The sequence below is a fragment of the Acanthochromis polyacanthus genome, chromosome 2, assembly GCF_021347895.1.
Source record: "Acanthochromis polyacanthus isolate Apoly-LR-REF ecotype Palm Island chromosome 2, KAUST_Apoly_ChrSc, whole genome shotgun sequence".
NCBI lineage: Eukaryota > Metazoa > Chordata > Actinopteri > Pomacentridae > Acanthochromis > Acanthochromis polyacanthus.
In genome coordinates, this window is record NC_067114.1 from 20,174,711 (window position 1) to 20,463,068 (window position 288,358).

The 288,358-nt window shown below is 41.0% G+C and overlaps 4 protein-coding genes and 1 long non-coding RNA gene across 9 annotated transcripts in view; 2 read left to right on the plus strand and 3 right to left on the minus strand.

Annotated features, from left to right (window-relative positions):
• Positions 1-32,507: 32,507 nt before the first annotated feature.
• cd276 (CD276 molecule) lies at positions 32,508-103,230 on the minus strand. The gene is made up of 8 exons (XM_022200460.2): positions 102,948-103,230; positions 98,368-98,464; positions 84,195-84,545; positions 80,765-81,061; positions 56,042-56,179; positions 52,300-52,341; positions 45,780-45,818; positions 32,508-33,394 (listed from the first exon to the last, which is right to left on the minus strand). The coding sequence occupies exons 2-7, from the start codon at positions 98,411-98,413 to the stop codon at positions 45,796-45,798; spliced, it is 897 nt and encodes a 298-aa protein (XP_022056152.1). The 5' UTR covers positions 98,414-98,464; positions 102,948-103,230; the 3' UTR covers positions 32,508-33,394; positions 45,780-45,795.
• On the plus strand, positions 87,663-89,237 carry LOC127532482 (uncharacterized). The gene is made up of 2 exons (XR_007939918.1): positions 87,663-88,178; positions 88,296-89,237. It is a non-coding gene; the product is annotated as an uncharacterized LOC127532482 (long non-coding RNA).
• Positions 103,231-106,988: 3,758 nt separating the features above from the next.
• ubl7b (ubiquitin-like 7b (bone marrow stromal cell-derived)) lies at positions 106,989-112,660 on the plus strand. 2 transcript variants are annotated; one of them, XM_022200461.2, is made up of 11 exons: positions 106,989-107,119; positions 107,469-107,657; positions 107,831-107,950; positions 108,103-108,188; positions 110,828-110,912; positions 110,994-111,051; positions 111,158-111,291; positions 111,499-111,548; positions 111,638-111,814; positions 112,004-112,117; positions 112,290-112,660. In XM_022200461.2, exons 2-11 carry the CDS (start codon positions 107,483-107,485, stop codon positions 112,428-112,430), a joined length of 1,140 nt encoding a protein of 379 aa, XP_022056153.2. In that variant the 5' UTR covers positions 106,989-107,119; positions 107,469-107,482; the 3' UTR covers positions 112,431-112,660. The 2 variants fall into 2 exon arrangements, with proteins under 2 accessions (XP_022056153.2, XP_051800147.1); XM_051944187.1 differs by lacking the exon at positions 106,989-107,119 and adding an exon at positions 107,168-107,327.
• Positions 112,661-117,089: 4,429 nt separating this feature from the next.
• On the minus strand, positions 117,090-220,538 carry zgc:158464 (uncharacterized protein LOC791139 homolog). Of its 4 annotated transcripts, none has more exons than XM_051944175.1 (7): positions 219,753-220,537; positions 203,358-203,490; positions 150,142-150,360; positions 135,356-135,499; positions 128,447-128,621; positions 128,179-128,298; positions 117,090-120,581 (listed from the first exon to the last, which is right to left on the minus strand). In XM_051944175.1, the coding sequence occupies exons 1-7, from the start codon at positions 220,185-220,187 to the stop codon at positions 120,395-120,397; spliced, it is 1,413 nt and encodes a 470-aa protein (XP_051800135.1). In that variant the 5' UTR covers positions 220,188-220,537; the 3' UTR covers positions 117,090-120,394. The 4 variants fall into 4 exon arrangements, with proteins under 4 accessions (XP_051800135.1, XP_051800131.1, XP_051800140.1 ...); XM_051944171.1 differs by having other exon boundaries at positions 135,356-135,502; positions 219,753-220,535; XM_051944180.1 differs by lacking the exon at positions 135,356-135,499.
• Positions 220,539-278,929: 58,391 nt separating this feature from the next.
• Positions 278,930-288,358, minus strand: part of ube2q1 (ubiquitin-conjugating enzyme E2Q family member 1) — a 12,641-nt gene continuing 3,212 nt past the window's right edge. The window contains exons 4-13 of the mRNA XM_022210155.2: positions 288,234-288,287; positions 287,817-287,957; positions 287,073-287,157; positions 286,362-286,422; positions 286,182-286,272; positions 286,028-286,086; positions 285,848-285,896; positions 285,054-285,149; positions 283,411-283,477; positions 278,930-282,154 (exon numbers count right to left, since the gene is read on the minus strand). Of these exons, the coding sequence (XP_022065847.1) occupies positions 282,123-282,154; positions 283,411-283,477; positions 285,054-285,149; positions 285,848-285,896; positions 286,028-286,086; positions 286,182-286,272; positions 286,362-286,422; positions 287,073-287,157; positions 287,817-287,957; positions 288,234-288,287 (735 nt within the window). The 3' untranslated portion in view covers positions 278,930-282,122. The remainder of the gene's footprint in view (positions 282,155-283,410; positions 283,478-285,053; positions 285,150-285,847; positions 285,897-286,027; positions 286,087-286,181; positions 286,273-286,361; positions 286,423-287,072; positions 287,158-287,816; positions 287,958-288,233; positions 288,288-288,358) is intronic.

Here is a 288,358-nt window from a genome sequence, read left to right on the forward strand (position 1 = left end):
AAGTACCAAGTGCAATAAATCTTTAATCATTTATTATTTCTATTTTGATGTAAATGAATAACAAACCATTTTATGCAGTTTGTCTTTTTTTGTATGCTGTGAGATTCACACGCTCGGTGCAATACTCCAAAACATGCATGTCTCTTCCAGGACATTAAAGTCTATATGTAGCACTTGCACCATCTTTTAATTACTCCTTTGGCTCAGTTCAGTGATGACAAAAGTCTAGTGGATAACAGAGGTCTTGGAAAAATTATGCCACATCAAGCTTTATGGTGTATTAAATGATCAAATACAGAATACAATTAATCATCTTGATGGTGGCAATAACTACAAAGCATATGGCTCCATTGAAAAGATTATCCAAAGGCTTATAGATTTATGAATCATGCCCCCAAAATTAAGAGATATCACCCATTCTTCTCACAAGTTAAAAGAGAAGGTTAGAGACAGCTTCAAGGTTTTTATCCTTATTTTAATGTGATAACAATGTGATTTACTTTGGTAAATTTAGCATCTGTGCTGCCCACTCAATACACCATTATCTAATTGGAACGAAAGCAGCCACTTGAACACAGGAAGATGACATGACGACAGCGGTGCCAAAATAATAACGGTGAATACTGCTTAATACTGTGTAGATCCCGTTTGTGTTGCCAAAACAGCTCTGACCTCTGAAGGTGTTTTGTGGCATCAAGTGCCAAGCTGTTAGCAGCAGATCCTTTAAGTCCTCTAGGTTGCAAAGCGGGGCCTTCATGGATCAGATATGTTTTTTCAGCACATCCCACAGATTCTCGATCAGATTGAAATCTGTGAAATTCAGAAGCCAAGTCTACACATTGAACTCTTGTCCTACTCCTCAAACCATTTCTGAACACATTTTTTTTGGGGTGGCAGGGTGTATTTGCCTTCTGAAGCAGGCGACTTTCACCAGGGAATATCATGAGATGAGAGCAGTCTGCAAAACTGTTTAGGTAGTGATGAGTTAGTAGCATCCACATGAATACCAGAAGCCAAGGTTTCCCAGCGGATCACTGTCCAGAGCCAGAACCAGGGTCCAGATCACACTGGCACTACCCGTTTTCCCACAGTGCATCCTGCAGCCATCTCATCCCAAGGTAAATGGTGCACACACACCCAGCGTATGAGGTGACGGCAAAGGAAATGCAATGCATCAGACCAGGCCACCATCTTCTACTGCTCCATGGTCTAATTCTGACACTGTGTACCATTTGAAAGCGCAGTGATATGGTTCAGCATGGACCACCCTTCAAGCTAAAATCTGCGATTCTGGAGAAAGATTCTTGATATTTACCTAGTTAATATATTTAGATAGTATAGTTACAGTGCTAACCTGGACAGGATTTATCATTCCTTTCACTCCCTTTGCCTCCATTCTCCCAGAATTCCCTTCTCCTTACATTTCCCCCTCTTTACGAGCACAAATCTGCTTCCGACAGATCACCTTCAAGAACTGACTGTTCTCTTGCTCCCCGAAACATCAAACAACCTTGACAGGCTTCGTTGTAATGAGATAATCAATGTTATTCACTTCAGCTGTCAGTGGTTTTAATGTTATGGCAATCGGTGTATTATTTCAATTCAGTCTTTGAATGAGAAATTGCTAATAACGGAATCAAAAAGTCGGTGAAGCAATGAACCAACCACAGGCAGAAACAAACTGCTCTATTACTGAGCAGAGACACTGGAGGGTCAGGTGAAAGCACGTGTGCAATCCCATTGTAAAAGGGGAAAAAAAGCAAGACTGAAGTAAAAGCTAATTTGTATTATTACATTCAGCAATATGTGCAGAAAGATGGTCGTTTATTTCCACACATGCCTTGTATTGCACCAATGGCCACCTAAATTGCATTTACTTATTACCATTTTGTTTGCACAGGTGACGCTACTTATTAAAAGAAAAAGGAAAGTTTAGTTTTCTGCAGTTTGATTTGGTTATGCATTTCCATTCATTCACTATCTTCAAGATCAATGGATCAAAACAAAGAGACAAGGAAGCAATCTAAGCATTACCTGATAAGAACTTAATGAGTTATTTCAAAAGAAGAAATTTATACTAGTTTTTCTAATAAATTTGCTCCTGAATTATTACAGAAAAATCAAGAGAAAAGAAAACATTTTGAGGGATAGGCAGAAAATCTACAAATCTTGCTGTCTTCACTTGGTTCACTTTAATTTCAATTTCCACACCTATTTGCGTATTCATTTGTTGATTCTTACATGCAGTTTTAAAATAAAAAATGTGTTATTCTTTTACGCTGCAAAGGATTCTGATAATTATTTGCCAATTTAAACAGGATAAACACTAGCAATGTCCTATTAAACATTGTATGAACACATAGATTAAAAAAATCTACCCTCCCTCTGATGCAGATCTGGTTTCTCATACAAGATGACACACTTGTATTTTTCACTGATATGCTTGGTAATTCCGGTCTTGAATATTGAAGACTGATTCACGCAGAGCCTCAGGTGCCCCAGCCAGGGATACTGATAATCTGTCCTTCACAATTCCCCGGAAGATATATTAGAGGTCCTCCGTTTCAGTTGGTTAAAGCAGGAATAATATGTGCCCTCCATCTGCACTCTCTAATTTGAGTGATGTGCTGCGCGTTTCCCAATCACAACTCACAAGACATGTGCCTCAATTAAAACTTACAACTCTGCAACAGGTTCTGGTAGAATGAGACCATGTGATTTTCTGCACATGAAACTGTTGGGTTATTCCATGCAGTTTATACTCTGAAATCACTCTCAGTCAGATTATATAAGGATCAGTGCACACTGATCTCCCTGAAACATCTATTTTTTTTCCCCCCCGAAACAAGATTCAAGACACCATTTTCTCTGGATAATCGAAATCATATTTTATGTTGTGCAAATGAGATTGTTCGAAGCTTTCGGTTTATGAAATCATGTACTAAGCCTTGCTAATACCTTGAAGATACTGGAGTTATTCTTTTAAAGCAGTTCCACTCTGGTAATGGATGTGACCAGCAGAATACCACATCCTTTAGTTAACAAAAATACAGATACAGTGGGTACGGAAAGTATTCAGACCCCTTGAAATTTTTCAGTCTCTGTGTCATTGCAGCCGTTTGCCAAAATCAAAAAAGTTCATTTTATTTCTCATTAATGTACACTCAGCACCCCATCTTGACAGAAAAAAAACAGAAATGTAGAAATTTTTGCAAATTTATTAAAAAAGAAAAACTGAAATATCACATGGTCAGAAGTATTCAGACCCTTTGCAGCGACATTCATATTTAACTCACATGCTGTCCATTTCTTCTGATCCTCCTCCAGATGATTGTGCTTCTTTATTGGAGTCCAGCTGTGTTTAATTAAACTGATTGGACTTGATAAGGAAAGGCACACACCTGTCTATATAAGACCTTACAGCTCACAGTGCATGTCAGAGCAAATGAGAATCATGATGTCGAAGGAACTGCCCAAGGAGCTCAGAGACAGAATTGTGTCAAGGCACAGATCTGGCCAAGGTTACAAAAGAATTTCTGCAGCACTCAAGGTTCCTAAGAGCACAGTGGCCTCCATAATCCTCAAATGGAAGAAGTTTGGGACGACCACAACTCTTCCTAGACCTGGCCGTCCAGCCAAACTGAGCAATGGTGGGAGAAGAGCCTTGGTGAGAGAGGTAAAGAAGAACCCAAAGATCACTGTGGCTGAGCTCCAGAGATGCAATCGGGAGATAGGAGAAAGTTCCACAAAGTCAATTATCACTGCAGCCCTCCACCAGTCGGGGCTTTATGGCAGAGTGGCCCGACGGAAGCCTCTCCTCAGTGCAAGACACATGAAAGCCCGCATAGAGTTTACCAAAAAACACATGAAGGACTCCCAGACTATGAGAAATAAGATTCTCTGGTCTGATGACACCGAGATTGAACTTTTTGGTGTTAATTCTAAGTGGTATGTGTGGAGAAAACCAGGCACTGCTCATCACCTGCCCAATACAATCCCTACAGTGAAACATGGTGGTGGGAGCATCATGTTGTGGGGGTGTTTTTCAGCTGCAGGGACAGGACGACTGGTTGCAATTGAAGGAAGGATGAATGCGGCCAAGTACAGAGATATCCTGGAGGAAAACCTCTTCCAGAGCGCTCAGGACCTCAGACTGGGCCGAAGGTTCACCTTTCAACAGGACAATGACCCTAAGCACACAGCTAAAATAACAAAGGAGTGGCTTCAGAACAACTCTGTGACCGTTCTTGACTGGCTCAGCCAGAGCCCTGACCTAAACCCAATTGAGAATCTCTGGAGAGACCTCAAAATGGCTGTCCACCAACGTTCACCATCCAACCTGACACAGAGGATCCCCAAATCCAGGTGTGAAAAACTTGTTGTGTCATTCCCAAGAAGACTCATGGCTGTACTAGCTGAAAAGAGTGCTTCTACTCAATACTGAGCACAGGGTCTGAATACTTACGACCATGTGATATTTCAGTTTTTCTTTTTGAATAAATTTGCAAAAATTTCTACATTTCTGTTTTTTTTCCTGTCAAGACGGGGTGCCGAGTGTACATTAATGAGAAATAAAATGTTTTTTTTCTATTTTGGCAAATGGCTACAATGACACAGAGAGGGAAAAATTCCAAGGGGTCTGAATACTTTCCGTACCCACTGTATTTTTACTACGACTTGCTATGGCTCTAGCTAAAGTCTACAGATATCATTGTGTTGTGTAAATCAATGCCAATAAAAATGAAAAACTTTTTCAATGTTTCAGTGTTACCTAAAACATAAATCCAACATACAAAGGGAAATCATCTTTCTGTGGAACATATTTGGGGTGCTGCTCATTTATATTTTGCGTATTGCAGTCTGTGTGCTTTGGGGCTTTGTACATCCCACAAAACAACAGCCTTCTCCTAAGAGATTGGCCATGATTGAAGCCCACAGTGGTGCAGTAGGATTGCAAACCATTGCAATACTCATGTAAATTTGACAGCATTCATATTTTTCTGCTGTGGAATAAATAACTTGCATATTTGTTACTAAATAAATAGCTACTTGTCTTAGTGAAATCTTTTGATTGTCACTCACTGCCAACTGTGTGCCGTCTCATCTCATAAAAGCATGAATGACGTGTGTGGGCAAACAGAGGATCGTGGAAATGGTTAAGATGGAATTCCAGCCTGCTTCTCAAACAAATTTAACTACGCAAAAGTTACAGACTGCAACTCTATTTCTGTGAAAACATATTTCAGTGCTTCCCTGCACAGAGTAGGGCATTGACGGCCAACCAAAATGAGCAGCCATTTCTTGCCAACCAAAACTATGTAAGATTGTCAAAACCCACCTCAGCACCCATGACTCAACAGTGACTATGTAGGTCAGCACCCTCTGACAGACTATGTGCTTGGAGGGTGTAGCTGCATATTGCAGAGGTTGCTCATGCACAGAGAAGCAGATATATACACACCCCTTAACCATTAAAGGCTAAACACAGTCGGGACAGGTACAGAAAGAAGTCATGACCATCTAAGGACTAAGAAACTGATACAGATGACACACAAGAGGAGAATGCAGCCGTATCACACAGCTCACTTTATTTCACTTGACTGCAGTGAGAAGTGTGGAGTTAGAGTCTAGGAATAGTAACCTATCATAACAATACAGTTTCACTTAGAGATGAAGAAAGGTTTCAAAGCCACTTCCAACACAAAATCACGTGATTAAGTCTAAAAATCCCAAAACACACAAACTTACATTCCAGAGGATCAGTAAGTGAGCTGTCGCGGTTCAGAGACACGACAAACAGACTTCAGCACTTGTCGCAGCTCCTATGTATTGGCAGGATCATAAATGTAAGAGGAATTATTCTGCATGAGAACGAGCCACAATACACTGGCCATAAGGCAGGAGTCCCCCAACTACTGCCTTGTGGGGCTGCGCTTATCATCAGCAGCAATTTTGGTGTCGCAAATATTCCCAGAACAGCCTTTGATGTAATTACTTTCCAAACAGCTCCCCTCTAGCCAATATCCTGCTCTAAATTCATGGCTTGGTTTCTTTGCAACGTCACTAGAACACACACACGTGTTTCATTTGTTGCCCTGTAGAGAACAAAGACGCTGCAGTTCCTCCGACACCAGGGAGCGGACCGAGCTATAGTCAATACCACTATATGACAGAGTAAACAGGTGCAATGCAGACTCCTGAAGGTGCACTGGAAAAACAACCACTGATAAATAAAGGAAATGTTATGGCCCATTTTCAAACTTAGTGAGGAAGCAATGTGAGGTAGAAAAAGGATGTAGCTCCTCTGAGAAGTGGGAGCAAACCAACCAGCCTGCAGTGTGCTTCATTACCAGAATACAAAGCAAACAGAGGACAGACCTCCAGCTACACTCCACCATCTCCTCTTCCTTCCACGTTCAGTGCAAGAACAAGTGTTGATTCTAGTTATTTTTTCTTATATGCCATAACAACAGTCAGTTAATACAGAATATATAGCTTGTCATGCCTTTTCCCTCTAAAAATCTTTAATTTAAGCGTGTGATCTGTGTGACCACCAACTGGAACACCAAGCACAGCCGTTGAACAAAGCAGAACTTAAAAGGTTAAGTTTTGTGGTGGATCATTGAGCGCAGACAATACATCAAAATGTGACATGCTAAATAAAGCACATATTTTCCAATGATGAATCCTAGAGTATGAATGACACAGCAAGACTACCAGTCTATACTCATGCAAGTAGCTCTGTCAGGCTGTACTAATGCATTTTTTTCTGAAGGCCAACAGCTCCATCTTACTTTAGCAAGTTAGCATTTCCTAATCGGCACTGAACAGGAACTAAAGCCAAGGATGGCGTCAATATTTCTGCGGGTCATGATACAAAATGCTGAACAAATTAAATAGCCGACCTGATGCTGGTGCTTGACGAAAGCTTCATGGTCCCAGTTTATTACGACTCATCCTTTGGAAAGAAGAATACATCTCACTTCAGGACAACTCATCCAGTGCTACCAACATCAACCTCAATGTGGCACTGGACACAAAGACAACATTAAGAGGATTCATGAGAAAAGGAATCTAAAATTCATGAACAAATTGTGATGCCGCTTTATCTCGTCGATTCTGCACAGACTACGGGGAAAACATGGAACAAGTCAGGAACTCACCAGGGTTGATAGGATAAATTTTGTGAGCTAAGGTGGTCCTGTGATTGAGGTCTCGTCTGCACGGACTTGCATCTAAATAGGTAGAATAGAATAGCCACTTTATTGTCAACCAGAACATACACTAGTTGGTGCACATTATGACTGAAATTTCATTGCAAAAAGCTCGCCATTGCATCGATAAAGAAAAAAAATGGGGGAAAAAATTATTCTGAATAAAAAACAATTTCGCTACGCACATGTAAAAATGTGTCAGGATATTTCTGTTTGAACAGTTTAAGCCCATATACAGTTACTGTCCTTACAGCAGAGCCAAACTAGCACAGCGACAAATTAAACAAAAATATGCACAATTCAAATATATCTTATTAAAAGACTACAGCTAATGTGGCAACACCCCAGTGAACACAAAAGTTGAATTTGAGTTACCCTTTCCAATGAGCCATCACTCTGTTCTTTCATTCCTTGGTGTTATAAAGTGCCAAGATATTATAATGCTTTCTATTTTTCCTGAGAAGCTTTTCTACACACTTTTTGTGGAGTCCCAATCTTTTGCTCACCGTCACTATAGAATACAGGTTAATTAAATGTTCTCTTTGCCACGATAACAAACTACCTTACTTTCAATAGACCTGTGAAAATCTGCAACTCTTTTGGGAGGCGGAGAATTGGGGACAAGTAAACTGAACTTCCAGGCCTTTGTGCCAGTTTGATAAATAACACACAACTCAAGGTGTAGAATATGAGGATCAAACTCTTTGGGAAATTGAGCTTAAAGAGGTTTCAAAAGAACTAAATAATGTTATTTTCATTACAATGAATCTCTGGAAAGAGAGCTACCTTCACTGAAAAATGTGTGAAGGTACTGGCACACAACAAAGCACATGATCACCTGTCAGATATTGTCATGCAAAAAAATTAAGATTCATTTGCTGTATTTTCATTTCGCAAAATGACCAAGATTGATTTTTTTTTTTTAAATCTCTTAAATTCCAGCTTCTTTTTGAAGTCACTGCCCCACCATTTTCCTCTGTGTTTCAAGGAATAAAAAGTCTAATAAACAGTGAAATGTGCCTTCTTTTATTGTGCACTGCTTAAATCAAAAACAAATAAGTCTCAGTCTACAGTGAAATATTCTGCTCTGGGAGCCTTTCAACACATTTTATGACAACTGCAACTTTATTGGTGACAAAGTGTTCTGCCTGTCCATCAACCTTGGAAGTGCACAATCTAATTCCTCTTCTAAGCTCCCATCAGCCGCACATAATTTCCCCTAATAGAACACAATATTACGCTGAAGTGACCAGAGTTGGTCTTGTAAACCACTGTAAGGTCCTGCTGCAAGTCTGCCAGTCTGACAAAAAAAAAAAAAAAAAAAAAAAAAAAAACACCCCACAAACTAAAGGTTACATAACGAAAGTGACCTTTAAACTAGATATTTGTCAATGCTTTCACTGATGCATCACCATTTTCATAATGACTTGGTGAAATCTGCTTCAAAGGAGCCGCACAAATTTTGGGTGGGGTGAAAAGGGGGAATGCATTTCTGCTCATGTAACTTGACAAATTGCGCTTCAAGGTTTCTATTTATATCTTTTTCATCTCACAGGGAGGGTAGAATCTTCCCAATTCCCTTGCCGTTTGCCAGAGGCTTAGTGTGACATATTGCTAATCTGGTTATTATGCAATTTATCAGCCGTCTCTCTTTTACAGCCATGCATAGATATTACGCAGGTTTCTTATGAGCCTAACTGCAATAACACTGCAAGGAGCTAATGAGCAACCGCTACTACTCTGGTAATACATCTCAAGTCACTTCAGGGTACTCTTGTTGCAACAACTTGTTAGTCTAAGTCACTCCATTAAACTAACTAAATTATTTTTTTGCTAATGATATAGAGAGCCTCTCAGGCTGGAGCCAATGGGTTGTGACCAAAACAAAAGGAGAAGAACTCATCAGAGTCCTTTGTTTGACAGCAGATACTTCAGGAAAGAGAAGTTACAGATCTTGCTGCAGACCAAAAGCCTCATGTAACTGCTACCCTAAATGGGTGCGAGGGAAGCAGGCGTCTCAGCAAGGATTCATTATTGCCTCTGGCATCTCTCAACATATGAGCTACGACCACAGCCACCAGAGGAAGCTGTTTTTGCAATGTGAGCGCAACTTGATACGGATGACAGATTGAGAGTGGCCTGGAGCAAACATCTTCCTGAGCCCAAGATGGTCATCCTTTTCTGGAGTGGCTGAGTTTTTGCACCATCAGCTAATTACGGGTGGCTCGTCATTAAAGGCACGTAAATCAGACCTTAATGTGACTCAAGAGTCTTGGTGTGACACTGGGCGGGAAAAATGTGATCCTCTGATTTAATGGGCCCTGAACTGAAGGGGATATAAGTCTTGATAATGATAGTCAAGTACAGTGTATTGATCACCGCTCCCTCTGGTGTCTATGTGGGTTAAAGCAGCCAGGACGAAAATTGAACTGGGATTTCTCGCCTGTGTACAGCAAGCTTACACAGAGGCCAAGTGGTCAAAATAACTTGACTAATGTGTTTGTTTAAGACCACATTGGTTCACTATGTCATTTCTACAAGATGCTCAGTTATTTGTCCATCTGGCCACAATTGCAGCAAAAAGAATTCTGCACGGCTTTTGGTAATTGTTCTTGTTAAATAAAAGTGTCTTCTTTCCAGGGGGGAAAAAACTAACTTTGGCTGACTTGCAGATGACAACTGTCCCAGAAACATATGTACACAAAGGAGAGAATTCTTTGTAAAGTAGGTCTATAATTTGTAACTCTTTTAATTGTCAAAAGGATTAACATTTGCACACAGTGGACGCCAAGTACTGAATTACTGGTAGACTCTTCAATGTGCAGTCCAACTCTGCTCTATACACAATTCCCTTCCCTGTCACCACTTCTTCATGAGAGTGCTAAATGCTGGCAGAGGCTGCTCTGGGAAATTGTTAAGACAGCTAGAGCTTTCTCTAATTACAAGACAACAGTGGCAAAAGTTTGACAGTCAGTGGTTTGGCATTTTGCATCCCAATCATTATTGTAATGAAACATTAAATATTTATCATATACGAGCCAGGGGGGGGAATCATTTTGCCCAGTGTCATTAAGATTTTGGTTAATTATCATGGCCCATTGGGTCCAGCATCTCCTGCAATGTGCTACTACTCTCTGTCCATTATCCACTACGCAATTATCAACACACGCCGTCTCACCACATCACAGCATTTTCTCTTGGAAACATGTTCAGAATCACCTCAAGTCGCTGAACTGCCAAGTGCTGTTAATGGAAAGCTTCTGTTCATTTGCCCGGTCTTGAAATCAAAAGGCATTTATGGAGGCACTTGGGAGCGCTATCTGCAATTACCTGTTTACAAATCTGCTTTTCGACCGCACTTTTCACCACACAGGACTTTAAATTAAAAGTACAATGAAAATGTCTCATCTTGGTGTAATGACTGGCAGTATTGGGTCTGTCACGCTGAAAACGGTATCTTTCAAAAATGTGTTTTTCTACCATCCATCATGAGTATACACGATTCACAAATTACAACAAATATGTTGCTTGTACTTCAAAATAAACACAACAGTGTCAGTTAATCATTTTCTCAAAGACAATAACCACTAAAAGATGCAAGAAAAACAGCGTACCTGACAAGACTGGAGCATACACTGGATAGGTCCTAAAGAAAAGGTTCCCACTTCCAGCACAGTCATTTCCTGTGTACAACATAGGGAGCAGAAAATAATGTGAAGTCTGTGTGAAGAATGCTGATTTTATCTGGAAAGCTCTGGATACCATAAATGACAAATATACGTCATAGCCAATGGTATGTTTAAAGTAACACACTAAATAGTTTAAGCACTTTAATAGACTAATTTATTAAAAGAGCAGAATACATATTCATGTAATTTTTGTCTTTAAACTGGGGAAAATAGATTACATATCTGCTCTTTTAAGAAAAGCAGAACACATAATGCACTTTTTTTTGTTCGCTGAAAAATTTTAACCACAAACTATACTATATACAGTTTCTTTACACTGACAGCTGCTTTTATCCAGCTCAAACTGTCATAACGCACACATACACGGAACAGAATTTGTCTGCGGTGTGACAGACATAAAACTATCTGGGACCAAGTAAACGTTGGCAGTTTATAGCATGATCTGACCTGACATTTAGGATGAATATGCGCAATATCACAGTATTGTTGTGGTTTTTAGCCTGTGTGAGGCATGCCTAATATCTTGGTTGAATAATTAACATGACATCTGGATGGGTTTTATATTTTCAAAAAAGAAATCAATCATCATAGAGACCTTTAAAATATAGCCCTCATGAATGATGTCAAATCACTCCAACGCATAAATAAAATTGTAGCCACTATGTCGAGGGTGCCAATGCTTTTTGGCAGGTGGAAAACTGCACTGTACGAGTTGATCCGGTTCCTTAAAAGCTTTTTCAGCTGGTCGAAAAAAATAGATTGTCTGTAATGTAGGGCACAGAGCAGTGGTTTTTGGCAGAACAAGACAGTGAAAATGAGAGACGGTGCCTATTATCGGACAGCATCGCCAAGTAAACGTCCTCAGTTAAACACACAAACACTCACGATCGTCAAAAGGATTTGCGTGGGAAATTGAAAGACCTTGTCCCTCCTCGGTTTCAGTTTTCCCAAACCGAAGCAGAAGACCAGCGGGATAATATAATAATAATACCGTTTTTTCCAGTTGTTTTCGCTACTTCGCAGGTGTCATGTTTGGCAGCTGGCTTATTAGCAAAATCTAAGTTGCTTACCTTGCAACAAAAAACAAGTAGCTACCGATTTCAGCGAAACCAACTCACTACACTTACTTACAACTTTACGAAAGTTAACTTTACTTTAAGAAAGCTTCACTTACCAGCTTAAAAAAAAGACGTTTCAGGTAAAGTAGCTGCAATTGTACAACATCGGTACATTAGCCATTAGCTAACATGTGCGTTTTTATTTGGCCAAAAGGTGAAAGGACATTGCGCGCTGATTGGTCACTGCAGCTCTTCCTCTGATTGGCCAGTTTGTATGAATCTATTTAGCAGTCTCATTGCAAAAGAGTACAACATGGTACAAATGAAAACCTACTAAATTATATATAAAAGGCTTTTAAGGCATCACAGTGCCATTTTGTGCAGATATGCAATGTTTTATTTTTCTTCAGCACCTGTTAGTAGTGGAAAAATAAGTTTTCCGCCAGTGTGCAGGTTCTGTATTCCATAAAGTCACAAAATGTGCAAATGTTTGTGTACAGTTCACAAATTTCAATTACTTTATAAAAATATACTTACACTTAGGAATATTTCAAGATAAGTATTCATGCTAAATACAATTTGCAAAATATTAATTCCACAGTTTACTGGCTTTCAATCCATAGCCTTGTATGTGTTCAAACCATCCATCTGTTATCTATATACCATTTAATCATCTTTAGGGTCACGGGGTCCTGGAGTTTATCCCAGCTGACTTAGGGTGTAGACAAGGGCGATCCTGGACAGGTCACCAGTCTATCGCAGGGCTACACAGGGAGCACAAGCAAGCACACTCACATCCCACAACAAATTCCATCCATCCATTCTCTATACACCGCTTTATCCTCCTCACTAGGGTCACGGGGGGGTGCTGGAGCACTCAGGCAAAGGCAGGGGACACCCTGAACAGGTCGCCAGTCTGTCGCAGGGCTACATATACAGACAAACAATCACACTCACATTCACACCTACGGACAATTTAGAGTAACCAATTAACCTCAGCATATTTTTGGACTGTGGGAGGAAGCCGGAGTGCCCGGAGAAAACCCACGCATGCACAGGGAGAACATGCAAACTCCATGCAGAATCACTGATCTTCTAGCTGCAAGGCAACGGTGCTAACCACCGAGCCATGTTCAAACCACTGTACAGAAAATGCTTGGTTGAGGCAATGCAAAAATATCTGGAACCACTGGGAAAACTCTGGGTCCTAAAGCTATAAAATATCTAAAGTACACTGAGAGCGTGTCCCAGTGCCCTCACACAGCCTTGTCCTGAATCAGTTTGGTAAAATGAAGCATTTTGCTGAGTTTCCCAACCTCATTTATTGAAACAAAAGGGCATGAGGCAGATGAGCTCAAAAAGTCAAATCAAATCCATATAAGGTGCATTTATTTTATGGTGTGCCATGTCTACAACCCACTATTGCTGCGTTCTAATTTTTGTGTTTTTTCAACACTCTAACTTAACCAGTCCAGCTGCAATGTTGTATTTTTGTTGTTGTTGTTTTTTTTTTAAATGCTGGACAACCATAAAATCACTGGGGGTTTTCTGCTGCCTTGCTTCGTGGTCTTCAACGTGATGTTCAAAATAAAATGCAATCATGATTATCTAAACACAGACGAGGAAGACTCGATACACTTGAGTGGTTTATTGTGTAGAAGGCAGCAGAATTTATCTCAAACACATGGAACACAAGCAGCATCAAAAACTGATGTCATTTTGTAAAAGAATCCTCAGACATTTCTTTTAATGTCAGAATGCTCATTAAAAAACCGTCATTGACTTCATCCTTGAATGTGGCTACAAACACAACATTTCTGTGAAACTTTAAATAAATTTAAAAAAAATTTAGTTTTTCAAGATCTGTCAGTGGGAAAGGATTCATGAACATATTTGTACATCACAGAGCTACAGGCTGTCATATGGCTGAGAAACACTGCTTTCAGGCCCCTATTGTGTCCAGTGATGACAAACAGGAGGAAGGACTGAGCGCAGCAGTGCTATTCTTTGCGTCATGCCTCATCTCCTGCTGAGAAGCAACTGCAAGTGTGTGCGTGCTGAGTTTACACGTAACACATTGCCTTTTCATGTGAATTTATTGCCAGGTGTTAATTACTTGTTTTGTTCATGAGCTCCTGCATAGCTTCTCGCTTTCCGTGACACCTGACAGTGGATCGAGCCCGATCAGATGTCAGCAATCCTTCTCCATCTTTTCAGAATCCCCTGTTCAATTACCAGGAAGCTGTAGGTCACATGACCTGCCCTAATCACAAATGGCATACTTGGCCATCTGTCAGTGGCTTGCTGCAGTCGGCTGGTGGGTGTAATACATGAACTCTGTGGGCAAGGAATCACATTTCCTGCTTCAAGCATTGAGCATCACATGTTTTATTAAAAATGATGAAAATCAAATGTGATTTCCTTTAGTCGCAGCACTTCCTTGCATGTCAAATCTAATATGATAAACATGCATGTCAATTGGGAAAATAGGTTGCTGTTTATGACTGAAGGACAAAGCACAACCACAGTTGTGCTGACTGCATGATCTATAACTTCATCATGATAATTGCGAATGACAAGAGACGACTTGAGGCAGTAAATTCTTAAAATAGTTCTGAGTGTTTATTCAGGCTTAATGTAGGCATAATTAAAGGAAAAGTGTCTGACCGTTGAATGTGCTACAGTGCCTCAGTGGAAAATGATGCATGCATTGCTTTAAATCTGACATAACAATCTGTGTCATATGAGTCCACTTCCTTTATATATTATACATGTTTTTAATTGGCTCACTCTCCATCACATACTCTATTGTACTTTAATGCTGACGTGTTATTGAAGAGTGAAGTTTGCCCACTGTTATTAGCATAAGAGCCTAGATGTTGGACAACAAACACTGATGGAGTTCATCATACTAAGTTCGTAATAAAAGGATCCTCTGAGAAATGCAGCTTTGCTGATGGATTGCGAACTATTAAAAAGTATTTAGTAAGGACTTTGCAAAACTCCTACACATTTACTGTGGTTTTAGAGTTTTTTAAGACTTTTATTTAGGAAAAAAAAGGCTAGCTTAAGAACGTTTGGCATACTTGGGGAAAAAAACATATTTTGTGCCTTTTTTAAGAAAAATGAACCTCTCCTCCATTTTTTATTTACTCATTTATTTGTTTTTGTTGTTGTCATCCATCCATTAACTATACCCATTGTACCTGGTAGAGGGTTGTAGGGAGTTGGAGTTTTTGCAATCTGAGATACACAATGGATCGCTGGGTCAACACAAGGTTAACACAAGGAGAAGGACACCCATGCACACTCACAATCACAACTACAGCCAATTTTGAATCCAATGGATTCCATCCAATCTTCAGTTAACCTACCGTGCATTTTTTTTGGTCTGTGGGAGCAAACCAGAGCACCTGGAGAGAGGACCATGAAGTCTGCAAAGCAACATTTGGATAAGCCAGAGTCATTTTTGAAACAAAAAAGGAGGAGCATTGGATGAAAACAATACCATACCAACTGTTAAGCATGGAAATACTGTATACTGCTTTGCTTTTGTGAGGCAACCAGTGGCACAAGAGACATGGCACAGAAAGAGGGAAAAATGGATTCCACTAAATATCGGCAAATTCTGAATTCAAAGGTCATGTAGTCAGTCTGTATACAACAAGAGTGACTAAACATTGTTAAATTAAGAATACAAGGACCCACATCTGGTTACTAAAAGCTTTTTCAAGTTGTGATATCTGCCAAAGTGGGAGTTACTAATTTCTGACTTAGTAGGGTACTTCATGATTAGTTCATGTGTCTCAGCAGAATTTATTTTTTCCAACTTGAGCACACATCTGTTATTCATATTTAACACTGTTTTTACACCAAGAAACCTTCCCTTACTGTGATCCCTCTATTTACTATGGCAGTGGCTTGTGTGCCTCAACCTATGAGCATCCATTTATCAGGGAATCTGACATTAATCAAACACATCAGCTGTCGCTTCACTGTAATATGTTGCAGATCAACATTTAAAAGGATGTAAAGCGGGCTCCAGAGAAGTTTCAACAATCCCCTTGATTCGAAATGGGCTAATTTCATCACCAAACACAGCTGTCAACATCCAATAAAAAGCAGGAAAAGGAGGTACAGTCCTAAGCATAAAAATGAAATGACCTTACTTTTATTTTTCTCCAGCTATTCATAGAGGAGGGGGGTCATGGAGATGAATGCCAATGAACAGCTGTGTTTATTCATTATTCTTATCCAGTGTGATAATCCAAAGTTTATCTGATATGGATTCCTGAGATCAGAGACACACCACAGGAAGGCAAGGATAATTTGGCAGCAATAGCAAGTAGCCCAGCCCAGCAGCCCCCACCCCAGACTCTACCCCCACACTGAGCTTAATCTTTTATTGAACAACCTGAATAACACAAATGAGTTCGTGCATCTTTATTTGTAACATTCAAAGGGACCAATCATTATCTTTTAATTACTAGTACCCAGTAGTGGCGCCCATTAAAGCAAAGTAATTAATCTAACACTTTGGCAAGGGAGGGGATCTGCTGTACAAACAGCAAGTTCATTGAAACTGGTTTTGAGCCACACTATTTACACATGAAGAGGTACTGACAAACAAATTAATGGCGCAAGCAAGGGCTAAAGTGAGGCAGTACAAAGGACTGGATGTACTCATGTCATGTGTAGGACACAATAGAATGTCAGATACTATTTTATGTTTGTTTTGTTAGATTTTGTTTCATTTTCTGGCTCCTTTGCCCCCTGCCACAATGGCTAACAATGAAAAAGCAAAATAAACCACATGCAGACATATTATGATCATAAATAGTGCTATATGAAAGCTATTTATATCCCTTGTTAACATATTTGTGTGTGCTCTAGCTATGTTGATGATTGATTAACATGTCAAATTAAATCACTGTCAAAGTAACATTAGCTGTGCTGATATTCCAAACAGTCCAATTACAGCCGTTAATTGAGTGAACCCACTCAGTTTTCAAGGACAACACGAGACTCTTGAGAACCACGAAAATCAGACTTTTTTCATTACTGTTGTTTATGATGTGGTTTAGACAACAACATTTATGTCACTTATCAATCTTCGTGCAGAAATTAGACCAATATTTGCTGATAGCTTTGAGTATCTTTCAGCTCATTGTTCTGGTTATAAAACCTCAAAATTCCGCTGCTCACAACTCCACCTTCAGTAGCAAGAAGCAGCACAAATTAACCCACTTCTAGCTACACCCCAACAACAAAAAGACCCACGCCAGTCAAACATCCAGTATAGTATGCTGAAAATATCAAGATCTTTTCCTTGTAAGTTGCAGGAGAGTAGTAAGCTAGGACTGAAAATGAATGAATATGTTTGACACTGATGCTGTTCCTGCACATTTATTATTCACTGTGGTGAGTCAGGGTCTAAAACCCAGATAGAGGGAAGAATGTCAGGGTCATGGAAAGTGGCATGAAAATATGAGTCCTACATTATGACTGATTCAGGCTTAGAATCTTTGCGCTTAAGTAGCTGCTAAAGTTACTGACTGATATATAATACACTATTTAGGGTAACAACATTAAATGTATTAAACTGATTTTTTTTTTTTAAATGATGCTCATTAAGGGACTTATGCAAAAAAAAAAAAAACATTGGATAGTATCTTCATTTTTTTCAAAATCTGCAGTGTATCTTAAAAAAACCAATAACATGATGCTGTTGCAGCATCCATTCCCCATATTGGAAGTGGACATTGCAGTATCGATATGATATTTCTATATTGCACATCCATTTACCATATCAGTAATGGACATCTCAGTATCTATTTCACACAGAGGTGTGTGTTTTTTTCCTCACAGTTCTGTAATAATCCACAGTCATGTAGCTCATATTATTAAACATCATGTGTCACGACACTGTGCCAGCTGGTACTCAGTTTGTTGATTTGCATTCAATCCACAGTTCAAACTCATTGTCATTATCCTCTATTACCATATCTATCTCAGTAAAATCACAAAATACTGAGATCCGCGATTGTCCTTCAAAATTATATAATAAAAAATTTTATCCATTCTCTCAGGGGGGAACAATGGAATGAGAGCAACTAATTGCACGGTTTCGCGAACTTTTTATTTCGGCCTCAGGAAAAAGAAAACCATCATCATCACTGGAAGAAAACAACAACGTACAATTCCAGAGGAGAATGGTTTGGAGATTTGACAGCCCTGTGGTAATTTGTCTGGGTCACCCTCAATGAGCGTCTCTACATCGTCGCTACACTTTATACAGGAAATGATTCATCTGCATCCAGGAGAGAAGCTGAGCGCCATTTCTAAATTACGTATGAGTTATCTCCTCAATAACTTCTAATCAGACAGCTGCCGTTTCCTCCACTGTAAACAAAAGTAATTACAGTAGATTTGATGGATGGAAAGAATAAGACAGCTTCTGCATGCTCAGGACCAGTCTGGGACTCCACAGAGCAGAACACTTTAATTAGGGATGGCCTAGCCCAGCACAACTGAATGAGTCTGACAAAGCACACGTTCCAGTTACTAAAATAAGCCTCTGCCTATGCAGTGCCTTTTCTTGTCCAAGTTCAGGCCGGCGATATACTTCACCACCTCTGAAGAAGTTGTTTTGGAAAGGGAATAGAAGGGAGCATGATATCAGTTCATCCTTATTAAAGGTAATGAGATTCTAAATAGAATTTAGGAGGAAAATCAAATATGCAACCAAGGAGTCAAATCAAAGCTGCAGTTTCCATTGGCCAACCGGGAGAGTGTCATTACTTATTTGCTCTTCAGTGCACTCGGTGACTGATCATTATTTATAAAATATTTACATGTGGGGGAGATACAGTACAGTGCAATGGGAGGCAAATCAAATCTTGATTTAATGTATATTCAATATTATGTGCATGGAGGGAAAGTGATGTGTTTACTGAATGCATTTACTGTCAAATATTGAATGAGCTGATTAGGTGAAGCAGCGACTTTTGTGTTAAATAAATATGTTTAAAAAAATACATCCATCCATTATTTATACAATCTTAATCTTCATTAGGGTCCCAAGGGGCTGGAGTCTATCCCAACTGACGTAGGGCAAAGACAGGGGACACCCTGGACAGGTCACCAGTCTATCACAGGGCTACACAGGGAGCACAAACAATCACACTCACATTCAGACCTACAGGCAATTTAGAATCACCAGTTAACCTCAGCATGTTTCTGGACTGTTGGAGAAAGATGGAGCACCCAGTGAGAACCCATGGAGAACACGCAAACTCCAAACAGAAAGGTCCCAGGCCCAGGCTGGGACGCAAACCGAGGATCTTCCAGCTGCAAGACAACAGCACTAACCACCTAGGCACTTTGCAGCCCTTAAAAAACATGACATATACCGGGCTTTGCAAAAGTTCTGTTACACTCGGTTTCATGATCTTTAGAGACGTTTACATGTCGGAGTGAAAAATTCCATTAAATAAACTGAAAGTTCTACCTTATAGGCAGGTGTCCTTAATACAAATTTTTTTCTCCGGTGAAGTTGTATCAAGATGGAAGTCAAAAGAGTTGAGATATTTGCTCTCCTTTGTGCTGAACATCAGCCGGATGACCGTCCACAGAGTCGCGGAGAGGCTAAAGAATGGTGAAGATCTTTCAGGTCTTCACCATTCTTGAAAGATCATCTGAAAGATCTTCACCATTCTTGAGCCTCTCCGCGACTCTGTGGACGGTCATCCGGCTGATGTTCAGCTGCTTGGCTCTGTCAGACTTGTTGTGACCAGCATGAAGGAGAGCAGATATCTCAACTCTTTTGACTTCCATCTTGATACAACTTCACCGGAGAACAAATTTGTGTTAATGACACTTCCCTATAAGGTAGAACTTTCAGTTTATTTAATGGAATTTTTCACTCCGACATGTAAACGTCTCTAAAGATCATGAAACCGTGTAACAGAACTTTTGCAAAGCCCGGTATTAATTCGTAGGTTATTGCACTAACTGTGGATGCACAATCTGGAGAATATAGAAGCTGTGACACCATTCATTTGTTGACTCTCATGAAAAAAGAACCATTTTTACTTTTTTTTTTTTTTTTTACTGAAAAAATTGTTAGAAATTTGTATTATAGGTATGAACATGGCTTTTTTGTAAAGGGCACAGTAAACCATAGATCTGTTCCAAAAGGGATTCATACGAGTGCTCTCTGATTTGTGACTCTTGTGTCTAAGGCCTGGTCAAGTTTAAGCAGCTATCACTAAAGTAATAGAGAGATTGTCTTCACCGTCTCTAGTGTCTCACGGAAAGACTTTGTTCTCATCCTTCCTCTCAATCCTCATCAGACTTTTTGTTGTGGTGGAACAATATGATATGTTTGCTGCTGAGAGAGAACTGTTCAATTCAGCACTGAAACATGGTCAATTTCATTTGGATTTTTTTTTCCTGACAAGATAATGTCAACTAGTTAAGAATATAAAAAGAAAAATTAGTGACTGCGTAAGTGTTGATCTAGAAGTCACACAAGTGGAAGACGTGGAATTGAAATCCTCTGGACGTAGTGAAGGTGTATCAGGTGAATCTGCATCTAAACAAAAATGAACAGACAATGGAAGGTATTGACCTGAATTAATGTGTTATTGTGTTGCTGTATGGTTTGACACAGACAGGCGGCCATTAAACTTTAACGATGTTACACGAAAATGCTTTTATTTCACTGGAACCCAAACAAGTAGGGATGGATAAAGGGTGTCAAATTGAGCCAACACCGTTGTTTCCATCTTAAATATAAATGAGAGATGTGAGGTGTCAGAAAACTCGCCGCCATTTTGGGTTTTTATTGATTACAATTCAGTAGATTGCATTCATGGTGCAGTTTGAGCCTGAGGCCATTGCTACGTATGTGTCAGACTCAGACTTTGTCATGCATCCAGTATTGTGAAGTATACGGGTTGTTTAAATGTGACTAAAATGTATATCCTGTGTGTGATAGATGTTTCTGTCTCCAAAGTAGAATGAAACAAGTCAAATATAACTGCTTTAAATCTGATCTCTGGGCACAAAGGAGATGCTTGAAAATCAAAACAATGAACCTGGTCAAATGTCATGTGAATATTGTAGTTTGGCTTCATCAAACAGGGCTGGAGCAGGACTCATTTTCAACCCTGGGCTTTCATGCCTCAGACTGACCCACTTTAGATCACGGCCTGTTAGGATTAAAATCATTTCATTCTAGCCTTGTCTTGTAATTCAGTGTATTTTTCTAAAATTTTTCCAATTCAATGCAAGTAAGGGTTGCGTCACAATGAGGATTTATTCCAACATGAGTGCACATCAACATTATTCTTTACAACACTATCAGAATCTATATTCTGTTCAAATAAGTGGATAAGGATATCCAAACCTTAAAAATGAAATAAAAGAATTAATAAAAAAATATTAAATTTAAGAAATAAAAAAACAATGTGTTGCACTTTCTAGTAACACTATCATCTCTTTTCCACTGCAAGGAAACAGTTCCATCACAACTCAAATGACAAAACTAAACAAGCAAAGGAAGAACTATGATTAAAACTCAAAAACATTAAAAAAAAAATTAACATGGTAATAAAATGTATTGTGTCCAGGGGATGGAGGGAGTTTATTGAAGTCTTCTTGGGCTCACACGGTAAATCATTTAAAACATAAACTTGATATTCAGTCTAATGAAACTGGAAACTGCAGAGCGACAGAAGAACCAACAATATCTCCTGTTTTCTCCTTTAATGAGTCAACTCTTCTTGTGCTTTCAGACCAAAGAGCTACAGACTCTTCACAACCTGCTCAAACTCTTGGTACAGGACCTCACCACATGGGTCAAGAAGGTTTTCTTCTCATTTCTACTCTGAAGCTCACCTTCTCCTGCTCAAACTGATGGCAAATGTTCCTGCTGCTCTAAAGTCTGGTCTCCAGAACTTCCTAAAAACTCTCAAAGTCTCTTCTGCTGCAGGTTGCTTTGTAGAACTGTTACAGAAAACTTCACTAAACCACATGGAGGGGCCTCAAGGTCGTCCAAATGAAACCGTACAAAAACCAAACTAGCACAACCCAAACGCTAAAGTCTCCTGCAGCCTACCAGAGAACCTCTTTAAACAGAGAATCAAGACAGGAACTCTTACCTTCTGGACAACCAACGCTGGTTCACAAACAAGAATACAGAATGTGTCTGACCAAAAACCTCTAAAGACTCACTACAGCCAAGATAAAGACACAACTCAGCTGCACCAAATCCACCAATCACTGCACACATTAGTACCATGTGCTAACTGTGGCTAAAGAACCACATTTACCAAGACAACTATCCAGTACAAAGCCCTAAAACACACCAAGAAACACATTCAAGTTGATTTTACTGCTGGAAGCTGCAAGCCAACACCTAAAGAACAAACTAAAGCAACAGAGATAAACCCAGTTCAGTGAAGAGAAGCAGAGGAAATGTTTGACTGCAGACATAAAGCAGGAAGACACTGAGCTGCTCAGGTGTTCCTGATAACACCAAGCAGCCACCTGGACAGCCAATAGGAACACAGCTTACCGGAAGTCCAGAGGGCTGGCTTAGTGAAGTAAATTTAGTTGAAAGTTGAAGCAGAAAGTTAACAAAGAAAGTTGAAACAGAGAACAGCAGTAATCCCCTCATCACTACTGGCTCTGCCTCTGACACTAAATCACATTTTTAAAATGGTGAAAATTCTCAGCACAAATCTCCACTTTTTACAAAGCCGTCAGGTCAGTTTCATGAATGTAGAGCTGAATCATCTCGCATCTCAGGGCTCTTCTCATATAGAGCAGGTCTACACCAGTCTCTTCATTATATTCATTCTAATAATCTTCACTCAATGAACAATCCTACCTCCCACTCTGGACTTGTGGGCTCTTGGCTGCTGCTTGGTGCTGGATCTTTCTTCTGACTCTGAGGGACTACAGGACAAAGTTTCCCAGTTATGTGGTCGCATCATACTATTATTTAAATTATATAACGTTATGTTTTACGCCACAGTGATACACAATTAATTGATTTGATAATTAACTTGAACGGTGGTTTGCAAAGTTCAACAAAGTCCATATCCGTTTCCTCTGTCTCATTTGTCGTTTCAAACCGCGAGCTTTAGTGAAAAAGTTTCCAATTTCTGCAGATTCGGTTGCGTCTGTTTCCAGAGCTTTCCTCTTTTTAATTCTTGCCTTCTCTGCACCATCCTTGCTCTTCCTGTTTTCTGTCTTTCACAAACCTCTGACCGTGTGCGCAGACGTGTTACATCACGGTGCATCTGCAAAAAAAAGGAAAAAAAAGCAAAAAGAGCTGCTAGTGAAGGGGTCCCAGGAACAGCAGTAACAGCATAATGATCAACCCAGTGCCATGACTGAACAGCGGCCCTCGCGGCCCAAACATCAGACCGGCCCATCAGGAACTGTCCCGTTCCTCCCGATTAGCCACCCCAGGCCTGTCATCAAACATATTCCTATTTCTTTTATTTATGCATTAGACTGTTGTTTTCCATATGGCATTGTAGTCTCTCCCTCTTTACTGGACCTTTGACTTAATGGACATTAATTATTAGTTTAGCTTCTTTTATGTTTACCACATTTCCAAGGGATCTCAAATCAAAAAGCTACCTGCATTTTATACCGCTCCATGGACCCACCCCTGGGTGCAGCTGTACTACCTGTAACTACTCCACCTATACGGTGTATCTTTGATGCTGAATTTTCACAAATAAGCAGAACCAGCTGACCTTTTATTGCCTTCTTCAGAGGCCCGGATGCATTGTCGGATCTATGGCACAGTTTCACTAATCGGCGAGCTGAATTTTCAGCGAACTGCAAAAGTACACGTTCATGTTGGCATCGGGGCCTTGTCGCTGTGACTCACTCATTTGGCAAATCATGGTATTTTGATGAACCGCCTTGCCAAGTTCAGGTAGCGGGGGGAATTTTGCTGTTTTATTTCATTTTTCAGGAGTCAGAAGTTGGATCACTGCCAGCTTCAGTGGCCAAAGCTTTCAGCAGAATAAGTACCATACATGAAACAAGGTCAGGTACTTTTTGCACCTGTTAAATGTGAATGTAATCTGTACAGATTTCTGAACTCATGCATACTGCTAGTGAGTGCATGTGTGTTCTCCTGCGTCATTTATAGCCAGCTGTAATTGCAAAAATCTGATTGAATGCATTTAAAAGTTTTCATTAATACATTTAGCAAGAGAAAAATGAGCAGCTTGGTCTCACACTGACCAGCACTGGGCTTTACCTCAAATACTATACATGAGGATAAAATAAGCACTTTTGAAGCATTTATTACAAAAGGAGCATGCAGAGAATTGAAATAACTTCAGGGAAGAGCAAAAAGTAAAATAAAAGCACAATGTTTTACTTTATTTTCTTTTAATTTAAACCACCACATTGCACCACTGTAAATTTCTGTATATATTGAGTTATATTTCATTTTATTACTACTATCTTTTCCTCCCTGTTCCTCTTTCTATGGTTTCTTTATTTATTTTTTATTATTCTCTTCCGTATTTGTAGGGTGACACCAACAGCCAAACCAAATTCCTTGTATGTTGTGTAAGTACTTCGCCATTAAAGCTGATTCTGATTCTGACATACTGTTGATGCAATCTTTCACACATGTAAGAGGACCAGCTGAGGAAAAGAAGTGTGTATATATGGTAAAGTTACAGCATGGAACTGCAGTCAGAAGCACAGTTCTGATAACAATTCAGTTCAGCTTCATTTCTAAAGCACCAATTCACAACATGGGTCATCTCAGGGCCCGTCACATAGTAAGGTGATAACCTTATGCTTTTATATAACAGTTTGAAACTCAACAATTCTAAAGATTTCCTTTCAGCAAGTTCGTTGGCGATGAAGAACAACAGTGGCTGGAGTGTAAGTTTCACAGCTCCATCCATTCATCCATTTTTCACTGTTTACCTTGATCTGGCAGCCCAGCCGTGTCTCTCCTCCAGCACCTGGGGAGGATCCTAACACCTTCCCAAGCCGGCATGCTCTTGGTCTGCTCAAACGGGTTTCATCTCAGCTGGATGTGACCAGAACACCTCCACAGGGAAGAATCCAGGCAGCAGCCTGATGAGATGCCTCAATTGGCTCATTTCAACACAAAGGAGCAGCGGTGCAACTCTGAGCTTATCGCAGACATTTGAGATCCTCAGCCTGTCCCTTACGGTGAGGCCTGGAGAGCCGGTGAAGGAATGCTTTCAAGCACTTGATTCTGCCATCTTACTCTTTCCTTATCCAGGGTAAAACACGAGCTTTGCCTTCAGACTCATCTCCCTCTTTGTCATGAACGTGTGGTTCAAAACCCACCATATTATGAAAGCAGTCCGTGATCTCATTCTCTATCTCGTGGCTGTAAATATTAGTCATCTTATGAACAGTAGAGGTACAGCTGCTATGTAAACCTATGCAAAAATCCCTCCAAGATAGTCACAGCTGGTATTCTGGATTTTTTTTTTGAATTGAGGCTTTACTTCTTAGCCCCTCAATCGCCTTTTTTTTTTTTTTTTTTTTTTACTGGAGCTTGGCATGTCTGCCCTCCCAACAGAATCCTTCATTTTCTGACGCTGGTAAATCCTTGCGCCAACATCTCATGCCCAGAAAGGCTGCTTGCCATTCAGGCAAGAGGATGAGAATGTTATCTATTCAGGTACTTTCAAGTCTTGGGGAATTTTTTTGTTTGCTTGTTTGTTTCTTCTCTCACTTTCACTCCAATGATTCGCTCGCAGAATTTTGAACTAACCTCAAAAAAACAACTTTTTTTGTCCTTGAAGACGCTCTAGCATGGACACACAATCCTGAAAAGACACGTGGAACACAAACAACAACCTAAAGGGTTTGTTGTTCTAAAGATGGAACACGCTTTTCTTCACTCATGGTTCCTTCATAATCACCCAGCTCTCCTCGTGCATTATACACGCTTTCACGTGCGCATCCCAAATGTCACTGACGTCACTAACAAAACATGGAAGTCTATTTGTCTGCATTGGTTGAACTTGGAATTATGAATTAATATCTTACCTTGACTCATCTTTCTGTCCAAGGCTGCAGTTACATTTTAGGCCTTCCCTCACAAAAAAAACCCTTCTAAACTGATCCAACAATAGACCTACACTACTGTATTATCTGTATATTTAGAGGTTTTCTCATTTTTGTAGCAGCAAACTTCACTGTTTCCAGCTAGCTAAAGCGTCTCCCAATTGTATCTTCAGATTGAATAAACAGCAATTTAAGTGGTGTCACTGTTCAGTGTCAATGTCAATCTTACAATCGGCAAGAACTAACTGTTTAAACCTACATAGCAGCAATTCCATAATAACTGCAAGGAAAGCAGGCAATAATTTCATAGTTGTTACAGATAACCAAAGTCAGCACATGCAGTCTGACTGTACAATGTGTTGGTCTACAGAGATTATTCAACCTGAAGGAGCATTCCGGTTATTTTCAACCTGACATATCTTCCATTAACGTGGCTGTTGCTGCTTTAAAGGCATTAGAGGAGATTTAATTTCCTACAACTTTGAACGTAGCATGCGCATGCGCAACCAAGGCATCTGTCTTTAGGTCCATTTGTTGCTTGAGCTGACGCCATCGCCCAAATGACTCGCCAGTAATCACTTTTGTTTTTGCATTCTCGCGATCCAGTTGTCTTTTATTTTCTCTGACCTCAAAAAATGCCTTTCTTTTACGGCTGGGTCCCCCTGGATCTTTATCTGCCATTATGTAAAAAAAGATGAGCAAAACAAGTCGCCAGCTAACTACGAAGCTATACCAAAGCAACACATACACAAAACACATGAGTCCAAGGCGTACGTAATCTACGTAACTAGGCCTGAGCCGGAAGATTTTTGATTGACAGGAAAGGGAGCAAACCAAACTCCTCGGTCCGAGCGCGCTGATTGGCTGATGTTTTTCAGGTCCTGCAATGTCCACAGTTTTTTTTTTTTTCATTTTTTATTCTTTTAGAAACGATACATACAAGTCCACTAAAGGTCAGTATATTCATTTTATGTGAATCAGACAAATTAAACAACAAAAACATCCTCCATAATGCCTTTAACTTTGCACTCTTTACATCTGTTGCAGAGATTCAAGGAAGCAAGGAGTCCCTCAAAACAGCGTGTGGATGCATTTAGTGGGGCTATAGGCATGAGCTTCCTGCATCTTAGGTGAAGACTGCAAAGTTAGCATGGCACTTCAAGGCATTATGGACGCCTTGGACTTACGTGTTTTGTGTATGTGTTGCTTTGGTATAGCTTCGTAGTTAGCTGGCGACTTGTTTTGTTCATCTTTTATTACATAATGGCAGATAAAGATCCAAGGGGACCCAGCTGTAAAAGAAAGGCATTTTTTGAGGTCAGAGAAAATAAAAGACAACTGGATCGCGAGAATACAAAAACAAAAGTGATTATTGGCGAGTCATTTGGGCGATAGCGTCAGCTCAAGCAACAAATGGACCTAAAGACAGATGCCTTGGTTGCTAAATTCCTTCTGGACAGGTAAAATGTATTATTGTATTATACTGCGGCCATAGGCAACTTCACGAGTCCTACGCAAGTTTCTGGAGGGGGGCGTTTCTTCGTAAATGTTAAGAGGGGGGAGGTTAGAGGGGGGTGAGGGAGAGGTTGTATGTGCGCATGCGCATGCTACGTTCAAAGTTGTAGGAAATTAAATCTCCTCTAATGCCTTTAACAAAACACGTTAACAAAACGGACAATAGCCATATTAATGGGGAATATGTCAGGTTGAAACAAACCAGAATTCCACTTTAATGTTACTCTTCACAATAACAAACAGGCCTGGGGCAGGTTGTTTCACAATAGCTCAAATAAAACTGAGAATTTACATGCACAAAAAATTCAAATTTTTGCTGCAAATTTGCAGGCCATTTTCCACTAATGAGTGTTTTCTGTAGTTCTGTGAGGCTAAGCCCTTTAGAATTCACTACTTATCCATCCATTAGCATCAGAGGGTGATGGGGTGGGGGATGGGGCTCACCCTGCAAAGGTCACCAATCCATCGTAGGGTCAACACCGAGAGACAAACGAACATTCATGATCAAATTCACAATTTAGAATCAATATTTATTCTACATACATGCCATTAGACAGCAGGAGGAAAACAAAGCATCTGAAGAAAGCCATACAAGCACAAGAGGATCCGCTGAGCAGCAGATTTTAACCCATGACCTCTTTACATGTACCACTGTGCAGTTAACAAATAAGTCAATCTTTAGAAATGAAAAAACAACTCATCTGTAAAACTGTGAATGACCCTATTATGAAGATAAATGCTATCTATGGCACTCATAAACCATCTCATATTTGCCACTAATTGCACACTTTCTACCAGGTCACTACAAATGAAGCACTACCGGCAAACTGTGGTGGCAAATCGCTGGTGATGAACATGTTTGCAAGGAGCAGCAAACTTCTCACTTTTGTAAGGATGATGCTGCAAGTTGGCAAAAAAAATTGCAAACTTGTGCTAACAAACTAATGTTTTTGCAGCAAATCAGCAACAAGTTTGCCTGGAATCCGTCGTAAACGTTTAGCAGCTCTCACCCTGAAGTGTGCTGCTGAAATGAACGTTGTGTTTTGCTGGATACCACTGGAGGACTATGCTTAAAATGCTCTTTCAAAAAATCATAAAAAATTATGGCTATTAGCAGCTTCAGTCCAGAAGTTCTCGTCTCAGCTTACAAAACTCCATATTGCGAGAACACCATCGCGGTTGCTTGGCCTGTTTTATGTTTTGCTCCAAGCTCTGCATACTAAATACACCATTGAACCTCCTCAGGAGACATAAAACACAGTGTAAAATGCTGGCAGTGTTTTCTCCTTAAGCGGTGAACAAACCCAGTAGATCGTAAAAATGATGCAAGGACGCGCACAGTGAGCTGAATTCTTAGTAAGTGTTTACACGCTACGCTTACATTCCGAGTAGCTGACCACTGGCCACAGCCCGAGCTATTTACATGCATCTTGATAAGTTGTGATAGAGTATCCCACGTTTCCATGAATAAACCAATTACACAGTGGTCTTCAATCCTGGTCCTGGAGCTGGTTTTCTTTACTACCCTCTGCTTAATTGAATTCGTTTGCCGTCCCTGGTGTGAATCAGTCCCTGATTAGAGTGAAACCGGCAGCGCTTTGGGCACACTTGGACTGAGAGCCGCTGACCTCAGGTGGCTCATCGCAAGCAGAAAACAGGCGACTGGTAAATCTGCAAGGGAGAAATTCCCACTGACCTGCTATTTTACTCACATTACTTTTAATGTTTGTGCAATTATTCATGCAGTGTTGAAAGAATGTCAACACTGAAGCATCTGATAAACAAAAACACAAAATTTAAAGAGCACACCTGTCCCCATTCAAGTGACTACTTTACCCAAACCTCATGTTCAAATCATGTTAAATGCAGAGTAGAAGTGCTAATATAAATATATTGTGTTGGGAGCACAGTCTGAGGCAGGGTGCGTGAGCTCTGAGAAGCGTAGAGAGCTTTTTGAAAAACACAAGCAGCGTACTCACATTCTGTTTCATTCTGTCATTTTTTTGTTTTGCTTGATTTGAGTGAATTTGACAGTTGGAGTGTTCAGTTTGTGTTGCTTTACCCACAAACGGTTACTAACAACATTCACCAAGTCAGTGTGAGGAGTGTGTGTGTGTGTGTGTGTGTGTGTGTGTGTGTGTGTGTGTGTGTGTGTGTGTGTGTGTGTGTGTGTGAGCTTAGACTAATCAAAACTTACCAGGAACCTCAGTTGCTTCTTTTCTCTGGCTTCTGTCTCCGTACTGTAGATACCTGCAATTTTCTGTGTCAATGTGAGCTCACACGCGTTTGCCTGAATTTGTGCTGCTTCAGATGAATCGTTTTGGGTTTTTTCTTTCTTCTCCTCTCCGCGTTTGCTTCTTGATTGACTTTACATGCACTCATGGCGCCTCGAAATTTGACAAAGCAGCATACCTGGATACACAAACACCACAGCTGAAGCGAAACACTCACGTTATTTACTGTTGCGGAAATGTTGAGATGCTCAAATTACACTCCAGTAGTAGTCAGCAGTTTTGGAACTAATTAAGCATAGATTCTGAAGACAACAACTTCAGGGGCTGTGTTATCAAATGAGAAGATGTTGTGATTTGTTGTTTCAAATCACTGATTTGGCTGAGTATATCAAAGTTTCCATTTTATTATAATGAGTCACTAATTACATTTTTGTTGTAATTAGTTATATTAATAAAGCAGGGCCCCTCCAGTGATTTGGCTATTGCAGTTCTGCTTTAGAAGTAAAACAAGTTGAGATAAGTAAACTAAAGAGTACGGGAGGTGTATAGTTTTTTTCTTTTCCTTTTCGTCTGGCGCATCATTTTCTAATCTCGCAGCATCACATTCTTGTACGCACGCCGAAATACGGCAAGCATTAACCCTGTTACATGATAGTAACACTCAAGTTCAAGTGAAGCTAATATGAAGCCTCGGTAATCTGATTTAGTCAAATCAGGTGGGTGTCTGCCAGAGTCACAGTCTTAATAAAAAGCCATCTTTTACAGCTGGAGTATGCGAGTCGTAGGTTGTAGCATAGAGCTGGGAAAAAAGCTAAAAAATCCCACCCCCACCCTCACCCTACAGGTCTCCCTCTAAATCTACTCCTCCAAAACACATGAACACGAACTCTCTGAGTACTGCTGGAGGACTCATCCACGAGAGAGAGAGTGTTGGTGGAGAGAGCGCATCGGCTCATGACTAAAAACACACAAACAGACCGCATCACCACATCTGCAGAATGTACTGTTCAAGTAGTGGAAGCTGAGATGAGATAAATACCATCAAACACCCGCTTCCAACAAGCTGACAGTGCAGACAGGCAGCAAACATGTACACAGACACATGTAAATACAACCTAGCGAAAGTGGAGGGAGATGAAGACGGCAAACGGCGTTGAAAAAACGACAAATACCCAAATGAGTTCGATCATCGGACATGTTTTGCAGTGGTGGAAATGTCAAGTTTAGCTGCATTTTGGCTACAGTTCTTGCACCATCTGCTTGGAAGCCGCAAAAATATGTCTGTCTGGCCTCACATTTTTGATAGATTTTAAGAAGTAAAAAAGACAACAGGAAAAAAAAAGAAGGAAAATTAACAAAAATAACCAAAAGGTGCCTCCGGGGATGCATCGTGTGCTTTCCCTTCAGGTTGAAAGTTTTAGAGCTTCATTAAATAAAGTCATTGTTTCCCTATTTGTTGTATTTCACATGTCTGCCTCAACTTTTAATGCAATAACCACAAGATATTGGAAAGCCTTGACCTTTTCACTGCCAAAGGATGGTCACTTGTATTTGAATGTTGTTTGAAGTGAATGTAATTTGGAATTAAGGATTGCGAAAGGCATGACAGACTTCCAAATTAATGAGGGCTTGGCATTTGCTCTTTTTGTCTCACAAGAATGATTTTTTAATTTCCAGGGTGTACATTCAGGAGGGTCTGAAGGAACCGTGAGCTGCTGAGATGCTGCTTCATCAGAGTTGGTTTTCATTCTTTTTCTATTAAACACGTATCGACTCCGTATATATATATATATTTTTGCTTCCAAGCACCCATTATTCGCAACTTGCAAACCTATTTCCGCTGGTCGCCTGCCCCCTTCTTCCTACAATGTAAGATTCAGGAGTCTTTGCAGCCATTTCACTTTTTACAGGACCACTGGCTCCAGCACTCACTGCCAGAAGAAAGAAAATATCTTCAAGACGGGCATTTTTCTCCGTAAATCCCATGACATTTTTTCCCACTTCCTGAATGAGAAAATGAGCGCTTCTCAGAGAAGGGCCAACCAAATAAACCCCTCTTTGGGCCTGGAGCCACTAATCTGTAATTTAATTTCAGGCGGGTGTCTGGGCCATGAGGACACACACCAAGGTCAAGGGCTACTGTACAGAGAGATCTGTGCATTTGGGCACAACCTGGGGTTTGATCAACAGTCTCAGGCAGCTTAGGAGGCGCATGTGTTCCTCTGCATGTGTGTGAGTAATGGTTTGCGTGTTGGGGAGGATTTTTCTGCACTACTTATACAAGTCAGACTTGATGCAAGGTAGCTATTTCGCAAATGACAGCAACAAACAATCACAGAGAAAATCCATTATTCAAAACAAGTAAAATGTTTGGGATGACTGAGCATCTGCAAACAGAGAGGGATTAGCCCTAAAATAGGACCGCATCTAACCGAGAACAATTCAACATGTCAGTGTTGATCTGCATGCAAATGAAATATTTGTATTACTTTGACCATAATTCATGTTTTACTCATTATGTAGAATAGTGTAGTCGGCAGATAAATCAACTAATGGAAAAGTGGAGGGATGAATTTGAACAGCACGGCTAATCCCGCGGGTGAAGAGAAGAAATGTCTGTAATAAACTCGACCTTGTTCTGCCTGAATGAGCACAAAGTGGCCCCCGTGAACGGGACCAATAATTACCAATGACCAGGCAGTTTCACCATGTCTCTTTAATGTAAATAGGCACTGAGTTATCACACAGAAATGGCTTTGGCATTCATACAAGGACATATGGCACTGGGACTTGGTTAAGTACTTAAAAAAAATGCAATAAAACAACCTGTACAACCCCGAGCCTGGAAGAGATAAAACATTTCACACCAGCCGCAGAAACGAGCCGAGATAGTCTGTGTTCGTTAAAAACAATTTCTTACATATAAGGCTGTCAGGTCAGCGAGAAAATCAGGGTGTATCCCATGCACCATTTGCAGTTTGTTGGAGCTTAGCTGGCATTCAATTTCAATTCCCTCAACTTACTGAATATAGGAGAGCGGCACACACTGACAGGTACAAGTTACTCCAGCGACAGACGCTAATTAGCAAGTGCAGGAGTAATGGGAGAGCCAAGCTCTCTCGCTGGCAGAGAAACAGTGATGGCAACTGAGGCAGGGTCATCTCTTTAAGTGTCTCACTTCCTATTAGACAGGAGATCTCTGGCACATGCCCCATCACAACCCATGCAGAGTGATGTCAGCGACAGAGAAAGGATTCTGTCACATCCTGTAGTTTTCAAACAGAGCGTCTCGTCTGCATACTGCACATAACACGACACACCCAACTGCATTCACTCGCTGCCTCGGCCCTTCCACTGACTGAAAGGGAGGGTGGACAATAGAATATAATGGCACATGATGTGTTTATTTGTTTTGATGGAAACTCGAGGGAAAGTCTTAGAAAGAAGATGATGGGCTCATCTTCTGCTCAGCGAGGCTTTGACATTCTGTAGGGGACGCTGGAAATAGTCTCCAGGTTGATGGATAGGTGGAGTGGGATTACCCGCCAGACTCATCTCCTTCCCCCTCCGTCCGGCCCTGACTCCTGGAAAAGAAAAAAAAAACAACACAAAAGCACAATACGTGAAACATCAGGCTGTTCACTGCGGGAGAGATGATTAACTTTGAAAAATAATGACACACCACAGGCTGTATGGCTCGATAACTAAAGCAAGGAGTGGTAAAATTCAGCCTCACATCCAGATTACTGATAATTTTCTACCATTATCATCATTATAAATTAGCATCACTCGTGGAAAAACGCAGCCGTAAATTAAGAAGCAAAAGGAGCGGAGAGAAACTCATTCAGAGTTGGCATCGTTAAACAAACAGCAGTCAGAATTTGTGTTTCCAACGCTGCTACAACCCACAAGCCTCTCTCCATGTAGACATCCTGCCTCTGTGAGTCTCTCTGAGCCTCCCCTCGCTCGTAGCCCCTGTGGACCACCCCACCGCGAGCACAGCGAAAGAAATTGTTCTCCCTGCATCATTAAACAGTTTGAATTAACTTGGGTGGAATTTAATTATGTCACACATGATGCTCTCCTGCTTGAAGCTTTTAAAAACAATATAGTCGCCTATATGCTCGGAGATTCGCTTTTTAGATACATTATTCAAGTCAGTCAGCTCTATCTACATGCGGCCGGACTTCTAAATTAATCCAGTGGACTCACCCATCAGGACAGATCTTTTAATTCCTGTTTCCTGGTGAGATACCCAACATATAGACTCTGAGAGGAGCTAATAATCTCTGACTCGTCACAGTGGAAATTCTGCTTGGGCTCTGTGCTCCACTAAGACTTCAGCTGTACTTGTCTGAACCTGTCCTGAATCCACTTTTTTGTTTTAAACACACTGCCGCTTAAATAGTTTTGACTGTGCGCTCAGTAAGCAGATGTGTTCTCGTGTTTGAAGCACTCGCTGTACAGTTCATCACAGGATATACAAAAATAGTTCCGTTAGTGAGCCGCTTTGACTTCCTAATAAACGCTCATTATCATGCCTTTATTATATTTTACACATGACAGCTGGTGTGATGGGGATAAATCGTAAATGAAAACCCTAAGGGCATCGCTAACAGCTTCAGAATGCCAAAGCAAAAGCTGATACAGTTATACAGTCTGTCACTCTGAATGATAGGAATCTTTGCAAATTGCAAAGCTCGCCACAAGAACATCTATTTTGCGGAGCAGCTGAAAATGCAGTCTGGCTTCCATTCGCTCCCTGTCAGAGGGTAATCTTGCCATCTTATCCATCACCCAAATGAACACAACACAATTTTCACACGTGTGTTTTTTTCCCCCCCTCGTCAGATTTAAATTTACCCCTACGTTCCCCCGGAGAGCGCTAAAGATGTGTATTTCAAAGTGGAGTCATGCTAGCTGTTGAGTCCAGAGGTCGGAGGTGAAATGGAAGACTTTCACCGAGAAACCAGGTGAACATCCACAGCCGGAGTCATTTAGAATCTGACAAAATAACAGGGCTGGCTACAGGCAATCAAAAAAAGCTAAATCCAACTTAAGAGTTTAACAAACGGCTTCTCTCCGTGTGAGAATCCAAAGCGGGCATGGCGGGGCGGGAAACATTCCTCCACCTCAACACCTGAGACACAAGTTGATGGACACATTCATTTAGAGCGGGTACACGAGATTGCACACTAATTTACTCGGGCTACAGGAGATCGTTCACGTGAAAGATACAGCGGCACAGTGGATTCAATCTAATGAAGTGCTGCAAATCCACATTGTGCCCGTTTCTTCCCTCATTTACATTGAAACGCAAGGGCCGCATTTTATTCTCGCCGTCATATTTCAATCTATATTTGTGGAACATCGTGAGAAAAAAAAAAAGACAAACAAACCCCAGCAACTTTTTGACTCCAACAGAGACAGCAACAGCACGATCAAAGACAAACACCAGGCTTGACACCGTGAAAGTAAATGACTGGGAATAACCTTGGAGAAGAATTCGGAATAATGAGGAAGCAGCGAAACCTCGGTGATACTTAAAGATCATTACCAGACGATCAAACGCATCGTGACAATTTCTCTGCACAAGAATGGATAATTACGAAGCGTAATGTGTACCACTCAAAGAGGATATACAGACCTGCCTTTAAGGATACATTTACATTCCAGCAGACACCTTACCAGCCTGCAATGAAAATAAGATCCCAGGGGGTCCTGCAGGACACAAATAGCGGGGTGTGGAATATATGTAAATAGCGGTTAGCATCATCAGCGTGGGAAGAAATAGAAGAGGCTATTATTATTAGGCTTAACCATGCGTGTAAATGTGCTGCCTTCAAGTAAACTGTGTGGTATATGGCTCTAAATAAAGCACACAATAGAGTTAGGTGTTGCGTTTTCTCTCTTTCTCCAGCCCCCTTTAAAAAAAAAAGTCAGTTACATAAACATCAGCATTAGAAATTGCCATTCCTAATTTAAATCTAATCAATAAAAGAACACGGCATCACTGCTGTTCTTAAGTCGCACATTAGGGAGCCTGATGTCTACAGCACTGCTAACGCTAGTAGAGACATGTTTTAAATGCTCGTCCTTGTTTTTAGTTGCAACATTTGATTTTAAAGGAACAGTTTGAAGAAAAAACATGTACAAAGTCAAAAGAAAAAAAGTTTTCCGTGCTCTAAAGTGAGCTTTAGAGGTGCTCGTAGGGGGATTTCATTGTACAGTTGGGCAGAGCTAACAGGCTAGCTTGTCCTACGCGTCCTGTTTTGCACAGACATAGAAGTGATTTCTCTCTTCTCATCAAGACAACACATGAGCCATAAAAGGACACGTGTGTCTCACCTACCTAACTAATAAACACAGTTGAAATGTGTAGACTCTGCAGCAGCAGCCTGTGCAGGGTTGAGGGGGAAAAAAAAAGGAAAACAGTCTTGTGCGGTGATAATTCACATAGATCACAACATATAACAATGATCACTGTGAATGATGGAGTAATGCAGCAGCTCTTGCTACAGGCCTTTCCACTTTATCCCAATAACAATAAGCCAGAGTGAGGTGTCTGACAGGTCATTCTGTTACCACACTGTTATTCCAAAGCAGCAGCATACATCACCCTCTAAAAATCCTACACTTTTATTAGCTCTTTTTCCTATATGGTCGAGGCATCCCACCCTCGACCGCTCTCCAAAAGCAGTCGGCAGCCCCCCTGGTGTTAATTATAACTCCTTTCCCCCCCCCCCTGAGAGAGCTTGGGTGGGGCATAGGAGTGCATTAATCTTGATTCTTCACTTCAGTCGAAAGGATCATTTGAAGAGACTCCTGTGGTAAGCCCCACGGGCAAAGTGGCTCAGTACCAGGAGGAGAACGAAGGACGGGAAAAGAAACAGTCCCGGTTTATATATCGTTCACACCGGGACGCCGAGCACCTCAAAGGGGGAAGTCAATCATTTAGCCTATGTTGCTTGTATTCTCAGTATGTTAATCTGGATGAATATTTAGAGTCACACAGGATGATATGCCAAGCATCTCCCACCTGTGTTGTGATTGATTGGGTCCCTGATGCAGCATGAAGGTGACTATCACCTTATGAGCCGAACTGAGCTGAGCTGATCGACGGCTGAAGGACTGTGACATGTTTGTGTCAAGAGTTTCCGTTCAGACCCGTTTTATTGCACACTTTAGCCAGTCATGTTTAAGCACAGACTTCACTGGCAACGTTTGTCATGGTAGATACACATTTCCCATTTGTAGTGGATTTTTCAATGTGTTTTTTGCTCTTTTTAATGACTTTTAATGATTTTGAGTAATACTGTTTTCTGATGTGTCACTAGAATGAGCCATTGCTGCCTGATGCACAATTAATCATTTAAGGATTAACCGTTTTGCTATCATTTGAGAGTGATTAGGGTGATTTTGTAGGGGAGTGCATCTGCATGGAACATGAAAAATAAAGAAAAAAATTCTAAATTGCTTGGAAGCTGCAGTTTTTTATGTTTTGATGTGGATGGCATTCAGATCTGGCTTTCCAGTTGTCATGCACAGCTTTGTGGTGGCGGGTTAAATGGTTGAACAAATCAGTTATGCTGCCTCGTGCAGTGAACAAGAATAGGAAGACACTCCTGACAGAGCATCTGTTTTATCCTTTTTAACATTATCCTTTCTGTAGCCTAAAAATATCTCCGTACACCCGTCTAGGGCAGCTTGATTATGGCCCAAAATGATAATTTAGGGTTATTTTGATCAGTACAGAAATTATGATTAGTCTATTTGTCACAACTCACCACGATTATTAATTGATTTTAGGAACAAAATATTTATATTGCAGTTCAACTGGTCGAGCAGGTGACCCATAAACAAGGTCTAGTCCTTGATGGGTTCAAATCTGCTGCAAGTCCTTCCCCCATTCTTCTCATCACATTTACTGTCTCTCTCTCCAGTGTCCTATATAATGAAGGCTAAAAAGGCCAAAAAAATAAAACTTAAAAAAAAAATCTCCACCTTAATTCAATACATCGCCCCAAAACACCTTACATGCTGAACAACTGCTTCTCTATAGACACAGTTTACAGATGGCACCTAAACGCCTCACATACAAGCTACGATAGCAGGTTAGCTTGGCAGTGTATTGAGAAGCCTCTAGTCTTAGTAGAGGCTAGACAGAAACTGCCTGACTTTATCTTAAATGTTTCAAGATAATGGGAAAAATGTGATGGTTTCCTTGCTAGCAACTATTGGTTGAGTCATTGCTTATTATTTTGCATCTTTAATGTTCTGTCGACTTGTCTTTGAATTCATTTGTCTTAATGGACATCACACTTCCTGCAATCTGATGGTTGACGCATATCTCAGTGTCGATGCTGAAGCCACATATTGTGCATCCCTTGTCTGAATACACAAATTCTATTAAAACAATGTTTTACCTCAAAGAATAAAAAAAATCCAAAACATGATCACATTGCTGTTATTAAGATAAAACACATCACTTCTGCACACTTCTGTCATTAATTAATGGACTGCTATATTTTAAAATAAAACTACTGTGGCTGTTAGCATGTAGAGACATTCATGTTTAAGCTCCCTCTATCTGAACATGTGCAATTTCTCCTGCAGTTTCCCGATAATAAGTGCACACCACAGAAAGCTTTGAATGAAAGTTATCTTTCAGTTCAGCAAGAAACACGATTAGCATATTCCCCTCACAGTCGGGGGGTTGCTCAGTGTTTAGGTTTATGCCATCTGTAAACTTTCTGGTGCTGAACATAGCCAGTAGCTTTACAAACCATATGCTGGGATGCATTTAAAAATAGCAGCTCCAAATTGTGATGAGACTAATTTAGCTTTAAAAACTGGATGTCAGTCATTGTTGCATGCTGCTAGTGGAACACTTCAAATGTGAAGAGTTCTGACATCCTAGAGGGAAAGCTGGGATATCATGTGGCCAAAAACAGAAGAGATGCTTGGATTTGACAAATGTCCAGAAAGCGTTCTCTTCATCCATGTCGGGAAGGAAGAGAAAGTGACAGTGAGCACCTTGAGTGAGGAATAATGACGCTAATCTGCTGTGACAAAGGACACGGCCTGGTGACTACACACGAAGCCAGCCATGCCATCGCCATGGAGGTCTCAACACTGACGACACAAAACATACAACAGATGAGCTGCACGGTCACATGTGCTCCTCGGTGTGCTGGCATGCAAACGTGTAAAAATACAGCAGGCATCATTGCATCATTTAGTCTAGAGATCCAGTGCAACCCTTTGCTTTTTATTTTTCATTTTTATCACTCCATCTGATGCGCCTACTTCGGTGTATAGAGTCTAATAAAATCGCCTCGGAGAATATGCGCGTGTCGATAGTATCTTTTTATATTATGGCGATAATCACTTTATTTTGCTTGTTACAGCCCTTTTTGTGGAGCTTTTTTATCACCCATACATTAATACTATATCTCAGAATCACAGTGCCCTGTTGTCTGTACCCATGCATGTGCATCTGTGTGTGTGTGTGTGTGTGTGTGTGTGTGTGTGTGTGTGTGTGTGTGTGTGTGTGTGTGTGTGTGTGTGTGTTTTTAAACATCAACACACCGCTGATCTTGTATGCAGTCTCTCATCTGCAATATGAGTAATCCATGGTAGTTAATTGAGCCCAGAGGCAGTTGGTTTCAATGAAGGCTCCTGTGCTTTTCTGGCAAAAACAGGAGAGAAGAAGCTCTCTGGAGAAAGGAGCTCTCTGTCGAGAGGCAAACAGAGCAGAACTCCTGCCGTGTTCATTAGCTGTCATTGATCAGTGATTCAGTCGCAGTGCAACTCTTACCACAGCTCACATATTACCAGTTTCATCTCCCCAAAATTAATATAAAGGTAAGAAAGTGGAGCCAGCACAGCATTTTCCTCCCTGTATTTTATTTTTCACTGCACTATTTTGATGTGGATGGATGTTTGCCAAGGTTTTCAACAGCATGCAGAGATTGCGACGCAGCACACTTGTCCATTCCACAGTTTTCTGATATCAATATGAGCCACTATATTCGGTTATTGGCTTCCCTCAGAGGCTATCATCGCTGCAACCTCTTCCATCACAGGAGATGTACTGTAGAATGAGGCTGCGAGGTATAAAAATGCTGATAAATGGCTGAGACAAAAGCATAAATAATGCAGAGATCAGAGATACTGGAATAGAGAGTCAAACTCCTCTTCAAGACACCCCACACCTCCCTGGAGAGAGTCCAACGTAAGTGTCCTGTCTGACATCATCAGTGTCTGCCGGGCTTCACCTGCCACGTACAGCACAGAGGAACTGAAGAAGCTCCTCTCCGGCTCTGCTTGCCCTTCACTCGTCCACTCACCAAAGAAACGGAACATCAGGAAACTCACATCCCATCTCCTACACCTGGCTGCAGCAGGCTTTAAAATACACTCAGGCTAATTTTCTCCTTTCAAATTTCACCCTGTTTTACCCCCTTTTATCTCCCCTCCTCTCCTTTGAGAAAGGACTCTCAATATGCAGCTCTGTGTGTAATTATAAAACCATGACGGAGCAAAGCCTGAGCTACTACAGCGCAAAAGAAGTATAACAATGAGATGTATTCTAAGCATGACAGTTCGGAGTTTAAGTGAATATATAGGGGTGAATTAAATCAATATTTCACAACTCTTCCGAAGGAGCTGCAAAAGGGCCATTATGTAGCACTAATTGCACCTATAGGGCCTATCTTTAAAAATGTAATCTGCACTCTCATTGGAATTCATCCAAAGTCCTCAGGTAGATGACCGGGATCGTCCATGCTGTTTCTCATTTCACTGAGTTTTCTTTATTCTCTTCATGTCTACCTTTGAATATTTATTATTCTCTCATTTGCAGCTATCTCTGGCTAGGCCAAGGTTTTGCACAGTACCCCTCCTTATCCCCCCCTTACCGTAGAAAGAATATAAAGCCTTAAAAAAATCATTGTAAATTATGAACAGAGGGCTAGCAATCCATTGCAGAATTTCACCTGGGAAGCTGCAGGTGTCTCTAGACAGTTTTACTTCTAAGATATTAGCTTTTTTATGTCAGATGAGTCAGTTGTAGTCTCAAAGAACAATACGCTGATATTCAGCATTTTTTTCCCCCTCAGGTTTTGCTTTAACCAGCATTATCCAGACTTTATGGTTACTCAGCTATCAGAAAGTACTCCTCCACTGGCAAACAGAATGAGGGAATTTGAACTAAAATGATGATCATTTTGTAAAACAACCAATTGGCTCACTCATTCTTCTGAAGCAGCACATTAGTGTTGGACGATGACTGGACCGTTCTCTGGAAAAAAATGGATTGGAAATTTGGACTCATGCTTTTACTGATCAGCCACAGCATGGAAACCTTCTGTGTAATATTGTGTTGCCCCATTGTGTGGCTCCTGTTGGACATGGGTTGTTCTGTGGTGCCTGTTTTTTTTTTATTTATACAGAAAAAGCTGCACAGATGGCGCATTTGGACATTAAGCCAACACATTCAGTTGTCATCAGACTAAGGAAAAGGAGAGCATGTCTGAAAGGGGCTAATGTTTACGTAAGATCCGCATGAATGTCAGGGGCCACGGTTTCCCAGCAGAGCACTGCGATGTAACAAGATGATCAATGTTATTCACTTCACCTGTCAGTGGCGTCAATATCGTGGCTGATCAGCTGTACCGGCTTTAAGGGGGTAGTTGTGTGAATAATGTGAAGAGGAGATTAAAATTGTGCCATCTCCCTACATACCTTGAAGTGATGAGTATAAAACCAAGATTTACTTCACAAAGCCTAAAACCCTTCCTTTAATGCTTTGTTATAAAGAAACAGATGTCGTCCTCCTTTCTTGGTAGAAAAACAGGGCAGACAACTGTGACTGGCAGCTACCTTAAGCAAATTTCTGTCTTAACTACCGACTCCAAGTTTTATTCGCTGAGCACCTCTATTGTTGTCTGAGTCTGAACAAGCGCTAAGTTGCCATAATAATAGTAAATAACATTTACAATCACACACAGCATAAATGAGCGACTAATGATGGCAGCAAACAGTGTTCACAATCTGCAAAATATTGAGCGCGCTGCAGACAGCCATTTACTATGCCGTCTGTGTGTTTCGCTGCTAGTAATGGAACAATAAAAGTGTGAGTTGATAAAAATAAGTCACGAATGAACACATGTATCGATAAGGCAAAGGTTTATGAAAACAAAGTGCCCCCTGACTCGAAAACGACTTAATTAAATGCAGAGCCGTGCTTTATTAAATTAGATATGCTGCACTCTGCATAAATGCATTAATCGATAGCAAAACTGCCACACAAATATTAGAATAATTGATCCAGGATGATTCAGCAGCGAGGAGGTCTTGGGGCTCGCAGGATATTACCGCGCAATAACAGTCTTGGTGAAGGTCAGTGGATACTACAGTAATGACAAATGTCCTCCCTTTGACTCCTACTGGCCAGACTTTATTTTGGCTAGTTACAGGAAATTACTTTCTGCACCTTCCATCATCTTCTTCTCACTCTGCATGCTGCGACTTTATGGCAATGGCCAATCAGGGTATAATAAAAACAAGCTGTAACTGTCCAACCTTGTAATAAAAAGTATTCACACAACTGACACCAAACTGCTGGTTATTAAAGTAAGAGTTAGAGGCCCAGCGAAGAACACATGCGGTGTGGGTCCATACTGTGCTAATGTGAGATAGTGGTGAAGTAAAACACCCAGCAAACTCCATCTGAATAGCTTGTCAGATGGTCGAAGAGCTTAGGAACCATCCTGCCAACTACTTGTGGCACTTATTCTGGGTGCAACAGATTGAGAAACTATGAATGTCTTCTGGTGGAGACGGTCTGAAAACATACAGTATTATCCCCATAGTTAAATGATATCATGCCCTGTCTTTACAAGAGGCGGTTTTTCACCCCAACTTCGAGTCTGACCCTGATGTGATCGGTCATCCTGTCACATGAACCACTTCTTTTCTGGTATAACTATTTGTGACAAATACAAGATGGCAACAGTAGCATTATCTAGATTATTTTCTATACAATCTCTGCAGTGAATGAGCCCATACTGTGCACAAATGCACAGAGGTATAAACCAATTATATGCAGTCCAACAAATCAGTAATATTTGAAGTGCAGGTTTCCTTTATTAGTAAAAAAAAAAATGAAAGTCTTAAACAACAATAAAAAGGAAACACTCACAACAGCTAAATAATCAAATTGTGTTTCATTTTTTGATGAGAGACAGACTACAGTGTGCTGTTATCTCTCCAGCACCACAGTGACAAAAAACTTCAATATCTGTCAAATCGAAATTGATGGAGTGTCTGAAATGTCTCCCAAAATATCAGCATCCAATATCAAAAAGATCCACGTCAAAACAAAGAGGGAAATACATCTTTTCACTTAGAAGAGAAAGCTTTGAAAACAAAAACATCCTCTGTCCCACGGCAACTTCTGTCCTTTGTTGGTTGCAGTAATGTAGCTTTCCAAAAATAGCCCCAAGGTTTTGGGCTTTCCTGGCCTACAGAGGTCCATGTGCTGGGTTCAGGGAGGGAGATGGAGCAGAGCACAGGCTGAACATGGTTGAGTGAACAAGGGGCCAGCCATGGGAGTGTCCTAGTCCTCTCCCCCAGGGATAGAGTCCAATACTGCCAGCACCCTGGCTCCCATCACTATTGGAAATCCCTGCCTGTCTACTTCTGCTGCTGTGCTGGTCCAGGTCACACTGTTAATAGTAAAGTAAAGCTAGAAAAAAAAAACTTATACAGCCAAACAGTCAGCCCTCAGTCTGACAATATATGTGGGCTACAAGGTAGAAAAACATCACCATCTTTACTCTGAGAAATGCCTCACAACCCTGCATTAAAACAGTGAAGAGAAAGCATCTTCAGCAAGTGGAGACTGAGGAAGTACTAAGCAAAGGTCAATACAAGAACAATGCTCTACACCATGTAATAATACTCAGACGGCATAGCATCACCTAGACAAAGAGCACAGACCGACAGAGGTAGAAAGTGAACATAAATGGCATCAGGCCAAATGTATAAATGTCATGGTCTCCAAAGAACATCTGGAAATGTTTTGGGTGGGAAGAATTAAAACAGGAAGGACTTCCAGTCTACACCAGCCAGGGCTGCTCATGGGGGATTCTGTTCATACTGCAGCAAAATGAGATGTAACATACAGACAGCAAGATGCAGATACAGCAGGAGTCTCTGGTGCCTACCATACTCACAGACAGACGACCACATATTGTATCCCACTGCCTGTGGGGCTACTTTTTTAGTGGCTCCATATAATGTAGAGAGTGTTTAGTATGGTCACACAACTCTCAGGTCAAAAAGTAATACCGATGAGTGTCTGCAGCTACGTTCCCTGTTCTCATTTGGTGTTGGAAATGTCGCTGTCCATGGTGCTGAAACTCTGTTCACTTTCTTTTTCAGCAAATATGGATCTACAATTCATATTATTCACATTGCTGTTCTAGTCTAAGGGATTTTTTTATATCGGCTTACTAAATGTATTTCAGATATCTCAATTTTGGTGCATAAAATCATACCCACACTATAAAAACTATGCTTTGTGTTGTTACTCTGGGGAAATTCTTTTTACTTTATTATATTTGAATAGATTTTTTTTAAATGGATGAAATTTATTTTCTGTAGTAAAGTGTAACTTCATTTCAGTGTACCGAGCTCTGCTGTACCCAATACATTATAAATCCTGTGCGTTTATTCTGATAGTTCAGTTTTTTGTAAGTCTGCTGAAGAATTCACAGCGAACTGTAATAATATTTTAACATGGTTGGGAGAAGAAAAGAAAAAGAGAGGAGCTGACTACTGTTCATGTATCTCCACAGTGGTAACTTGGGTATGTAGTGAGCCAGCATGGCAGGGGGTGCGATCTCTGACTGCTGGTTACCATTGAATGCTGTGTATGGTAGGTGTGGGTAATGGGAACATGCAGGTAAGCACATAATGGTGTCTTTCTTGTGCAATACTGGGTGCATTTGAGTTCCTGTTCCAAGCACAGAAAGTATTTGTGTTTATCCACACATCTCAAAGTAGAATTACTGCCTCACACTACTAACAAAGTTGCCGTTTACATTCCTGTCTACTCAGATATCGAGCTACTTCTGCAATCATTTTGACATCAGGATATGAAACGTAATCATGCCATCATTTTGTCTTTTTAAATTTTTGTGTAAAACTCTGCCATAATCAAAGTTTGCGATAATGCCAAAAACTTGTTTTGTAGGGTCACAGTGACCTTTGACCACCAAATTGTAACCAATTCACCCTTGAGCTGACAATAGGACATGTGTAAAGAATGGCAACCCAAAAACATAATGCCTCTGTTCTCAATTCTCACCCGCTAGGAGACAAAAAAAAAAAAAAAAAAAAAAATCAGTGGGAGAATGTTTAAATGTTGCAAATATATCCTATTAACCTTCTTATGGAAGGCTCTTATTGAAACCACAAAAGCAGTGTGCTCTGGCTCCTCACAACCAGAAACTTCATGACACTGAATATTCATAGTTTCAGACTAAAAAAAGAAAAAAACAAACAGACAACTTGCATGACTCACATTTTGAACGGTTTACCATTAATAAGAGTCTTAGTGTGGCTTTGCGCAGGCTGGGAAATTTATGTTTGCAAGGCAGATAAAATGAAATAGATTTGTTCAATCAGACAGTGACCCAAAGATTCCTGAAATCAAAATGTCATGACTTCTCATATACTCGACTGTCTGCTGAATTAATGCAGCCCAGCCTCATTACAGCAGCACTTACCCATAGTCTCCAGAGACTGTGTCCTCCAGAGCATTACCACTGAATATACCAGACAATTGTGATGAGGTAAAAACACACACACACACACACACAAACACACAAAAAACACCTGAACAATACATTAAAATGAAGATGCACTCAGACACACATACAGTAAAATCAGACTTACCTTTATTCTCTTGGCTTTAACTTTTCAGTGGTGTCATGGCTGGAGAAAAGAAGAACAAACAAGAATGAATACTTGCGCTGAAAATACAGAATCAAAAAAATCTGGCAGCAATAACAACTACAAAGTGATCATGTTGGCATCAGTGGAAACTTTCATGTCCATTGTCTCATGGACCAAAGCATTATCACCGGCTTTGTAGCTGTTATCCTGCTCCCTTCCTTCTTCAGCACCCCTCTTCCTCCTCCTCTGCTCCATCTCTGTGCACCAACCTTGCCATGGCTAACAGGAAGCAGAGGGCACAGCGCTTTATTTAATTAGTCACAGCAGCTGAGTGCTCATGTGGAACCAAACAGGGGAGGCAGATTGGGGTAGTGAGATGGATAGGCACTCTCCCACCGGGCCTTGGCTCTGCTGTCAGAGGAGCGTAGATTACATGACAGAAGGGGGATTGGGGGGAGCGTGGGGTGTATGGCAGGAGGATGTAAATGGCACCTGTACAGGGGGATTCTTCCCAGAAAAAAAAAAAGATTGCCTTCACTCTTTGCTCCTGAAGCAACCCTGTCCTCCCACACAAGCATTCTTTACAGTTACTTTTGTCTCATATGCAAACAAGCCAGCAGTGGGACTGGCCTGTTGTTGTGATGTACAGCACCGAGCGGTTTGACTGCTTTTATTAACTGTGACAACACTCATTATTCCAAATGATTTAGGAGCTGCTATTTTTCTTCTCTCTCTTCTGACAATGATCAGGTGGCCTTTTCCTCATAGACCAGCAGATAACCTCTGAGAGGTTGCAGAAGTAGCTCGATGTGCAGCACATTCTTGATGAGTTTCTTTCTGAACTCGAGGCATGGGAAAGACAGACAAACTTTCTCCAACAACTGGCAATTCCCCTTTGTCACATTTAGCAACACTTTCTTGTGCTGCAATTATGGAATATATACGATAACAAGACAAAGCATGCACAGAAAATATCAATTTGTACATAATTAGAGGGTTTGGTAGGGCATGAGAGCTATAGGATTCATGTGATGCAAGGTTTATATTCCCATTATTATCCAAACTGGTGTTACTGAGTCCGCATTAATGGAAAGGCATCTCAGGGTTCACCCTTGGAGAAAACACAATCCTAAACATGTGGCTTACTGTATGGTGCTGAAACAGCAAAGAACATGAATGCAGTGCTTGAATAATGTGTGCACAGCTACTAAACATTAGTGTGCAGGGAGCTCTTTTAATTAGTGCTCTTGAAGTTATCCAGTGACCCACATCTAATAATGAAGGCAACATGAATGTTCTATTTACATATCTTTAGTCAGTAATGTGTGACTGCTGGGAGAACCCGGTGGTTGAGTATGTGCTGCCAGTGGAAAGGGAGGGCATGTCAAAAGCAGAATTGTCTGGGGCTGCCTTCTAAGGTCCTCTCAACTGAAATGTGGAATTCTATATTAGTGACCTGCAGGTTTGAAAAACTGGGTTAAGTATGTGAATACTACATGCAGCTTCTTAATATGCCTCAGTCACGTAATGCAATGCACTCCAAGAATCCACTTCCAAGAGCTTTTTCCAGTACTCAGTTCTTAGATTGGACTCGCACATTTTGGTAGATTTTACTCAGGAAACCTTTGAAAAGCCAATGTCAGAAAGTAATTCAAATATTTATATTGTTTATGTCACTGCTGTCTGGCTAGAAGTCATCCTCACTGCCTGTGTTGCTGCCTTGCTTTTTTGGCATGTTGCTGTCACCGACTGGTCAGCAGGATGGAATAATATTAAACCACTTGGGTAACAAACTCAACAGGGCACCTTTAAGTTCAATCAATAGCCTGTTTTTCACTGCAAGGCCGTTAAAGGGCAGCCCAAACTATTATCCATGTTACAACCGCAAGAACTACTTCTACAGAACCTCATTCAGGGCCTTTTGAAGGGGAAAGAAAAAAATAGCTACTTTGGGATCTGAGACGGACACTTCTGATCATACCTGACACACTGTTATGCAGGTCTGAACTGGAGCTCTGCCCAGTGATGACTATTAGCTGTTTTGGCGCACTAAGAGTCAATGTGTTGGTCGAAGCTGTTGGATACTACATCACAATGGAACTAAGTCGGTAAATATTGATTAGGGGGCTGTTCCTGTAAACCTTTGTGGTATTTGTACCCTCTCTGAGTTCCTGTAGTGGAAAGCCACCCAGTTATGATTAGGGATCGACCATATCTTACAAAAACACCAAATTATTTCATTCATTTTTAGTTATTATTGGTTGCATTTTGTATGGGTAAATGAACATGCAACGCAATTTTCTATATAACTGATTACCTCCCGAGGCAAAAAAAAAAAGAAGAAAAAAATGATTTAAATAACATACAGACACACTACTAATACAAATCTTTAAACAATTCATTTCATTTACCCAAGATGCTTCACTAGATTCCCACATGAAACATGATGAATATTTTATTCCTTATATATTAAGGTGCTGTATTTTCATTGCTATGTAACTCAAGACAAGATGGAAAGTGAATATAATAAGCACAGAGGTGACTTTGACTCTGGCACAGCTGTCCTTGTTTCTGTCTGCCTGATCAAGAGTCACCTTCTCGTAGCCTTAGCTTGCTAGCCTCTTTAAATCAGCACAACATTTAAGGTGATGAGCTACTGGACTTGAAGCTTTAATATGATTTCAGCAACTGTCATCCATCTCTCTGTGGTGGAACTGGCATAAAGGAGTCAGAAGAAATTGGTGGGTGGGGCCTCTTTCTGCTTCCAGTTTTCTGACGTCTGAAATTCCCTAACCTTCCACCTTCACAGGACCTTGCTTCGGTTAAGAAGGGTTAATAAAAGCGTTTTTCACATCCTGCTCTCTTTTTAGAGGGCGTGTCAAATTGTTCTTTTCCAACAATTCTTTGTCTGTGAAAGAACTGGGTCACTGACTAGCAGTCTCTTCCAGGGCCTTGTTGCTAAGGCCTGACTCCTTTGAGTCCAGGCTTTAGGGAGACAGGGGCTAGTGCACACAAACTGAAGCCAGCTTCTGACAGGAGAAGTTGCACTTGCATGACTACAGCCTTCTCTAAACAGCACATCATGCTCAGATTACTGAATACATTTGAGAGGGGAGGTGGGGGATGAAGGCAGCAAGTACTGTACACACAGCATGTCTCTGCATGCGGATGGACATTAGCGTATACCAGTGCTTCTTTCTGTGTTTTGTGGGTATCCCTCTGCATGTAGCTGTGTGTTTTGTGTGTGTGAAAGGGTTGCTGTTGGCTTTAGCGGCTGCAAATACATCCAACATTTGAGCTCCACTGTTTGTTAAACATTATTTGCCTCAGCTGTAAAGGCAACAAAGGGATCCTACCCCACTGCAAATGAATGAGCCCGGGTCCCTAGTTATCACTGGTTATTGTTCCAATCAGGCTGGCTTTGAAAGGGGAGGCACACTCTCCTTTGGACAGCTCATTAAGATAACACACAAACGTGGCTTCCCATCATCCTGGGTTTATTAAAGTGGGGCTCATTTCAGCTCCTTTGTCTCATGCAGGAACCTCTGCCTTTGTCAGCGCAATTGGAGCCAGATGGCAAAACAAAGCTGCCTGTCTGGATTGCTTAGAGAGTGATCTCAGAAGACAGAGCCATTAGCTTGACTTCACCAGCTCACCACCCACAACGTCCACCTGGATCAACCAGGTGCATGGACGATGACGAGAAGGAGTGAGAACAAGGGTGGCTGCAAGTTGCTGTCTTGCCACTGGAGTGCAGGCATTACTGCAGTCTCCCAGCTCTGTCCTCCTTTGCCCAGCCCCTTTAGCTAAAGCTGAGCTATTAAGTCTCGCTAGTTGTGGGATGGCTGACCCCGCTCCTGGCTGTACAGATCTCTCTGAAACATTCATGAGGGAGGCAGTAGAGAATAAAAGCCATTGTCCCCCTTCACTCAGAGACTCTCCTTCACCTCTCAGCTTATTAAAATCACATGGTATTAACTTTGGCGTTCACAGAAAGGCTAAATAATTCAATCAGAATTAAAAAAGAGTCCAATGAATAACTCTAATGACATTAACGCTTGAGGGAGAACTGCTCAGGACTGTGAGGGGTAGTCACTGAGGCTAGGCAGGCAGAAGAAACTTGCTCTGCTTGCTAATGGCAAAATTAATTCTGAGCTTATAAGGTCATATTCATACTAAGCAAAATATCAAATCACTCTCATCACAGAAAGAGAAGCATACATAGCAGTATTTTGTCTTGGTTCATTAGCACTCTTAAAAAGGAAACTATAACACGGAGCTAACCTTTAAACTCCTATTCAATGTAAAGCTACAGAAAACTCTGAATTTGTAACTGAATAGACATTAAAGGAAGCGTTCTATTTTGCATCCATATTCACTTTCTTACTCAGAATTACATTAGGAGAGACCAGTCTAACGTCTTTACAAGCCAGTTGCATGTTAGCTTAGCTCATCAAAAAGAGTGGAAACGTGGAAACGGCTAACGAGGTTCTGTGCAAAGTTAACAAAATGTGCCTACAAGCTCACTAATTAGCACTTAACTGAAATATCTAATTTGTTTCATCTGTATAAAAATTGAAATATTTGCAGTTTTATGGGCAAACTATTTCTTGCCCAGATGTCGCAACTTCCTCGACTTCTGCTGCGGCAATGATGTTGCCAAGCAACCAGTACAGACTCTCGCCTCAGCTTTGAATTTAGTGCTTATTAGCAAATGCTAAATGAAAATGGTGAAGATCCAAAACACAGATATACACACAAAGAATATATACCTCTTCTGCTTGTGAGATTACTGCCCACCACCATATTCCATAAGGGATATAGTCAGGCCACTTGCTGCTTTTGGTTGAAGTAACGAAAGAAATGACAAAACCAAGCAACAGGAAAATACATTTTCTAGTTGATAAGTTATCTTGTAACATGTTACTGTTCCAAAACTGTTGAATTTGTCATATCACAGTAAGTAAGGCAGCATAAAGGAATGATCGTTAACATCGCACTTAACTATTGGGCGAAGAATGACACTACGTTTTCACTTCCCTGTTGCTTTTCTTTATTAAGCCTTATTTCATTATAAACTACATGGCATGATGAAAGCCATTACACAATGTTGTGAAAAACAAAAGGAATATATTTAGAAAATAATTATGTAGGATGACTGTCGCAAGTACTGTTGTTATCTACAAATGATGAAGTATTTTGTCCTCATAGATACATATGCATTACAAGAAATGGTTCCCCCATATCAATATGCTGGCTGCGTTGATGCATAGCTGTAATAAACAGGCGAGACCAGAGACCAGCGAGGTATCCATGTGTATCTATCTATGACAGTAAACATCAGCATGTTAGCATTCTAATGGCGAGCTATGCTGACATGCTGATGTTATCACTCCATTCAAAGCAAATAGCCGAGCTCTTTCCTCTTTAAGATTATACCTTTGACACACACAGAGCTGCTAGTGTGTCTGTAGACTCTTGTTCATATTTTGGACATGACAGTTGTTCAGTGATTTGCACTAGTTCGATTTGATACAATAACAGCTTGTAGAGGGCTTGAAGTGGTGCAAAGACTGTCACAGAAGGTCTACTTATTTAGCTAGACTAACCATCGTAAAATTCAAAGCAACTTATTCCAAGCGACAACAATGTGCCTCACAAATTTCAGCCAGGACTCAATTGCAATATCCATTTGGCTTGATAAACTGGATCATTTGAGTGCAGAACACGGCAGCGCTGTTGTTGGCATTTTGTGAAACTTGGAACTTGTGGAACTTGTTACCATTAAATTTACAGACAAGATAGATTTTACTGTTATAGCTGAAGCTTTGGGGGAACGTATAATGTAACACAGCTTGTTGGCACCACTGAATTAGTGTGTCCGTCTCCCTCTCTCTACCGCAAATACACAGACACACAGTGGAAGAGTTATGCCGCTGGGTCGCTGTGTTGAATGAATTTGGAGCCTGGAGCTGGTCTCATTTCTCACGTGTACTCATGCTTCATCAGCGTTCACTCACACTTCGGTAAACAAACTTAACATTCAGTTACTTGTTCTGTTGGGTCCCTATCATACAGACACCTACACGTCTCATTAAAGAGGCTAGACTGAATGGTGGGTGATTTTTGCATTGTTTGATATTTTTGAAACTTGAAGTGTTTGAACAGTAAATAAATAAACCTACATGTCAGGAAAACATACACCTCTGGATCAAATTTCTAAGGTTTCCAAGATTTTGCATCCGTAAAGAATTGATTACTCTGTTTATAGGCTCAGTTGCCTGCCTGCTTAAAACAGCTCAGTTTTGTTTGTTTTTTCCCCAAATTGTTCTGCTTGGTACTGACAGTGTTTACAGTCTTGCATGATTACAGTATTCAGAGTGCAAAAGCCCAAACACATTTAAACATTTCCATATCAGTTTTTAGGTAAAGCATGTCAAACTAGAACTAGCAAATGTTCAGCTGCAACTGTTTCCTGACCACATGAAAGGCTGACTTGACCAGGTGTGGACTGGCTGACCTGTCTTTGACTCTTCTTCTTCCAGCTCCTTGGCCTCTTCAGCTGTGGGAAGACAGAGGAGCCATTATCAGAGAGAGCCACAGCACAAAAGCAGGCGTACAATGTAGTCACTTCATCACAAGCCTATGGTGAGCTGATCCTTCACAGCTCAAAGGACAAGCTGTGATGAGAGAGCTATATGACGATGAAGCTCCTCACAATGGTGCCCCCACCGCATCATACACACACATACACGCAGAGTCATATCCACCCCTTAACCTCCTATCCAAGCCCTTTCACAAAGACAGTAATCACATTAGGCTTTAGCTGCGGGCTCTCTGAAAACCTACTGTCAACAGAGTTAGGGAGGCCGCCCAGTGATGGCTGTCACACTTACATACACACACACGGCATGCATGTGCATGTGGGCACACACATATGGGCTAAAAATAGCCTTGGATAGAGTATCCAAGTGGTGGATATGGCTTCTGTGACACCATTCACATTGCAATCAGGCTCCAAATCTACCATTTAGTGGACCTCCAGCCCGATTACGATCCACTATTTAGTGTCGGACACATGAGATAAACTGATAACTGAACAAAATTAAATGTCAAGGCAACACGATTCATATGTTTATATTCCTGCACTTTTGCCTGATTTTCCTTGACTCTGACAGCAGAGACTATAATCCTCAAGGGAAATTAAGCAAAAATCCTTATTATTACAGCAGCAGAACGTGCTGAGTTTCCAGACTCACACAGCCTATATATGCATATAAATCTACCAACACCACATTGCTTGGTTCCATCATGTTAAGATGCTTTTAGATATCAGATTTTATAAAAACAAGTCTTCCTGCATTATGCCCTTTATATGACTGCATATGCTTACAACATATTATTAGACAAAAGTATGACGTTGGCTGCTTGGCATCAGTGTTTGATGCCAAGAGCGTATTTTGTTTGCAACTTGTTCGCAAATGAATGTCAAGAACACAGATAACCTGGTAATAATGTGTACACCTTTGAGAGAAATATCCACAAAAGCACCGTGAAAAAAGCAATATGTGCCACTACTTCACATCCTCAGAATTGCAGTGTAGAATTAACACGAATGTGTGAGCCCGCTTACATTCACCGCCTCATTCAACATCTGCAAATCGACCAACAGTCCTACTACTGTGGCAGGAATGGGGATACCTTGGGGGACAAGGCTTTGATAGGAGAGTGAGGCTCATTTAAAGGCACCTTAAAGTCTGGGTGAAGATGAGGGCATCCACAGAGAAGGGAGTGAGAACTGCCTCCCTTGTACATAGAGTGATACAATTTTATGCCCCTATAGGCTGCATTTAAAATGTGTGGGGGTAAGAAAGAGGGTGGCTATGGCTTAAGCGCAAAAGATGGACAAAACACATAAAAGGCGAGAGAGTCGGGGGACAGAAAAAGCGACTCACTGAAGGCAGGAAAATGCTACTGTTCCACATCATCCTGCCTTCTCCATCTGTGTTTTCTTACACAGAAATGTTGCTGAGTGCCTTCAAACACTGCTGTGACATCACGAGTGATTCAAATACAAAGAAAAAAAAGAAATGGCCCCAGTTAGTAAACCTATATACTATAAATACACTGATTAGTGTCCTAATTAATTCATTTTTGCACCCAAAAAACAGCAGAGCTTTCTTCTTAGTAAAACCTTTGTGCATATTAAGACATAAGGCTTAATGATAGCTGCATTTTGTGCTGCGTAGGCTTTAATTTGTTTTCTCTCCTTTTGAATATTTACTCCTTGTGACAAAAATGAAAAAAAATGCCATTATTTTGATCAGAGGTTTAACAAATGTCTTTCTGCATAGACTTGGATTAACATTAATCCATGTGTCTATTATTTCAAGTGAGTCACAGGCACAGAAGGCTGATCAGTGTTAGCTTTTGGCCTGCGGTGAACTTGTTTTACCCGAGGGTTACCCCATATGAAACATGTGCACCACTGTGGCAAAACCCCACAGGGGAAACACTGCCTCCCTTATGACTTTAATCTTTTACACAGGGGAGATCAGTCCCATGCCAATTACACATGATCCCCAAACTAGGTTTGATTAAATCACATGCTCATCTGAATGTGAAATGGGCTTCGGAGAAAAGAATCAGTGGCCCCGGATAGGTCAGTGAAAGCATAATATTAGATACGTTGGCCTCGTCATTATGTAAAGAAGGCCAAAGAGAGGGATGAATGAAGAAATACAATGTCGAAGAGAACAGAGCCATGCTGGTGTTGAGACACAACAGTGCCTCTGGAATTGTACTTTCACTCCTAACTGCAATACCACAAGCTGCCCTGCTCTGTTACCATACACATTCTAGTGCTTCACATACATTATGACAGGCAGGAAAAATGACTTACTCACTTCTCCACTTTTACTGACCCTTCCACCCTCGCTACCCAGACACAGTGAAGAGAGAGTCAACTTCAATCTGGCCAAACCCGGGAACACCATTAAAAGATAAGACAACCACAATTAGGTTGCACATCCCTGCTTCCTGCCCTCCCCACAGCTCTGGATATGTGCATAGCACTCCTATTTTAAGCCCCTCCACATCTGTATTCATACAGTATCACTCTATCAGGACTATAAGAGTCTGCATGATATGTGAATAAGTCAGTGTTCCCACTCTTGAGGTTCGTGCTTGGAAAACACCAAAGGCTCCAGAAGCATTGCTGGCAGGGGACAAAATAAGACTTAACATTTCAATAAGGCGGACAGTGGATGGCCACATAATCAATCCTGCCTTCAGTGTTAGGACTGCAGGCGAGACAAGCAGCTCCTCATCCAGCCCGATGAAGAAAAGGGCCACACAACCCTAGGAGCCCTTTGCCCGTGGGAGGAACTGCATTATATTTCTCTCTTTCCATTTCATTTGATTTCATATGTTCCATGGAGCTATTTACTCTTTCCTCTGAGTCTGTGTCACTTTCATATTTATTTTTAAACCTCTGGGCCCTGGTGCAGACACTGGCTGACCTTTATTTAAATGTCTCCTCCACTCTGAGCGGATCTCATTACAGCAGAGCTGGTGGCTTTGCACTATCTATCTCATTTCAAAACTTTTTCTCTTTGCACTTGCGGCGATCCTCAGCTATTCCGCAACGCTAATTACTGGACCCGAGTAATGATGTTCCTCTCTGCTGAAGATATGTGTCCCACCATCCGAGATCCTGCCTATACGCATTAAGCAGAACTCCCTCTGGATTCTCAAAGTTCCTTGAGCAGTTAACATCTCATCACTGCTTTCTGCTCTATCTCTCTCGCTCTCAGGGTACCTCCCACATGATCGAGGCATCACGTCGCAGTTATGCATATCATCTACTGGGCCACAAAGCAATGAGTTTAAGGAATCATACTGCATTTTAATGAAAGCCCTGAGAAGGGTTGGAAGGGCCTGAGAGCTTCATAGGTTGACATCCATTATTCAGAAAGCCCTTCAACTGTGTACGCAGTGGTCCAAGGAAAAACACAAAATCATTTCATTACTTTATTTTTTTGTGCATATAGCTCCAGAGCGGCCGCTGCTGAGCTTCACATTTCATACTGCTCCTAATGAACGAAAGACAGTCCCAAAACATGCTTTTATCTACCCTCGAGGACTAAACAGAAAATTTCAAGAGAGTCATCACCAATGGATTGTGAGAATATACAGTACAGTGGTATTGTATGCGCAGAGCCACCTCTCTTGCTTTCCTCCGTCTCTTCCATTCCTCCTACCTTCTCTCCTGGCCTCCTCACAGCTCTCCTTGATCTTCCTGCGGCAGACAGCAGCCAGGGCAATGAGCAGCACCAGCAGACACACGGCCAGGCCAACAGTTACCCACAGAGCCACCGGGGGGAACGCAATGTTCTGACCTGAAGCAGAAAGGACAGAGGGAGAGAGAGAGGGAGGGAGAGAGAACCTCATTATTCACTCTTGCAGGGCTAAAATAAGAGCACAACTGTCACCGCTGTATCCATCACCATTATTCCGCCGTTTGACAATTTTGCTGTTAGAGTTCCTTGTCATAAAAATTCAGAATTATCCAGACTGCAGAACTACTAAAGCACAACATGATGACACTGATGATGACTATTGCCATCATCGTCAGCATTGTCACATTCGCTCCATATTAGGTTTGACTTTCAGAAACAGTGGGACTGTGCGAGAGAACAGAAATGTGTGTGGACCTTCCCTTGATGTGAACAGAGCGAGTTTCTTTACTAGTGTCCAATTAAGACCCTTGGGTCTTTCAATTGAGTCCAGATGGCAGATAGCTTACCAGTCGCACAAGACTGTGTTGTCGTTTCACTCAGACAGCACTGGCACAGCTTTAAGAGGATGTTGGCACTAACTGTCCCTCCCCCTGCCGTCTGCTACACATTGCTCAGATGTGAGCATTTTTGATGCTTTTGCTTTAATATTCCATAACTTCCTCATATCCCCAACATCATTATTACTCGGGCAATAAAGGAGCAATTTGACATTTTGTGATCTATAAGAAGGAAGAAAGCAAGTTATTTCCAAAAAGGCTGATTTATTTCATTAAATATAGTTCAGTTGTTTTTTTGTAGTAAAAAAATCTAGATGTAACTGTACACATCAACATACATCAAAAATGAATTCCTAATGGTCCAGTCCCTTCCTCCATGTATGCAAATTAAGCATTTTGAAGATGTTTTTCCTTATTTAATGATCCCTTCTGGTGTTCAATGGCTCAGATGTAACCCTACAGTGTCGCCTCATTTAGAATATGCAAATCCATTATGTCCCTGTCTCTCTCTCACCCATACCTCCACCACATGCTGCAGCTCAAGCGCACCAGCTCACCTACGACTTTGCTACACTGTAAAACTACCTAATCACTGAGAGGTCGTAATATTAGATTAATTCAACTATAAATGTTCAGACCAGACAATGATTCTGAAGAAAAAATAATAACATGGAAAGCCCCACCCTGCAAGTTGACAGTTTTGCTATAAATGAAACTGGCTGTCTGAATCAGTGGTTTTGAAAATGTCAGTGGTACACTGCAGTTTCAAAGTGAAAATGCTCAGTCATGCTTTGACTACTTTGTTCCCGCACATAATATGTCTTCCTGCACATAGCATATGTGCCAACAAAGGTAAGGTAAAATAAAACTCATTTTAATTGGAAGTGGTCTTTAAGATAAGTCTCAGACAGCACTACACTAAAATCACTTTGCAGATAATTAGCCATCAAAGCTAGTGACAGTATCCTGGTAAACTGCAAACCGATGAGAAATAAAAAACTGGTCAGCAGGACAAAAAAGATATCAGACACCGGCAAATTTCCCTCGGGTATTCAAACTGAACAGAGGCAGAAGAAAAGAAAACAGCAGAGCCACTAAATAGCTGTGAGCCTGGCTGTAGCACAAACAGGCCTCCTTCAGAGAGTGGCTGCTCTGGGCAATAAAAAAAAAAACAGAGAAATGACTGGCATTGGAGAGACGTCATGATGAAGCATCTGTAAGGACTTGGCATCAGCTATGAAGGCAGGCAGACAGGCTATAATATAACCCAGCCAAGATGGAGAGCAACTAGAGGCATCTTCAATTCTCAGATGGAAATCCAGTTTGGTTGCAATGAATCAAATTTACCTGAAAAATAAAAATATATATATGTATGTATGTGTGTAAATCAGTTAAGCATTTCGCACTTCTGTTATTTAATCAGTCTGTCAGCAGTGAATCCTAATCAGTTCAGAGGGTGGATTGTCATCTGACTTTTCACTTGTCATTATTTCCTTTTGTGCACACATTTATCACTTATCTTTTACTGAAATGCCATTGTCAAGTTAAAATTTGAATTTGGACAATTAGGTGTATTAACAAATAGCTGCAAAACCACTCATATTAAACCTGTTTAATATCTGTATTTTCACTATGAACACATTTGCAAGCTGGCATTAGCATTTACCCCAAAGCACGACTGTGCCCATGTACAGCCACACTGGTGACTTCATTGCAGTAAATGGCAACAACTTCCAAAATAAAAAGTGTATTTCTAATACAATTTGTATTGGGACCATGTATAAAACATATTTCCCATTCATGTAATTCTGAAAATGCAATTTTAAGGATTCCATAATCTGTTTAGCTGTATATACTTTGTACACAAGCCACTATCAAGACTCTGGTGCTGCTACCACAAAGCAGGATAAACAACCAAATGTCACAGAGAAAGGATAAAATCTGGAAAGTCAATCTTGTCATTTTGATGAAGCTGCGTAAGCCTCCCCAGGCTAGTCATGACTGATGATGCTGTGGCTCGCTGTCCACCGAGCCCTTCACTCTGCTATATTTAAAGAATGACCATCTGAAAGCCACTTTGTACCAACAGCAAACCCACAAAACACGTATGAAAGAGGAATAATCATACACAAGCTGTTCACGTCTCATCAAGTCAGAAAAGAAACAAATGTGTCTTGCTTTCGGTGATGAGTAAAGAAGGCGCAGGGCTCTTTGTTTCCATGGGCTTTCTCATTCTCTTTTATTCTCACACCTTCCCACCACGCTCTCCCTCCCTCAAGGCAGACTGATAAAGACAAATGCCATAGTCGGCTATCATTGCAACGCTGGGCCCCGAAGGGCTGCAGGATCATATTTTTCTTTTTCTCTTGTTTGATGATGTGATTTTGTTTTCTTCAGAAATAGATTTGTCTCTAATGGCTCTGTTTACCTATCATCTCTTTCCCCTTTTCCCTATTCCCTCTGTGCAAGGGTAAGGATGGAGTGCTTTGGGCTGCGCTGTCACATTACCTAGAGTCTGTGGACTTGAGAGCTGCACCACACAGGGCAAACTTTGCTTTATACACTTGGCATTTCTAGATGCTGTGAAAGTGTAGCACTCGCCAGCATGCATATTTAAAAAGTTGTACATTAGAAGAATCAATTAATATCATTTTAAAACCAACTTGGAAGTGAAAAGTGCGCCTGCATTAAGCTACTTGGATATGATAGAGACAGACAGCCATAATAACAGACGTAAATGTGATGTACTCATCAGGGTTCCTTTCTGTTTTTATGTCCTTCCACCTTTGCTGATGCCAGCACAAAATGTCAGTTTACCAGTAAACATACATTTGATTGCATGCACACGGCCGGGGGTAAATAAAGCAATGTTATGCACAAGCTTTCTTTTTGTCATATTATTAGGCTTATGAAAACCTGGAGTCATGATGGAATTCTCCACATTTCTTAATATTGAATTGCACACAGCATGTATGAGTTGTTTTTATTGTAAACTATGTGTTTGACGTGTGTCAGACATCTTTTAATGAATCACTCATTGCTAGTTTGTTTTGACATTTCCAAACTTCAATCACTATTTCAACATGCGCATCAACAACATTTGGTCATATAAAATGTCTAAATAATTACTTTGCAGGCATCAAATATTAAAGCAAGTATATGGAAGCAGACCACCAGCTTCTGCAATCTTGGATTATGACTTTTGCAAAAGACTTTGCTTCTCGAGCCATGTGATCAAGAACCAATAGCTTCTGCCGTTCTTGCTTTTCAATTATAAGGTGTCACTGTCATGTGCAATCCACAGCTGTTTGAACATGTAGATGTCACATCTGTCTCATACATCACTGATAAAATGCAGTAGGTGGGCATAATTGTAAGGACACAAAATAATACAAACCCCGTTTAAATGCCTGTTTACAACGTTCCAGTTTTATAGAAACTGTGACTGTGAGGCACTCCAACAACACTACAGCAGTTTTAGAGGCTGTAAAATGCACTGTTCTATTATTTTCTATTAAACTATACATATGATGTGATGTGCTGCTGTGTCTATCCCTTGTGGCATTTTTGTTGAGCGCTATCAAATTTGTACTATCAAATCTGTTAAAATATAATATGCAGTGAAAAGGTATCACAGGTTGCTTCAAATGTACCTTCAATCAATGCTTGAAATGGTTTTTATATGCAATATCAGCCACACCCGGAATCTATCCTCAAATATTACTTCTTATAGGAGGTGGTGTTTCACCGTAGGTGTTTTGTGTACCATAGCAGGCCACAGAAGAACGCTAAGGTAAAAATAGATATTTAATGGGGGCAGGCAGGAGAATGATAAAACACCACCTCCATATGGTGCCTCTAACACAGGGCGCATCTCCAGTGAGAAATGATTCTCCCTTAGTCTCTGGAAGACACTATAGGGGACTCGCAAGGGGCCAGCTTAGGTATTGTTTTGGCTTCAGTGAATGTGAGAGCCAAGATTTGCAGGCATTTTTACAAGCCTGAGTGTTTTCTCTCCAGCACCTTTGGTGGAATAAAGTGCTCCTAAGACTCCCTTGCCTGTCATCTTGGTTCTGCAATGTGAAGACAGTGGAGATCAAGGCTGCTTTCTCTCCAACTGTCACCCCAGTTTTACCTGCCTAGAAGAAACCTAGCCTCTTAAGCTGTGACCAAAGGAGAATAATGTCCCTTGACAGAAGGATGGCTTCAGGCTAAAAAGACCCTCAAGGCTCATTGTAGACAAGCTGGAGGGATGAGGAAGAGGAGAGGATGAGTCAATTAGGTTTTTCTTTCATTGTCAGAATGAACAACCTGGCCTTATCCTGCCTGGTTGAGAAAACAGAGGAAAAGAGAAGGGGGACCTGTGTGTTGATCACAGAAGAGCGAGCTGGACTAGGGGCTAGCTCAGGGGTTGAGCAGCAGCAGCAGAGCCCGGCCCTGCTGGAGGGCCTATATAGCCCTGGAGACCACAGAGGCACAGACAAGCCCAGGAATGGAAATAGGCTTATATATATCTCTAACAATGAATCACATGGTTGAGATAAAGACATTCTTTCAAACAATACAGTAAGACAGGGAAGAAACAGTAAAGTGAGTGAGATATAAAACTCAGTGAGACAAAACAGGAGCTCCCACTTAAATCACATTCACCCAACAGTGGCGAGGTGATTGATGCATACTACCTCAGCGAGTGCAAACAGAGTCGCCGACGTTGGTGATTTAAACTTCTTTATGCAGTTTCTCTGTAGCGTGGCCTGATCTCCCAGGAAAGAGATTGGCAGTAACAATAACAACAGTGCTAATGGAAAGAAGATGGCCTCCGTGTCAGAGGACACGGATTAGCTAGAATGAAAAACATGAGCATGAATATTAGGATTACATTGAACGAATGACTTTGAATTTGTTTCAGCTTCAGTTTCAATTATGAGCCTTTATTATCAACCTCGAAGGTGTCCATCAAAACTGTGGAACCCTCCCCATTCAGCCACAGCATGAAAAGCTTAAGACCACACAGGCACACCAGCTGTTCTTGCAATATTTCTAGGAACACCTCTCCTCGCTGAGAGGACGAAGAGCGGACTTGTAGAGGGAAAACTTGGCAAACTGAGATGGATGGCGACAGGTTTTTGTCCTGTCAGCATCTTTGCTCTGAGCCTTCTCTCTTTTTTGCATTTCAATAAATAACTTTTCAGCGAGATGCTACCTCACTGTCTTATTGGCATGCAGAGAGGCAATGCGCTCGTCTCTAGGACGACCTACCGCCCATTTACTTACACAATTTGTCTGACATTATTGCCCTTCCCCTGACGCCACGGGCTTGTGGCAAACACGAGTGTATGATGTGCAGACGTGCACATTAAAACAGAGTAATGGCTCTGCATTTATAGGAATAAAGTTTCTAACAGCCCTCTTTTTTCTCAGCAGGAGAACTATAAAAGCCATCTGGTGGTGGTGGGGGAAGTGGTGGAGGGAGCGCGGGAGAGTAAGGTGGATGAGTTAGTGAGTCAGCGAAGGTTGAAGGAATGAGGGTAAGCAGGTGAGTGACCAAGCGACCCAAGTAGGTGAAAAAACAAGTGGATGAGTGAGTTTTTAGCTCACAAGCAAGCAGATACTGAGCTGGTGACTGCGTGAATGCTGGACAGGGTTTGAATCACAATGAGGTTCTGTGGTATTAGTCTGCTCTCAATCCGTAAGCTGTCTCAGACATGTCAGTGAGCCACTGACCTTTCTCCAGTGGAAGGTTGGCTCACAGTTCAGAGGTAGGCTGCCTATAGTGCAGCACCATGGATTTAGAATGATGAGTCGGTTTGGTGAGGTTACCTCCCCCATAAAGTGAGTCAGACTTTAATCTGATTGATCCACAGCTGAATATTTCCTGCCGGTCAACGGTCACACAGCACTGAGAGAGGTTACAATGAGATGTGGAGGTTGAGTCACAAGTGGTAGGTCAATGTGTGAAAGGTATTTGGACGGCTGTGGTTGGTGTGTACAAGACAAGGCAATGCGGCTGTGTAACACTGGAGTTACAGAGTGAAACATAATATTGTAGATGAGGAGCTTCTGACTATAAATCAAACATATACTCAATTTACCAACAAATTAGCCGGCCAATGTTAGCTTGTTGCAGATCTGAAGAACTCGAAATCACCATATATGTCAATATGTACCAATAAACTGCAGTATAGAAATGCCAAAGATAAGTCTGACAGTATCTATATTACATTGTATTCACCCGAGAGCACTGAAAATTACTTTTTAGTTGGTAAATATCCACGTCATATCTCACCATAGTCACAAAAGACAAATTTAATGAATCTTGATAGAAAAAGGTTGATGTTTGCGTTCGTATTTTAAAAATGTAGAATTGTTTTTTAACTAAAATAATAATACCAGGCTAAGAAGTACATTACAATACATCACAACATAATAGTAAAAGTACATAAGAATGAGTTCAACAGAAGTTGAAAGGTAGAAGTCTTGACTTGGTCCCACTGACTGCATAACACTATTGGATTATTAATACTGAAGAATCAGTGAGTAAGCAGCATGTTACGGTCGTAGCTGCTGCAAGTGGAGCAAAACTATTTTATATACAGTTTCAGAAGCAGGAACGGTAGATACATCTGAGGAATTGTGTGATGATTAATGGGAAAGGCTAGAAGAAAAACAAAGCTCTGATCCACAAATTTGTTTTCAGTTTTTGAACTTTTCCACTTATCTTGGATCTGGGGTGAGATATTGGATCCTTTCAACCTTTAGTGGAATTGAACTATGTGAGACGTCTAGAGGGAAAAGTCAGGATATGGTAGAGAAGTTAGCAACTCTGAAATCTGAAATGTGACCTCAACTACACATTGCTTTAAGACATTTAATGTGGCAATGTTTAATCTTGATGTAACTTTTAAAAGTGTGTTGCATTTTGAAAGTGGAAGTATTATTATCCATTTCATTATCTATTGTCTAAAATCAGCATCTCAAAAGTAACCCAAGCCAACAAATAAAAACAAAGTAGAATATTTCCCTCTGAAATGTAGTGGAGTGGATGTAAAAAGGTACAATATTTAAGTAAGTTACATGTACCTCAAAACTGGATTTAAAGTAAACCCAGTACTTGAGAAAATGTTTTTAGTTACTTTTTCACAGCTGCTTAGTTAAGAAAGGAAACAAATGAACTAAGGAGAAGCAAACAGTGCTGCATGAAAGTTCAGAAAGGTTTGCATCAATGTGCATCAATGCATATGTAGCTGCTGTTTCTTAATTTCACTAATGTTATTAATGCTAGACATGCATTATTTATATTTCTGTGCTTTTCTAATACCATGAAATAACAAGTTATGGCATTTAAACACAGAGGGATGTGACATTCAGCTGTCCCAACACTGAATTTTGGACTACTGACAAAGATAATATAAAGTTTCCAAAAAAGTATCATATACAGACATGTGTACAAAAAATAAAAAAGTACTCAATAACTGTGAAAAGATTTTTGAGTATTACCACAGTACATACAATCAAACCTACAATGACAGTTACTGATGTGTCTAGCAGGAAGGCAAGGGGAAGCTAAGTCACAGGTACTTTCAAAGGAATGATTTCAAGTCTTACTCAGATATGCCGGAGGCAAGGTTAGAGTGAATTTTCTCATCTTTACAGCTGAAGGTAATCCCATACCCAGTAGACTGGCTAATTAACTGAATATACAGCTCAGAGCCAACTGCATGGCTGTCGTGTTAGCAAGGCAGAGGCTACAACACAGGCAGAGGGGTGTGAGAATGTGTAATGGCTCTGTGCTGGAATATATAAACAATGGCCTGGGGTAGAGGTGGGCAGTACGACCAGAGCAAACTTCACACCGGTGGAGACACATGCCCTGATGTGGATTTGGCTACACTATTTGTTCTGGTACTGAATGGATTTTTAAATGTCACGTCAAAGTGCACCGTAAGCATCAGCTCACTGCATGTTAACCAGCGAGCATACGCTGCCGTTTTCCACTGAAACAAGCACACATTTGCATGTTAAGAAAGGTGCGGATGAAGAAATGTGGTCAGACAGCTCAATAGAGAGGAGCAAACCACGAGGAAACATGTCAGCAAGTGTGAGGAATGTCTGAGGGTGCGCTCCAGCTCAGACACAAGCACTGGTGTAAAAAGAAGCATGATGTGGACACTGTTGCCGAGGTCCTTGTCCTAACGATAAGACAAGTCAGCCGTAGAAGGATGTGATGGGAATAAAACAGTATTCATGGTACACGAAACACACTCATAAGCTTTTTTCCCCAAAATGAAATCCTACATTTGTACTTCAGTCATGGTAATAAAGTGATGAAAATGACACATGCACACAACTATATATACTATCAGCTGTACAGTGTGATAAGCTCTTAATTTTCACCAGGAATGAAACTCACGTTCACAACCACTGTATGCTATAAGAGTTAACTGCTCATAGTTTTAACTCCAGGTAATAAGGTGATACTATCAGAGTCTGCTAGTGGAGTCTGTCCTGCTTTTGAAACACATTTTTCCAAGCTATGAGGAAAATATACCATCATGCATGTCTTTACTAACCATATTTAAAATATACTGCAATTTAAGCTTTAGGTCATGTTGCCTGGCCTTAGCTTAAGAGAGGAATGAAAGTGAGCGACTACAATGTCTCTCACAAACGTCTGGCCCACCTCATCTAACACCGGCCAGGCTAACTCTCTCTCAACATCTCCCATGTCCCTCCCTGGCCCACTGGGGCCTCAATTAAAAACTCCTCTGATGTCTAGTAACTGACAGAGAGTCCATCACTTCCACACATCCCTCTCCAGTGAGAGTGGCATTAAGATGTTGGAGGCAGAGTGGACTATTGATTTTCTTTTCTCTTTTTTTGGGGTTGCTCCATTTCTTCACTAGGCCATCTTCGCAATGCAGGCTAAACTTCGGTGCAATAATCAGTTTACAATGTTGTGCTGTCTAAATTTTTAATTAGCTTTAAAACAAGAACTGCCTGTGAGGATGCTGCTGAGGATGTGTAAGAGAGAATCACTACTGACAGCTATCAGTAGCAAAACAGACCATCTGGCTGGTTGATAATGCCAAGCAGGAGAGCTGAGACTAGAGTGACAAGGACAAACAGGTATGAAAGGATTAAAGAGACACCTGAGCCTCATCTGGTCCTTTTTATAGCAATATTAATTATTGTTTTAGCCACACAGAGGCAGTGCAACAACCTGTAAACACTGATGTAATATCATCTTACAAAGCTGTCATAGTGAACGTGTTAGCAAACAGTTACACAGTCCACATCCAGCAGCACAGAGCACATTAGCAGCCCTGTTTCAGATTGCCACACAAATGTAATCATATTAACTGTCCTTTTAACATCTTTCTTTTCTTTTACAGCATTTCTTTCTCCAGCCTTGCTAGATGCCGCATGCTTCACGTTGCTAACTCAATTAGTAGACGTCAAATTTATCAGAACTTTTTTCTCGTAGTGGGCTGTGAAACAGAGAGAGATTTGCAGGATATTTTACCACAAGAAACTCCTTTCGCAGGGAATTAAATCATTTAACCAACTGTCAATACAAAAATGTGTATTACTGCAGCTTTAAACTGTCATCCAGAGGTTGCTTGTAGCATTATTTAGTCTGCGTGTAGTCACCTGCCGTTAAAAGAAAAACATTTTTTTGGAGAAAAGGTGCACAAAAAACAAACTGGAACAAGGGCTCATTACACATGAAATAAGTGACACGTACGATGTCAACAAAAATTAAATAGTATTTAATTTCCAACTACTGGAACGTCAAATTAACATGGTGGATGAGCCGCAACTCCACTGTGCTTATTCCAATGGCTCATTGCACCAAGAACAAACTGCAGCTTGAAATTCTCTGCAGACACTGTGTGAAGTGCACACCTATTGCTGAAACAACTCCTGTGTTGCATCAGTATAGCGCGAAGTGGGTGAGAAATATCATCCAGAATATGAACTTCAACATGACACTTATTGAGCCATCCATTCAAGTGCTCATTTAAGTCAGGAACACACCCAGTATGTTGCACTAGCGTTTCTAATAGTCTTTCGCATTTTCTTTTTGTCTCTTTAGATTGCTATGAAGCTGTAATGACCCAGCTAAACAGCATCAGCGCTCAGTCCTTGTATCTAGTGTGTTCTAGTTCCAAATTGCCTTATTTATTGTAAATCTTTTTTTTTTTTTGGTTTGTTTTTTTTACAGCTATAGTTGATTCTGTCTAACATCCCCTGGTTGTACTTTGAAAAGTAATGCAAGAAGCATCGGTGTTTGTTTATGACGAAACAAAGCCACAGTTCAAATCCACAGGAGCAGGTGCTGATTACACGATAACATCTCTGAATGCAAAATGCCAGGACGGAAGCTTAACTCAGTATCACAAAGCGACGTAAGCTCTATCCAAAACATTAAAAGAGGGCCTGGGCCTCTTCAAAGAGTGCTAGTTCTTAGTATGCTTCTCCCACTGCAGTATTACTAGGAGAATATATAATGACAGATTTTTTTTAAAAGACATGCTTCTGTATGTCTCTGCCTAGGGCTCTCATTATAAAACAGCATTTCTCATTTTCCTCTGCTGCAGTCTTTGGTAGTTACTGGAGAGACAGATGAATATTCTCAAAGCTTTCAAGCTAGGCCGGGCTTGGATTCGGGTGCAGGTCAGCTCGTTCATCTCATGAACCTCCTCACACCATGATAGTTTATTTACCTCAGTTTACATGCAAATAAATACAAATGCGCTTAAAGTCAGAGGTCATATCTTGCTACTGAAAACATCCCTCACACCCCTGGGGCTAGAATTGGTGCTGTGTGTGTGTTCTTTTCAGGAAATTTAGGAGGAAATTATAATTTTGAGAATTTGAATTCTTTATCACTGCCAGCAAAGAGAATGTTTTATCTAAAGCCAAGCACAAATAAAGTTCATATCATTCAATGCTCCGTGTGTAATTATTTGATGTGCTGCCTTGTAACATATTTAGCTAGATCGAGCAAATATGGACATTTTTACTGTAACTTAGCTGCTTGCTTAAATAAATACTACAGTCTGGACATTAGCAGTGAGTTCCGCTGTCACAGGAAATGATTAAAGATATTTGAACGATTTTGGGTGTGAACACTGTAACAGATTTACCATGTCCATTAAGGACTCTGTTAAATCGATACATATAGCTCCTCTTAGAAAATCTAGTCATTTATTGAGTCTACAACATAAAACAGCTTCTTCACTCGCTTTTAATCGACTGTGTTTGAAGTTCTTGTATAACACCTCGTAGCCAAAATTCACCACTCACATTGGTAAGAGACTCATTATTTAAGACTGAAATTACGCTAAAATATAACATTTATGGGACATTTACTTTCTTTCTTTATTGCAGTCATTTTACAAAAGCAAAAAGCTACTCAAGGCTGTGCTGTGACAGTTCTTTTAGAAGAGTCCCTAACAATGCCTCCAAGCTGTTCCAAAATCACTGTCAACTACAGCTTCTCATGGCTTATTGCTTAAATGTACTTTGTCTGCTTCCAGCACTTTTAAAATATGGTATCTTGGACAGACTGAAAAAAAATGCCTCTGTAAATCTCTTTCTCAGTGGAATATAGCTAATCACAGTCTTACAACTTGTGTGTAGCTAAGTTATTTAGCCTGAGAAAATGCTGAGCCTCTGGGTGAGAAACGAGTCAGGGACAATATGTTCATACTAATGTCCCACAAGAGTGGCCCCTTCCACAAAACAAATATATTACAACTAAAACACGGCTTGCTAATGCACAAATGAGCACATTTTTTCTCGCATTCACCTTAAGATGTCTACACTGAGGGCTTATTGCGTTGTAAGCAGGTTCAGAAAAAAATCCAAGGAAAGGACTAAACAAGAGATTAAATCTGACACTGTGGTTGATGGCAATGAATTAAAATGTCATCAGATAATTTAAAGTTAGCTGTTTTTCCACAACACATTAAGCCCCTCTTCTTGAATACATAAACACAAAATTAAAAGAGGCAAAAGGAAAAATTTAAGATACAGGTGTAGGAAAGAGTGAAGCAAAGACGAAAGCAAGATCAATTATATATTTTTTGAAAGAATCCATGTTCGAACATGGCGGAAAAGTATTTTGAAACGTCCTTCAGCTTGGCATTAACCCCTAAAACTGCTCACCGACAGGCAGATCGGGACTTTGGTTGTTCACAGGTGTGACTATGTGAACCAGGTCACTGCTATAAACAGCATGTGTGCAAGCAGGCATTTTCTGAGTAAATAAAAACAAAACTTGCTCCCTCACTTGGACCACGACTTTGCGACAATGTTCTTTCTAAAGAACAATGGACATTTGGAGGATCACAGTCCCAAGTTTGCAAACAGCATGATGGGCTGCAGTTTTAAACAAGTCACTATCATGAAGGCTTGATTAGAATTACATGTAAATCAACAGCTTTAAGTTGCTGGCAGGTGCTCCTGTAGATGATATACATACTACTCTGTAACACTGAGAATGCTTTAAGTGGATGACAGTTACTGTATGTGATGGGCAATGTGTCTAAACATGATGCATAAGGTACACTTAGCTTAAGAGCTCACATTCTACAGAATGGAAAATCATTACTTGTCCCACCGATTAGTCCTGGACTGTATTCTTTTTTATTTACAAAATGACAAAGACAGAGAGACCTTGAAGCACAAGTTAAAATGAGTTTGGCCTCTTTTTGTTCCCTTTTTTTTAATCATATTTTACCACCATAAGAGCGCACACTGCTGTTGTCTTTAAAGCTGTCTGACCCTTGCTTTAAAATGTATGACAAATAACACAGAAACACTGGAAAAAATGTTTTTAAGACATTTTTGTAGAATCAATGGCAGATTTAGAATGTGCAGGATTACAACCTGAATCCTATTTTACTCTGTAACCTTGACAGCTTCTATTCCTGCTTTGGAGGACCGGCACTAATTCTTCTCGTGGTACACAATACAAAACAGGACACACTTACTTTCATCTCTGGATGTAAGTCATAACTTTGCTGAAGCAGCACATATTTCAAACCTATAACCGGTTACATCATCGAGCCCCCACAATGTCATCACATTATATCACGTGGCTTTACCGAGACGTGGTAAAATATTACAATCCAAGGGCATCAGTTGTCAGGCTGCCTGAGGTGTCATTTCGCACGTGCATGAACAACACGCAGCAATGTGGGATGCTGAGATACATCACTATTAAAATGTATGCAGTGCTTTTTTATTATCTTTTTTTCTCAACTGAATTGTATATGTCATGGATTATAAAAGAAAAAAATCTTCAGAACGGCATTTCAAATGTTTCACTGATTACCAGCCTTATGATACTGACGGTTCATGTCATAAACAGGTTCATATGCACTCTGGACTAGAGTTAGATGAGAAGATTGATGCGACTCTCACATCTGAACAATAATTAGAAGGTAATGTTATTTTAGTATGCTTTATCCAGTTAGCTTAGCATAGCACAAAAACCTATCATGGTTCTGTCCAATGGTAACACCGCTAAAGCTCACTAAATAACACATTATATTTTGTAGCGGTGCAGGGATTGAGCTACTTGTAGACAGAGCTCAGAATTTCTTAGTAACCAGATACACTCTACAACACTTTTAGCACCGTTTGGATTCCTTAACCCCTCTAACAACCACATCTGGAAACCAACACGACATTTCAAATGGCATCACTCTTCATCTGGTTGAGTAAGTGGCTGAAAGCATTGAGACAGATACATTATAAATATGACATACTCTGTGGTGTGGGTCACTGAGCTGTCTCCGCCATTGACGGAGAGTTGCACTTACTGCGTCAACACGCACGAGGAGGGCAAGTGATGAAATTAAACACACTTGACAATATTAATAAGGTAAGAAGAGCGAGTTTGTTTCCTTGCGGACAGTTTGTCTGTAATGAGCTGCACGTTGTCACGCTCTGGGGAGAAAGGCGTGGCTACAAAGTCCGAGCCAGTGGGAAGATATTAATGCAACTTGAAGGGGACGTGAGTCATCGCAAGCCGCTGTCCCTTCAAACTGGTATCATAAGGAGTACGACCAAAGCATGGCTTAATCATAGTCATTATTGTGATATTTGACACTGGGGTTAAAATAAAGGGCTCTGTAGGTGCGTTTCTTATCATGCAGTGAGTCAGCGGGTGCTTATGTATCTTCAAGTCAAACTGTCAGTTAAGAAGGAGGTGAGCGAGTTGAACATGGCGTCTGCTCCAAACTGCTCTCCTCTGGGGCACAGCCACACAGTCCGTTCTTAACTTCCATTTCACACTTGGTAATCAATTACTGGTCTCTCGAGCTATCGAAGAAAAGAGTCACCTATCCTGAGAATAAGCTAAATCTCTCAACGCCTCCTAATTGAAAACACATTATAGCGCGAGACAATGGTCTTTGTGTGTTGCCAGCCACTAATTTGGGCTGTTTGCATGCACAGAACAAAGCAATTTACTGAGGTTGCAAACATCCTTTTCAGGACAATAATTCATAGTGTTATCAGGTGCAGAGTCTAAACATGAAATAAACGGGCTGAATAATTAAATAACCAAACTTTGAAGGTGTGCCCAGCCATTTGTGGGTGGCTATTCTCCCAGCAACTCTGAAAAGCTGAAACTAATATGATTTCATATCGTGAAGCCAAGACTGATGACAGACCTCCCGAAACCAATCCCTCTTACAGGATTTGGAGGGAGCTGTGTGAAATGTACACTGCAGGGCCCCACCGGTCCCAATGATAGTCCTTGCTGTGAGTCCAAATCAAAATGAGCCCGATCAATAACAAAAGAGGGCTTTTGTGTGTTTACTGCCATCATAAATACAGTGTCCTGAAAAGGAAAGCCAGGGAGGACAGAGAGAGACAGGTTTCCACCAGGCGGGAACAGACATAAAGATGTCAGACTGCTGTTTGTGGGAAGATGGCAGTGGGGAAACGTCATACTGCCTTGCTATGATGGCAAAGATGCACCCTATTTTTGATTAAACAGACTTTGACATACAACAGACAGGAACAAACACTGCACGGTCTACTCATGCAGACAAACATAAAAACAAGACATACATACACAGGCTGCATAAATGTACTCTGTATGTTAACACACAGGGACGACAAAACTGATTTGGTAATATTTCTTGAATGCTTCATACTACTAAAGCCTATCTAAATTGGAATAAATTCAAAATTGCCAAACTTTTTCGTACATCGCAAATGCAGAACATACAGCGATCAATGAGCAAACATTATATCAATGAAGCTTTTAATTGTGGAAAAGAAAAATACATCGACATAAGCTTGTAAAGGTGACATCTACAATGTAAGAGAAAGATTAACATTTATGTAGTTAGCATATCGAGAGAGTTAACGTGTCAGATTTATTGTCCCTCTCACCGCCTTTTCCTTCCCTGACATTGGCATGAGCACAATTGTGCACAGGATTCTATATGTTGTTATTTTTTTACAAAGCCAGGGCTGCGTACGAACAGCAATTGTTTTTCAGTGCACGCACAGTACAGACAGCTAGTGGACCATGAGGAGATATTCACTGAATTCAACAAAAAGTGTATTGGATTAAAATCGCTGACACTAACTTTAATGCTAAAAAGTGTAGATGGAAGAGTGGCTGCTAATAAAGGGAGAATAAATCCCAGCACAGAGGAAAGGAGCTCATTTTATCTTGGTGATTGTACTGTTCTAAAAGAGCAGCACACAGACCGGCAACTGGCCACAACTGAATCTAACTCAACAATCCCTCTGAGCTGTTAAAAGTAAGACTGGGAGCATGACAAATATCATTGCCCAGGCCATAATACAGGGATAAAATTTCCTATGCTGAAGGCCCAGAAGAGGACGTTCAAACGTCTTAAAGCACTGACAGCAGCAAGTGGCCCCAGTTAATAATCCTGATAGGAATTAATGGTCTTACAATGGTGCCATTGCTGCCTACCTGAATATATTTTAGATTGCCTACACTACTTCATCTGTCTATTTGGTTGTTTTCCCTAGTTGGGCTCCTGATAAGACAGAGCGTGCATTCAGCAAGAGAAAGAAGGCCTGTTTGTACGCTGGACACTAATTAATACAGCGCTTGGTCGAGAAAGTTGCCTGCTTGCTGCTCTACTGACAACAGATTCATTTATACTGCTGTTTTCTATTCCTCTGAAGGCTCAGTTAATTGTATTTAAATTAGTCCATGTTCAGTCCAGAACAAGGACCAGTACAGTGGTAGTTTATGGAAGCTAGAGACAAAATATGATTTGATTGACAGCGCTTTTGATTGGCGATCCAATGAGAAAAAGGCACAAACATGCTAGGAAAATATCCCATGATGAATTAGAATTACTGCAATTTCACCACAACAGTTACTCTAATAAGAGAACATTCGAACTAGTAGCTCACTGCATCTTTCTGTTTCCAGCTATGGCAATTACAGCACAGCAATGCTTTTATTTTAATTTGAGGTAGATAAATACATTTCCAAAAATATTTGCAGACATTTTGGGGAAAAGTTAAATTACTGCCATGCTGTTGTATGACTGCTAACCAGTCATGCTGCAGTTTACCTCCATGTCTGTCCTGTTGTTGTCCTGTTGTCCTCTAGAAATTGTAAATAACTCAGTTTCAAGGTGGACACTCAAGATCTAATCCAACATAAAATATTGTCACAATGTCCCTGTCTGTTGCTGAGTTGTGGCATTTAATAACTGCCAAAATGTGTTTTTTTTTTCAATATGCTAGGATGTCATAGTGAGGTTGACTTTTGACATTTTGGATATGAAATGAGATCACTTCATGATTTTGTTCTATTAGACATTTGCGTGAAATTTTGTCATAATTTCATGTCTATTCTTGGTCATAAGTTTTGTGACGGCTCAGGGACCTTGATGTTTGACCACCAAAATCTAATCAGTCTGTCCTTGAGACAAATTGAACATTTGTGCCAAATCAGAAGAAATTCCCTCGAGATGTTCTTGAGATGTTGTGCTCATGAGACTAGAGACAGACCCACAGACAAGCCGAAAATATAATACCTGCCGCCACATCTGTCATTAGCGTGGAGACAGGAAAATAATGTGTATGACGATATTCTGTGAAAACACTCATTGAGAGACTGCTTTGAAACAACAGAGGAATAGCTGCTGCATAGGTTGGGTGAACGTGGCAGGTAGCTATTTAGAAGGCAACGTGATGTCAGGATTAAGCTCAGAAGACATAATAACACAGTGTGAAACTAGAATTACCGCCTTGTGGTTGTATGCCTCCACCAACCAGTGAAGTTACAATTTATATCTATGTCTATTCAGACACATATAATACATGCAGTGAGGACTTTGAAGAAATTTGGAGTAAACATGTATTAGGTGTTTTTTTAATGAAATGGAAGCAACAACCATACTGAAATATACAATATAATTCCATAGAATAACATATGGGGAGACGTTTGCTGTACAGATTGTGAAACCCTTTTGAGACAAATATTTTTTTCAATTATCTGTGACATAGAAAATATATAAATAACACTAATTTGACTTGACTTGAGCTATAATGTTCTTGTCCTGGTTTGTATACACTGTATTAGTGTGTAAATTCTCCCAGAGGACTAAGAAGCAGAGTCAAATTCCTCCTAAGTGCATGCATGCTTGGTTTATAAAGACAATTCTGATAGCAGACAAAGCTTCAAGTTTGGATATTGCTTCAAATATGCAACAAATTCTAAAATGTGGGACCATCAAAAGACATCTTCAACCCTGCAGCACAGAAAATCTATATAATCACCACAGTTTTACATTGGGAACCTAAGGCTGGAGCCACCAATTTAGTATCCAATCAAGTGAAATACTGTATGGTGCACAATGTGTTCACTGTGAATGTTGACTATTAAATTTTATTCAGGTCACCTGTGAGTAAAAGTGAACATTTGTGCCAAATTTGAAACAATTCACTCCTGGCATTCCTGAGATATCGCACTCATGAGAATTAGGTGGACGGAAGAACAAACGTTCTGAAAACATAATGCCTCCAGCCACAGCTGTCGCTGGTGCAGAGCCATAAAAAGGGGCATGACGCAACTTGGCACACATATGATACTAAAAACAAAAAAATAACAAAAAAATGCTCGTAAATGGTTGAATGTTCTCATACAGACTACCTACCATTTGCACCTGTGTTACAGTCCATTTCATGACAAAGGTCAATGTTTATATGGCAATTAAAGATGTTTTATAACCTTGATATACCCCGTGAAGGTTGCTTTAGAATGCATGTGTTTCACAGTCATACAATAAAAAACACAGTCTCCTTGGGGAAATACCCCAGACAAAAATAGTGTTACACCTAGAAAAGAATAAGCTGGCTTACAAAAGACTTTGAAGAAAACTGGTGAGGTCAAAAGGAAACTAGAAGGATCTGAGGAAACGTTAGTATTTCGTGTAGAAGACATGGGAGGAGAAGTACAGTGTGATTTTAAGTGACCATGTTTATTCTCACACAAGGGCCTTTCATGACTGAGCTGAGCTATCCCTTAGAGTGTGGGCTCTAAGAGATTCAAGGGAGATTAATAGTAGCAGCAAAGTCAGGCTGGGTGAGGGTCCATGACAGTTGGTTAAAAATCCATTTGACAAGCAAGGACACAGTGGGGTTGATGCACAGCAAATAAAACTAGGCCCAGTCAGCATCAATTGTGCCACCTATGGGCACACCAATGGAAGTTTATCCTCACAGATGTAATCATGTCATTTATCAGCGGAAAGTATTAACTTCTGAAAATGTGTCTTTTTGTCCCTTATCTTCTATAGTGTTTTTAGTAACAAAATTACTGCTTGCTTCCTTGAACTGAGCTGTGGTTGAGAAACAGTAGCACAAAGAGGGAAATTTGCATCAAGATGCATTTATAACTCTGAAAGACGCCCATTGGGAGGGTATTTCATTTGGACTAGTACGGACAGAAGTAATGATCAAAGGGACCAAATACAGTTTCAATATACATGTGTGGGTATTGTTTCCATTAATATTAACCCTAATTCATAGATGTGTATCCAATAGACTTTATATCAAAGATGGATAAAGTCACTGTGAAGTCACACACTGGTTTGTCAATTACCGCTTTGAAGACTCCAGTTTACCATTTGGCCATCGCAAACCTTGGTCTTTTGAAGCAAGCGAAGGGTGGATTTGACCCTGTTTGATTGTCTATTGTACTCAAAATAGGACCATAGGTCAAAAAATGAGCACCATGCTGTATTAAAAGACAATTGAAACCAGTGATTGAGACCAAAAGCTCATTAAGAAAATGTTTACACGGGTAACTAGTCAGGAGAAAAGTAGGGCCATAGACCTCTATCTCTACTAGTTTCACTTTTTAGATTTGAAAGCTTTCTCCATCTTATATACAGTATATATTATAGAATCTATGGTTTATCTTAGCCAACATTCAGTCTTTTGGACTAGCAAATGCAGAAAGTCATTAGAAAGTCAAACGTAACTATAGGAAAAAATAAATTTCTTGTCTCTTTATCCACTTACATCTTTTGAATGTGTGAGGAAATCATAACATGTGCAGGACACCCACACAAATTTGGGGGAAACATGCCAATGCCACACAGACAGGACTTAGATGTCCAGTGAGAGCCAGAGAACGGCAGCTAGATAGTAAATTCGGAAGAAAATCTTCTACACCAGATGGGGGTGGTCTCTGTCTTCATCAGTGAGTCCACCTCAAGCCCATCAGGCCACAACTCTGAGCTCAGCAAATGTTGTCGTTTTCATCTTGCTTTCTGTCATCCACTTCTGGCCCCTCCTAACCATGCCTCCTTAGCTCCCTCTCTCTATCTCCCTGCCTCATCTCTCTATCTCCTTCCTTTCCTCACTCTATCTCCATCCGCACACTTTTCACTGTAAATGCTGTGCCAGCAGAGCGATGCCGGGGAAATGGCGCCATCCTCATTGAGAGAGCAAGCAGACGGAGTGGGGGTGGTGCTGGAGGGGGTGTTCAGTGACAGGCCCTGAAACCCGGCCATCAGACAACACACTGCACCAATCACACAGCTCCAGTAGATGGGATACATCGCTAAAGCTCCACGTTCAGAAAAGGATCAGGAAAAGTAGGATCCAGACTCTTGATCCCCAAAACCTCCAAAAACATTATTCTTTTTGAGCAGAACAAAGTGGCCAGAGGATGCTGGGAGGGTGAGACAGTATGAGGCATAAAGACAGGGGAAGGAGGACGGGAGGAGGTGTTAGTACACAAACACATTGTCCAGCAAGCACACAGGCCACGGTTCATTTGAGGACTGAAGCTGCTCCTTTCCATCATTTGACTGTTCATTAATACCAGCTGTTCCTGTGGGTCTCCCCGCACCTAAGCCTTGCTTCGCTCTGCAAATCTATCAATATCCCAGCAACACAAAAACACTCCCCGTTCAAGAGCTCCATTTAAAAACTGACCAGCACCAGGAGGCTTTGTTTACTTGCATAGCTGTCTATGAGATGTCTGATAGCACTGTGCGTCTGCCCTGTGAATACAATATTGACAGTCAGGATGTTTTTGGTGGTATAGTTAAACTGGTAGTGACTATTTAAAAAGGTAAGATTAACATGGATGACTCTACACATACCCTCAACGTGTAGCCCATGCCAGACCGCATAGTGCTCTGCTTAGTGTCGGTAAAGGGTTCATTTTCTGAAAATTAACCTTGTCAAACTCCTGTTCTGCCTGGGGCAGATTTGTATTACTATTGTAATTTTTCAATCAGAGATTGAGAAGAGTGTGAAATTTTAACATGCTTGTTCACTCTCTCCCTCTCCCCCATCTCTCTCCCTCTCTCTCTTTTTGACTCTCCCATTTCTTACTCTGTTTTTTTTTCTTCCCACTTTCATAGTCTATTTAGAATTTTAAGCAGATTTCCCCCATTCTTATAATAGGATTCGCCGCTGCCTGAGTGTAGTGTGCTCTGTTTGTAAGTGTATACAGCGAGTGCCTTCGCTATATCAACTCAAGCTCGGCACACTCTGCTACTCCAGCAGAAGAGTTCTGCTGGGTCAAAATTAATTACAGAAACTGTTAAGCACACACCAGCTGTTGTAAACAAATGCAAATACATTTTCATTTCAAACAAGCCCCCTTGTATCGTGCCACACAAAATACTATAAATCTTCTGTGTGTTTACTAACAACTTGGGCCATCATCAAGCTGTGCTGGCGCTCCTACTGAGAAATTACTCTTATTCATGTGCACCCATTTGCTGAAAACCACAATCACCACTGCTTTAATTAAGGGTTCTTCCCAGTTTATTTGTGGATTTGCTTCTTTTGCTGTCCCTCTTTGAGTCTTTACTACATCACACTTCAACAGCTCCAGCACTCTTTAGCCAAGCGTCTTTTTTTCCCAGTCTGTTTCTCTGATGGTTGATTCCTCTGACTGGGTCTGTTCACGCTGATTAACAACAGGACCATGACATTCTGGCTAACAGAAATGACAATCAAAGCCTATAAAAACAGTTTTAATATTGTATTTGATGCTCCAAGTATCCATCTCCCAAAACTCTAGTATTACTGTCGGTTGGAAGCCATCAAATAATAAGATGGTTTAAGATTAGAACAACATTGTTTGGCCTCTCCCATGCTTATCTCATGACTATTTGCTGTAATACAAGTATGCTCAAGGCCCATCATCACAGTATTTTTGGCTGTCAGTGATTTTGCCCACATTCACATCAGCTACCAGACTCAAGAGTTAAAAGATTTGGCTAAACCCTCATTGTACCCGCAGACCTCACAGGCATCTTTCTAGAGCTTTCTACTAGCAATACAATTTTTCATGTTTTAGAGGGTTATGTTGTTTCTAATGATTTCATATCGTTATTTTCTCTTTCTGCTATAATTGGCACTTTTTAAAAAAATAACCAATGTGATGACCACAGTAAAAAGCATCCAGATTATTTTTCAAAAAGGAATGAATTACTGACTTTATCATGCACCACCATTCTTAATATAACGAATCACAAACCCTCAGGGGGAGCAGGGTCACTGTCTCTCTCCCTCATGTGCTCAGTCTACAACCCTAAATACTGCTCTTCTGAAAATAAAATGATTCTTCAAGTCAGAAATACAACACGGAAATTCAGAACAAAGTGATTAATGACTACAAAATTAAAAATTAAATGTTCATGTTCTGTTGTGTAAGATAAGTCTCAAACAGTGTATCATGCATACGACTGACGTGCAGTCACAGCACAATCAGGACATGGTGTGAGTGTGACAAAAGACACAAATATGCCGGGAAGTAGGGGTATTTAAGGACAACTATTTGACAAGGTTTGCTCTGTTCCTAGATGTGAGTTTAGCTGTAATAATTCCAGACCATATCTCTATAAAGTACTTTTGAATGACATCAGTGTTGTTTTTTTAGACAACAAATGACAAAGCAGATCAAAGCTGGCCATATTTGGCATTGCTTGAGTTTTGAGTCATAAAAATAGAACACAGATAATGTGTACTTGAAATTACTGAAAATTAAATGATAGCAGTATCAAAGCTTAGCTTTAAAAGGGTTTAAGCACGATTGTTGATTGTACTTGGGATAAAAGCAGCAATTTGTATTAAAGAAAAGCATCTATTTTTGTTTTAAACTATATTCAAATCACTGGCACCTTTCCTAAAATAATAGCAACCCATTTCTTTAGATGACATTAACGACATACATAATAATATTTTTTGAAGATATTAGTTAACATTTTGCGATGATGTTTGCTTCTTATAGTGGTTTATTCTTAGGGTCTCTGGGGATCCCAGTCGGTAGTTCTTAAATATGTTGGTAGAATGAAGGTTAATGGGATTATTTTTACTCTCCATAGTGCGGCGAAAAAGGGAAAAACTGAAAACATCGTTATGATTTCACATCAACTCCCCTCTCCTGGGAAAAAGACCAAATGCATGACCATCTAAGTCACCAATCCAGATGACTCAATCAGCATTTTTCAAAATGAAAGAGTCTCATTTATGGAGGGGAAATAGAAGACACAAAAAACTGGCATGAGGTAATAACACCATCATATCTTTTTCCAAAAGCCAAAAATAGTACATCAATCTAGCAGAAGGAGAGGAGTAATAGCAGCCAAAGACTATTTTAACAGTTACTTCACAGCCGTATTTCATTCTCACCATGTGTTTAATACCTTTCTACTCCCACTTCTGACTGGTTATCTGTGCTGTTTTGAAAGAGGCCAACCAAACTGTTAGAAAGGCCACCTTCCCTGAGTCGTCCAGCCCTGCCAATCGGCCATCCTGTTTCCAGACAGCACAGTCATTTCCCAGCCCAGTGGAGCAGCACTCTCTGACCTCTGCCTCGACCTCCGCCTCAACAGCCCGAGCTCCAGCAACAGCTTCAGTAGAGAGTGCAGGCTTGGGCCACCTCTACTTATTTATGAGCCATTTCACACAGTGCTGCTCCCATTAGAGACCCAGCCTTGGCCCACCTTACACGGTACTCTCCTTGCACTTAACACACAGAGTACACCAGCAGGGCCAGGGGGACATGGGCGGTGGGTGGTGGCGGGAGGGCTGAGGAGACCATTAGACCTATTACAAATGTACTGTCACACATGGAACTCAAGATTACATCAAACAATCAGAGAAAGGCAAACATATCCATCTAATTCCTGGTTAGCAAACATTTCCTGCAGACAGCTGCTAGGACACCAATCACTGTTTCTTGCACATTCTTTCATTACTGTTTTGCCTTATGAAATATGTGATGAACAGCTATTTGACTATCCTCAGGGAAATAATCACCCACTGATCTAATTTAACGATGCACAAGAACTGATGGGTTATGGTTATTGGACCATAATTGGACATTTCATTATTTCTCATTCATTTCTTTGCAGCTTTACTGTGAGTTGGAAAGACAAAGAAAAAAGTTAAGCCTCCACAGCAGAAAATTCAACGGACAGATTGATTCACAAAAGCATACAAGACTTTAATAAGAGACTCTGCATATGCATGACTGAAAACAAGATTAGTCTGAGCTAGAAACAGTCAAACACTGCATGAAGCCAGTGAATATTAGCTTGTTTACCTTGCACATGAAAGGAGGGGACAATACTGAGTGAAAGGCACAGAGGCCCATTCTAAAGAGAGAGAGATGAAGACCCACTCTCACCTGTGATTGTGACGAAGGCGTTGCCCTCCTCGCCCAGCAGTGGGTTGATCAGTTGGCAGCTGTAGGTGCTATTGGGTTCCAGCACGACCCGCAGAATGCTGTTTAGAGTAAACAACCCTTCCTCATTGGCCACCACTGATGTGGTGATATTGTCGGTCAGGTTGCGCCCGGCTCCATCCTGCCATATGACGTCGGCCTCAGGATAACCTCCATAGGCCACACAAGTCAAGGCCACCTCGTCGCCTGGCCGCAGGTTGGATTCAGGATCTAAAGTCACCACAGGCTTGGAGTAGGTGGCTGAGAAAAAGAGGCGGAGTGCACAGAAAGAAGGGAAGGAGAGGGGTGAGGAGTTGGGGGGGGGGGGGGGGGGGGGGGGGGGGGGGGGGGGGGGGGGGGGGACAGTGGAATGGAATGGGTAAGGATGGGTGAGGATAAGGAGACAATAAGAGAGCAGAATTGCTAGTTTTAGATTCTCTGCAGTGAGTGTCACCCTGGGAACTGTTTGACATGATTCCCATTAAATTCTTAATTATATTTAGGGAGCTTAGCATAACACAGTGCTTAAGATCCCACAGACACAGACAGCATCTGCAGCACATCCTGATGCTGCATCCCTACACTCTATCGCTGCTCTCTCCTGAGAGCCAAAGCACTGAGCCACTCCCTGAAAGGAAAATACGGTGCAAGCAAGGAGTAGGAGGTGGGCAGGCCTGGGAAAAAAACTGGCAGGCTGAGAGATTTGGGACGACTCGGGCTATGGCACGGAAAAGAGTGTAGAAGGGCGGAGGTGAGGGGAGAGTCGTCAGCCTCGGCTGGAACCACACTTTTCCAATCCCTTGAGCTAAAACATGAGCACAGAGGTGACTGAAAAAAAGGCTGCTGTATTCCCAGAGCCAATCATTGCACAGCAAACAATGGGGTGGAGCTGAGGGCGAGATGAAATAAGTTTGTCTGAGCTGCTTTTTGAAAAGTGGACTCTCAACACAGATAGATTTAGTGTGGTACACAGTAACTTCCCCAGCTGTCCATTTGACTGACTGACAGATTTTCGACGAGGCCTCCTTTCATTTTCTCCCAGCATAGTATGACGGAACTCCACAATGTTAACTGTAAATGCTGGCTAAAAATAGAATATCTATAAATCTAATGCATAAAATGGAACCACTTTGTCACTGTTGGAGACACTGTTTTCCCTTTCCCCAGCAGAGACAAAAAAAATGTTATTCATTAACACCGCCTAATACACACTCATCCTTGGAGGATACAGGAACAATCTCACAAGAGATATAGAAATGTTAATGTGAGAAGGAGGGAAAGGCACACAGTATCATTATAAATAAATAAAAGGCTCTCAGCTGTGAAGATGGGCAATGCAGTCAAACAGCAGAGAAGATGTTAGTGATAGCTGATTGACCGTAACAACAGCTAATAATCAAAGTCAGCAGATATTGACCATGACAGAGACCACAATCGGTGCTTATTGACCAAAAACGCAGCTCAGCATCCCCGAGGAAGCTGTTAATCACCTGTTTACATCTCATGAAAGGAAATGATCCTATATCACCTCCAACATAGTTAAATGTGTGACACATTTATTGCACACTATTAGTGCGTATGTGCCCATTATGTGGTCGATGTAATGAAGATACTGTACAGAATGGCTCACTAAAACTAAATGTATTTCTTAGTTTGTTTAGTTATCAGGAGGAAATATGGATTAATTATATTGCACTCAAACATTCCTAAGGGATGATATCATTGGATATACCTAAATGTGATGTTAACATTAAAAATTTGGGGCATATACACAGATCAGGCAAAACATTATGACCACCTGCCTAATCTTATGTTGGTCCTTTTGCTCTCAAAACAACCCTGACCCATCGAGGCATGGACTCCACTAGACTCCTGATGGTGTGCTGTGGTATCTGGCTCCAAGATGCTAGCAGCAGATCTTTAAAGTCCGGGAAGTTGTGAGGTAGGACCTCCGTGAATCGGCCTTGTTTGTTCAGCATATCTCACAGATGCTGGATTGGATTGAGATCTGTTGAATTTGGAGGCCAAGTCAACACCTCAAACTCATTGCTGTGCTCCTCGAACCATTCTTGAACAATATTTGCTTTGTGGCACGGTGCATTATCCTGCTGAAAGAGGCCACAGCTATCACAAAATACTGTGTCCATGAAAGGGTGTACATGGTTTGCAGCAACGCTTAGGTAGGTGGTATGTGCCAAAGTAACATCCACATGGATGGCAGGACCCAAGGTTTCCCAGCAGAACATTACCCAAAACATCACACTGCCTCCTCCAGCTTGCCTTCTTTCCATAGTGCATCCTGCTGCCATGAGTTCCCCAGGTAAGCGACGCACCCGCACATCCACGTGATGTAAAAGAAAACATGATTCATCAGACTAGGCTACCTTCTTCCATTGCTCCATGGTCCAGTTCTGATGCTCACGTGCCTATTGTCACTTTCGGCGGTACACGGGGTCAACATGGGCATCCTGGCTGGTCTGTGGCTATGCAGCCCCATATGCAACAAACTGTGATGCACAGTAGCTTGTCTATTGGATTGGACCACATGGGCCAGCCTTTGCTTCCCACGTGTATCAATGAGGCTTGGCCGCCCATGACCTTGTCCCCAGATCACCCCTTTCTTGCACCATTTTTGATAGACACTGACAATTGCAGACCGGAAACACCCCACAAGAGCTGTAGTTTTGGAGATACTCTGACCCAGTCGTCTAGCCATGATGAAGAGATAATCAATGTTATTCACTTCACCTGTCAGTGGTCATAATGTTCTGCCTGATCGGTAGAATTTGAAAGATGAGGGCATTTATGTATCTACATTATGGGAAATGTAGGTTGCAGCATTTTTACAGCTTGCCCCACACCATAAACTAAAAATCTCAACACAAAAGGGAATTAATCTGTATTTTTATTAACATCTTAATGAACATTTTTATGAATATACACCTGATACCTACATGAATTTCCCAACTAGTTATTTAATGATTCAGTTAATTATGAAACCTAAAAAATGCCACACTGTGGTATGGGCTACTGTTAGACTAAGGTTGTATTCTTTGCCTCGACTGAAATGACTGATCAATGATTTGTAATGTGCTTCATTTAAAATTACATATATATTAGAAATATATATATACACATACACAGTCAGGTCCATAAATATTTGGATATTGTACACCACCACAATGGACTTGAAATCAAGTGCAGACTTTCACCTTTAATTTGAGGGTATTTAAAATGTATGCTGCTGGGCTAAAGCTAATTTGCAACCCTGCTATTGGTTAGGGCTGTAGGTTTTTGCAAGTGTCTATCTACTTTCTACAGTGACATTAGTCTTCCCATTCCATGGGCGTAGTCTTGTTTTTATGTATGTCATAGGCATCACAGCTTGACTTACCAGCTACCTGCAGCAACAGAGCAGCGCTGCCGTAGTCCTGCACCTTGACGAAGCAGGTATAGCTGCCTTCATCAGCCACCACCACCCTGCTTAGCAGGAGCGAAACGTTGCCCATGCCCAGCTGGGCAGGGAACAGGCTGGTACGGTTGGCAAAGCTCTCTGCCTGGTCCACCAGCTGGTCGTGTCCCTCCCAGTACCCATGCACATTGCGTTTGGTGTCTGTCAGCTGCCAGAAGACACTCAGATCAGACAGGTTGAAGGGGCTGGCGTGGCTGAAGGAGCAGTTGAGTGTGACGTCCTTGCCATAAAGCGCCACTACTGGCTGCTCCGGTACTTGCAATTCCATCACAGCTACAAGAGAGAGCAAGGGACAACTGATGTCAATTAGGGGAAAACACACCGAAATGAAAAAAATAATAGTAGTGATAGAGTTATTATCTACTGAAAGACTATGCTTTTGCTGTATGCTGGAGAATCTAAAGTAACCAACTGGTGAAAAATGCATAGAATGGACTTAAAGAAGTTCTTTCCAGCAAACACCCAAACTCGAAAGTCTTCAGAATATCAGCCTTGCATGCCAAACATCATCCCTTTATCACCTTGGTAGTCTAAGCTATACAATAAATAATGGTAGTAAATATTATTTGGCCCGGGTTTGGAATAAACATACAGTACTCACTGAATCACAGCATTAATTCGGTGTGCTGTGTTCAAATGTGACAGACTGACACCTACTCAAATTTGAATGTCTTTGAAAACAAAATCAATGCAGCATTTTGAAATATATGCTGCGACTGCTTCAGAAACATCGACTTTGTTTGTGCAACATGGTAGCATGGAGCGGGTGAGACTGGATGAAGGAGCGAGGGAAGAAGAGGGGGGATCTGGAGGTAAGCATTAGGACTTTGTTTGTGTTCCTATAGGCTTTGCCTCCTGGCGATGGCTCAGAGCACTGAAAGTCAGCAACGGAGGCAACAACATCTGTATAGATTCAGTTTAATCGCTACCCAAAGCTCAAAAAATCTGATGGTGGTGCTGGTGATGGGAAATAACTGCAGTGTGTGTGTTTTGTTGGGGGGGGGGGGGGGGGGGGGGGGGGGGGGGGTATGTGTGTATATATATATATAGGTATAGATATAGATATATAAAACTGAAGTTATTGTATTTGGCCTTAAAAACCTCTGAAACATAGTATCTAATCAAACAGTTACTTTGGATGATATTACATTGGCCTTCAGTTTTATTGTGAGGAATTTCAGGGTTATTTTTGATCAGGATATGATCTGCAGGATGGCACCTTTTCACTTGCACAATATGGTCAAAATCAGGAACATCCTGTCTCAGAGTAATGCTGAAAAAGTAGTCCATTCATTTGTTACTTCAAGACTGGACTATTGTAACTCCTTAATAGCAGAATGTCCCAAAAAAAATCTCTTAAAAACTTCCAACTCATCCAAAATGCTGCAGCCACAGTTTTGACAAGAATCAGCACGAAAGATGATATTTCTCCCGTTTAATCTTCAAGACACTGGGCCACAAAATCGAATTTACAATCCCTCTCCAAAGATACAAAGCCCTTAATGGCCAAGCCTCATCTTATCCTAAAGACCTTAGGGTGCCATGTTATCCCAACAGACCACTTTGCTATCAGAATGCAGATTTACTTGGGATTCTTGGAGGTTCCAAAACCTGAATAGGAGGCATATATCAGGCTCCTCTTCTGTGGAGCCCATTCTCAGTATGGGTCCGGGAACAGATGCCCTTTGTTTCTTTTTTTCTGATAACTTTCCTTTTTGATAGAGGTAATTGTTAGGACTGAGCCAGGTGACTTTGAACTATTCCTTATTTATGCTGATATAGGCCTAGACTGTTGGGAGATTTCCCATGATGCACTGAGCACCTCTCTTCTACTCTTTTTCTCTATACATTTGTATGCCCTTGTAAACAATGTTTATTGTAGTCTTATTCATCATCTGCTTCAATCTACTGTCTGATTTTCGCTCCTCTTTACCCTCACACTAACTGGTCGAGGCAGGTGGCTGCTCTCCCTAAGCCTGGTTCTGCTGGAGGTTTCTTCGTGTTATAGTTAAGTGCTTTCTTCCCACTCTTGATAAAGACATTGCTCAAATGAACTCCAAAGGAAATTTTGGATATGTTGGATTTACAAGACCTTTGCCTTTCTATGTGAGGCACCTTGAGATCGCATATGTTATGAATAAATAAAACTGAATTGAATTGAACTGAATGGAATCTGTGCACCTGCATGCATTGTTTGTCTAGACTAGACCGAAAGCAAAGTGTACACTGCATAATCATTCTGGATTAGTAGCCATCTCAGGCAGTCTAGAGTACATCCATAGTATTCTCAAGAGTCAGCATTCTCCATTGATCCCTGTCTGCTGTTATACAACTGTGAGACACTCATCAGCATCACAGGGGAGAAAAAAAGCCACTCGGCCCCTGGAGCAATACACTCTACTTCATGTTCAGCCTCTTTAATTGTTATAATCAGAGTGGCATTTTAGCCTCCTCACCCCTTTTTGAGCTCTGTCTATCACACAGTCAATGTCGATGTTGAATCACTTTGCTATGAAGGAGAGTTGACTGCTGCAGAGGTGCAATAATTACTTCCCCTATTAACAACAAACAAGTCTTTCATCTGAGAGGGTTCATATATGGATGGGTACTGCTAAGTCAAGGCAGTCCTATTTTCAATCACATTCAGCCAATGCCAGCAAGGTGGCCTCTCCACATCACGCCCCCACCAACCAACTTATCTGCAGGAACAGTGCCACCTACTGTCTAACCACACAAATGTAGTGAAGGAGGACAGAAAGGCACAGATTTATGCCAGTGCAATATACTCTACCCAAGCCCAAGTACTGGGGCCTAAACGGCTCTTGAAAAGCCCTTCAAGGTGAATAGAGTGAGTTTATCTAATCTAAATATGAAAGTGAAAAGAGATTCAAATAGAAACAGAAAACATGAAAACTGTCAAACAAAACTGTGTGCTGCCGCTATCATAATCCAACATACCTATACACAAGCTAATAGCTTGGTATTACTTCATTCTGACTGAAAATGTTGCTGTACGATTTTGACCACAAACAAATCAAAGTGTTCATACCAACTAGTCAAAAAACTACTCTTCTTCACTCACAGAGAAAATGGCAGAAGGCTTTTTCCTAAACTGTGATTACAAAAGCTCCTCTGCTGCTGTGGGGGTTTTCCATCTCCCCATATTGTGCCCACATTCACTCAGCAGGGCTACACAATACAGAAGAGTTATCACAGCAAAGCATGACAGAAGCAGGCGGTATTGTGTCACCATCAATAGGGATAACTGAGCAAATTTCTGGAGTGTGTATTTTTGCTAGCTTTGGAGGTAGCCCAACCTTTGCAGCAATGAATAGGTCGCTGGTGTTTTTTGTAAGAGTGGAGGGTCAGTGACAGTCCTCTCCGAGACGTGCATGTTGAAGGAGGAGGAGAGAGAGCAATTAAATCACTCCCCGAGCAGCCTGGGATGACTCACACCACTGAGTTCATACACGAAGGGGGAAGGGAAGAGGGAAATAGACAGAGAGAGAGGCTGGCGTTGAGCTCACACTTAAAGATAATATCTGGAAACAAGCCAAAGAAGAGGCTGTGGTGGAGCCTCACACACTAATCCCTCAACCCAGACCAAAGCCATGTCAGAGAGGAGAGAGAGATAGAAACTCCCCTTTCTCATTCTACATCACCGTCTTGTCCCTCCTCTTTCACTGACTGCTTCTTTAACCACTGACCTACCACTCAGTCCGAGGCCCTGAGAGGATACATATCTACACAGGGACCTTGTGTTGAGACTCCGACCCGCACCTGGAAAGAGGATACAAGAGGAACATTTTGCATTGCATCTAGGGGAGGGAATTGGACAGGAGAGGAGGGCAAGCTAGGCCGACTGACGTCATGGAAAACACGCATCTGATGTCCTATTCGTCAGAGGTGAAAAACCATGAGCCAAAGCGAATCACTGTGCACTTGGTTGTTTTTGATCTGCTGCTGTTTACAACAAACGGCATGTTCTGTTCAGTAGCTGCCTGTTTGATCGTCTCTCCTCAGGTCTGCTCTCGACATGAAAAACACGCTTTCTGCAAAGAGGCAAGTGTAAGCAGGAGAGGTTAAAGCTTATAACACAAGTTGTCTTTGGTGGGAGGGCAGCGCTGTGCCTCGTAGCCAGGCCCATCGTGTCTTCCCAGAGGGCAAGTGAGGATCTCACCCTCCTCTCCCTTCTCCCTTCTCCCTTCTCCCTCTCGATAAAGAGATGCTCAGAAGCCATAGAGGGCAGCCTGTGAGACGTCAGGCTGTGGGGATTTACACGCTGCACTTTGTGTTTATGGGCCTCAGCTCTGTTTGAGTGCCTGCGAGACAGAGACGGGCACTTTCACAGCCGACATGAAATAAACTCATTACAGCCTTTGCGAGCGCTGGCAACGGGCCCCGCTTAGCAGCGAGGCACAGGACTGGCTAGAAAAGGCTGCAAGTGATCTTCACACTGCTCTCCACTCTACTTTCAAGACTACCCACCACCTTGTCACTATCAACACCTCCCTCCATCCTGCTTTCCTCAGAGATGCAAGGCATGGATGCTGCCGGATTTGCTTCTACTGCGTGTTTTTATATAGTGAACTGCATGCTCCCTAGGCACATGAGGTGAGCATGAAGGCTGCCTGCGAGACTGAGAGACAGTGTGGGATGCAAGGAGACAGCAAATATGTGGATCCGAGCTGTTACAGGAGGGTACTTGGAGGGCAATGTGCAAGGCTGTTGGTAAATATAATCCTGAGACACCTCACACTGTCTCAGCTGATGTAGACGGGTGAGTGTACACATGTGCACCACTATGCATCTCTTAATACAGCATGTGTGCACATTAGATAGCTGCGGTGGGTTTATTAGCGTTCACCAGTTTATCCAATTATGTAGACAGGCTTTCATTAAACTGATTTTGATGTGTAAATGTTCAAAAAGCTGAATTAAACCTGTGTTGGTTTTACAGTTAAACAGACTCCACTGTTGATTTTAATTAGTCAGTGTCAAACTAATTATTTTCAAAGCAATTGTGTTCTTCAGATTTTCTATAAACTACTCAAGGAGCAACATTTACTCCACAGGATTATGTGAGCATTAACTAAAACGCTATGGTTGCTACATGAAGCAAGGTGAATCAAAGACAGGGGAGGTTAGCGCCTCTTCAGCAGGCACACTTAAGCAGTAACACATGCAGACCTCTCCCAAGGCAGATATTTTAACATTTCATAACAAGCAATGTACAAGTGCAATTAGAAACATTAATAATGGCTATATCCCATTTCAATGTGCAAGTTCCAAGGCACTGGTATAGGAACATGGCTTACTGGGACACTGGAATATTAAGGAAACCAGATAAATTCAATAACATATTCACTAAATAATACATTGAGCATGATTTATTTATGGTAGCGTAATTGTATTTACACATCATGGAGAGAAAGAGTGAGAAAACCAACTGAAAGTGCTAATGTTCCTCCAATGAGAAACATCTATGACATACTTTTCTGCCACGTCCTTATACTGCGGAATTAACACAAAAGCAGACTAATCCCACTAAACATAGATCAACAACAAGGAGAAATAAATGTGCTACGCGAGGGAGCAGCTACTGCCTAACTACCGTCATGAAATACAACTTGTTAGAACAGAGAGACAGAAATTGGATTTTCACAAACATACGAAAGCTTGGAACATACTGAGTATGCAGATGGATGGCAGAGCAGTGGAAAATATGGGCATTTGTTTTTTTGGTTTTTTTGTTCTCCACTGTGAAGCTGGTGAAAATTGGAACGCATTAACAGACATACATCATCCTTGAGCCATATTTCAAGTCCGCAAAGGGGTGAGAGTTTGATACTCACATTAAACTAATTTAATAGTAAGAACTTGAGAAAAGTTTGAAAGATATAGTTTCTCTCCAAGGCTGAAATCTCCCTTTTGATCAGCTTTAATTTCTATCCATATAAACTAGCCTTGCCAGAATCACAGCATGCTCCAGTGGTACGGAGTTGAATCAAACTGCTGAAATCCTATCAGCTTATCTCTTATGGGGAAAAAATACTCCAAAAGCGAACTGTGCAGATGGTAAAAAAGATCACTTCTGTATGAGTGATACTGCAAGATTTTCAAATGATGGTTATTTTGTTCCTGCTGTCATTTATTGACTCAACAACAACAGAGGAATGGTTTTGCACAAACACTACCGTGCAGAAGCAGAAACAAGCGATGACTAGATGTGTGTATTGCAATGAATCACTACCTTTGTGTCACGCTGCACTGTTGAAGGAGTGGAGAAGGGAACAGGTAAAAGTATATGCATTAGTCAGTTTCAGTATTGATAAAAAGCATCAATCCATATCAATGAAATCCAAACAAAATCAGGTTCTGTACACACAGACAGCGTCATGCAGAAACAGACACCCAAAGGCCAGAAAACACATTGATATTCTACACCTGTATGGCTGCTGACAGCTCCACAAAGCTGTTCTGGAGCAGAGAGGTTCCCATCATCACGACGAGCAACAGCCACATACACAAACACCCACATGTATACACAGCGCTACACAGGTGCCCGGGCCCTTGCACTGTCCTTGACACACACAAACACAAACGCACACATCACAAGCAAGCACACTTCATTGTTCAAGTTCATAATGTCTGCAGCTATCTGCACAGATTTTCACATTCCACTGACTCCAGATTCAGTTCGCATGTTCCATCAATGCCTGCTGGCATACACACATATTTTAACATGCAACTCAATGCCGAGTTCTTCCAGCTCAATGACTTCAATCAGTTCAGCGCTGTTCGACCAGTACGGCAAAGTACGGCACCTTGTCGTCTCTTCATGAAGGCAATGATGGTGACAGGCTAATAACGAACAGAGAATGGAGGTGTTTATACAATCAGTGGAGATATTTGTTTAATGTAATAAGTACACGTTTAAAAAGGTAAAGCCCTGTTGAAACATAGAATATGGGATGAAATGTTAATATGATTTCATACGTAAGGAAAATCAAGCACCAGCACTAGAGGGCGAATTGCAGGGGCAATATTGACACAGCAAAGTAAACAGGTGCAATACTAACAGACTGCAATGACAGTAGGTTTCAGTCAGGCAACAAGACCAGCAGGACAATTATGCTTTTACGACACTGCCCCCATCTGCTGGCGGACGGAACTGCAGCTCAACACATTTTCATTCTGGGCATTTCGTACCACCAGAACATCAAAGGATTTTGCTCAAAGGATCTGCGAGCCCTTTCATACCGATTATTCTTATGATATAACCAATCCCTGTATAAGTCTGAAGGGAAAGCTAGGTTTTGATTTCATGCTGTCAGCAGCAGATGTAGACGCCCATAATATTCCCATTGGAAAAAAATTAGCACCTGGAAAACACTGAGAGAGTGATGGGAGTGTGCGCATAGCGAGCATGGTTTGGATTGAAATGAGCGATTTGCAAAGATTTCTGTGTCTTGGGCTGCGGTTTTCAAATGGTCCCTCAGTAAAAGAGGCACAATACGGATAGGATTAAGTGAGCCTTCTGCAGTGTAAAGGGGTCACTTTCAACATTAAGCTCTGAACATAATCTCTTCCATTTTTGCTCCAGGAAGCCATCGTGGAGTGTGAGTTCCCTCACTCAGGGAAAGGTGCAGGTGATGGCAGATATGGGAGACTGTGACTTGTTCATTCTCAGTAATGTCATAAATCACAATGGCACTCACTATTGCTCTATTTTTCCTTTTTTCTCTCGCTTTCTCATTCGCTATCTCTGCTTCCTCTTTCTTGCTTCCTTCATAGATGTATGCCATCTCATAATCCGTCAATAACCACTTAATAGGCTCTGGCAGTCAGACAGCAGTGGTGGCAGAAGAACAATGGGCAGATAAAGGCAAGCCTCTGGCTCACAAGTTTGAGGGACAGGGAGCCTTTGATGAAAGGAAAGGAAAATGTACAAGGGAGCATCCCAAGGTAGCTGCAGGGTCATGAAGTCATGTCTAGTCAAGCCACTAATAATTGTATAGCACATTTAAAACAACTGAAGTGACCCAAAGTGTTTTCCATTTGAGACAAAGGAATAACAATTACAAGGATCAGATATGATAAAGACAAGCTATATAAATTAAACTAAAATAAAATTGTCACACATGCAAAATGGTTGCTAATTTAGTCTTTCAGACTTAAAAGCAGGTCAAGAATTGTCAGTTGATAAAGATTCCAGATGGAGCTGACAAGTTATCTGACTCTTTTAATCTTTTGGCAACAATCAACAGCCATGGAATCCTCTGAGCAAGAGTGAAGCTCTGAAAATGAAGCTAGCTGATGTGTAAAAAGCAGGGGTATGCTATAAAAAGATATCAAAGCCCTTCCAGCTTGCAATTTCCACTGTCTGAAATGTCATTAGGAAATGGCAGTGAAAGGGAACTGTGAAAGTCTAGGAAAGATGTGGGAGACCAAAGAAACTTTCAGATAAAACTCACAATCACAAATATTCGGTTTTTCTGAGGCAGCCAGTGGCACGGAAAACACTGCATGGAGAATGGGAAGAATAGATTCCACTAAATATCCGCAAGTTCTGGATTCAAATGTCATGCCAGGAAACTGAAACTAAAAAGCAGCTGGCTTCTAGCACAAAACAATAATCCAAACCAGACGTGAAAATCCACCATGAACTTTTGAATGAAGAAAAGCAAACTGATGCTTTTGGAATGACCCTCGCAGTCAGCTGACTTGAAAAACACTGAATATCTGTGGGTAAATCTCACACAGCTGTGCGTGTGAGACAGCATAAAATATGTCAGATTTGCAAAGACGATTAGGTGGACAATGCTACAAAAAGAGTTTGGTATACTATCTTCAAACCTCTTGCATGCGTCACAATTACTGTATTGTTTTTCAAGTCCACGAAAAACATTAGCAGTGCGGAGGAGGTAATCTTTATCTTTAATCTTTATTAATGAGGAATGTGTTTTACAGTTGCTGCCTTTCTTTGAATTTTAGCTCATTCACAGATTCATATCCTTTCGCGATTCATGGTTTCACGTACCAGGGCTGATATAAGTGAAGCAAAGTTGCTACTGGCAGGGTGTGCCTGACAGAGCCACAGTCAGTGACGTCACTACCGCTTTGTCACAGAGGCAACACCCGGCAGGTAAGGGTCTCCCTGTGTCAGCTGCTGGGATGCTTCCGCCGCAAGCCAATAGCTGTGATGCTTTCCAAGCACAGATCAGCATCCGTTCAACCCATTCATCACAGCCCACTAGACACACAGCAGACTCGCATATGGCTGCAGGCCCCTCTTCCCCTCCAGAACTGCAATCTCGGCATATTACCCGTATCAATTTTTTAACGATCCCACAAGGCAGCATTTTTAGGACTTGTTGAAATAATCATGAGGTGCTTGTTGGGTAATGCACTCTGTTTCAATGAGTGCACTGTGAGAAAAGAGGAGCTGGGAAACGACGAGACAGAGGCAAGCCAACAGAGACCAGTCATTATGTATGCACTGCGGCGAAACCAATCTTTGTTGAGCCTGTCCTCGATTGTTTTTAAAAGGATACTTTACTGGACGCAATCAAATTAGCAAGAACATCACTGATACGGGGTAATAACCCTAAATTGAATTTCTGCACAGGCTAAAGTGTCCCCTCTCTGCAGAATCAATTGCTGTGAAGAGAAAAGGAGGGCAGGAAGAGGGCATTCATAGTTAGTAGACCTTTAAAAAGTACACCAGAGATGCAGGCATGAACGGACTATTTTCACGCTCTGGGGCTCTGCCATAATGTGTGCCTGCCGACTACTACGCGAGATGCAATCTATCCAATTATGCTAGTTAATTTAAATTACCTTACAGCTCCCATCACCGAGAGTGAAATCGGGTCATGTTTCCATTTCTGCATTTGCATGAATACGATTCTGTTTCATTGTTTGGGTGCTAGGAGATGCGCAGGGCGAGTTCTGGCAGCCTAGAGGCTGTGCTAACTGAACACAGAGTATGACAACAACAAGCAATTAGCTAGACAGCCTCCTGTTAGCTCTGCCACTGGCTGACACTGCTGTGTGCTGTGCTGGAGTGAGCCAAGGATGTTACTGTACCCGACTAACTGTTGTGGCTCAGGCATTACTGTACATGCGTTGATATTTGAGTCTCATAACCAAAAACAGGATATATTGAGCATATTAAAAAATAAATCAGCAGGGTCATGGGCCAAAGCAACAGTGAGATTGTATAGCATGTCTTGCTTCTTCTTTCTGAATGGTGTATTTAAACACAGAAACAACAGCCCCTTACAGACAGATCTTTTCATGACTGCAGTGACAACAGCTGTGCACTGCTGTATGAGCAACATCAGGGAGAGGTTTTCGCTGAGAATGATCCATCATCTGAATCCTGAGTCAGGATACAGCTGGGAGCTAAAGAGACAATGTTACTGCACAGGGATGACAGCCTTGTGTTTTTCTTCCACAAATACTGTTCTCGCAATAGGAAGCGTGCTGGCAGAGGCCACCAAGTGAAATCACGTCTACTGATAGGGGCGCTTGCTGGAATTATTGCGCAATGGCACGACTGAATTCAAGGAAGATTACCAGCCAGTAAGGGGCCTGGAGACCTGAGAGACCCTGCATCACATCACCACAGACATCCACACACATAAACACACAGCTGCTCATATAATTACACAAGTCTGTAAGTTTCATGTTTGTGTGGCCAAGAGAAGCAAAACATCACTGTTTATAAATCAAAGGCAATCAATCTGCTCTTTAATGGGTTATCCAGGTAATTACTGCTGCCCCGTACTGGTGAAAAAAATAACTTAATTATGTAAAGTACATGCATTCAATATATCAGTTTACACAAATCCAAAGGTGTGAATTTGTCTGTGTTCATCGTGTGATTTTTTTTAAAAGGCGCCTAAAGCTCTCTTTGAAATTACCGCCACAGTTACTAACGTTACACAAAATTACACAAGCTTCACAATGCACGTGGCACGTATATCATCTTACAGTATTACATGGACAGGCTCTAGTATCAAACTAGACTCCAACTAATTCACTTAGTGCCCCAGTTAGCAGAGAGAAAGTGAATCATTGTCTGAGCTACAATAGCCCATTACCCGTGAGTTAAAGAGCTCCATCAGTCCCCGACACTTCCTCCCCCTCTTCCCTCCCAGTGAGGGAAGCGAGTTAGTGGATGCCACACAGCCAGTAATGAGCAGGCCGCAGGCCCATTTGTGCTGGGAGAGAATAGGTCCCTAATGAACCACTGAAGACACTTAGGTCCACTGAGTCAAGATTGAAATGTGCCACTGATGGCCGATAGGAGGTTGGGGCAGCTCAACCAGAGAGCAGAAATGGCAAAAAAATAGCCCTTTTTAAATGATGGGATTTTGGACGATAAAAGTTTTTTGAGAACTCTGGGTTTGCCAAAGTATGCTAAGGCCATGTTTTAACATCATGCTTCTGGCGCCAAGACAAAATCTTTCAGAGCTGACTTCCTCCTTCCTCTTCCTTCTTTTTCAGGCTATATATTAATATAAAGGAAAATCATCCACTATGAGATTTTAATTTGCATGATGCATCAGCCACAAACCAAATGGGAAACGACTAGTGTTAGAATATATGAACTGTTGATCCCTCTTTTGACATGCTCAGTTCCCCTCTTTTATTTACTGTGTCATGAGACGCTATAAAGCCAGAACAGGCTATTTGTTTCTCTTTTATGATGACACAAGTATTTCTTTGAGCACCATTTCTACTGAAGTAAAACTTTTGAGTATGTGAGTTATGAATTCTCAGTCGCAACATCAACCACAACCACGCTGCTTCCTGGTGTTATAAATATAGGAGGATGACTTCCTCACACTCCCTGAGTCACAGCAGAAAAACTGCACTTCTAGCATTTTTCACAGAGGGTCTCACCCTAGCCTGAAGCGCTCTCTGCTCCTCACCTGTCTGAAAAAGGTCAAAGCTATTCTGTTTTACAAGCTGAATTATAAAGAAAACAGAAAAAACACACACTCCCATATCATAGAGTCATAACCCTGTAAAAACTAAACTCAAAAGGAATTATTGTGAAAAATGTCCCTTTGCTCACTCAGGCAGGATGTGTGTATAAATAAGACTAGACAATTCCCGCATACGGAAATCGTGGGAGGGGCTCGGGCCGTCCACCCGTCGGGCCGTCCACCCGTCGGGCCATCTGAAATGTGTGTTCACATCCTATGCATCACCTGGGGGCTAAGCCCCCCTCTCCTTTAAACCGAGTGATGCCTCTGTTACACTCTACCACATGGCCTGAGAGGGTTTTTTTTGTTTGTTTGTTGCTGAAGACAGGGGTTTTTTGGAGGCTTCTGTATGAGAAACCATAAATCCCACCCAGAGAGGTTTTTGTTAGCTGTTAAAATAAAATATGTGTTCACATCCTATGCATCACCTGGGTGCTAAGCCCCCCTCTCCTTTAAACCTAGTGACGCCTCTGTGACACTGTAGCACATCTCCTGAAAGGGTTTTTTTTGTTTGTTTGTTGCTGAAGACAGGGTTTTTTGGATGCTTCTGTATGAGAAACCATAAATCTCACCATCACAATATATCCATGGCTGAAAACAAGAGCTTTTTTTTTTAAGACTAAATGAAGTGTGTAGGTGAAATTATGTATGGAAAAAGCATAAATCCCAGCATCACAATATATATATACATGCCTGAAAAGACGAGATTTGGGTGTTTTTAAGACAAAAATTAAGTGTGTAGGTGAAATTCTGACGAAGCACGTCATAAAACATGACTTAGAGAAAAAATGGAAGATCGGCAGGAAAAAAAATCACAACCGGGAATTGAACCCCGGGCGCTCGCACCAAAGCCGAGCGTCCACTCCATTCACCTATCAGTGACTGATACTGGCAAGCGTATCTTGCCCCATTTGAAGTGTTAGTTTTACTTCCTGGTTCTCAGCACGGCGCGATGTCGCGTTATGGCGGTAATTACGGAATAACCGTTAATCTCAGCTGAAAAGTGACATAACCGTGAGCGAGAGGAAGCCTGTGGCTAACCAGAAATGTAATTATTTTCCAGATATTGTGAGAAATGACCGAGCGGCGGCGATTCAAAAACACACTCTCCCTCCATGAGCCAGATGATTCAGTTTGCATGGGCGCCTATGGAGAGAACGGTGCGACTTTGCTGTAAACTGCTGCCTGTCATTTCACTTCAAAAAGAGCAAGGTCTTCAAACTTGGATTAATTTGAATCCCAGGAAAATTGTCTACAATCTGGGCGAATTTCATTTTCCTAGCATTTATGGTTTGGTCGTGAGAGCGATTCAATCGTGAAAGTTTTAGGCGGATTTTGCATCTCTGCTCCACTCTCCCAAGTCACGTGACACACTCTAGAGAGAGCAGATTTTGAGAATTTTCACTTTTTTGAGGAATCACTGAGCAAAACCTGTAAATGTCAGCATGACATAAAATACATCCCTGCGTAGACAAGAGAAATCACTACGTTTTGATGGTTAAATGACGTTTTTAGGTGAAAGTATGGCGAAGCAGTGGCGTTGTGAAAACAGGTGAGTATTGAATCTGAGTGATTCAGTAATCCCATTCATGTGTATGTGGAAAATTAATGCAGTTTTTTGCTCATAACTCTGGCAAATATGAATGAATGTCTTAGAAAAGTCATAGCCATCGATTCCCGATAAAACCGCACGAGCCGATATATAATTTGTGTGTGATTTGTCAAAGGCCTAGGCGAAATACGGAGCCAAAGTTTAGGCGGAAGAAGATTAATAAAATAAAATAAACTCCGCGGGACAACAATAGGTGCTCCGGCATGTTCCATGCCCGAGCCCCTAAATATGCACTCTGTCAGCTGGTCTGAACAGATGAGCATTTAAACAGGGAGGGTTTATAACTTTCCAACTACTGGCACATTATTTTTGAGAGTAGCCTCATTTGAACTGTTGTTTTACGCAGTGCTGCCTTTGAAGGGGGAGACTAATGGACCTGCGGGGGTGCGGTGGGGTATTTTTTAACAGGCATTGGGCATTGGGATTTCCCACCACAGTGGCTCGGATGTAATGGCAGGGCACAGGCAGCTGCAACACCCACCCATTGCTTGGACAGCCAGCATTGCGGGCAGCAGGAGGGAGAGCATGGTCTTCAAAGGGTGGATTCAAACCTCAGGTCAGCTTCTTCAGAAACAGCACTGCAGGGGGAAAAAAAGAACACAGACATCTGAGTAGGATGAAGATTATAGCAACAAGGATACAATAGCACAGCAGCATAAGATGATGTGTGAACAGGAGGGTGATTAAAAAGGGAGGGGTGCCTTAGTTTTAGCTTGCTCGGTCTCCTACATGGGTGGAGTTGAGACAAGGAGACAAGGCAATATTTCATGAAGCACTAACTATTGGAAAGTCTCATATCATTTTCGTGATGTTATCTGAAAGTGTGTCTGAAGGTGACTACTTCAGTCGTTTTTCTAGCCCGCTCAAGGCTTTTCTCTTTCAGAGGAAGCAGAGCTGTGATGACAAATGGGGACTTCCAAAGTTGACAGGATACAGCCAAGTCATTCTCTTTGCTGTCCAGAGAGGAAAAAAAAAAAAACACTACTTCAGGAGGGAGTAGAGACAGACAAAACTATCTCCTCCCTGTCTACCACCACTCACTCATACATGAAATATTTATGAGATACTTGTCTCAGCTAGATTGGTAGAGGTCACTGTTTGTATTTGTATTTGCTGTAACACAAAGCTGAATTAGCATTTGGGGAAATACTAGAGACTGGGTTGTGTTTTCTTTTTCTATTGATATTAAGTCACTGTTCCATAGCCACTGAATGTAAATAATTGGGTATAACAACAGTGGAACAATCCTAAAAAAACATCATATGTATCTCAGTTCCATGTTTGATTGTTGTATATTTTTAATTGTGTAACCAAACTCTGATTTAAAAAAAACTATATGGCCATGGATAAATAGAAAACATCAAAGCTATATTCACTATAATGGACCACCTAAATCAAGCATGTAAAGCAAATGCTGGAATCTTAAGCGCAACCTCTGTGTAACATTTTTCAGGGTTAAACACTAGGAAAAAATGCTGTGGCTTTTACAACAAACAAAAATTGATATTTTGTGGACTCCAGTATGAAATACAATCTGTTTTCATACGAGAATCATACAGATAATACTGGCAAAACTCAGAAAACACATATCTGAAAAAATATAATACACCAAGTTAACTTAATTTGATGAATGGAAACATTTTAGCACGACAGAGACGGACTGAGTGCGTAGGCAGATAAACAGTGTGCAATGTACAAAAGGTTTAGAGCAAAAATAGAAATAGAGGAAGCACAGAAAGAAGGAAAGGAAGAGTGTTTTGTATTGTAGTCAGCAACAGTCTGCCAGAAGTCATATACTTTGGTTTACAACAATAAAAGACTGACCTTCATGTTATTCCCTCTACACATAAAGAAAAAGGACTCTGAGATCAGCTTCCTTTCGGTTTCTTTACACACATCTCTTTATTTTCAAGCTCATCTAGATTTACCATTTTTACCACAGATAGGGAGTAACCCAGCATTTACGCTGTCTACTGAGGGTGCTCCTCAGCTTTGATGTGTGGCTGGACATGAAGCAACCATTCAGCAACAAGTAATGCAACCTCATAGCTGAGTGGCTAAATGCCCACATAAATCTACAAGTACAAATTCAGCAGACTTTGTTTTTCTATGTTTTGTGTATAAAGAAACACACAAAAAAATGAAACAAAGTGGGGATAGAGCAGTTGTTATGTTTTGGTTTAATAAATCACTTCAGTATTGTAACTCCACCTCACAGATTAGCCAAAATCTTTTTTTTTCCATGAGGTTCCAGTTATGGCTTCAGCAGAGAGGATGTGGGCAGGAGCGCAGCTTCATCACACAGTTTCCATAACAGCGCCCCTCACCGCTTTTTTGCTCTCCAGGCTCTCAGAAAGAGAACAATTCAAGACGTCTGTAACACTGTAAGAGTCTGCCCTGGATATTTACCCTCAGAGACGGGGAATATGTTTTCTTCACTGCGCAAAAATTCGAAAAATGGAAAACAATATTCATAGACGACAAGAGCAGACATGTATCACAGCTATCCTCTAAAACGATATTCCTAAGGACAGAATAGAATGAACTCTGCCAACACACCAAACCACAGTCTGACTCAGTCTGTGCTGTCCAGACACTAGGAAGCCATCAAAGTGTTTCTTACTGAATGACTCAAGTGCTTTACCAACCCCTTGTCAGCATGTATTCTCTTTTTTCCTTTCCCTTTACAACTCACTTCAATGCCAGTGATCAAAACAAGATGGCCAAACCTGCAAGTCAAATAAACTTCAACTTACTACATATGCGTTATCCATATTACACCAATGTATCAAAACTACCACTATTCAGACTCTCGGATTTCAATGTCGAACATTCACGTCATTATGACATAAAAGTGCCAATTTAGGGCCATTAAAATAGAAAAGAAACTATCTCTGAAAGACAGTTTGACAGTTTGAATGTGTGGAATTTCTTTTAGTGATTGGCCGTCAGCTTTTGAGTCATTATCACCACTGTATTTCATTTTGACACGACGCTAAGGACTATTAAATTCCTTACCGAGGTCAAAGAAAAGAGAAACTGTTATTGAGATATCACAGAACATTAAGATTCACAGTTTTACCGTGGTCACTGTACCATCGTTCTATTCTTTCGAGAAACTCCGTCACAGCCGTTCTCTAACAGTTGGTCTTTTTACTGACACTACTGCTCTTGAGTCCACTCCTCTCTGTACAATTAGCCGAATAAATCTGACTGTCTCCTGGGCTCAAATGTCTCATTGGCATATGGCATCATTGCCAAGCTCCTCCAACCATTTGGAACCATTCACCCTTTGATGATAGGGGACATTTCTAACCTGAAAGACACCGGCCCCACTGAGTAGGAGCTGAAAGTGTGCGCCGCAAAATCCATATAGCAGCAGCAGCTACAATTTAGGGATGGCTGGATTCAATTTGGCCAAGTCATTTAATACATTACTTAATCAAATTATACATTAGTTCATCAAACTGTGGAGACGAGGTTCATAAATTTCAAGAAAGCTTTATGGCTACGAAGCTGCGTAAAAGTTTTACTTTTAATAGAACTACTCAAAGTCTCATTTACAGTTTTCACAAGGACATGCATTAGTCTCACACAGCAATCCAATAGCTGACGAGAGAATTCACTAATACATTGTACTCCAGGAAAGTGTAAAGCCTCAGTATGCAGTGAGGCAGAAACAAGCTTTTGGAAAAGCTACAGGAGAAAGTTTGGCGGAAGCTTTTTTCTAATGGTCGCTTGATCTACACTGCATGAACAATAACGAAGGGATGAAAAAATACTATGAGCTGCCCACTGTCACAACCCCACATAAGAGCACCTTGTACAGAATCAAATAAGATAACAATATCTCTTTTCAGTCCGTAATTATTTCCTACAAAAGCCATTCCAACAGTATATGACATCCGCCTACATCACACAGGAAAACGCATCTGCCAGAACAGCTGCTCGATCATGTGATAAGAGCAGGATGACGACATGAAACATCCTCATTGCAGACTGTGGTGCAACATCTCCTGTTACGGTGGTTCCGAACCTCTTTAAAACAAAACAAAGTCTACTTGCATCCCTCCAACCCTGGCTATCTTCTTCCTTTAAATGGGTCACTCAAACATCAGAAACTCCACATCGGTCAGTTCTGAAGACAGACATTGGATGAGAGCTGAAATGTCTTCCAAAACCAAAAACAGAAGTCCAGCTGCTTTTCACTGAAGCTCTAATAGTCACCCAAGAAGTTAGTTAGTTCACCATCTTGGCTAAATTTGAAAGATTTCAAAACACAAGAAGGCTCAGATTAGTTAGGTATGTGTAGAAAAAATATGAATCCTTTTAGGATCTCAGACTGTCACCTGAATATTTTCTTGACAAGCGCTGCAATGATCAATTGATTAATTAATTATCAATCATTCTGCTAAGCTATTAATAAGTTGGAATAACCTTTTAAAACAAAAAAAGTCAAAATTGTCTGATTCCAGCTTTGTAAATTTGAATATCTGCTTTCTTCACTCTTCTTTGACAGTACACTGGGAAACACTGGTTTACATTTTTCTGACATTTTATAGACCAACCATCTAATCAATTAACTAGTTAATCAGTGATGTGCAATTCCTGGCATGGTTAATAATTTCATCTAAAAGAAAAAAAAGAGGAAGAACTGTGACTTTTTAGTTTCCATTTTGAGTTATGGAAGCTGCTGTTAAAATGCAGTGCTCACTTTCTGTCAAATGGGGGCGCGGTCCACTTCATTCATATACCTCACGTTAGCTTATTATTAGCTCCATCTGTTAAATAATATGCTGTGTAGCTTAGCAGTCCTCTGAGCTGCTATAAAAGTACAGAAACACGGAGCGGACTTGTCTTTGTAGCCGGTGAAGAAGCTAACTGGGCTAATGTTGTTACCGGTTAGCACCCCGGGGTTCCTCTGCTCCCCCAGCTGTTGCTCGTCTTAGAAAATAACCCAACTTTTCTGTTATTCTTTCAACTAGCATACACACAAGAACCCGTGTGTTCGTCGAAAGTCTTTCGAACACCATTTTTCAGTTCATTTTTCTCAGTTCTTACCATGTTACGGGGGCGAAACTTAAAAAACCTCCCACCGGCCAGCGGCGGTGAGTCTCTTCTGTGTCCAGTCCTGGCGATGTTACTGTCCGCTGCAGTTCATTTCTCTGTTAGCAAAAACACTACCGGAGCTGGAAGTCTTTGTTTTGACGGGAGATAAAACTACAGGCTGTTGGTTTGTGAACGTTTTTGTTGTTCCCATTGATTTGGGACGTTTCTCTGTACAGAAACCCCTCCTTTGCTGCTTTGTCCAGCGGTGATGTCATACGGAGCCTCCAGACTCCCTCCCCCCGTTAACCGTTTACAGAAGGACTGCACCTTTTTAGTTTCCCCCCCCCCTGTATTTTCAGTGATTCGGTGAGTCTGACTTTGTGTGTGGGATTTACTTTTTATCTTCTTCCTTTACATGATTCTACTTCAGGGGAGTCAAACATGCGGTCCGTGAGCCAAAACCAGCCCACCAGAGGGCCCACAGGACGACTTTGTAAAGTGTAGAAATTACAGAGAAGACAATAACTGCAAATTGTAAATTTGTAAAACTGTAAGTTTAAAATAATTTCTAGATCTTGGCAGGTTGTTTTGATCATAAAGTAAAATACTAGATTGCTCATTGTTCTTTTGTCATTTTGTGTCTCGTTTTTGTCACTTTTTGTCTCATTTTTGTAACATTTTGTCTTGTGTTTTTGTTTTATTTTTGTCATTTTGTTTTGCTTTTTTCATTGTTTTGTGTCTCGGCTTATGTCGTTTTGTGGGGTTTTTTGTCATGCTTTTCTTGTTTGGCTCATTTTTTTCTCATCTTGTACGTTTTTTCTCTAATTATGTGTTTCTTTTATGTTTTGTTTGGTGGTGTTTGTCTCATTTTTTGTCTCTCGCTTTTGCTGTTTTGTGTCTCATTTTTTTTTGTCATTTTGTCTCATTCAGAATGTACAGTGCTTGTACTTTTTGCACTAAAACAATGGAAAAAAATTGGAGTTGTCCTTATTTGTAGGTTATTTTGCTCTGATTTTCCTGGTCTGGCCTACTGAGGTCAGTCTGACCTGTATGTGGCCTCTGAACTAAAATGAGTTTGACACCAATGCTCTACTCTGTCAAAAAGGTTAAAAAAAAACTGACAAGATTTTAAGAATAAATATATGATGATCTAATAGAAATTGAATATTGCTACTTTTAAAACTACCCCCCAGCAGCACATACACATAGTGCAATGCCCTAGTAAGAGTTTAAGGATATTTCTCATATCAATAAATGTCCCTACAAGGTTAAAAGTGAGCTAAGACAGAATTACAGTGGGTACGGAAAGTATTCAGACCCCTTGAAATTTTTCACTCTCTGTGTCATTGCAGCAATTTGCCAAAATCAAAAAAGTTCATTTTATTTCTCATGAATGTACACTCAGCACTCCATCTTGACAGAAAAAAACAGAAATGTAGACATTTTTGCAAATTTATTAAATTTCAAGGGGTCTGAATACTTTCCTGAATACTTACTGAATACTGTACATCTCACAAAACAAAAAGCTATATATTTGACAAAACAACACAGCAAAACACAACAATAATTAATTAATAAACAAAATGATTGGACAGAACCCAGTTCAATTCAGATTTCATGATGATGTCATGTTTGGGCAGTGATAATACACGGACAAATGGATGTGTGTGTATGTTTGTTGGTCAAGGATAGGGATGGAACTGGATCAATTTTAGACTAAGTATGAAGGAACAATAAAAAAAATAGTGGACACAGTCTCTCATACAGTCTGCCACATAATAAAAAAATATATGCAGCAAATCTACACAAAGCGTTACTGGGACTTTTTCTTAACATATATGATAGGCATTTTCAACAAGCTGTGTAAAATAAGTGCAAGAATTACAGGAAAGATACTGATTGTGTTTTCATGTGTTGTGTTTTCATGTTAAAAGTACTGTTAGACAACAAAATAATACTTCAGAATAAAGTAATATCTGCTGCAAAAGCGAGAGGATTATAAGAGCCAATATGTCTGTCTGTAAAAGATTATGAACAGTGTGTACTTTACTGGCAATAATATTTTTTCAAGATTAGACAGTAATAGACATACATTATAGTACATTACAGTTATGACTTAATGAAAAGTTTTATGATGAAAATGTTCCATCTCACGCCCCTGAGGTGCACTGATTGCTATAATGGAGGCTGCAGCTACAGTGAACCAGTTTGGCGTAATTACTCTTTGGAAATTAAGAAACTCAGCATAATTATTATGCAGCATAATGCGTTTTGTTTGGCTCTAAGAACAGTCAAATGCAGTATGTTACATTTTGGGTGGTAACAAAGAGAGCTAAGAGTTGTTTGTTCCCATTTTTTGTGATCATTTGTGCCAGTTTGCCATTGCAGGCCAAATTCTACACATGCATAGCAGATTTAATTTACCAAAATGCATAGTCATTTAAGGTATTCTGCAATGCTACTTTCTTTACATTACAATATTTGCATATTCTACTAAATCTATTCGACATGTAGCTGCATATAAAAATCACTTTGTAATTACTGATCTTTCACCTGATAATTACACTTTTAGCTAGACTGGTCATAGATGTGGCCTAAAATGACCACAAATACAGACTGTGGAAAAAAAAAAAGTCCTGTCTGGACTTTCATTAGCTCGAGACATTACGCAACACTGGAAAATCTTGAATATGCAGGAGGAAAAACACTTTGGAACATGGTGAAGCGCAATACACGGAACAGCGTAGTGATTAGATATTAGACTGAGGCAGTCATTGAAACTAGTCTATTAGTTTGCATTTTTATCATGACGTGTTTGTGTGTGTGTGTGTGTGTGTGTGTGTGTCAGTCTTTTCTTCATTCTACCAAAATATTTAATATGCAGGCTAAAGTGACTGGGACACTGACAGTGCAGTCAATGCTATACATTAAACATTATAGGTAATAAAATGAATGTAATATGACATTTAAAAAAATATATTTTTGGGAAAATGGGGAAGTTAACTAGGAACTGGGAGACTTACCGGAGGGATTGCATTTCCCATCTGGAATGGGAATGCCTTGGATTCTCCCAGAAGGAGCTGGAAAAAGTTGTTGTAGAGAGGAAAGTCTGGAATGTTGTGCGAAGCTTTCCGCCACCACTAACCAACCTCATATATAGTAACTGTAATAAAATGGATGGATAGATGTCAAGACGATAAAGTTAATTTGCATATTGTCTCAAGCAAAAATAGACAGCTTTCTTTAATACAAATTGCATTTTTTATCACAAGCACAACCCACATTAATACATAAACTCTTCTTTACCATTATTTGATTCTGACATCATTCTGTTTCCAGACGCTACGAGTAAACATTATTTGTAGTCTATCGCTCAAAAAAAAAACAAAAAAACAGCAACAACAACAAACTAGGCCAAATCTGGCCAGTCTTGAGCTGGTTGCCATTGATGGCTATAAAAGCAACGATGACGATGTATTTCAAAGCCACATTATTGACTCATACTCCAGATTTATTCCAGCCAACCACATCTCTGAGCTCTGAGAAACAGAACAAGCCTCACCAAGTCTTTCCTCTTGCATACCCCTCCTTCTCCCACACACACCGCAGATCATTCTATGAAAGCGTGTCAATCATATGCATGACACACTACTTTATCTTTTATAGCAGAGCGTAACCATGTAATTTAATAGTCATAAAACACTTAATCATGAAATTCAGTTTTGTTTTTCTGACTTTGAACATCATGTGATTTAACGAAGAGCACTATTTATGATTGTAGTCAGAGGACATGAGGAAATCTGTTTCAGTCTCCTTTAAAATGACTGACAGAATACAGTCAGACAGAATACTCCCCCTGATAGTGTGTGATACTTGAAACTGCAACACATCAACTCAATAAATAATTCTACTAATTAAAACTACTACAAAGGCGAAATTGTGTGCTTTTGACTCCGTTTTCAAAGTGCCACATTACGTTGATATTTTTAACGAGCACTGGATAAAACAGAAACAGAAAGCAATTATATGAGAAGCCATCGGGACAAAGTGGAATAATAGAATAAAGCTGTGAAACAGTGGTTGGGAGGTGAACACGAAGAGAGCAGAAGAAACCCAGTGGACGTAAACACAACGCAGATCACGTGACTACACCCAGGAAGTAGCTTGAGCGTCAACAACAAAAGGTGAGTGTGCAGCTCTTCTGAAAAGTCTTCTGTTGTTGTAGCTTTTCTGAATGACATTTTTTCCATTTTGTGAATGAATTGTTTCGAACGGGTTATGTTCCTCAAAACTTAAGCCTTTAATCTCGCAAATCGGCACATTTCTCTAGCAAACACTAAAAGCTAACCGGGGTTGCTAACGGAGCTTTTCATTTTAAATTCACACGAAAAGGTAAACATGAACGTAGAAGTGTCCCTGCGAGTGGTAAAGAGACAAACAGTCATATCCTTACATGAAAACATAGTGAAGATATAAATGATGCCAATTACTGATTTAATCAGTGTAGTTTCTGTCTGTGTCACCGTGTTAAAGCTGTACAGGGAAACATGACCTCTTCAGAATGGCGCCTGTCTTTAAAGCTGGTGGATCAGCCCAAGTCCACCTTCCACTTCCCAGAGATGATGCCAGGAGATGTACCACCTGGAGGATACAGAGTCGCTACCTTAAAACAGCTCGTAGCAGCTCAGCTCCCAGACTCCATCCCAGACCCTGAACTAATAGGTCTGTACAGCTGTGATATTTGAACAGAATGCATTAGCTGTAAATGAAATATTGCTCTGTGTGCACATCTGATAAGAAAATTCCGCACTGTGTTCACTAATCATTACTCAAGACAAAGGGTTGCATGATTGTGTCATTTGTCCCTTATCAAGTTCTGTTCTTGTGCTTACCAGAGCTGGTCCACTGTGGGCGAAGACTTAAGGATGATTTAACTCTGGATGCCTGCGGGATTCAACCAGGATCCACCTTACACATCCTCAAGAAGACGTGGCCCGAGCCAGAGAGCAATTCAGGTCTGAATACTTGAATTTCCCCTGGGATTAATGAAGTATCTATCTATCTATCTGTCTGTCTGTCTGTGCCCTTTGAGCATCAAATTTGCTTTTAGCTGTACTGTAAGTAACACTGATAGTTTGACTGAACACGTGTTTTTTTCTTTTTCTAGAGCCTGTAAACAGAGCAACAGCAGCCAGAGAGTTCAGGGTGTTTCATGCTGCTCTTCATTCTCTCAACTCTGCCTACAGAGACTCAGTAAGTAGAGGACACACACAGAGAGACACTACCTGAGCTCTTTAGGTGTTTCATTTTAACTGTTGGAGCACGTTGGTCCTTTATCATCTGCTCATGTGCCGTTGTTTTTGGGATAATATCTGAGCCTTTTGTTAAAAGTGAGGAGTCTGGGTTTGGGCTAGTGGTAAATCAGACATATCTGAATAATTCATATATACATATATATTTGCATTATGTGAAAAATGCTTATATCAAGTTCTGAACTTCCTTTGCTCTCTGTTAAAGCATAAACAGAGAGAAATAGTTCTCCTTTGTCATGACACTAATATAAGGTTTTGCCATTTCCTTGAAAATGGGAGTCTTGCTGAACACACTGTTGTTTTACCTAAATCTGTGCTGTGTAAACTTTGTGAAAATCCTGTTTGTGCAAAAAATGGCAGCACCTGAAACTCAAGAATGTTGTAGGAAGGAAGCAATATGTACCTCTTCAAGATGTCACGCAGCTAATGTTAGCCACCTGACTTTCTGGGAAAACGGAAACTACCCAAGTGTTGGTATTGCACATTGGAAAAACATGGTATCTATTTGCATCATATTAAAACCTGACTTTGCTAGTACTGACAGTCTGTCCTCAATATGAACCGCTTCACTGAAAATAGCATGGGGAGGTAGCACTGTACATACAACCCTGTAGGCATGCAGCTTAAATGAAGAGAATATTTTTTGAATTTTGTTTTGATTGGAATTTATGCAGAGAGAAAAAAATAAGAAGTGAAATCATGGTTCAGCAATAACATAGAAGAAATTGACTTGATTTAGTGGCCACATCGCTCTACCCTTTAACCCTTGTGTCGTCCTGCGGGTCAAAATTGATCCGTTTTAAAGTTCGAAAATATGGGGAAAAAAATAGATTTTCACAGTGAAACTTCTGATGCCCACATTTTCAACACTTTTGGGAAATCTTTGAACATTTTTTTTGGTTGGAAAAATAGAAATGTTAAAAATGTTTCTTAAGAACACTCACATAAAAATCAACCAAAATCCAGATTTTTATGTGGGTGTTCTTAAAGAAAAGATTAGAAGTTTTCCTGATATATATGTGTGTTCAGTTTAGATATTTTTAGGACTGTTTTTGGAAGATTTTTACTCATTTTTCTGAAAATATTTTGAAGAATTTTGCTTTTTTTTTTTTAAATAAATGTTTAAGGAAATTCGGGGGACTTTTTGCTGAATTTTTGGATTTTTTTCAGATAAGAAAACAATATTTTTAGTTGTCTGTAAATGAGGACAACAGGGGGGTTAAGTGTTGTTTTATGTTCAGTCACATCTAAATTTGCAGTTCAAAACAACATCACTGTGTAGTACACATCATGATTAAATCCATTTAGTTGTGTTTCACCTTGTTTTTTTAAACCTAATCTTATCTTCTCCTCAATCCAAAGCTTGTATAAAGGTTTCTGACATCGGCAGGCAGGCTGTCCTTTGCTGGGCAGCACAGGAATGCTATGGGCTGGCTGCATTTATCAAATATCTCTGCACAAGTCCTTGACTGGGACATTATTTGGCACGAGTGACTGGATTCGTCGCCACTGTCCTTCGGGTGCCGTCACACCTGTATTCACAGCTGTTTACTTCTGATTGGACCACCCCTGATGCATTTCAGAGCTGTGAGTGAACGGTACCCCAGATAGCTCAGAGCTGGTCAGAGATTATCCTGAACAGGAACAGGTTTAGCTTTTAAAGCTTGGCAGCTCTCCATGGCAGACACCTACCAGCATGTTGGCTTGACTGATAAAGAGATAGGGAGATACTGAGACAAACGGCTTTGAGTAATTCACTCATATTGATGTTAATTCATGGATGTTGGCACAGATTTCAAATCCTGTAGATGGAGAGATCCTCAACAAATCTTTAAAAAGAAATGCAGTGACAATGAACTCATGTATAATTCCTACATAGCTGTTTTATGGCGTAAATGTGTGTAAATAACTGATTGCTGCTACAGGTATTACTGCAACTGTTGACACTGGAAATACTGCATGGCATTAAAAAGCATTCATGGTCATGAAGTTGATTTTGCGAAAATTAAGGCCTGAAATGGCATTAAGAATCATTAAATTTGATTCTCAGGGGCATTAAAAACTCTTTCTGCGGTTTTCAAGAAAAGTATTTGACAAGAATAATATCTAATTATAGACTGTGATTCATCAGATTTGTGCATCTGCGTAAACTTGCCGAAGCATTGCGGTAATTGTTCCGGCCGGTCGGATACTCTTGCCAGAAACTGCATGTTTTTAAAGCGGCCAGCAGGCTGGAGCAGGTGGAAGAGAGCTGGGAAATGGTTGAAATGCAAATTCCAGCAAAAATGGCTGGAAAACGTGGAATTCAGAGAATGAGTGCAGCCCGTGGGTGATCAGGGGTGGTTTCTGGATTCAGAAATAGTGAAATGTAGGAAGAGTTTTCATATAAAAAATCATCTTTTACAAAAAAGACAAGCTTGTGTGATTTGTTGAGTTCACAGTCGTGGCATTAAAATTTTTACAGTATAGCATTAAAATGGCAATAAAAAACATTCAATCTGACTGGCTGATTTCTGCAGAAACCCTGTACTATTACTGCTGCTTTTACTGTTCCATTTACTGTCTTTCCCCAACACTTAGGTGTATAAAATGCTGACAAACAAAGAGTCCTTGGATCAGATCATTGTAGCCACACCAGGGCTCAGGTCAGACCCAGTGGCACTCGGTAAGACCATGCTCAGTTCTGCACCATGGCATTTCACCAAACAAAAGTTGTAATAGTAACACTCCTATTTAAAACGTCCAGGAGTGCTCCAAGACAAAGATCTCTTTGTGCAGTTCACGGACCCGAATATGCTGGACGTGTGAGTGTGGCTTCTCTGTTCTCAGCTCGTTCACGACGCATATTTGATGAAAGTGCAGCGGACGGTCATTTCAGTTTTCATCTCCTCGTCCCTGTCTGTCGCATAGATTAATCAGTTCACACCCAGCCCTCGTCAATGCCATCATCCTGGTCCTGCACTCCGTAGCGGGCAGCATGCCTGCTCAGTCCAGCGCCAGCTCTTCTCGCAACGTGTCTGCCAGTTCTTACAGCGATATGCCAGGTAAGCAAGAAGAAGCTTCCGCAAAAGTAGACAGAGTTTATGAAAGGGAAGAGAAGATCACTGACAGTTGTAGACAGCTGAACCGAAGCAGCAACATATTGATGAAATATCAATACTGTTCTAAACGTAGAGGGTTTTTTTTGCTTTATTGTTGTGTTCTTGTAATCATCTAGTTTGTCTTTTCTGACGTATTTTCTTTTCTGTCAGGAGGCTTCATGTTTGAGGGGATGTCTGATGATGAGGAAGAATTCCAGTCTGTAAGTCAACAGTTAAGCTCAACACCAGACGTATGAACAGGAAAACTGATGCTAATGCCATCTTTTGTGCTCTTAAATGTGTGTGACAGGGGAGCCCAGCGGGTCCCTCCAGCAGAGGCGGGGTCTCAGCAGGAATGAGACCAGTTTCTCTGAGCCACAGCGGAGCAACAGGCCCTCGACCTATAACGCAGAGCGAGCTGGCTACTGCTCTGGCCCTCGCTAGCACTCCAGACAGCAGCGCCGTCACGCCAACAACAACAAGTCAGGTGAGATTCACTAACGGTTTGAGAAATGTACTCAGACACACACATAATTCTTTGAAACCGCTGAACCAGAGAGAATTTAGATGAAAATATGGCACATCAAAGATATTAATATATTTGAAAAACATGATTCCCTGCTGCTGCATCACTATTCTTTCACTTTTCTTTTCCATCCTTCTTCCTTTGATTAAGACGGACCCCTCCAGTGGTGTAGCCCCCATGCCAGCAGGAACCCCAGTCAGTAATGATCTCTTCAGCCAGGCACTACAGCAAGCTCTGCAGGCCACCAACATGTCTGCTCTACAGGTGAGCTAACCCACTAAATCCCACGTATTCATTTCAAGAAGGGGATAATAATATTTAAAATGTTTTGTCCTTTGTTGGTATCAGCATCAGCTACACACTGCAGTTTGCACTATTTGGACTACTTGGTCTTTGCATAAAAGGCTTTTCTCTGAATGTGTCTCTGTTTTGCCAGGGCCGCTGGCAGTCCCAGATGCAGCAGCTTAGGGACATGGGGATCCAGGATGAGGAGCTGATGCTGAGGGCGCTGCAGGCCACAGATGGTGACATCCAGGCTGCCCTGGAGCTCATATTTGCAGGAGGCCCAGGACTCTGAGTCCAAACCCCACGGACAAAGCCTTTTATAGAAGAGAGAGCAGGAAAAATCTGGTCACCCTGCTGCCCAGGAAGGATAGGCGAATGATAGCTCACAGTGTATAGAGTTCTTATGGTTCCTCTATTTAACTTGAAACACAGTGTGCTGACAGAGCAGCATCAGCTGAGCACCTACAGCTTTTTCTTGTTTGTGTGACAAAATGTTGAATAAATTTAATCATGTTTGCATCATGTGTGTTTGCTCAGATTTGAAGTTTCTTGTTTTAATTGTGCAACACAACACACTACAACATGCTGGGTGCAGTATTAAAATATGTCATGAAGTTTGAGTTCTAAAGCATCTTAATAAACCAACAAAAAATATAAGGAATTCAGTCTTACATTTCACTTACAGTATAAAGGTCTTAAATATTGTTTTTCCTTCCAGCTGAAGACATTCACATCAGTAGAGCTGCCATGAAATGAATAAACTTATAATGCACGAGGACTGATTTTCGCAACAGGTTAAATGAACAAATTATTTATGATTGAACTGATTTTTTTCTACTAAATTCACTGGGCTCAAGTGATGACAGATTACAAGAATATGGAGCCCTGGATATACATAAATAAAACCACAACTCCCATATAGAACACCTTTTCTATTCATTTAGTCTCTTTGGAGTCGTTTTTAGTTGTTGCAATTAAATATGGCATTACATATGTCTTAAATTATCGCTCGAGAGACGCATTTCCACAGCCTGCTTAGTTGATGTAATTCCCCTATTTGCACACTAGATGGCAATGCTGTAGCATTTTAGTTGACTTGACTGGTTATCATCCTGTGTTTTTCTTCCTTTCCCCAAATTAAAAATCACATTGTTTACCCCAGCCAGACAGCTGCACAGCCCCAGTCTGTTTCTGTCTGAGGTTTCTTCCTGTTAAATAAGAGCGTTTTCCCTCACTACTATCACCACGTCCTTGTTTCTCTCTCTAACACAATACTGTAGGGTCTTGACCTTTCTACATGACATGTAAGGATATGTTAGGATTGGGTGCTGGAAGAACAACACTGAAACTGATGAACCCTCTGTGGAACATGTCTGGGTAAATGGTTTGTATTGTGTGCTTTAATTTTTCAAAGATGCCAGGCAGGAACATGAAAGAAGAAGTTGCACAGATCGCTTCATTCACATCCTCTGATGGCTTTTCTTGCCTGAGCATTGTCACCATTAGCTGAGCCCCTCTTTTTTTCCCCTCCCCAGCCTTATTACAGACGGATACATTTGCTTTGTCTTGTTGTCTCCCATTAGGGTATTTTAGGGGAGCAGATATTGCCTGCACCCCTCCCGACGCCACCTACCGTCCTCCATCTACAGTAATTGCCCTGCTTAGTTTTATTACTGCATCTGTGAATGTGACAGCTCAATCAGCGGATTGGCCTTTCATGAGCACAGCACCCAAACGGCGCTTTGTGTCCGTCTGTCCCCATTACCGTTTTATATGCATGCACACCTGCGGGCAATTTCCACCTCCAACAGCCTCCAAGGGTATTTTAAAAATAAAGCATTTCCATTGTGCTGAAGGAAACGGCGTCACGCCGTCAACAGAACAATTGTGACTAAAAGTGTTGTTGCCTTTCTGGCAAATTAAAAAGGAGACAGTTGTGGCGGCTCAGAAAGAAAAAAAAATAGTGTAATTTGAAACCAAGCAGGCAAAATGCTTTTTTTTTTTTTTTTTTTTTTTTAGCTCTTGTACTGAGCTACTGACTTGAGCCTACATTCAGTCTGCTATATCATATTTGCTGTTTTGAGTGCATAAGCCACCAGCTTTGATAATATTCTAAACAATTTACTGGGGAAAATCACCATGTGAAGTTGTCATGGAGATGCTGGATGGTGTGCCACACATATGGTATACAAAGGATGTTATTAACCCTCCCGTCATCCTGCGGGTCAAGATTGACCCATTTTAAAGTTTGAAAATGTGGGAAAAAATATATTTTCACAGTGAAACTTCTGATGTCCACATTTTCAATTTTTTGGGGAAATTTCTGAACGTTTTTTGGTGGCAAAAAAAGAAATGTAAAAAAATGTTTCTGAAGAGCATTCACACAAAAATCAACCAAAATCCAGCAAAATTCAGTGGATTTTGGTTGATTTTTTGCGTGAATGTTCTTCAAGAAGATATTACAAGTTTTACTGACATGTATGTAATCACTTTAGATATTTTTAAGATTTTTTGGAGATTTTTACTCATTTTTTGAAAATATTTACAAGAATTTTCTTGCCAACTTTTGGGGATTTTTTTAAAAATAAAACTTTTAAGGAATTATTGGAATTTTCTTCCTGAAGGTTTGGCAGATTTTCAGAAATTTGGGGAATCTTTTTTTGCTGAATTTCTGGATTTTTTTCAGAGAAAGAAACAATATTTTTTGGTGACCGAAAATGAGGATAACAGGAGGGTCCAGCACCATATTTAGATTCTTCCTTTGTCACCAGTGAGAGTAGCATTGACTATATGTAATCTCTCAGGAGCTTGTCTTTATAGTGGAAATCACAGAGCACTATATGGACTGTTTGACCGCTCTTCCTCCACGTCTCTATATAGGTAGATAGATACTGTGAGATCAATAATGATACAGAAGGCCTTCACCACTCTCCAACACTCGGTATTAGAGCTGCGAGGAGTCACATTCTTGTAAGAGTTTGTGTTTGTTCCATTCAGCTCTCAGATATTACTACAATGATGTGGTGGAGGATACATCACTGTGAGAAACCTGCTCCAGAGAGCAGCTTAAACAACTGCAAAGGCCTTCCTAATGAGTGGTACCTGGAGCTTTGAAGCTGCCACAAATTTACCCAATTACTCCAGCAGTGACCTAAGATTCAGGTAACGAGTGGGGTTCTGCGCCACGCCATTACAGGCAATATATTAAGCCAATAGGAATCATCAGTCCCAGGCCTTTTGAAACGATGTAAGAGCTCGCCTAATCAAGCCTTCACAGACGAGCAGAACAATGCTATTCTCTGGAGATGAAATCCTCCAAAGTACCACATGGATAGAGTTGGTATAATGCTCCCCATCCGCTTTTGTCTTTCTGAATGGAAGCAACTCGCGTGTTATTAACATAAGGTCTGTTACCTGAGATTGCTTTCCGCCCGGCGTCACTGAGCGGAATATGAAATGAGCTTCTGATGGACATGAGGCCATTTTATCCCCTAGTGGCCCATTCATCGCTTTCAAGCCATGCTTTTATTCTTTCCCCTTCTTTTTCCAGCCCTCTTTTTTTTTGTCCACAAAAGCTTCTTTGATGCATTTCATCCCAGGTGCTTTAACCCCTTGATGGAGCTTCCGTCGAGGACAACACAGCTGTGGCACAGGGACAGGCAGAGGTCATGCAGAGGAGACCAATGAGGGAGGTGGAGAGGGAACTCGAAACAGCACCGTCACGTCTTATTTTTGACTGAAGTTGTGGTTGGAATTGAATTGTGTGAGGCAAGGAAATCAACTACTGAATCTCAAATGACATGGCCATGAAAAAGTTGAAAAACACGTTTGGTTTCACTCATGGTCACCGCAAAAAAGCCGTGCATGCAGGCTGATGAGCCGGTAGCCACCGATAGCGTCCTCCTGTCAGTTTGTGAGGTGTGTGCATTACTGATTCTGTCTGCTATCAGACGACTCGAGAGGCTGTGAATGTTCAGTGTTTCCTTTCATCAGCCCCCTGCCTGTGCTCTTCCTGAATGCCTGCCAGTTGTTTTGTGGCCAAAATGTGCTCCGTACAAACTGTTTCTGCACTCACAATGCAACAGTTCTGAAAGCGATTTCAGGGGAAGGGGATTAGGGATTCAAAAGCACCGAGGGATGGACTCCGAGCATATGTTACCTGTTACACTGTAAAACCTTAAAAAGTATAAAAACTACAACAATCAACTAGATGTTTTGTTGTGGGTGCGTTCGTTCATAATAACTGCTAGCACAGACTGAATAATGTACATGCAAAAATGGAAGATCTGTTGATAGACAAGCATGTAGCTCAATAAATCTGCACAATTAAGCTATGAATGAATATTGAATAGAAAGGAAATTTGTTATTTTTCCTATGATTAGTTTGAAATGCAGTGTTTTTCCAGAATAAATCGGCAGAGAATTCATTTTACAGACACGTGAAAATCAACACTGCAGCTCTGTCTCCTGATGGCTGACCAACAAACGCCCTCTCAGTCTGCTACTCGAGGCAAAGACGTTCTTCAAATGCCAGGAATCATATATGATTTACACTTCATTAAATCTACGGCTGCTACTTTATAGCAGTGGAAAAAGGGAGATGCAATTACAGGAGAACCGCGAGAAATATTATCGGCGAAGTTACGTACAAATCAAGCCGGTGCTACTGGGATGAACGACGGAGTGAGAAAAACGTATTACAGGACTGTGCTACAAAAGTGGATCAATAGAGAACAACAAGTGCCGGAGTGCTGGCCTGATAATAGCTCCAGCATTCTGTCCTTAACTCAAACAATGGTCGCTCTTCAGCTCTTACTGAAGGGCTTCACCATGGTAACGGTAGAGATACTGGAAGGGGCTTTTGTCCTCCTAAATAAGTGTGTCTGCTTTATTGTGGAGGATCTGTGTGAAACAACAGAAATAAAGGCTCATCAAGATATCGAATCACACATTAAACTCATAAACCCGACTTTATTTATTTTGAACCTTGATGCCTCTATGTCCCCATACAATACATTCAGTATATACATTTGGCCATGAGGGACTGTACAGAGATATGTTATAGTAGTGCATACATATGTGGCACGAAAATGTACACAAAGGAAACTCACACATGCCACTTTACCACGGTAAAGTGATACACAAGATACACTCGGGGCATGTCAATGGCTGATGGCTTCTTACACCAGTATACTCACACACACTCACATGCACTCACACACCCAACAAACGCTGCTTCACTCTCACACACACAAGCATTAAGACACTTCTGAGGGAGGAGAAAGGCTCTTTCAGGCTGTCATTACGGAGACGTGAAGAGTGCGTCTGCCGATTGCAGCAAACGCCTCCCCCATGTCAGAGCAGCCTTCCCTCCGTTTCTCCCGTATTCTTGCCCTCCATATCTCCCGTTTTCCCTTTTCTCCAAAGCTAAGGCCTCTCTCTCGGCAGTGCGGCCGTCACACGCAGGCTCTTCCCTTTAGTAGAGTAACGCTCAGCAGCAGCAGTAACTAAATAAAGAGCCTCTACTGTCAACACCGGATCTATTAAACAGTGAACATTCGGAGCATAAAGGATACGTCTCATATAGTCTATTCTAACTTTGCATTTCTTCTTAGGATATCGTCTCTCGAGGTCATACATAGGTCCACTTCCACAACATACTATTCCTCAATAAAGCTGTGGGTGCCGTTAGGAGACACCCTCACATGACATATTGATCTCATGACCGTGACATCTGTCTGCTCACTTACTGCACCAGCAAAATAAACGTCTCAATACATCCCACTTTCTGCAATCTTTTTCTTTTTTTAACTAATCACGTCACTCTTTTGATTACATTCCCTCCTGGTGGACGTTTTGTACCATCACGTTTGTCATAAACATCTGTTGGAGGCACACACACTCCTGTCATTTCCTCTTCAATCACTGCAGTTTATGGTTGCATAGCACACAGCGGAGATAAAGTCAAAGCCAAAATGTGTTTGACTCTGTACATACAGTGGTCATGCTCGCTAAAGTCAGTTATTAATTCCTAGTATCAGTCATTTTTCAGCTCGGGCCAAAGCCTCCCCGACAACATTTTCATTTTTTACTCGCTCATTAAACCACAGAATTTTGCAACTCATAAGACTGATGAAGGCTTCCTCTGATGTCTGATCATACATGCATTAGGCAGTCCCATTAGACTCACTTCATGGTGCTGCTACTGTTGGCAAATCAGCTTCTTCTGCCTGTAGTTAGTCAGCAATAATATTTGCCGCGGGCTGAAATATTATTGGCTTCATTACAATAAACTGAAGCCGAAAAGCAGACGTGTCATTCCTATGAGTTGCTAAAAATCAAACGTGATTAATGAGGGAATACGGGCAGGAAAGTAAATTAGTAAGCCGCAGGGAAAATTCTACTTTTTGTAGTTTAAGGGAGGAAAATAAAAGCTGACAACCAAAGAAGTTGGAGCATTAGCTGTCACCAGGTACCAGTAGAGTTAAAAAAAAAAAAAAAAAAAAAAAAAAAAAACATACTGGGACACACTCAGGTGCATACAAATACCGTACACATGAACATGTTGCACACAGGCATACTCTCTCGTGTTCACACATGTATGGACATCTGGAGATTTTAAAGCGAAATGGAAGCGTGACGGTTTGAAGGCGGGTGTTTGTCTGGTTTTGGACAGGCTGCACTGTCACCGATGTGTTGGAGGCGGGAGGGTGTGTAATCGTCCCTCACACGAGGCCTGACGGGACAACCCTGTTGGTCGGGAGACGCAGTGACTCGTGTCCCGGAGTCAGGCCGCCGAGGCAAACGTGCATTTAGCAAAACTGGAAACGACAAAAAAATGCAAAGCACCACAGCAAAAAGAGGCCGGAGTAGTCCCGAAAAACACGATCACATCGGCACACGACGATGAGGGCGAGGGGGCCGACGGGCCAATCACAAAGGAGTAACACATCAGTAATAATTACCCCGGAATAAATTACAGTCACAGAACAATTGTTAAAAGCAGAAGTGGAAATCAGCTGATCTAGCGGACTGATTTGACCCATGCATTATAAGGCGTTAACCAAACATCTGTTACTGACATCACACAGCATTATAATAGTAACTATACATACAATTTGCTGATCTGGAAAAATCTGCTTGTGTTTTCATTTTTTAAAAAAACTCGGATTAACTGTATTCAAAAAGCATATTTCGAAAACCAATGATGCAATTTTAAGGGAATTGGGAATGTCGAAGGGAGAGCAGATCGATGTCTGCAATCCCATTGTACCTATTGATCTGCAGATGGGCGAATGAAATTGATTTTCTGAGGTAGACAATGCAGGCATATTTCATTCTCCCAATGCAAAGCCATTCTAAGCAGGGGTAGCGGGGGTAATTTGGTCCATTTGGACAGGCTCTGGTCTCTAGCCTCAGCCAATTGTAGTGTGTCGGATGGCTTGACCCATCCATCACGCTCTCCTGCCTGTCTCACCACTATGGTACTTACACTGTCATTGGTGTGATACACCCACTCAGTGATGGATAGCAGACAACATGCGCTATGACAAGATAGAGAGATCAGTCTGCACAGCTCACAGGCCTGTTGTTTCCGCGCAGCTGGGGACGCACCATTCATACGCGGCCACTTTATTCAATATCCTGGCCGCTGTATGGGGCCCACGCGGACAATATCGCTCAACATGCATCATAAATGTTGCTTCCCTTGCGCGGCTCTTACAATCTTCGAGTCCCCTTTGAAATACAGTTACAGCATCAACAGAGCCTAACCAAAAGAGAACCTCAAGCATACATTTCATACATAACTGTCACGATGTGCACTTGTCGGCAAAAGGTACAACGGTTCATGATAGAGGTTAATCCCAGTGACAAATGCTATGTTGTACCTTTCTTTTTCTTTGAGTGTTAAGTGCTATGGGCAATCAGCTCAACAATCAATGAAATGATGCTCTTCAGATAGTCAGTCTCTGATGTGATAAGTGGATGTCTGTCATAAATAAAATAAAATACAATAAAATAATAATAACTTCTGCAACATTGAGTCTGTGTGTGTATGAGATAGTATGCAGTAGGCCGTCGAAACAGGTCTGGAATCTGTCGGCCAGTGAGGTGAGTCAGGATCAGCAGTTTGGGATGCCACAGTTCGTCTTCCCATGAGCCTAGCGGGGTCCATCCTCAGGGACAGGAAGCGAGGAGCCACAGGGCGGCCCGGTGAGTGCTGCAGGGGCGGACGCCTGCAGGGGGCCCAGAGCACTATAGTGTCCTGATGGCTACAGGGTAGAGCAGGGACATGTGTTCGGCACCCTTGATGGGCAGCTTGCGGCTGGAGTAGAAATGGATGATCTCAGGCACGCTGTCAAAGGGGCAGCTGTTCTGGCCCAGGATGTACTTGTTCTCCTTCGTCCGCGACAGCTTCATATGCATGAAGCCCTGGCTGCTCCTGGAGACAGAGCAGGACAAAGGAGGCAGACAGAAAAAAACAGTTTAGCTCAATTAAAACAAGATTAAGAATGACATGCTCCTTTTTAGCAGGTATAATGCCTACCATTGTAACCAACTTAGATCAGGCAGTTAGCGTGCCAGCATTAGTTAATTGGAAACAGTCAGGGGATCACCAAAGGCTCAACAGTTCCTCCTAAAAGGGATTTCATGGCAATTCACCCGACATTTCACTCAGAATCACAAATGGCAGCTTCAGCGCTAATTTATCTAATGAATAGTGAAATATTTTGCCGGGTAAGTGAAAAATCTGACAATTAGGAAAATACAGTCACAAGGGCTCATCTCCTGGGGAATGTTGATATTTGTGCCAAATTTCATGTCGATCAACTAACAGTGGTGATATTTCAGTGTGGACCACAGTGGAGGACCGACAGATGGGCAGACAGATCAACACTGCTGTCCCTAGAGCCACACAACTAGAATGACTAAAAAAGTAATTTAAAGAAGCATGTCAGAAGCCTTAATGTATCGAACTCTCCACAGATCAAGCCTCTTTGACAGCCCCTTTCTCATTTACTGCGGCAGTAGCTGCTCCCCACAATACGTGACAATGTTCTGAAAGCTGGATTACCGCTGATAACTTTGGAGCTGTCTGGGGGGGAGACTAAAAGGCAGGTTGCTTAAGGTGCTAAGTTTCACATGCAGCGCATAGGGATGAGGCTAATGAACCCCCAGGATAAATCACTTAAGCTACAGCAATAAATGCACAGCAAATTAAAAGCTCCCTGTGTGTGTCTAGGTGCCTTCGATCAATACATTTTACAGCTTGCCAGCAGTTGTCTGCTTTGAAATAGAAAATTACTTTTTTTGGAGTTGCTCTGTGATGTGACAGTAAAGTTTTAGCAAGGAATTGATAGAAAACTGAAGTTCCCTTCAGCTGCTGTGCTTAGACCCTGTTGATAATTTGTCCTTACACACTATATTGGCATAATTGCTTTTTTAATCAACAGCTAATGTTTCTAGCCTGCAATGATTGCTTTGACCTAAATACTATGGTTTGTCTTCAATAGGTGTAGCAGCTGTTTTTAGCTCATTAAACTCATTTGTATTCATATTGTATCATATTATTTTTTTCACTAATCTGAAATTCATACTCTGTTGGCAGAATGCCTTAAAACAGGCGGGGGGGGGGGGGGCACTAACTAGTGATGCACTGATCCGATATCGATATCGGGTATCGTTCTGATACTCAAGCAGATATCAGAACAATGGGGTTGATCTATTCAATTCATTTCTATGTATGTTCATGTCTATGTGCACATGCTATGCGGAGTGCACCAGTAAAAGCACACAATTTACTAACATGGCATGGAGAGAGCTAACAGCAAAGAGACGTTTGGAGGTATTTAATTCTTGCTACATCAACAAAGTCTTCGGCTGCAAAGTCAACGTTCTGAGTGGCTGAAAGAGGACTGTAAAATATCACACAATCATGTGATCAGTTCCTCCAAGAAACATCACGCTGAAGTACGCCATGAGCTGTAAGTTCTGTTCATTCCATAGGTTCTTTACTAAGCTGCTGGTGAGCGATTATATTTTGACTAACCACCCAAGTAAATGTATTTGTGTGTATCTATTTGTTGCCTTTGGTTTTACTAAGTTAAGAAAGCAATGTTTAAACTAAGCCTCAAGTTGCTTTTTTTTTTTTTTTTTTTTTTGCCAAAGTCCTGTTATTAAAATCAGTATCGGGACTGAAACATCGGATTGGTGCATTTGTAAGAATAATGTTTTTTTGCTGGCAAAAACGGCAACACCGATAAAAATTTCTATTTTTCAGGAACCCATTAAGTGAGCGGGGCTGTGGAGCCATTCATAATGCAGCCAGTCAGCGCTATCTGCACTTTGCATTCAGTTTGTGTTGAAGTTCTTTTGGATATATTTCTCATGAGGACTGTGAACATGCAGATAAGTGTACACAAGGTGTTAAGTAGCACAGAGATTATTTATTCTATCAGCAAAACTCGGATGTGGGTATGTTATTCTGACAGTGACAGACAGAAGCACACATTTCTGTTTTGATAAGATACAATGAACGCACCGCGGTCAAGGCTGTTGATGAGGTTTACAACCTTTGTGGCACGGATTTGTTTCTCTTCCTGATTACTGTATGGTTTTATAAATAGTCAGGCAGACAGTAAAATGAGCAAAATCCATATATATTTTTTAAAGCTTGTGAATATATCCCCACTGCAAGAATATGCACATATTTGTAGTTATGCCCATTATCTGCGATGAACAGGAGTGAGAACTTGGCTTTAGGCACCTTAAAGCGAGTCCATTCTTTACTTATCTCCTAATTGCATGTGTAAAGCTGGCAAATGTGTTCTCTCCCCGATGCACCAAGAGAAACCAGAACAAAGATAACACTGAGATGAAAAAAGAAGCAAAGAATGTACAGGGTTCAATTTAGGGACATCCACCCATAATAAGAACACATTCAAACTAGGAGATTAGTCGTTTTTTTTCAGCAGATCAGACAAATGCTGCTTTTAAGAATAGCGTGATTGTTATTTTTAGAGATAAGAGAGATAGAGAAGGGAATAAAGTTGTGGAATCCAATGCACTTTATATGGCTTCTGGTGGAGAACATTTCAAATATTTCAGCTAACACCCCTTTTTTTTTTTTAAATAGATGAGCTGAGGTAGAAAGCTGCAGGCCTGCTGAGCTATAAAACTACGGTAAACACAACTATGTGACTTCTCTATTACTGTGCCTCCAGCCTTGATATTTGAGCATGTCATTAAAAAGTTCATCGGGTTTTAAGAGGAGCAGGACAAATTCCCCTTGCCACAGGTCTCTATAATTCTCTAATTCTGCAAATGGTGCCAGGAGAGCTTCTTTTAAAGAATCTTCCCTGCAAAGTGCATTTGATGAATCTTCTCGTGGGGCACTGGGACAAGGGCGTTGGGTTACATTGAGCCACACTTAAAAAGGCAAACACATCAATAGCATCATTTTTAGATTCCCAGCTGATTCTCCAGTCGGTGTTCAGGGCTGCTTATCATGTTACAGTCCTGCAGAGACACAAACCAGGACAACAGAGCAGCACGGCACGCTTGCTGATAAAAATGAATGTAGGGCTGTTTTTGAAAAGACAGGCTTTGGCGGTGTTATCATATCCCCGTGTTTGTGGACTTCTATTTGTCTAATCAGGATTAATCTCACTGGGGAGGTCTGCTGTCTTGTTTATTGAGGTTTATGACTTTGATTTGAGCCCTGTAGGACTCGAAGCAGGAACAGCCTGACAGCAATCACGCTTATCTCCGCCTACAACATATTGGATTGGTTCATGAATGACCCTCTCACTGTTATGAATCTATGGCACCAGAAAAGGCAGAGTCATCTGATAAAAAGATAATGATCTTTGGCAGAAGCGAAGACCTTTTTAAGCATTGTTGGGCATCAGATATTGTGGGCGCCCATTATTTCATATGAGCACAAATTGAATGAGCGTAGCTGGGATGATACCTACCAATCTGTAAGTCATAACATATTAAAAACTGTAATCAGTGGAGTAAAACAAGGCATCAAGTTTCCAATCCAATCTTGCTGTTGAAAAACATACACCTACATATTTGCCTCTTATCTCTTGACTTGTATTTGTTAACAATAAAGTAATAATAATTAATAAAGTAAAGTCAGTATTTCTTTTGCATTCTTGACAGTCCTTGGTCTGATCTGTGCCACATAAAAGAAATGATCAGACTACAAAGTGGCTTTGAAAGAGGAGCTGAATTGCAGATGCAAAGACTTTCTGATGTGTTCTTTCAATCAACTATTTTGTTTCCCTATGTCTGCACTCTGGTGTCAAACCAGATAGATTTTCTTCTTTCTCGAACAATTTCTCTGCTCAGCCTGTGGAAACATGCTGTGCAGGGCTCTCTGCGAGTGAGAAACAGGATGACACTGTGCTCTCACCGACTTCTGAAGGATTTAATATGTTTCAAACTCCTAAAAGGGTTTCTCTCCACTGAGACAAAAGAGAGAGAGAGAAAGACGGGTGGGGGTCCAGGTGTATAGAAGAAAGGGGTTAGGAGGGCAAAACAGAAAATGCTTTCCGTCAGGCCAGAGGACTCTTGAGGCTGGAGGTCTCAGCGATGCCTGTCTCTATCAATAATGCAATACACATACGTGCCACCTCATGGCCTCATACATTTTTCAGCAACCTCAGACATGGAGGATCTTCACCTTGGGTTCCACTCATTTTGTGTGGCAGCAGGGGAGACGGGTTTGTGTGAAGAGGCTGAACTCTGCCTGCAGGGTGATGGCACCTGTCATTACCGCAATCAGCCCGCTGATCGTTTTCGAGGCCCGATCTGACTGACGCCAAGGGCACAAGATGATGTTCTGTAAAACCCAGGAGCCGACTCACTTAAATATGCGCGTGAGTATCTACGCACACTCACACACACGTAGAAACCTTGAAGCCACACTTTCTATGCAAATGATTTTCAATTAGTTTTTTTTTTTTCATTTTGCTGCAGGTGTTTTCCCTGCCAGCTCTTGAGCGAGTAAACACAGTAAATTGTGAACAATTTGCAGTTGTTAAAATATATGATCAAAAAAGAGAAAACGCCCAACCTCACTTGTGTGCAGCAGGTAATTCGCTTACCCAGATGTTAAGATTTAACTATTACCTGCATACTGTGCTTCATCAAAGATGGACTCACCACACTGAGGGTGTAGAATAAGAGGGGAAACCACAGTCTACTCAACACATACCCTCAGGGCACCACTTAATCCTCTTCTTTTTAAGGCCCCAAAGACTTCTCGGGCTTTCCCTGGAGCCAACTCCCAAACAGAGAGAGCAACTTTATTTCTGTTGGCTAGAGGTCCAGGTCGCCTTGTGCCAAAGTTCTCACCATGATTAAACAGCTTAGCTGCACAAACAGAACTCTAACATGGCCTTTCTACTCTTCCTCTACTCAGTGTGACAAACAGTTATTATGGGGCGTTGCAGAAGTAACCTAACTCCTTGCTTTTGGTTGCTAAAAACAGTAACCTTCAGAGCTGGGAGATCAGCAGATGGCCAGCTGCTGCCTATTACAGAGACACTTTACTAACTGTACTCCCCTATCATTTTCTCTAATAGTGCAGCCCATTATTGAGGGTCATCTGCACATCATTTAGATGTGGATTAGTGTAATGAGACCATTACTGAAGTAGAAGGTTAAAACATGTTTTAACCTCACACTCAATCAAAACTTTTCTTATCATTACCTGGTTGAGTTCAATCAGGACAAAAAAAAAAAATTCAGCCACATAAGTTCGAACACTTTTCCAGTGTCTTTCTCCCTGAAAACTTAATTCATTCACATAATCTAGCAATCAGCCATTTCATTTTGGGGGGTGAGACCTCCAGCATTAGGTAATCTCTTTTTCACCATAATAGAGAGATGAATGGATTAATTCTCTCCAGCTTCACAAAAAATATCACTACAGGTTCATGTTCCAGAAAGGGCTTGCTGCTTATTGGAGGTGCATTTATCAGATTCATTCCCTACATTATTACTCTCTCTATCATCATCATCATCTACAGCAGAAACTTTTTTCTCATCAACACTAGAAATGAGTCTGCTCCTCTTGGGTTTTTCATGCCTGTTTATCATTTAACTCTCTACCCTATGTTTTGGTCTTTGGTCCAGCAATTAATGTGTGTCCTGAGTTAATTTCCCTATCAGCGTTTGCCTTTTTTGAGAACTAAATAATAGATTTCCATCTATGCTATTAGAAAATAATATACAGCATTTATATTCCCTTTGGTTCAAAAGAAAAAATGCATTAGCCTTGAACTCCTTCTCAGCAACTTCACATTTGATTATTTTGTGTTGCAGCCGTTTTCTCGGTTTCTGTATTGCCTTTAGGAGAAATACCATGCAATACGAAGGTTTAACTGCGAGTGTATCTGTTTTTATGTATAGATTTTTACATTTTCAGTTGGGCTGCATGATTAATTGAATACCAGTTGCTATTCTACAAGTTAATGGGAAAAAAAATCAATTATTTGTGATATAGATATTTGAAAAGCATGCTTCTCCCGGAAAAATCTCTAGAGATAGAAAACTCCACTCAAAGAAAATGGCCAATATCAACAAAAAGTCTTTTCACAGTAACTGTTGGCCTAAGTGTGGAAACTGGAGGCCTCACGATGCACAGTGTCTGAGCTGTTTAGCGAGCATCAGCGAGTTGTAGGGTCTATTGATTAGCTAAACACTCATGATCTCACAATTAATCACAACAACTGTGATGAATATTTTCCCCATAATCTTGCGGCCAAAGTGTCTAGTTATTTCATGTGTTCTTACAACTGATAGGGACTCTACAGTTCTGCCTGTTTGAATGTCATAGCTACTCATGGTTAGGATACGTGCAAGTAACAAGATATTTTTTAAAATGTGCTTGTATGGGGTGGTTAGTACTAAACCAGGCACATATTTAATGATTTTCTACTCAGCCAGCAGCCTAGGATTCACAGAGTCTGTTCGTCTGTCAATAGGGCAGAAAAAGAAGCAGTGCGAAAATGATCAGGCAATGAGACAGGAGGTTAGACAGGCAGTCAGCTACAGCAACATGAAGGGAATTGGAGCAGCAGAGAATAGAATTATATTTCCCTTCCAAGACATATGAGCCTGCAGCTAGATGAGCCCTGCCGTAATAACCAAGGCTAATCAATGTCTCTCTGCATATTATATGTTCATCTCATCTGAAGGTCGCCAGAGAATTGCGGAGATTTTTCTAAATGTCATGTGCTTGAGCCTTCCTTGCAGGAACGTACATGTGAAAAGATCACTTGTCAACAAAGATAGCAAGATATTAAAGGTGACAACCGAGGCAAATTAACCACAGTTGCTTTTGGAAAGCTTTCCGACAGTTCCAAATTTCTGGTTATGTTTTTTGACCGCCGTTGCCATGGCACCTGGTCCCGACACCTGGTAGCGAAAATCATCAAAACAAACCAACCAAAGCTGCACATTCCCGTCAAAGCAATGGGATGTGACTGCACAGTGGGCCTTGACGTGAAAGTAACCTCTTCCAAATGTCAGACTACAGTAAACCCATCAGAGTCACTCCTTTGAACCCCCTGTGGGATGCGGCAGGGATCGAGGGTCACTGATGAAAGGGCACCATGAGACGAGCTGTGGGCACATCGGGAAATCAAGGAGCCGAGTTTGTCAGAGGGCTTGCCAAGGGGAAGTGGAGGACGAGGCAAGGTAAGTTGTACAGTAGGTGGGAGACAGAGGTCTGAAGGGTGAAAATTATTACCATACAAAACAGGCAGAGTCAGCAGACTCCTAGGGCACAGGTATACATGTTCCTTTACAGCACGCCACCAAAAAACATGCTATGACATTCGTTTCTGTGTTAAAAGCATAGACAATACACTTGTCAGATCTGGAGAGAAACTTACACTGTATTACCCAAATGTCAAAATCTGTACTGAACATTTGAAATTGCATTTTCACTAAAGTGCAATTGAATACCTGATAATACAGTTTGTGGCCTGTTATTTAGGAGAATACCGTGCTGTCCTTACTTAAGGGAGAGGGAGTAGTCGTTCTTGCTGGTCTCGCTGTTTCTCACAAGGTAGCTGGCCTCTTTACACAGCCTGAGCAGAGACTCAGCGTCTGTTCGGCTGATGGCTCCATGGTACCAGCTGCAGGGAACAATAGGGGAAGAGAAAGGAGGAGGAACAAAGGAACGGTGAGGTCAAACCTGCTCACAAGCATAAAATGAACAAGACCAAAGCTGGGTATTTTAGATAAAAAGCAGGCAGAACAAAGCAACACCCAGATTCGACTCACAACTGGCTTTCCAGAGGCATGGTGGGGTCAATACGTTCCCCGACAGAGGAGCTGCAGTGGTCCACTGAAGTCATTTTAGTGTTGACCAGACAGCCACTGGAATGTCGCTGCAGCGGGCGAGTTTTCCCCTCCTTGGTGGGCGACATTCGAGACTTCTCCACACCATCAAACTGGACTGTAATAAAGGACAATACAGCTGAAATGACTTTATATGACGATGACATATTTTACATACTTAAAACCATTTACAGCTCTGATAATATCACTGTACGTACACTCAAACCCCACTTCAGGTTAAGGTCACTTGAAAAAGCTAGTGTGCTTAATTGGAAGTAGATATTTGTGCATGAAATGGTGTCACATGCGTCTGCTCAACTGGATCAATGCAGCGTGTGAGAACCAAAATCCAGGTTGTGCTTGTACACACACACAGACACACACAGCCACTTTGTGCAACTCACCCAAGTGAAGGACATGTACACAGTGGAAGAGGCATAAATCAATCCTTTCCCACTGTGTACACATTCCAGTGAGAGAAAATACACACACATACAAACTTCCTCCAGCGACCACACGTGTCTGTAAATACACCCATGTACGCTCCAGTATGTGTGAGCATGCACACTCTTTGAGTACACACAAACGCACAAACAAGCGCTCTTGGAAAATGTCACACATTTGTACGTACACGCACGAATCCCACGCACAAGTTCTGCAAGTCAAACATTATACTGGCTGTTCAAACTCTCACGGTCAACTGTGGACACGACGAGCCCTTTTGGCAACCTTACAGGGAAGTGTTTGATCGTGTGTGGGGGCTTGAGGTGACCCGTGCTCACGATATAACTGGCGGAGGTCGCAGAGCATCTTCACAGGCAGTCAGCTCACAGAAAAGGCATTTATGTTTGTTTACAAAAGCTAACGTGAGAACAGATGATAAGATAATATTCACAAGGACGAATGAAAGTGAATTTGCTCTTCTGGAAAAAGGTGACAGAGGCTGAAAGAAAGAAAGGCTGGACGGTGGAGGTTGGAGAAGTGGTCGTGTGTGGTGGTCATCTGTGTGTGTGTTTGTGTGTGTGTGCATGTTTCAGCCATTTTCCCTCAGTCATCCATCACTATAATTGATGTCAAAACACCCCTGGCTTTGGAAGAAACTATTTAGAGCCACTGACATGCTTCTCAAGCAATAACAGAGGGGCGGCTTCCTACATCGACCGTATGACAAGCCTGAGCTGGAGATTGTTGGCTGCTTTACGGCTTAAGACCAACACATCAGAGCCGAGTCTCTATGGAAGGGGTTAATGTAGTAGAAAACTTGCATTCACGAGACAGCGTCCGTCTTTGCTGCTCTCCGTCACTAATGGCCAGTCTTGCATTCAGTGTTTAATTACTACAGGCTGAACATGGCAGGCACTGTACAGACAGACAGGCACTGTGATCTTAACAACATGTCGATGGAGACGGCCCTACATCTGTCTAGACTTTGCATTCCAGTCAGAGGATTGCATTACACTTTACAGTTTGTGAGCTCGCCAAGTGCTCCCTGTATCACTCTGAGCTGTCGGGCTGGCTGTTTCCATCAGTCAATTTAGGCTTCAAGAGACAATGCCACGTCAACAAATGTGAGGAAGCGCGAGGAAGCAACCAAAAAGTGGGTCAAAATGGGAAAACATACATGTGTGCCTCTTCTACTGTAAATGAAATAATGTATTCAAATGGAAAGATTCAGTGATGTTCTCATAGCAATGGGAAAGGCAATGATTTTGCAATTAGTGGTGTAAAGTAACAAATTACATTTACTCAAGTTCTGCAGAGCAATCTAAAACTTGACAAATTTTTATCCTTTGGGTAAATTAAGCTTGAAACATTTTTCCCTCCGGCTCTGGTCGTTTCAGTCGGTTAACCTTGTCCTCGGTCTTAATTGCTATATTTTCTCTTCATGGATTTATCATTTTGTTTGAGAAATTCATTCATTTTGTCTTGTTCATATATTTATTGGTTTGTCAGTTATTTGTATGTATGCACACATCTTCTCCATATTTGTCTGTGTTCTGCTACATTTTAAATGAGGAACTGAACTGACTTTAAATTGATAAATGCTGATAACACAGAATCAAATATCACTTCAAATCTACAAAAAATAAACATACGATCAGCTTATTAAATGCATAATAATGCTACAGATTAAACAAATTGTTCTGAACTTGTGTAACCTGTAATTTGTCAGAAAAAACATCGTCTGGTTAGGAGCCACTGTTGCATGTAAATTTCTGCAACATTCAGACTGAAGAAAATAAATACAAGTTTGTGTAACAACATTTTGCTTCCTCTTATTGACTATCCCATTATTTATCTAATGACATTTTAAATTTATGTTGTGACTCTTTAGGGGAGGTCCCACCACTCTATTAAGAAACACTCCCAGTGTATATAAATATAGAAGTTGCTGTCTATTGAGGTGGTGCAAGGACAGATACTTGTAATTGGGTATTTTTGAACTGCATTAGTAGTTTTAAAGGACTGGATCTGAGCACCTCTTCCATCACTACCTGGGACAGAACATAATCTAACAGCAGGCACCTGTGTAGGCAGCTTGCTGTTGTTTCACTTCCCACCACCAGGGGCTCCCCTTAACCTCCTCACTCAACTCCAGGTTGAACTCGCTGGCCTTGAGCTCACTGATGCGTTTCCCTAAACATAAACTCATGGAAATGATTATTCCAAATGACTCCGATTGTTATCTTGGCCTCTGCACTTTTGTTCGTTATTGGGCAACAGCTGAATCTTAAAATGACAGCCAAATTGTACTGTTGCATGACAGCTGGGTAAATTGTGGGTCTAACCTCAGACCTGTGGAGGAGCATGAGCTGCAGCTCCATTTCCTTCCATCTGATGCCTGGGACTATAGGCAGCCAAATGATGCACCACGTGTTGCACATAAGTCCACATGAAATACATTATTAGTCCTCTTTCACTTTTTTCATAGTCCATCTGAATCACATGTGGACTAGAGGGAATTCACTGTGAGACCGACGAACATGCAGTATATGTGTAAGGGTGAGAAATAGCGTTTCCATGGAAACTGACCAAGGGGACACAGGAGATGCATGTTTGCTCCATTCAGCCCTTGTCAGTGCTGACAGATCACAACATGAAGACGCAGCCAATTGCTCTCCCTCCTTTGCTTTCAGTTTCTCTCTTCCTGTTTGCATATGTCTAGCCCTGCCTCTTCTCTCTCCCACCTTCTCTTTTGATCTTTCCATCTCAGACACTCGGCCACCATCTCTACAACTCTCTCTGTCTTTTTCTGTGTGCTGTCTTGCTTGTCAGGGACAGAAAAAGATAGTGGAAAATGGACTGTGAAAATATGTCTCGACAAGAAAAGGAGAGGCAGATCTGTTATCTCCACTGTTGCTGGTACTAGGAGTCACTGATTGTATCTGTTTTACGACAAAATTACAACAAAGTTACTTGATCTACTTACACTCTGTCCATACATGGATTGTACTTTGATCATTGTACGATTTTTTTTCCATTCACTTGGGATCTAAGCATAAGAGGCTGGAAAGGTGTCTGCTATTGTGGTGTAAAGATGAATGCTGACATCTTCCCACACGATCCCTCTCTGTATTGTATCTACTGCTCGTTCCGCCGTTAGCCTAACCTCAGCTCTTCACATTTGCTCCATTCTTCCTGTGCCCACACTAATTCCTCCTCTCACCCAGCTCCAACAATCAGTGCTTTATTTGACCTTGATTAAACTTTTTTTTTTCAACCTCAAAGAAAGGGTTGAGCAGCTATTCTCTGTGGAGCTCACCCCGTCAACCTTTCCTGTCAGAGCATAGACTTCTCTGCACGCATAGTGCACAGTCTTATGAGAAGAGTATAACCCTGAAGAAAGGACCTCTAAACTAAACAAAAGCTATCATTTTATTTGCTCAAGTGTGAATGGACCGATATCCACTTTGTTTGCCAGCCGTCTCAAGCATCAAACTGTTGTAAAATTATTTTTTAAGGCTGAATATCAGCGGGAGTGAGCGAAACCAATTCCCCTTTCATTCTCCGGAGCACACAGCCCGAGACATGACCGACAGGAGATTGACGAGAGGATTGGCTCACAGGAGAACAAAAGCCCCGAGAGGCAGCTTAAGAGGGACGAAAGGGTGGAAACTCACACACACAAACTTGCATGCGTGCCCTCACATAAACACACGAAAACATGTACGGAAATGTGAGGGGGCATCTGTGTGTGTTATCAGTATTGCTGCTTGTAAAGCACAGCAAATGGAATCGGTGTATCAGATTAAACTGTCAGTCAGATGGTGACTGATGGCTGAAAGACCTGTCCCCTTAAGACGCAGACCTTCCTTGGGAGAGCACCATAAAAAATAAAAAAATAACAAAAACCCCACAGAGGACGATGGCAAGGGACAGCACGTGAGAGAGTGAGCTGATTGGTTGGGACACAGATAAGCATAAATGTCAAAAGGACATTTCCATGATTAGACTGCAGCCAATCCACAAGATAAAGTCCTGCAATGTAATACAGCACAGGAGGGCAAAGCTCAGTACAATACAAAATAATGCCATAAGAGTATAGACAGGAACACTTACAGTCGCCATCTGGCATCACAAACGATGTAAATAAAGACACACGGCAAAATGGAATGGTAACCTTTCAAGAGTCACAATATTCAAATTGTAAAGTAAGAGGAAAATGGAGCAACATTTATCATTTCACTGACGACTCTGAGCAAACTGACTACCCCTCCTCCCTCTCTACACACAGTCCTGCGCAAAATTTCTCTAATTAAGCAGGATAATTAATTCTCATTTACAAATGATGCTCCTATCAGAAAGGATGACTAGTCTGAAGGGGCGAAGTGTGTCATCGACTGCTGTATTGTGAGGTGACAATGAAGTTTTCTAGCTAGAATGTGTGAAACGATTAACAGGTCTGCATCTCATTACAATGCACTGCACACTGACTGTAGTGCACAGCATGGTCTGATACCCCAGGAATGGGTAGCTTTAAAAATATCACTTACTTCTATGTTAATATTAATCATGCACACCAGGAACTAAAACAATGATTTGTTGGCTGGTTTTTAATTTAAGATTTTTAGAGCCCTGCTGCTGCAGCTGAATCTATAAGTTTAATCTCTGATGATTCCCCCATTTAGGAATATTCTGTTCTCTTTTCTATAAATTTCAAAATGAAACACTAATTAGATTTTCCAGGACAAAGGAATGACCCTCCAAAGTGTCAGTAAGTGAATTGATTCAAACATTAAATCTAGATATCTTTTAATTACTTCATTTTCTTAAGGTCTTCTTAGATTAGAGGAAGGAGAGGGTAAGAGACATGCTTCAAAGTGTAGATAATTAATTCATGTCAAAAAACAAAGGCAGAAAGCTCTTTATTATATTCAGACAAAAGTGCCCCATTAATATGTAAATGCAATATCTGTCCTGTCAATCTGCATTTCAGTTGTGTTAATTAGGTCGAACTGACAATGCAGATTTACCTGAATTGTAATGGCTATTGTTTCCCCCCCCCTACCCAATATTACATTATAAAATAAATCACAATAGTCGGTTGAAACACATACATTTCCTGAACTTTTCACTCTTAATTAGTCACTCTAACATATGTAAGGCACCCAGTGCATAACGGATAATTAAAGTCTTGGAGTACGACTGCGGGTCTGCCTGTGTGCTGGGGTCAAGAGAGTGCATTGTAACTGTATTCACAGGGGTTGTGGAGGCCATCATCCTCCCCCCTCCCCTTGTGTCTACCACATCGACCTCTGACCTCAAAGATGTAGAGTGGGGCCATACTGGCTGAGACGGAGAGAGGATCACTTTACAACGGGACGCCAATCTTAAACCCACTCACATCACAGGGGGAACCAGAACCTTTCCCATGGATTTATGGACATAAATCAACTCCTTCCCCTGTCCTCGCCTACAGCACACAGTGGTGTCCTCTTACATGGCCTCACTCTAAGTCTTCCCACTCTGCCAGGGGAAATCCCATTCCTGGCATTAGTTCTGCTACATGTCCTTCTTTTCCCTGGATAATTACAGCAGTCTGAGTGTGTGCAACAGCTTCAAAAGTCCACTAATGGCTCTCTTGGTTAAAAATAGGTGAATTACTCAACCATTGTGTCCAGTATGATGGTAAATATGGCAAGAAGTCAAGAGCCAAAATTCCCTTCAAATGAGTTAGATTTTTTTAATTCATGCGAATCACTTGTAGAGAACACCAGGCCAGGGGGACATCTGGGATGGTTATGAGTATGTTGACAAGAGGAAATGGGGGTCACAGCGAACGGCAATTACGCATGCAGAAGGCAGTTCAGCACAATTAAAACTAATGAGCCTTCAGCCTAAAACCTGCACAAGAGTTAGTGATTTTCTGCCACATGTAATCCAGATGGAAAAGTGGAGTCATTACTTCGCTAATACCTAAAGTCATATTATTCAGTGCTTCTCAAAGATGAGAACTCTTTCAATAAGTCATCACTGAGTGGAAAATTTAAGACAAATATAATCATAATGTGCTCTCCCGAACTGAAGCTATGCTTGGTTATAGATAATTCTCTGCTTAAAGTACAGTACAACCACAAAAATAGAACTATAAAAATAGAGATAGCCAATATGTCACACTTAAATACGACACACATTCTTTGCGCTTCCATTTGCCCCTTGATGGAATCACACGGATGGATGGATGGATGGACGGACGGACGGACGGACGGACGGACGGACGGACGGACGGACGGACGGACGGACAGATGGATGGATGGATGGACGGATGAATGGACACATGGACAGGGAACGGTGAGGGTGGTGGGGTAATTGATGGGAAAGACGCTGGACAATGTGAACACCAACACCCACCATGGTGGTGCTGGTCACAGCTTGTCTGTCCCGGCGAGGGCTGAGCTGTCTGGGAAGGAGACTCTAGCTCCTCCACCGGGGGAGGGCTGGTGTTGAGTTGGCCAACAGGAGGAGGCCATGGTAGGTCCTTGATCACTTTAATCTCTACTGCAATTGTCACCAGAGGAGAGATGGAGGGAAGGAGAGGACAGCAACAAGAGGCACACAGGGACAACGACAAAGGGAGCGAGGAAAGGGAAGTGATGACAAAATACAGAGGAAAAGGAGAAAAGGTAGAAGGAGTAAGTGAGAAATACTGTAGGTGAGAGAAGAAGATGCCAGCCTAGTGCCAGAGAGCTGGTCTTCTACTGTGATCCAAGAATCAGCAGCAGCTGTGGACTAGAAAAGGAAGGAATACAACAGGACTGAAAAGAAAGTGAAGTTAGTTCTAGAGCCGCTTCCACTTTGTGTAAAGCTCAGAGTTGAATTCACAGATTCCTGAGAGGTCCTGAAAATTACAAAAGGGATCTGGAAGGCTTCGTATTAGATAAGCCAGTTTCATACTTGACTTATATTCAGCAAAGCATTGTTAAACCCCAATATTTAAAGCCTTTAGCACACGCACTCCTCCATTCTGCTTCTACACTGGGCCTTTATTTCCAACCCAAGAATCAAAGCATGAGCAACTTCAGCCTCACTTTGGGAGTGATGCAATAGAAACATGTCAGCACAAAGTTCTGAATCCTTCCTTCTACAAGACTGAATGCATGATGTGGTGTTTGACACACTTGAATAAAGTGGCAGGCCCATATAACACAACAGTATGCTTTGGAAATGTAGACTATACAACAGGAAGAGGCCTTAGGCTAAGCTATAGACAGTCAACAATACAGTACACCAGCATGCACTCTGCTGTGTTGTGGTGCGTTTGAAATGAAAAAAAGTCCTTAGGCCTCTATATTAAGATAAACAACAATGTAGACAATATCTGTCGCTGGAATGTACCTCAGAGTAATCCATCCCGGTGGACACTACCCGGGCTCTGCCCTTTAAATAATGTATGTCTTGTGTCCAGCCGGGACATTACCAGGCTAAATCGAGCAGTCCTGCAGCAGCACATCTGTTTCTAACATAGGGTGACTTGTTAAATAGCTGAGTATGCTCAATAAATGGGATGAAGAGGGGATTGTTTTTTCTACATCTAAACGAAAGCCTGTGTTAGCTGCCAAAGCTAATAAATAAATGTGGTCCAGCAGTAATAGCTTTGGAAAACTACTCTGTGCTCCTCTGGAGGGTGTGTTATGTATGACTCCTTGACTGTGTGTTCCATAGATCTCAAAATAGATGTTCCAACAATACAATTCACATTGCTATTAAGAGCACTCTAATGTCACTGTCCATGGTGCTGGAGATCTTACTATAGAGACTGGAATTAGTTAAAAGAAAGGAAATGTAATGTGTTTTCATGGGTCCGGTTGATATTTTTGGCAGTCGGTTTCAACACGGATACTGAGGCATCAAATCCAGTGACAGTTCTTTTAAGCTCCTGCAAGAGAAAGCAGGAAAAACAAATCATGCAAGTCTGCCCATTAAAAAAAATCCCAAACTCCCTCTCCTTCAACAAATTCAAATGTGTTCAAAGAAAAAAGCTGATTTGAAAGTACAGAATAACACTGGCAACAAACCCCCTCAGTCTACATAACATCTATCTTTTGAAGTACTCTGAATTCTTTCATCATGATTTTGTTAAAAGCAGTAGAAAATGTTAATGATTTTAAGTTAAGATTGATGTAAGTATATCTTGATGGATAGCAATTATTTTGTCAAAACACAGTACAGTAACATTTCTCTTATAAGCTGTGATACAGGCTGGTTTTCAGGGGAAGGATGAACATAATGTCATAGACTCGTCTGTCTTCCACCCTGCAAGGAATTGCAGCGGGGCAGTGGTATAGGACATGCTAATAAGAAGCAATATCTGCGAGCTAGATGAAGGGCCAAACTGGAGAATATTCAATCCGACAAGCAATTAAATAGCTGAGCCTGCGGTGTCAGGGGGCTAATCTAGAGAAAGGTGGCTGGGAGGCGGAGCTGCTTGCTGTCTAACCTGATGGGAGATGTGTAGGGTGGCGGCGGAATGTAGACAGAAGGTCAAAAACTCTGAAACATAATATAACTTCCTCCACTTTGGGGTGAAGTAGGGGACTCTCTTCCTATGAGATTAAAAGCCTAATACTCATTTCACATAGCAGATTAGCGTGTAATTGTTTGGGGAGCAGAAGGCTGCCTGCACTCTGCAGCTTCACTGTGGGGACAAGGAGATGATTTGGGTAAGCGTGGCTCAGACTCGCTTGGTTGCACAGCTGAATAATAACATTTAGCACAGTGAAAATTAAGGAATTCAATAGCCAGGTGCGTGTTTGTTTTAAAATCTGGGTGCCTCACCTTGTAATGTGTGTAAAAGTATTGCCAGTCCTACAGGCACCACTTATTCAAGATGCACTTCTCTTACTGCAGATGCCATGTTGCTGTGAAGACAAGTGTATCTTTACTCTATTTAGCTTTCTTTCAAATTCATATTCAGGATTAAGGGAACAACAGCAGTTGTGTATACATTAGAGCTGATTTACATACGGATCAAAAGGCTCATCACAATGCAACCGTCATTTTCACATATCTGCCTCTGTCATAGCGCGCTACATAAACATATACACACAGGGATATATAAACCTGTTTACAGCTATACAGGCTGATGCAGATTTGAACCCATTACCAGCTGTGGAGGTGGTACGTTGCAGTCGCTGCAAATAACAGGTTAAGTGTTGAAGAGACTGCATATGAATGTCAGCTGGAAAATGTCATTCACGCTCACTATAATGCTGCATACACTGGAGCACTATCATCCAGGAAGAGACCACTAATGTCATGATAGAAATGTTTCATCACTGGGATGAAGGTGATCACTCAGAGCAACTTTGTATTCATTTGCAGTGATTCTATCCTCTATGGAGACAAGGGGAGCGAAGATATGCCAGCAAAATCCCCCTACAATATAACAGAGCCACCACATCCTAAAGTCAAAGGTTCAGGTTGTTCCTTTAATTTGTCAGCTTTCTATAGTGACTATACCAACACAGGAAGTCTTCGGATGCATGTTGCAATTCTAAAATTATCAAACAGAATTTTCAGGTACCATTACCATATTTAACCAATAGGGTCAACTTATTGAATTAAAAGACTCAGAAATAATGTAGAGCCAGATTTCTGAAGGAGCATGTAAGTACATCCAATCTTCTTTGGCATCTACTCTGATTGCATTGGGATCGATATTCCATTTTTAATTTGCATAATCCTCAATCCATGTTACCACACAACTTCTCCTGTTGACAATAGAAGGAAGGCTATTAATGATTCTGATTGACAAGGCACCTGTCGCTTAATTTTTTTTTAAAAAAAGGCCATGTTAGGAATTTGAATCGCAAAAACTATAAAGATTCATGCATCCATCCATCGTCCGGCTTGCTTTGAGTACGTCCTTTATTATTTGCATCACATTTGTGTCGACAGCATAGTTCATCAAACAACAAAGACGAAAACAGAATTCTTGAACAACGGACAAGGGTCCCTTTTTTCTTTTTTTAAACTCTGTTTTCCTTCTCTGTTAGGAGCAGATCTATTTTTAAAGCCAGGTATTTGTTTACTGAGGCTTTTCATTAGCCCATGGCACTTCATCACTGTAAACAGTGCAGCACCATAAATCACAGCTATGCTTGTTTCCACCAACGCCATTTAATTTAGTTCTGCTTAATTTGGTTGGCTAATTGCATGCATATTCAAAACAAGCTGCAAGATTGTGATGTTTATGCCGCACATTATGAGCAGAAGAGCTCAGAAGACAAAACCTGGCTCTTCTGAAGACGTGTTTGTTCCATCGGCACTCAAATCATTACAGATAACAAGTGTGTAATGCTCCAGGGGAACTGAAATGCCACCTCATAATTCTCTGCATACTGTATCTATCACATTATACCGTCCAGCTCTCTTTCACAGCCGTTTGAAAGACCACGTGTTCAGATTTAAAAGGAAAGCGCCACAGAAAATACGTGATGAAGATGAGATGACAGCAAGGCCTTTATTCCGGCTCCTCCATATAAAGAGAAAGATGCGTTACTGACGGCCAGTAGAAGCTTCTGGGGGCCTGCTGGCAGTGTGCAGCTTCTGTACTTTGTGAGGGAGGTTTACAGCGCTGTTTTGTGTGGCCAATGTGTGTGAGTGAAGATAAGACCGTGCTCGATAGAAGACGGCAGGACACATTTGGGGCTCATGAAAGAGGGCTGTCAGGAAGGTTATCAGCAGGGTGTTGCAGCCGAGGCCAGGAGGACAAGACAGAGCTGCAGAGTGACAGACAGTGCTGGGGGAAATCGGATCAGCCAAGCAGAGAGAAACAGTACCGTTGCACCCACAAAACAGCTGGCGTTAACCCTGCCGCGACTCACCAGCGGAGGACTGTAACCGAATCAATTATTTATTTTAGGACATTAGACTTGAGTCTCAGATTTCTGGGTCATTAAGCCCATGAAGATTCATTAAAAAACCATAAAGCTCCCCAAGACCAGAGGGAGCAGGCGACAACGCTGTCTCTGATCTTCTGTGTTAAACGTGTGGTATCCTGCTGGCCAGGATCCAAGTGAAAGGAGCTACTAGCAGGTAACAGAGGGCAAGGAGATTAGGTAACAATGGCTCTCGATCCTAGTCCTGCTGTGACAAAGCTCCGATTTCCAGTAGTGGTGGGTCCATGTCTGACTGCGTGAGTGAGCATGCCATATGCAGAGTCACAATACAGAGGCTGACGGACCTAAGAGCACACCTTCTCCTGCCCTCACGCACAGGCTCTTCATATATGGTCAGATTCTAATGCATCTTCCTCACTCTTCACCTCCACAGTCATTCATCACCTTCTCAGCAGCTGGGAGGAAGGCAGGAAAGTGGCGAGCGTGTGAGTTCGGTCTGAAGAGTGAGGTAGAATGAGTGATTAACCAAACCGCAAGTACACTGCCTCCCAACACCCTAACAAGGCAGGGAATTTACATTCTATTGCATACCTGTCAAGAGATAGTCCCCCGGTGAAAAATAACACCAGACCTAGTGTTGTGAAGAGGCGAGAATGCAGGCAAGAACAGGGACAATCGGGGAAAAAGGGCTGTAGCAAGGAGCATTACTCTGCTCTCCTTCTCCCATCATTAATGAAGACAAATAGTCTTTAATACAGATTGCATTATCGTGTTATACCATGGTGGGAGGGTGGAGGCAGCGCTTGGTACTCACTAAATCCTTTTTTTTAAAGCCCACTCCAGAATTTAGTAACTTGCATCTTTCTTCATTATCTGCTAATACTTTGTTTGGAGACACTTTCATTTCCCACATAATTGCTGGAGTATAAACTATGAAGGTTTTGATGTGAGCAGGAAAGTGCTTCGGAATTCTGACTGGTAAACCACATCATTAATTATTTATATTACACAGCCGTGAAGTGCTTCAGCAACTATAGAAAGATAACTGAGGAAAATTGGCCTACGGAAAGCTAAAAGCACACAGAACCACAACTAAACTGACTAAAAAAGCCCATCTGCCCACAGAAATGCTTGAATCAGGCCTGGCACTGCACACTGCTAACATTTTTACTTAATTGGTGACATCTAGAGACATTGCAACATCACCACAATGGCACTTGGTAGGGAGCAGAACATGAGTGGTTAGACAATCGCACAGGTTGTAAACAAATCTCCCTTTCAAATCTTCAAACAGTGTCAACACCACCCACTGCATAAAGCAGCTGTATAAGGACCATTAAATCAGATAGTAGGTCTGCAAATATAATGGTTACACATAATCAGGGCTGTTCACTTAGCTTTTTCATTTAGGAGCACAGGTGCTCCTAAATGAAAAAATTTAGGAGCACAGAAAAAAATTTAGGAGCACTATGAATTTTCACTATGAATTGCACAATTTTATTATTAACATTCACACAACAAGCTAAGCAGTAGGCTCAGTTATTTAACACAGAGAACATCCCTGTCCCACATCTTTTTGTATTCAAGTCGTCCTGGCACACTTGGCTGAGTTCATCCAGCGGTCCACAGCAGGACTTGGATCAAAGTCCTCAAGACATGGCCCCTCCAAGCTGATCCTCATGAGGTCTTCAGTGGTGGTCAAATAAATGGATGCAGTTCTAACAGTGACATTGCACAAACAAAGCTTCTCCCAAAATAGATTATCATCCCTCACCAGTGTCAGATACATCAGCTTCATCGGTCCTCAGGACTTTGTGAACTAATAAACCAATGTATTTTTTACAGATGGACATCTATACTACATCCGTCACAAGGAAACACCAAAGCCCATGTTTAGAGTGTGTCTGTGTGTGTGTGTGTATTTTGTAAATAGTTTGCAAAGAATTATGTTTGATTTTGTTCTCATAAAAGGAGGTGTACATATGTATGTGTATTTTGTAATAAGTTTGTAAAGAATTATTGATTTTGTTCTCACAAAAGAAAACAAAACTTTCACCAATATGGCTTCCTTTCATTTGGAGTGTGATTGGTCTACTGACTTCTTTCTTTTGTCATATTTTCCATTATCACTCAGATGGGATTGTGTTACATTTTTCCAGTTTCCAAGCAAAAAACTCGGTGGAAGCCACCATGTACACAAGACCTTATACAACAGCAGCAGAGGTGCAGATGTTGTAGCTGAGAAAGTTTGGAGGTTGTCACTTCTTGGATCCCCAAAATAATAGGGGAGTCAGATTTTGTTAAGTGGCCCAACAAATTCTGACTCTAGATTTTATTTCATATCATTCAATCGGCACAGTTAACTCAATCCGCATATTTCTGTTAAAGTCCTAGTTTTGAAATAGTCTCTCTGTTCTTAATCTGCCATACTGTGATCATTTAGCCCCTTATGTATTATTCTGTTCTTATAGACTGTAATTTACTAGTTTTTAAAAAAAAAAAAAAAAAAAAACTTGTTGTGATTTGGTGTTTTAGCTCTTGTAGCAAATAATTTCCCAGGTGTGGGATTAAAGACTTTCAATTCTATTATATATTGTTAACTGGCCCAATAAAAATAACAACAATTACAAATGACTTTATACTTAAGAACTATACTTATATTAAAGACTTTATACATAAATACCAGACATATTTTGAGGCCATATCTTGCATTCTTAGGGGAGTCTGATTATAGGTGCGGCATGCATAGATTGTGTTAACTGATGACAATTTTAGTTCAGTTATTACTTTATGGTATTTCAACTTTTTTACATGCTTAATTTAGTGTCATTTGCATTATTATAATTTAGACAGACACAGTATTTGGTTATTTTAAGTTAATGTGTTCATAAAAGCTAAAGACAAAAATAGGAGCCTGTCGCTTTAAGAAAGTGCGGCGATCTGTGTGATGCTCGGTACTGTGTGGGGGAGACGGCCTGAGAGTCGAGAGGAGCTCACGGTTTTTCTGACCATGTCGTGTTGTAGCGTGCCGATGTGGAAAAAAGTTGTTCAAGAAGAAGGTGTAGGCTATGACTTTTAGTTTCATCCACTTTGTGTGGATTTATTTTAGGAGCAAATGCGAATAATAGGGTTGACATCTGTACTCGCACGCGTGCTCCCTTTTTATTTTTTCAACTCGCACCGATCTATTTTTAGGCGCATATGCGAGTGAAACGCTCGCACTGTACAGCCCTGATAATGGACAGCTTGGGAAATCTAACGGTTTGCTTCTCTGTTAAATATGTGGTTTAGGTCCTACCATAACATCTTCTCTCTTTATGTTTATCTTTGGGTTGTAGAATCAAAATAATAATTTGACCCCAAGAAAGTTCACATGAGGCTTTTTATCCCCTATTTCTATGGTCTGCAGAAATTAGTTTTCCTAAAAAAAAAAGTTATAAAACAGCTAAAAAATACATCTTTAACAACACTGTTACCAGCAAACTCAGGCAGCCCTCATATGGGAGATTAAATTAACTAAAGAAAAAAGATGTAAAGCAAGGAAATTCAAGCCCAACCTGGTTCCACAGCTACTTGAGCAAACAAGACGTCTAGACACCTGAAGCTGCGACTTAGAGTAGACCCATGACCTACTGACTGCAGTCTACAATTTCATAAACTCCACGTAACCCTGTCTTTATTGAGAATGCAAGATAATTCAATACTGCCCCAATGAAACACTATAATATTAAAGTTTGTGTGGTATCATGAAGTGAGTAACAAAATAATCAACACAAGTGTGGGAAAGCAGCTGTTGGGGAACTCTGGGACAACACCAAGAACCTTGCTCTACATTTATTCCTAAAATAGTGCTAAGATAGTTTGAAATGGGAAATACTGGTAAAGAAATTGGTTCATGTGTGAACTTAAATATTGAAGCGGTGCGTAATTCCTTGACGATGGAGGTGAGCTGGTTGCAAAGATCAGAAGCTTTAGTTCAGGTACACAAGTTCAAACCTTGAAAGGTGGGAAACTTTCTCTAAGCTCCTTGATGTCAGGATCCAAAGCCAGTCTACACTGACACCTGTGAATGTAACAAACCTGTGTTGACAAGGCTTGTCCCAGAGTCAACATTCCTATTTTTCCCCTTTCTTTTTCTGCCTTTTAAACAGTGGGGAATTATTTCTGCCTGAATTACACATAACAGAGAATGAAGACGTGCAATAAATCAAAGTTTGTTTTAGACTGCAGCTTTCTTCTTTGAAAGACAACTTAAAGAGTTATCTCCTCAATTCCCAGTCAACACTCTGACATCCAATGCAAATTAAATTAATCATCATCAAACGAGGGGACGCTGTCTGCAAAGGGGGAGTTGGAAGAGGAATGTGTTAGTAAATAGCGCCCTAAACAAACACTTCTGAGTGCTGCTTGACAGAAAAATAATGAGGAGAGAAGTAAAGTGATTAAGAATGCAGCATCCCTTATTTAACTAATCACTGGCAGAGGCAAAACAGTGTGACTTCTACGAAAACCACAGTGCCTAGAGTGCGCACAAGTAAACAGGAAACAGGAATTAAGTGACAAAAAAAACATAGAGGGCTGCTGAATGAATAGACATACATAGATTTTAAACACCAGTCAGCCACAACATTAAAACTACACACGTGGACAAAATTGTTGGTACCCCTCAGTTAAAGAAGGAAAAACCCACAATTCTCACTGAAATCACTTGAAACTCACAAAAGTAACAATAAATAAAAATTTATTGAAAATTAAATAATCAAAATCAGCCATCACTTTTGAATTGTTGATTAACATAATTATTAAAAAAAACAAACTAATGAAATAGGGCTGGACAAAAATGATGGTACCCATAACTTAATATTTTGTTGCACAACCTTTTGAGGCAATCACTGCAATTAAACGATTTCTGTATTTGTCAATGAGCGTTCTGCAGCTGTCAACAGGTATTTTGGCCCACTCCTCATGAGCAAACAGCTCCAGTTGTCTCAGGTTTGATGGGTGTCTTCTCCAAATGGCATGTTTCAGCTCCTTCCACATATGTTCAATGGGATTCAGATCTGGGCTCATAGAAGGCCACTTTAGAATAGTCCAACGCTTTTCTCTCAGCCATTCTTGGGTGTTTTTGGCTGTGTGTTTTGGATCGTTGTCCTGTTGGAAGACCCATGACCTGCGACTGAGACCAAGCTTTCTGACACTAGGCAGCACATTTCTCTCCAGAATGCCTTGATAGTCTTCAGATTTCATCGTACCTTGCACACTTTCAAGACACCCTGTGCCAGATGCAGCAAAGCAGCCCCAAAACATTACTGAGCCTCCTCCATGTTTCACCGTAGGGACAGTGTTCTTTTCTTCGTATGCTTGGTTTTTGAGTCTATGAACATAGAGTTGATGTGCCTTACCAAAAAGCTCCAGTTTGGTCTCATCTGTCCAAAGGACATTCTCCCAGAAGCTTTGTGGCTTGTCAACATGCATTTTTGCAAATTCCAGTCTGGCTTTTTTATGAGTTTTTTTCAGCAGTGGTGTCCTCCTTGGTCGTCTCCCATGAAGTCCACTTTGGCTCAAACAACGACGAATGGTGCGATCTGACACTGATGTACCTTGGCCTTGGAGTTCACCTTTAATTTCTTTGGAGGTTGCTCTGGGCTCTTTGGATACAATTCCAACGATCCGTCTCTTCAATTTGTCATCAATTTTCCTCTTGCGGCCACGTCCAGGGAGGTTGGCTACTGTCCCGTGGGTCTTGAACTTCTGAATAATATGAGCCACTGTTGTCACAGGAACTTCAAGCTGTTTAGAGATGGTCTTATAGCCTTTACCTTTAAGATGTTTGTCTATCATTTTTTTTCGGATGTCCTGGGACAATTCTCTCCTTCGCTTTCTGTTGTCCATGTTCAGTGTGGTACACACCTTTTCACCAAACAGCAGGGTGACTACTTGTCTCCCTTTAAATAGGCAGACTGACTGATTATGAGTTTGGAAACACCTGTGATGTCAATTAAATGACACACCTGAGTTAATCATGTCACTCTGGTCAAATAGTTTTCAATCTTTTATAGAGGTACCATCATTTTTGTCCAGGCCTGTTTCATTAGTTTGTTTTTTAAATAATTATGTTAATCAACAATTCAAAAGTAATGGCTGTTTTTGATTATTTAATTTTCAATAAATTTTTATTTATTGTTACTTTTGTGAGTTTCAAGTGATTTCAGTGAGAATTGTGGGTTTTTCCTTCTTTAACTGAGGGGTACCAACAATTTTGTCCACGTGTGTACCTGCCTAATGTTGTGTAAGTCCCATCTGTGCCACTAAAACAGCTCTGACCCATCAGGCCACGGACACTGGACCAGAGGAGACATCATGTGGCATCTGGCACCTCTGGGTCCAGTGGCCCCGACTTGTTCTTGATTGGATCAAGACCTGGGGAGTTTGGAGGCAGAGTGAATGCCTCAGGCTCCTTGTTGTGTCCTTTAAAGTTGTTCCAGAGTAGTTTTTGTGGTGTGGTGGGGCACATTGTTCGGCAGGGGATGGCTGCTGGTGAGTGTCGATGCAACGTAGGGGTTCTTGGTTTGCAAAAGTGTTAAGGTGGGTGGCATGTGTCACTTGTTTTATTGCTGTGGCTGACTGGTGCAGATTTACATACAGTATACAAACAGCTTGACTTGAGCCTGATATAATCACAATGCAAAGAATCCAGAACATGTCCTGTTCTCATTCAGAGGTGGACTGAGTTTGTTTCCTGTGTTCTCATATGTTTCAAGATCTAACACTATCTCTAAGTACTGTGGTTGGTACAGAGTGCTACTCTCATTACCTCCAGGTATGCACTAAACACTCCCTTGAGCCTCTTTTTCTTCTTCCACAAATGAGATTCATGAGCTTGCTTCCATAGTAATGCCACGTAAGAGACATCAACACACACTTGAACATGTTATATGTTACAGCAGAGTCCTTCTCCTTCATTCTGATGGATACTGATGAATGTCAAATGGATAGTTTGCACAAAAACAACACTGCTGTTGTGCTACCCCACTGATTTTGGACAAAGATGTTAACATCGCTTCAGCTGGAAAACAGTGTCGGACGTTATCAAATCAGTTTTTGATTTGATGAGTTCATCAGTGGAGATTTACTAGGGCTTGTGCATCAGTGTGGAAACACTGATTCAATCTGTGAGCTCGGAGGATTTTCAAAGCATTACATCAAAATTAGATTCAAGAGTTAAGAGTCAGTTAAAAGAGCCTTGAAGATTTGGCATTAATATTGTGTTTTAATATTGGACGTTAAAACATAGCTGTACATGGCTTTCCTTTTACTGCATGAAAAGTAGTTATTCCCCTCCATATCCCTCAACTGGTCCCCAGTGAGTTCATCTTAACAACCCATTAACAGCACAACACCAGAAGGGATTCATGTCTCTCCCATCCTCTGTATTATAACCATTTAGCCGTCTTAAAATGCAACAGATCTGTGATTTCCAGGCACATAGAAGGAAAATGAAAAACTATATAGGGAGAGAAGTAGTTGGAAAAAATAATTAAAGCATAAAACTGTAAATTACAAAATGTACATGTGCATTATTTTCATATTCTGTCTCGCTCTGTGGGATTTGATTTATATTCTCATAAAGCTCAATTGCCGTTTTAAAAGTCTAAAAAGCAAATTACAAGCACTGAAACTTTTATCCCAACTGTATACTGCAATGAGCCTTCAGGCTATGCAGATTTTTAAAGTGAGTGTGTTCCTGTGTGTGTTTTCAGCTGTAATTAAAAAAGAAATGGCTCACTCATTGAAGATTTAGTCACACTGATGTTACCAAGGGCAAACACTTTCACATCGAAGACTTTATGAATGTTCTGCAAAATATATATCTGAAAAAATAAGGATGGTAATTAAGAGCTACAAGAAGAAATGTTGTCATTGTAAAAGAATACTGAAAATAAAATCAGATCTGCATTTAACAATTACTTTCATTTGCAATTATTCTGACGATTTTCGTCTTGATTAACTGATATACAACAAAAACAACAAAATTAGCGAGGTCTTCGCATGTTTTGTGACGTTAAAGCCAAAATCTGTGGAACTTTAAAAAATATTTATCACTCACATAGCTTCAGAATATTTTTATTGACTGACTAATCTAGTACTTGTTTGTATCTTATTTGTATCTTTTGTTGCCATTGGAAACACAGTGCGAGCTGTACAATTTATACGGTGAACATACCAGTGAAAGGTCAAACCGTGTTTTTTTATTCTAATTGCAGTATTAATTATTACTCCACCAAGGAACGGCAGAGTTATATGACGATTGGTGTACATTTGTCTGTCTGTTAGCAGCATTACTCAAAAACGGACTAATGGATATGGATGAAATTTTCAGGGAAGGTCAGAAATGACACAAGGACCAATTGATTAGACTTTGGCAGTGATGCGGCTTACAGTCTGGAACCACAGATTTATTAAAGGTTTCTGTATGATTGCGAGAGAGCAGCACAGTGTCATTGTAACTATGACTACAAGTGAAAACTATGTCAGCTGCCTGCTGATGATCACACGATTGCAACCCTACTACAAATTGACCTTTGTGGACTTATTGGGACTTGTTCATTTTAAATTCTATAAGGAACAATTCACTAAATTATGGCACCGTTTCCGAGTCCCATCAATTCCTGCCACTCGCTACATATTTAGGTCATGCAATTCGGTATCCATACATAACGTACATTTGCACAACATATGCCTGTGCTCAGGTCAAGGTCATTTTGTTTGTGGGTACATCTATATTAAATAGTGGTGTGACTTCTGCCCCAAACTTTTTCAAGATTTTAGATGTCAGAAATCATGCAACAACTGAGCAGCCTTGGCGGAATACTGCGCTCTCTGAGTGCTTTTCTTTTTCTCTTTCTACTACGCTCTTGGAGGTGGAGTAGTCAGCATAGACACACTCAACCCGTAGACCCATCACCTCTTATTCTGCACACCACAAAGTGTTACTGCACTAACTGCAAAGGCTACACTTCTGTGTCTGCTAAAAGGTCAATTCTAAGTATTTGCACTGTGCTTTTGCCTTTTTTTAGTCCACTTCAAACACTGGGTAATCATGCAGGTAGCATCCTGATAATGTCATAAGAATTAGGAAAGATTTCAAAGGATTTTCAGGCAGTGAATGCAGGTTTGGGAAGGATTCACATGTGAACCAAATCCAAAACAGCATTTTTAACCTACATAAAATAAGAAAAACACTCCCACACTAGACAATTATGTGCAGCTCACAGGTTCAGACATCAATGTCAAAGCTCTAACAAGAATAAAAACAGAAAGAAGACGACACTTCCCAGCCCCGTCTTCAATGGTACCTGTGAGGGATTTAGAAGTGGAGTCCTCTCTTCTGTGGGGACCTGATCCAGTGGCACTTACAGAGCCCTCGTAGCTAATGCAGTCATAACAAAGCAGAGCTGTTCAAGGATAAAAAAGAAAAAAATATAAAGACAAAAAGGGCGATGAAAAATAGAGTAAAGGGTTGCTGATTTACTTTTCTTAAATCAGTTAAAAGGCTTGGCATCTTTTTCTTATTTTGGGTGCATAGTGATAGTCCAAAGCCATAGTCTTTCCAGGAACAGCCCTGTTTGATGTTATGGCTGTGTTAGCCATGCTGAAGCTCTTAAACCACAATGAATACCTGCACCTACATGCACCTGCACAACCAATCATGCCCCCCTGAGCAGCTTAGGTATCAACTTAGTTTAAACAGGCAGGAGGTGGATCAAAACAGCAAAGAGTAGCCTGGACACCTGCGAAATGAACATAGCGGGTGCATTAAGAGAGAAGGAGAAAAAAGGAATTGTAGACAGAGAGTTTAAAGCAGCAGCAGCAGAACCCTTATAACCTGACAGAAGCCATAATCAAATTTGTTAGAGCTGCAAAAACAGACACCTGGGTTAGTAAAGCAAAAGAGAAACAGGTTCAGATTTAATTGTGTTAAAAGCTTGACATTTACATCAGGCAACCTTTTATGAAACACAGTCATTGCTCTACTGGATTGGAATATTCAGTGACTGAGCATTTGACAAAAACTAACAGTGTGCAATAGGTAGTGTTGAAGAACTACGCATCTGTAAATTTTAAGGAAAATGAAGCAATGTTGCTTTCAGAGTAAAAGTGTGCATTGTTTTTTTTTTTTTAAATCCATATATTTTCTGCAGCTTGGTACATATATTATGTTGCTGTGTATTTTACATCACCTTGACCAGTTATAATGAAGTTCAGTGTAATGTATTTCTGTTGTGGCTGTTATACCTGCAAAGGCTTTGGAAATCCTCTCCTTCTTCCACTCCCATGGCTGGTCATACTCTTCGGGGGGTCGTTCATCATCCTGGGGCAGGCGACTTTCTCTGGGGCAGCGCAAGCGTTCAGGGTCTGAGTCTCCACCGTTCTCAGCTGGCTCATACGGTGTGTCGTACAGGGGCAGCTGCCTCACAGGTCCCTCCTTAGGGCCTCGGCCACCAGACCGGATCTCTAAAAATGAGAAGAAAGAACAATCGTTATCACTAGGTTTCTGAAATAAAACTTTATAGATGGAACCTATAAGGTTATGACTGTAGGTGCACTAAAAAACCCAAAGGCAACACATTTCATCAGGCCCGGCTTGCACATTTTTTGTATAGCATACAGTGAGATGAATGTGGGCACAAATAACTTCATCTATCGGGCTGAAGAGTTCAGTTTTATTTGTTCTGTGTAAAAATGAGAGAATCCAGCAAATCTCAGTTTTTATGGAGATAATGAACAGTTCTGAAGCATCACTGGACTTGATGGATGGAATTGCGTGAGAAAAAGTTAATAAACGGAAGAAAATGTTGGTAATATCTTGAGGTGAGGCAAGCAATCCAAAAGTTGTGCAGTCTTGTACAATGTTAATAAAAGAATGAACTTGGTTTAGCACGTCAAATTTGTTTCTCACACTGTAAGAAAATGCATCTCAGTCATATTGTAGCTTACACAAATGCAAAACACCAGAAGTCAGTCAGGCATTTCAAGAATTACTGATGACATAAAATAGCTGCAGAGGGTACATATGCTGTGACATCACGTACAGAGGACTGTCAAGTGCAGAAATGTATGTTCGTTAGTCTTGCCTACTCTTATTTAAAACGTAAATCACCCACCAACACTGGAAGCAGAATTGTGCACAGTGACGAATGAATCGAAAAGCAGGACCCTCTTACCACTACTATGTGGTGAATGATGGTGACAGTTTGCTGTTGCTGTGATGGCAGAAAGGGGAAATGAGAGAGTTGAAATAAGAGGAGTAGGGAGAGAAGAGGCTGAGCACCTGTGAAAGTGCACAGTGTAGCCTCTCTGAATATGGCAAAATCCCACAGCAGTTTTGAACAGTATTGCCCTAGGCAGCACATGCCTCCACTGTCAGAACAGAGATGAAGAGAAAGTACCAATTTCCTTTTTTTCTACAACATTTAATGTCTCTTTGAAACCAGCAGCATGTAGATACTTGTCACATTATGATTTTTTTTTAACATTTATTTTGGTAAAGGACCAAATAAAGCCCTAAATTCTCAAATTATTCCCGTCTCACAAAGGCAAACATGCCTTAGATTAGAGTCTGAACACTAGAGTGACAAACAGTGTTTCTTTAAGTTCATGACCATTGGGCGCAGGTACATTATCAGTGTAATATTATAACATAGATTTCATGGCAACCTTTGCAATAGCTGTCAACATACCTTCCTCAGATCAAATGTGTTGGCTAGATAGACAGACACAGACGTCCAGCAAACAGACCTGGCCAAACAGACCTAATACACTAAAAAAAATGGCCAGTCAATTTCCTCAAAAGATCGTAAAATTAAACTTCAGATGGAGGTAAAAGCTCTAGCTGAAAAACTAGATTTATGCATTCTGCTCACTAGTCCAAAGTGCAGTCTCTTCGATACTACTATTTTGAAAGATGTGCTACTCATCCAAAGATGTAGTATGAGCAAAGAAATCATTGCACAAAAAAATCGACCAGTCTCTCAATGATTTTATCTGTCATGGTGGTTGGGCAAAAACAACTGCAGGCATGGCGAAACAGTGCAGAAAGTACCCGCATGTTTTGATCTTCAGCATAGCGTCTCTCAGCACTTGCATCAGTAAACCATTTCTGAAACATTTCCACAACTCTGGCTTATCTGTTAGGAATTTTGAAGTGTCCAAACTTTTCAATGTACACGTATAAAATCATCAATAAGATAGACAGCGCCTTGAAGGTTCCCTTGCCGCTGCCTGAGATATTTACACTTATGCTACAGCCACACTTATCTCAAACACTTCAAAGATAGTGTAAAAGGTAAATTTGTGAGAAATAAATCAGCACAGCTTTTCAAAAAAACACATTTTATTACTTGGAAGTATTGCCTGAATACGACTTTCTCCATATAAAGGTTACCTGTAAGGATCATACAACTGAATCCAGTATATATGCCGATGTTGCTGCTGCTGTTGTTTTCCCACTCATGTTGTAAATCTAAACAAAACCAAGATACATGCACGTCCTCTCGCTCTCCGTGTGAGAAGGTGAAAAAGACCTGACTGCTAATGAAGCATCATGCCCTTGAGAACCCTCTTCCGCTCTCTCTTTCACTGCCTCCTCCTCCCCTCTCCAATCTTTCCTTACTCACATGAAGTTGTTAGCAGCCTGCACCCTTCCTCCTGGGCCACATGAAGCTGTTAGCGGCCAGCACTGCTATACAGCAATGCAATGTGAAGAGAATGAATTATTATGCCACACTACTGCATAATTGCCTCTTAGCCCAGGGGAGCTCTTGCGGAAAAATGAGCAATGCGTTGAGCCTAATGGAGCTACCCGCCGCTGGTGGTAGTGGAGGGGTGGAGTGAGGTGAGGCTGCCAGGTCTCGTATCTCAACGTAATCCCGCATTAGGCAAACTTGCACTCTTTGATCTTAGCAGTTAAAAGGCTTGGTATTATGAGATCCTGGCATGATTAGGTCCTACCTCCCCTGCAGAAGAACAAATAGCTCTAGAAGAGGGTAAAAGAAGCAAGCAAAGGCTGCTAAACGGGGCAAAATGAAAAGGGGAAAAAAGAGGATATTGCTGGTGAGATGGGCAGCAAATCTTAAGGGAAGAGCCCTTTAATTGGATGCGCGTTGCTTTCGATAAACTGCTGCAGTGAATTGAGACTCCCTGCCAACTCTCAAGAATCAAGCCTCATGTGTAGACACAGGATCCTTGTTGATCTCCTTCCCTTCGTCAAGCTGTCTTCTATTATTTCATTCGTCCTTCCAACTTCCCTTCCTTGCTTCCTTGTTTCCTTCCCTCTTTCATTTCTTTCTGTCAGCTCCTGTTGAGGCCTGCTTGGTAAACTGGGTGGGGACACATGTGTCTAGGCAAATTATAGTGATTGGCAAGATGGTGGGGTTGCATGTTGCCACACAGCTGCAGTCTATCTTCCATGTTTGACCTCTACCCTTTGTTGAGGGTCAGAGGTCAACCACCACACCCTCCCTTGATGTAACTTCCCCTCCTCGGATGTCAGAGTTCCTGTTCAGATGCTGCATGTTGTCTTTGCTTTGTATAACACCTACAGCCTACAAAAGCTTGCAAAATCTGATTTATTTCCCTATTTTCAGTCATGTATAGGTTTTATAAGATGTTCCGTGCAGCTGAAAAGAATGCAAAAAAGTTCTGACTGTGACAAGTATTTTAAGAAACAATTAAACTTATTACATAGTGTGCTGCCCTCAGCAGGGTTTCAGCAACCATGTAGTAGCAGCACTCTCACTGACCACAACCATCCGTTTAATGCCTCTAAAAAAATGTGTGTGTGTGTGTGTGGGGGGGGGGGGGGGGGGGGGCAGCAGAACACACTGCTGAGACTTCAACAGCTGCATTTGAGCTACAAACCAGCTTTTCCCTGAGAAGGAAATACATGGATACTGCATGACATAACACAGGCTTCCCCAAGTGAGCCAAAAATCAGAAACCTTAAGAAGACGTTTTCAAACAAGTGACAGATCCAGGCAGTGTTATCATCCTCGGTGGTTCATGAACTGAAGAGGTTAATTCTACAGGAGAGACACAGAACATATTCCTTACAATAAATCCATGGAGGCTCCTGTTCTACTTACTACAGGAGGAGCCCTCTAGGCATATTATCATGGCAGTGCATGGGCAGGCAGAGCGCTCTGGATTAAATCAAAAAACATTAACTGCAACCAACCTGGCAGTTGCATCCTGCTGCACATAAAGGACTGACCTAGCCATGTAGTTCTCATCCTCCAGACTACTCCTGTCTAATTTGTCCACTATTCCATTATTGCAAACCGAAAAAGCAGCAAACAACTGCATAACTGTGCTTTCATTGCAAGACTAAAGCAGCTAATACGCAAAGGAAAAACACATTTATCTGCCTCTCTGGTTGAATGCAACCCACCCACTCCTACTGAGCCGAAGAGAATTTGTTGCTGCAAAACACTTGCAGGGACACAAGGAATATCTAGATTTGATTGAGGGTATCTCTTGTGCACTAGTGAAGCATTAAATGCAACTGACTTTGCACCAGTAGAAGACAATGGACAGAAAATACCCAGGCTTAAGATTTTGCTCTGCCTGCTCCAGCAGCTAAATCAGTTTGGGGAAAAAAAGTAATCATTTCAACTGGCTCACTTTTAATTAGGTGAATTTTTGAAAGGTACATATCTATGGAGTTTGATAAAATATCAAAAGACGAAATACGTATCTGAATACGCACCATATTATAGGAACAAAGCACATGAATTGCATTGCAAATGCTTTCTGATTCACATTAATTACTAAAGTAATATCATGAACGCTAATTATAAAATGTATTTTAATAAACAGCCACCTGCGTCACTGATCCAGCCAAGCTTGCACTATGAGACAGACACACATTTAAGGAGGGTATTAAGTTGATTAACAACGCTGCTGCAACAAGGCTATGTGACTTTTCTGTAGCTTTGACTTCATTCTGTTTGATGGCCCTGATCTGTGAAGAGCAAACAGGGTTGATCTAGTGGCACTAGCCGGAGATTTGCGGTACATCAGGGGCCACCCACAGGTATTGTGTGTCAGTCAGAGAGCTGGCTGACAAGTGAAGGTGTTTGCTCCTTGACCCGTGGCGGCCCACTGTTGAGTGTCATTCCGCGTAGTGAGTAGAGCCATGAGGAGGCTCTCGCTGCTGACTGTTCCCCACAGACCTCTGGAAGAATAGTGACGATAAGCGAAGACAAAGCAATCCTGTCAGCTTTGAGCTCGCTTCTTGCCTCAATTTTGATTTCATTTTTATGCCTCATTACAATCTGAAGGAACAAAAGGAGCAAAGACAAAAGGAATGAATGAACGTGCGAGTTTTTTGAGTGCCTTTTACAGGATGCATAACTTCATAATTTCTTACTTGATATGATATTTAGAAACAATTTGTAAAGTGTCAGCCATCGGTAAGCTTTGAATGCTTCCAGCAATGCTCCTGCTTTTCTATGAACATGGCAGATTTGTCCATCTGCAAGGAGGGTGTATATCTGTGTGCTGCAGCGTCTCCATCAGCCTCCTGCAGACGGAACAAAAAACAACAATGCCGTTTGTTCTCTGTCTCTGTCTTCCGCCTGGCTCACATTGTGCCAGGCGTGTGATGGGTACACGCTGAGGTCTCCGACTGTCACATAAACACCGATCAGCCACAACAATAAAACCACTGAGAAGAAATGTGATTAACATTGAATATCTTGTTACAATGCATTGTTCTGCTGGGAAACCTTGGGTCCTGATGTGGATGTCACTTTGACATGTACCATCCAAGCATTGTCACAACCCTCTATGGCAACAGCACTTCATGATGGCAGCAGCCTCCCCCAGCAGGACAGGGTGCTCTGCTGCACAGCAAAAACTGTTTAGGAACAGCTCAAGGAACGTGACAAAGAGCCCAAGGTCTTCCTCCACTCTCCCAACTCCCCAGATCCCAAATTCAGCTGAGCATCGGTGGGATGTGATGGAACAACAACGATCTACGGAGGCCCACTCTACAATCCAAAGGACTGCCAGCGTGTCATTATCAATCACCACAGAACACCTCCAGTCGTCCATGCCTCGATGGATCAGGACTGTTGTCATGGTTTTCATAATGGGCCCTACACAATATTAGACTTTTAAGTTGGTGCATAGATTTGTGGGGAGCCTGGAAGCCAAGTCTCAGACCTATGCTACTCATGCTTAGTCTAGAGGGGAGAATATTTTGGATCTGTCTGCATTATTTTGGTTTGTGTTTTCTTAAAAAAAATGGCTTTTTGGTTCTGCTGGAGGCTGTATTTCCCGACACAAATGACACGTAGTGAGAAACAGAGCTGTTCTCCTTTGTTAACTAATGAAGAAATTAACTAAATGGTATACAAAAAAAAAAGCCACGTAAATGTATTTATTTGTTCGTGGACAGGATATAGAAACAGAATATCAAATTTAAAAAGAAAACAATTCTGAACTGTTGAGCCAGATACATTTATAATATCCTAGAGAAGACATGTCTGTGTTGGTGTGTGCACTCGTGTTTGTGCAAATTTGTTGTTTCCCCAGATGGCTTTTGGGAATAGAAGTTGAAGAGTGTCTTCCACAACACACTGACATTTATATGGATTCATTCCCATACTGGAGCAGAGAGTAAGCCTAAAGAGACAACATACAAAGCAGAAAACAAGACGGAGGCGGGTGACAACGGAAGTAAGCCAGACAAAGTAACAGAGACAGAGAGAGAGAGGGAGAGAGGGGAGCATCAGACTGAGGCAGTAGGGATGTACACACAAAAAAAGAAAAAGACAAAGAGCGACAGAGTGAATGGAGAAAGGGAGGGGAAAAATTGAAAATTAGAGGCAGGCAGGTGATGCAACTTTGTCACAGAGGGAGAAATAAACAAAGACACTGCGACAGGAAGTCAAGGAGAGTGATGGGAAAAGAAAGTGGGATGCACAAACAGAGGGGGAGAGTGGCAAGAATAATAAATATGCACAGCAGTGAAGAGCTCTCCATACCCAGCAGCTAATGAACACACTTCACTTGAAGGCTCAATACTGATGAAAACAACTATTATGAGGTTCAGTAACAAACCACTGCTTCTAAGTGAAGTAAGCTTGCATTAAATCAGTAAAAGCTTCACAAGACATTTTCATTTGGCAACCCTTTATCGTAGCTTCCTGACCATTGTTGTTCATGGTCAGCTTCACAGCAGGAGATGAGCTATACTACATTTTTGTACACATCAGCCTGTACCTGATAGCTCCAAATGTCACAGAAATCCATCAGATAGCTGCTGAGATACTGCAGTTAAAAACAAGAATACCAGCCTGCTGGTCACTTTGTCTGAAAGCCATGAATGTCTGTGCACAATCTGGCTAATCCATCAACAAAGATGCAGTGGTATTTTATTGGATAAATAAAAACTCTGACCTACTGGGGGCACCAGATGAAAAGCCATGAGGTCACCAAAGTCATGGGAAGATTATTTTTAGCAACTTTCAGTGCAATCCATCTCATAATCATCAGAAAAAGAAAAGTCAGGGGATCATCAAACTCAGTGGAATTCATCTTGTCTGTACTTCATTTATATTTCAGTGTTGGGCTGCTCCAGACTGACAGAGATTGCGATCCCTATTGTCAGACAATACACAGGCTGAATTGAACCTTTTAAAAACATTATGAAGTCAAGTACTCAACACAGACAAACTTAGGACTGGATTGAGTTTCCTGTTGTCATTAAAAGGAACACTAATTGACAAAGTCTGGCAGTAATGAGTAATCAACTGGATTTGCAGTGTGCCATGGGATGATGTAACATTGTAGAGGAACTCCCTCTGCTTCACCATGTAAATGGCTCATCTACGTAAATGCCTGTGCACTGTAGGGCTACTGCATGCACGGCGGCATTGATCCTTTGTGGAGCGCAACTGCAATTACAGCTCGTTAGGACTGAGGTGAAAGCTCATTAATAGAAGATGAATGAGGACAGCGGCTTGGAAAGGTGCCCGTCTACCTACATGAATCACAGAATAGCCCTCACAGCTAAGTCACGCAGCTCCGCAATGAACAAACAAAACATGAGCGGTAGATCAGCATCCTGACGTGGTGACAGCGAGCACAGATACAATTAGTCATTTGCCGTTGTCGTCAACTGCACTGCAGTAATAGAAATTCCATTTGGACGACAGTCAAATACACAGATGCTGGAATCTTTTCTCAACACACAGCGAGGAGGACTTAATGTGAAGCAGTGACAGGCTGCTTGGCTGTTGCTGTTGGATGCAGAGTGTCCCACAGCCTTGTGGGAGCAGAGCGATTTTTCTGCAGGCTGCAATTCTGAGCTGTGCTCGCTCTGTAGCTATTGTTCCCGAACTGAGATAAGACTGGCGGCGGATTAGAGGAGAGTGCACCCAGAGTTCAGGCTGTGTGTAGCTGCTGAGAGTAGAAGACAGCACGGCAATGGGATTGGTTCTGGGAAGCAAAATGGGAAGAGGGGAAGAGATAAACAAAGGACAGTAGAAAGGAAAGGGACAGAAAGGGAAGGAAAGGACAGTTGTGTCAGTGGGCGCCTCTTGTCACAATGCCTAATCGGCTTGGGTGGTCGGCCGCAAAGGAGGGGGACAGGGGAGTCTGATGACACGTGGATGTGGCTATGATGAATAGCCACTTCATGCCTCCACCCCACTGGGGGTCAATAGCCTATTAATGGTGATAGGCCTCCAGCAACAGTCAGCAAAGACCCACTCGCACCCCCATCACCTTGCTGCCTCAACCTTCAACCAGCTCACACACCCCCAGGGGACGTCAAGACTGCTCATTGTACTCTTCTTTGTTGGAAAGAGAATAGAATAGAGAGGGAGATGACATGGGGAAGAAAAATCCTATTTATGGCACAAGGGGAGCCCTGCACAAAAAGCTTTGCTAGAGTACAGACACGGGTCAGAAAGAGGTCAAATTTTTATATGAATTCCCTGCAATCACAGATATTTAAATTTTACCTTTTGGAATGCCTGATGCAAAACGATAGACTGCTTTATTACATGAATGGATACTGTTGGGAGCCCATAGTGGGAATTTAGCTTGTGATCTTTCAGTACAATACAAGCAGAACTCCATCTTGTTGCTTGGATATCCAACCGTTTCTCCCCAAAAGCAATCTGCAAAGCTCAAACAGAGCCAACACACACCTGTACACCTAAATAATGTAGGGAGTGGAAAGAGTAAGGGAGTGAGTAGAATCTCATATTTTTAAGTCTTTCCCTTTTTTTCTACCTTTTCCTTATTGTGTGATAATCCGATAATCTCTCCCTGCAGCACAACAATGTAGACAGAAGCCGCAGCCGAGAAATCCGAAGAAAATTAAGTTCTATCACCTCCGCACTGAGCGGAGCTGACAGTCACCGTACTCTCCTTAGGCTGTCTCTCATTAGCGGGGATGGATGCATACTGAAACGCTGACATATTTTACTCGTAAACTGGGTTGCAAACAGGGGACAGCAGCAAATCATTTCTTGTGGCAACATAACAGAACCTGAACTGTGTATGACCTCGGTGTTACTATATGCATGCAAGTCTAAACTACAAACACACCCCATGAGCACTTAAAAAAAAAGTATAATGCAAGTAATACTATTCCTGAACTTCAAAGTCAAGGCTCATTATGAGGCATATCAAGCGTAAAATGAGGATGAAACTGCAGCAAAACAGAAAAAAGCAGTGTAATTAGTTCAATAGAGAAGCATAAATATTCATTATGTCAAAAAAAAAAAGTTGGCTCTTCGGGCTAAAAGGGAGGGAGATAGGAAGACGCCAGAATGCTTTGTATTGATTTGTTCCCTTTATTCGAGATGGCTACTTCTGCTGGAACAGCACTGTGACCTGTTTACCAATCTTTCCAGTCCAGAGGGCGTGCATGTCCTCGGGGAAACGCGCATTAAAAAAGGCTCTGCAATGCAAATAGTTACACAGCAGTGACCACGGTCTCTCTCGACGTGTGTGTTGCTTTGACCTTCAGATGAGTGCTGCCTCCTGGTAGGTGCTTGCTGCATGATTATACACACAGAGAGTAAATACAGTAAGGGTGGATTACCACTGTAAGCTGCTAACAGTGTTTACATGACTGTGTGTGATCTGATCCCTGTCACCTTACTTCTGAGCAAATGAAACACAGCATGACCGCCAAACAGATTAAACAACGGGAAACACTGACAGTCTTTCATAGAGACAAAGAGGAGCTCAGGAAAATGTAGAGAAGTGTTGTTATAGTATGTCCAGATTTCCAAATATGTTACAGATTTCTATGAGTAGCCGTTGCACATCTGAGTAAAAATGCCAGCCATCATTTGATAAAAGTTTTGTCTACTTTGGTGAAACAGGCTATTAAACTACAACGCAACATATGTCCATGGCTCAGAAATTGACTGAATTACTACAGACTACATCCTCTTCATGGAAATATAAATGAAATTATTGAAGAGTATTTTGCCAAAAAGACAACAAATTATTTAGAAAGTTAACTCATCATCTGAATACAGCACAAGTTTACAGCTTCATCACCAAGACATTTCTCTGGAGTCGATTTAGTGTTTGCCATAACAACACGCGGCTCAATGCAGAGTTGTCCTTAACTTGTGCATGTATAAAAAGCAGTGGAAAAAAGCGCCAAACAAATGGCTCCAACTCAGAATTGTGGGAACTGATAATCTTCATTTATTTTTCATGTTTTATGTTACGTAATGTCGTAGCACACATGCATGGCTCAGTGTGTGACATCTAATGCATCCAGTCCAACCCGCTGATATTAGGCACTTGCAATTAGCCACAGACTAATTAAAACCCACTGAACAAGTGTCTGGCTACAGCTTGAGGCTGTGTTGTTGTTTACTCCAGCTTAGCTTTAATTCACACATGTGCACTTGGCAAAAAACAAGACACAACATGAAAGCCTTCTAAAAAACAATGAATATAGTACATTTCATCTCTTTGCTGCTTTGTCCAAACAACAGTCTCTGTCTTAGTGTATTCATACTGTACACAGTAAGTTGCACAAGACTAAAAGCTGACCGTACGAGTGTGTGTGTGTGTGTTAGTGTGTCCATTGCGTGTGCTAGTGTGTCGACTGTTTGCCCTCTTCAGCTTCCATTACGTCAAACAACAGACAGCCTGGAGAGAAACTTCTGATAAAGTCGAGTCAGACCTCTCGGCTCTGTCCGACCCGATTCCCTCTGACAGGGCAGATGGACCAGCGCAGGGAAGACACTGCCTGCAAAACTACGCATTCACCAACAAAACTAAGTTAGAGAACAACATGGCTGTTCATCTCTTGTTGGCTGTGTAACCAAACCACATTAATCTGATATAACACAGGACACTGGACATGGGATGCACTGCAGAGTCCTCATATGCTTTCATATTACCTCTGTTCATTTTCATTTATGTTTCACCCACATGCTTACCAGTTGGCACAAATATGCTAACCAAGCTCCACGCAGGTGCAGCGGAGTGCAGACCTGTCCAAATACAGTGCAGACTGGAAGAACAAACACGGTAGCAGCAGATGGTCATTTGCATTGTTTTCTTCTGCGCTATTGTGGCTTTGAGGATATGGCAGATATACAGTATGGGAGCAGGTGGTTTCTGGCAATGCTTTACTTGCTTCTGAAATACATGGAGCCAGGAAACAGTCCTAACAGGCTGTCTTGGCAAGCCTCATGCAAGCTACAAGTTAAAATGGATTTGTTTCATTATACAGTTTCTTTTTACAGTGCAATTGTTGTTGGAGGTTTTAGACATACGATTTTTAATTAAAAATTTTCAACCACTGTTGTTGAAAAATCAATAAAATCAACAGCAACAACAAGTTGAATTGTCTTTCTAGTAAATCCTGCCCAGCTGATTATTACCTTTCATTGGTTAATAAGCTACAAAACCATCAAAAACACTGAGTAGTCATGTGATAGGTATGCATTGCATTTAATTTTGTTAAACCCGTCAGTTATATTATTTTATGACATTGTCACAGTAATGACATTTCATGGCTCCTATAAGATGTTTGATTGATTTGTCACACTGCTTTAATATCAAAATTCTAGATCCCCTGTTGGTATTTCAGTCGATATTTGACAACACTGCATGGGATGATGCATATTTTTTACAGGGTTACGTTTTTAAAATTTCATTAGCTTTCACATGGCTCACTGTTAATCAAAGCGTTTTAAAATGCATGGGGAGAGCTTACACATCAATACTGCTGAGCACCTGCCCCTGAGGAGTAAACAAGACAATACGATAGCTCGCAACCAAAAAAAAACAACACAGAGGATGTCGTTTAGATTAAAAAGTCACATACACATTTCAGCACTGTTGTCAATTTATGTTGGCCAACTGCTGCTAATTCCACCAGCAAATGTATTTAACAATGATGTGTAGTTATGCTGACACACACCAAAGACATTAAACCACAAACACGTTTCCTGCCAACAATGTGTGTGCATCATGGCAGCATGTAACAAAAACTCAAACATCAAACTCTGCCTCACTCCAAGTAAACGTTCTAATTCAAATCTTCTTCAAATTTGCTTTATTGACATTCTACAAGGAGCTGTCCCATAAAAGAAGCTCATTTTCCTTAATGAGTCAAACACACAACAAAGACTCCAGAAGACTGAACAATGAATGCAAATCGACCCCGAGGGTGCACTGTAGAGAATGAGCTCTTGTAAACAAAACTGATTACCTACGAAAAGAAAAGACTAAAAAAATAAGTTGCAAAGTAAACCTTGACTAAGCTGGTTCTGGTACTAGCTAATGAGCACATCCTTTAACAATTCCTCCAGTACTGGTATTCTTACATGGGATGTTACATACAGTAGTTCATAAACTACTGGGGTGTGACTGGTTTATGGGCTGTTGATTGATGGTGTGTGGGAATTAGTGTTAAAGATTTTTGGCTTATTCCTCAGTGACCTTGGGTTAAAGTACTGTTATGTCAATAGAGGCTGGTAATGACAAGTTCACTGACATTAGCATATTTAATTTTGAAGTCTGGGTCTCTTGAAATGCTTCTGGATATTTCATAAATGTGCAGCAGAACTCTCCTTTTTAATCCTCTATTTTACCAGGACAACTACTTTGTGCCAGGACAACTACTTTGTGCTCAGACATTTACACAATTGGTTTTGGTTAACATACTTGTTATTATGCGGTTTACAGTTCCTTCAAGCTCTTTCTGTCTTGTATTTTTAACAGAATAGGAGTACAAATTTCCAAATCAGTTTTGGCCATCTATGTGTTACAGCAGTGTTGCCAAAACAATGTGCTCGGCAAAGTGGTCTTGTTCCAATGGTGTACTGCTGGAATCACAACCATGCCTCAACCTCACCATATTATTATCACAACATAAAGAACATGATGATCATGGGCGAAGAAAAACTACACAACTGTAATTTAGTTGTAAAAATGAAAATGACTTCATCAGATCAGATCAAGGAAAGAGAAACACAGCTGCCTTCATTAGCGCTCACAGCTCAACAAGGCTTACACTGCAATAACAGTATGTCAGTGTCTCCTGTGCCAGGCCCCACGCCTGAGTTTTATGACGCCTCTGTGCTGGCTGGACACCATGTGGCTGCAGCATGCCACGTGGGCTTCTCCACCACGTTCGCCAGCAGCAACAGCAGCACCACTGGTTGCCCGGGAACTTCTGCCAAACATCCGTCAGCACGCCAGCGTTTTTTATAGTCCAAGTCCCAAAAAAACACCACTAATGAAACTATGGTTTTGAGGCTGATCTCTGCCAGCACTGTGTTTTGGGAAAGGCAGTGTCACTACTGCAGAATAGCTATTACCATCTGACTGGAATTGGACTTGGGAGTTGCATGGCAATGTCCCACAGAGTATCTTGGTACTCTGCAGTAAAAAGTCAAAGGCAATCCCGTAAAAACACTCATGCCAATAAAAATGGATGATGCTGAGTGAGTAATTTTTGCCTCATCCCTTTCCCGGATCCAATAACGTGCTACTGCCATTGTGGAAAAATTACAGCAGAAGGTTGATTAAGACTGCCAAGCCATGGTCATACCACTGGTGAAGCAGCAGAAGTCGATGTGCAGTTCAAGCCAAAAAAAGCTGATTGTTTAACAATGTTATTAACTCAGACCAAGATGAGAAAAGGAAATGTAAATAAGTGTTAAGGATCTAGACTTCAAACGCAAAAACCTAAAATTTGCTAGTGAATGTGGTCGAAATATGGGCAATTTTTACACACAACTCCTTATTAAAGTTTAAAGTATATTGGAAACCAGTGCAAGCAGTGAACATGCAGTTAAGATGAGTCCAACAAGGTTTCATTCTTCCACTGTTTCCCTCAGGAGTGGAATCATCCTCCATGTGGTTTGGCTGCCTTCTTCAGCCCCAACAGGAATGCCTACTATATTGCCAAAATCCCTTTCACAAAATGTGGATGCAAGCAAAACACAAAGCGCCTGGCCGTTGAGCAGGATGAAGCTCATTCTGTCACTAGGGCAGGGAGCATGTTATCACAGGGTTATGAGCAGCTGCCGAGTATGTTTCATAAAGGAATGCCAATGTTGATCTAAGCCATCTCCCTCTATACGTCATGCTATCTTGAAGCAATACCACACCGTCCAATTTCTACCATAATTATTCTCACACTCGAGCGTGCTTGCACACACAAAGAGACACGCAAATTCTAAAAACTCCACCTTGGAGGGTAAAACCATCCATTACTGAGGTCTAAAATACCACGTCAGGGCCTCAAGAGGCTGCATATCTGCAGTTAGCCCGGTATTCAGCTGGTCAGAGAACCAACAAATGGGAAGCCTCTGGATTTTTCTCCTCCTCCAGCTGTGTGGGTGACTACACTCATACAAGTATATGTTAAAGAAAGGTCAGCTGCCTTAGACACAACTATGAGACCTGTAGTTACATGTACACATTGGAGAGGACAGACGACTGGCACAACTGCATGTACAGTACACAAGGTGCATACCAGGGGATGACAACCGCACGCACACACATGGACATGTCATGCCACCGCTATAATACTCCCTCCCCCACCTCCCTGTAGTGTGCCAAGGATGGGCTGACAAGACTCATCCCGCTCAGAGCTGCTAACACATTCTTGCACCTGCTGCCTCCCTCCCGACTGCTGCTCATCCGCTCTCTTCAGGGAGCACACACACTGGATTCCACACTTGTGAGGTGGCTGAAAGTCGAACAGTCATAATCTTTCTGCTATGCACAGTTGTGCCGTTAACCTCTGACAAGTGTAATTCTAACTCGGGTTCTCCGTTTTCTCCGATGAATAAAACGTAGTTTTGCTGAGAAGGAGTCTCTCAGGGACTGACAGGAAATTAAGCAGATGAAGAAATGTTAGCGGGGGGGGCAATCTCTGCCAACTTTGGTTGAGAGTAAGAGAGTTTTGATTTATGCTGAGTTTTAAATCTATACTGTGCGTTGTAGTTGGATATAAATTTCAGCGTGTGTGTGTGAAGTATGCGGTAGATACAGGCAGCGAGACAAACATGAAGGCAGAACGTTCCAGCTGCGAGCAAGACGGCCTCCTAAACATATGGAGGAGACAGAGGCTCCAGTCCTGTGGGCGTGGGGATGAAAGACTGAGAAGTCTGACTTCTTGCACTTCCTGCTGAGACATAGGAAGCTACCAGAATCCTGTCAGGAACAGGAGGGGCCAATTTCTTCTGGCTCAGATTCTCCAGAACTTGTCAGTCTTTCCTTCCCTTGCAAAAGCCAAAGGGGAAAAAAATAAATACAAAGTTTGTGGAGTGACACTATCGCCAGTTTCTCTGTGTACACGGTGGGATCATTGGCGAAGAAAAACAGAACGATTCATCTCTTGCTTGTTTTCTTTGAGGTTGCTCACTAAGTCTTCTAAATCACAGTGAGGTAGACAAGAATAATGTCGCAAGTGTCTTATCATCACGTGCTCAATGTACTGACATTTTCCACTGCTGTTGTGGAAATTCTTGTGGACACACTGTGGAGGATGTGGCACCAGCAAACACATTCTCCATTGGCTAAATGATGGCTGACCTTTTCACTGGCAGTCTGCGAAACAAGAGAGCCCGGCTCACGAACGAGTCCTGATAGGACAGCAGGAGTGGAGTGGCAGATGAGGCTGAAAAATATTGACGACTCCAAGAACTCATGAATAAAAACATGAATGGATGGAAGAGATGATGCGGTTGTTGCAGATGAGGGGGATAATTCCATCATAGCGTTTTGTTCCCCTGAAATGGTTACTTTTGAATGGCTGTCTGCTTGCATTAGCAGGACTCATTAATAACATTCATTAGCCATTCAGGGTCTATTTGAACAGTGCACCGAGAATCTCCAGCATCCCCCTGGCTCCAGTCCTGATACACTTACATAGACCATGTAATGGCTGCAGGACAATTCAATTAGGAAAGAGGCATTTGATCACCATTAAGAGTTAAGACTCACGTCCTAAAAGCATAATTTATCACCATCAAGGTCTACTGTATGACACTGCTAGATTAGGTGTCCAGAATGTTTTCTGGAAGGTGAAACATGGCTTCTTAGAACTGTTAGCGGCAAATGAGATTAGCCTGCTAAAAATGGAGCCCAGCAGAACTAATGACACAGCCTCACTTGTTTTTTATTGTTTTACCTACAATAGATTCTGGTTGAACATGATCCATTTGTTGGCCTCCTCACCGTAATTACACAGTTTCCTGTAGGGAGCAGCAGAGGGAGATGAAATCAATCAAACTAGGTCCATCTACAGAGTTCATTTTTAAATTGCCCACAATCAAGGCCATGCACAATTTCCACCTAAACCAAAAGGACAGTTGTGTTGAAAGAAAATCTCTTCAAGATCCCTTTGTGCTGACTGAGACGTTGCCAAGTGGAAGAAGAATGAGTGAGGTTTGGCGATGAAAAATGGGAAAGACAGGAAAAGGAGCGAAGATGAAGATGCCATTACGTGAGACAGGGTAGTCTGTGAGCGGCCCTCACTTGCCAGCTGACCCACTGTTGGCAGGTCTGGCTGCTGCGCTCTCTGCTACTCTCGACAGTACCCAGGCGCAGAGGGGAATCCAAGGTAATTTGTCCACTTGTTTGGATAATCCACCATCTGCCACCTTGCAAAAGGCCCCAGGCCTATCCACAAGCCTTTGTGTTGGACCCAAATGCTAAGCATATGGGGGCAAGCAAAAGTGAAGTCCAACTTCCTCTGAGGACACAAAAATTGCTAAACAAGCTTCAATTGGGAGGCCTTGATTAGAAGAAATATGCATCACCAAAAACATATAGAAGTAGAAGCTGCATAATAGTGTGAAATTCTGTTATTTTGACATTTTAGGTTTCAATTTGTGTAGCTATTTAAGGACACTAGTGATGTCTTGTTTAAACATTACATAAACATGACATGAGTGACCATCTGAAGTGCTAGTACTTTGCTGAACAAAGAGTTTACCTGATGCCTCCATATGCACCTTACTGCAAAGTTACAGACTAACAGGTCAACTCAATTGATGAACAAAAAGCTCGTACTGTGATTATGAAAACTGGTACAGTGCATTGTGTAAGGAAACTCCATTGGTGTCGCCTTATGCACTATTTCAACCTAAGTCACATTTTTAAAAAATTCTGATATTTGCTGCATACTATGCATCAGTTGTCTTGTTGGCAAGCAATGCATAAAGATGAGCTGTCGGGATTCAGTATTAAGATTGCTTTCTCAAAAGTTTATCTCCCTGACATGCAGTCATTTATTCATGCACCGCTAATTTCATAGTCGGCTGAGGTACTGATTAAATATAGTATGAGAAATTCTGGGCAGGTGAACAGCAGACATCTGAATTCCTGTCACAGATGCCACAGTTAGCTACCACAAACATCAGTGTTATGGTCACTGTCTTTTGTTTTCTATCACCTTTCATCAACATCAGTGTCGCCATCAGTCTTACTTACCAACTCCTCTCTTGTCTGTCTACACCCGACTTGGTGCCTTTCTGACATGCATGAATGAGATTGACTGAATCAGAAAAGCACAAGCTAAACCAGTGTAAGCCATAAAAAAAGCACCTTTGTGAACGTACAAGGAAATTGCAGGCTGTCAAAGCACCGCATGAGAGTCCAAAAATGTCACATTAATGTGGCAAAAATGGTAAACTGAAATACCGATCAGTTTAGTGACGTACTGCGACGATCTTTTGATTCTCATCTTTTCCATTAATGAAATAGATTCTATCACTTTGCCCGGCAGTTTCTATAGCGGTGAACGATTAACAGACAGACTGCCTCCTCACTGCACTCCCTTGGATCAAAGACCATCCTGATCCTCTGATGTTGTAAAACAGCCCAGTGCTTTGCTCCCTCTGATGAGGAAAGGAGCACACTTGAGACTGAGGGAATCATATTTAAATATAGATTGTAAAACAAGTTTCCATCACCCACATGAGCACAAGATATTTGCAGAAGGAAGCAGAAGGATGGTGAAGGATACTAAAATGTCACAGAAAACCCATCTCAGGAAGGTTTGCCATCCTATCAAGAATTATAGCTTTCAATTTCCTGGTTGTTGAGAAGAACAGGAAATGGAAAAACATGTGATGCTTTATCGTTTACATGAATGGGTTCTCAAGTGACCTTTACGGAATAGGAAAATTACTTTTCAGATTCTGGGAAGACAGCAGGACCAGGGCAAGGACCGAATAATAATAATAACAATGTTGACATCCAGGCAACTGGTTGGCAGAAACACATAAAATGGGCTAAAAAAAAAAAGTCAATAAACATGCAAATATTCTAATGAGGAGAACATAATCTGATGAAAATTAAGTAGCTTAACTAGCTTCCACATAATACAGCTCAGTTACTGTATCTCAGAACAACAAAGAAAAAATGAGCAGGTGAGTTGACAGGAGAGGAATGAAGCATTGAGTGAGAGTTGGCAGAGAGAAATCCAGAGAACGGCTCACTTTGTTGTACGCCCAAGATTGGTCTTCACGCTACTCCTCTATTGTATTTCTTCTGACAACAGAGTATTGCGGCACCGGCATACGTTGCTTTGAAGTGCCGTGAAATGACACAAAGAGCACTTTCATAAGAGGATATATTGAGTCACTGGCCAGTGGTGCGGCCAGGTCTGGAGATTAAGTCTGAGGCTGCCAGGAGAATAAAAATTTGAGTGGAGGCAGTTTTGTTTGGCCCTTAATCTTGCTGAACACTAAAAAGGTGTGCCACTAATAAACTGACTTTGATTTATGGTTACTTAAAATAAACATACATCAAGGTAATCAAAGATGGTGTTTTCCCTTGAGTCATCAGCACCTGCTAGTCTTAAACAAACTTTAATCCTGGTGTATCTGATGAATAACTGGTGATCAGCAATGACTCTTTGCCACTCATTAGAGAATCAAACAAGAACTGTACACTGCTCTCAGAAAATAGCCATCAAATAGAGTTCACAGTTGCTCTTAAATAATTATTAATATTGCTCTTTTCACTGTGGCTGCTTGAAATGACAACACATTTTGCTTCTGCTGGGGTTTGTGTGTTTCTCTGTCCAGGTTCACTTTGGATTCATATTTTAATTATTCACAGGTCTGTGTGGGTCTGTCTGTGTTTGGGTTGTCCTCAGATCAGGTCTGTCATTCTTGAAACCAATGTTTACACATCGGGTAACCTTTGATTTTTCATTAGTCTCCTTAAGACGGGGTTAAAAATTCTGTACCAGTGAAAATATCAAGTGCAGACCACCTGCCAAACTGCAACAAACAACCAATGAGTGACAAAGGTCTGGGAAACATATTTTACCTCTGCAGTCCAGTGCGTAGGAACTCTCTTGAGACATACTTTGCATATTTAACTGGCAGTTTGAGTGCTTTTATCTTAGCTGGGCAGTAAGTACACAAGTGAAAAGATACTGATCTTGTGTGTGACTGAGAATGTGTGTTGATGATCCACAACAGCTGCCTAAATGAGTAATTTGACAAACACATTACATCAAGTCCTGTGTCATCTGTATGACAGTCATTTCTTTGAAGAGCGGGACTTTCTCAATGCTTACCGATGCAACTTCAGCATCTGCACGCTCCCCTAGAATGCTGAATGAGTGCAAATTGCTGTAATGAAGCTATTTCATTATGGGGATGAGCAGTGCTGAATAAACAGGAACAACAAGGCAGAGTGCTTCATTGAGCCATCTGTGGAAGTACTTTTGCAAAGAATGCTGCTGTGTTTACAACACTGATGGCTGGCAGGAGGACAGAGTTGACTTCTGGCTAAGTGGAACAACAGCAATCTCCAGCTTCCATTGATCCACAAATACAACTACGGCACAGCAGGAGCATGATGACAGCTGGAGAGAAAGACTCCAAAACAAAGGTCATTAAGATTCTCCCGAAGCTTCTTTACAGCAAGTGTGTCTCGGATTTTGGGGAGCATTAAAAATATCGGAAAATCAAGCTAAAAATTCTCAAACTTAGTCTTGCAACACAATCTTATCAACAGCATCTCCATATGACACAAATTATGTTTAAAAATGAGAGTGTACAGTATGTGTAATAACTGGACACTGCAAAAATAAATGTTAAGTGGACTTTGTGAGGACTGATAGGACGGTCAAGTACACTGACACAGTTATGAGAAATTATATGACAAGGTACAAGGTAAATCTAAAGAAATGCAGTGATAAATGCCACTTCGGCTGACTTCAGAAGCATACAGGCTGAGAAAATAGACTAGGGGCAATTGCAGCATGTCATACAGATGGTCTGGAGTAATGGAGTGAATTGAAGAAAGACAAAGATGGAGGGAGAGTAAGGTACAGAAAAAAAGTGTTGGAACATTTTTAATGTATTGGCTGAGACTGCAGTACACAGATTTGGGCTGATTTTGCATTTCCTGCTGTAGCACACTAAAATACTGTGGTAAGGCTACATCCAGATTAATACTTTCTAAAAATGGAGTTTTAAAATGAAAACAATTTCCATCCAAACTGCATTTTATCACCAGTTTAGAAACAGTCTCCATCCATGCTCACATGCTTGAAAATGGATATCACATGATCTCTGACGTACACTGGGCATGCACGTGCCAGTGGAAACAAAGCTGAGTGTTGATCCTTTAGTGGTAGAAAATTCTACGAATGAAAAACAGCAAAGATGAAAAGCAAGACCAGAGATATCCTTAACCACACAACAGGTGTTACTACAGACAACAAGGTCAGCAACGCCTGTAATTCGATATCCATGGTGAATTAACCAATGGCTATCAAGACTGATGTCTTTGTTTTTCTCCTGGAAAAGGGCCATGTGACAGGAGCATGACAAATCAGATAAGGGCCTGTAGTGACAGATAAGGCCAACTCAAGTAACGTGTAAGGGTGACTGCATCATTATGTCCCCGTTTCTTCTTGCCCAGCTGAAAATGCAACTTTTTGAACTAAAACAAGGTGAGAAGAGTTTTCAAACGATTCGGTTTGAGGGGTCCCACAATGCTGGAGAAGTGTGGAAATATAGCAACAGTTATGTGTCTCAAAATGAAAATGTACTTGTGTGTACATAGCCTTAAGGTGCTCTTTGAAATCTGAAGAAAAAGTATTTGGAGATTCTGGAGATTCAAAGTTAGCATTAAAAAGCAAAAACTACAGTCCAAAGAATTGGTGGAAAAGTACAAAAACATGCATATTGCAGGTCAGGTTTAGACTAGAATCTCATGTATAGTATGCAAGGAGAAGGACAAAAACGTCAAAGTTGAACAGTTTTCTTCTGGAGAAAAAAAAATGCAGCTGTTTATTGACTTTGCAGAATCCACTCGATGCAGACAGTGTGCTGCTTTCAACATGGAACATTTTACCACCGAGTTTGACATTGAGACTGGATACATGTATAGAAATGTAGTACAATTGCCATGTTCAATAAAAAGAGTTCATGTTTGCAGCGGTCAAACCTGCGACCTTCCACTTAAGTCACAGGTGGGCTGTAATTCCCACCCTACTCTGCTGTAACAAAGACAGTATAAATGAGATAATTCTCATTCATGTCATGCTCCACAGACGGGTACACGCTAAAGATGAATATATCCCCATCACATAAATCGCTATTCTAACAAATGTGTCTGCCCGGATCAGCTCATTTTCATGCCAGAGTCACATTCTCCAGACATGTCATAATTACTTGTCTCCTGACATTCATTAAGTAACATGCTGATTTCTCTCCTTCCCTCAATTGGACTTAATTGACCACTTTTAAAAGCCAAGCCAGTTCTTCCATTAGAACAAAAGCCAGACAGCTAACTGTGTCAGAGACTGAAAAGTGTTCATGTGTATGTATGCGCACAACCCGCATACTCCCAGCACCGTTGAGAGCAGTAATGAGTCGGGGCAGCTGGTCTCAGTTTTGCTGTCATTCTTGTCACAATGATGGAGACTTGATAGCCAGCCAAACAGCAGTGTGCTGCTCAGCACTCAGCTCAAATCTTATTCCCACGTTGCATTGATAATGAACATCATTGTTAAATGAGCTACACATCATGGGGGCACACTGGCAATCCTGAATTACTCAGGAATAAAGAAAGCAATTCTATTACCTTCAATGAAAATGCAGAGAAAACTGCAGTAATTAGTTTTTGTACGTTTGACTTTGTGAATGACTCATAAATGTACTCCCTTCATTAGCATTGTATTCATCAAAAAATGTGCAGAATGCTAAATATGCTTGGGCTGAGAGAAGAGCAGAACACCTGCAGTCTATGCTGCTTTTACAAGAGTTTAGTCTACATTGCACCTGTCGCATGTGATTTCTCATGCCATATCAAGCAAAATTAAACAAATTGCGAATATTCCTCTTAATAGCCCTCTTAATGGAGGGAAGCAGATGGACGTAATCCATCTCAGATATGAAGAGTTATCAAATTAAACAATCAGCCTGCCCGATCTCTCGTTTCTCTGCCATTTAAACACAGCTTTCTGTCAGTCTGCTGACCGTATCCCATTTCTTAGTTACACCTGCTCTCACTCAGATGATGTTAATACCTTTAATTCTTTAAACTGTCGTTAGGCGTCGCAGCCAATCATCTGATCACACATGCACTGAGGTTCAAGAGAGCAGAACAATCTCATTTCAGCTTCGTCCATTTGTTTAGCATTTTATTGTCCACAGCATGAGCTGATTAAAATATCTTCACACACTCTGAAAATTGAGGACATTTTAATTAAATGCTTTTTGATGACTGAATGTGTGCGCTGTTGGAATCCACAATGGCAATCACACTTCAGGGTCTGTCAAATGGCAAAATTGCAGTATCACTATACGGGAAGTGGTGCCAGCACGAGGTGGACAAAGGAGGTGTAGAATACCGAGGGTAATTGAAAGGTGCACGGTTGGATTCCTTTAGCAACAGGAGGATGTCTTCCCTCTGTCCACACTAAACCTCACACTGCATTTGTGCACTGCAGGTGAGTCTGAAAAAATACATGTAGGAAATGTAACGAGTGTAATTAGGAGAGATACTGTGCATGAGAGGACCACTGACCTTTCACTAAACCCTTTCCAACTGCAGCCAGGCACGGTCGACCTGTCAGGCTTCGGATTTCTCCACAACCATGTTTATAGGGATGTAGTAAGAGTGATGCTGGGTTGTGGTATGTTTTTTAATCACCTTTCCAACATCAAAAAACAAAAGCACATATGCAAACAACCCACTGACCAGTGTGTTTATCCACCGCGTCCTGCTGGCATGTCTGGCTAACCGTAGCTGTAACTAGCTGACCGTAGTAATGCTAATGTAGTGTTATTTCAAAGGGAAAATACTAAATCCCAAAGTAAATTGCTGGGCTTTAGAGGTTGTGCTAGAAAATGTCACTGGGAAAAATGTATTTGGAGCTGCTTCTAAATGATACCATATTAGAGCTTATGGTAATACTGGTTTCTCTGTATTACTCTTCATTGTATACTGAAAATTAAAGACAACTCCAGCCAAACGTCGTAATCATAATAATGTTGTTCTACCAAATGTATTGGTTTAGTTACTTCTCACCCTAACAGCCTTTTCTCTTGTAAAAGTGAGAAAAAAAGGACAATCATTAAAGCATAAATCAAACTTATGCTGCTTGTAAATTATTACCTGGTGATGCTGATTATTATATTTAAACATAAAATGTTAGCCGCAGTGTTTAAACATAACTTCATGTATGACTATTTAAACAGTTGCTGCTATAAAATCAGGTTGCATGTAGACACCAGTTTCAGCAAAGTGTTAATTTGATAGTTGTTTACAGCGGATAAAGTCTGCCGGTTACATTTGTCATTTAAATATCAAAACGGTTGTTGGTTAGAAATTGGCAGCCATTTTTTTGTCAACCTATGTGTAATAAAAATAAAGACCTTAATACATAACAGCCTTGAATACATTGTTTTGTGCTGTGTAAGAAAGAACACAAAGTTTGACAGGTGCAGTGACACTAATTAAGATGGAATGAACAAGAGATTAAAGTTCTTTTTCACAAATTAAATTTGCACTCACTGTGTATTTACAAATGCTTGCCTCTGCTGATTTATATATGTCCAGCCTGGCTTATTGTATTTATCTAGAAGTTGATGTAAACAAATAAAGAGGTCAATAGGTCTGCTGGCTTATTTTCACCCCATTCGACTTCAGTCTGAAAGTGTCCCATTCGTTTAGTTTACAAGCACTTGAGCAATGTAGAACTGGCACAGAAAAACTTTTCAACATAGGGCAGCACTGCTCTCTGCCTGGGTTGCTTGAGAATGAAATTCCACATTAGGAAGGGAGGCATCCTGTATCCTGAATTTCCACAGAAGATTGATGAAAATTGCTCTTGCAGTGTCAGTTGAGACACTGTAAATGTCTCTCACAGGTTTTCAAATTTAGAAACCTTAACAGAGTTCATCTAGATGTCAAAATCAAAACTCTACCAGGTGATTCCTCCCTATGATGTCTGATTCACAGCCTACAATTATCTCTTGTTCAGGAAATGACAGTTTCACTTCACCAATAGTGATAAGAAAGCAGTAATGCAGCACAGCAGGATTGCCTGGCTGTTTGCCCAAACCAAAGAGGTCACAGAGTTCATCCCTCAAGCTCATATGAGGCAGGTATCAACATTATCCCAATCCAGTTTGTTGGAATATTTGCATAACATGGTTTTAATGAGTGAATAGTAAATTTACGTCCTGACAAGTTTTCCTGTCAACTCCTGTCAGTTTAAGTGAGGTTAGCCTTTTGTTTACTGGTGCTATGTTTGTATTAAATCATTATACTTCACTAATAATAATAATAATAGCAATCAGTTCCGCCATTGTTGAGATCCATATAAATGTGGTGGAGAGTTAAGGGCATAATTACACACCACCACTGTGCTTTATTTAGAACATCTACAGTGGTTATTCCGTATTAATGTAATTGGGAGCATCATCTTAACTGTGCTCATCAAGCGCAGGGCTCAGCAGGCTGCTGTCCTACTACACGGACAATCAGATTGTTCAAATATTAAAATGTAAGGTCAGGTCAGGGCCACGCAGGACGAACTCTATGAATATAAATCAGCTATAACAGAGAGCTGCCAATGCAGAAGCAAATATTTGGCTGTTACACACTCAGGCAAATAGGAGCAGCATACGCCAACTCAATATGTCACAAGAGTCTCACACCGGCACAACAGCACGTGTCCCTGCACTACAACTGACTACTGCTTTAAGGTCATTAAAGATGATGAACATCGAAAAAAATAACAGTTTTACTTTAATTTAAACTTTGCCCCATTTTATAAATAAAATGAGGCCAAATTTTATTGGAACATAACTATGATATGTGGAAGTGGATTCTCTACAGTGCAGCGAATTTTTGGCCAATGTTATCAGCAATATGTTTCGACCATTTGCCTGTCCATGTTCCAGTTTCTCACAGTATTATTCACTAAAATTTAAATTTGAGATGCATTTACCAAAACAAGCAAGAGCAAAACAAGGTGGCAATACTTTAAATGTGCTTTAACAAGACAGTAAATGACAGGAATCCTGTGTTTTTGCTAGTTTATGGGTGAGAGCTGCATTGCATCAGCCTTGTTACTGTCAGTGCATCATCGCCACAAGTGCAAATTACATGTGAGCCGCAACTGCAATTCACTGTTCTCGGTCTGCACAGAAAAATACACCTTTGCGCGTCTGTGGTGACATCACGTGACACGAACATGATCCGCCATGAGGGCTTGGAGGAGTTCTCATGAAAAGCAGATTCATGTATGGATGGTTTAAACAGACAGGATTTTAAATAGCAACTTTACATATTGAACTGCGGACGTTTGCATGTGGGAACCAAAGAAGCTGGGGATTTTTCCTGGTGAGTGATATGAGAAAAGGGCAGTAATGGAAAAAAATGGACTCAGACTCTAATCTAAGAGATGGTAAAATGGCTACAGTACACGCACTGGAGTAAATATTGACTTTCTGTTTGATAGTGAGAGACCAACAGTTCGTTTACCTGTAGCAAGGTACACATGGAAGTGCGTCTTTAATACAAACAGTAAGTACAAAGAAAACTGAGAGGCTAAAAGCATCTTTTCATTCACTGTATTCATTTTGTATAATGTCAAAAATGTTTAAAGGACCTGTTGTTAAGAATACACAGGAAGAAACAATCGATCATTCATTCTATTCATATTGAGGCAGGAATGAGTAAATGAAAAACAGAAAGTGTTCCAAGAATTGCTGAGTGCTGCTGCAATCACATTACTGGGGCTGTTTCTGCAGACAAATATCCTGCTGTTCACTATTTATAGTACTGAAATATAATGCGTGTCCATCTGCATAAGCTGTATTTAGAAATCCTGGCGCTACATTTTTTGTTTACTAAATTCTGTTGTGTTGTTTCGGGCAGTATTCAGTAAACATGAAATAAGAGATATAATTGGCTCTTTTCAAGCTGCACTGAGGCTTCAAGGAACAAACATACAGTCATTAGAATGATGACATAGCTTCTTTCACCATCCAGAAATCTCCAGTATACACACTAGCACGGGGACAGACGACGTTTGTACACACAAACAGTCAATATTAAAAGAATGTTCTCACAGCTGAACATCCATGCTACAAGCATGGCAACCATGTAAATAAGCGCAATGTATGACCTTCATAAAGACAGTCCTTATATCATTCTGAAAACAAATATCAGTTTATAAAAACATCACGGATTCTGAAAACATCAAGGAAACAAGCATTCATACAAGTGGAATACTGCAATCATTGACTGAGTAGTCCTAACAACAGAAAAATATAATAATAATATACAAGATACAGGAAGGAAGCATCAAGCAAACACTTTAAGAAATTGTTCAATTTCAAATTTCCAGTCTCACAAAAACACATTAACTGTTGTACGGCAATAGAAGGTGGAGGCACATTTGTACAGCTAATGTTCAAAGAATGACATTGAGAAATGGACTCCCTGCCCCACATCTAAAGGGCCACTCTGAACTTCAGAACATGCCTGAAGCCTGTTCTGAAGCGAGGATGAATCAATCTTAAGGCCCGGAAATCTAACACAGGCAGCAATAGGGTGTGAATTATATTTTATTTTGTGGCTTTAAGACAGACAATTGTGTGTTAACGTGAAGAGAGCACTGCTCCTAAAATAGATTATAATGACTCTTTGTTAAATTCAGTTAATATGTACTCTTGTTCAACTGTCTATTCTTAGTGTGAGCTGAAAAAATAACAGTGTTTTGTACACAGCTCTGACTCTTTACATCGTAAAACAAAGTGGTTCAGACTTAATGACACAACACTATTTCTGTGTGTTCTGTGAATGTTTGTGTTTATGGACAGGATGGGGTAAAGGAAAGCAATAAGAGACAGAAGGAAAGGGTCTGTGGAAGCACGACGGATGGTAAATGTAGCACATTAGCTAACTATCGAAATATGGTAACTAACTAAACATCACCGACATTTTTTCCAGAATCCCAGACTCTACTTTTCAGAAAAAATACAAAAATCCTTTCAAAGAGTTAAACCCTCCAGGTACTTGACTGTTGCACATCTAACACATTCTCCTGCTATCCTAGTGCACTGCCAACATTTCAGCATGGCAAGCATTCAGATCATGCTGTCTGCAGCCTCATCTCTCTGATTCAACATTTTCCAGGGTCCGCCTTTGCTCGTTTAGGTGATTTTAATAATGCATCATCTTCTGATCAAAGCCAATTAATAGACAGAGTAGCCTTTTTGACTCTGTCGCTCTTAACCTTGGAAGGCCTTCAGTTCTGTTGAATAAATTATCAGTCAAAACGATCTTGTGTTTGCGTAGCGTCGTTTGCGGGCTGTAAAGCCTGCTGTGTGGGTAGCAGGGAGTGCACACTTATCGTTTTAGACTTGCTCAGCGCTTCTGGGAATCTCTACAAGATTTTGTACATCTGCAGCCTTGACAATACCTCTGCTTGTAGAAAACAGTGATAGCCATCAGCTGATTCGGTTCCACCTCGGTCAGTGGACGACCCGTCCCATTAGTAAACATCATCAGTATGCTGACAGAGGTATCAGGGCATTGGTGCTCAACAATAAGGAGTGAGATTTTAGGTACAAGAAGCATCAGACAAACTGTTTAGCATTCCCAGAGAGACAGCTGGAAAAAGACTCTTTGTTTATTTGTGCAAGAAAGCACACATGCCCTCTGTTGGCGTGCCCTTGTTTCACATTTAAGTACACATGCATATCTGACCTGCCTGGTACATTCAGTATTTAACTGCTAGGTAAACAGTGATCACTTAGCAGAAGGTGTAATCTTATCCAGGGATTAAAATCAAGCCAAAACAACTAAAAATGTAGTTTGCCTGAAACTAATAATGAAAAAAATATAACAAGAGTATCTTGAAACATTATAGCAACACCTGTCACCTCATATTCTATCTCTGGCAAAGACAAACTGGCACGCATATGAAAGTCACACTCACTAGCAGACACTCATTTATCACTAAGGCTTGGTAAAAGTCTGCATAAACATGACACACAGACGCATATTTCTCAGTCTACATCCCAGAAGGTTTCCTGCAATATCATTTTATTACAAACATAACATTGGATACATTTTTTTGTATTATCCTGTACACTAGAGACTAACTGTGTTGCTGTGCTTTATTGCTGAAACTGCCTACCTTTTCTCAGGACAGGAAAGTATGTTGTACGTGAACAGTTTGTTTGACTCAACTAAGGAAACAAAAAAATCAAGGATCATTATAGGTAGCGCAAAGACGGGCGGGATGTCAGACTCCCTCTCTTTCATTTTGTTTTAAGAACATGACCTATTTCTTTCACTGACTCCCCTGTACATTTCGTCTTCTTTCCCCTGGTACATTTCCGTGCTTTCACAGAACAGAGCCCTGAAAAGGAATGGGAGTTTTCATTCCGGATCTCCTTTTCAATTAAACTCCCTCGCTCTGCCAGGAGGAAAAGCAGTCCAGCTCTTATGCAATCTCCCTCCAAACAGTAAGGGTAAGTGGCATGTGGAAGAGCGAGACACTGTAAAAAGAGGGAAGAGAAAAAAATGAAAGGAGTGCAGGAGGGGCAATCCTCACAAGTGTCTGGCAGTGTCTGACCCACTGAGTGGCTTTCCTTTGTCAGGATATGGAGAGTGTGGGTGGGAGGGAAGCAGGGTGCTTCCGTCTTCATTCATGCATGTACTTCACAGACACGGCCACTCTGTCGCCACACGCCTCAACACTGCTCTAATAATCGGTTGAGGCAGCAGGTAAACACAGTAAGGCCACCAGATGTCATTGACCCAGGGCTCTCAACAGGTCCACAGCTGAACAGAAGTTGCCTTTTCCATTGAGGAAGCTGCGGAGCTGGCAGAGATGTTAAGAAAAGGGGGCCTGGATAGAACTGCAGAAAACTTTGATAAATATAGGGGGAGATAACAAACTCTCCAGGGAGCAGGAGAGAAGCTAGAATGAGAAATGGAGAACAAAGGCAAGCCACAAGGTTTCGGAAAAGTGCTGCGGTGGCTGTGCATAAACCCCCCACCAGCCCCTGTCTGCACCCTCAGAGCACACAGCCGCTGCTGGAAATACTAGGTCAGACTCCTCTAAGAAAGGCTGCGGGCGACTCATGCTGGGATTTTCTGCATGGCACTACACTGTTCCAGGAAAGCCCAAAGAGTCCAATTACACAAGATGAAAGTGAAATTACACTGCAATATGCTGACCACAGTTACACAAAGATGCCCATTCTGAAATGACAACACAGATTGGAATTAACATGAATACAACATATAAAAAAGTGAGAAGGCTTAGCCATGATGAAGCTTACAGAAGTTCTATCTAATATCTAATAAGCAGAGATGACTCCATGCGATGTCAGTCATTCACATACATAAACCTGCCATGTTCTGGCAGTCTAATGGCTCTGTTCACACACTAACAGAAGCAAATATACAGACTTACTTTACAGTTTGTCTGCAGTAGTCTGCATAATCACTACCTGCATATGTAAATGTAATATTCACAGCAAACAATCCCGTTGGACTTACTTTAAAGATGAAGCGAGGCTCCAAGGAGGAGAAGCTTCTGAAAATTCAATGCATCTTTAAAGTAACGGGGAAAAACCTGTTACATTTTGCCTCAAGATATATGGGCATGGAGAACAGCAGCCTGCTGCAAGGAAATGAGAAGCCAAAGACCCAACGCATGTCTTATACTATATATACTATTATCATGCTACAAATGAAGCGGGACAATCTTCCAGTACTGTAATCTAAACAACCAAACAAAAAAGAAACCCTTAAAATGAAAATGTGTACATCCATTTATCCATCCATCAATCCATTTTATGTGACCCATCCAGGTCAAGGCTCAGCAAAGTAGCAGGCTCAGTGTAAAAAAATCTTACATCCCATTTGTCTGATGACTAAACGGGATATATACTCTGTCCAGCGTATTTTGGATTTGTGGATTTGTACTACCTTCTTCACAGAGTTAAAGGTGCCTGAAACATCTTGACAGAGAGCCCTCCAGGGGGCATCCTAATGAGATGTCCAAACCCCCTCAGCTGAACCCATCCAGGTGCCTCAGATTCCTACTTCCACACAGATGCACCCAAACATACTGCTTGTGCATATTCCACAGACGCACACAGCTGATCACTTCGAAATGGCACATTTTGGTTGTCCAGTGCTTGTGCAGTTGATACCTTTACGGCACAGCGGCTCACAAAAAAATGAGGGGATGCAGTCGTCTGCATAGTGCCTTATACACCCTCTGATTAATACACTTACTCACCTGGACCTTGCAAGTGAGCATACTCGCAGATGTGGACAGTGTACACCAGCACAAGGATGAGCCAACTCATACTGTGAAGAAAGGGCAGCTTGTGTCTGCTACCTCATTCTTTCAGTCACTGCATAGATTTCATGACCACAGGTGAAAGCTGAATCCACTGGTAATACCAGAGCTTCCCCTTCAGGCTCCTTTTGCACGACTGTAAGGTATAACGATTGTGCCACAACAGGTGCTGCACAGTTTTGCTTGTCAATCTCATGCTGCAATCTAACACATGATCAAAAGCCTGAGATATATCAACTTCTCCTCTGGGGAAGGAATTTATTTCTATTCCACAGTGTCCTCCACTTTTTGGCAGCATACCATTGCCGAAGACTTGGAGGGAGCTGACAGGCTTACTGACCGCTTCACATTTAGCTACAAATTGCCCCAGAGCATGCTGAAGGCTATAGATTGATGAGGCCATTTTTGGAATACTAAAATTAAAATTAAACAATTTAGCAAGCAGCTCCGTTGTACATTGCTATCATTCATTTAATTTTTTTTTTAAAAACATTTGCTACTATCAGAATCACTTAAATCAAATTTAACCTGCTGTGTACCCCACTGAACACCAGCACCCAGGACTATCATGTTTACTTGATGCCCTTTGTGATAACTTTCAGCAGTATAATCATTTGCAGTGTGCTCTTGGTAAAGGCCTAATACAAGATGAATAAATACAAGCCTATTGTTATTTAGATGATCCTAAAGACTCCACGCTGCATTTGTATGGTCAGGAAATGACCCACCTGGTGCATTGTAAGTATAGAGGCTTTACTGCTCAAGTGTTTTGTTGTGCTGAATACTACCTCTTAACAGAGCGAGCACTGGCTACTAAGCAGAGGCTGAAGAGGGTAAGGGTCTCTTCAGATAACCCCTGCAGAGCCTTGGTAGGTTTCCTCTCCTGGGAATTAATCAGTATTTTTCATCAGTGCTCCAGTACAGCTGTAAGAACACGAGAGGACTCAGATAGGATGGAAAACCGGTTGGAGATGGAGGGAAAAAAATGACATCAGCAAACTGCAGTTATTACACCACACGCATTATATGCATGTGTGCATACGCAAACACAACTTGAGGGAAAGTAGTACTGGCTGGAAGTCAGACTGTCTTGGCTAAGAGCTCTAATTGTGTCTCCAAGAACCACACTAGAATGAGCTCACTGTCAGTTTCCTTCTCAGTTAATCAGTCTAATCACATTAGCCTGTATCTTTCCTTCACACTTTCAGAAAAGAATCTGAGCGAACATGCTGTCTAATTACAACACCACATACAAAGACCATTGTCCACACCTTCACCATGTCATTCAGTGATTCTAAGAAGCTCTCTGATAAGTACCAAGACTGTGTCCACAGGCAAAAAACACACTAATAAATGCCATTTGGTGCTTGCGCTTAGATGAAAATTACTATGCACAACCAGTTTTGGGTGTTGAAAACTGTGGAGAATCACTTTGACTAAAGTTATTTACTTCCGTTTGCTTTATCTGTCACGTTTATTCTGTTTACTAAATCCAATCCAAGAAGGCAGCCAGGGGACACAAAGGCAGAAAAAATAGGGAAGAGAGAAGAGAAAGACATTCAGCCAAGTCTCCTCTGTGTGTTTGTGGGTGCTGATGAGCTAGGCTGAGAGGATATGGAGAGGGTTTCCTGCGGGGCAGCAGTCTGCTCTGAATGGGCCAGCTGTTCTCTGCGCTTTCTCGTGTCCCAGTGCCCGCTGAGCAGCCGGGTTCTGCCAAAAAGAAGGGCAGACGCAGCTTCACTACAGCGCACACATTGACAAAGCCTGCTTTTACGAGGAGTTCCATTCAGAGGTGACCAACAGGCTTCAGGATAACTGGGGAGACCATATGCTCTAAACAGGGCAGAGCTTCTGCTCCTTCTTCATCTTTTTCCTCAGGATGTAGTCCGCCTCCATTCAACCCCACGACTGGCCCGGCCTGACCTGGCACGGCTAGTTTGCGGGTGGCCTCCGGGGCCCTTGGGGAGGTGTTGATGGGCTTGGAGTCCAAGCATGGATGCCCTGCTAGCGGCCTGCTGACAGTGACATGTGGGCTTGCTGACGGAGCACTGAGGGGGAGCTGAGAGGAGCATGGTGAAGCAACATAGCCAGACATGTGTGGACTTGTGTGGGGTAGCAGAGGGTCGACCCTGAGCTGAAGGGGTGGACAGTAATAGACCCCTCTACTTTGTTTGTCAGCGAGTGCAAACACAGGCACATACGGACAGAGCATAAGGACATAATGGACCAATTGAGTGCAGTCAGTTAATCATTCACTTCTGAAACTGACTCTTCAATTTCTGAGAGTGACAGACCTTGAATGCTTTCACTCTGCTGGGAATAAATCTACTTTGGTGGAATACAAAAAGCCAGGAAGTGCAAACTGAAGCCTCATCTTTAAAGGCTGTGAAGGAATGCCTAATGGTTTTCAAATTAACCTTGGTTACTTATCTCTCTGAAATGATAGTGTGATAAAAACCATATATGCTCAGATTACTGCGATACTCTGGTATCAGCATGAGAAATAACACTGGGCTCAATCACCCCACTCAATCAGAGCATGAAACAAAATCGGCAATGGAGTTGTCCTGAGTAAACAAAGTGATTGATTATATATATATATATATATATATATGGCAATAATCACAGGGTGTCAAGATGTAATTATTCTTTAATCTCACTTTCAAATGAACTCCATGGCAGAATCCCTTTTTCATTAGAAACAAATTACATGCTGCTTATGTCATTTTATAACCAAAAGGCTTGCTTAGGATAGACCTGGGAGGCATTACTAAACATTTTTATATGGACATTAATTGTACTATTGTCCAGGCTGTACATGACAGAGTGTTCTGTTAGTGGTCTTTGTCACCGAGTCAGATACCCAACAGGCAAGCATGCTTATTCTGACTATTTGGTTATGCCACTTTCCCTGCACTGGGTGCACTCTGCACAAAAACTATTTGTTTTCTGGAATTTCTGGAGGACACAGCTGACTGTCCATAAGCGTCCTCCTGCTTGGACATAGGTTCCTTTTTTGAATCAGTGCCAGAAATTTCAGCATGCAATTTCAAAAGAAAAGATTTCAATGTCTGATTTCAATGTCTGAAACAGATGTGTTGAAGCTCTGATAGATGTGTGCTGAATTATGACAAGGTTTATCAGAAAAAAATGACACTGCAAAGCCAATAACAGTTGTTAAAATGTACAGTCAGACATCTTGTAGAATCTATTTTCCACCTTTCTTACCGTATGTTTGACTTTTAAGAACTGCTTTAAACTTTAAGATAATATTCCAGGTAAACCAGCAGAATACTGGTTTGTGTGTAGGTTAGCACTGTCGCACATGTACAGGCAAACAAATACATACACGCACCCACATAAAACATGTAAAAGGACGCAAAGACTCAACACCAACACAACAGAATCATCAGCAGTCAGTAGAAAACCTTATGCAGACATCATATACAGCCATGCACACAGACACCCAATACATGCAACATACAGACTGGCCTCTGTAATTCACCTGCTGGCTTGTGTAAGCAAGACATCTCTTTGTCTGCCACATCTGCTTGGGCTTAATGAGCTCTGAGGCCTGATAATGAAATTACTGCCTGCAGAGAACAGCTCTGAAAAGAGGTTTCCTTCCTCTGTGTGCACAGGGGACCCACCAAAAACAGACATTCATATGGTGTCAGTACTCATTATTGGGAACACAATGCTGATGTGCCTGCACATGTGAAAAAACACAATACATATAGGGACATGTAGACATGTTGTCAGCCATCTTGTCTGCAGTCGTTACCAAAAATACACTGTTGTGTGTACTAAGCAAATTGATGCTGGTGCACTGGAAGACCTTTTTACTACACATGTTGCCACACTTGATGTGCTTCTTTGGCTTTAGATGACTGGCGAGAAATCAAACAGTGACCAGTGCACCATAAAGCCACTCTTAACAGGGTGCAGGATTTCCTGCTGTCAGTGAGGCCTGAAAAGCAGAAATGTCGGCAGTTGAGATTTTTCTGATATTTATTAGCCAGTCTCTTCACTTGCACTCCATTCACCCCAAAGCTCTATGCGCTTGTCAGAGTGGCTGGTGTCTGAGCCACACACACGTCTGAATTTAACACAATCTGACAGCGCTCAAAACAAATATGCTTTGACATTAAATTAGGACATGATGTAACATCCTATGGCTGATATGTTGCGCATGTCTGTGGGTGTGCTGCAGCGATGTCCAATGTCCATTTTATGGCCAACACTTTTCACACACACAATTCAGTGTGTTTTTTAACATCTAATATTGTATTTGCATTAGTTTCCATCTAAGTACATTGTAGTTAACAACGGAAGGTATTAAGTTTAATAAAAAGTCATTCCAGTCATTGGAAAATCTTCCTGTTGTGTAGCTCATGGTGTTTGCATCTGTTTGATTATCTCCTGCTCTCTGTGCTCACATTATCACTCAGAGAGCAGGTTAGAAGCAACAAGATCTTTTAGTCTCCCACATTCATTCATATCTGTCAGCCGCCATGCTGTCGACTGTTTTCCTGTGTAACATCAAAAAAGAAAAGAGCAGATGCAAAGGCAGTCTTCTAATGGAATGCAGCATGGATAGAAGCAGATAAGCTTTATTTCAAGCTAGAAAAACTAAAACAGCCTGTTCTGAACAGGGCTAAAACCAGGGACTACACAATCATAGTAAATTCAGGATCTTTGGAGTATTTTGTGCTCAAAGTTGAAACATGCATTCTGGAAACATGAGACATTTCATCTGCTAAAAGAAGCACAATACAGGATTTACATTACATTGACAATATCAAAAGCTATCTTCAGTCATTACAACACTAAAGAGTCAGATAAGACTTGAAGTCTAAATTCACAGACTAGCAGGCCAATACACATCCCAGCTTTCCCATTCCATGGTAGAGTAGGCCAATATGAGTTTACAACATGTATTAGTGATTCTTAGCATGTAAACAAATGCAATGACTTATGTGACTCAGATGTTCTGTGGACTGTGCGTCTGTGTGGATCTGATTACTCAGCAGCAAGTAACGCCAAGAAGGTTAAAAGCAATGCTTGTGTGTGTTCAGCCTTGCTCGCTCAGTGGCGAGCCAACAGTGCAGTGACAGGGTGCCATGTTTCTTCAAAGAGTCAGGCTACAGACGACATGTCTGACCGGTTAAACAAGGACACATACTGATGCCATGTCAAGTGCAAACCAGCAATTACACAACCTTACTATATATATATATATATATATATATATATATATATATACAGATATATATATATAGATAGATAGATAGATAGATAGATAGATAGATAGATAGATAGATAGATAGATAGATAGATAGATAGATAGATAGATAGATAGATAGATAGATAGATATAGATATAGATATAGATAGATAGATAGATAGATAGATAGATAGATAGATAGATAGATGTGTGTGTGTTCTGTCGGTACTTCTGTATGGGTTTAGATGAGTAACCAATTTCTGTTGTGCCCTTATCTGCACACCTATAAGAACTGAAATGGGGAAATGGGTACTTGTCCTATCTTGTGTATTACCTTTAAAAATCAAGTGGTTCTCTATTCTGAAGATGTTACCCAGCACCATCTAAAAGCCTAACTGTCCACCACAGAGCCTTGGCACAGGTCAGCCAGCCTGTGCTTCATCTTCTGTGATGATCCCCTGGAGTCCTACGCATACAGAGGTCACCTTCCCGCTGAATATCTCTTGGATAACTTCACAGTCCAGTGAAAACTACACATCTCTCGTTTTGTCACTCCAGGCTTTTTCCTGCCTCCAAATGGGCCTTTGGGAGGTGACTACACCTGACAGTAAGCATGACTGACCTGGACACAGTCAAGGCAATAAGTCTGTGTCACCTTCGTTGACAGATAACTATTAATTTTCCTATTGTTTCTAACCATTTGAATATTGAATTCATCTAAACCAATTCATTTGATTTTTTTCCATTTATCTATATCCCCGTTTCCTTCAATACTGCACCAACAGTTACACCCAAGTCTAGTATCTAACATGCAGAATCAAACTGTGCACCAAATCTGAAGAAGAATATAAACACAGCAAGAAAGAGAAGTTAAGTGCTGCGCGTTCACTGGGAAATAAAAATACATTAAGAATAAAGATATTCCTCCACAGCTGAATGAATAGACACAATGAGGAATTACATGTGAAATGCCCGAGAGGGATTTGCCAGAACAAAATCAATCCAACTGCAAAAAAAGTTTGTGAGCGGAAACATATGAAACAATCCAAACTTAAGAGAGGTCTTCTTTCCAAATCAACTAATTATACGTGACGCCTGGATAAAAGCCAGAAGCAGGATACACGAGAGAAGACTAAAAGAGCAAAAGATGCAAAAGCAAGTGAAGGTAGTGGAGAAACAAAACACCACTTCAGCTCTCAGCATCCACTGTTCCACATCAATACAGCGATCAGTGTTTCCAGATCACTGAGCTGGGGGTTAACCATGGCCCTATGCTCTGGACAAAGGTCACACAGGATAGGCTTGCTGTGAGGTCCCAGCCACAGAGTCTGAACTCCAGGCTGGCACTGGCTCCCTTAATCACCATGACCAGAAAGTCAATACCGTGCGCGAGTCAATTACCTAGGGAGGAGAACTCGTGGTGCCACGTGATTCAGGAGTTTCCCTTATCCAGACCACCAATCTTTCTGACAGCCAAATCATAGGCAACTTATTGGATTCAGAGAAGGAGATCTTTACATTAATAATTCACTCTGTCCATGCCTGCATCTCATCTCCCTCTGCGCTACAGAGAGTGAGACCACACTGTTGCAAACAGCAGGCGAGAAAATGCAATGCTCGAATGGAAATGAACCTCTCTCTTGCTGAACTACCTCATTCACTGCTTCTTTGCCTCCTCTGTCCTCTTATTTGTTTCTCTATTCCTTTTTTCTCCTCGCCTCTGTCTTCTTACCCATTCTGGTTGACTGCTGATAGCAATCCTGTGCCGTTTCTTTCGCTTGTTCACTGTCACAAATTCTCCATCTCCCACACTCTCTCTTGGTACCCACGATGCAGTTGATAACAAAAACAGTGGATAAATGACAGCCTTGAGTATACTTTCTGACTTTAATCTCAAAGATTTATTCCAATCTTAAAAGGTAAACTATCTTGATATAAAAAAACAGTGTCTTCTGTTCTCATTCTCTTCTCCACTGACCCATGCTGCTCTGATGCTGACAGACCTGTAGTCTTTTCTCCTTCACTTTGATCCTCTCTCTACTCCTCCATCTACTTCTTCTCTCTTTACCTTCATCCCATTTTGCTCTCGCCAGTGGTATCCTGCTGGTGATGGAGAGCTCTGTCTCCCTCTGTGAGCCACTGTCCCTAATGAGGCTCCTCAACCATCACCGTATCAAATTAACAGGCTGCACCAAACTATTACAACCCAAACCCACCAGCCAGGCCCCAGGCAGGCCCAGTACCTCACCCCACTGCACCGCTGACCGCACTCTGTGACTGATAAGATGGAACTCAAACAAAGAGAGCAGGGCGGGAGACACAGAGTGAAAGAGGATGCATATAGAGAAAGTCAAATTAAAGAAAAACACATCTGTATTTTTCCTCAAAGGATGAATATCAGCCTTTCCAAAGAGGAATTATCCTCTTGACAGAATAAGTAATGAGGAGAAAAGGTCACAGATTGCCTGTGTGAAAAACATTTTATATCAGTCAAAGCAACAGTGTGACAAAGACTCTCAAGGCTCTCTATAAAGTGCTAAAGTGTTGCAAACATGGGTCATCTGCTGCACATAGACCTATTCTCTATAAATCCTCGATGCAAATATAGTAATTTTAATGATTTCCAAATTCCTGTCTTTTGCCATCAAGCTCAAAATGTGATGCACTGATGGGAAGCTACTATAAGGACAAGGTACTGTGATATGCTGTAACCATCCATCTGGCTAATTGGATCTCGAATCTTGGAACACACACTTGACATGCTCTGATAAGGTTATAATCTGCCTTGTGCCTCTATGGTGCTAGTTCACTATTTTAATTAATTAGTCGCTTCAAGTTTAAGCATAGCATTCCATTATAACTATGAGAGGATAGATAACGCAGACAGTGTCTGCTCGTGAGCAGAGAAGATGCATTGGAGCCAAAATTGCAGGTGGGTGTCATAGCATTAATTGATAGAGTACACATACGTTCATTGTTTAGCACAGATGTATGCAGGCATAAAAAAGGAAAGGTTAAATGTTTAAATCAAGCTATAACAATAGCTGGATTACTCTGCAAGGAGAGATAACAGCATGTGTCTCTGGAAGACAAACCCAGAGAAGGTCATTCCTGAATAAATGTCACCACCAAATTGGCTCCCAGGGAAAAAAGACTCCTGTGTTATTTTAAAAGACAACAAGGTTTCTATAAAAGAGCTTAGTCCATAGTCAATCACAGTGCAAACAGGAATATCCCAGACCACTGCCTCCTGGCTAGATGGATAGAGAGAACCAGAAATGACATAAGGGGAAGATGCCAAAGGCAGAGAGAGAAGAGGATTTAATGTATAGAAAACAGATGGAGGCAGGAGGAAGTGGACGGACAAAAAGAAAAATGAGAAAGGAAGATATGATAAAGACAAGGAAAAGGAATAGGCAGCAGAGACAGGAGAGAATGTTATGAAGCAACAAACAAAAGACAGAAAGAGAAAAATACAGAGAAGCTCTGTTGAGAAATGCAATGCTGGTTTACGATGATGGCTTCATCACAGCGAGCTGGCTCTTCAAACCCTCTGAATCCAACCCTTTTGTCAACAGACCTCTCCAGCCATATTACTCACGCTGCAACATCAGTTGCGGGATGGTCTCCCTGAGACCTCTCTGTTTGCAGAGATTGGCACAAACAATCACAGACATTCAAAAAATCAGTTTCACAAAAAAAAAAATTTAACAGTGATTTTTTTTGTCTTAGCAAACACATTCAACACACCAGCATTTTGTGGTCTTTTAAGTTAAAATTAGTGTAAAATATCCAGGATACCTCTTTGAAATTTCTAATGTGAGACATTGTATCTCTTAGTAGCTTGAACGGAAAGTCAGCCACTACAATTCTGCACCTCTGAGTGCAGAGTATCTCCTCCTTCTCTTCTTTCCTTTCTCTCTTTCAAACACAGAGTCTTCAGTAAGCCTTTGTGTGACAGAGGATATCAGTCCTGGGTTATAACTGTAAAATCTTGTCAAACAACACAAGGACAAGTAAATCCAGAGGTACTGGTCCTGCTGAGCTTAAACTGTAGATGAGTATGACCCAAAATGTAAGACTGCAGAGGAGGTCGACTCTAACTCAGGCTCTAAGCTTGGCCATCAGCTTGGCCATCAGCTTTATTGAATAGTTTGTAGAGCATTTACTCAATTGAGCCTCAAAATTCTGCCACTGAACTCTGCACATAACACTGCCAAGATAACTTAGCGTAATTTAAAAGGACATACACACCAATCACTCTCAACCTGAAACATGTCTGATGAATATTTATCATGTATTCCACATGCTATGCTTTGGCAGCAAATCCTTTGGGTTCTGTTGGCTATAGCGTGGGGTCTCTGTGGATCAGGCCTTTCTGGCACATCCCATGGATGCTAGATGGGATTGAGATCTGGGGAATTTAGGGTCTGAAGCCTTGGACTTTTTGACATGTTCCTTATGCCATTACCTAGCATTTCTTGCAGTGTGGGAGTGCACACTGTCCCACGGCTGCCGTCGTGGATGCCACAGCTATGGAGGTGTGCAGGTCTGCACAATGGATGTTTAGGTGTCTAGGCTGTTTATGTGTGGGACATGTCATAGTAACCTCCATATTAATGTCAGGTTTCCCAGTAGAATACTGTATTGGAAAAAAAAGTCAGTGTTATTCACTTGACCTGCTGCTCAGAACACTGGGCTTCCAATGGTTGTTTTTTACGTTTTGCATTACAGGTTTCTTCATACATTTACTTGCTCCAGTCACAGCACACCAGGTAAAACCTACAGTTTCCTAATGTCTTCTAAATAATTTGTATGTATGCATTCTACAAAAACAGTCCCCTTGAGAAGTATCATCGATATTTGATGTACTCTGACATACAAATAACAGATGGTGGATGGAGATATGATAAGGTTGGTGAGAGAAGAATAACATGGCAAGCTATGTTACCTCTGCTATGTTTTGACAGCAAGACATATTCCATTTGGCATTATTGTGCATTGTCCACACGTAGACATATTAACAGGGCATTTATGAAAACATTTTTAGACACAGTTTGTAATTTAAAAGCTAAATCTACTATTATGTCACACAATAAGCAGTTTATGAGCGTAATACTACACAGAGACATCCTGCTGTAGTTGCTGTAAATGATTTTGCTGAGCACTCTCACATTCTGGATCTGATCTCATTCTTAAAACATGTTAGCCTAGCCGTGCTAGACAACCCACGGTAACAAATTTAATTCTCTGCCAGGGTGGGTCTAGTTACCCTCCATAAGGCTCGAGGCTGGATTCTCCTAAAACTGGCCGGACCAATCACCATGAAGTGTAGAGTCAGAAGGCGGGTGTAACTAAGTGACGACAGAAACAACCGGCGCACAATAAATAGTTATCTTTCGACTCGGCCTTGGCCACAGCCCTTAAAGATTTGAAGCTAAAATTCAACTTGAAAAATAAACAAAGGACGGCACTGAAGTGTTTCATTGAGAAGAAAGACGTATTTGGACTTATGCCGACGGGATATGGCAAATCCTTAATATAGTTGGCTCCGCTGGTTAGGAAGCTAATGGGACTTAGCCACAATCCGCCGGAACTCTAGGAACTACGTCAGCCTATTCGTTGCGCTGATTGGTTGCATACCTACCCAATTGCTGCAGAGTGATTTGAAAGACAACCTTTTAGGCCGCCTCCCTCCCTGTCGAGCGGTCCTAGATCCTTGTGCCTTCAGAACATGGGTCTAGCGCGGCTAGGCTAAAAACATGTACAAATGGACAACAAAGTTGTCATTTCCAGTCAAGACCAAGAAAATATGTTCATGTTCATGAGCACTTTGTATTGCAACCGTCTGGAAGTTGTAATCAGAAGAAAGAGAGCTTTTCAGAAGGGGAGCATTTCAGATCCAGAATGAACATCGTCTGTTAGAGGCAGAGGCTCAACTGAGGAGGACCATAACAGGCGTTACAAGACAATAATCATATAAAGCTACTCTAGTGGAGTCCCAGAATAAGCATATAGAACTGAAATGAATTTAATATGTTCTTTTTAATGGGAACACCTACTCTCCCACACTAATAAACTGCCCAATACACTCTAATTGAATTTGTGCTTGTTTCAGTATATTGTGAATTTGTGTTGCTTTGAGTGTTTATCTGGTGTTCCTATGTCATTTTTTGTGGGTGTCCATCTGTTCCTGTCGTGTCCTTCAACAGCTGCAGAGCGCAAACCACCCACTCGCATACACTCACACCTAAAAGATCTCTGTCGCACCAGAGTGTCAACAGGCCTGATTTCCACTCTTCAGTACTTTACTGTAGTCACTGCGAATATAAAACCAAAAAAATACAGGTCTGCAAACAGATTGGCACCATTTCCCTGTTTATTACTAATTCCCTAAGTCTACCATGGTCTCACTCTCTCACCAGCCAGTAAAATCAGCCCAATAACCCCCATCAAGTAACTGCCTGCAACAAAGACACAAGCAATAGCCTGAAGTTCCTTCACCACTTTGGGGCAAATGAATACTTGACATATCAAATGACTCAGAGATAGTGTGCATGTGTGCAAGACAGCTGTGTGCCTCTGTCTGTGTATGAGTGTCTATTAACAGAGCTCATGCATGTGTGCTGCAGCCCCCAGGTAACCAGCAGCGGGTATGAATTCTGCCCTGTCCTCCTCTGCAGTGGCCCAGACATGGATTAATGGTGTCATTAATCTTACCTTTAAAATGAATGACTTCAGCACCTCCAACCTGCGCCAAAGTGGCTGCCCAGTCCCTCATTCCTGCGCTCCACCCCCTCCCTACCCGCTCAGCTATAACGGATGGATAGTAGGACTGCCATCCTATCCATCCTTGGCTTGGCACAGCCTGGCACAGTGGGATATCAGAGGCCAGCAGGAACTCTCACACCAGTACACATTGATTCCTTTCAGACTTTCTGCTAGTTTTTGTGCCTTTCTGCTCATTTGTGTGAATTTGTGCACTTAAGCAGTTCGGCAAAAGCCAGTCATCGTAAATCAAATGCAATGAACACCAGGAGGTAAACAAAGATGCATAAAAGCTTTCTCCAAGTTTCAACCTTTGCACTCTAAATCTAGGACAGTCATTTAGCCTCCAGAAACAACCACGTGGGATTGACTGACAGCCATTGAGAAAGCATATGTAGTAGTTCAGATGAGAGGGTCTGCACAGTGTTGTTCAGGACCAGAACTGCACTGCTGAAATCACTTGCCCCCATTAATTTCCATTAAACCAAACTGCTTGGCTCCAGCAACCATCTGTTACAAACTTTAGACTGTTGGCTATTGAGCAGATGAGAGCTGTTTGATCATGTTTTAATCAAATGCACAATCAGCATGAGACCTAATGTGTTTGAGTAATGTTGAAGTACCTCATTAATATTCTAATTACTGATTAATCCGCTGATTATTTCCTCAACAAATCAATTAAACATTTGCAAATGTCAAAAATAGAGAAAACTATCTCCACTAATTCTCAGAGCTAAGATATGTTTCCAAATATCTTTTTCACCCAAGTAACAATCCAAAACAATTATACTTTCAACTAGACAATTTATGAAACAGCATAAACCCACACATTTTCATAAGAGAGAAGATAGGACCAGAGAGTGTTTGCTGGTACGGCTCACTATTATTTGCCGTTTCTAAGCTTTCAAACACAAATCACAAAGCTTATCAAAAGAGACAAAGACATAAGGTATAGAAACAACTGCTCCGAGTGTGCATCCTTGAATGTTTAGTGTTTTTATCAAATCTACAAAACTGTACAAAACATAAATTGTCCATAATAATTAGAACAAGAAGTAGCACAGCAAGCATACTACGCATTTCAATATCTAGAGGAAATGTTAAATATATCTACAACTGTGCAGCACCAAAGTGCACAAAGCCGTGTGTGAGCAGCTTGAGCTACAGTGCTGGATAGCATTCATCACTAAGTGAGGGGGAGGGAGGTTATCAGGCTGAGCTACAGATTTCTCATTTCATCAATAAGTCGTCAGTCTTCCTGCTCTTCCCCTCTCCTCCCACCTCCTACACCTTCCGCTCTTCAGCGTTGCCAAATGACCCTCCACACCAGAGGGTACTGGCCATTATCCAGCAGGCCAGACGCACATATACACACACAAAAACGCATAGCCGTAACCCACTGGACTGTATGTCACTGTCAAAGTCAGGGAAACGCACCAAACTATTTTTAAAATATCAGTGTAGAGAGGAAATGTTGAGCTGTGCACATGCAACATAAACTCATTCTTTTTACATTGGTCACTGAGCACCACAAAAAAATGCTTAGCTCTCATTTGAAGTGGACACTAGTGCTGGAAAGTACAACAGCTGCCCAGAGTTTTCACATAGCTCTTTGGAACCTCTTGACAGGTTCGAAGTTCCTCCACGTTTCCAGTTCAGGTGAGGTGAGACCTGCTGTTGAGTCACTGGTAACAAACCAAGGAAAACAGAAAGATAAACCATGCTCATTTATAAAGTGGCTGTCTTTGTTTAAGCTAATCATTTAGCAGAGATACTACTTGACTTTTGTTTCCTCATGATGTCAAGACAAGTTTTAACAAATGAATCACAGAGACATGGTGGAAAGAGCATAAAGCCTCTTAAAGGTCAACTAAGTTAAGAAACGGGACTGAAATCTGCAAATGCAAGTAACTTTTAAAGGACATGATTTTTGTTCTTTTATAAAACCATTTATTATATAGTGAGCTTCATCATATTTTTCCTATACTTTTATCAGGACCGAGAGTAAAAAGCCTGCCACTTTGAACAGCATGCAGTAAACATCATCACAGTTAATACCTTGATATTAATCATTATTTGCTAACATTGGCTTTGCAGTTTCCTAACAGCAAAGCTAGATTAAAGTGCAGGTCTACCCTTAAAGTTGCAGTTCGCTCCAGTGGGATCTTGTTACGGTTCTGTTTTTCTAGAAATAAAACCCAACTCTGCTCTTATTACACACTGCATTTTGTTGACAGGACCATTTTTAAACACTAAAATAATATGGGTCCAACAATAGCACCGAGCCAAAAAAAAAGGCCACATGACACCAGCTCTGGGATTGTGGAGCACTGGTTTTGCATCACTTGGTACCACCCTGTCAGATCAGTGTGTAATAAATGTCAGTCATTTCTCATGGGATCATGTAGACGTGACATAAACGGGGAGCTCACTTCTGACAAAATCTGGCAAGCATTGAACGGGTCACAGATATAATGACTAGTTAGGGAGCACTGTGGAAGAAAAGACTATTTCATGGTTTTCTGTTAAATAAATGAAAACCCTGTGGCAAATGAAAAAAAAAAAAGATTATTGTAACTGTGTAACTTAGCTGGAAATTTGAGGTATGCTACTGTAAAAAAAAAAAAAGAGGGCTTGGATACTGCACATATCAGACAACAGACCTCTTTCCTTTCTCAAAGCTGTGTGAGCATTAATAATCTGAGAGAACTTTTTGCAGTACCTTTGTGGCTATTACTCATCTAGTCCTGCAGCAGAACCCAAATGTACTTGCACCATTCTTGAGCTATGTCATCGCTCATCTGAAACAATAGAAGTCATCATCACTCACAAAGCATACAGTATATCAACAAATATTCAATATATCCAGAGGAGTAAGGTAAATATAGATCTTACTGTGAAGTTATAACTTTTCTAGCTCTCTTCTTCACTTGGCAGCTTAACTTATACACAATTTGTTTTTTATCTAATAAATGATGTTTCTAGCTTGATGTGATTTCCAGTTTTGGATTCCTGAGCAAGTTTGTCAGTTTGATGGATGCTGTGAACTTCTCATTCTCTGTGTTCCAAAGTGCCCCTGATGACCTTAAATAACCATTCCTTCTAAATACAGTGGCTCTTGAATGGAAATTTCTCCCAAATCTTGTGCTCATCTCATGTCTTTCAGAACTTGTTGACTCCACAGCTTCGTAATGACATCTTTTTCCTCCTATGAGCACAACAAATACTTCATTTGTTATTTCATTTTATTTACACTTCTGATTCTCGCTGGTTTCGTTATGCTCATCATTATTCCATGACATGAATATTGTCCTAAGGGTAATTATGATGTTTACACTGCAGTTTTCTTTCCCTTTATCACCATCATGTCATGTGGTCCCTGTGTGTTTTCTGTCGAGAGTTAGAGACAATAAAGAACAACAACAACAACACACAAAAAAGACTGTAAAATGTGGTGCAAAACAGTTTTGAATTATTTAAGCTGTTCAAAAAAATAAATAAAAAAGCAGCAGTGAGTTGATTGCACAGTCCAAATGCTGTTAAACAGTAGTCGTGAGGCGTGCAAGGTAGGAGGAGGGTGTTAATTATTCACTTCCCCGTCCAGTTCTCAGCTACTAGCCGTGCAATCCATGCTTATTTATAGCTGCCTATAATCAGCTGGGGTAATGCATAAATGTGCTGCTGAGGTATTTCTTAAGCAACCCTTCAAATGCCCTGAGACAGAAGTGAACCAACAGAAAACAAAGCCAGAGATGAGAGGATAATTGCTGAATTATATATTATTGCTATACTGACAAAACACTACTCTAAATCTAAATTCCCACACTAATAGTATGGGTTTCCAGGAAACATATCGCCTTTGAAAAATGCCACTGTTGGTACATGCTCCGGATATTCCTCAAGTTACAGCTCAGGGCAATAAAAGCAGGGTTACAGGCCAAGAAATGTGCTGCCACATGTACCTGCCATCGCCTCGGGTGACTTCTCACTCTTGTGAGTGAGTGAGAAGGAGATGGAAACCATTCGGCACACCATGCCTCCATTCTTTCCTCTTAAAAAGTGCCCATAAACTAACCCACAGGTGCTGTAACATGAATTTGTTCCCACTGTTTCTGCCTTTGGGTCTCTCTCTTGTCACTTTCTTTCCTTTCCTGTCTTGGCCAGTGTCTCTTTTTATTTTCCATTTTCTTTTGGTCATATTTCACAACTTTTCTTTCACTTTCTCTCTCTCTCTCTTTCTCTCTCTCTCTCCAAATGTCGACACCTCTGAACATATTCTCTCGCCCACTCAGATCAGTGCCAAACTGGTAATGTTCCGAGCATTTATACTGTAGAGTCAACAGGGGCTTAGCACCACACCATCATGAGTAATTGAAATAATCAACTCCATTGCTAATGACTCATCTCCTTGGCACTGGATGCTTTTCTCCACATCACTGGGAGTGTGGTGCAGGAGTTGCCAGTGCCGGGAGACATTTCCCAGCACATTTCTCAGAGAGAGAGAGAGAGAGAGAGAGAGAGAGAGAGAGAGAGAGAGAGAGAGAGAGAGAGAGAGAGAGAGAGAGAGAGAGAGAGAGAGAGAGAGAGAGAGAGAGAGAGAGAGAGAGAGAGAGAGAGAGAGAGTCATAGCAAACACCCATCTACCGTGAGTCAACCATTATGAAAAACATCCAACATTTTTCCCTCTGGACATTGTGGCCCTGTTGCTCAACTCTCCTGCTGCTAAATGACGGAGCACGACCTGAACGATGGGAAAGAGGACAAATTGAGGTTACAACTTTGACAGAGTGTGTAATAAATTCACCACTGGCACAAAATATTTCACACCGGAGGGATTATTTTTGCCTGATACCCCCCATGTACGTACACACACCTCAATACGCACTGTTGGCGCAGAGGTGTAGCTATGGTTTCAAGATTGGCAAGAGGGCTGGACTGGAGTTTGTTTGTTCGGGAGAGCTCAATCATCCAAGCTGTTTGCACAACAGTCTTCTTCTGTACTGTGGGAAAACTCGCACATGGTCGCCTGCCTGCCTGGCTGACCGGGAAATATGAGGATGAGTGTGTGTGTTCATTGAGAAATGGCCTGACGCACACTGCCCCTGCAGTACTAGTCCAGCCCCTTGTACTCGTCAGTGTAACAAGTCTCAACAGCTACAACAATGTATGACAGAACAGAGCCGACTGAAGCAGATAAAGAAACAATGCAAAGTTGATTCCAGCTTCTCTTCCAACAGGACCTCCTGTGATTAAATGCTGCTGCTTGTACTGAGGTAGTATACAGGGAATGGCCACGCTGAGAGCTGAGGATGTTTGTGTATGCATGTGGGTAGCTGTGAACATATCTGTATATTTATATGTGTGAAAGAAACAAGATACAGTAAGAGGTTTTTGCGCAAGTGTGAAATCTGTGGCATATGTTCAAAAAACATACATCTACATACAGCGTCTGAAATACAAACCAGAAATATAACAACACAACTACAACACAGAGAGGGTGAAAATCGTCTCTTGAGGTCACACACGCACGTTTGACGGATTCACGCAGATACAAAGATAGCACATGCAATGCCTGACGCGTGTAGACATGACAAACATTCGGGGCACTCGGGAGACGCACGTGCAGCGAACGTTGTAAAGACAAAGCGGCTGTGCACACGTCTTCACATAACTGCAGGTGGTGCAGTGAGCCCCGGCTAGCGTGGAGCAGCTTATAGAGGGGGTGGGGCTGGCTTTTCAGGTTAAGGAAGTTGTGACATGCCCCTCCAGCAGGCCCATAAATCAGCCGACTCAACCTCACTAAGGATGGCTCTTGGGAAAAGAGAGACATGGAGCACACAGCACATACACACAGACAGTTCAGCTCTCTCACACACAAACGCACACACCAACGGTCCAAGAGTGTGCTTGCCGACAAACACGCACACGCAAACAAAAGGAATGCACACTCTGTTATGTAAACGGCTGTGGCACTCTTCGCCTCAGGCCTTACATGCCACACCTCCCACTATGTGCTAGTGTGTATGTCTTTGTGTGTTTAAGGTGTGGATGTTGTGTAGCCAAGGAATTACAATTATATCTTTAAATGACACCTCCGGTTTCTTCATAATTTTACTTCAAGCCTTTTCAAAAAAACTCGTGACCTTTAGTGATCTATACAATATTTTATATATTATATTATTATATTTAAAATATTGCAGATTTTGAAACTAAAAACACAAGAAGCACTATTTCGAAGACAAAGCAGGTGCACTAAAACAATGCAATTAATTTCCAGTCAAAAGGTTTGAGACGACTAATGTCTCCTAAAAGTGTATAAGGTGCTTCTTTAATGTTTTTTCATATTTCTAAGCAAAATAATATTCAGTGAAGAGCATCTTATCAGTATGTAAAGAGTCCAACAGGCTGTAACTTCACTCATCTCTGTAATGAATGGTCTCCTTGTGCTTGTAGATTACATTTCTTGCAGTGAATACATAGCAAAGCATAATAATCCATCAGCGCGATGTGAGGAATGAAAGCTTTTTTTAATCATCATGAGCACAAACTGACCTCATACATGCTGATCAGAATGATGTCAGTCTAAAAGCACCTATGTCAACTACTACATTATTGTTCAAACTGTGCTATTTAAGGTTTAGAATGGTACATAAATGTGTTGCATTCACACAATTTTCAGTGACCTACAGCAGTCATACAATGTAAACAACATGTTAAGTTCCAAACAACAGTCATTACTTCAGTTTATCTGCTATCCTTAACAGGGACAGTCTCGTGGGTGTTTACTGGGAATAATCTTGTAACTAACAGAAAGCAATTCATCTGAAGATGTCAGAAATACAGAATCTAGTGGAAAGCCCTGTAAACAGCAGATTTAAGATCTAAAACCAAGACATTTGAAAATCTCTAAACCAGGGGGGCTAAAGCTTTTCAAACACCAACCCCCAAAATAAGGATGTCTTGTCAAGGACGTGCCACCCTGACTATCCCCATAGGTGCCTGGACACAAACTCTGCACTCAGCGAGACACATGCACTAAGAGGCCTGCTCAAACACCGGCATGATGACAACACAAAAGAACACAATAGCCCAACAGCCATAATATAATTATGTCCATGTATGAACTACAATATTGAGCAAACAGAGAATGCAGCAGACACATAGTATTTCTAGCTTTTGCAACAATTGTGGCTAAAATGTGCTTTTTCTGGAGGTCTTCTCCCTCTCACGGTCTCATGGCCCCCTAGATAATGAACCCCAATTGTGGAAACACTGCCTTGAACAATATACATTCCATCATTGAAACTTCCGAAATGAAACTACTGAGTTGCCTTATGTACCTGAAGGACATGTGGCTCTAAATGAGACTTCTCAGTCTGTGGAATCATTAATGGAACAGCTTAGTCACACCATTACTTCATGGAGCTGATTATTGCCTGATCATCACGAAATCTCTGCTAAGTAATGTCTCAACACTAAAGACACTAATGATGCCCAGTTTTAGGAGTTTATCACAGGGATTTGCTTCTGCATGTGGAGGAAAACGTGAAAATATGAGCAACAAAACATCAAGACCTCCAAAGTAAGAAAACATAAATAGTAGTAGAACCACTGTGATTGAACACACACACTTACTTGGTACAACAACTGTTTGTTTATGTCTACCGAGTGAGTTTTAACCTGAAGGCAGAACCAAAGTGAAATCTGGGTTTAAATTTGAAACATAAATGTTATCTGTAAAGATAAGCTTTAAAGTCGGACAGTCTGATTTATTTTCAGTCTACCTCTTCAAATTAATTGGAAGCATGTTTTTATAACAAACTACCTTTTACACCCGTGAATTTTACAACCTGAGACAGTTAAAGTTTATTTTATGAGGAGTTCACTGACCATTTTATAGATGGTCTAAATTTGGCAGAAGGTAATGAAATGATTAAAACATTTTTTTTTTGACTGTCATAAATAGAAAAGTTTCTGTTGCGCTGTAATGTTCGGGGTTTCCCGCCCATTTGCACTTATCACTGTAAGCAGGAGCTAAGAAGACTGTTGGAGCTACAGCTACACCAGGCTGAAGCTGACAAAAACTCAACAATGAAGGATGTCAGTGAATACAAAAAAATGTCTTGTCTTAAGGGTGAAAAAAGAAAGGAGATGAAAGACAGCAATAGTGATAAATTTAGGGATGCAAGGTCCGTTCTTTGCTACGGTGCAGTAGTCCATGCAACAGCTCCTCTCTGCTTTTTAGCTGACTAAATTCTGAGTGTGTAGTTCTGCCTGACCAATATGCTGTCAGAATGAGAGATGCTGCAATTACTCTACAGCCATAGCCAGTATGCTGATGTACTGGTGGAAGCATCCGGCCTTGTACAGAGGGAGAAAGTAAAAGCGCCTGACCCTCATTATATCGCCTAGATGCCCTTGGGCAAGGCATTTAACCCCTAACTGCGCCAGTGAGAGTTAAACTGGAACGCATCCAAGCGTGAATGTGTGCAACTGTTTGGAATTGGAGGAAGGTATTTCTTAAAAAGGGCATTTGTGCTCTGTGCTTCAGCTCTGGATACATTTATAAAGAAAATCATGCTAGCAGAGTGGTTGAGTTACCACTGATGACACCTTAAAAATTCACTAATTATTTGTGAACTGCAGGTGAAAATACCAAATTTCATTCTTTTCCTCTGCTTAAACAATGAAGTTCCAATCTATGCACCTTTGATTAAATGTCTTATTTAATGCTTGTGAACCATTCATTCATCTGTTGTCCAGAAATAGAAAACCGTGCATCACGATGAGCCGCAAAAATCCACTAACAGTTCTATTTAAAAACAACACCCCACCAAAAAAAACCTGGCAATCAATAGATACGATAAGTGAAAGCAGGGAGCCTGAACATAACACCAACTGAGGTTTCGAAGACAGGAACAACCCGAGCAATAAACTGAAGGCTTCATCTGATTAAACAGACAGTTGCTGCCAGAATAGCACGCTTGTCAATACAGCCAAATGCAGAAGTGTGTCGAGTGAAATTTGTAAAGCAATAAAAAACTTGGAAGAAGATTCCAGTGATACCACAAAAGCCTTGTTAAGATTTCTTTTTTCTTTACAGCTTCCTCTCTGTGAGAGAAGCGATAAATCCTCAGCTTTTCTTCTCAGCTGAGGCAATGACTGGGCCAAAGGTCGAACCAGTAAGACAGATGAAAACAAGAGATTGTCTGGAGACCCGTTAAAAGAAAATTGCTGAGGAGGGACAGAAACATTTATGTCTTGCTTTTTGGGAGCAATGTGCGAGATGGCGAGCAGCACCTATATATGGTATATGATATGAATATGTCAGTATATCAAAGTCTTAAAAGAGTATTTATGCTATCTTGTAGTCAACCCTCAGTTCTGGAAAAAATCCTTTTGAGGTCTTGCATTCATACAAACATCTTTTGTAACATTCCTGTCTTAGGTACTCAGGTCTGTTCAAGAGAGGAAAACAGCTGTCACATGTTTTGTTTGCTCCACATTTTTCATCATTTCTCGTCTCCTTCTGCACATTACGTGTTCTTTGTCATTGTTGTGCTCAGCCACAGAATGAATGTGCAGTGACAAAGCCGTGTGGGGAATGTGGTTTGGCTAAATTCTTATGTTAGCAAACAGCTATTGTTGTCTCAAAAAAAATGCCTTCCTGGAAATCCCAGCAAGTCGCTGTCTCCACGTGCACACAGTTCAGAGGAGAACAAACATTAAAAAAAAAAAAAAAAAAAAACACTTCTCCCTGTTCTCCTTTTCAACACGATGCATCACTTAAAGACTTGTATGATTTCTAGCGGGCAAAGCCACTGCTTTTGAAAATGTTTTGACATCTTTTGGGACAGAAGTCATTTCTGCTTTGCTGCACCTGTCATGTAAAATGTCATGAGGCCATCTGAGACTCTTCATTAATTCATATAGCCACATTAAGCTGCATATTAATTAATACAGCAATGCGATGTACAATATGAAAGTACAGTAAAGACCCAATTTGATTACTTGTCACCTAAACTGCAAATGCTGGAGCTATAAAGTGGGGGTAGAGGTAGTTAGGCGACATAAAAATAGTGAAAACGAAAGACAAAGGAGATGATCTGAAGCGTTGATCTACCTGCCATCATCTTCTGGGCCTCGTACGGCTCCATATAGCCATCGTTCTCTGTTGTCACTTTTTCCGTGATGGTCTGAGTGCCCCCAGCCTGCTCAGCATCAAAAGGGTCCGCATAGTCTTCAAGGATAATGAGCTGCAGGAGGAAAAAAAAGGAAGAAAGGTGAGGCTATTGAGGGAAGGGAAAAGTGAAATAGCAGGAGGGGAATTCATTTTGCTGCTCTGTTGAACAGCACAACATGGGTATGGTGTCAGGAGAGATGCAGTGACAGATACTGCTGTGGCCCTGGACAGGACCAAGCGATAGCCACTGAGGCTGCAAGAGGATAAAGGGAGAAACACATAAATAACAGCCCGCGTCTGTATGCCTCAGCACACCACCACAATGCCTCAGCTTTTAGCCTTACAGCACGCTCTCTGCTACTGCTGGCCTGCCTAATTATATGATAGCTTAGTGACAGGCCTACATTTCAAAAGTAGAGGAAAGAAGACCACAACTGCTCAACTTTCTTAAGAGAAACAATTTGGCAGATTTATGCCGAGCTGGCAGTGAGCCACGGCTAATTGCAGTCTTGCTCTTTCGCTGAGCATTTTGTGCAGTAGATGGCAATTAGGTGGACGTCCTGAGACCCAGAAATACTGCTGAAACCTTTAGGGAACGGCGCAAGTCCATGTCTATGGTGCCTTGGGGGGATATTTGTTTTCTTGAAATGTTTGCTTCATCTACCAGGCCACCGCTTCAACAGCAAAGATCTTCTGTTTGAAAGGAAATAAACTCCCATCTGAGCCATCTGTGCTCTTGGACATTGGATCTAATGAGGGTGTGGGACTGCATGAGTTTGGACCAGCTGTTAGAAAAGGCACTTTTTCCTCCTGTTGAGGCTCCTAACAGTCTAGTTCTGCCAATCAGTGGGCAGATGAGAAGAGCACTGCATGTTTTGTAATGTGGAAACATCTTCGTAAAAGGATTTTTAAGGGTAAAACCAGCGCACAAACAAGACTAGAATTACTGCCTCGTGGCTGCATGCCTCTGCCTCCCAGTCAAGTTGCAGACTCCCATGTCTGTCCAGACTCATATACATAACATACGCATCGTGAAGACTTTGAAGTGTGTATGGTCATTGAGAGAAATGATAAAATGTACGTGCTTGTATCCTTGTATGTGCTCACATGGTTTGTCAATAAAGCTGACTCTGACAGAAAACAAACTTGTTGCGATGACAACAGATAATTCCTCAAATATGTCTGTTGGTGCAAAGAAGCTATAAATGATCACAGTCATCACAGTTTGCAGCAGTACAGAAAAGATTACTGTCACCAATTCATGTCAGACCAAACGTGAAATATGGTCACAATCTCCTCTTCTGTCCCTGAATTTGAATAACATCTAAAAAAGTATTTTTGCAGAACATTATGCAACCTCTGACCTTTTGGACATAAAATATCATCACTTCATATTTTTTCCTGTTAGACATATGTGTAAATTTTTGTTATAATTAGCTTATAAATTCTTGTGAGATCACAGTAACCTTTGGCCACTAAAAACAAATCCATCCTTGAGTCAAAACAGACGTTTGTGACAAATTAGAAGAAATTCTCTCTAGACATTCCTGAGGTATCGTTTTCACGAGAAGGCGACAAACGGACGGATGGACAACCCAAACACATAATGCCTCTGGCCACAGCTGTTGCTGGCGCGGAAGCAAAGAAACACCTCAGTGAGTATGTGAGCATGTACATGACTGGCACTACACCCAGTGACTCATGTGTAACAGGAAGGGATTTGGTCTCATTATAAACAAGCTCATCACTCATCTGGTGGATGGGGCTGGGCGGGGCAGACTGGAGTTGGTCTGAGCCTTATTGCCCGCCGTGCCATGCCTCCACCACGCCAGTCTTCCTGAGAACAACCACCGTCCATCTTCGCCACAGAGAGAGCACACTCCCAGAAAGCAACCTCTATATGCAGGCCACCCATGAGAGTGCCACAAACGCACACACACAGACACATACACCTGGCAAGCCTCAGGGAAGCAAGTAAAATGTACAGATACACCCTGCATCAGCATTTTCACAGCACTGATTGAGGTCAAGTGTCATTTAACAGTTATACATTTTTCAAAAAAGACATCTTGAAAAGCTTCCGGGTGTTAAATGCTACAAAGTTCACTAAGGATCATTTGTAAGCCGATTAGTGACAGAGAAATGCTGGCAGGTATATTCCTGCACAGATCACCCCCACTATACATGGATTAGGCAATAATAGCAAAGGAAGTAGGTGCTATGGTTGCGTTCATAGCAGCTACTGTGTGTTAAATCTGCCTTTTTCAGTATTCCCTTTCCATCTGTTTTGGGGAAAATAACTAGGACTTTTTCTGCCACAGTATAATTACGGGTTCCTTGAATGTTTTGCTTCTGTGAATTCAAGCAGGGAGAAAAATCCAATACAAACACTGTCCGGGTTTGTTTTTGTGCCACACAAAATATACATATTTTACTCTCGAGTTTGATTATAATTCAGACTACGATAAGCAACGTCTTTGTAGCCCCAGAGGATAGAAAAAATATGCATCACAGCCACAGTGTCATTACCATCTCATACCTTGTTGCATGGAAGCTCAGCCATCAGTAGTCAAATCATGTGCCAAACCCACCCCAGATTCATTCACCGACTGCGTACACAGTCCAAACCTAAGAATAAGTAACCCTCGCTAAAAAAACACATGAATCACCTCAAAGGGGAAGATAAAGGCCAGTACATATCTCACTGTGGTCCATACACTGTAACAGAGTGGCTCGGGGTTTGAGACCAAAAACCGCAAATGGGATACAGAACGTCAGATTCTCTATATCACTGGCTTGTTTCAAATTCATGTATTTTAGTAAACTGCAGTCATATGTGGGAACATCCAGATTGGGTAAAGTGTGCTACTCTCAGCCGGTGAGAATGTAGTCATATCAGACAATTGGATTCAATTATTTTGCACAAGGGCACTTAAGATGTTCCTGACCTTTACATCACAGAATTAGATTATGCTGTGTATTTGCTCACACTGGTATTTTAGCAGGGCTCACACCTTGAACTGAGCCACCTGATTACTGAATGCACCTTCATCATGGCCCAAAGGATGTTTGGACATGGTTCAGGAAATAATGGCAATCAGTTATTGAATTATGTATAGAGCCACTCCAAATGCATGACATCATCCTTTTGCCTTTCCTGTTGACATAAATTAGGAACAATCCAGGCTGGGTATGTGATGAAAACCTGTGATAGCATCAGACAGAGGGATTAAATGCAATCATGGGTTAAAAAGAAAACAAAAAACAAAGCTTTCAGTAACTTTCACCCACCAACCCAACTAACCCTTTGCTTTGCCAGTTGCCTGGGCCAGATATGGAACAGTCCAAAAGTGGCTCATATTTAGGGCTTGGAAATTTTAGTCATCTAGTGTCTAAAGAAGCATGTTACTGGAGGGGAGAGAAGGTAAAACACTTCACTCAAATGTTTGCGCCCTTTCCCCTCCTGAACAGTCAGTCCTGCTGGTACTCTGAAAATGAAACACGAATTTGCAATCAGTCACAAGTGGCTCTTGGTTGTTCTGCTCTTCTACAGAGGCTGAGGCAGTATTTGAAATACCCTTTTAAATAATTCAAACAGAAAAATATTCAGTTTTGAAGCTACAATCAAGATTTCTGTTGTTCTGATTAAAGGAATACGTGCACGCTTGTTTACACGGCAATCAGCGTAATTACGGCTCCTTCATCCATACTTTAAAAAAAGGTTACAAGGACTTGACATAATGATTTACATTTTACAAGCATTTATATTTAGCTCAGTGCTGGGCAGTAAAAGCTCTTTTCAGCACCTGGCTCATGTTCTTATTTTAGTCAGCAACTTCGTTTTTTCCCCATGAAAAGCAAATTTAATGACAAACCACTTTGTTTGCCTACCACTGAACAATAATTACACCAAAAGGAGCTAGTCATTACAAAATAAAGACGCTTCTTCTCATTTCACCCACTTTGAATTGAGGCAAATGTGTAAATGTAATGTGACAAATGTAAGTAGTTTGTTTGTTTTAGAAGTACTCTTCATCAAGAAGGATTCTCTGAGCTATATGGTTATTATCACCTCCACCCGGTGTCACATTTATACCTTTACAGCCCAGTAATGTGTCCATCTGTAGTATTCTACTGTCGCCCATAAGCATGCAAGAACAATATTAATCTTAGAATACACAAATCCTTCCTGGGCATTGAGCTATCAACACTTTAGATACCCTCTATATCATCCAGCCCCTGCAGTCTAATTCATGTTAGGTTGGAGGAGGTGGTTAATATTTCCAAACTGTTCCAATGTGTCCTTCCTGTCCCGCTGCACTAATGACTACTCGACAGCAGGAGGAGCATGGGGTTGTGAGGAGAGGGGTGCTACAGAGCAGTGGCATCGCCTAGGGACACACCATCTGCCTTGTGGTATGCCAGGGTGTGTCAGGACTGCAGCCAAGCCACACTTGTCATGAAAGTAAAATCCCCCCCGCCCCGCCTCAGCACAAGACCGCAGTGCCTCCATATATCAGGCCTTCGCTAAGCTGTGATCTAAGTCTACATGAATCTCGCAAAGCCACCTGGCGGGCTTAGACCATGCCCCTGTGCTAGCTGGGTCCTTAACTGGTCTGCAGAATAGAGAAAAAGAACTCACTCAATTACTTTCATTTTACAGCTCAGATCCAGGTTGGCCATGTCTTACACCTGCCAGAGTTTTGGCAGCTCAGAGAAGAGAGAGTAACAAGTTTGAAATGCACAGTCCGCTTTCAGGCGATGAAGCTGACTTCAAATCAGTGGGAAAAGAGTGAGAACATTAGCAAAGGAGGGAGACTATAACAGGCACCTGCCACTTTGGCTCAATGTTCAACAAAGCTAGAGCTTCTAGGATTACAATTCGATTGAGCCCCAGTCTTCCATTAGAAGTGAGAAAATAGGGGCTGCAGTTCTCCTCCTGCACTCTTGATGCGTAATGTGTTCAGCTGTCTCATCAGATAATAAGAAACGAATAAAAAAATTCAGAAACTGCATTAGTGGACATTTGAGCACATGGATTGATTTTTTTGTTGTAATAATTAGAAAATAGCCTGCCATGTTTACAGCAAGCTAAATGTCTAGTGCTGGCATTTTACAGTGGTGATGAATCAAAAGCAAGCACAATTAAATATTAGAATAATGAGTTCACAGAACGACAACTACACGAAATAGATGTGAATGAAGAGTAGCCTACTCCGGTAGGATGATATTAATGTCATGGCTGGTCCACAAAGGACTGAATGCATCAGGGTCTAGTCAAGGTTGAAGCTCCTCTGAGGCTGCCAGAAAAGTCAGCAGGCTGTAGAATGAAGGAGGAGGAAAAGAAAAAAGGGGACTGACGTGTGTGATTTATGTCTCACGCCACAAGGGATTTCAGTCACTGATAACCTAATACAATTCAGTGCTTAGCAGCTCAATTGCATTACAGCATTTCAAAAGACCCTTTTTGCTGCTATTGCTCTTTTGTTCTGCAGTGTAACAAAAAAACCAACATGCCACTATTGTGAGGACAGGCAGTCATGTTAAAGAAGACACGAAGGGAGGGGAGAGAAGAAAAAAGAACGGAATTGTTTTTTATCCTTCACCGGTAGAGAGCAGGTGGACTGCCTGGCATGTATACAGTTTATTTACTCCTGTTGGATGGAAAAGAAAAATGTTCAAATGTACATGTAATGCCAAACTCAGCAAGCTGTGCCTCATTGAAGTGCCTCTGCTGATAGCTCCCCCACCTTATCTTTGTCTATAAACACTGAGTGAATGCTCTGTGTGCAGTCATCTTAAGATAACTTGGCCACAATTTTCTAGAATGAACATACTGGGAAGAAACACTCCCTCAAGGCAATTTATTTAAGCAAAAATGATCACAGCTTCTCTGTTGACATAATACAGTTACTATCAATACGATACTTTCATGTTTCAAAGAAGCGAGCACAAATCTGGTTACAATTCATAGAAGGTCCCTTGTGAAGACTGAGCCCTGCTGGGCTCTATATCTCCCAAACAGATTAGGTAGATGGAAAACTGGCTTCGCTTCTAAAGGAGAAACAGTGCAGGAGTGTATTTCCAACCATACAGACTGGACATTAATGAAACTTGATTGAAGTGTTTCCTAAGAAACACAGTTGCTCCTAGAGCATTCAGCCTCTCTGGGAACTGTGAAGAGTAATGTGGCTCCTATGAAGGCCTACTTAGGAGTCTGCAGAGGTAGCTAATCAAATTAATATATTTGCTATAAAGGTGCTGTTTTGCAATCAGTTACGAGCCACTGCAGTACACGCACCAATGAAGAGCACTTCACTTGAGATAAACAAAAATTCTGCCTATTTCCAGGTATATTCATTTGCTTTGCTTTTAATCTAATTGAGGAATCATTCAAGAGCAGCAATTCAGCGTCAGTAAGTGTTCCACTTAAACTTGTGAATCAACAACGACCACAAAAAAGTGACTTCATAGTGAGCACGTTAAAAGCATCCCTGCACTTCTTCAGAACATGTACAACATCACAATCATGTTGTTGAAAAGCAGCATGGGCTTATAAAAAAATCTCTTCTATTTTCTTCTTATACTACCATCTAATGTACCAACAGCTACTATTAGCAAGCTCAGGGTTATTACAGTCTCGGCACAACATATACTTAACTGTATATATTTTAGATTCAGCAGCTCCCTCTACACATCAATATGTTCAACCATCAGTTATGCACATGTCTCCCTCAGAGACATCTGCACTGCGGGTGCAGACTTATTTATTACCCCCCCAACACCCCACTCCCCTTAAGAGTTAGACCACATTAAATGTTGGTTCTTCTGATCTCTGCACTCTTGCCCATGTGTGTGGAGCTGTGTTCGCACGCCAGCTACGGTAAAGCTGGTTCTCTTTTGGCGCGAGTGATTTAGGCTGTTGTTGATCACTGTTTGCATGGGAATGCTTCCAGATGCAGCAACACTGATAGCATGCACCACAATTCAGTGGTGGCAAAACTCTGCAATGCAGTCGGTAAGAAACGGGACGTAAAACACATCATAGTCACTTGGACCGTCCCAACATCACCACAGTGAGCTTTGTGGTAGCCGTAGCTTGTACACATGTTCATGCATAAAAACTACACAAGCTAATCAGGTATGTTCGTGCTTAAACGACACAAATGCACACACGGGAAATGGTGTCGACTCGGCATCAATCAGCGTTGAAGTAGGCTGTCTAGTGTTCATTATCAGTGCTCATTCAAATCAGAGTTTCTCAAGACATTTAATCTGTCCAAGCTGATACTCATGGGCATGCAGGCAATCACAGGCAGGAAGAAACTTCCAGAAACTCCACTCTGAGTTTGAGAAAAATCTTAAGATCTGCAGGAAGTCAAAAATAGCCTCATTTACTGTCATTTTTCATTACTGTCATGACAGTTGTCTTTCTATTTCTGTCTTTATGTCAGTGGAAATAAACTTTGCAATATTAAACTCCTGATGGTGACCCATTTCATTAAGTTACTTTTAATATTCATGACATATTAATACAAGATACCATATGCCGATGCAATTCACATATTTTCTAGGACTTCTCTTTTGCAACTGAAGTGACACACCATTTTCTTTCAGGAAAGCATGAATCTGTTACTGTATCTTTAACATGTATGAGCTGAATTATGCGCAGCTGAGAGCCGCCACTCATCACTGTCAAATATTTTATCTCTCTTATCATTTTGGTATCCTATGGGAAATCTCTGTATGCCGCTTAACAGATTGTCATTACATAATTTCTTGAATAATGTCTTTGTACTGCTGGGGCCTTGTTTAGAATAGTTATTATTTGCCCCGGAGCATCTTTAAAAGCCATTAAGAGTACACTACAGCATCCCAGGATGCCCCTATATGCAGGTCAGCCTTTAAGACCTAAGTTAATTTCCCGTACAGAATGCACACATTTCACTGCAATTTTGGTTAGACTTAAGACAAAACACTGCTACCCATTCATTGCTGAAACAACAATATGCCAACATCAAACATGACTAATTCCATTAAGCTTTCTTGGAAATGTGCATAAGTGTCTGTACCATATTAAACATACAGTATACAAATTAACTTACACTTTTACATAAAGCGTCTTTGTTCTGAATCTTAGCTCAACTCTGACCATGTAAAAGAAGTGGCCATGACCTCCAGGTCTGAAATGTTGCTGAAGTGTGTTTAACCTGCTTTCTATCTAACATCCAGCAGGGGGCAAATCCTCTGGTTGCCAAAAGAACTGTAATTGTAGAGAAGTTAATGAGAAACTGACACTACTTTCTGTTTGATCTGTTACCCCAGTAAACATTTTTCAAACAAGTTAATGGTTTCAATCCTTAGTTTCAAGTCTCCTACAGTACAGTATGACGCTCATTTTGTAAATGAATGTTCTATTTAGAGTAAAATAGACAATAAAGCAGTTTACAGGCATGGCTATACACCGGGTCCTCGACTTACATCAGAATTCCGTTCCTAAGACGTGACATAATGCAATTTTCACCGCAAGTTGGAACTCACATATTGAGAAGTATGTGGCGCACGACAGGCAAATCTTTATTAATTCAATTTATGGGCGATGGTGACGTAACCACAAAACGCCATAGGTCAAGGATGTCATAAACTGAGGACCTGGTGTATTGTAATTGGCAAGTCACTATCAGCCAGTTTGTGAATCCTGACAGAACCGCAGTAATGCATAGCCATGTTGCTTATAATATTTAAATAGCTGTGAATTTGTTTTTTGGGTTTTCATATCAGAACACTGACTCTTTCACAATTCTTTTATGGGTCATGAAAGTTAATTTGAACATTTAGAGCATCTCAGAATGTCCACTTCAGCACACATTAACACGTGTGTGAATGTAATGGTAGCTTTTCAGTCAAAGCCTGACAAAAAAGGTAAATTTAACCTATGATAAGCTAATAATGTTGCACTTAAGCTAAACAATCTCATCTAAGTACTACGGGCTCAAAGAAAACCCAAAAAAACCAAGATGGCATGATGCAAATTTTATTCACACAAGGCATAAAATGATTTAAATGCCACTTCTTTACCATTAATTTGTCATCAGGCCATGACATAATCGATGTATCCTGTGTGTCCGACGAGTTTGTCAGTGGGTGTCTGCATTCAGGAAAAACTAAGCATCCCACTCATCCACTGCTTACAAAATACGCAGTGTGTTAATAATATAGCTTTTATACAGCTAAATGCGCACCCTCACTTTTCAATAAATTCCTTCTCTGACTGCCCTCGTGTCCTGATGAATGAATGCGTCTTTTGTTAGCACCCAAGGCGGCGAAGCACAAAAAGCACCTCAACTTGTTCCTAAGGACCTCCTTCGTTGAAACGCACTCCACACAGTCACTTAAGACGTCCACTGGAGAAAGAAGAGGAGGCTGTGGGTTGCACCCTCTGAAGGTGCTCTTAATATGCGACAGATATTCAAGATTAAGTACTTGACGACACGCTTGACAAAATCCAATTTCCTTTCTCTGTCCCCATCCCTGTGTGACAGATTTATTGGCAGTGTTTCTGCTACATACAGTAAGTGGTGCAGCACAAGAGTCGAGAATAATTCAGGTGCCACGATGGAATGTTAGAATTTTATAAAATATGATAATCCTGTGCTCATGTGAACAAGCAATTTGTCTCCAACATGACCACCCCAATTTTCTTCATCACGATGGCCTGAATTACTATGGAGATATTGATTTGTATTTTAATTTGAGAACATAGTACAGGGCTGAAAAGGGGAATAATTAAGTTGTCACCCCTTTGTATGTACAAGGTTGCTGGCATATACAACAGAGATGCATTTAAGCCCCATTTGATGCTGCTATCACAATGAACAGCCTCAATCGACACTATTGGTTTATCATGGCTTTAGTAAGAAAACCGGCACAATTAAGTAAGTGGAAACAACATGATGAGATCCACTGGGACAGAAGCTTTGACTTTAAAAATGTGATTCATAAAATAGGAAAATAAGTCGCAGTCTGGCTGTAAACAAAGCAAGGTTTTGTAAGGATGTCTTGGTTGAGCTCTGTGGCCTCAGATAGCCTCTGTATGGTGAGGATGCGCTGACATCCCAACACGTCACCCACGCTGACAATAGAGCTAGGGCGGAGTCCCACACCACTGCCATTACTGCGTGGCTTCCCACCTCTCTGAGCAGTATAGCAAAAGGCGAGAAAGGCTATATTAGAAGGGTGACGGACAATCATCAGTGTGTTTCCACACAACAGCCATGTGCCATCAGTATTTGTCACCATTTCCGACATCTAGATTGCTCAAGTCGAAACAGCCGAGAGCATTAACCCTGGTTATATTTTAGCAAACAAGCAGCAGCCAGAACACCCAGCCTACACAGAGGGGCGAGTGCAGACTTGTCAAGTTAAAAAGGGAATGTCACCAAGTTGTAAACACTTCCTGTCAGGAAGGGAGCACTTCCTTAATCCTGGAGCGACCAAGTCATTCCTTATTTTCCACCAAACAACTGCAGATAGTGATTTGCTTCGCCCCATATTCTTATCACTTTAACGCCCAAAATCTGAACTTTAAGAAACAAAATAAGTAAAATATTACCCAGTGTCAGTAAATGATAAATCTAAGCAGCACTCCAACAGATTTAAAATGATTCACTAGAATCATTTCACTTTCCCACAATGCATGAAATGAAAGTCTGGAATCCCACTAAGAAGAAATGGAAGTGTTCAGCTTCCTGGTGGGCACTCAGATCACAGGGCAGCTCTGTTTGCAAGACGGAAGTCTGGCTGCCTCCTGCAGTGTAACACAAAAGCAACAACATGAACTCCTGCAGGAGATAAAAACGCAAATCGGTTTCTATCTCTTTGACCTCAACATCAAACTGTATTTTTATGCAAAATTAACTATTTGGATACAGCCGAAATTTACTTCGTTTGTAATAAGACAGGGTAGAGCGAGTGATTTTGCAAACACAGAGCAAAAACAGCCACTGCTTCATCCAGATTCTCCCTTTGTGTCTCAGATGGCATGCAAACTCATTTGTTTCCATTTAATCTGTGTGTGACGATCTGCCTGCAGACCAGGGCTCCCTCCTTCCAGACTCAGCTACACACACTGTCATTAAACAAAACAGAGCCATGTGTCTACAACTCCCCAGCGGCCAGAGCTGCAGCACTAGTCTGCAGGCTAATTGTGACCTGGTGGAATCATGCGACTGCTGTTCCGGCGCAAAGCTAGAAAAAGCAAATCGAGCAACCAACACAACAGACTCCGTCGGGACTCTTTAAACTGGAAAGAAGGCTCCCAGATGGAGAGAGGAAAAAACAAGCAAACAATGGCTAAAGGCCATCATTTCCAAGACCTATAACTTTCATGCGCATGTAGTGGTACGGCTGTATATAACACTTAACCATGAACGGTTATTACAGGACCATGATGTAAATGTAATAGGATTTGTGGATTCACCAAAATGATATCTTGATGAAAAGCCAAACCTTTATGTGCTCAGTTGAATAGTTATCACATTATGGCTTCCAACGCATCTTCCACTACAACATGACTTCATACAGTTTCAGCAGAGGCGGGGCTTAAACCAGTATGCTATTCGGCTCTGTGCGCCTTCCTGCCTTTCAAAGCGGCCTTCCAGGATTCTTGTTCAGGACAGGAATGCATTGTAATGTTCTTTTGTTACTGACAGTAAAGCACAGGAAAAACGGTGCAATATGTTTGGAACGAAAGGAACAATTCGGGACAGCAGATAATTAAAACTGAGGATTGTACAGTCTTGAAATGGTGAGGGGGACTTTTGGAAAATGCTTTGAATGCTTAAAATAGTTCAGGAAATGCATGACATTTTTTGACACCTCCGTGGACAGTGGCATGATATGCCAACAATATCACAGTCCAGACTTAACTGAGGCGAGTCAGAGAAGTCTGGCACAAACACACTGGCTTGGTTATTTTACACAGTTCATCGTAATGATCCAAATAATTATCTCCTTACTTGAAGATATGAGTCACTATGTGCTCACCACTACTGAGCATGATTATGAAAAACAACAGCTGCAAATTCCAAGAAATGCACAACACAGCTTTTACACCAATCTGCTGATCATTTCAACCTGGGCATAAAGTAGTCACAGCAATGGGAGTCATGATCAGAGCAGCTATACATCATTCCTATTATCTATGCATTCAGTTTGAATTATGAAAACATTCACAGTCACGACCTTTTAAAATTACGATTTCAGCGGAAGGAGCACAGATAAACAAATCTATGACAGAGTAGAGCAGCAAGGCTACAACCTGCACGATTCCAACATCCAGCCTTTCCTGTTATCAAGCCTCACCAGCCTCTGCCTGATACGAAAAGGTAAAGGACTGCAAGTAAAAGGGGGTGTTATAACAAAACATGATGGGCTCTCATGTTTTCATCCATTTTCTGGCTCCCTGAAGAAAAGCACTCTCACAGACCCAGGTGATATTGACGTTTGTGCTTGACATTTCTTCTATCACTGGCAGAGATGAGAGCGTGAAAGGCCGGAGGGATGCATTTATAAAACTCCACTGATGTCTGGAGTGCCCGGGTGAAAGGCTAAGCGAAGATATTCAGGGTGTGGGGAAATGAAGCTGAGCGGAGTTTAGCCATGCACTACGGCAGGCCAGTCAAACAAACTTGCTCTACACACGCTGGAAGAATGTAGGTGGAAGGTGGTGCACCTGGTGAGGGGGTGTAATTAAGCTCTTTCACAATCTGCCGAGCACTATCTCAAGTTCTGATCGGTACACATCCAAACGGACTGAAAAATATGCAGAAGACAAAAAAGGAAGGAAGCAGAGGCGCAGGACTGGCAGAAATTGTATGGACTGCTATTCAATGAAATCAACTTTTTTTATTGTTTTGAGGCAAAATGTCATACATCTTTCAGAAATATTGTATTCACAACAATGTGTTAGATAAACAATTTTTAAGCTTCTCTGCAAACTTGCAAACAAAATCCATACGGGATCAAAAACACAGCATTCTTGGAGGAGGTAACAATAGTTTTCCACCTCCGGCATAATCAATTGAAACGCTGAGACAGGGCTTGTAAAAAGGTGCACATAAGTAAAATAAGCACCGAGGAAATCTGTCGATCCAGATGCTTCTGTTGGCTGAACAACAACGGTCTGCGAATCCAACTGTGTGCTTCTATAGATAGAGATGCAAGCTGGCTCGCGGGATCACTGAGTCAAAGGGACCCCAAGCCCTGAAGGCAGCCAAAGTTAGATTGGAACAGCAGTTTCCCAGGTGCACAAACAGATACTGGTGATGACGGGCGGCGCTTCAGAGGGAGGCTGCAGCTTGTCAGCCCCGCGCTGCTGCTTTTGTTTACACATTTTCAAGTGGAGCCCGTCATCACTTTCGGGTGTCCTTGAGAGAAGTTAGGTTAGTGCTGAGTAGAGCGGTGAGCCGGGAGATGAGGCCGTTAATTAGCTCCAAGGCGGGATGATAATTGATCATCGCTCTGAACGCGCTCTACCATGAAGGGCTCGGCATCATTAAAAACAAAACACATCACAATACCTTGAAAACTGTAAACTGTAAGCAACCCTCCCTGATCTACATCAAAATTCAGCTCCACATGAAACCTGGAACTCTAAGTGAGAGTAAAAGGAACACAGAATTGGAACAATGTGGGACTAAATTGTACTCCTGTGAAATTGTAAAAAAAAAAAAAAAAAACAGCATATAACTGAATGAATCTTGCTCCTCCCCAATGGAGGCTGGTGAATAGAAATGGCCTGAGGAAAATTCCCTTCATCCTGCTATTGGCATTTCAGGCATTAGGTAAGCAGTGATATAATTAGCATTTGTGAGTCAGGTAATTAAAACATCAATGTAACCAAGCAATGCTGTTAAGACACTTGTGTGCTCTTTACTCAGTCTCTCAGCAGTCAGCGTTTAGTCTGTGCAGTTAGAAAAACGAGTGTCACACTGATGTGTGTGTGACAACATGTGCTACAAGCTAGAAATACATTTATTCTGTTTTATTCATTGACCATGCATCCCTATTCGTTTAAGGGTAAACGGTGCCTCAGGAAAGTAGCTACAAAAGTGTTTTGCTATGAAGCATCCCCAAACAAGAACAAAACCAACCTTTCAGCCTTTTAGCACTGGCCTGAAAGGACAGTATGTCACCGTGTGCAAACAGCATATCCTCCTACAGAGATTGTTCTGTCTATATGGCCGACAGTTCTTCATTAACAGCACCTTTAAAATCTTCACCTAGAGAGTCCCTCTAACAAGGATTTACAAACAATTACCATGTCCAGCCACAGTCCAGGAGAAAATCCTCCGCTTCCAGACAAACTGTAATCCTCACAAAAGGGTAAACACAAAGCCTCAAAACACTCTTTGAAGCAGTTACTAAGCAGTGACATATCTGAGGGGTTTTTTTTCCCTCTGAAGTTCTCATCCGCTATTTAAAAATAAATAAATAAACATGCACACATATACTGTGACACGTAGTTGTTTTTATTTTTGATGGGAAATTGCAAACTAACTAAATGTGACAAGGGCTACCAGGCGACATGTTTTTGGGAGGTATTCCTGCTGCATCATCTCACTTCCCTCTCCACCACTACACCATTTTTATTTAACCTTCATCACCTGACAAGAAACCCTTAAAACCTTCTCTCGACATATTGCCTCAGCCCACCAGCTGTCAGGACTGATTTAGCGCGTCCATAACATCATTCATACTGCAGGGTGTGAGGTATTCAGTCCATACTATGCAATCAACTGCCTGTCTCTTGAAGCCATGTGCACACAGAGAAAGAGAGCAGGCATAGACACAACTGTATTTCTGACTTGGAGAGATCCAAATATGCTTCAATTAACAAGAGACGACTGTAATCTGTTTGATCAGCTTGAACAGCTGCACCGGCTGGGTGAAAATTGTACATTTTGGTTTCCGGCTTGTTTAACCGATAACACACATCTGCCCGATTCTCAACCCTGCATACCAAGTTCACGAATGTTGCCAAAAAAAAATGAGGCTGACAGTGTGAGAAAACAAACACTGCAGCAGAATATCACTTTATGAGCTTCACTTGGTTCCCGATTTCTGTGTCGTTGATATATGGGAAAGGCAGATGACAGTAACGGCTGCGTTTTGTGCCATCAAAAACAAAAGCGCAGTATTCCCGCGTGCAACACGCTCATGACAGGTTGCAGACATCGTGGAATATAAATAAAAGTGTTGAACGAAAACCAACTGTGAACTCGCCACATGTCACGAGACAGGTGCGAATGCAAACACAAGTGGAGGAGGAAGTGACACAGAGGTGAAATCAAGAGGGCCACAAAAATGTGAGAACACAGCCGTGATTGTGGCGTGATCTGAGTGAGCGGGCAGTGTGTATTTTCACAGGGCTATGCTTTCTCTGCTCTGTTAATGAGCTATGCAGACACTGAAAACATTCCTCAGCAGGATTATAGCCCTCATACAGCATGTCCTCGAGCTTGCCGACACCGAACATCTCAGCTTTCTCCAAATGAACCCAGTGCATGGATTCCAGAGAAGCCTGACATGACTGCATGCTCCAAGGCACAACCTGCATGTCTGCCATCTGTCTCCGCATTCACTTTGTTAAAAAAGCAAAGGGTGAGAGGTTTGTGCTGGCTCAGAGAACAGCGCCAAGCCGGGATCAAATTAGAGCCATATATCCATAAACTCATCACAAGTAATTTCCCCTCAAGGCAGCAGGCATCACTGCAATGAACATTCGCTAAATTGATCTGTCTAGTTAAATAAGATTGGATTAAGGTTAAATTAGAGGCACTGGGATAAGTCTAGATCACATTGTTGCTTGGGAATGAGCTGCAGATACAGATGGGCAGCAAGTGGAGTTAGTTTGCCTGCACTTTAACTCTCCAGAAGTGAGCAGCAGACACAGAGGTTTTGAATGTTTAAGGAATATGAGCTCACACATTGAGTTGTGTGTTGTACAGGACAGAGCCTGTTCCCTCAGCAGCACTCCCTGTAGTGCAGGTTAGATATTAGACAGAGGTGGATGTCGCAACTCATGTGGGCAGCCGTTGTGTGGTTGTAACAAGTTCTGCCGGTTGGAGCGATTTGGTTTTTACAGGAGTAGGTCAAGTGCTTCGTAAACAGATCTGGTTTTATATTAGAAAAGTGGTAGCCAGGCCGTTTAACGGGAAACAGCTGTAATTGTGTGGCTTCATTTTCACAAAAAACATGGTTGAATTGAAATGTTAGCGCGTGTGAGAAGAGTAAAGTTGTTACTCTCTAATGTTTGGACCAAACTTCACCCACCTTCTCCTTGTTGTCGTGGTCGGAGGGAGGTGAAGTGGGAGATTTAACACTCCCTACAGCTACAGCCTGGGTGACCGTGACACCCCCTCCCGGAGCCGGGCTGCTCTTTTCGATGGTTTCCACCTTGATAAGTCGGTGCTTTGGTGACACATACTTGATATCCGGCGACCCCACAGTGTTCAAACTCGAGCCGAATGAAATATTTCCGCCTGGAGTATACGGGTCCTCGAAGTCTAGCTCCTTTTGTAGTTTGTAAGCAGCGAGGATGTCCGGCTGAGCGGGGCTCGGGGGAAAGGTGGCCCCGGAGCTCGTCTGTTGGTAGCCAGGCGCTCCGGGCACACCGGTGTGACAGTGTCTGTAGTCCGGTTTCGGAGGCGCCGGTGGGGGTGCTTTGGTAGTTTTGAATCCTAGGTGCTCCTTGAACCACTTGGCCATGCTGCCAGTGCATCGCTCACAAGTCAATGAATGTAGTTTAGTTCCAGCTTTCCTGCTCTCCAGCTCCGGGGCTCGTCTCAGCGGGGATCCTCGGGTCACTCGCGGGGCCAGCAGAACCGGGTCGCGCGGCGTCGGTCTTGTGCGACTCTGACCGGTCCGAGGAGGAGCGCGCGAGACGGCGGAGAGCAGCCACGGGCACTTTCTGATCCGCTCCGCCGCAACTCTGTCACTGTCACACACACTCACACACACAAACTCACACACACGCCGCTGCCGCTCTTCACTGCTCGGCTGCGATCCACGTCAGGTTTCCAGACTACGCAACACGGGAGCGCTTGTGCAAGAGGAACACACGCCCCCCTCCCCTCTGAAACGCACACACAACCTGCCCTCCCTACCTGAGAACATTCACTGCCACCTACCGGACGTGTGAAACTTCGCTCCATCGCAGCTGCACGGAGGCGTCACTTGTTTCAGTGGACACAGATCCCATATCTGATGGGACTTCTGGCATCATTATCTGCAAAACTATGGAACACACTAGAGGTGGTGATGGCAGCAGGAGAAGTATAAAGGAAAGTTTGTTTAAGTTTGGATCCATCAAAAATTATCAGGGTGATCACATCCCATTCTTCTACAAAGTAATCTAAATTTTACTCTATGTTCAGACACATGCACTATTTAAACAATAAATATTAGAACTCAATTTCTTAAATGTCCTTGAGGTACATCCCCTCAATAAGACTCAAGGGTAAAGTGTCCTTTGCTCATTCTCAGTGCTCTCATGTCCAGATGGCCACTGCAGACTGTTTTAATTGCAGATTGCATTGCAAATGACCAGTGGAGAGGATGCCGGAGTCTATATTAACACTGGGCCCCGTCCTTGCTAAGTCCATTACACAAATCCATTAGAAGAGGAGGAGATTTGTTCAACACAACAATGCAAGAGGACATTTTTCTCCAAGGTGTCTTTCAATCTCTTTGATGGATAGGGTTGTGGGTTCACATGCTAATTGTCTTTGCAGTCGGAGGACAGATTAAAAAAAAACAACATTTCCCCTCCCAGAGACATACTCCAGCAACAGTCTGCATTAACACGAGTCATGGCTGCAGCGCAGCGGGTTTTTATGAAGCAATATTTCTTTTTAATAACAACACACACACAGCCTTGAGCAAGTCACAGTGTACAGATCAGAGTTTAACCCTGGCAGGCCCCTGGGAGAGACAACTCCATGCTCTAGAGATCAAAACAAAATCTATTATATCTGTCCTGAAATGCTGCCGTTGCTGCACTTTGGGTTTGCAGAGAAATTGGACCAGTGTAATTTTCCCTGCACTTTATAGGAATAATTTCCTTTTGCAGTCGAGACATTAATCTGATTAACTAGTGTATTATACATAAAAGCTTTAAAAGACGAGGGAATGGCTTCAGATGCTCCTTTGTTTATTGCAACACTGGCCTTTTGTTGTTGCCTGCTCTGGGAAATGCAATATCTCAGACAGATAAACAAAAGACTTGTGCCTGTTCCTGCTCACATGTTATATTTTAAGGCTGTATGGATATGCTGTAAGTGGAACCTCAGTGCTGTACTTAGCTGTACACATGCTGTGATATAAATATTGCTGGTGCTGTGGGGTAATAGCTTGTCTCAGGCTGTAGGTATTAGAGGATCTATAGTGGGAAAAAGCAGGTGTGTCATTCAGGTTACAGAGTCTGACTCACATTACAGATCTTTTATTGCATTGCTACGATTGCATTCACCAATTTCCTTCGGCTGCCATCACCGACGCCCTTTAAAATGCAAATCCTGTAATCCAGCACCTCATAGGATACGAATAGTCTCTTAAGGAGCCTATGCAGGCAGTGCTTGCCAAGCAGAATTTATGTAGAAATGTATGGAATTCTGCTTAAGCTATCATATTTCAAATAAAATCTGAGGTGCCGGTCATGTATTAACGCAAATTGTTGATGCTTCTTGCCACTTTAAAGACATTCAAAAACATTAGGAAGGGACTCCAAGAGAGTGGCTTGAGTCAGGATCTTCAAAAAGCTGGACATGTGCACTTGTTAACCGTGCCATTTAATTTGGAAAACCATCAGTAATTGCAGTAGTCCTTTGAAACTGTGTGTCCTGTTACTGTCCATCCTCTACGGCTTATTAAACAACAGACAAATTAACAAAAAGCAACTTGTAGGTTCTGAGCAAACCTTCTTTACATTTGGGTGTTAGTGATAGGGATGTTGGCAGGTATATAGCAGGAACTTCATTTAAAAAGGCATGAAATTTACAGAGCTCAGACATGATGACAGCTTAGGTTTGCTATAGGTGATGTAATGCCTTCAGCGGGTACTGCTGACAGCTCAGATGTTTGACATGCTGTGCCAGACATGTGACAAGTTTACTTTCCTCTTTAAGGCAGTTGGCTGTGAAATGATTCCACAGCAGGATGAGTTGGTGCGATGATGAGGATTAAAAATAATGATGTGCAGCATATATCAACCCTATATTTTAGGGTATTTTAGTCCTAGAAATGTTTTCTAACTGAAATATGTAGATAGGTATTCTGTAATTTCAGTTTTTTAAAGATTTATGCATTTTAACCCTGCATTTTGCAGTTGAAATTAAGATTGGTGACTGGTTACTGGATGCTCTAATCTCTCTGGTTTCACTGTTGTAATGCCATGTTTTCTTGCCTCAGCAATTCGACAATAACTGCTCACTACTTTGTGTGAAGTGCCTCAGAATGTCAAAATACTTCGGCAATACGGTATTCATGTGCCGTATTACTCCTCATTACATTGCCTGACTGGAGTGAAAGTGCCAACAGGACATTTTACAGCTTAAAATTTCTCCTCTTGGGTTTTAAAACCGACCAATACACCCGTTCACTTTTGAATTTTTCAGCTGCAGCTGTGTCAAATGAAGCAGCTGAAAAGAAATTACCGGGTGTGGAAAAAAAACGCTGAGCAAAGAACTTTGTACAAATATGTTTGTTTATGTTCATTTTGTCTCATACATTTCTCAGAGCTTCCAAGCCCAATTCTAGAGGATAATAAAACAGTTTAGAATAAGAATTCTAATTAAATTTGACTGCTGTCATCTCAAATAAACTGAGCTACCGTTGATGCATTAACTTGCCAAAATCTCAACAAGGCAGTGTGGTAACACTAAGTGATCTCTCTCATTTCTTTTCCTTTCCCTGTCCTACATGCCCACATTACACCCACTGGTACATAAATATGTGCACATCGGCACATTTATTCTCAGCACCATAAGTTACTAAAATGTATTACATTTTTAATGGGATTTCAATTCCACTCAGCTCCTGTAATTCTTGTCTGGTAAACACTATATCCACACTCCAGTCCAGTCCAAGTCTCCATGGAAACATGCTTAAGGGATCCAAGCAGTTGCTGGACATTCAAAGAATGATGTGTGTATTGCATGAGATGCTTTTTCTCCCTGTCATTTAGGCAGGTGACTTTTGATTTGGTTCTCCAGACTGAGAGAGGTTGGAACATTTTATTTGTGAAGGTGCAACAGTCTCCTGTCTGTCAGCAACTGTATCACCGAGGTCCTCAAGCAAGGAAATCAATATCTAATTGCTCAAGTAGACAGCAAAAGACTGTGGAAGCACAGTGAAGCTCCCAGTGTGAATGTACTGCAGGACACAGTCTGAACGTGAGGTGAGGCAGCTGCTTGTAAACAGGAAGTATGCTTAACAAAATTTCCTGCATTGTTGAAAGCCAGATAAGCAGCAGTTTTACCCCTGTTAATCCAGTGCAGCTTCTAATTTGTTGGAATAAAGGGACAAAAAAGGAACCACCATCCACCTGTACGCATTGGTGGATACTTATCATGAAGATATCTGTTGGTACAGATATCCAATTTGCCATAACTTTAAAACCACTGACAAGTGAAGTGAATGACATTGATCTTGTTACAATGGCACCTATCAAGTGGTGGGATAAATAAAATGACAGGTCTTCTGGAGCGTTCCCAGTATGCAGTGGTTAGTCACTACTAAAAGTGGTCCAAGGAAGGCCAACAGTGAACCTGTGTCAGCGTCGTGGGAGGGAAGGTGGGAAGACACACTGACGTAGTGATGTGGGTAGTAAAATCCCACAGAAGACCTCCTGTGACACACTGTTGAAAACCTTGCTGCTGCTGTGATAGACTGATGTCAGAACAGAAAATGCATGCTAGCTTGTTTCATGTGGGGTTGCATAGCTGCAGACTGGTCAAACTTCTTCTTTCCTAAAAAGCACCTACAATGGGCACACAAGTGGCAGAACTGGACCATGAAACAGTGGAAGAAGTTGGCCCAGTCTGATGAATCACGCTTTTCGTTTTTCATCATGTGGACTGTCGGGTGTGTGATGAGAAACGACAACAGGATGCACTATGGAAAGAGGGCAGCCCAGCGGGGTGTGATGCTCGAGGCAATATTCTGCTGGGGAACCTTGGGTGCTGGGATTCATGTGGATGTTTTTTTTTAAAAGAGAACAAAAGGTTCGAGGTGTTGATTTGCTTTTCACATTCCCCAGATCTCAGTCTGATTGATCATCTGTAAGATGTACTGCAAAAACACATCAGGTCCATGGAGACTCCACCTCCCAACTTACCAGACATGAAGGAGCTGCTGTTGCCATCTTGGTGCCTGATACCGCAGAGCACCTTTATCATATCAGTTTCCAGAACAGACTTTAGAGGTTTTGTGAATTCGCAGTGGGCCAGAGCTGTTTTGGCAGCTGGTGGACTGAGACGATATCAGACAGTACTGTGGATGATTAGTGTAAGTCACACTCCAAGTAAATAGCATCCAGACCACCAATCTCAGTTTTTAATCACCCACCGTACACAGCTGCACTCTATCAACACCTCTACGTCATAATGTATGTGGACAGTTAAATAACTAATGGTTCTGTAAAGTATTTATGCTTGTCTGCTATGTTACACTTGGAACTGTGTGTATGACATTTAGGACGCAAATTGCATCACCCAAACAAATGGAGGAGGTAGATATAAAATTGATAAAAACATACACAGAAGAGTACAGAGCACTGTGTAATATTACGCCTACTGTGCCGAAAAAGAAATACGACTCTGCGGGGTTCCATCGCTTGTGGTTGAGACTGTGTCTGTGTGTGTCAGTCCCCCCACCCATTTCTTCAGTCTGACGGCGCAGCTTTGTTTGCTTTCCCATGCCTGTCAATCAAAGTGCAGGCTGGGAGCTTAAAAGCTACCTCCTTCAGCATCTCATCCAGCGAGAGTAGACGTCACCTTTCTTTTGTTGTTAAAAACAAGCTGGCCGCTGCAAAGATGAACTGAGGTATTAATTGATGCCTTCTCTACATTAAGGCAGTCATTAATTCATCTAATAATGACTAATCTAATTAAAATTGGTCCTTGCCCATCCGTGAAGATGCAGGTGTGCATATAATTTATATGAGCTAAATGTATGTCACATTTAGTTCTTATTACGGACTTTAATGGTGACAGTGGAAACAGAGTAAAGAAATCTGACCTCTGTTTAGTGGAGCTTTAAATGCGTTTTCTCCCTCATTCATTTAAATAACACAATTTGCACTCTGACAGACAGTGATAGAAGCAGTACATGGATCTTTCACTTTACTAAATATTCCATTAGCATCATGTAAAAATGATCAGTTACTATACTTACCCTAGTGAAAGTCCTACATAGCAAATTCTGTTAGAATCAAAATGTATAGCAGTGTTTGTAGTAAAATACTATTCAGCATCCATAGTTGAGGTGAAATGGAGTGTCATTAAGTGCACTATTTGATTATTATCACTGATGCATTAACCTATTGGCCATTTTTTCATGTTTTAGGAGGTGAAGTATGGAGCTCATTTGAATTTCAGTATTTATTGTTGGGTATTAAGGTAAATAGTGTGAAGTGAAAAGCTGATGTTCATTTCAAAATGTCTTTATCTTTTGTATTTTTGCTTCAATCACAGCCTCCCAAGAGCTGCAACTCCTGAAGTTTGAGAAAAGCCTGAAAACTCATGTTATCCCAGGATGATCAGACAATGCTAAAAGAGCTTCTTGTCATGTCAGGAATTTTTTTAGCTTTTTTAATCCTCAATTGGCCTCATGAAAGTTTAGTGGATTTAAGGTAATTTGACTGACCATGACAGTCAGCGCTCTCTTATTCCTCAGAGGTTTGGGTTGTGTTTGGAATCATTTTCCAGGGACAATGTGAATCTTTCTCCCCAGAGGGTGGATCTAGTCTCTGAAGAATGGAGTGGAACTTAGCCTAGGTCAAGGTGGAGTCAGTTTGCTGCAGGTGTCTTACTCAAAAGTAGCATTACACCTCCATACTTGAATAGTTTCTCCACCATATTTTATATGGAGGTAAATTCTTCAGCTGAAGTTCAGGAGCAGGATCACACCTCAATCACTCTCCTTCTTGTCATACGTCTGTACGTACCACTCTGTCCTTCCCACGTGTTCGTTCTCACTTCTCATGCTCCCACCCTTCCTCCCTTTACTTCTGCCGCCACTTTCTGTCTTGTCCTTTTCCTAGGGGGTCCGCCGACACAGGAACCACCACTGATCTCTGACTAAGCATTCCCCCAATACCGCATCAGTTTAACTCATCCATCACCAAACGTAACACTCATTGGCATCCAATAAACAATCAAGCTTCAATTGGATGGCGTGGTCCTTGCTAGTGAATGTGGAATTAATACACAGCAGTATCCTCCTGTCACTGTCAGAAATCTCCAACTTGGATTCATCATAAAAAGATACTTTCTGCAGTCATCCATTGTGAAATACCATTTTGTCTTAGCTCACCCAAGCGTTGAGCCTTGTTTCTCTTCTAGAGAAGTCGTCCTCTGAAAACTCAACTAGGCAGCTTTCTTTTGACAGGAGTTTTGTTGATTGGAGTATTGTGTTATTTATTTAGCAGATTCTGTCATAGAATTACTTTTCTCTTTTTCAGTGAACCAAGCATAATGTATTGATCTACTGATGGTGTGCAATACCCTCTTTAAAAACAGTCTAGTTGAGATTTAAGACTGCTTAGAATGACTTAGTTCTGATGTCATGTTTCCCACTATCACAGTAATATTTAGTGAGCAATGTTCTAGCAGAAACATGATTCACAGCCATAATTCTAAGAGGTGAACAATAGCTGCACGTTGATTTACAATACCACCGATGAGTCAATCAAATCCACTTGAGTCATTTGAGCACTGCTTCAGTGGAAAGATACAACTCACAGAAATATGAACTTTGAACCAAATTTCCTTAAACTTTATTGCTGACTTACAAATAGTTTAGAAACTGAAATAATTGTTTTTCATTTTAAACGTCCTAACCTCTTCTGTTTTAAAAATGTTTATAAATCCTTCTGATTTCTGACTTGAATGAACAGTTTTGAGACATGGTTTAAGATCCTGCTGTTCATTTATATACATAACTGTTCTTTGCTAGTGACTAAACAGTCAGAACAGAAACATGTATGGAGTAAAAAGTCCATTTTCTCCTGAAGTGTAGGAGTAGGAGACATATTACTCAGTTTGAAATGGATGTTAAATGTTAATCACATGCATGTTCAATACCAATAAATAGTAAAAAATGTTCTCTGTGTGAATTATTAAAGAGAATAAACACAAGTCCATGCATTACAAAGAGTGTTCACATGCCCAGCCCAGAACAGTAATATAATCTGAGACTAATCCATTTCTTTTTCATGCATTGATCCTACTGACACTACAATTGATACTCAGAACAAGACTTGGTATTGGTAGTATTGATACTTTAGATATTGATCCTTCTATCCGTACAGCAGGGAGCACCGCCTTCACACTGATTTGTATTCAGAAACAGTAATTCCATTAGTATTCCTCAGAACAAATCATTCTAGTTCCACTGGTCTTTTATCCCTTCGGAAGCATTACTGTGTCTATCTCTACCAATAAAGTTTAAATTCATAGTCTGCCGCGGTTGTGGTGAGTAATCACATTGCAGTGCTTGTCTGAGCTTTCATGTGTACACCCAGATAATGTTCCCTATATATAAAACCAGCAACTTGCGTGGGATTTTTCACAGGCTGGTTTTCATATTCAGTATGACTGGAACCGCTGCAAACTGAAATTAGAGGAGTTTTTGCATTTGAAGTATATGTCAGTCCTATAGCATAGATTCAGCTGAGATGGCCTACTTTTTAGTGGAATTATTCAAAGGATTTCTCCAGTTCACCTTAAAGATCATTCCTCACACTCCTGCACAAATCCAAAAAGGCTGCTTTTGCAGGGTAAACAGTATCTGCACACTGAATCAATGAGGGAATAGATCTAATGGCAGGTATTTGATGTTGCCCGATAGTGACCCTTCCTCAGAGGCCACTTCTTTCTCTCTTGGCCATCCCTGCTTCAGCGGGTGGGTCCTCTGATCCAATCAAGTCTCCCAGGACTCTCCCTCTTGAAGCCTTTTTTGCAGATCTAACAGCATATAACAACGACACTTGCCGACTTGTCAATTATTTAAGAGACGCATCTCTCTGAATCCTCTGAAAAATTTTCTGCTGGTCTCATTTTAATGACTCTTCTGTCACTCTCCCACAGAAGCCCCAGATTTGTTGGCGAGAGAAGTACTCCAGTCGACATGTTACCTTTTGAACCCGGCTAAGTATGTCACCCAGTTTGATAGAATTCCCACTGTCAAACCGTGCAAAATAAGGATTTACTGCTTATTAACTGGGAGCCAAGAGTGTGTTTGCTTAATGCTTAAGATGCTGCGAAGCTTGCTGAAAATGAAGCGGGATGTCTGGCATTTGCCCTGAGCGATTTATGATATTGGCAGGGAAAATAAAAAAGACAGGGCCCAGATCAAATGCTGGTGTGCATTTTGTAAAGATTTCTGCATATTTTAGTGGTGATTTCTCGCCTTTGCAACTTGTCAAGCAAAGTTCTACAGGTGAAGTTAAGTACAAAACCTGCTCTTCAACTCGTGCATTTTAGCTGAAGTTGCTCTCTCGCAAATGACTTTAACTTTGGCGAGTGCATGAATGACAGACGTTTAGTATCATGGTTAGGCATGTCAGTGTATTGTGTGTGACTGTGATGAATCAGAGCAGCATGGTTCACAAGTCTGCCTCTTCAGTCAGTGTGACACAGCCAATGGCCTCTGACGAATGAAAATATACTGCTCTTCTCTCTTCACCGTCCCTTTATTATGCACTGCCAGTCTGCAGCGCCGGATTTGGACACCGCAACGGGGGTTTGAAAAATCCTCAGAAGCATGCAAACATAGCACTGTCAGGGGATTTGGATAAAGCTATTGTGAGGTGATTAAGAGCCCAATTTTGTTAACTTGTAGTGTAAATTGTCATTTTAAATACAATCATTAGCTCTTTTAAAATTCATCATGTACTTTAAAACTTGCATTCCTCTCACTGAGGTTGTATATATTTCTGGGATGTTTCATATTTCTAAAATGTTAAAATTTCAGCCTATCATAATAATAATCATGTGTGCATCTTCCTTTATTTTCTCTATGGTTCTAGCCTCAACAAAATGATGATGTTGGCCATGCTTCACCTTGAATGCGATTTCATTATTCCAAAACACAATTACCAAAGTGAGAATTGCCAACAGTTAAACTCATATTGATTGCCTTGCTGGAGGTTACAGCAATTGGATACCCCCCATTGCAACCTTATTTTCTTTTTCATTTTCATTTTCATTTTTAATGTATTTCTCCAACAAAGAAAGTCTCCAGCTGTGCAGGTAAACTGTGGCTGGTGTGCGATAAGGTGAATTCTGCAATCTTAAAAGCTGCTCTCATTGCAGCCTATTAGTGCCAGTCTTGTGGTGGATGCTGAAACAGGCTCTCGGGCTCTGGGCATATATAGAGGTGGAATTTTGCTTAATAGCAGAGCTGCAGAGAGCTGTAAAGAGCCCGGGGAGAGTCTCCGGGGTGTTTCTCACTCAAATACTCTGTGCTGCAATTTTGGGGGGCTGTAAAACATGAGAAATGTCACCCAGAGGCTTCTTGCATTACTGCTATTGTCATGTTAATGCATCAGCAATGAATGGCTGTGCATGGATCAAAACCAGTAAGTGACTTGTTGAGGTTTCGATGCCCTGCTTGAGCCAAACCTGAAGATAGATGTGCCCTAAATTCTTTCTGGACTTACATCTTTTACCCTAATGGTGGCTGATTTCATTTGTTTCTCCGTGTGTCTGTGTTTCTCTAAGTGCATAGCTGTAAACAGTGTATTCAGCTGAGAAGGCAGCATGTGCCCCTCCCTTGCTCTCACTGGATGCAGGCTGCCAGGAATCAAATAAAGACAAAGAACATTGATGGGCCTGCTTGATAATTAATTGCCAAAGTGATGCTCAGATTGCTGTGCTGCCTTTTAAGGTGTGTGGTTAAGAACTAAACTACAGGGACATTTTTATAATTAAAAATGAGATGCAACTTCACCAAAGCTGCAGGTGGGTGTAGCCTTCAGCATTTTGTGTAACAGTTAATATGCAAATATGATTAACACAGAAAGACCACCATTATACAGCATAGCACTATTTTTTTATAATATATACTGTCAAATGTTTATGAAGTTTGGAAAATTAAGATAATGATGCATTTTGCTCTCTGTTTTCATATCAGTTAACTTCATGTTTACTATACAATATTTTTAAGGACTAAAATACATAAAACTGTGATTGTATAAATTATATATCGATCTCTGGCTTGTGTTTTAATTTTGTGGTTCGCTTGCTCCCCTGAATCTTTAGAGTATCAATAACTTGTTTGTCTCGTAATTACATATTGATTCAGCAAATTCAATGTGGCTGTTAGCGTAACTTTTTGTTGGTAAATTCCCTTTAAGACACACCAAATCCTTGCAGCTTGACGCAATCTTCATTTTCCTTTTAGAGGTGCACAGCAGTGTTTATTTTCCATCCAGGTGCATAATAGCTATCATTAGCATAGCTTTGAAATTTGTCAAGCACTGGGAGACACTAGCAGTTTACTGTTTACACGCGAAAACAATGCCAGAGTTGCGAAGAAGTGCAGCTGCTGAAGGAAGCTGCTGTGAGAATTCGCATGCCACTAAACATGAACATCCAGCATTCTTGAGTACCTCTCTAACACCTTCCTGGACAAATTAGACACAGCTCAGTAACACTCAATGGGCTTCACCCATGGGAAATTATCACAAGACAATGGGCGTCTCATCTTCGTTTTATGTTCTGAGGGGGGGAAATGGATGGAACGAGTGAAGGGGAAAAAGACTTTTGAGACTTGCCTTAAAAAATACAGGCAAGAGACTGGCTGTATTCGACAATCACAGAGCTGTGAATGATAAGTAATTTCCTCATGCGTTGTCTGCGTTGTCTCATGTCAATGCACAGGAGCGCATCCCTGAGACTCCATACGTGTGGTGTTTTTTGTATCTTCAGGGATGATTACATCCTGAAGATGATGGATGTGTGCTGGGTAATGTGGGAGACAGGAGGACGTCCAGGCAGTAGCTGACGACTTGCCACTGGCAGCCATAACCACGGCCTCATTACACACATAGCACCAGCTAAACTCTTTATCCTGTGGCACGAACAATAGACAGGTGATTTCAGTAGTCTTGCTCAATTAAACAGGAGTATTCCCGCCCCGTTCTTTTAGGTGGGAGTCTGTTAAAGATTTTCAAACAATAAATGAGGACATTATAAAAAGGAGTGCCAAGAATATATCACCAACCCACATTCTGAGGCATAAAGGCAAAAAAAAAAAAAAGAATTTAATTTCCCACTTGGGGATTGTAAAAATGATGTAATGATATTCAAAACATCCCCCAAAAAATGAGACTCAGCTCACTTTGGAGGATATTTTAAAGCAGCTCATCCTTGGTGTGAGCTTGCAAAGGTCTTATTAGCATATGATTTTGGAACAGAGGAGGCAGGCAGCATCGAACCCTGTTATCCAAAAGCACTGATCTGTTTCAGGCTGTTGACCCACACAATCCAGAGCGTATTTACTGTGATACAGTGACAGAATGATAAAGGAGTATGACCACAGTGAAAACAAGTGTCCAACAATGTGAAATTATGCTGTTGAAGAAAGAAGAAAGGACTACAGGCAACAACAGAAAACAAGAAATTCACAAATGTAATGATTTTCTGCTTTTTAAAGGTATTACAGCAGATTAAATTTAGCATCTGCATTTCTTTTAGGTGTTCATAGGAAGCTATATAGTGCATCCAGACCTGCCCGTTTTAAGTTAAATTCACATTTTACTTGCTGTGGTGGTCAATGAGCAAGGAACTGAATTGAAACTAGCAGGATTCTTGGTTTATATGTCTTTTGGGGGCTTATTCTAAAATGTACTGTCTCAGATAATGCTGTTGAAATATATATGTATATATATATATATATATATATATATATATATATATATATATATATATGGCAACCAGCATGTACACACAGCCACCCAGTGACTGTGGCTTCACTCATTAAATCAGTGTGTCTGTAAACCTGATGGTAAAGCACACACCAGACTAACATATATTTCCCATTGAGAGCCCCGGACTTGTTTTCTCTGCGAAACAGCCACCTTGGCAATAACTAGGAGTAGTTTATTAGATGTATCTTTATGTGCTGTGAAAGCTGGGAGAGCTCCAGGCGGTTGTCTTATCCTTTCCTTTCTCTATGACTATTCTCTCGAAGCAGCTGTAATTCCTGGCCTGTTAGGCTGATAGCAGCCGTCTGAAATCCTCACATTTTCCACATAACTCTGAGCAATGCAGAAGGAAGGTAAGATTTCAGCAGTGTATCTCTGACGTGTAGTCATCGTCTGAAGAATGCTACCCCTGACGATGCTCTTGTATAATATGAACTGGTCCTGTAGCTTGAATATCCTTGCGTTCAGTAAATTGTCATGCTCTTTAAAGCCCTTGAAATCCAGATGTGGCCCATAAATCTTCAACATTCTTTGCTCACCATGTACAACACTGTCACATGCATTTCAGCTTTGTTTGAAAATACGGAGCACGCTGTGTGAAAAATTCAAGATGTCATTTAAGTCCATTAAATGGATTACTTTCAGACACTCTCATTTAAGGGGTCAGCATGACGTATGTGCTGCTATGATCTTGAATAGAATTCAAAACTTGCAATTGTAAAAGCACTTTATGTGGCTTTGAACAAAGCTTGGCCATGAAATATGTTCCTGAGTGATGGAATGGAAAGGTTAAGAATTAAAGATCATCACAATGGCATTGATCCGACCAATCCAATGTCTCGTAAAAGTGCCATATTTAATTAACTTTATAGTTAAAATGTCAGCTTGTGTTAAATTATTTAATTTACAAAACTTTGAAAAACAAATATCCACGTTAAATGAAGGATAAATGTATAGTTTCCAGTTATTCATACTTGAAAAGCTATTTAGTGAGGAGGAAAATCTTAAAATCCCCTCTGCACAGCTGCCCACATTCAGCTCATGGGGAGGGAGCACACTATCCTTAGTGGAGCTTTAATCAGATTCAGGCGCTAATAGCTTGATGGGTTGACAATTGGGTTTGTGAAACTAAGACCGACTTGTAAAGTGAATGAGTAATTCTTGCTGAAATAAATAAATAAATACATACACACATAAAGCTATAAAGTCATGGTTTGACTCCCAGTTGTGTCAGTGACTCAGAGGTGAGGACTATTTGATGATAAACCAGTCGGTTGCTTCAGGCTGAAAATATAAAGTACACGTCCTATTTCTGTCCTTTGACAGTTGTGGTGATATAACATGCAATGATACAAAAGAGACTACATTAAACCAACTCTGAACCCACCAAGTTGCATTGGGAAATCATTTAACCTAGCTGTGTCACGCTCCCAAAAAAAAACGGGAGGTATTTTGCATGTGTCTCGACTACCCTCAGCATGACAGAAATTGAGTTTTAAATGGAGCGGTGCACACCTTTTCTGTTTCCCCTGGGATGCGATGCCTGTGACAGCTCTTCCCCTGAGAGAACAGTCAGTATCTTCATAGTGAGAAAGTTCTGGGAGCAACAAAGAGAAAACTGGGTTCACTGTGCTAAAAATATCCACGCGCACCACAGGAATCCATTGCTACAAGGTCATGACCTTAGTGCTTTCTGTCATGACTTGAACACAGATATTGTTGTTTTGTGGGAACTCCATATGACTTCTTTTGTTCTTTCATACAGAAGTGGGGAAGCAATAATACATTTTGTCTGAAGAGAATTTGTTCAAGCGATTTCTTTTTTGAAGTGCTGAATCTGCAGTTGCAGCTGCACACAGACATGGAAGCAGAAAAAGCAAAGTATACGAAGAGTATAATGATCAATGCTTACCAATGTTCAGTGGAAGAGCACTATTTTATCACTCCCTCACGTGGATACAAACCACGTCCTATCTGACTGAACATAATTAACACCCGGTGATAAAACACAGCCCCAGGGGAGCTGTCCACTCACAATATATTTAATTGAAGTAAATGATATAAAAGGATAAATTGTGAGTTATACTGGGGGGCCTTGATCAAAGGGTTCAACCATAAACTATTACACAGACACAGTCGTTTTCCCTGGAGCATTCATTAAATAAAATGGTTCCAGGCAATGAAAACCAGGCGAGGACTCGGACAGTGGAGCTCACTCACCCCATCCTGCTCCCTCTTCTCTGAAAATAATGGGTGTTTTTAAGTGTGTGGATATGGATGCATATGTCTGAACGAGTGTTTTGGTGTGTCTCCATACAAAGATAGTCTACTAACTGATGCCTGTGTGTGTGTGTGTGTGTGTGTGTGTGTGTGTGTGTGTGTGTGTGTGTGTGTGTGTGTGTGTGTGTGTGTGTGTGCGTGTGCGTGTGCGTGTGCGTGTGCGTGTGCGTGTGCGTGTGTGTGAGCATCTATTCATGCTAATAAGCCTCTGCTGATGTGTGTACTCACCTTCCTGCCCTGGTCTGATCAGACCTCTGACAAAGCATCCCAGAGGTCAAAGTTTCTGCAGACAAGCTGCTGGGTTTCTGATCCACTGACTTCATCAGCATGCACGTGTGCACATAAATGCATGCAAATTCAGGTGAGCCATCATTTCACTGACACCCACTCATACACACATACATGCAGAGCCTCACATAAAAGAAAGCACTGAAGTTGACTGAAATATACCAACCCACATTCACCAAACAAATGGATGCATGCATGAACACAGCTCTGCACTGGAACCTTTTGTGTGTGTCTGGAGTGCTTCTTCAACACTTGTTTAAACTTGTTTAAAGATCCAATTTCACTACAACAAACAGAACTGCAGTTGTATCACATTTATATCTTCTTATTTCTAACATGGAGTTTCCTTGTGCAGGTAAGGCATTCTGACTGCATTTGATTATCTTGGCTTTGAAACTGTCACTATTTGTTTTGGTTTCTTATCATGTTTACCTTCAGTAAACGCAGCTCGATCAGTTAACTGAGAACACAGATTGGGGAAAAAAAGTAGCAGTAGTTCATACAAACTGATACAGACAAACATTTGAGCAGTTGGAGTACGTTACCAATGTCATGAAGATACTGTCGGAGCTTATTTAGCTCAGGGTTTCTGTTAAAACTTGATGTGGAACTTTGATTTGGTCCTTTGTTAAGATCACAGTGGATAAAGGAGAGATGCTGCATAGTGAAATGTTTTCATTTATTATTAGATGTATTATTAGATGAGCAGTCACCAAGCGACTCCTGTACAGAATGAGACCAAGCAGTGCATCGGCTGATAGTGATGGATGGAATTTGTAAATGAGAGAAATAACTGAAATATAAGTACTGACTGATTATGACACCCGGTTGCTGCAGGACAAAAGAACAAAAGATGGAATGAGAAAGAAAAAAAATCCATTGGTGATTTATTAAAAATAACTTTGTCTGGCCTACTTTAAATACACAATGCAATTCCATTATGTTGTGGAATTCAATTGACACAGCCATCTAACATGACTGAGCAAGGCAAAAGGCCACTGTTAACAGCTGCTTTGACACATGACTTCAATCTTTCACCTGTGCCCTTTAGATGATAGTATAACCTGTCCTGTCGAAGTTTGGATCTCCTTATCTGCTTAGATAAGAACAGTTGTCTGCACAGCTAGTCTCCAGCAGTAACATTTTATAAATATGATTTACTAAGGCTGCAACTAATGACCATTTCCATTGATAATGAATCTATTGATAGTGTTTCAGCTATCATGCTGTGAATTGGAAAGTCAGTCTGTCAGTAGGTCCATCTGTTGGTCCACACTGAAATAAACCATCAGCTAACAGATGGATTTTCACACTCCCCAGAGGATGAAGCCTAGTTCTTTGACTTTCCTGTAGCTCCAAAATGAAGTCATCAGCTTTGTATTTTAATAAAATATCTCAGCATCTCCTGCAGTGAAACTGGCATTCATCTACTCCTATCAAATTTAATACTTTGGTGTACGTCTGAGTACCGGCAATTACCATCAGCCTCAGCTACACTTTGTATTAACTGCTAATTTGTCACTGTTGTGTAATTGATGCAGTTGTGCGTTGTGCTGATTAGTAATGAAAATGCTGTGAAGACGGGATCTCTCAGGAGTTGCTTTTTTCTTTCCAGACAAAGACAAACAATAAACCAGAACCGCCATGAAATAATACTGTGTGCAGCAGCTCATCTCCCACATGAGGACTGTACAAAAGATGACTGTAGCAAAATAATCAACATGGAAAATGCATGCTGTAAAATAGCAGACAATAAAGCAGAACAGCCATGCACATATTATATGGATAGTATACAGCATATAGATAGTGAACATGAAAAACATCTCACTGCTAAACATCAGTTTGTTGGTGTCGTAATTATGAGTATGTTAGCATGTTGACATTAGCAGTTAGCTCAATAAAGCTAAACTTGTCCGAAGTAATCTACCATCTTGCACAGCTGCAACCATGGCTGCAGACTGTCTCTTGTGTTTAATCAGCTAAGCATTAACTCTGATGATAAATGCCCATCATAATTATAAGAGAGTGAATTGAAATCCTTCAGATTTGACAAATCATTTAAGGAATTAAACTTGTTATGACAACAAACAAGGACAGATGAGGAAATTCACACATTTGAAATGTTGTAACCAGCAATTAGTTGGAGTTATCACACTAAATGAACTAAATGATTAATCAGTTGATTGTCTGTTGACTGATTTCATAATCAATAAATCCTCAGCTCCTATACAGTTACATATATCATCTTACCACCTCCTTCTCGGCTAATAACTTCTACAGTGACATACGATCAGATGAGTCAGTGTGTGCATATCTTTATGTCTCTGCATGAACATGTGTGCTTGTATGATGAAAAGTGCACACTCAGGAAAAGCCATTATGTTTACTAATGGTAAAATGATGTCAGAGAGGCTTTTTCAGCCACTTAGTTCCGCAACCAGATCAATAGTGTAGCTGTGGGATTATTTACAGTGTCCACGTCTCATTTTTGGAGTTACGTCTTGCTCATCACTCACTGATAAATGTGTGTTTCTGACACAGGGAAGCTGAATAGAGCAGTTGTTTTGGGTCAAACAACCATTCTGAGGAACCTGATTAGGTGTAGTGGGTGTCTATTGGGGCATTGATTTTTGAGGGATTGTAGTTGAGATCATCAGCTAAGTGGGATGACACATGGAACTGAACATAGACCTGAACCTGCAGGGAGTTTATTGACCATGGAATAGAAGAAGTGCATGCTCACAGTTGTGTTGGGGGTCAATGGATTATTTACACCGATCGTATTCCCTAAAAGAATACAAGGGAATCAGCAAACACTTTCATCATTAAAGACACCAGAATTTAGCTTGGCAGGGAGAAAACTTTGACAAATAATTATCTGATTTCATAAATGCAGGTTGTGGGAGTGCATGACGGTGAATTAATGTGCGTATTTTGCTGTGGGTTATTGATTTCTTACAATTTTACAGATTCAGCAGGGAGGGTTACAAACAAGACGGCAGAAAGATGTGATGAACTATTTGCCAATCTGGCAGAGAAACAAATATCCAAGGTTTTGCAAGGTATTTGTTTCACCAACAATCTAAAAATATCTGTTTAGCAAAGCAACCGAAGAAGGATCAGGCTCTCCAGTGTGTGTTTACTGCTCCTTTCATTTCAGCAGTCCTTCTGTTTGAACCTGGCATCGCATTCTTTATTCCAGCATCTCCGTGCCAGCCCCGTAGAGGCCAAACACCGACAAGCGATGGTAAGATCGAATAACATTGCATCTTTGATTCCTGAACCTCCGCCACAGTCCTGCCAAAGCCCCCGCTGTGCTCTGCTCCTGCGCCTCCCCACCTTTCCAGCCCCGTCACAGATGAGAGAGGAATACAAAATGTCTGCGGTCCCCGAAGCCCAGCCCTCACCCTCCTCCTCCTCCTCCCGCTGCAGTATGCCTTCTCCCACGTCTCCACCACCCTTCTGCCTGCCTCCCTCCATCCCTGACTGCTCCCCCTCCAAGGACAGCCAAAGACATTTCTCTGGAGTGAGATAAGAGTGATTTCAGCCGACACAACATGGCAGCGCTCGCACGGCCGCCTGCGGGTGCTACTGGTGGAGCCAAACTGAGATTGAGACTTTGAATGCATATGTTTGACTCGCTGTCGCACCAGCCGTGATGGGTTGTGCTGGAAAACCATCCATATTTGTCTTTATTCATCAGTGACAGGGGGCGAAGGCAGCAACATCTGAAGAATGCAACATTTCAAGGCACGAGGCGCTTGTCATGTTACAGATAGACTACATGTGACCCGGGTTAGGAAGCCAAGGCCTGCAGCATGAATGATGAATGAATAGGACCTGTTCTCAATTTGCGTGCAAAGACACCACATGATGCAAGTTGTGTGTGAGCGTCTTGTCTTTTTTTGCCTTTTATCCTATAACACCAGCATTTACTTTTGCACATGACTGATCACTTGATGCACACACTGACAGTCAGTGCGTTCTCTTTGTGGTGCCGCTAAAGGCTCAAAAATATTTATGCCTGCCTGCTTGCCAGTAAATTTAAATCATTCAGCTGTAGAAATCAATCAGTTTCTCACCATCCAACTTCACAAAATTCTCAATCATCTGTTGACTTTGACGAGTCAATCATGTGTGAGAAAGAAGTTGTTGTTTTTTTGCCGCTGAGATCGAAACACATGGTTAAAAATGCAGCAGGCGGCGTGAACTCCAGCATCATGAATTTGTATTTGTGCTCATGTGCTGGTCTTGACAGGGGATGTATGGCTTTTATGGCCGTCATCTGTGAAGTTATTTAGCTCCGGAAGGACAAAGCAGAAAGAGGTGATTAAAAAGCAGAATGGAATGTCACACCTAATAGATACAGAGCTGGTCAGAGGAAATTGGGAAAAGAAAGAAGGAGGTGAAATGGACAGCAAAGCAGAGTGGAGGCAAAATGCAAAGAAACAAAGGTCTATTTAAGTTTACGTGTGTGTGTGTGTGTTTGTGTGCACACGTGTCTCACAGAGCGTATCAATGCATGTGCACTTGCACACTGCGTACGGCTTGTGAAGAAATTGGAGAGTGTCACTGTAGGTGTTCTGGCTCCCCCAATTTCAGGTGTAATTACCCAGACAGAAAATGAGAGTTAAGTGGATTCGACAGATTCCCCTTGAGTCCCCTTTTCTTAGGTATAGCCTCCTCCCTCTTCCTTTGAACAAGACCAGGAGGACAAGATTTATGGCTGCAGAAGGTGCAGTATATGCCACCTTGCCCTGCTGGATAAAGAAACTATACTGCCATCACTTGTTTATCGTACAACAAGCCGTACTCCAGTCTTACTTTGTAGGTGCAGTAGAATCAGACTTAGAAAGTATATAAAAAGGGACAGGTAGGTCTTTGAAGAAAGTTGATGACGATATCTGTGTTCTATGGCTTCTTTTCTGTCTCTACAGCTTCTAACTGACGCTATCACTATATTACACACACTGAAAACACACAAGCTATGCAGCGAACTACAGTGATGCTTTGTAGAGTCTATGAAGGCAACAAGGTTTGAAGTCTTCAAATTCTCAGACACATATTTTTAAACAGTTTGCATCATTTCACTGCTCCAGCTGTACTTTAATCAAAGTTCCTCAACTTATCTAGAATATGTCCTTCCTCTTGCATTTTAATCTGGAAAGTCATTCATAGTGCGCTGGCCTTTATGCATTCCTGCCTTCTGATCCCGGAAAAAATGTTGCTCCCGAGCCCCCTTGTATTGACTATATCTGTGATCCAGTGTTACAAATATTGTCTGTATGACAGCTTGCCAAGAAAGTGAGGCAGCTGGAAGTTACCCAGTCCCCTCATTCTCCAACATTTGGCTGCTCACTCTGTCATTGAAGCATTTCCAAGTTAAGGCAGCATGTAGTTTAGAGACTCCAACCCTCTATCTGTAGTATGTACATTTTCTTTATAAGGAGTTGAATATCAGTGCAATATGAAGTACAGTGATACCAGAAAACTGGCTAAATTCATATTTTGGTCATCTATTGATGTCATTCTTGACAAACCACGTTTTTGTGGCAGCAGCAAAACCTCCTTCAGCGAGTCTCTGCATCACACCTCAAAATGCACAAACATCACTTGTCCCAGGCAAGAAAGCACCGTCGGCACGCTGCGTCTTCACCTGCAACATCTGTGATATTGTTGAAGTATGAGTCTAGTAAGCTTCCTCAGTTTTAAACTCTATCAGGGGAACTACCAGGCTGCAGTCTGAAGGGCAGAGACAGACAGCTCGTTGAAAAGCCTGAACTTAGAAAAAATGTTACCTTCGACACTGCGCAAATTGCTGCAGGATGTAGAACACATCCTGTATGTGTCAGAGCAGGGACTGAACTGTTCTGTGGAGTGATCCATTAACAGGGCAATTCACTCTGGACTGAAGTGAGTATAATGTCAACGCAGTTTCACACCAAACGTGCAATGGATTTACTGGTTCATAGTGTTAAAACACTGCAGTTTCACAATGAATCTGTAAAATGGTGAGATTCCTGCATTTTTTAGACCTATTCTTTTCTACTGAAGTCTCATGTCACAGGATACACAAGTTTCTTTCACTTCACACATAAAGAGAGTGACAAAGTTGCAATCCACAGATAATGTGTGCAGATGTGTATGTTTACGTGTGTGTGTGTATTAATATATGCATCTATCTATCTATCTATCTATCTATCTATCTATCTATCTATCTATCTATCTATCTATCTATCTATCTATCTATCTATCTAGTTTTTTTTTACATTAATATATTGGAATTATTTTGTATTTAGAATAAGTTTTGTTCTGTTTATTTCTCAGTCCAATGGCAAGCTTTTTGCATTGAAGATTCAGCCATAATGTGCACCAACTAGTGTATGTTCTGGTTGGCAATAAAGTGGTTATTCAAGTCTATTCTATTCTATTCTATAAGTATTACATTCATTTTGACTTGCTGTTTTCGGTTGTTTTGTGGCATTATTTGCTTTGTTTACATTGCAAATCTCCTTAATTAAGTTTAAGTGTAAAAACGTTTTGGTTAGGTTTAGGAAAAGATTATAGTTAGAGTCGAAATACATCCATAAAAATACTTTTCAGTCATGCTTACTTTTGTTTTCAGTTACTGTTTTCTGCTATTTTAAGTTGTTATTTACTCTTGTAGTAGAAGACGTCACACACACCACATGCTTGGTCTCTTTGGTGGTGCAAAGAAGCACTAGATACCTTTATGTAGGTTCCAATTAAAGAAGGCGACAGCTTGACGCTCTGAACATTCTCCTACTTCCAAATCTCATTCCAAAAAAAAAAAAAAAAAAAAAATCCACTGGGAAATTCATGAAAGTTGCAGGGTTTACTTACAATCTTGAACAACAAAAATGCAGTGTACAAAAACAATTCTTTTTCCAAAATCTAGAAAATATTCCACGGTATTAAAAGAAAAAGAAAAACAGAGGTCAAAAAACTATGTGGCTCCCCTCACTCACTATTCCCATAACTAGTGTTAGAGCACTTTAACTGTTACACATTAATTGAAACGCATTTATGCTCCTGACTTTTTTGGTTCATTGTTTGAGTTTAAATACATCAATGCAAATATTAAACTTGAAACTAAAGTTTTTTTCTTTCTTGCTTGTCACCTCAAGAATAGCCCCTATAGAATGTAAAGATTTTACCACCTTTTAGTGAAAATAACATTTTTTTTGCACTAAAGAAAGTGCAAAAACATAGATAAGACACATTGTTTTATAAGACTGGGCTGATGCTGGACATTTACCTGTCTTACTGTATCTTATCTGCCTTTGTAATTCATATCATGCAACTATCAAAGCATACATCATCATGAAATTGAACCTTTACTTTTTGTTTTTAATTCAAATGTGCTAAAGGTGGCTGGCATCTCAGCGTAATCTTCTTGCACAGCTAGCTTGCCAACTAGCCTGACCCATAACATGATATCAGAAATATAACCGCAAAAATGTTGAGCTGTTGTTCTAAGTTCACTGGCAGAAATAGCAACTTGAACATTTCGTCAGTTTTCCTGTAAAACATTCATCTTTCTGCATGTGTGAACAGGATTCTCTGAACAAACAGAGATCAGTTAAGGTTCTAGCTGTGTGATATTTTAAGCAGATTTTAGGCCTCTTTAGTTGAGAAGCTGAGACATCAATACTGTGAGGTGAGACCTGACTCTTTCTTTCTTCATGCTGCTCACCCAAGGCTGCATGAATGGATGGCTCTCTGTCAAACTGCTAAACTGCTGAGCCTACCATATTCAGGTCTGTGGCATTTGTGCGCACATTGCCAGAACGAGGTCTAAATGCAAGGAGACATCTTTTATAGCATGACCTTCTACACAGACACCTCTCCTCCCCTCCACCTCCTCCTCCCCTTGTCTTTCTCTCCCCCCCTCTTTCTGCATTCCCCCTCTGTCCTTGCTTGTAACATTTCCCCACCTGGCTCTACGGGTGGTTTTGTTTATATAAAATGCATTTGAACACCCCCTGCTTTCATCAGCTGAAGAAAACTGTGTCCACCTCGTTACACAAAAGCACACAGCAGAGAAGACTAATAGGAAGCGGATCTCATCCAGGAAAAGACTCGGTTAAAGGAAAATAATAATAATAACAATAATAAACAATTTAGCATTTGGGGAAAAGCAAATCATTTTTTTTTTCATTTTCTTTCTTGTCATTATTAACCAAAAGATACAAATTGTGGATGCAATTTAGTTTCTTTTCTCAGCTGAAAATGGAATTATGGAAGCCAGAATAAAGTCACAGAAAATCATTATCAGGAGCGCCACAGACAAAGAATCAGCCGTGGGCAAGGTGATGGAGCTGGCAGGTGGCGGGCATACAGGGACGGCTGGAAAAACAGGAAAAGTACAACAGGGGAAAGAGCTACTCATGTGTTGTACAGGGACAATGCACAACTTTCTACTCAGTTATAAATATTACAAATATTCAACATCCAGTATGCTTACCTAATGTGTGTGCTTTTGTGTGTTAAATGTGTGGAGGCTGGGAAAGAATATGTTTTCTCTTTGTGTCAGTGCAATTCTGTCCTATTGATGATTGTGTACCATAGTGCAGGTATTGCATCTTTAGTGCATCTTTTGTAATGTGCGCAAATGTCTTTCAACCTTTTCCTGCTTTTTGTTTTCTCTAACAGAAACATAAAGGATATCACCAAATAAAGATACACTGTTCAGATATTGACAGTGTGCGCTCAGAACAGACACGAATGGAAGAGTAAGTACCGCTCTTTCTATTTGTATTCACTTGCCGTTACAATGTTTTCACGCATTTGATAACTATAAGCAGAAAACCTGACATACTGAAGTTGCAGTAAAGCCCTTTTATCACATAAGCTTCTCACGGTGCCTCTAGTCTGAAAGCAGTGATAGAATACAGTCGGGCCTGCTGACAGCGGGTGCATACACCCACGCACTGAAGCACAGTCACTGTCCTTTCAGTAGGAAAGTCCTCCAGCTGAAAATCGACACGACACATTGTGCAGATGAAATGAAATGAAAATGGCAACACTCAGTTTTTCACTAATAATGGATGAAAATGTTACAATCTGTTATTATCTACAGCTTAGCCTAGCAATCAGTGGTTTCTGTTCCTGTATTCGCAACTTTTATCTGAACCCTGAGAGGAACATCTAATACAGTGAGTAATTTTTTATGCACCTATTACGACCCAGCCGCTAGGGTCAGTTGGGTGTAACAAAAACAACCACATGCCATTGGTTAGGGGAAAGGAATTTATTGCTCAGTGACAAGACTAACCAGTCTCTCCATGAATTTGTGATGCTGCAATAGCAACAGTTCACGCAAATTCAAGCAATCTCTGTGAATTTTGTGCGACCTTGCAATTTTGTCCAATCACCGCAACCTTTCCGCAATTTTGGCCAGCCTACCATGAGTTCCACCAATCATAGCAGTCCCCAATGCAAACATAATGCACGTATACCACTGAATTCACTTTCTTGTTTATGATTTGAAGATCCAGACATGTCCAACAAAAATTACTGCTAAAGACCATAATAACAATTCCATGATGTTCTTCACCTTAAATCTACCGACCACGCCATGTTAAACCAGTGTCTGGCTGATGCTAATATATCACCGTGGTGTGCGAGCTCATGCAAATAGGTTGGAATGTGTTAAACAAGAAGTTTCAGAGTAAATATTGTTAATTAAAATATTGAAACATGTTCTAAAAGCTGAAAAAAATGCAACTTTTTAGCAATTGTCACTGTTTTCCGCAATTTCACCACAACAAAAATGCTTAAAACATCGCAACTTACATTGCAATCTTCAAGAAAAGTTGCTGTGAATGGAGTTGTGGAGTTGTGGTTGTGGACCAATCCGGCATGTCGGGAGGTGAGAGGAACCATGGCTGAGAGCAGGTCTGGAGCTCCAGGCCAATCATTCCTGATGTCTGCCAGGTGGGATATGGAGCTTGAGCTTCATCCAGCTGTAAACAATATAGTCTCCACAAGTCCCAACCACATGGCCACAGAGGACAAACAACACCCTTTTACCCTCACCACTTCCAAATAACTATGATCTTGTATAAAGCTTCAAAATCCATGTTTTTAATTTTTGGTACTGTACACTTGCCGACTGAATGGCAGGAAAAGTCTAATCTCAGAATGAAATAGATGCTCTCCCCCAGCAGAGAGTGACAACTGGCTCAGTAAAGCCAAGCCTTAAAGCCAAGCTGAGGATAGTGGTAATAGCGTTACTGAAGCATGTTTACAGAAAGCTTCTGCCAGGCCTTGAGCTGATGTGTGTGTGTTTTCTTTCTAAAGCTGTCACCAACACACATTTGCCCTTTAGGTTCTGTGGTTCTACTATTTTCTCCTGTGCACTCCTGAGTCATCCTATTCTGAGGAGCATTAATGTATCAATACATATTCTTGACTAAAAGATGTGCAAGCTCTCTCTTGGAATTCCCTGTTTTCCCACTTCTCCTCTGTGATGTGGGAAAGAGCTTAAATGTCATTTGGCCAGTAATAATCCTTTTTTACAGTGTGAGTATTGGCAAACATATGTCAAAACATTGAGAGTTTCAGTTTATTCAACCACAGCAGCAGCTCAGATAAAGCCAGATGCTAATGTTGTGGTATTTGAAAGTGGACTTTGTCTGGAGGCCAGTCTTGAGAACATTTTTCGAAGGTCTTGTTCTAATCTTGGAATTTACTGCATTTTACTCATTCTTGTCTCGTCTCAGATAAAGAGCTCAGGATTTTATTTCAAGATCAGTCAAGAACACGTCTGGGATAGCAATTAGCCAGTGCATCGTCTAATGCATTTCTTTAAATCAGTACTGTGATTGCATGGAAACCTTACTGCTTTAAGTGCATCTGCTTATTTCTCTTGTGAAATTTCTGTTACTATTGTCGATGATTTCGCTTTCTCACTCCCGTTTACTCAGACTCCAAGAAAGTGAATATGGTAGACAGGAGGAGAAGAAGCTGTCTTAGAGGAGATGTCAGTCAAATCTTCTGTTATGACATTTTGCTGCAAACCACAAAGAGTTCATCTGTGAAACAGCTTCCAAAAGAAAATACACACAAGTGTGTAAACTGTGCAGTGCAACGCAGCGGAGGCAGCTGAGACTAGACTGAGCTTTTATAAGCACTTATAAAGCATAAAGCATAAAGAAACATCAGGTACGTGATGGAATATTATCAGTCTGCCTCTGTGCCAACACTCAGATGCTTAACACCTGCCTACCAGTAACCAGTAGCCATTAGTTATTCATCTATATTTGAAGTTATTAGTTGAAAAAAGGTGTTCTCAGTATATACAGTATGTGCAATGTACAGACAGTTGTTTGTTTCAGTAAAAGACGGAGCTAGAGATGTACAATAAAGTCAATTGTAAAGTAGCTATTGCACATGAGAAAGAGGTCATCTTATCAAAGCATCCCATCCACTTACGGCACAGTCAAATTAATATAAATATCTATCTATATATTCAGAAATAGGTCTCAACATAAAATATAAATATCTAAATTTTGAACTAAAAACAGCTAAAAAGAAAAATTAATCATTTAGCTGTTCAATAATTATTAATATCATCGTTGTTTAATTTCTATTCCTCCACTTTTGAGAGGAACTGCTACTTAGTTATTAAGTCTAGATGTCTGTAGCTCAAATGAATGAATGAAATTAATTGTTCTCGTCGCCACAACCTATGTTCACTGTCATAATGTACTGTGGCAAGCAACTAAAATATTAAAGTTGTGAATGCTTGATATTATGAGTTTTTGATACTCTTTGGGGTTATGTATTTTTAGCAGTTTAATAATGTGTTCTTGAACTCACTCTTTGTTTATAGATTTCCTGGTTAGTTGTGGAATCTGCTATTCCCACACTGAATTAGACCATATCTGCAGTTATGTATAAAACAGTGTTTTTTATTAAAACGGTATAGTTTTATTAGGCTGCACTGTACACCAGGGTGTTGTTCTGTTGTCTGACAAAGTAACTGCACTTACTGTTGCTAAGAGACAATCCGCCAGAACTGACATCGCACAGTGTCAGCGATTTGAAATTGAGTGAAATTTGTAGAACTGGAAAAGCAGGAAGGTGTTTACGCTGTAATTACAATACAGAGTGATGTGTATTTCAACAGTACTTCCTCCTCAGAGAGCCGGACACCTAAAACCATTTATGCCAAGAAAATACAATCGAGTAAAGAAAGCCGTGATGCTCATCTAATGTTAATGGAATTTCAAATATAACTTCCATCACCCTCCAACACTCAATAATTTGTCTTGCACCCTTTTCTATAGCTTACACACACGCACGCACGCACGCACGCACGCACGCACGCACGCACGCACGCACGCACGCACGCACGCACACACACAGACATATTCAAACTCACAGCTGTGTCAGAGTCAGCAGAATGCAGTTTTATAATCAATTTGGACTTGAGGGTGGAGTGGGTTGATGTTCCTTACAGCAAAGTAAATCCCAAAGTGACTGTTGCTCATATAGTGCAAGCAGGGCAATCAATTTCACCAGTCTGACCACTGGAGAGTTGGGTGTTGTGAAAGATATGAGCTGAGCTCGAGTTCAGGCGGAGAGCGACAGTTTCCCTCTGTTCCCTGGAGTGAAGTGCACTTACTGCTACATGCGGATCTCCATTCTGACTTCACATCCTATTTCTGTCTCAGTGACAACACATCGCTGGAATACTGCAGATATCAAATATATAATTGCCCATGGTTGCATTTATTCTGTTGTAAAGCTGTTGTGTTTAGAAAAAATAACAATAACTGATTACTATAAATAAATATTTAAATAATTAAATAGAAATATTTCTAAATTGTCTTATAACATGTTGGATTGAAAGTAGAATAAGAAAAATAATCTGCTTTTTAAAAAATGTGCTTTGTTTTTTTTTACATTCCATTGTCTGAAAAATTGCTTTTAGAAATTAACATTTTATCACGTAGGAATTGGTTTTTGTGAAGGAATTAATAAATTATATTCATTCAGGGTTTTTTTTAATTAAACAAACCAAAATCTCACTGGGATAATGTTAGAAAATTACAAATGCAGTCATCAGCAAAAAAGTGCCTAAAGAAAGAAAAATCACCTCCTATGAAGTGTTGAATTTCAGAGCAGTATCCATTCTTTCCAATGATGTTATGCGCTTTAACAGGATATGCCTATTTGATGTAGATTCAAAAAAGTCATTTGTATTCCTTTAAAGTCTCTTGGTTTTATTGCCAATCTCATAAATGCGATTCTCTGAAGCTGTAGGCTGCTTTAACAGAGGGGGCATCAGGTTTTTAATCTGGCTTAAAAGCCCATTAAAACCCATGAATCAGCTGGCACGATAAGGAACTGTGGAGAACATTGTCGCCTTTCCCCTTTTAAGAACTGTGTAATTACTTCTCACATGTTTTGTATATAGATTAATGAGAACACAATTTTCTGGGAATCTTTGATGAGCTATATCTCATCCATAGAGATGAGGACAAATATCGCCTTTGTCGGGTGAAATCACTGTGTCTAAGATCTTGTGACTTAAAAAAAAGTTATTTTTAGATTGTCATGTGTATGAGATTTATAGGAAAGGATTTATATGTTTCAAAGACGTCATGAGAACTGCTGAGTGCCGAACATGAGCTACAGGTTGAGTCAAATGTGACCTTAAAAATCGATTCTTCAGCCCAGTGATCTAATGGCTCAGTGTCTGTCAGCATATGTTTATCACAAGAGTAGATCAGTGACTTGAAAACACAACAACAGACACATGTGAGGCCTACTCAAGATTCCTCATACAGACCCCACTTGTAGCCCATGACTATAACCTGTATGGCTTGATGGGTGCTACATTGTGTTGGGTCACTACACTTGACCTTACATTACTGATTTATGCAGGATACACATTCTTTAATGTACAGGAAACACCAAATTGTATTCATACTGTGCATTACTGCTACACCTCCTCTCACCCTTGTTACTCCGCCAAAGTGGTGGAGCCTCGGCGTGACGATTGGCGTTGGCTTGTCTGTCTGCCTGTCTGTCTGTCTCTCTGTTAGCAACATTACTCAAAAATGGATTAACGGATTTTGATGAAATCTTCAGGGAAGGTCAGAAATGACACAAGGACCAAGTGATTGGATTTTGGCAGTGATGCGGCTTATAGTCTGGTGCCACAATTTTTTTGTTAAAGATTTCCTCCGTCATAAATGATGCAACAACTGAGCAGGCTTGGCGGACTACTGCGCTCTCTGAGTGTTTTTCCAGTTTTGAAATGCTCTGTTTTAACTCCGGTCTCTTTAAGACCCCCTTCCTAAAAAGCCCAGTATGCTCCAAATAGTCAGCTAGTCTGACAAAAGTATGTAAGACTGGTTACTACCTCATCTGATGCACTCAACTACAGACTCTGGGTACAAGCCTGCCATTAGTTGCTTGTTTCACAAGGCTTTACCCTCTTTCTCCACTATTTATATGCTACTACTTTCAAAATCCACCTCACTGAAACAACAACAATCTCCAGGCAGCAACGATTTGGATGGATATGCAGTCCTGCTTTGTGTGTGTGTGTGAATTTGCCGTTTTGATGGCAGTGCTTGCCTCTCTGTATGCAAATGTTGCCCCAAAACAATCCCCTCCATCACTATTTTGCAGGAACACTGTCTCTGCATCCTTCACTTAGCTCTAAGCAGTGTGATAGTGACAAGTTTTAAGAAATCCAGACAAGCTACTGTTTTTCCACCATAGCAAATAGCTACGTATATAATATATGCTAAAGCAGTATTTTGTTCTACAAAATGGTCAGACTATGCAAGATTACTTACTATTTGACCCAAGAGATCTCAACAGCAGAAGTAGCTTTAGTGAAACTAGCTGCTAGGAAGGCATTTTGCAAATATGGTACATGGTGTTGTAAATAAGTACAGGAAGAAAAGCCTGGACTTCAAATGAGGTGTTTCAGGTTGGTAATGAGCAGTGTTTTTTGTAGAAGACAATGACTCCCTTTGAGGTGAGCTTTTGTAGGTTTGCAGACCTTTAACATGCATTAAACCCTGTAACTCATAAAAGGAAAGGAGAAAAAAAAACAAAATATAATAGGGCTTCCTTAAATCGGATACTAGACATTCATTTAAACTTAGAGCTGTCAAATTTTCTTTTAGAAATACAAAAGTTAAGAGAATGCATTGCATGTTTCCTTAAAGTCTCACGAACATGCTGTGCATTCCCCTCTTTTTAAAAACTTTTTTCTTTTGTGATTGCATAGTCTTGTTTGCATCCATATTTGCTTGCTCGCTGTCCTCTTCCCTGTCTTTGTTGTGACATTGCTATTTGTAGCCATGTGGCTGGCACCACCTGTCAGTCAGACAGAATTTGTGTCCTTATACACATGACACAAACAAAAAAAAAAGGCCCCGACACATATTGGCCCCATACTAATCTGGTCAAAACTGCCACAGGGTACTTTTAATCATAAATGTGTTGCATATTGAGCCATAAAAAGTAACACTGAAAAACAAGCAAGCTCATGTGAAAATGTTGAAGATCACTCCATTAACCTGCCAGCTTTTATCCACTGACTCCTCTTGTTAATAATTAAAGGAGATTAAACTGAAAAAAAAAAAGATAATTCATATCCCTTTCCTAAATGCAAGCAGCTTATTTACTTGGCACACTGAAATATTTATGTACCTCAAAGCAGCGTCCTGTCTCGCAGTTTTAGATCACTGCCCCTTATCATTTTCAGAGCTTTTGGAAAACATGCAAATACATGCCAGGAAGCCAAAGCGCACCTGTTGAAATCCTCCGGCCCGGCCAAAACCCGCCTCTTCAAAGCACCCACGTAAAGAGATGGACGCCTCTTTCATTCAGCAGCCTACACGCTGCAGCACTCAGGCCCACGCACACCTGTTCAAAGTGCTGGTCTCCTCTTCATGTCATCTGATTTGTGATTCATATCAAACGGATGCATGGCTAATGTACAAACTGTTGGCTTGCTGTTTGGATCTGGGTATTTTCTGGATGTGTTCCACAATCTGAAAATGATGCCCTATCTGTGTGTGTGTTTGTGTGTGTGTGTGTGTGTGTGTGTGTGTGTGTGTGCGTGTGTGTGTGTGTGTGAAATGTACTGACTGTTCATTGCTCCTTGCTCTGTATACAGTTACTAATGAGGCACAGCAGTTATTGAATTACATTTTTTACTGCCTTTTAAAAAATGCATTCTAAATAAGCCAAACCCAGTAAAGCTTCAGCAATATGAGCTACCCAGAATAAATGAGCATCTTACTTTTTTATATATGAATTTTAGTATGAAAAAGGAATAGTAATATATAGGTTTGCTTGGATAACAACAAGGATGAAAATATCCATCATCGTTACTAAATCTCTTCACCACACGTTGGCGAGAAACGGTGATAAAGACTAATACAACTAATATGCATATGTGGCAAGTCGGTGTCATATTAAGCTGAACGAATCCAAACCCACCTTTTAATGAATCACTAATAATACTTTGTTATTAACTCTAAGTCAAGAACTATAGTTAAGGTATTCAACTCAAAAGACTATGTGTGTAATATTAGATAATGATTTAATCTGTAAAGAATTTGTTGATTCCTGAATAAATGTGTGACAATGACTAGCATATTAGTCGATTCTCAAAAATATGTTAACTACAACATTTCTGAATATGTGCTGCTATAACTGTACATCAGGTATAATATATATAGTGCAGCGTAATATTTTTGGAAACGATTTGCTAAAAGTAAAAGATGATATATTTATGGCAAATGCTACTAAAGTGAAGAAGAGAGTTAAAACATGTGTATGAAATACACAAGGATGAATATTCTAGTAATGACTGGTGTTTTGATGGCATGGTGCGTGTGTGTGTGTGTGTGTGTGTGTGTGTGTGTGTGTGTGTGTGTGTGTGTGTGTGTGTGTGTGTGTGTGTGTGTGTGTGTGTGTGTGCGTGTGTGTGTGTGTGTGTGTGTGTGTATGTGTGTGTGCTGGAAGATCGTAAAGTAAAACATGTATATTTGGTGTGGAGACAAATCATATGCTTTGTAGAAAATGAAATATGGAGTACTCAAAACATAACGGTGTATACTTAAGCCAATATAACTCATACATATAAAAACAGAACAACGCATAATGGTGTAACGTGCATAAAAACCGTAACAAAATAATAGGTATGAGTGTACAGGAGACAAGAGCAAAGTGTGAACATGTCTCAGCATGCTCTCTGTAATGCATGACCAAATGATAACCTAATGGGCATTTTGTGTGTACAGTGCGACCTAATGGTGAAATATGATAACCTGATGACAAGACCTGACCAATAGATTAGAAGACAATAGAGGTTTAATGGGGTCACAAAAATATGCCCTACGGTCATGGAAAAAATGATCAACTCTCACTGCATAAAAGACGATGCACAGCTCAATATCTTCAGTATTTCTTGTAGCGCTGGACACCGCTAAGAACTGCTCCTGGGTTTTTTTTGTCGACAATAAACTCTGCTGCCATTGAATGCTGACTTCTCCAGGGGATTTTTTAAAGATGTTTAAAGAAGCTTTTAGAACATTTGTACATGGTCAAGTCTTAAACTTTGGCCCATGATTTCAGACTTAGCTTCTATATCAGTTGGTACATTTTATTTTCAAAAGCCAGCATATTTCACAAAAACACTGATCAGTACCTTTTAACATCTTCGAACATTTACTTGTTTTCTCCTTTAATGAGTCGACTCTTCTTGTGCTTTCAGACCAAAGAACTAAAGACTCTACACAACCTGCTCAAACTCTTGGTACAGCACCTCACCACATGGGTCAAGAAGGTTTTCTTCTCATTTCTACTCTGAAGCTCACCTTCTCCTGCTCAAACTGTTGACAAATGTTTCTGCTGCTCCAGAATGTGGTCTCCTGAACTTCCTAAAAACTCTCAAAGTCTCTTCTGCTGCAGGTTGCTTTGTAGAACTGTTACAGAAAACCTCACTAAACCACACGGAGGGGCCTCAAGATAGTCGTCCAAATGAAACCGTACAAAAGCTAAACTAGCACAACCCAAACGCTAAAGTCTCCTGCAGCCTACCAGAGAACAGAGAATCAGGACAGGAACTCTTACCTTCTGGACAACCAACATTGGTTCACAAACAAGAACACAGAATGTGTCTGACCAAAAACCTCTAAAGACTCACTACAGCCAAGATGAAGACACAACTCAGCTGCACCAAATCCACTAATCACTGCACACATTAGCACCATGTGCTAACTGTGGCTAAAGAATCACATTTACCAAGACAACTATCCAGTACAAAGCCCTAAAACACACCAAGAAACACATTAAAGAGGATTTTACTGCTGGAAGCTGCAAGCCAACGCCTAAAGAACAAACTAAAGCAACGGAGCCAAACCCAGTGAAGAGAAGCAGAGGAAATGTTTGACTGCAGTCAACTAAAGCAGGAAGACACTGAGCTGCTCAGGTGTTCCTGATAACACCAAGCAGCCACCTGGACAGCCAATAGGAACACAGCTTACCGGAAGTCCAGAGGGCTGGCTTAGTGAAGTAAATTTAGTTTAAAGTTGAAGCAGAAAGTTAACAAAGAAAGTTAAAAAAAACACCTTCTGATACCTCAAATCTCTGAATTTTCTTAAAGCTGCTGGACAAGTTAAATATTGTAAGAATCTATAAGAACAAGCTAATGAAGCTTCAGTGCTTAACTATTTTCTAGCAAAGTAAGGCACTATCCAATTTTTACTGGAATCTACAGCTGTTTTCCTAATGACAAGCCAGAGACACCAACACCCGAAAAAGACTGTAATCCATCAATTCTTCATTTATGCCTCTTCCTATCAATTTCTCCTATAACCCCTTCTTCTCTCTCAATTTCTGCACCTATTTTTATGTCCCTATCTATCACTTGGCCTTTCTCTTCCTGCCTTTCCCTCCCTATATTTATCTCGTCATTTTCAGCTCACTCCTCTGTCTCCATCGTCCTCATTCTCCTCCTCTCGTTTCCTTTTCTCTGTCTCAGTTTATTCTACACCCTCACTGATGTAAATTGACATCTGAAATATAAGTAATCGGAGGGTCTGGCGCTGCTTAATCCCGTCTGACAAAAAAATCTATTTTTTCCTCCCTTTTCTCTTTCTATGCAACATTCATCAACTCAGAAACAAACCTACTGCTTGAGGTGAGTGAGGATCAATCGCAAATGAGTCATGAGCTTCCTTTTTCAAAAGAGGAGTAACAACAAATTTCCTACAATATTTTTGAGACTCAGGCAACATCGATCTTGACATCTGATTGATGGGGGAGTGTAGGAGTTTATTGATGTGTGGTGAAAATAAAGAATTTTATTGGTAGATATACAAAGTGTTGACTGCCTTTTCTTTTTCAGCATTCTGTTCTTTTGAAGGCTGCAATATTTACATATACGTTTACTTGCCACCAAAATGGTGCCATTTTTCTGTGGTTAGCAAACTGCTGCCTTTCTTGGTACATTCCAACCTCATGTAGATCGGAGGAACAGTGTGAAACGATTGGCAGAAATGTACATTTGGCAGTCTGTGCTCCCGTGGGTGCGCTTGTACTTGTGTGTGAGTAGAAGAGCAACCAAAACAGACTTAGGAATAGGATGCTCTGTGGTGCTACTGCTAAACACACGCTGTATGGGGTACCTTAAAATGAAGGAGTGCAGGTGTTTTGATTTGACATGAATGAATGAGTCGAGCAGCTGCAAAACCGTTTACCGTGTAATTGTGCTTAACTGATATCATCATGACCTGTTTAGAGTTTGAAGAAGATGTCGGCAATGCTGCCGTGAAACAGTCTTTTTTGGTCATACATAGGTAAAAAACTGCAAAATACATATCAAAGTTCTGCCAAAACAGAATCAAGACATTCAAAATGGAATGATAAAATATATTGTTTGTGACAGAATCACACACACACAAGCCTGACTCTGCTTTATCCATTTGTTTCTTACAAAACCGATCACAATAATAAGTTTTATGATCTGACAACTCTATGGTTAAGGTTTGGCTCAGTTTGTCCACAAGCCAGTTAAATTTAAAGTAAGACTATTGTAAAGGTTAAAAAAACATTCTAATTTGGCTTTAAACTGCTGTCTTCTTAAGGTAATTGGAGCTTCACTGCCATATTTACACAGCAATAACTACTGTGTTGAGGTCAGTAAATGATTGTGTTCTATGTTAAAGCAATTAGCACTGATTTTTGGTAACTGTGTCTGGTATTTTGTTAGCCCAGCCATCCACCCCAACATCCTCCCTCTGTGGACTTTGCTGCTCCACAATAATGTCGCTATTCTTTCTTTTTCATCTGACAGAAAACAGTTGTAATACCAACAACTCATTTTCAGTTCATTCAAATAATATTTGGCCAGTTTTGGTCATGATTTTTTTTCGGGGGGGGGTCAAAATTACATTGTAGGTTTATAAGTATGTTACATCAGCATGATGAAACTGTGTTCCGCAGTGTCAGTCTGTGTTCCAATATTTATTTAAACATGAGCTTTGGAGAGGGAACAAGTATCCAGCAAGACAAATCTCAGTTAGATGGCTGTCCTCACTCTGCACAATCGACACAGGAGCACAACAATCAAGGAGGGCAGCAAATTTGCTCCTCACCGTGAGAGCAGTCGGTTGAAGTGATTGCTCTGATTGCTCAGTTTTCAGAACAACAGAGGCCAAGATTGTCAGCAAGAAACCCCAATTTAAAATAGTTAAAGTGAGATTTTAGTTACAAGAACCCAAAGCAATATTGATGTAAAGCAAATAAATTATTAGTTTTGTAGCAAATATATAAAAATAAGATTTCAGTGAAGTGTTCCATTATATGGATGGGTTATAGATATTACACTTTCCTATTGTTGATTAAGTGAAGTATTGTGGTTAAATGTGTTTCCATCACTGGTGCATATGTCCAAATGTCCAAAGCAACATGTATCATGCATTTGTAACACAATCAGTGAGATATCATCACTTGATGTCAGAAAAAAAATCTAAACTATGCCTTTACCAGATAGCTGTCTACCTCTTTGACCTCAACTTTCAAGATAATTCCCTTGTGACCGTTGGAAAAATTCATTCTTGTAAACAGGGCGAAGGTACTTCCAAGCTCCTCTTAGCATGTCATTTTGTCATCCACCGCTGTATAATCCTTCTATCTCCACAGAGCGGGCCAGGGCAGTGAATTAATAATACTCTCTGAGGGCTGCGGCTCAAACCTCTTTCAAAAATGAGGTCTGACAAAGTCTCCACTCTAATTGTATAAGCATTGCCACTTTTCTTCCGCTTCCAGGCACATCAGTGGAAGTGATGCTCGCAAGAGGTGCCCTCTTGGCCCTGGCGCTGCTGTCATATCTCTGCCCTGCCAGCTACCCCCTCAGCGGGAAATCAAATACACTTAATGGAGAGAGGAAACATTACGACTGTAATCGAACCTGGAACGAGATAAGTGTGTCACCAATCACCACCTTCCTGCATATCGTCGCTGTGGAGGAAAAACCTTTTACCGTAACGCCAGTGTCAGCGGTCTTCATGATTTCACCTCGAATGGTGGGATGACATGGTGCTTTGTGTGCTCAGTGTATTCAACGACCTTGAGGCACATGAAATTTTTTCAAAAGCCATAATAGTATTTAACAATTACACAGAAAGTAATCCTAATTGAAAAAATTCCTTTTTTAAAATACAAAGCTGTGATACTTGAGGCGATAAAATGGGAAAGCTTGAAAACATGAGCAAATGTTCACATCTAAGAGATGTTTTATGTTTTTGTGTTTTATTGCTGCTACTTTTCGATGATCACACACTCACAGATGGTCACTCAGAAGTCCACACACACACACACACACACACACACACACACACACACACACAGAGCGAGCTGCACATTTCTATCCACTGATGGACTAAACAGCTCCTGGTGGGCTGCAGAGTGCACGGCCAGTGGATCAAGTTCTCCGTTTGATTGAGGTCAGTGTTCCTGAGAGCAAAGGCTTAGTGGTGCTCGGCTCACCGCAATCCAGCTCCTGTTTCAGGGGAAATGGGCAGACCTCAGAGGGCAACCTCAAGGTGAAAGGCATGGTGAGTGTTAGCCAGTACTCAGAGACCGATGCTGTATCCACATTAAAGATGTGGACTGTTTCTGTTGAGTCAGAGGGCTGAGGTTTCAGAGAGATGCAGCCAGACTCTGACTGTAAAACTACCAAGAGAAGTATTGCTTTGTATTGAAGTAGTTGTGAGAGTTTGCATTTTCCTTTTTACCTGAGTAATGTGGCTAGGTTCAAGAAAAAAAAGGAATCATGGTTGTCACGTGCGAAAAGCAAAAGCCCAACATTGATCGAAGTTTTCTGTACAGATTTGATCATGTTTTCACCAAAAAACATTCTTAAACAAAATTTCTTTAACTGATTAGCTGTTAATCACCACTGTCAGCTTCACAGTTGTGTCTGAAAAGTACATTTAAGTGGATTCAATTGTTAAGATACCAAATTCCCTTTTTATTTCATCCTGTGAGCTCTTTTTCTGTTTTGTATAATCTCCAGTCTTGTTGAAACTTTAAAGTCAATACATTCAGTCCCTTGTGAGAATCAATACTGCCAATATTAAATTCTTCTTCTTGGGTAGAAATTGGCATAGTGGTCCAAATCAATTTGCAGAGAGTGCTGTTATATTTTACTGCGAAATGGTGAATGCATTTATCTTTTGTTGGAATAGAATGTACTTGAACATGCATTTTAATTTGTGTATCTGTGACACAACCATAACTCATTCTTACCTAATTACAATGCAGTTTGGTTAGCTCAGTAATTGTCCTAATTAACTGGTAAATAAATCATAATTACCATATTTACAATTTGGGATTTGAGAAAGAAAACAATGCTCCTAAAATGCATTAATTAAGCAGTAACTAGGTAATGAGCAAAAAGTAGACTGTTTTTAAATAATGAATAGCACAAAGTAATTATTTGGTCTTATAAGCTCCTCTTGATAAAATGCTACTACTTAGTTATTTCTATGTATTTTCTATTTCTTTAGTAAAAACTGCAGATTAATTTTAATCTCTCTATTTTCATACCCAAGCAAAGTTGGCAAATTGCTTTTCAAGAAGTCGGGTCCATTTTTGCATTAATAATCATAGTATTATACAAAGCTCAGTAAAGTTTTGAGTTATCAATTTGTGTAGTAATCATCAAAAAAATGTGGCCTGCTCTGAGAAAAACTTTCAAGCACAAGACTGTCAGACTTCCTAGTAAATCCTGGGATATCTTTTACAAATTAGTGGTAAAATGTTGAACCAAAAATTGAACTTGAAAGCACAGAATCCTAGAATGCTGGCTGTTTATCGGAGTCCAGAGCTCTGTGTTGCAGTTCACGCTTCCTCTGTTACTAAGTGTCAAACCAACTGTCTGTGTCTCACCCTCACAGGCCAAGAACCAACAGTGTTCTCTCCTCATCATGGTGATACAGTGATACATTAACAATAAATAATGAAGAAATTCATCAGAATAGACTTTGCATATAGATAGCCTACTTAAGCAGGAAGCGACTATTAACATAACTTGCAGGGACTGGAGGATAATTAGAGTGGCTCCCCTTCTTTCCTTCCCTCTCTGTGACTAATAAAGAGGCATCGGCGACAGAAGGAGGATACGGTTCTTCCAAGGCTGTGGTTCATCTAAGAGTCACTGAAGTCTTGGCAAAGTGGGAACACCCCTAAAAAAATGTAGACCTGCACAGTGGCTACAACAATCCAGAAAATCTATTGTTTTAAGCAAAGATCAATTTGCTGTTCCTCAATAGCAAATCGGGACTCGCTTAGTTAGATGGTTGAGACTGATCCTGCCTACACTGACCGTCCAAAAAAAAAGTGGCACACTCTAATATTTCATTGAATCACCTTTAGATTTGAGAACAACACACATTCACATGGCATTGTTTCGATAAGCTTCTGCAGTGTCACAGCATTTATTTCTGTCCAGAGTTACATTAATTTTCTACCAAGATCTTATATTGATGATGAGAGAGTCGGACCGCTGTGCAAAGTCTTCTCCAGAACGTCCCAAAGATTCTCAATGGGGCTGAGGTCTGGACTCTGTGGAGGCCAATGCATGTGTGAAAATGACGTCTCATGCTCCCTGAAACACTCATTCACAATGTGAGCCCCATGAATCCTGGCATCGTCATCTTGGAACATACCCATACCATCAGGGAAGAAAAACTCCATTGATGTAAGGACCTGGTCATTCAGTATATTCAGGTAGTCAGCTGACCTCATTCTTTGGGAACATAATGTTGCTGAGCCTGACCAAGCCCAGATCATAATCTTAACCCCCACATGCTAGCCTCACTGAGCAGTGGTTTTCTTAGAGCTATACAGCTGTTTAGTCCCAATCCCTTGAGTTCCCTTTGCATTATGCATGTGGAAATACTCTTACTTTTATTATTAAACAGAGCCGTGAGTTCTACTGTTGATTTGCTGCGATCATCTAAGAATTTGTTCCGACCCTATTTGTTCCTTGAAGATCATGATTCACCACTACAGTATTCTTGTTGGACGGTTCTGAACACGATATTAGTACTTTCAGCAATCTCCTCAGTTGGTTTCTTTGCTTGATGCAGGCCAATAATGACCCTTCTGAAACAGATTAACATCCTTTCTACGACCTATGTTTAAGAAATGAGAAGCTACTCACGCATCAGCTTGAGTTACCGTAAATAAGTTGTTGCCTGCTGAAACATATTCATCACTGCAGTAATTATCCATTTTTTTAGACAGGCAGTGTATTATCCTCAAAGGATTTAAGTTTTTCCCCAGGTTCAAGCAGCTTGTCTCACTATTACATGCAACTGCTTTGCTGAGGCTGAGACTGTTTCACTTCTTTTTGCTGTTTGTGCCAAATTCATCTACACTACGTTGGCTGTTTTGCTACGAAGTCACCTCAACTCAAGGAATATTTAAGCTAGAGGTGCTCTGGCCATCTGGAATGATACCAAGCCAAACATTCACCCAAATCCTAACTCTGCACGCATAGATGTTATGACAGATTGATTATGCTGTAGGTGCAACAATTTTGTGTCCATCCCTGTGCTCTTGTGTTGGGACTCCGTTGAAACAACAAATCTTAACATGACAGATGAAGTACTTATCCCTGCTGGGTCCCTTCTAGATTCCTTCCAGCACTCACCTAATTACAGAAAACTCACGCCGTTAATACAGGATATATTAAATATCATCAGGACTTAGACCCCATCCATCAAACACACTCTGTCTTCACTCCCTTCAGCAGAATGGATCTCAGGCTCATCAATCAGAGCAGGGTTGCGCCATAGCAGGTGGCTGAGGAGGTTGGGAGGTTGGTGAGTTGGACTGACTTCCACAGTGTCAGTGCCGACTGGAAACACTGCCTGTTGTATAATTAATGTTGGCAGAATGACGGCAATTTTTAAATATGCAAGCGACTATTTCCCTCATAACCTTTCCAGTCTGGTGTTTCCTGCTGTCAATAGCTTCTCATTGGCTTTAGGGATCTCAGTTGTTATGGAAACTCTGGCTTGTTAAAGGTAATAAGGCTCTAAAACCTAGTGTTTCAACACTTCATCCTGCTAACAGATGACTCTCATCTTTTTTCTGGCCATTTTCTGTAATTTTAGGTAGAAACAACAACAAAGAAATGACTAACAGCTGGTGCAGCTTAGGTTTGGATGACACTGCAAATTAGGGAATGCTGTACATGCCAAAAATCTGCTGAGCCACTGTGATTATGATGCACGCACACTTTCTTAAGGGCACCGCCTACAGGGCTAGGTGATATTTAAACAGCTGGAGGTTTTCCCTGCTATTATATCTCAACATTTTTATAACTTTGGGTGGCAGTTGCAAATTAACACATTTCCCCATGATTCTCATAACCACAAAAAAACCTGCAGGTGTTCTCTGGCACATTAGCGAAAGAGAAAAAATGCTGTACCTGTGTTTTCTCACTGCCATTTAGGCTGCTGTCACGTTATTCACGAACAGGAAAAGAATGAGACTCTGTGCCAAATGTGCAATTCAACAATTATTATTTGTGTATTTGAGCCAAGATTAGAATTTATGGGGGGATATTAGCATATTCCCATTAATCTTTACAAGACACTTGCACAGTTTTTTCCACTGTAATAGAGGAATATCCTGAAGTGGTTTATTCATAGCTCCACAGCATGAGTGGTATGTTCGCGGCGTGGCCCACTGATGTGAAAAGTGTCACGGTGAAGACCTGAAAATTGGTTCAAGGACGTGCGAGAGCCCATGTGCATTGCAGCTGCTCTCTACAGGTTTGCACGAGGCTGCCAGTCATGCATGCCAGAGCAAGAATGAGACGTCAGGCTGTGAAATTAAGACAAAACTCATCCATTTCTATGAATTCTTAAGCTGAGACATGACAAAACATGACAACGCTAGGAAATCGCTCATTCATCACAGTCATATTCAATATACAACCAAACATCGCTGGTGAGTGTCATTTAAATGTTAAATGGTGGCAAATCCTGTCTATTTAATGTAACTTTATTTGCTTTAGCCCAAGCCAGGATATGAATATTTCTAGGTGGGCCTTTATTTTTAATGACAGATTGGATCATGCTGAATGAATGACACCAGTCTTGCAAATATTAGTGTAAAGATGATTTGTCATTCTCCAGTGCTGTTTCTTTTCAGGTCCTCTTTGCTGAAGGTTTTTTTTTGTTGTTTTCCATTTTTCACAATACCCCAAAGAACTGGATTCAAGCTAAGGGACATAGCTGGCCAGGTCACTGTTTTGAAAGTTGTCTTCTCCAAACTTTGCAGAAGTGTGTTTAGGATCATTGCTATGCTGAAAAAAAACTTTTCTGACAAGCATCTAAACTGTAAGTCATCTTTTTTTTTTCAGCATCTGGGTATACAAAGTTGCATCCACAGTGCAGTCTGTTTAAGTCATTTCTCTTGAAATTTTTGCACTCATGAAGATATTTATTTGCAGAATAGAGCTGTCCTGTCCAGGTCCACGTCAAACACTTTGGAACACATACACACGTGGACAAAATTGTTGGTACCCCTCAGTTAAAGAAGGAAAAACCCACAATTCTCACTGAAATCACTTGAAACTCACAAAAGTAACAATAAATAAAAATTTATTGAAAATCAAATAATCAAAATCAGCCATCACTTTTGAATTGTTGATTAACATAATTATTTAAAAAAACAAACTAATGAAATAGGGCTGGACAAAAATGATGGTACCCATAACTTAATATTTTGTTGCACAACCTTTTGAGGCAATCACTGCAATTAAACGATTTCTGTATTTGTCAATGAGCGTTCTGCAGCTGTCAACAGGTATTTTGGCCCACTCCTCATGAGCAAACAGCTCCAGTTGTCTCAGGTTTGATGGGTGTCTTCTCCAAATGGCATGTTTCAGCTCCTTCCACATATGTTCAATGGGATTCAGATCTGGGCTCATAGAAGGCCACTTTAGAATTGTCCAACGCTTTTCTCTCAGCCATTCTTGGGTGTTTTTGGCTGTGTGTTTTGGATGGTTGTCCTGTTGGAAGACCCATGACCTGCGACTGAGACCAAGCTTTCTGACACTAGGCAGCACATTTCTCTCCAGAATGCCTTGATAGTCTTCAGATTTCATCGTACCTTGCACACTTTCAAGACACCCTGTGCCAGATGCAGCAAAGCAGCCCCAAAACATTACTGAGCCTCCTCCATGTTTCACCGTAGGGACAGTGTTCTTTTCTTCGTATGCTTGGTTTTTGAGTCTATGAACATAGAGTTGATGTGCCTTACCAAAAAGCTCCAGTTTGGTCTCATCTGTCCAAAGGACATTCTCCCAGAAGCTTTGTGGCTTGTCAACATGCATTTTTGCAAATTCCAGTCTGGCTTTTTTTATGAGTTTTTTTCAGCAGTGGTGTCCTCCTTGGTCGTCTCCCATGAAGTCCACTTTGGCTCAAACAACGACGAATGGTGCGATCTGACACTGATGTACCTTGGCCTTGGAGTTCACCTTTAATTTCTTTGGAGGTTGCTCTGGGCTCTTTGGATACAATTCCAACGATCCGTCTCTTCAATTTGTCATCAATTTTCCTCTTGCGGCCACGTCCAGGGAGGTTGGCTACTGTCCCGTGGGTCTTGAACTTCTGAATAATATGAGCCACTGTTGTCACAGGAACTTCAAGCTGTTTAGAGATGGTCTTATAGCCTTTACCTTTAAGATGTTTGTCTATCATTTTTTTTCGGATGTCCTGGGACAATTCTCTCCTTCACCTTTCTGTTGTCCATGTTCAGTGTGGTACACACCTTTTCACCAAACAGCAGGGTGACTACTTGTCTCCCTTTAAATAGGCAGACTGACTGATTATGAGTTTGGAAACACCTGTGATGTCAATTAAATGACACACCTGAGTTAATCATGTCACTCTGGTCAAATAGTTTTCAATCTTTTATAGAGGTACCATCATTTTTGTCCAGGCCTGTTTCATTAGTTTGTTTTTTTAAATAATTATGTTAATCAACAATTCAAAAGTAATGGCTGTTTTTGATTATTTAATTTTCAATAAATTTTTATTTATTGTTACTTTTGTGAGTTTCAAGTGATTTCAGTGAGAATTGTGGGTTTTTCCTTCTTTAACTGAGGGGTACCAACAATTTTGTCCACGTGTGTACTTCCAAACAAATTTATCCAAAGAAAAATTCAATTTCATCTGACTGACTATAAAATGTTCAACTGATATTAATCAGCCATCTTCCCATGTATTTTATCAAAGTTAAACCTTGACTTCATGCAATGTCTATCACACTGACTGAGCAGCCACTGGAAAACCAGTCTTAATTGTTTAAGTTTTTTCTTACCATGTGAGCCCATGTATGACAAGACACAACCCAGACTATCATTGTGGAAGTAGTGCACTGAAAAAGCGCTAAAAATCCACACTGAGAGGTCAACACCAAAAAGCAGTCAGACAAGCTTACCTTCTAGCTAAGATGGCCGGATATTACCATTAGGAATTGGTATAGACCAAAAACAGAGCTGAAAGAGAGTGAATGTATCTGCAATGGCCCAGGTTATAGAAATGCAGTGCAAAAGCAATTGTGTGCTGAAAAATCAGCCTTATTAGCTTAAAAGGTTCACAACGTTTGCATCCCCAATAAATGTCGTAGATCTTAGGTACATGTGAAAGTCATCCACTACAGTATGTCTGCAGCACCCCTGCTACAGCCTGATAACTGAGTCTGGGACAAGCAGAGCTGGTGAAGATGATGTTGATGCTTCTCTTGTTGAGGACAAAAACCGGAGAAAGGAGAGAATGTGGAAAGATTTTCAGCAGTGTTCATTCCCTCCTTTCACAGCTGACGATGGATAGCTGCAATGCTTCCCTCGCTGTTGGCCTCTGATAAGCCCTCTTTTTCAGGCCCAAGGTGGAGGGCCCTCTTAATGGAATTGCTCTCATCTGGGTAGCAGTGGTCTATTGACTGCTCTCACCAGTGAAAGAGGACCCCCTTTGTGAACCGAATGAACCGGGAGATTGATGAGGCTTGGCTGTGTGAAATCGGCCCAGCCTTGCCTCCTATCCAGCCCAAAGGCTCCAAAGGTCTATTAAGAGGGGCATAATTCAAATGTATGTGAAAATGAAATGCCTCTACGGGGTTGTTGGAAAAGCTGTGCAATGCCAACATATGTCACACTCGAGTGAGATCCTCCGTACTGGGAGACACAGAAAACACAACATAATGTATGTCGCTATCTGTGTTGTGCAGTATCAGTCTCAGAAATATATCCTAGACCGGAAAAAAGACGGAAAATGGTTAGGTAACAGCACAACAATAAATGGCACTGCATAAACCTTTAGTATGGCCCACTTTCTGCTTGAGAGAAATGATTCACGAGCTAATTGATACAATGTCAAAGGGATGCTTTTCTCTAAATGTACCCTGTGCAAAGGTACAAAAACAGAAGAGTCCTTTATCTTCAGGTAGCAGTGGCTGTCTAACATTCTGTAATACAACAGATATCCTCTGAGAGTTCAGGAGGCAGACGACAGGCTGATAAGATACTTATCATCGCGGAGGCTCGACCGCCTTATCTCTCTTATAGAGGCTCTTACCTTTGGCTCTCACACAGCCAGACAATGATCCATTCTCAACATGACTTTCAGTTCTGTGTGGAAGAAACTATTTGTTTTCTTGATTTCTCTGTCAGTTTTCTGCAGCCTAAAAACTGTCCAAACATCTGGTGTTTGCAACATACAGATTGTTAATTAACATCAAGTATGGCAAACTGGGTCCAGAGATGCAGTATTTTAATAATAAAAAAAACTCTTTGAAGTCATGTTTCTACTCATATCAGCACATAAACCCATTTCTGTGCTTGTGGCCATGATTATCACCAGAATTAACACTATACTTTTTGCAGTGGCAATTCAAGTATTACTTCATGGCAAAAAGCCCATTCTGTTAATACAATTGTCCCCCAGTAATGGAAAGTCCTTCGTCTTCTCTCTGCACCCCCATCTCCTCCATGGTGGTGCAGCCATTTAGGCAGTGGAGAGATCCCATTCATCAGGTCTGTGAGTGCCCTCATGTCTCATCATCTGTCATCGGCTTCCTCGTGTCTCCGACATCCCTCCTGCTGCTTCTCAAAATAGAGGAGGAGATTAGGAAGAAGGGAGCATTTTAGCCTGGTCCCAGGAGGTCAGTCATTCCCTTCATCTCCTTCTCCGCCTCCTCCATCCCCCGTCCCGCCTTTAACCATATACCTTCCTCCTCCTCTTTTTCCTCCACATTTCCTCCAACATCTTCACCTGATGGAGCCATCAAGGGAAATCATTGTCCGGTAGATGCGTTGTGTGCTTTGGGGGCCATCATCAGTCACAGCAGACACACTAGTCCAGGAATGGACACATGGTGAGGCAGACAGGGTAAATATTGACTAGTTGTAGAGACAGAACACACTGTCAATCAAAAGTTTTTGTTGGCAAAATAATATCCAGTGTCACTGTGTACTGCTTGTAACTTTCTGGGAAGTAGCCTGGCTTGTATCCTTTTGTCTGAGTGTGTTTTCAGTGTTTGTCACTAACTGTACATATTTTGTGTTTTTAACTTTGACTTTTTCACAGTTTCTGTACTGAACATTTTGTCAATGTGTGATTCAACGACACAGTCTTTCTTTGATTCTCATGCCAGTTCTTGCAGTTTTTTTCAGTCCTTCACCCACATGGAGCTTCTGCTGCAACATAATTTGTCTTCTTAAAATGCTGTCACAACGGTACAGCCTCAGCATTTGTGAATTCTAACCACCAGCAGTGTGAGATTTTACATAAAACACCTATGGCACCACCTAAAATGTGTTCTTTAATATGTTGTTGTGCTATGGTCACTAACATTTTTGGATTCTAATTAGTTCAAGGGTGTGGATTAACTGCACATCTATGATGCAGGTGTTTATAGTTCTAAAATGAATAGGACAGAAATAAACTGTAAAAGAAGCACAGAACGCAAATGACGCTTAACTACATTTTTGGACGTATCTCATACTAAACAGTTTCACTTCTGCAACTGAACTAAAACAAAGCCAATCTTGAGTAAACACAAGTTATAAATGATAATTTGTTAAAGCAAAAAGAAGGTTATTATCTAATACTTACATAACCAATGCAAAAATGTAACCACGCCCCTGAACTTGATAACTAGTTATACCACCTTTCTAGCAACCAAGTGCTTCCACTAAATTCATATCAGTCACTGACAGCGCTGTGGTTGAAATTTTACCTTTTTCACAGGGCTGCTTCAGTGTGATCACATTGGAGAATTTGAGAGCATCAGCTGCACTTTTCAGCATCTCAATGGGGTTCAAGTCCCGATTTTAACTTTTTTGTTCGTGCCATGCAGAGTTGAATGTTCTCTTTTACTGGGGATCGCTATCTTGCTGCTGTTTCTCTTCAGCCTCAATTACTAAAATGACAATCTGACTTTCGCATTTAGGATTTTCTGTCGGAGAGTAGAAATCATGTTTCTTTCAATTATGTCGAGTCTGTAACAGCAAAACATGCATGCAAGATTATACTACCACCTCCATGCTTGGCGGTAGGCATAATGTTCAATTCAAGGATTTCTGTGTTTGCTTTGAATCAGACGTTACAGGTTCATAACAAGACTTCCGACTCACAGCCTTGAACATTTTCCTAAAACATCCTAAGCATCAAGGTGTAACAGGCCTTAATGTTTTTCTAAGTTAGCAGTGGTTTTCAGCTCGCCATTCTTTCATGAATGCCAACTGTGTCTTTCTGATAATAGAGTCATGAATACTGATCTTTACTATAATTTCTCTCTAGTGAGTTCTTGCATGAGATGCTGCTATGCTTTTGAAGGAACTTTGGCCCTGGGAAGGCTCACCTGAGAAATAGCTTCATAAACCTTCACAGACTGATGTATTTCAGCCACACAACTGGGCCTGAGTGTGTCAAGTAAAGCTAGAACCATTTATCAATGAAGTTTCATTTATCATTTAAAATTTGTATTTTGTCTTTACTCCTGTTGCCTTTATTTATGTCAGATTTTGTGTAAACATGTAATACTTTCGTACGAGTTACAAACAATAATAGAAATGGCAAGGACTTTGATTTACAGCACTATATTTGTGTAACTCCCAACAACAGCACTGAAAATGTACAGTCATGGAAAGTACAGGTTGTTGGGTTTTATGACTTCTTGTGCCCGGGGCTGAAATCTCTACAGGACAGATTCTGAAGGCTGCTGTGAATGCACAAACTGTTTCATTCATTATTAATTACTGATGTTAGATCATCTCTCCATGTAGCATAAACAAACAGCTGCTATCTAAATGTCTGAATTTCAAATTCTTCTTCCGATAAATGAACTATAATGCACTATTGATAGAGATTAATGCTAATTAATACAAATAAACACTAAACACTCTTGAACCAGTGCATAGGTTTTGATCCACAAAATATCCTCTGACATGCAAACATCTGATGGGTGATTCCTACAAATACAAAACCATCCTCCTCGATAAATCAAATCTAACGCTCAAAACAAGCAACAAAATCAACAACAGGAACGTTAACTGAGTCTGTGTTCCTTGATTTGTAAGATTACAAACACAATTCTTTTGGGAGAAAATACTATCTTTGGAATGCCTTCTGAACAGGATAATTATGGGGAATCATGCAATCAGGCAGTGAGAGTAAACGGTTGTTTTCTTATTGTTTCGCCAGCACTAACCACATGTAACTGAATACAAACCTATTAACCACTTCACGGCTACAAACTGAAAGCCACCTGCAGCCTGAATATTACTGAAAATGTGAGACAATTTATGGAGTAAACTGACATATTTCGAGAACAAAACCACACTGCACAGCAGACTCATCCACATAGCCCCTGTACACATGACCTACTGCTTTGTACCAGTTATTGTGAGAACACTGTTAAAATAGCCCTTCTCGAGTGGTTTGCAGGTACTTCTGCGTGTGAGCTTTAGTTGAGAAACACACCAGAAATGTACAAGAGATTATTGCTTGCCTTAGGAGATGTGGGCTTGCTCTCTGCCCTGTTGATGCACTCACACTGTGAGGATACCCTTAAACAGGGACTGTACATAGCTGCAAAGCTGTGTCTGATAATATTAATAGCTGTTGTGGTAGTAGCTACAGCAACAAGGAACAAACAAAAGATTATCCCGCTTACTGTAATATAGTAAAACCAGCATGAATCACCTAAGCTTTGAATTAATCAGTCTGTACAAGTAGAGGAAATGTGAGATTGTATCTGATAGGTCTGGACTAATTTTCATCTGCTTCAGATTGCATTTTTTTGACCTGCTCTTCTGTCTGTTGATGGTATTGTTCTTATCTTCTATATATAAGCCAATTTAGAAGGCTTAATCACCCAATGACCTCACAAGTGGCTGTTTCTGAGCCATATTTTACAGCACATCCTCATCACTGGGTGTGGTGGAGGAGTTACAAAGAGTGCAGGCGAGGAGATTGTTAAAGTCCCCTACAAATAAACTGAACTCAAAATAGCGAACAACAAAACACTAAATTTTTAATGTCTTAAGTAGTTCAACCTTCCTCCATGTCTTTTGACCTGTGGAGGAAAATTGCAGACTTTAAAAGCTGTGTTTCAGCTTTAATACAGAAGACATCACAAATGGCATCTGCTTATCTTTGGGAAATAATCTATTTTTTATTAGAATCCTAGATGAGTTCTAATGAGATAAGAGTGCTCTGCTGCCTCGGACGGTTTTAAATCAATGCTCAGACGATAATTCAGTTCCATCTCTTCCCTGCAGTCAGGGGCCTGCATGAGGGAATCACAGTAAGATGGACGGTCCATTTTACTGAGATCATTGCTTTTCCTATTGATCGTCCACGCAGGTCTAGCCTGAGTCCAGACACAGTGCTCAAGAAATATATACATTGCATTGGGGAACATAACATGCACTCACTGCCCCGAGCTCTACCACACACACAAACAGATGATGATTCGTGGCCTCATCTCTGTAAACTGATGGGCCAAAGATCCATTGTAGCCAAACTCATTCCCATTAAGGCTGTCCGGCTGCTCTTTATTACTTACTTTGCAGTAATGTGGGAGCTAGTTAGCAATCTGTCATGTTTTCTGCTGCTTTTCTTTTTTTTTTGAGTGGCCATTTGTTCGCTTTCACTTTATCACTGGCAGAACAATGACTGCCTCCTCTGCTGCGGTAAGAGGCACAGAGGTTTTTGCAGAAGTTACAAAGCACAGAAACTCTCTGGACACAGTCTCAGGCAACAGTGTTTGGTTTTGTTGTCCTTTTTGTTCTGTCTGGAGGAAACTTTCTGCTACAGTGCGCACACGGTATTGAGTAAGCATCTCGAATGAGTCATAGCCCCTCTAATGGAAATCCATTTAGCTTGGTCTGAAGTATAAGTCAGGGAAGCATAGCGTCACGCTGAACTGAACCTCTGGCTATCTTTCACCACAGGGAGGACAAGCAGGCAGCACTCAAGGTGAAAAGACCCTCCCAAACAATCAACAAGAAAGGTATTATTTAACCGTGGTGGGAGAGTCGAAGGGTTTGCAGTTGATTGCATCTTTAGAAAACTACTTTACAGTTTTACCCTTTTTATTTCACTATATGCCCAGTATAGAGCTTTTGAAAGATCCCTATTCTCATACATTAAGCACCGAGTCTTGACAGTGGGTCAGTCCCCGCTGAAGAAATTATCTGATTTGAATGAAAAGAGCCACGACGGCTGCAGAATATGGAGCAAAATGCAGATCCATGGATCATTAATATTTACATATACTTCAAGCTGGAAGGAGAATTGGATTTTGAGGCCGGCCTTTTATGCATTTTAGCTCTTGATTGTGACGTTGCCGCAGCCTCAGAGGCAAACTGTGAATACATTTGAAGTGAATCTTTTAATGGAGACATGAAAGCAGGCCTGTGAAGGTCAGTCTCTCAGTCGTGCTGCGAGCAGTTGAGCTCCTCTATAAACAGGTTGCGTTGCTAAAAATTAAATAAGACCCGCTTCATTTTTAAAGTGCACATAGTGTAATGCATGGACTGAATTGTGAGGTCTTTTCTTTTATCTCTGGATTTATAAAGCCTATTGTTTTCACAGGAGCAGGTGTGCCGCATTTGTGTAGTGTTGCTGCTGGTGGATGAAAGCCTTCAATCTCTAAATGCTTATTTCAGAAGTGCTGGCCAAAACTGAACAAACCAGTCTTTTCTACAGGTACTTTAGGAAAAAGTGCCAGGCTTTAACCTTGTGGTCTTTTTCTTCATACCAATCTAATTGGCACATAGGGGTGACAATCTGGCTTGATTCTTGATTTAAAATTCTTGATTTAGTAAAAAGAAAGAAGGGCCATGTGATATTTCCATTGACTTCGGTTCTTCTGCCCACTGACTTAAATGAAACACCACTGACAGTTTTGTTCACAGGCTTTGATAATGATCACTGTCTGACCAAGAATGAAACTGCACTGACTCTCCACTTATTATCTGCCTGTATGGAAATCATGACATGGAAGTGAATTTTACTCATGAACTTTACTGCTTTTGTACAGTCATTGAGGCAGGGTCCACCCTGGACAGGTCGCCAGAGTTAATTTAATTGACTTTTTAAAATGATGGGTGAACAATGCAACAATTTAAACAATGTACACCAGGTGTTTTCTCACTACTGGATATCTATTCTGCTGCTGAGCTACAGTACAGGGTAGAATATCACCATCTCTGCAGGCCACAGGGTGGAAGTGTAGCAAAAAATGGGACAATAAATTCTGCAGCCTTTATAAATTTAATGTGATTCTGTTTCAAATGAAATAAAAATCTACTGACCATCACTGGAGGGCTGCACACAACAACAAATGGAAGGTAGACCAAACTAATCTAGTTCCTTTCATTGGTTTGAGGTATTTCTTGAATAACTACGGGAAGCATTTGTCATTTTAATTTGAGAACGGAGGAAAGTCCTGGGAAGACTGCCTCAGCTTTTATTTACTTGGCCAACAAACTTTATGATGAAAACTCATGAGATGGTAAACTGCAGACAAAATCCTCCCAACCTGCAAGACTAGACAATATATGTTAACATAAGCAAGGGCGTCAGTTTGTTTTTAAAAGTGGGGGGGATGAGCATGGGAGCAAGACCTAAATATGGAACTCTCTGAAGAGTCTTGGCAAATTTGTCTAGAAAATATTCACACTTCATCCATTTGTATTAGACAATGCCTAATCCAATTTAAGGTACTGCATCGTCTACATTACTCAAATGACAAGCTTGCAAAAATATATCCTAAAGTCAGTCCAATCTGCATAAGATGTCATCAGAGTCGAGCTACTACAGGTCACATGTTTTGGAATTGCCAGACTTTGAATAGCTTTTGGAAGAACATCTCTGAGGTGCTTTCACACATGTGTAAGAAATTACTAACACCTTCTCCATTCATCTCAATCTTTGGGGTGCCTCCTCCAGAAATCACTGTCCCTGCAACACAAGCAAAGGCAATAGCCTTTGCCTCATTAATGGCCCGTAGACTTATCCTTCTCCAGTGGAAATCAGATAAACCACCCTCTTTTGATGGCTGGATCAGACAAATGTTTTGTATGCTGCAGCTAGAAAAACTTAGATATAGTAGAGCCAACTGCCTGGAAAACTTTAGAAAGACCTGGTCTCTTTTCTTTGAATATGTGCAAAATCTGTGTCCGTTTTAAAACTGCCATAATACTTTGTATTAGTGCAATCTGTGATGCTATATAATCAAGTGAAGGAGAACTTGTTTGTTTTATTTTTTTACTTATTTCCATGTTGACCTAATGCACTTAATTATGCTTGCAGACCCACTTACCTCAAATGTATGGTCATGGTATTCATGATTATTATATTCACTTTATATATTTTTTCTCTTTTTTTCTGTTTGTCTTTTTTGTCACCTTTTGGGTTTGTTTTTGTTGTTGTTGTTTTTTTGTTTGTTTTTTCTTTTATGTAAACCAGGGGTGGGTGGGAGAAGGGAATTTGTTCTTTGTTTATTGTAAATTTCATTGTAATGTAAAGAAAAAATTATAAATAAAGTGTTTAAAAAAAAGTGGGCGGGATGGAGACCACAGCCACTGTCAGATGGAAATACACACCCTGGGTGGGGTGCTGGATAATCGGGAACACCGGGGATATCCCCGGTGGGCCGCTTTATTGTTGGGCCGCTCCAGTCATAAAATAATAATAATATTAATAATAATAATGCTTTAAATCATGGGTCTCAAACTCGCGGGCCAACTGCGGCCGTGGGACGATATTTTGTGGCCCTCTACTTGAGTTTAGCATTGGTGCAGCACGCCTGCTTTTCTCATATGCTTCCCTGTCATTGGTAAGACAGCACTTTGAGAAAATGTCGAAGAACGGCGGCAAAATGCCACAACCTGGGCTCAACCTCACAACCACTGCCCCAAAGACGGAGACTCAACCTGTTGAGCTATCGGTACATGCGGGCAGAAGGGTCTGTGCCGCTATAATACTAATTCTCCCGGGCCGAAATTTTGCCCCTGCACGCCTCTGGTCGGAGCTTCCACTTGGCAGGGGCGCAAATTTAGCATCTGCACGGTGTTTTTTTTAACCTGCTGCATGTCTGTGCAACTCTCGGCCGAGTGCGGATGGTGCGTTCAGGAGCGTCGGAATTTTCTATACTGCTGAAAATAACTGGGTTTACAACGGCTTACATGTGAAGAATTTGAATGTGTTGGAGACAAAATGACCCCTGACAAAAAGTGGGGGGGACACATCCCCACCGTCCCCCCCTAAACTGATGCCTATGAATATAAGTGTAGGTAACCTGCCTTTGCTCCTCAAGATGCAGGACAGTGGAAAACAAACACATATTTCTCCAGCTCTCTTTTCCATCTCAGAAAACACAAGGATCACATGGTCCCACATTTTTCTCCGTGATTATAGGTAAAGTACTAAAAATGTGACTGTTCCACCTTGTTGCCAAAACTTCACATTTTTGCACCTTCATTTCTACAGGTATTTAGTGGTACATACAGTATTAGTACACTGTAAGTTCAGAAACGTGTAAATTTGGATTATTTACATAATTTATATTCCCATGTTAAATATTAAATAGTGTTAGAAACTGACTGTATTCCTGTGTCACAAAGTTTGATTTGCTTTAAGTAGAGACTGACAAGTGTTTAGCTTTATGTTGCCCACAGTTTCATACTGTGGGAGGATATTAAGGTCTATTGCTCGACTTTAAACGCTCATATCATGTTAACAGGCCATGAACTCTTATGACCTGAAATGTATGCAACAATGGACCCAAAATATATGCAGAGGTTCACACACAGCTAGACATTTCATGTGTAAAACAAGCCCTGATATTTAGTCTTTCATAACATAGCTTTAGCTGATTTTTATGACATCAAAAGATAAATGACATAATGTGGTTGCAATCAAAAAAAAAGATATCCAACGTGTTCTTCTTAAAACGTTTCATTGACTTCAATGAAAAACATCATGAAATAAAGGAAAGACATGAAAGAGAATTCAGAAGGACCTCAGACCATTATGCTAAAGACAATCTGACTTCCCTTTCAGTTCACTTCTTACTATATATTCATGTGATGGTGGAGGTCTGCCATGGATGGGGCATCTTTTGAATGTTGCAGCCACAAAGAACTGTGGGATGGAATGATCTCCTTTCTTTTTGTGAAGGATGGAGCAGTATCATCTTTGCTAAATGACATCTACAACAAAAAGCAATGAAACCCCCTTTCATAGCATTTATTTCTGTTAATTCTATCAGCTCTTATCACAGCTGCCTCTCAGATACTTCTGGATCATTTCACAGTTCAGAACCTGATTGAGCAAAAAAAAAAAAAAAAAAGACCATTTGACTACAACCTTGAAATTTCTCCAGCACAGCTAGTGTTAGTGTCCCCATTAAAATGACACATAACTATTGAAAAAGCAATGGGCTTCATCGGTTTTTTTCATGTTTTGTTCATCCCTCGCTAAAAATCTTATCCTTTGGTGCAAAATATTTTATGATCCCTTTGCAATTCCTCGTCCTACGTGAGTAACAGATTTATTTCAGAGTCCTTGAAGATAAACCTCTTGTCACTGGCCGGTTATGAGAATTTAGATGTTCACTGCCAAGGACAGAAACTCACCATGAAATACTCGAAGGATAAACACACAATTAATCACATCAATAATCACTGAACTGCCATTCACCACCAAAACAAAACCTGATTGTATTATGCCTTTATTGTTCCAATTATTTGTTTTTTCCAGCATTGTCATCTGCTTTTGGAAAGTTTTATACGCCTGTCGGTAAAGTTGCTAACTGTAATTTAATTAAGCGTTTAAGTGATCATTTAACAGCATAAAAATGAGGAATTTTTACCATCTAAACCTTAGACCTTAATTTAAAAAAGCAGTTGTATTTTTATGTGGAGAGAAGATGCACTGTAGTGATCCAACAGCAACAAAGTGTGAGCAGAGGAGACTTTTATGGCTCTACAGTAACAGTGTCTGCAGGGATGACACCTGTCTTATTGCTCTCCACATGATCGGCTGTAACATCAGGTCACAGTGGGACTGGCTCTGCTTTCTGAGACAGATACCATTACTGCAGCCCCGCGCCTGTGTTCTCAATTTACTCTAACAAGGCTCACACAGACCACTATAAAAGTGTTGCTTTTCTATTAATACCAGGAAGCACCTGCTGTCTGTTAAAGCATCTGGCTTTGTTCCTGTACTGCTGCAGTGTTTAAAGCGTCTCTGGGACACTGACCGGAGGAGTTGGCAGGAACAGATTACTTTAATTAAATGATTCTGGGGAAAAAAAAAAAAAAAGATGACTGCCGGCTCTCACAGTTACTAACATGCTAATGAGATGGCATGCTGTAGGTTTTTCTTACTCGAAGTGAGCCTGTTGAGGTGCAAGATAAGAGTATCCTGTACCCATAATTTACACACTGTTTCAGAGACAAAAACAATTATGCAAATTATTGTTGGGTGAATACTGGTGGTCTAGGGTTTTAAGCTCCATTTTACTGACGATAATGAAATTGTTAGCTTAAAATGCTTTTTCCACAAAGACCTGAACTTAAAAGTTTAGCTTTGAAGTTAGTTCAAAATCAACTTCGTCCATTTTTCACAGAAGATCAGCTACACTCTGATGTCTTTATGGTAAATATGTAGGGAGTGGTAATGGGCTTGTATTGCCTTTTACAAAGAGCCAAACTAGTTTTTCCTCTTTGTATCCTGCTCAGATGTTAAGTTAAAGTAAACGCTAAGTGGCTGTAGACATAAATGTAACAGAAAAACTGTGTTTCTGCAACAAAACTGCATAATTTTTTGGAGTGAAATCAACTGGAATCAAATTCTTATTGGGTGCAGCTAATAAACATGACGATAAACATCAGCTCATTTATCAGTCAGACAGCAACTGAGCCGTTGGACTGGTTGGTGAGAGGAGGTTGAGGCTAAAATCCTCAACGACCCTCTGCTACATTCGGTCTGAATCTGGGTTTACATTTGAGTACGATACTGGTGGAAGGCAAATCAGTGAAAGTCAAGCTCTGATGGACGCAGCCGTTAAGCCGCAAGCTATCAATCAACTCCAGCTGATTTTGAATGCGGCCCACCGTGTGCTGTGCTCTGGCCCAGGGTGAAGGAGGAAAAGTCAGCTATTTCTTGCTGTCTCAGTGTGGGCACTCGCAAGTTAATCACAGTGATGCAAAGCCTCTTTCCTGCGGGGCCAGGAGCCTTGACAGTCTCCTCGCAGTGCTGTGTCTGAGGCGAGTGATGGGCTGGACAAACAGATTGGCTGAAGCAGGATAATGAGGCCTGCTCCTCTCCAGCCAAGAGGCCAAACAGCCAAACCCGCACGTAAACACAAATAAAAACTGCTGCAATAACAGGCAATTAGCCTTTTGTCGGTGAACTGCTGGGCTCCACTTCTCGCTCTTCTCCTCCTCGTCATTACAGTTTGCATTTAAATTTGAATTAGAGGTATGGTTCCAGTCCCCGATATGATGAAAAAAAACAACACTTTCTGGTTCTTGGTTTGGGTGATTTCTAATATCCAGGCTGCAATGACATAATCGACCACACGCTCAATAGGTCACCCTGTTATCAGCTATAGCTGTGCTGCTCGTTATGAGAACAGATAGGGACGGATTCAGCTATTTATCACAAACCTGACATCCACATGAGCAATAGCTGACAATATCTGACTCAAATCTAACTTGTGGGGGAATATGAGCAATCTGTGTCCATAGCAGGCCTCTCACGGAAAGAAATGACCTTATTATTCATCCATTCAACCTTGAAGGAAATGAGACGGTAAGAACAGGAACGATAGTTATAATGGAGCACCGACTCCTGAGTGATGTTACAACCCTGGCAGGAGTTCCACGAAAGAAAAAACACAATAGCCTGAAGTTATAGGAGTGCTCCCGTACCATCTAGTGGTGTTTTCTATCACACGCAGACAGAAGCTGGAAAGCCGACCAACTCTGAGTGGGTAAGAACAAAGGGAAATCTATTAGTAGAAACACTAGAGAGGATAAAATCTGTTCATCGGATTTAATCAGCACACCAGCTGTTGCAGTCATTACCTTGTGGGAAGGTGCTATAAATCAGTGCCATGCAAAGACAAACTAGTACAAAAAGTGTTTTTCTCTGCTGCAGCAACAGCAGCCAAGTCTACAAGTTTACTCCAAGCATCCACCAGCTGTGACTGCTGCCTTGCTGTCAGATGTTTGCAAGAGGGATGTGTACACGGATCTGTGATCTCGATGCAACCGTGCTGTTAAACTAAACTAGCAAATAATTCCACCCGCTTTACTAAATCAGACATACAGATAAATACAGTGAGCTTTTGATTGTCATCACCAATATGCCCAAAATGGCATATTTCCATTTAGGTAATTGAAGTGAAGCAATACAGTTCCCTATATGTTACATCAGTAAACAAGGGCTGCATATTTGTATGAAAACAGTATGAACAGTTGTCAAGCATGCGGAGAGAGTCCACTCCGGCCCTCAAAGTGTAAAAATTTCAGAGAAGACATTAACTGCACATTGTAAATTAAAAAAAACGATAGATTTAAAATAAGTTCTCGACCTTGACAAGTTGTTTTAATCATAAAGTAAAATACTAGGTTGTTCATTGTTCTTTGTCATTTTGTGTCTCATTTTTGTCATATTTTGTCTTGTTTTGTTGGGTTTTTTTGTCCTTTTTTGTCTAACTTTTGTTGTTTGTCTCACATTTTTGTCATTGTGTTTCTTTTTGTCTCACTTGTGTTTTTGTCTCATTTTGTCATTTTGTATTTTACTTTAATCATTGTTTTGTGTATCGTTTGTGTCATTTTTCACCTTGTTTTTGTCATTTGTCCATTTTTTGTATGTGTAGCTCTTTTTGGCAATTTTTTTGCTTTGCTTCGTGTCAATTGTCTCATTTTTTGTCATGTTTTTGCCATATTTTGTCTTGTTTTTGTTGTTTTGATCATAAAGTAAAACACTACATCGTTCAGTTCCAGATACCTGTGACTAAATATTTTGTGCCTTGGTAGACAGTCTGTGATCTGTAAGTTGTAACGTGTAAAGGACAAACAGAGGCAAAATATAGCTGAAATTGAACTTATTCTTCCCAAGAAACCTCAGGTTCTTCATGATGTTTTGTAAAAAGATAGTTCTTTAAATGTGAATATTTTCAGAATGTACTTTTTTGCACTAAAACACAGGGAAAAATTCGGAGTTGTGGCTCTTTATAGGTTATCATGCTGTGTTTTTACTGGTGTGGCCCAGTTGGCTGAATGTGTCCCCTGAACTAAAATGAGTTTGACCTAAAGTCACTGCAGAGCAAAACTAAAGCCGCAAGCTGGAACACCAACTTTCTCTACCTTGAAGGATACATGCGTTTGTTCAACACTGAGCGAAAACTGACATCTGCATCTTTTGGCAAAGAACGCCATCTGCTGGATGATGCAAGAAATACATGCAAATATCTCTGGTAATTTAGGGGGTTTTCTACTTCCAAAGTTTGGCTCTACCATCAGTTAACTAATCACTAGCTACATTTCCCCTCAATAACAGATGGATATAGGAGCCTATTTCTTTAATTCTATTATTAAGTACACAAAAAAGATATTTCATAAAATTCTTTATTCATAAACTTGATGCAAGTTTACAAATTACTTTACATGGTCAAAATCACCCTTGCAATGGAAAAAAAATGAAACCAGACCAAAGCATGCTAACAGTGCATAACTTTATAACCCGGCCACCGCAGTTAATGAAGCAAGGTAAAGAACCCAGTATCAGGCTAGTTCAGTCCTCAGACCAATATGTCACTTGTCAAAGCTGAGGTTTTTTTTTTTTTTTTGTTAGTTCAGGTGTATAAGAAGCTGCTATTCAGTGCACAACAGACTTGAATACACCGTTATTCCAAAGGTCAGGTTGAAGGATTACAATTGTTCTGATGGCACACAAATCTGAACTGCTGCTTTTGTTGGGAAATCCTGGCACCTTGAAAGGTAATCTGAGCAGGTAAGCCGTCTTTCTATGTCCATGTGTCTCATTTATAGCATCTGACCTGCTTCAATAAATAGCGCACAGTGGGGAATTACCCTGTGCACTCATGTAGCAGGAAAGCACAAGTGAACAAGTCATGAAAAAAATGGATACATCTAGTCTAAACCACCCAATCACTCTGTCTTCTGTAGCTTAGGGGGGGAAAATACCCACTGATATATTGACATGCAAAATACAGCAATATCAAAGAGAAAAGGGTAGATGTGTCCTGGACCCCTCGTTAAGCACGGGACGATCGGAGGGCCGGAGCCAAGTCTGTGCTCCGCGTATCTGATCATCCCCGATACTTACTTAATAATTATCAGCCTCGATGGCAATCGGAAAAAAATCTAAGCGTGTGCAATTTTGACAGCAAAACACACTGCAATGCCTGCAGGTAAAACGGGGGCATCGCTTTAAAATGGCCCAACAAAAGATTGACACATTCAATCTTGCATTTCATGGCGATATTCTGAAGCAATCCTTTGCAAAGTGTGCAGTATGTATTCCTGAGTTTGCTTCTCCAGAGAATGCGGGGGTGGGCTCGACAATGTGACCGGAATGAAGTGATTAGTACATTACCAATGCGCATCACAACAGCTAACAACCATGCCAATGATCCATAGTCAAGTTGAGATTTTTGCTCGTGGCGAAACAAGAAAAAGGAAGCAGTCATATCCTGCAAGCCCAAACCGAGGTCAGACGTGCCGAATGTGAACGAGCGGTATATTTTATACCCATTTCGAACTGTTGTGACTGAGGTTAGTATCACTGAGGAAATTCTAAATCAACTCAAAAATGAGGAATGACTGTATGAAATAGCATAACTAAGCTTTCTACGCTGATCATCAGGACAATATACTTAAAACAATGCAAGTAACCACACAACAGAACACCCACAACAAACGTGTAACTGCATTAATTGGAATGCTCCACACAGTTTTCTGCATATTATTCACATTACATCAAAGCCTCAGCACGCTGAGGGGGTACAACAGTGCCGAGAGTGGTCATGAAGAGAAACCAAGGAGGTGCTGATGGGAAGGGCTGAGTCTATCTTGTGGCAAATCTCAACAAATATTTATCAACCCTGAACAAATATTCTGGAAATGGAACAGACTCCAGTTGGTCTCCCCAGGTGTGAAGCTAGAAGGTATATGGTCAAGACTATTGCTGTGAATTTCTAACTCTGGCTGCATTTTAAAGCAGCCATGAGGCCAAGGAAAAGTCAGAAGGTAAAGGTCACTTCTTTTTTTTTTCCCCCCAGACTGAAAAAAATTGGCAAAGTAGTCAGGATGTGAACCAGCTACAGGAACTAAGCAGGTGACTACGCTGTTAAGACTAATTTTCTTTTAAAAATTCCACAAGACTGTGTCTTCACTGCATAGCCTTACTGAGGTTCATCTGGTTTGAGTGATTAGATATGAATAGACACAGCTGCGTCTGTCATTACTGTTACGGCGGTTGCAGTTAAGAGGTGCTTTAAAATGAGGGGAATGGTGCTGTCACTGTTGCCAATAACATAAAGTTTACAAATCAATATAAAAAAAAGAACAAAACCGCAGTAGTCATTAAGCTTACATAAGAACATGGTGTACTTTTGTTTCCTTCTGCAAGAGTATCCATGAAGCAACTTTTTCTTATTCTAAATGGGTCTTGAGAAGTTGCAGTGCCCCTGCATTAATAGTCAAGGGTATATAGTAATACAGTCTCTGTCCAGTCAAAGACCCAGACAAGGTTACATTATAAACAATTAAATCCTTTTGCAGAAATACAAATTTACATGTTTACACGTGGAGTTAAAATCAACTACATTACAGTGTGATCCAATCCAAACACGTCCCCCTGCTTTGCCTGATCCTGTTTTTTATGTTGCCAGACTAGCCACAAACCCAGCCTCTCCTGCAGGGAGCGGTCCAGCTGCTGGTTGTGATGATGCCAGTGGTCTCCGAGTTCGGAGCTCAGCAGGATGCTGTTCTTCATTATCGGCTGTCCCGCCCACGCTGCAAAAAGTCTCTTCCTCCCCACCTCAGGGCTTCAAGCTTAAAAAGAGAAGAGGTTTCAAAGCAAACTAGCCTCAGAAGCATTGTTATTCCAGAGGAGGTGTCTTGGCATTATAAAGATAATACATGAGCACAATATTATAGAGGCCATCCATCGAGAGAAAAGGCGCCGTCCCCCCCCCCCCCCCCCCCCCCAACACCAGCGTTTAAATGTCCATCCCAGCTACCACTGCATCATGTCGGGGAATGTCGCATGCCATTCTCAGATCCAACCTGTGGCCAGACAGGCAGTGTTACCGCAGCTGGAGCTTCAGACTGCCACTGCTGGAGGATAAAGCCATGCCGCACCTTTCAACTCACAGCCAGCAAGTAACCTTGGCATGCGCAATGCCAAAACCAAATGGTGAGTTCACGCGGTATTTAGTCCACTGATTTCCTGGAGTTATGGGGTGAATGTCGCAACAGAAAAAAAGAAAATCATATTGCATCAGACAATAGATGTACAGAGAGATAAATATGTGAAGAGAGGACACCCTTGCGAGCAGCTGATGAGCTTGGATGTAAATTTCAGGCAGGGGTGACTGCGTCTGTGTTCGTGTGCTAGTTTTTGGGTGGTCACTGGATGAGGAATTTGGTTTGGAGTTCAAACTGTCGTGTAGAGAGCAAAAAAAAGTTTGCAGGATAAAAACAATATTGGTCGCGAGGAAAAGAAAAAAAAAATCTAAGACATGTGGTCCCAGTGCAGGAAAGGCAACAGTCTGTATTAGCCGTCCTCCTTGGGGGGTGTGTACCAGCCTAGGAAAAAAAAGCACAAAAAGACACAATGACTACAGGGTAACAAAAAAAATAAAACACATTACTAATAACAATCCCACAACTATTTTTCCATGTGCACAGTTTTCTGCCTCACTGGCTTGAATCTGCAGCTCCCATCATGTGTGGTTAGTGCAAGAATTAAAAACAACAGGCTAACAAGGGTTCAGCGGTTGGTTTCAGGACTTATATGGTTCAGGAAGGCTTTCAGCTCTCAGCGTTTCTCCTCTACTATTAAACACAGCAGTATGCAGACTGGCAGGGCTGAAGCAATTTACATTTTTTTTACCTCTACTTTTGTATGTAGCGCAGTGTTTCACACATGTCAAGGACAGTACAATTTGCATTCATGGTCATCTTTCTCCAATAAAACCCCAAATTAAAAACTGAAATTTTTGACAATCACAAATTCAACTGCCTGTTAGTATTTATCTGGATACATTTCACTTAGATATGCTTGAAAATTGCTCGATATCACTTGATTCAAAATCACAAAGCATCCATTTCATTTAATCCTGAATTTCCCTCAGGATTGATAAAGTATCTATCTATCCATCCATCTATTTTACACAAATGTGCCAAGCCTGTGAAAGGACTGAAATGAGCATTCATCAGAGGACTGAAATATGACATTATGACCGTGAGCCAGATTCAGCATTGTGTGATAAACCCTATTAACAACTCCATAGGTTTTAAGAGTATTATTTAGGTCATGATGCACAGCAGGTACAAATGCAAAGCTTTCCTGGTAGTTTCATAGATTTTGGATCAGTTATTAAGTTCGGATGTTACAGCAGCACTAAATAATAACAGGTTGCTAAACTCTTTATCTCTCTCAGTCAAGGAGAGAAGATTCTATGAACCAAAATTTTCCATTAGTTGTGGAAGGCGCCGAGAATGTGTCACGCATTATTTGTGGCACATGACTATTGTTAAAGTATGAATAACGACATGATGGATGCCACTGAATTACAAGGTCACTGTACTTGCAGTTTCTATGTGCACTGTTCTCTATATTTTGCCCTTATATATATATATATGTATCTATCTATCAAACAATGTACCACTTACAGAAATGGAGTGTGGTAACTACATCTACGCAATTGTTGTCCACGTTTGGTACATACCCAGCAGTCCAAGCACAAATATCCCACAGCTTTGATATACAGGAGGGATTTGGTTTCAGTAAACAAGGTCAGTAATGCACTCTGCATGAAACTGGAGACAAAAACACTCACCGTTCTTTTCATGGATCTGAACCAGGGATTTGTAGGACTGCTGTGCTCTGGCAAGATTGTACTGGTTCTGCAATAAAACGAGAAAATGAAGTCAACCTTTGAGTATTTACTGGTCTTAGGATGACAGTGCGGAACGAGGAATGGTAATGACAGCTGTTGTCTACTAGCAGAAAGAAAAAAAAAGATTATCTCGCGAGCTCCGATTTCAGGAGCAAACCCCTGTGTGTGGTTCAGGGTAATGAACACACATTCTCAGCCTTGTTTTTCCATTCATGCCTGACTGCCTTGTCATCACCATTCACACAAGACCTGGCACTGCACCTGTATTTCCACACACACATGGGTGCTACATCAGAATTACACACGACTTTGCACAAATCCATATGGCAGAGCTTCACCCAGGAGTGTAGCATTCTCTGCAAATTCATTTCAGCGGAAAATGTTTGTGTTCTGCAAGAATTTAACATTTAATGGCTACTAAAATGTAAAAAAAAAAAAAAAGAAAAAAAAAAGAAAAAGACAATAACAGCCAGAATGACAAAACCTTCAAGTAAAATGAAACCAGTGCAAAACCTGCAGCAGAGCTGACACACTGTGGGAAGGTTTGGTACTCAGACTTAGCACGCCCATACCAAGTATATACGGTATATATATCCATCTTCAATGACTTAAACAGTCCACAAAATTAGTTGGCAAACAACAAATGCAGAGCTTCATTTTTCTCTTTTTTCCTCCATTCATTTGGTGCCACTAGACTGTAACTTCAGCTAAATGTACAGGCTTACAGTCCGTCAGTTTCTATTTTTTCAAACTTTCTAGTGTACAGTATACTAATTTAGGAAAAATATTAGGACTAGCCAAACATTTTCAATTCCTACTGTGCAAAACTACAACTTCAAGCATATTTTTGTGTTAGATCTACTTTTTTTTGGTTTACATAAGTAATTTCAGTGGCGGTGCAGCAAAAACACAGGTGACTGAATATGGCATGTGTGGCTCCTGTGGAAGTGAAGCTGGTTTGTATTTGTGCTGCTCTTGTAGTCAAAGCAAGAAGTTCCCTCAGAGTGAAGTGCTTTCAGGTGAAGTGATTGACCCTGGTTGATAGATTATGACACTTGCTTGTATAAGATGTGTTGACCTACTGACACAAGCAACTACTGGTTTAGCCCAGGGCACTGGGAAAACCTGAAATTAAGGGGAACCGACTAATCCGCATCAAAACATAGAACAAAATGGGATATGGATCTATGAAACGAAGACTCAGAGGGACATGAAAAGATTTGTTTTCTTGGTAATGAAGTTATCAAACTCAGTAACATAGAAAGGCCATTAGGTATCATTAAGAAAACATTATGAGTAGTAACTGACAATTTAAGCACCGTCATTCAGAAGAAGAGAGGCATCTACTGGACCCATTCCAGAAGCAACACACTGCACATTCCACCCCATTCCAAAAGATGAAAAACATATCACAAAGCCAACTGAGACTGCAGAAACAAGAGACCGTCGCACAGAAAAACAAGCCAGCATGAAGATCCAGAGAACCCTTCATCTGTGTAAAAGCCTCGTCAATGTGGTCAATGTCTCATCTTATGGGGGTCCAGCATTACATCACAGACTCGAAATCAAAACTCCTCACTTACTTTATTGGCTCCAAACTGCACTCTGGCTTTTCCTTTGACTAAAGTGGCATTGATTTGCATGATGACAGACTCAATGGAATAGGCACTGCTCCAACCCTGCAATCAGGAAACCCAATGTCAATAAGATCAGGTTTTGAAAATGTAAACGGATGCACAGAACAGCAGAAAGTAGATGAAAAAAACGATACAAAGCAGTATTTAACCCTTTAAGCTTCAGTGTACCGCCGGCGGTACACCTACTAATGTGCATAGGAATTTCAAGAATGTCCGACGGCCGCAAACGCGCTTATACAAACACTATACACCGATGGAAAGCTTAGATTCTCATGAATCTGCCGGTATAAACCACTTTCAGATGCGATTACCACAGCGGGTGAGAAAAACACATTTGTCCGACAAAAACAAATATTCATCCATCCGTTCTCTATACACGGCTTCAACACACACAGCGCGACTCACATTTCCGGGTTCATTATTATACACAAAAAAAAAGATTCCACAAAAAACGGTCATAATCCAACCTTTTACATCCAGATGACACAAGCCAGGAAACTATTTTGTCCAAAACATGTCCTGAAGTCGGTATAAAATCCCCGAATCGGTCCTTTTCAAGGAAATGCACCTCGCGATGCCCGTCCAATATTCCCCGTATTTTTCGTAATTTTTTTTTTATTTAAAAATAGAATATTAGCGATTTTTTGTACTGAAAACGGCTGGAATTGACTGAAGCTTAAAGGGTTAAAATCATGTAATTCAAGTTCACACTGCACGTATGTAAAGACACCGTAGCATACCTGCTTGGTGAGAAGTTCCATGCACAGGGCGCCTCCTCCAAGAACATAACTGAAGCAAGAAAATGAAAATAAATACCAAAGACAGGGTTATTTCTTCTAACTGAAAATAATCTCACCCTACCTAAGCCTCAGAAGACAGACAGAAGAATCTGTCAAACTGTACCAAGCTGATGAACTCACCCTCCAGAAAGCACAGGCGAAACTACCCGGACAAACGGTGGATCAAAGGGGAAATTATCCTGTAGAGGCAACCGGCAAAAATACTTCATTTACAGACTTCAAAGACTCCCCAATTGTGTTTCATTTTCATGAACGCAAAGTCAATTTTACTCACTTTATATGAGAAGTTTAGCAAAATGTAATCCATTCCTTCCTTTTCTTTCAGGACTTGTAAATCGCTGTGTAAGGGACTATCTGGATCCACCCTGTTGGTCATTAGATCATGCTATCAGTCTACGTTTACGCTGACATTGAAGAAGAAAATAACACACGATACAATCCCCAAGTTACTTACGTCCTTAGTTTGACGTGCCATTCGTACAGGCTATCATTAACAAGCTCGACTGAATAGATACCTGAAAAAGAAATTGTTTAAATGAATCCTCAAATCTTCCAAGGTCTAGTACCAAAAGTAATTACTTAATCTCCTTTTTCCATTCTACAAACCAGGTGTTAACACAGTGAGGCACAGCATAAAATGTCTTTTGTCAGGGCACACACTGTCATACCACTTTCAGTAAATAATGCAATAAGGTTAAGGACTTTCCACAACGTAAGAGACTTCAAGATGACTCTCTCTTGACTTAAAAAATGTTTCTGCTTAAGTATTGAACAAATATCCTTTTTCTTTGTTAAGCTGATATGGAAAGTGTGTCAATGTGCTTAAAGACATTATTAAAGCATACAAAAGGCGTCTGCAAATAACAGTAATGGGTGTAGTAACCTAAAGAGCGGCCATCACGCCCACATGACGGTGTAGCTAACCCTACGAGGACAAATCAGAAAGCATTAGGTACTTGAATTGTGCACAAATACCCTCATTCTCAAATCCTTTCCTCTGACCAAACAAATGTCATGCACCTCATATACTGCAATGCTTCACGGTCAGCAATACCCATCTTTCATCACAAAAAGACAGAATGCAGGATGGTTTGGTATCGATGTGCATTAAGAGTTTTTTCACTCAGATTTTCAACAAAAACAGACCTTTGTGAAGTGTGCGTACCTGTCTTGTAACTCTGAGACCTGTAGATCTCTCTAAGCTCCTTCATGAGGCGGTCAGAGGCTTGCACTGAACCAGACACAGCTCCCTGTAAAATATAAAACAGTTGCTATAAAAATAAAGACAAGGAACACAGGGTTTTGCAATTTACCATAGGGGTAAAACTGTCATTTGTGCTTACTGTGTCCAAACATCAAAGACAACGCTTGATGCTACTAGACGGCAATATTTCTATCAGTAAACCCCTTGAGAGAATGTTTTACTGATCCTCAAAATATTTAAATAAGTACAATAAGTGCATAAAAGGCAAGGTAACATTTGTTCCATTGTTAAAGGGACAGAATTTGACACATTTCAGACACCAAGACAGCTGTACAGCCGAGCCAGGGAGCAGGATGTGGAGCAACCTGAGAGCCTTTTTTCAGAGAAAAACAACAAATCTTTTCACAAGTTTATGCTGCCTTGAAGGGCATACGCTGAGAGAAACCTGAAGCTGTGCTGCATACTGCATAGAAGCACATTGAGAAACAAGTCACAATGGGAGCTGTTGGATACCGTTTGTTTTAAATGTCTCAATCCTGTCTTGTTTTTTTAGCTTTCTTTTTTAATGCGTAGGGGTTGCTACTGACAATATTAACATAAATGTTGTATAGATTCAATGTACACTTCAGCATTTTCTATGAAGGTGTGTTGTTAGATCACAGTTAAAATCATTTCAATCAGCCTCTTTGTTGAATGAAGACTTACATTTAGGTGGTCCTGTCGCTGGTTCTTTCGGATCTTCTCCAGGATTGCCAGATTCTCCTTTTCAATCCCGTCATCCTCAGATTTCTTCCCATCCACAGGCTCCTCCTCTTTCATTTCATAGTGGTCCAGATCCTCGATGTCCTGTGCATTCAAATTTGATACTTTCACCATTTTAAATAACTCAAAATGCTATCCTAATCGAGGTTAATAATGTGGCGCACTTAGGAAAGATGAAGAGGGCATAGTTGACAACTTTATCAAACACCAAATCTTCAGAACATAAATAGTAAACAGCCTAAACACAGTATGTGAGACTAAGATGGTAAGAAAACAGGAAGTCTGTTTCATCACCATGCACCTACCACAACACTGCATGAGCGCCGCATTAGAGGCTTTAAACCAAAGATGATAACTTACTTCTCCCATTTCCTCCTCCTCTTCTTCTTCAGATGTTACCTCCTCTGTTCCATGCTATACACAAACACAGAGAAGTCTTTAAAAGTCAGGCCAGATGAAGAAGACTGCAACAGACTCACCGAGCT

Bases quoted from the DNA above. Each gene is read 5' to 3' on its own strand.
- zgc:158464 (XM_051944171.1), bottom strand. From the start codon at position 220,187: ATGGCCAAGTGGTTCAAGGAGCACCTAGGATTCAAAACTACCAAAGCA. The intron at 203,491-219,752 runs GTGGGTGAAGTT...TTCCTCCTGCAG, and splicing joins ACCACGACAACAAGGAGAAG to CTCATTATCCTTGAAGACTA. The intron at 135,503-150,141 runs GTATAACAGCCA...TGACAATTGCAG, and splicing joins GATTTCCAAAGCCTTTGCAG to TAGAGATTAAAGTGATCAAG.
- ubl7b (XM_022200461.2), top strand. From the start codon at position 107,483: ATGACCTCTTCAGAATGGCGCCTGTCTTTAAAGCTGGTGGATCAGCCC. The intron at 110,913-110,993 runs GTAAGACCATGC...TAAAACGTCCAG, and splicing joins GTCAGACCCAGTGGCACTCG to GAGTGCTCCAAGACAAAGAT. The intron at 112,118-112,289 runs GTGAGCTAACCC...CTGTTTTGCCAG, and splicing joins CCAACATGTCTGCTCTACAG to GGCCGCTGGCAGTCCCAGAT.
- cd276 (XM_022200460.2), bottom strand. From the start codon at position 98,413: ATGCTCTCCCTCCTGCTGCCCGCAATGCTGGCTGTCCAAGCAATGG. The intron at 81,062-84,194 runs GTAAGTCAAGCT...TCTTTTTCTCAG, and splicing joins TCTGTTGCTGCAGGTAGCTG to CCACCTACTCCAAGCCTGTG. The intron at 45,819-52,299 runs GTCAGCCAGTCC...TCTTTTCTCCAG, and splicing joins AGAAGAAGAGTCAAAGACAG to CCATGACACCACTGAAAAGT.